Genomic DNA, 286,034 nt, shown 5'->3' with positions numbered 1-286,034 from the left:
AAAATAGAATCTTTGGGCGGGGGTGGGGGGTGAGACAGTGTTTCTCTGTATAACAGCCCTAACTGTCCTGGAATTCTTTGTAGACCAGGTTGGCCTCGAACTCACAGAGATCCTCCTGACTCTGCCTCCTGAGTGCTGGGATTAAAGGTGTGTGCCACCATGCTTGGCATGATTTTTTTAAGATAGGGAATTATTTTAAAGTAGGGTACCCAGGGTGCAGAACTTATGGGCACTTTACCCTTTGGGTACAAGCCTGCACTTGCCTGACCCTGAGACTGAATAATTCCTTCAATTTATACCTTATCCCCCTCACTCTAGTCAAAGAGTGACTCCAGGTAAAAGAAGAAAAAGAACAACAAATATATTAAAATAACATTATGATCAAAGACTGGGTGCTGTGGCACACACCTGAAATTCCAGAGCTCGGAAGCTGGAGGCAGGGGGATTACCAGCCTAAAACCATCCTGGCCTATGTAGCAAAATCTAGACTAGCCTGAGTTATACAGTAAGACACGTCTCTGAAACAAGTCAGAAGCTGGAGAGATGGCTCCGTAGGTGAAGTGCCTGGTACACAAGCATGGGGACCTGGGTTTAAATCCTCAGAACTCATAGAAAAAGACTCATATGAAAGGCTGCACCAGTGCACAATCTCAGCACTGGGGAGGTGGAGGCAGAATAAGCCCTGGGCCTTGCTAGCCAGCCAGTCAAGTTGAATAGGAAAGCACACGTTAGTGAAAGACTTTCTCCAAAAACAAGGTGCACAGAAACCGAGGAAGATGTCTGACATCAACTTCTAGCCTCCACACAAATGCACACAGACATGCATACTCAGAAACACACACACACACACACACACACACACACACACACACACAAGCCGAAACCAAATAAATAACATTAAATCAGAAAAAGAAGAGCCTTTGTAGCAATTTACCCAGGTTTTATTCACTGGTGGAGGCATGGGGAGCATACCCATGGACTGGAACTCTAATCGTTGAACTAATCTTAGAGATGGATGGAGGGCACCATTTTTAGTATAAAAATATATACAGCAAATGTTATTCTTTCAAGTAAAGGTAATTAGTTGAATATCTAAAGATTGGTGGAAGCCTGGTGAGCATTATCACACAATATCATTTTGAACCATTGGTAATGAAAGCAATTTTAATGAATTGCTAAATGCAATGTGTGGTCCTGAATTGGATCATAGAGCAGAAAATAAAAATTAATGGAAAATATGCAAAATTCAAAAACTGTATCTAGTTTCATTCCTAATAATCTACCAGCGTTCATGTCTTAGTTTGGTTGCGTAAGAAGGTAGCACTGGAACGATGTCAAGGAGGAGCCGTGAGAAATGTGTCCTACTTTTGACATTTGTCTGGGAACAGAAAATCATTCCAAAATAGCTTTAAAAAAAATGGATCCCATGTAAGCAGGGGTCTGGTGAGAAGAATGTCTAAACCACCAACACTCATTTTAACAAAATGCCTGCCACTGAATACAACAAGAAAGGTGCACACAGCTCATAGGTAACATAGGAAGTAACGGGCACGCCTCTCTAGTGATAAAGAAGGTTAACATGGAGCTCCAAGGACATATCTCACTCAACACCTCAAAGACAGGAAAAGAAGTTCATGGCAATGACTGGGGGAAAGACAGCGGAATTCTGAGTTCTTAAATGAATAAAGAAAACCATCAGGGACACAGTTATCAGAACAATGCCAACCTGTGACAGCAGAGCATGCAAGCCTGAAGAGGGAATAAATGGTTAAAAGGTATTTTGAAAAGCCGGCTTTAGGCAAATCAGCAGGACCTGATGACATTCTTCTAAGAGTGCTTAAGGACTTAGCAGCTGTTATTACACGGCTGTGAGTGATTATTTTTGAGAACTCAAGAGGATAAAGAAAGTCCCTGTAGACTGAAAAAGGGTAAATGAAGTGCTCATCTTTTTAAAAAGGGAGAAAGGACAATCCTGGTAATTATAGACCTGTCAGCCTCCCTTCAGTATCAGGGAAAATATAGAACTTAACATCAATCAATTAGCATCAACTTCAAAAGCACAAAGTATTGGGTGGAAACCAATGTAACTTTTCAAAAAACGAATCATGCCAGGCCGATTAATTTCCTTCTGTGATCAAGTGGCCTCGTAGGCAAGGAAGGAGAACTAGTTATAATCTCTTTGACCACAGTGGGGCTGGAGGGTTGACGAAATATAGGAACAGGTTCCTATGGGCAACCAGAGATCTCCAGCTTTTCGTGTGGCTGAAAACAGGACAGAAATCTGGCTGAGAAATCTGGTTGACCAGATGGCCTCCAGAGTCACATCCAACCCTGGACGGTTGCCCAAAGAGCTAGTATTACTTCCTTAAAGATACTTACAACTTGCTTAGTTTTTTTTTTCTTTCTTTCCAGATTCCAAATTAAAAGTCAAGGAAGAATATAATATCTATATCTTCACTAGAAAAAGAATCTTTAAGAAAAGGAGACAGGGACTAAGGAGGTGGTTCTGTGGGTGAAAGGCTTGCAGTGTCTGCACGAAGATTCCCAGCACCCGTGTTAAAGCTGGATGGGGTGGCACACATCTGTAAGCCTAGCACTGGGGGGTAGGAGAAAATGGCAAATTCCTGCAGCTCGGAGCTGGCTTAGTCGAAATGGCGAGCTCCAGACTCAGTAAGAGACCCTGTCTCAAAATATTAAAATGAGAAGTAATTGAGGAAGACACCTGACATCAACCTCTGGCCTCACATGTATTCATAACTATATGCGCGCGCGCGCGCGCGCGCGCACACACACACACACACACACACACACACACACACAAAAGTGTACTGATGACTTTCTGAATCTGCCCTTTGTCAAATATATAAGTAAACTATGTATTTCTTATTTATCAAGAGTTAAGAAAATAAGATTTTAAACATGTAAGGATAAATAAGCAGGAATTTAACAGGTCTGAACTAATTTTAGACATTTCTCCTCATCTTTAAAATTTGGTTTCTCCAAACCCATAGACATCTATAATATGCAAATTTCTAAAATTCCTATCCCATAAAATTCCAGTTGCTCTGTGGATTTAAACAGTCTTCCTAATCAGTGGCATTAGTCCAGGTGTTATATTTGTTATGTAGGACAAGAGTTCAAAACACCCCCTTTATCTGGCTGTCCTATCATGCTGCCTCAAACTAAAGTAAAATCCAGAAATATTCCACATGACCTATGAGGAAGAGAAATGACTCACAGTTCATTAGTATTGCTGCCAGGATGTAGAGCTTCATATGTAGCGCTCAGGAAAAGACATTTTATACCCACAGGAAGCTTCAAAACCAATGAGCAATTCTGAACTCTCCTGGATCCCCAGGTGCGGGGAGGAAAAGCCTAAAGACAATTTTGCTCCTTTCAAACAAAGAATGCTTTTCTCATTCTTTTGGGCAGTGGAGAGAAAAGTGGAGACATCAGAAAAGGGATATGAATGAAGGAATAAACATAAGGCGACAGCAGCTAGTCTTCAGCTGGGGCCTGTGTCTAGCAGCAGAGAGGCAGATCCAAACCCTGTTACATACTAGATCCATGGTCTTCACCATCAGCAATTGGCTCACCTTCAAAAAAGCCAAGAGAAAAAATTATTTGAGCCATAGGAGACTTGGGGGTATTTTCTTCAAAAATTATTTGAGCCAAAATAATAGGAGACTTGGGGCTATTTTCTTCACTGAAGCAAGTCCCTCAAAAGCAACTCTAACCCAAAATGTTCACACCCCATTTTAGCTCAGTCCACATTAAGTAGCTGCAATAACTTTTTTCCTATATAGCTCTCAATAGCCCCCCTATCTGTATAGACAAGAGTTCTTGGAGACTTCCCTGTACAGACATTTGTGTGCCTGTGTGCAGTATATACAGAGAGAGACAGAGACAGAGACAGACAGAGAGACAGAGACAGAGAGGAGACAGAGACAGAGAGGGAGACAGAGACAAACAGAGAGACAGAGCAAGACAGAGTCACACCCACCCATGTGCATGCCCAACTCCCTCATCTCCAAACCTCATTTACAAGTGAGTTGTAAGAACAGCAACGTTCTTAGCTTGGGAAGACTGAGAGCACCTAACAGCATTCTATCTAAACATAACAACTGCAGCTAGGTGCTGTAGATTTCATCTCTGCTTGAGAAGTCTCGTCTCCTTCCTTGCAGCTGCATTCATGAGTTACTTGGGCCAAACATTCAACCTGTTGTTGCTGAATATTTCTTTTGCCTGGTGACAACAGTGGTCCATTTCTTGTCCATCTTCTTGATTCTGAGGCATGTGGGTGAGGTAAATTTCAAAGGGGGCTGGGAAAGAGTACCTCTGACTGGGCGGACACAGTCAGCGTTGTCTTGGTGGTTCTGAGCTGCGCTGTCTTTACCTCATCCCCACCACCACCACCCTTCTCACTTAAAATTTCTTTCCTTAGGATCTCAGCTAAATTTCATTAAAACGCCATCTCTCCAGTGACTCAGGCTGACCTGATAAAATCGCTTTGTCTGGACAACCATGAATCCCCCACAGTCTAACATCTAAATCAGCAGTGAATTCTGAAGGCTCCATTTTCAAAATGTATCTAGAATCCAACCATTTCTCCTAACCTCCACTGCTACAACATTGTTCCACACCACTCTCTCCTTGCCTGGATTCTTCCAACAGCCACTTTCTGTGCGCTTTCTCTGCTCCTGTTTTGCTTTCTTACAGGTGACCTTCAGTAGAACATGCCATGTGTCCTCTGTAAACACTATGAAAGATCATGGAACTCCCTTCACAATATTTTACATGGGGCTGTCATCTCTTGCAGGAAGCTAAGCACTTCGCCATGGCCTACCTACCTACAGGACCTGGTGTCTTTTTCTCACCTCCTCTGGTACCATTTCTCTGCTTCAACAGAGCACAGTGGCTGGAGCATCTCCAGGGATCCTCAAACACCACCAGACAGATGTGCACCTTCTTGTCTGTAACAGACTTGCTATTATCTTTCTCTGGAACATCCCTGCTACATGACTCTGCCATTCTTCTTTTGCTTCCTTCCTGTTTGGACTCAACCCATCTTGTCTGTGAACTTTTCCATCGAAACTTTTATTATGTAATGATAAACTACTCCACCCTGCCTGTCTCTTCTTCCTGTCTGCTTTGCAGTACTTTTGCCCACAATTAACTCTACCATTCTCTTCTCTCTCTCTCTCTCTCTCTCTCTCTCTCTCTCTCTCTCTCTCTCTCTCTCTCTCTCTCTCTTCCCCTTCCTCTCTCTCTCTCTCTCTCTCTCTCTCTCTCTCTCTCTCTCTCTCTCTCTCCCCAATGGGGGTATACATGTGTGTGTAGAATGCACATGTGCAGATATCTGTATATGTAGAGGCCACATGAGATGTCTTCCACTATCCCTCTCTACTTTATCTCTTGAGACGGGTCTCTCACTGAATCCAAGGATCACTGATTGGCTAGACTGGCTGGCTAACAAGTCTGGGCAGTCTGTCTATCCACCTGTCTCCACTCTCTCCCCACATAACCAGTGCTATGCTACAGATTCTGATGACAGTGCTTGGCTTTTCCATGGCTTCTGAGGATCTGACCTCAGGCCTTTATGCTCAGACAGCAGGCTCTTTTCTAACTGGGCCATCTCCACAGCCCACTCTCATAATTCTACAAATATAGTACAATTACCAAATTGCATACTTATCAATGGCAGGATTTTATCATTTACAAAGTATTAAACTTCAAAGAAACTGTAGAAACATTATTTTTAATGCCTTGAGTCCCAGAGACTGAGAACAATATAGCTATTGTTCCTGTTGGTAGTCTCCCAGAACCTAAAGGTAAAACCCCCTTGCTGAACACACCACAGTGGTGCATAGGGGATGTTAGTGAAGGCTGTTACCTCTTTTCCATCCTCCGAGTCAGTCTTCCTCCCTACAAAGTCCCAGACAGGCCTGGAAATCGTGATGGAGAGCAGGCCAAGCTGTAATGACACCCTAGAAATGCAGCTGCCCAGTGTCCTGTGGCCCTAGACTTGGACCAGGACTGAATTTGGATCAGCCAAGGCTGCCCCGATCTGCATGACAGATGCATGACTGGAAACTCGTGCACAGTGGCTCATGTTAAGGTCCCATATACCAACTCATCTGACTGCCCTCCTTCCCATGGCAGAAGTTACACATAAAGAAATGTATCTGAGCATAGGAAGACAGCCCACCATTGCCCTAGGCTAGGCTGCAGGTAATACTCTACTTACTGCCTTGCCCATCAGCTCTCACCCAGTGAACTCAATAAACAACAAAAAAAAAAAAAAACATTTTTTTAAGATCCTAGTGCTGGACATACTACATACTTTGACACAAGACTTGGAGGAACTGAGCTAGAACTGACATGGAAGGTGCCATGTGAAGTGCCAAGGGAAAAAAGCAGCCAATAGTCCTACAAAGCTGGAAAACCTACCAACTGCAGCCATCACCAGCCCAACAAGACATCTTCAACGGAGCAATGGTGGCACTTCTATCTTGTGGGTAACCAAGAGCTGTCTAACTGAACTTAAGGCTCACTTGATAGGACGGAATTTGATGTCTCCTACCGCAAACCTAGCCAACTACCTTTGGCTAGATGTCAGAGACCCTAGAGAAAAACCTACTACCATCTTGCTAAACCAATACCATTTCTAACTGTATTCTAAAGTGTAGCTCTCATCCCTCACCAGAGAAACTTCTTTTTGCAGCAGATAGTAACTATTACAGAGATCCACATCTTGGCAAAATGTGGAGAACAAGTGACCCTAGTCTTGGACCAGGACTGAATTTGAATCAAATAGGACTACCCTAATTTGCATGACAGAGATTGTGGGGTGCCAAGCAATAGATACCTACAAGGCAACCCCTACACCTAAGGCTTGGGATGAATCATCAAAGAGAAGGTGGGAAGATTATAAGAGGCAGGGGCCCAGGACAGCTGTTATGAGATCCTGTCTTCTAGACAAGACCAGGAAGTTGCACTTAGGAGACCTCAACAGTATGGCTGCTTCAGTAAGACCTGACAATGACAACACCAGTTTGTATGCAACATGGATGAGAGAAATTTTACAATTCCCTCCCTAACTGAAGAGCTACAGGCTATCAAGGGCTGCTGAGAAGAAGAACCGGTTATCTCCATGGACAAGACCCCTGAATGGTTTTCCTATCCCATGTACACGGCCTAAACACATACAAATACAAGCAACACTAAATGGGCTCAGTAAGTCAGATGGATGGATAGATAAGTAGATAAGTAGATAGTAGATAGATAGATAGATAAATAGATAGATAGATAGATAGTAGATAGAATAATAATAATTAAAGAATAAGAGATAATAAATTTGAGAGGGAGTAGAGACACATGGGAGGAGCTGGAGGGGAAGACAGGGGTGGGGGGATGGAAATGATGTAAATACAGTACTCATATTTGGAAAAAGTAAAAAAAAAAAAAAAAGTTTAAAAAAGAAAATATTCCAGCCGGGTGGTGATGACACACGCCTTTAATCCCAGCACTCGGGAGGCAGAGCCAGGCGGATCTCTGTGAGTTCGAGGCCAGTCTGGGCTACCAAGTGAGTTCCAGGAGAGGCGCAAAGCTACACAGAGAAACCCTGTCTCGAAAAACCAAAAAAAAAAAAAAAAAACTACATGGAGAAACCCCGTCTCGGAAAAAAAAAAAAAAAAGGAAAATATGCCAAAACATGCTTAAATGCTGTTTCATTAAATGTACTCTGTTAGTGAGACCAAGGCCATAGACTGAGGTTCTTGAGAACCAACAAAATTTCCCAGGCCAGGCTTTCATTCCTTTCATCTAATACAGAGCCATGCATGCATCTCTAATCTAAGCCCTCTAGGAACAGACATGGCCATTGCTCTGTGGGTGTTTATAATGCAAGTAGAATGTAAGACACACAGCAAAGTGAGAAAGAGCACGAAAGGGTGTTCCAGGTAGGTCTCCAGCCCTAGGACAAAGGCAGCTTAGCAAGCCCAACAAGGAGAGAGTCGTGAACTGAGCCTGGAAGAATGAGCGGAAGGATGGACACTAAGGACCACCACCAAGCTACCTCTTTATCTGTCTCTTTCACATGTCATTGTCATAATGGGTGAGGATAAGAAAATACAGAAGCATCGTTGCAAAACTTCAATTTTCCTGGAAAAATAACTCAGGGATGTGTCCTGTCAGCAGAGGGCCTGGGACAGAAGGGTGTTCAGTGGACACAGTGAATGATCCAGAAGCCATTCGAGAAGACTGTGGGCTAGCTGTGTACTGTCAGGGAAAGAGAGTGCACACACACACACACACACACACACACCAGGTCACAACCTTGTTAAAGAAAGATGGTAGGTGTCCAGAAGTGAGCACTGTCTCTGCCTTCCATACTCCAGCATCCCAGAAGTCCTAGAATCCAGCAAACTCAGTGCTCTGTTACCCGGGAACGTTTAATACTAAATTCAGCTCAAGAGCCATTAACCAAAACTGTGTTTCCTTCCAGGTCAAGCTTGTCATCCTTCGTGTGTAGGTAACATATAAGCACAGCGTTAAGTATATCTCTCGAGATCCTTTACATTTATGATTTTTTTCTTCTGGCCTACATGAATAACAGCTTCTGGCTCAGGGTGCAGGGCAGTGAGGTGCTCAGTGGGTAAAGAGACTTGCCACCACTCTTGATGACCCGAGTTGGATCCCCAGAACCCCCATGGTGGAAGGAAAAACCAGTTCCCCAAAATTTTCCTCTGACCTCCACATGCAGACCATGGTAGACACATATCCACCCCCCAAACACACACACACACACACACACACACACACACACACACACACACACACACACACACATTAATAAATGTAATTTTGAAGTTTTTTAAAGAATCATCTTTTCTTCTTTTGATTCCTCCTTGCAGAGCAGGAATATGAGGTGATTCCTGGAGGAATGTAGTGAAATGTTTAGAAATGTCTCTGTGATGAAAACATCAAAGGGTGGAGAGCGGGGTGGAAATGGTTGAGCACAGGCAAAAAGGCCGAAGAGTGACTGCACCCTCAGTGGCCCTCTAACCCTGTTCTCTACATCCCGTCTGTGCTGCAGAACAAGAAGCAAGGCCAGGCGTTAGCCTACAAGGAGACCCAGATAGAGTTCAAGTCCAATAAGCAGTGTCATCTGAGGCAACTGCAGCAGCTGAAGAAGAAGCTCCTGGCGCTGCAGCAGGAGCTGGAGTACCGCACCCAGGAGCTGCAGAACTCCTACTGCTCTCTCCTGCAGTACCAGTCCATCCTGGAGAAGCAGACTTCCGACCTGGTTCTTCTTCACCATCACTGCAAACTCAAGGAAGACGAGGTATCTCGAGACTAACCTTGGGCATGTCCCAGGTGCCCTTGCGTCCCCAGCACTCAGGCCCTGCCCAACAGTACGCAAGCATGCATTCCCAAGGGAGGGCTTTGCACCACCTTGAGCAGACTCAAGAGCCTTCCCTCTTTAGTTCATGACCCGTCTGAAGGTTAGCAAATGGAAACTAAATGGACTGGCATGACTCGGTTGAGAGAGCCAGTATTAATGCGTGTGGAGCGTGGGGCTCCTGTGCACACATGTGTGGTGTATCTATGTGTGAGAGACCATCTTCTCCATATTGTTACGGCTGTTGAAGTTCAAGAGACTCCAAATCTCTCAGGGTTTTTTTTTTAAAAAAGTAAAAGGTCCATTAAATCAAGTATTTTTAGGAAACTTGGCTTTTGGTGCTGTATAAATCCCTGGCACCTGCACAAATGGTAAGATGTGCAGCCTCTGGTTCTGAGTGGGTCACTAAGTGCCATATTGTTTCTTCAGGCTGGAGTTTTAGAGCCTACAGTTTAAGTGCATTCTGAACATTCATTTATATTGATGCTCCAGGCCAATATTTTTTAAAGCAAAGAATAGCATCCCTATGAAATTCCAATTAAATTCCAAAGACCCACAGGACTCGGCCCAGTTTGGCAGGAGGGACACAGATGTCTTAGTACTGTGTTCCTAAGTAATGGGGCAGACAGACCCATAGGCATGCCTTCCCCTAACGGTTTCTTCTTTCAGACTTAACGAAAATTCCAAGGAGTATTTTAGACAGTGTTTTTACTTAAAGACTAACTCCAGGGACTTTAAAGGGGGCCTTACAGAGAGCATAGAAAATTCTTTAAAGGGCATAGTGTGGCCTAGAAAGAGTTTTCAAAAATGATTGGGAGAGGAAGGAAGAAAGGTTACCCCACAAAATGTCATTTGGGGAAAGTCTGTGAGCTTCAACTGTGGGTTAATAAAGGCCTAAGTGTTCAAACTGGCTGTTCACTGCACCCTAAACCAGAGCCCAGCCTGGATAAAGCACCCCCAAATTAGCTGGGATGCCTCTTAGCAGCAAGTACCAGAAAGAGCTGTTAACAACAGTCAGGTGGCCTGTTGCATTATGACAATGGCATGTATCATCGGGATCCTGAAGCCTGACTTTTAGCTTTATCCCCACATCCACTCAAGACGTCCATTCCCTGGGTCACCTGAAGTGTCTGCCAGAACTCCAGCAATCACATCTATATCCCAAATAACCCAAGTGAAAGGGAAGACAGGAAGAAAATACATGTTGTCCTTTTGAGGACAGTTACACACAGAAGTTACAGAGAGAGAGAGAGAGAGAGAGAGAGAGAGAGAGAGAGAGAGAGATCACATCACATGACTATAACTAGCTCCTAGGAAGCCAAGAAATGTGGTGTTTGGGAGACATATTGCTGCTCCCAGTCAAAAACAAATTAATGTTTGGCTATTAAGAAGGAGAGGGATAGGTACAGAATTTGGCAAGCAGCAGTCACCTCAATCTGAGAAAACAAAATTTCTTCCAAACATTCTGCCCACCTCTCTTGACGTCTTTAACACAGAAGCACCACACCCTTGCCTAAGGCCATGTTCTGCCAACAGCAGACCAGAGATGAGCATATGATCACAGTCATGTACTGAATCCAGGGAGAGGTTCCCAGAAGCACGGGGAGGTTTGGTCAAATGGAGTGGATTACTTGCTCTAGGCAACTGGGGTTCATCCCCTGGGGGGCTCTGGAAGATACTGTGGGACAGTCCTCAGAGCAGACCTCCCAGCCCACACCACTGGTACTCACTCCTGGGGTCATTCACTCACCAACAAGTCTTCCCTATCTTCCCCCTCTGGTCGAAAGAGCAAGCAGCCAAAAGTGCTTATAGCTGGAATGAGCTGTGTGCAAAGAAATAATGACTGCTCAGAGTTCGCTGTCTGCAGGGGTCCTCCAACCAGTTTACATGGATACTAACGGAGCTGGCCCTGTACACATACTACATATAAGACACATGTGTATGTCCATGCACACACATATGCATGTTTAAAAATAGTGAGTGCCACAGGAATGTGAGTAGTACCAACCCTTTCTGCTATAATACGTGAACCTCAAATGCCCTCTCTCCTCTCTCCCTAACAGACACCTTAAACTAAATGATCCTTTCCTAAGAGGAAGCTCAGATGAGGCAATTAGTTTAACCAGCTTAATTAATGGGCCAGTTTCTGTCAAGAGTTGGACAGTTTGAAACAACATAAAGCCTCCAGATTCCTTGAACACATATAACTGGACATGCAATTTAGCACACTCAACTATGTACAATTACGTGCTAATTTAAAATCTGGTCCCCTCAAGATTAAGAGAGATGAGCTTGCGCCATATATATATATATCTTGTCCTCAACATGTGTGATGCTCGTGAGCATCCTAGAGCTACCCGTCAGTGGACGACAGATTAGAAAAGTAATTTACATAAGGATCATGCGAATCTCAGAGGAACTTTGGATCATGGCCCCTCACTATCTCTTGGGAACTTGCTGACATGAACCTGTGTGCATGTGGGACTCTATGCTTTCCAAATTAGATCTCTAGAGAGTGCCCAGGAAAGAAAAGACATGGGCATTCCAAGTTCTTTTAGAAAAGGAGAATGGCTCAAACTCATTCCTATTAATCAGCAGGTAGGTGTTTATTCAGTCCTTACCAAATGTCAGAGAGACCGGGAGAAGATGCAGTCCCTTGCCTTTAAGAGCTTAGCTCGAAGCAGGACAGCCTAATTAGTACTTCAATCACTGACAACCTGATATTAAATACTGGGGCCCTTAGACCTGTGCTGTACTTACACTGTTCGTTAGGGCTTCTATGTGCTCGCTATGGACTCTCACAATCATATCCTTCCCTTCCTGGTTGGCTGCTTGCATGGGTTCAGTGCAGTTCCCTCCCCACACTAACAGGTCATTCTCTACGAGGAGGAAATAGGGAATCATAATAAGAACACTGGGGAGAAGCTTCATCTGGCACAAGAGCAGCTTGCCTTGGCGGGGGACAAGATTGTCTCCCTAGAAAGGAGCCTAAACCTCTACAGGGATAAGTACCAGACCTCCCTGAGCAACATCGAGTTGCTGGAGTGCCAAGTGAAGATGCTGGAGGGGGAACTCAGCGGAATCATCAGCCAGGTAGGACCCACATCACATCCTTAGCTGGGAGCTCCATGGTAGACATTTCCCAGGTGGTTCCCTCTACTGGTCCTAGCCTCTTCCACCCAAGACTCAAGTGTCCCACCAAATGAGTTCCTGCCCCTGAATTTTGTAGCACTCAGTTTTAATAATTTCCAGCTTTTATATTTCCTTTAAGATTACTCCTAACCAGGGGTTGAGGGTGGGACTCAGTTGATAGAATTCGCCTAGTATGCATGAGGCAGCTTCATAAGACCTGAGAGAGAGAGAGAGAGAGAGAGAGAGAGAGAGAGAGAGAGAGAGAGAGAGAGAGAGAGAGAGGAGAGAGGAGAGAGAGTCATTATTAAGGGGACTGCTACATCAAAGGATATGCTAATTTTGAGTGATTGCCATGTAAACTAAAATGATTCTACCACTTTACAGTTTTAATAACAATAATTAAAAGAAGCCTTTTTGCTTTGTTTTGTCGAGACAGGGTTTCTCTGTGTAGCTCTGGCTGTCCTAGAACTCACTCTGTAGACCAGGCTGGCCTCGAACTCAGAGATTCCCCTGCCTCTGCCTCCCAAGTGCTGGGATTAAAGGCATGTGCTACCACCACCTCCATCAGGCAAAAGCTTTATAGAATACATTTTTCATCCTCCTAAGTTGCGTTCAACTGAAGGGTAGGGCAAGGACATTTTCCTCCATCCAATCCTCCTTTCCTCTAATCCGGTGGATTCTCCAGGAAAAGGCCCCAGATAGACTTGCATCCAAGTATTTATGGACCGAGATCTTGGCATTAACGGCTGTGGAAGAAAGTGGAACAAAGCTAGGCTAAATAAAGAGTAAAGATGAGCTGCCCTGCCGTCTCCCACAGGCCTTCCCTACTCCAGAGGGAGCTGCGGAGTGGCAGGACCCTCCAGAGCTTGAGTTGAGGGAAAGGGTTCTAGCCTTGCCACCTGCTTGTTATCAGCTGCTGAGTGTGACTTAGGCACACACAGCCCCTCTGTGACTTAGGCAAAGCAGTTTTCTTCAAGTCAGGCAAGGCCCTTACATGGCTTGTCACTGACCGCAGCCCTTGAGAGAAGCCCTAGGAAGCCTCTCACCACCAAATTAGTAGTTTTAATCCTTTCTTTAAAAAATAAATAACTTATTATTTTTGTATTGATTTATGGAAGCTTCATAATATATATAATAATAATTCTTTGCTGTGCTGCATGTAGTCCCCACAGCCATTTCACTTAACTTCATTAATGACCTTTTTACCATGTGGAAACTTCAATGTTTGTGGAGTTGGATCCTCACACTCTATAGGTTCCAGGCTTTATGTCTTGCTTGGGAAGGCCTTCTCAACTCCCAAAATATAAAAGTTTATCCTTTTTTGATATCTTTATAAGTTTTCATTTTTTATGTCTTCAATCTTCAGTCCGTTTGTGCATAGGAAATGAGGCGTGACTTTAATTTTACATTTATTTATGTGGATCTCTAGGGGTCCCCAAACCATTCACTAAACACAGCCACCCTCCCCTACTAACTCAAGCGCCATGTTGCAGTACCCAGTGCCTCTGCACACAGGCTCTCAGGACTCTCACTTCTGATCTGCTTGCCTCCAGTGTCAGAGCTCCTCAGTGACAGTTTAACAGCACTTTGTAGACCCTCCTCCTCCACTGTCTCTGTATTCCACAACCATCCTTAGACATCTCTTCTTGAAGAAATTCACACGTATATTGACTAATGCTCATATTATATATTATTGTGGGAAATTAGCAAGCCCCATGGAGCATGATGTGTGGGGATTTTGATCCTTTGTTTTCACTGAGCATTTACACTTTCTTTTACAGGCCTCACATATTTTGGCTGAGTTTATTCCTGGATCTATTACAGTGGTTCCTGGTTCTTTCTGTTTTGAGACATGGTCTCACTATGTAGTCCTGGCTAGCCTAGAACTTTTTATGTACAACAGGATGGCCTTGAACTCACAGAGATCCTCCTGCCTCTGCCTCCTAAGTGCTAACTAAATATGTATGCTACTACATCCAGTCTGAAGAGAAGCTTTTCTACATTTAATCTTAAGGATTATAGGGTCTGGAGAAGTAGGTCAGCTGTTAAGAGCACTGGCTGCTCTTCCAGAAGACCCAGAATCAATTTCCACCACCCACATGGTGGCTCACAACTGTCTATAACTTAGGTTGCAGGGGACCTGAGACTGAACCAACAACCAGGGAGCCTGCATGGGACTGACCTAGGGACTCCTCATGTATGTCACAGTTGTGTAGTTTGGTCTTCTTGTGGGACTCCTAACAATAGGAACAGGGACTGTGTCTGACTCTTTTACTGACTTTTGGGACTCTACTCCTCATACTGGGTCACCTTGCCCAGCCTTAATCCATGGGGAGGTGCTTTGTCTTACTGCAACTTGATATGCCATGTTTTGTTGATACTCATGGGAGACCTGCCCTTTGCTGGATGGAGATGAAAGAGGAGGGGATGGGAGGGATGGAGGAGAGGGACTGGGAGGGGAGGATGTACAATAAATAGATGAATAAAAATTTTAAATTAAGAAAGTGTTCCTATATCTCACCGTTAAGCACAAGGCTGTTCTCAGCTTCTTGCTAATAACCTTTTCTCGAGTTGAAGAAATGACTGTTTATGTCATTGCCAGACATGATGGCACATGCTTATAATCCCAACACTTGAGAGGCTGAGGCAGGGGGATTGCAAATTCAAGGCCAACCAGGGATATAAAGAAAATCCAAATCCAGCATGGGCTAGATAGACCTGCCCTTTAATGAAATAGGTAATATTTCCTCATACTAATAAATTTTCATTTATAGAATAATCCTTGTGTTCCTGGGATAAATTCTACCTGATCATAATGTCACTTTTAAAACTTTTTAATTATTAAATTTAAAGAAGCAAGATTAATTTGACAGTTTAAGTTTTTATCTATCTCTCTATCTCTCTATCTCTCTTTCTCTCTATCTATCTCTCTATCTATCTCTCTATCTATCTATCTATCTGCCTATCTTTATTTTTTACTGGGAGTCAAACCCAGGACCTGGCACACACTAGGTGAGAGCTCTACACGTCCTACCACCCCAACCCTTCTGTTCTCATCTCATACTGACATTATTCAACCCTGGGATGAGTGAGGAACCTTTCCGGATTTTTCGAAAGCTCTGAAGCAGCCCGTACCACATGAGAAATGGCTGCTTCTCTAAGACAGCAAATGACTCCAGTGTTTGCTCATCCTTGCCTAGCCGTGAACTTCACCTTCTCCCCATTCTCATGCTTTCCTTTTTATATAACAATTTCTTCTTAATGCTTTTAAAAATGCTTGTGAGTGACAAGCTTTCTCAATACTTTCATGTCTGTTCAAGGATTATTTGGACAGAATCCTAGTCATCTGGATGTACCCACTGACCAATCTCTGAAGGTCTTCCTGTGTTGCTCTGTGCTGCTCAGTACCAAAGCCGGTGACATCAATCTCGCTATCTTGTGTTTCATGGGTCGTAAGTTACCTGTTTTCCCTGAGGCAGGGGGTGGACAGGCTAAGGATGTTTTAGTTTAGTCTTTATCGCACCTCTCAATGCTTAACAAACTTTTCATCTGAAGATCTATATTCAGGGAGTTATTCTTTTATGACTTTTAAATCAATTTCCATTTTTTACTCTATAGAATTAAGAAGATATTAGAACCTGTAGGTACTTTCTTGCTGCACCCTCTCTTTCCTATTATGTTTCCCGATCCTTTGCCTCCTGTATGCTAAATTATTTACATGAGCATCAAATGTGATCAATTCTGGGTTTCTGGCTGACCTTTCTCCAGCTTGCTCAGGGGCAGCTTTCATGCCCAGTGAACATGAACTATTTCTAAAATTAGAGTGCTTCAGGAGTTAGGAATTAGGGAGAAGATCCACCATCCACACTAGAACCCTGAGCTAGTTTAATTATGTTCCTTGGTTCCCTGTAGCAAGTCTTTCTCTGTCCCTCTAACTCCCAAATAATGACACGGAGACTTATTGTTAATTAGGAAAACTCAGCCTATAGTTTAGACTCGTTCTAAACTAGCTCTTATACCTTAAATTAACACATTTATATTAATCTATGTTCTGCCACGTAGCTCGTGGATGTTACCTCTCCAACTGCACATCCTGCTTGCTCTAGGTCACCTGGCATCTCCATCTTTCTTCTTCCCAGAGTCCTCTCTGTCCCTGGAAGTCCCGCCTATACCTCCTGCCTAGATATTGGCCACTCAGCTCTTTATTACACCAATCCCAGCAATACATCTTCACACAGTGTATAACTATCCCACAGTAGTTCCCCCCATTACTACTGTGGACCAACGACAGGATGGATAGTTAACTTCATGCACCTTCAGCTGGCTAAGGAAATCGTTTAGATATAGTGGAGTAAGGAGGTAGCTCGGTCAGGAAAGCACTTGGACTTGAGTTTGACCCCCAGAACCCCCGTAAAAATGATGAGTGTGGTGGTACACGCTTGTCATCCCAGCATGGGGAATTGGAGACAGGCAGATTCCTGGGGCTCACTGGCTAGCCAATCTAGCCTTTGGTGAGTTCTAGGCCAATGAGACACCCTGTCTGAAAGGAGTGGGAAGATGTCCCTAAAGATGACTTGTGAGGTTTTCCTCTGGCCTCCACACACACCCGCATGCACATTTACACACCCTAAAAACATCCTGGCAAACGGTCCTATTGATTGAGAGCGTCGAGTATCATAACCTCCTCGAAGGATGGTTATATAATATCTATATCAGTTTGGACCATGAACTACAGTCCCAATTCTAGAAATTTAATCTACACACTTGTCAAAACAGGTACTCAAAGTCTGAGGTGCAAACGTATTCAATTCAGCTTCTATTTTAGGAAAAAAAACCACAAATAGCCTATATGCCCATCAACGAGAGGCTGGATAGATGCATTTTAAAGCAATTTGAAAGGACAGGATAGAGTGGAAGAACATACACCATGAGTAAATCTCCAAGACATCTTCAGTTTCAAAATCCGTTTTTAGTCCAACATAACCCATTAGCCTATAGATTCGCTTATAATGTAAGTGTAGAGATAAAGTTCCAGAAGTGTGTGCACTGTGTGCCCTCTCTGTGAAGAGAGCACACGGGACTAGAGGTGGTAGTCCAAGAGAAATCTACCCGTGCCTACAATGTCACAGTGGTTTTTAAAGAGATGACGGACAGAAATACTTGTGTAATTTGAAACTAATTTTAAGAATAAGATAGACTAGGAGGAGAGGGCTCAGCAAAGTGTTGCCCTGCAAGCATAATGGCATGGGTTTGAGTCCCAGGAGCCACAGAAAGACGCCAAGTGTGAAGGTCCTCTTGTAATCCCAGCACTGAGGAAATAGAGACAGGAGAATACCTAGGGCTCGCTGGCCAGCCGGTCTTGCCAGATCAGTGAGTTCCAGGTTCAGTAGGAAATTCTGTCTCAAAAAATAAACCAGAGAATAATTGAGGGGGGTGCCCAATGTTGACCTGCAGTGCGCGCACGCGCACGCGCGCGCGCGCGCACACGCGCGCGCACACACACACAGAGAGAGAGAGAGAGAGAGAGAGAGAGAGAGAGAGAGAGAGAGAGAGAGAGAGAGAGAGAGGAGAGAGAGAGAGAGAGATTTGCAAATAACTAGAAAACAACCCTCAAGAAATTGTCAAGTGAAGACAATCACTACAATAGTGTGCAGTGGCACTCCCACTTGTAAAAGGACCCAAGTTGGATTATATATTGTCCAGATGCCTAGCACGTCACTTCACAGCTACCAAAACCACTGGCAGCACAGGGTGTCACCGGGGAGGGACCTGAGTCACAGGGGACACAGAATGTACGCTCTTGGGGACTGTTGGGGCCTTTCATCTGTGTCTGCACTGGTTGGTAATGGTCTTTTGTTAAAGACATTCTGCTAACTGAAGGCAAACTACACCTTTAGAACATAGTCTAGCAGGACTCCTAAACTGGCTCACAGATTACAAACAAAAGCAATTGGTTATCTTTAAATGTGCCAGGAGCCTGAGAATAAGGGAGACCACTCAAAGGTGCGCATCTACACTTCTCCATGCATGATTCAAGAGCATCAGGAGACCCGAAAGCGACTGTCTGAAGTTTGGCAAAAGGTTTCTGAGCAGGATGACCTAATCCAGGAGCTTCGGAATAAACTGGCCTGCAGCAACGCTTTGGTACGTGCGTCTCTTCAGAACACTGTCCTAACAGACTCCCCATGGAGCCATGAGAAAGGGAGTCAACTAAATTAATCTCTTTAACCAAGACTCCTCAAATGTCATTTAAATTTGTCCCTGCCTCTTGTTCGTATGTTTTGTGGGCATGTATGTCCCCATTGATTTAACTTCGATATTCTAAAGAGACACAGCAAACAAATTTCATGTTTCTTGAGTTTTTTGGGTATTCATACTTTCACCCACTCCACAAGAAACTTCCTTAGAGATCACTGACTCCTTGCCTCTGGTAAGTTAGACACTCGTCTCTATTGTAGCCTCCCAAAAGCCTGTTTCATAAAGCATGCCCGTTCAGAAGGGGTCCAAAGCACTAAGGACGCCTTAGACAACCTGACATAAGATTGAGAGCACAATTCAATTCCTTCTCCATCCTGACCCGTGGGAAGGGCACAGTGAATTATATAAGCATGCCACCAATCTATGCTGCAGAGAGGAACTCACTGGAAAAACAGTAATAGTAACGTGTGTGTATTATTGATCTCCCTGACTGATCCATGACCACTTGCAGGTTCTGGAGCGCGAGGAGGCTTTGATAAAAATACAAGCTGACTTTGCTTCCTACACAGCCACCCACAGGCATCCCCCTACCTCCTCAGAAGACTGTGAGGACATCAAAAAGGTGCGTTCCTTTGCTTCTCTGTGGGATTAGGCTGACGGATTTGCTTCTGGGTTTCTCTGATTGTTTTTTATCTTGATACTATAGTTTGTAAGTGTTCTGTTTTTGTGGGACCTTGGCCAGCCTTGACAAAAGGATACTACTGTGCATAACGTACTCCAGCCCCAAAGACCATAGGAGCAGTAGATAGATTGTGGAACTTCATCCACCTCCTAATCCACTTCTAATGTCACATCCAAGCAAGACCATACTCCTGTTGGCTTAATAGACTCAGAAAGACTCTACAAACTTCTAGAACCTGTCTAGAGTTGACAATGTGGGGAAAATTATCAATACAAACTTATTAGTTTTTTGTTTTGTTTTTTTTAATTCCGTAACCTTGAAGCAGTATCAAAACTTGGCCTAGAGAAATGACTCAGCAGTTAAGAGTACCCAAGTTGCAAAGGCCCTAAGGGCAGTTCCCTGCACCCATACCAGGTGGCTCATAACCTCCAGTAACTTCAGCTATAAGAGTAGCTGGCACTTCTGTCCTCCATGGGCACTGGCACTCACTCACATGCACTTACCCACACACAAACCCACATGCATGCGCGTAAAATATTTTTAAAAGCAATATCACAAGTTGACTCTAATAATAAATAAGCAGTTAAGCCATAATCAACAAATAGCAAGCTTTGGTGAACCAGTAGTCAAAACATAGGCCCCACAGATGAGCTCTTAAGTCTATCATGCCCAAACATGAGGTCTGTGACAAAACCAGCTTAGATAACACACTGTGAAGAAGGTTATACAAGCCTGCCTGGGCCTACATGGAGTTGAGGTATGTAGTGGGAACAGAGAAGGAGCCAAGAAAGGAAAAAACACACATTAAGTTCTCCAAGGGGACCTCTAGTGGGCAGGCAGACTCTTCAGGACTTTCCAGTTCTAGAAAGTCAGATGACTGTGGCATGGATACTGAACTTGGAAGATCATCCTTGGAACTATGAATGTCATCACTATTTGTTTAAGTGGTGGTATTCACATCCTGACCTACAACACCTACAAGACTTTTCCTGTGGAGACACAACACATGTCTACTCACCCCAGATAGGGAACCAATGACAGACCGAAGTACAGGTACCACCAAAGTTCAACTTGGTGAGCCAATGAGTTTTATTGTGGTTACTTTCAGGAATATGGGTGAGGGGGTCACTTACAGGAGCAGGAATGACTCAAAGACACCTGCATCACCAAAGCCTAGCCCAGCATGTGAGGTGTGATACGTCACAAAAGCTGGGAACATGGAGCACACTGCATAGCCTGCAGGCCGCTCAACATTTGGAGTGTCTTTTCCAAGGGACTCGGTTGGTCTGAGTATCTTCTACGTGGCTCAGCTGGTTTCTGCTTCTTGTAGGCAGCTGGTCTGATCTCAGGGTCATCTTTACAGGTTGGCTTGTCCAAGAGTGACTCTCGGCTGCCTTTTTTACTTACTCTGGCAGGGGAGTGAATCTGGTCAGTTTCAGGGACTTTCTGAAGCTATTTTGAGTTCTTGACCTTCTTTCTTAAGGAGCTTCTCTGCAGGATGAAATGTTTCTGTCTGAGGAAACAGCTTCACCACATCATCTCACCCATGGCCACTTTTAAATGATGCCAGCTCCTCCAAAAAGGACAATACACCAGAGCATTACTTTGCTCATCACTGCCCAAATAATGGAGAAAAGACACACCTCCATAGAGAGTCTGGTTTATTTTGGCTCTCATTTTGAGTATACAGCCCATCACGGCAGTGAAGTCATGAACATGAGGTGGCTGGTCACGTTGCATCCAGAGTCAGGAAGCAGGGAGAGACAAATGTTGGTGCTCAGCTTGTGTTCTCCCCTTCATTCACTCCGGGACCCCAGCCCAACATTCACAGTGGGTCTTCCATCTTAACTGAACCCTTCTGAAAACACTCTCGTAGACACACCCAGAGCTATATAAATTCTGCCAAGCTGACACAAAGATTAGCCATCCCAACCTGCCCCCACCCACACCGCCACCATTTCCTATCTGTCTTTATGCTGCAGCTCTCCTTCCTGTTGACTTCCAAATCACACAATAAATCCCTCAACAGCCTGGATGCCAGGCAGTCCATTTCTCTCCCTCAGCCCCATGCCCTGCCTCCTTGATGCTGGAAAGGCTTCGCCTTTTTCAGAATGGAAGGAAGTATCTGAAGAAACTCTGAGCCCAACACGATGGAAGGAACCAGAGCTCCTCATCTCCTACCACTCTCCCCTCTCTCCTCCCATTCTGACCCCTCTGGCCTCCTCTTGGGCCTCCATCTAGTTCCTTGTCTATAGCCAGTCAGTATCTCTGCATCAAAGCTTTTCCATAGATACTTCAGCACGCCTTCCCCTCCCCATTCCACAGTAAGTCCCTGTGCAGAGATCCCCTTCTCGGTGAGGCCAGCCCACCATCCTATTCACAGCACACACTCTGCCCACCACACCCTGTGCCCTCTACTTCCATGCTCACTTTGCCCTGTTGTACCTCCCAAACCCCTCATCACCCTGCTGTAGGTCACTATTCTTATCGCTGTCTCACTCTGCCAAAGACCAGCTTCCCTGGGCAAGGGTTTGTGTCTGTGGTCTGTGCCCTATTGTCCCTAATACCGAGGATGGATCCTAGCTAGATGCTCCATTAGAATTGTTACAGGGAGGACATTCTATGTGAGCATGGTAAGTCTTCCATTGCCTTTAAGATTAATTCTTTTGAAATGTCTGTCAGATTGAGATGCAGTTGATAAAACACAAAATTCGCCATTGGTTGTTAGTATATTCACATGGTTAGGCATCAATCACTACTGTCCAAGTCTAGAATATTTTCATCACCCCTGAGAATCTCAAACTATCAGCCGTCTTTCCCCATGCCCTCACCAGCTTCTGATCCCCTCTTCCCTGTTGTCTGTCTCCAGATGGTTGTACTATGGACCTTTTGCCTTTAGGAAAGCACCTTCCGGTGGCTGAGGAGATGGTTGAGTCAGTAAAGTGTTTGCTATGAATGCATGGGCCCCCGAATGTCACACACACACACACACACACACACACACACACACACACACACCAGCACTCAAGTGACTGGATATGGAGTTACATGTCTGATCCCAGAGCTGGGAAAGCAGAGAAAGGCTGATCCTGGAAACCAGTCTAGCCAAGTGGGTGATGTTCAGTGAGAGACCCTGCCTCAAATAAATAAGGTGGAGCATGATTGAGGAAGACACCCAAAATCAACCTCTGGCACACATACACATGTGCAAACACCTGTGTGCCTATGCTTAAACATGCACAGTAAATAAAAATCAAGGAAGGAAGGAAGGGAGGGAGGGAGGCAGGAAAGGAGAGAGGGAAGGGAGAGAGAGGAGAGGGAGAGAGGGATGGAGGAACGGAGATAGTAAGAATGAAGGGAGGGAGGGAGATAGGAGGAAGGGAGGGAGGGAGATAGGAGGAAGGGAGGGAGGGAGATAGGAGGAAGGGAGGGAGGGAGATAGGAGGAAGGGAGGGAGGGAGATAGGAGGAAGGGAGGGAGGGAGATAGGAGGAAGGGAGGGAGGGAGATAGGAGGAAGGGAGGGAGGGAGAAAGGAAAGAAGGAAAGAAAGAAAGAAAGAAAGAAAGAAAGAAAGAAAGAAAGAAAGAAAGAAAGAAAAAGAAAGGCTCCTTTGTGCTCTTATCCTGCTCTTCTCCCTCCCAACACTTAGATCCTGAAGCACCTGCAGGAGCAGAGAGACAGCCAGTGTCTGCACATAGAGGAGTACCAGAACCTTGTGAAGGACCTGCGCATGGAGCTGGAAGCCGTGTCAGAGCAGAAGAAAAACATCATGAAGGGTAAAACAGGACTGCGAGCCGTGGCTGGGGAGAGGAGGGAGCCTGGCCTCTGACGGGTAAGCAGTGTTGTCTTACCCTCACTAGACATGATGAAGCTGGAGCTGGACCTACACGGGCTGCGGGAGGAGGCATCGGCGCACATCGAGAAGAAGGACAAGGAGGCGGCCACCCTGCAGCACCGGCTCTTTGACCTGCAGCAGCAGTTCGCAGAGACGCAGAAGCTGGCCCTGAAGAAGGACCAGGTGCCAGCACTCCCTGGGTCTTGCCTGGAACAGCCAAGGGGACAAGTGTGAGGTCAGGGCCCAGGCAAGAGCATCTCTGCCTACCTTGGCTGTTGTGGGAGTCTCATGGGCACACATTCAGTGAGACCAAGGGCTCCTTGGGCCAGGTGCCACTCAGAGAACTTCTTTGGTATTTCTAATAACAAGGGAGAACTGGGTATGAAGCTGGACATAGTGATATATGCCTGTAATCCCAGAATTTGGGAAGGTGAGGCAGGAAGATTACAAGTTCAAAGCCAGCCTAGGCTCTATAATGATTCTCTGTTGGAAAACAAATCACACACACACACACATACACACACACACACACACACACACACACACAAATTCACAAGTATCTTTTGCAGACATAAATCAGAGAGTGTGAAATGTTAGTGGAGCCATGCTGTAGCCTATGAGGTCTGTAGTCACTATTACAAATGTGTTCCTGGAAAAGCCTAGAACCAGAGCTGAGAACAGGTGATGGTGAAAGATGGTGAAACCAGGGTAAGACTTTATGGTCAGCGCCATTCAAACCCTGTACTCTCCTCAGCGCTATTAAAGATAATGCAGTTAATTTCCAGTCGTCAAAACCTCTTGTTTTAAAATAAGGCTGAAACCCACCAGGCAAAATAGAAGCATCTAGAAAAGTGGAGCATAAAAAAGCAAGGTTTCTATAGATACATGGCTTTGTCATCAGTGTATTCATTCAACACTCTGGAGTGCCTACGACATGCCCAACACTGTTCTATGCACTAAAACACACGTCACAGAACACACAGCAGCCCCATCCTCACAGAGCTCACATCGTAGCATGGGGAGATGGGTACAGAGGAGGCAACATAATTGACATGTGACCCTGATAGAGTGGTGGCAGAGACTGACAAATTCCTGAAACAGTTTGGTGGCTGGGTTGTGATGGAGGGCCTCTCTGATCGGGTGACCACGGGCAGAGACAGAACTGCCAGACGGGCCCCATGGTATAATGGCTAACACTCAGGGAGAGCTGAAGACATGGGTCTTGTGGAAGAGCAGTCCAGGCAGAGGGCGCAGCAAGCACAGAGACCCTCCAGATGCAGGAGGCTAGCTGAAGCTGAGACAGGGAGGAGGGGTTCCTGGACACCAGGCCAAAGAGGCAGCCTAGGCAGGACCAGATCATGAGCCTCCTGAGATATGGCTGTAAAGACTTGAACCTTTTTCTAAGCAAGGCCAAAGCCAGCAGAAGATTTTGAACACAGGCAACTCTAGCTTATACTCTGAAAGGTTCTCTCTGGCTACTGCAGTGAGAATAGCCTGAGGGAGCCCGAAATGGCTGCAAAGAGCACAGGCAGAAGGTCCTTGGGCTATCCCAGCGTGGCGTGCCAGTGGCTTGCATGAAGACTCTGTCTAACCTCTAACTGGCTCAGTTGCGGTGCTTAGGCGTCTCCCAGCATCCCTTCTTTGATATCCACAGTTGCTCCAAGACAAAGATGAGAGGCTACATGAGCTTGAGAAGAAACTGACACAGGTGCAGAGCACTTTCATGGAGAAAGAGATGGAGCTGGAGAAGTTACAGCGAACGACAAAAGACCTCGATACGAGTCTCCAGGAGGCAAAGCAGGACACATCCAAAATGGATTGTGAGGCCCTGCGGGCCGAGGTCCAGAAACTGAAGGAAAGTCTTGATGAAGCCAAAGAGCAGCTAAAGCTGTCAGGTGAGACCCAGGCCAGGCTCGCACTGCCCCACCACATTTTCAACCCTGTCTTTATAAATGCCCACATCCAAGATCTTTTTTTTTTTTTTCTTTTTTGGTTTTTCGAGACAAGGTTTCTCTGTGTAGCTTTGCGCCTTTCCTGGAACTCACTTGGTAGCCCAGGCTGGCCTCGAACTCACAGAGATCCGCCTGGCTCTGCCTCCCGAGTGCTGGGATTAAAGGCGTGCGCCACCACCGTCCGGTACACATCCAAGATCTTACTCCACACCCCACGGCCTCATCTTGTATCTCCCAGCAGTCTCTCAACTCTCCTGAACCTCCAAATCCACAGGCTCTCTGAAGCCCCTGCTTCAGCCTCCTGCTCCCCACATTCCCTCAGCCACCTCGGGCGAATGCCCCACACCACGCGGACAGCAGAGAGGATGGGGCTTGCCATGGGCTTCGCGGCATCGCATTTCGACTCTGTCTTCTCCGGGGCCTTCACCGCACATTTTGTTTCTCCCTCCCTGGTTCTCAATCCCACCTCCTCCCTTTTGCTTCCAGACACATTCTGCTCTGTAGCCTGTGCTGGGATCTTGCCCTCACCTCTCCGAGGAGACAGCTTTCTCAGCTCACCAATCTCCTCTTGCCTTGGGTTCAGAAGGGTTTCTTTGGGGATGATGACAATGCCCTTAACTTGGCTTGAGCGCACTAAACTCCACTGCACTAGCCACTCTAAAGAGGTACAGTCACCGCTGGGTGAAAAGGCTACCACTATAAAAAGAAATCCCTGGCGTGGTTCCTCTCTCCCCAGCTCTGCCCTGACAACTTTAGCCACCCACACCCGGTCCTCAGCTTTGTAGACACCGGCCCTCAATCCAACACAGACCTCACGATTGTTTCCTTTCCTCCATGCTCTGACCAGTCATCTGCCCTGCAAGCGTGGCCCCTACCCTCTCTCCTCTCGTTCTATACTCATCCTTTAGTGAGCTTCCTCCTCCTGCAGCCATCTTAGAGTCCCTCATCACTTTGTAGCTGTGGTCAGTCCTGCCCTGGAAGGACAGCATCCCTCCAGCACCCCATTTCATCCTCGCAGCTTTTCCAAAATGGAAAATAATCTCTTCCGTGTCTGTGTGTCTGTGTGTCTCTGTGTGTGTGTGTGTGTGTGTTTAATTTTCCTGTCTCCTTTTTACAAAATGTATGATCACTTCTCCAGTGATGCTATCTTTCTTCTGGTATACCAGGACACTTCAGGGAAGGGATGAGAGAACAGTGTTTAAAGAATACCTGTAGGGTGAGGAAACACACATCACCAAAACAATCCCCAATGACAGCAGGGCTTCTTCCCTCAGTGGAGGCAGGGGGATGAAAGGCTATTGCTGGAAGTCGTCTCTAATTGACTGCATCCCTGTTTGTTTGAGACTGTCACACCATGTAGCTCTGGCTGGTCTGGAACTCACTATGTAGACCAGGTTGGTCCTGTGAAGCACTTCCTGTCTCTGCCTCTAAAATGCACCACCATGCCCAACTTGCATTGTGCTTTTCCTAATGTGCTCTTTCCCTGACATGGGTCTCCGCTTACTGCTTCAAGTCTAAATATTCCTCTCATGCTGTCAATCTTCTGAGCCACTCTGATCTACCTTCTTGCTCACTGCAGCCTACCTTCTCTCCCATTTTCCATTCCAACTCAACCAAGCCCCTCCCATCCTTCACCCACATGCTTTCTCCACATTCCCTTCACAGCATATTTGTTCCAACGAGCCCCTCCCTAAAACACATTCCTCCTTCTTCTAAGGCTGAATCCACTTTTCTCCCTCTTCACAAGTCCATCTACAGCTTTCACTGCTGAGTTCATGGGCAGTGTGAGTTTAACACTGCAGTGTTCTAAGGCAAAGATGTAGCTTGGCAGTAGAACATGTGCTTTGCATGTGCTTGGTCCCCGGCACCAAAAAAATAAGTCAATAAATAACATTTTAGCGTTCTCTATAATGGATGGCGAATCATAGTGCTCACCAGACTAAACTCCTTGAGGACTGGGATTTGTCCCTAACAACAGAATTAGATGGAGGTACTGAGCAATTTCTACCAGTTTGTTTAATTTTAGTCAGGGAGAAATCCAAGGCTGAAGGGTAGTTGAAGACAATTTAGCAGAGTTCCTTCAGACCTATGATGGCATCAGGAGAGGCAAGGACAGGCTAGGAACTAAAGAATGTCACAGAATAAAAGACTTAGTCTCTAGTGAGTCCTGACTGAGAGTTTAATGTGCTGCCCCTCACACGGAGCCCTCCTTGGCTTCTTCAGATCAGAATCTAACCCGGTGTAAGGAGGAAGCACACCAGGCTGGAGGCAACCTAGAGGATGCTCATCGGAAACTCGAGAGTTGCCTTCTCCAGGACAAGCAGAAGACAGACGTCATCAAGGATCTGCAGGGTCAGGTGCAGAAGCTGCAGATGGAGTCCTCGGCAGCTGAAGAGGAGCGAAAGAGCAGCAGGTACCCCAGCCCCATCCCTGGACCACAGGTTGGCAGCTGCCCAGCGTGGGATAGTGACATGACAAGCCCTAGGGTGGGACCATCTCCACAATCCATTAACACCGGCCCTGAAACCCTTCCTGTGTTGCCTTGCTGTAGGAAACGGATAGAGGAGCTGACCTCAGAACTCCAGGAGGACCAGAGGAGGATTACAAATTCAGACAAAGAGAAGTCGATGCTTCAGAAGACCCTAAATGAAGATGAAAGAAAAATAAATGATTTGCTTGATTCTGTCAAAGCTTCTGAGCAAAAGGTAAGAGAGCACACCGGCAGCCACGTTCACTGTCTGTCCTGCCTGAGGCTAAGTGGGTCAGTCTTTATTAACTTTCTGGAACTTGTGTTAGACTGTTATGCCAGCCACTTGGGACCAGTTCCCATGACCCATCGTAAGCATTTTCAAGGGTTAAGTTTAAAAATAACCAGAGGGCAACATAGGTTGCTGTATTATTTGTTTTTCTGTTGCTATGATAAAACACCATCACCAAGGAAACTTGTAGAAGAAAGAGTTTCTTTGGGATACATTGCAGAGGGTTCGAGTCCCTCATGGGGGAAGCAGCAGAAATTGGTCGGCATGCCAGCTAGAGCAGGATGCTGCAAGGTTGTATCTTGAGCCACAAGCACAAAGCAAGACTAGGACAAGGCCTTAAATTCTCAAAGCCCAATCACTAGTGACATAGTCCCCTCAGCAAGGCCACGCCTCCTAACCTCCACCCCAAACAGTGCCAACAACTGGGGACCAGGTGCTCAAATGCAGGAGCCCAAGAGGGACATTCTAGTTCAAACCACAGTTGGTTCATCTGTTTGCCATCAACGCTTGCCCACTGACCTAGGTCCCCAGCCTCCTCTACAGCTCTTCTGAAGATTGAAGAGCTGTCCCTGTCCATCAGCTGACAGTCTTTGATCTCTCATGTATTCCTTTTGTATTCTTCTAAGATTCACTTTATTCAAAGAGGTTTTTATGTGAAGGGTTGGTCTAGTGGGCAAGAAGGTCGACATTATAGGAACTGGGCCAATAAATAAATTGGTTTAGTTAAACAAAGAAAAGTGTTACAGAGCCCTGAAGCAGACGTTCCCACCGAATATGCTGGGGGGGGGGGGGCGCTAAGAAACAACCCTCGCGCTTGTCTCCACCCGTCCCTGTGTAGAGCTGTCGGGATTTCTTCTCCCACGTGTAATAGGATTGTCTTGCAGCCCAGCCTTTTTTTCCCCTCAGCAAAGGGAGCTAACAAATACCAAAAACAAGCTGCAAGAGGAGCTCCAGGAGATGAAAGGGCTTCTGGAGGAGAAACGGGAACAGCTGAAGAGGAGCAAGGAACAGGAGAAGTCCCTGGAGGGAGAAACCGAGGCTCTGCGACAGGAAGCCAAAAAGAAAGAAAAGATGGTGAGGGGTGGGACTTGGAGAGACCAGACTGTGAATCCGGGGCCCAGAGGGTGGCGGGCTGCCCTGGGCGCTCCGAAGAGGATGGAGAACAGGGAGCCAGGGAGTAGGAGAGGGAGGCGGCCTGAGGGACCACAGGGAGGAGGTGAGGGGCAGGAAGGAGAGGTGTCTCCAGTGAAGCCCACTCTGGCGGTGGGGGTGGGCTTTACCGTCTAATGGGGGAACAGGCAAAAGAGCATTTGAGGAAGCTGGAGGAAGAAAAGGAGAACCTCCAGACGGAGCTGAACGCCTGTTCTTCACACCTGGAATCCTCCATCAACAAGTACAACAACGCCCAGAAAACCATCCAAGAGCTCAACGTAGAGGTGAGGAGACAGCAACCCCAAAGAGGGGACCCCCGAGTGCTCGTCTCGGGCTTGGCTGCCTATGCAGGCGGAGGCCCTGGCAGCTCATCTCTGTCTTTTAATGGGTGGAGGTGGCTACAGACCCTGGTGTCTGGGGGTGGGGGAGATTTTTCTTCCTTAAGTAACAGGTTTCATTTTGTAGTTGAAGAGCCCCCACCCCAAACTACCTGGAATTTTCCACCAAGTCTTCCAGCATTATAAATTAGACAAGGAATTGAGTGAATTAGTTGTTTGGAGCCTCTTGAGAGAGGATGTTCTCAAACGTAATTGCAAGGCACAAAAGGTGCCAGGAGAGGGTCATTTCCTTCAAGTTCACGTTTCATGATGCAGATGAAAGTCACGGGTGTGACAGAGTCTAGGAACCGCGCTGGAATTCAGCCATTCTCTTTACATACCTTCCATCTGCTTCACTCTTAACAAAGTATACATCACTGTGATCCCCCATTTACAAAGGAAAGAAAGGCCGAATCCCAGGGCCACTAATTAGTAAGTGATGGGACGAGCCAGTGTTTGAACCTGGATCATCCGACTCTAATGCCTGTCCTTTTTCTCCAGCACACACAGTGACGCTTTCCCCAGTGGAATATATTATACCTTTCTGGACAAGAAAAAAAACATATAGTACTTAGAAGACAAGTCTCTTGAGCTACAAATGAAAACCTAGGCATCTCTTAATCTTTCACAATACAAAAAGATCTAAAATCGTATGACTATTCAAAGCTTAAGATGAGCACTTCCCAACAGCAGCTCGTGCCTCGCCGTGGTGACAGAAAAGAGACACGTCTGAGCTGATGGTAATGTGACCACTAGCCACATCTTGCCACTGAGAACTGAGGGACTGACTTTGCACTTTTAATTAATATTAACTAATTGTAAGTTCAGACAGCACAGGTCTCGGGTACGGGCATTCTTGGAGTTTTAACCTCTGGAGTGGCAAATCTTGAGGCCTCAGTCATTTAGTTCCCTGTGAACCCTCCTCCCATCGAAGGAATGAATGCTGCTACAATGTTCTGTATGAGCCTGGTGTCAAAGGTTAGCCATGTAAATTCGGAAGTAAGAGCACCAATATCAGAATGTCTTTGCTCAAAAAGTAAGAGGGATTTGGTTTTTTGGCGTGTAAGCATATTCAACTTTTTAATGTTCAAGTTTTTAAAAAGCATTTCCTATACATGTGATAGATCCACTGAATCAATTGAAGTAGCTCTTAGAAAAAGGCTGAGCCGGGCGGTGGTGGCGCACGCCTTTAGTCCCAGCACTCGGGAGGCAGAGCCAGGCGGATCTCTGTGAGTTCGAGGCCAGCCTGGGCTACCAAGTGAGTTCCAGGAAAGGTGCAAAGCTACACAGAGAAACCCTGTCTCGAAAAACCAAAAAAAAAAAAAAAAAGAAAAAGGCTGAGGTTTGCTTTCTAAACTTGTACTTCCTTTAACCAATATTCCATATTTTATTTTCAATTTTTGCTATTTGAAAATAAGGAAATACATATTGAGGACTTTTCCACTTATTTGATTATTCCACTGTATCTTATTATCTTTAATATTAATATAAAACCTCAGTCATTTGTATATATTAATTCTCTGTTTGAACATCTTAGTAAGCTTACTTACAAGTTGTAATAGTCTCTCAGTTTGCTTTCATAAGGCGTGTGTTTGTGTATGTGTGTGGATACAGTGTTAGGGATCAAACCCCAGGCCTTTTACATGCTAGGCTCATGAACTTTTCTATTTTGAGACAAGGTCTCCCTATGTAGCCCAGGCTGTCCTCAAACTCATGATCCTCCTGAGTCTACCTCCTGCATGCTGGGATTAGAGGCATGCACCACATCACTCAGTTTATGGGTTATTTTTAGTGGGTAGTTAAATCATTTGTAAACAACAAGTTTCCTAAATATTTCCTTGTAATGCTTATCTTGGTTTTACTTTTCTTGCCTTGTCACATTGGACAGCATCTTCAATATGATGATGGACAGCAGCGGTAGCAGGCATCTTGTTCTTTGCTCCTAATGCATCTGCTTCAGTACCATGTGCCCTGTGGGCCTCTTGCTACCTTTATCTCGAGCTCCTTCAGTTTCTCAGTTACTAAGACGCTTGTCACTATAGGGTGGTGAATTCCAACAGGTGCCTCATTGTTTTTCTCTTAAGATAATAATACCGTCTTTCTACTTAACGCAATACTATGGTAAAAGTAATCACAGTTTTGGCTCATCTTTGTGTTTCTAGTTTGAGTCCTGGTTGTGTATCATGTGTCTCTCTTTTAAATACATCCTTAAAATAATCTAGAAAGTGAAATAAGGCCGGTACAACTGGAATGTGTTGATAAAGACATTGGTATATGATTAGACTGGAAAGGTAAGTAGAGGCAGACATCATGGCCTCTGTTAAAATCTGAGTTGTATTTTAAGAACAATGGAAAGCTATTGATAGAATTTCCTCAGAGACAAGACACACGGAACTCTGAAAATGGGCTGCGGGGAGAGGAAAGCGTAGATGTGGGGAGACCCGTTGGGAGGATGTGCCGATTAGGGTGTTGCTGGGGAAGACTGGCTGATGGGCTGACTGTGGAGTAAAGCAAGGAGTCAAGGATGGCTTAGTGGCTACACGTTCTGAAGGGTTCCCTTCTGCTTCCACACTTGAAACAGATCTCCATCCCGGACTTAGAGTCTACAGGGAGATGACACATTTTATCCATAATAATTCACATCCATACAGTGACATCCATTACAAAGCCTTTTTCCATGCATCATCCCATTTGGCCATCACAAACACTGTATGAAAGTGTTGAAAGGTTCCCGGCCTGTGAAGAAAGAACTGATGCCTGAGAAATAAGAGACAGACCCTGAACCTCCACCCAGATTTGTAGTTCCACATCTCAACTACCTTCAACTACCCCGGCACGCTCACTGTCTAGTGTAAGACACAGTGTTGTTTTACACGCACTGCTGCCAGGGCCGTGTTCAGTAGACCACCTTGAACCAGACAATGTGTGAATCTCTAAATAAACAATGTAACTTTACAGCTAACCCAAAACTTAACATTTACTACATGGCTCTTGTGTGGCTATTGTGTGTTGTGCTCTAAGATATAGCAACAAGGAGGAAGCCATAACTAAAGTAAACACAAGGCTGGGGTAAGTGAAATGCTGTATCATCTCTACTAGCCTGGCTGGCTTCCACTGTGTGTCCAGGTGCACATATATATTTACGAACATGTGGATGAGTACATTTGGAGATCAAAGGACAACTCTCGGATGTAGTTCCTCAGGTGTCATCTGTCTTATTTCTCTTTTTGGACAGGGTCTCCCAGTGGCTTAGAAATCACCAAATAGGCTAGTCTGGTTTGAGTCCAGAGATCCACCTGTGGCTACCTCCCCAGCACTGGGACTAATTATAAGAGCACACTGCCAGACCCAGCATCCTTTTTTTTTTAATTCTATGTATATGTATGGTTTGCCTACATGTATGTCTGTGTACCACATGCATGCAATGCCTGCAGAGACCAGAAGAGGGTATCAGATCCCCCAGGACTTGAGTTACAGATGGTTGTAAGCAACCATGTGGTTGCTGGGAATTGAACCCAGGTCTCCTGAAAGAGCAGCCAATGCTCTTACCACTGAGCCATCTCTGCAGCTCTGAGACTCATCTTTTTTAAATAGGTTCTAGGGATCTAACTCAAGTCCTCACGAGCACTGTGTGGACTGGGTGATCTCCTTGGCCCAGACTGATGTCTTTGTATCTGTGAAACATATTCCATGTAGTTAGAGTGTCCCAGTGCTGTTTATGTTGGAGATATGGTAACCAAAAAGGGAAATATGGCTGGAGAGATACAGGGAAGTTTGGAAGGAACTCTGCAGTTCCTAACAGTGGGATGGAGATGTGAGCATGAACACAGATATTCAGCCGAGTATGACGAAGAGCCCAACTCTTGTCTGCCTCCTGCAGTCCTACACCTGCGGCCAGGAACAGCCACAGTTGACAGTGATGTTCTTGTTCCCTAAAGATAGGCCGCCAGAAAGACGCCATCATGATTCTGCAGGCACAGCTGGATGCGGCTGTACAGAAAGAGAAGAACTGCCTCCAGAACATGGTCAGTAAAGAAGCCTATGAAGAAGTTCTGCGGAAGTCAGGCATCTGCCAAGACGACCTGACACAAGCCCTGGAGAAGGTGAGGCCACACCTACTCTTCGCCAAGGAAGTAGTCAAAGAAATTCAGGGACTGTGAGTGGGCAGAAGCCAGTTCTTATAAGACTGACAGTCCTCAGGGCGTCTCAACCCTTGTCTAGACAGGGGTGTCTGCCATACATTCTTCTCTTAGCTTTCTGTGCTGTTATCCTTGCATTTGTTGTGGGGTGGCAGAGATGGCAATGTCTAACAAGTCTTCCCACTCACGGGTGATTCAGGGACATGGTCTGTCCGGGAAATTCATGCGTCATCTCTGCTGACCAGTAGATAGGAATAGGAAGAAAGGAAATGAAAGGAGGGGATGAAAACCGGGGAAGGAGGTGCGGAAAGCCAACCACTGTCCCTCCCTACCCCTCTGGAACACCAGCACTACTGTGGGCAGAGGACCGGGAGGGCCTGGAACCTTCTGCACTAAGGACTCAGCAGACAAGGCCAACGGCTCTGGTGGCCACTCTAATGCCCAGTGCCCTCTGTCTTTGCCGGAAGCTCACGCATACGACCTCCGAGACAAAGAGCCTGCAGCGCAGCTTGCAACAGGCCCAGGAGAGGAAAGCTCAGCTGGAAGATGAAATCATAGCTTATGAGGAAAGGATGAAAAAGCTCAACATGGAGTTAAAAAAACTGCAGGGCTTCCACCAGCAGAGTGAGCTAGAGGTGAGAGGCTGGTGGGGGTGGGGCTCGGGCCGCCTTCCTGTTAAGAGGTCCACAAGGTCACCTTTTGCATGCAGAATTATTTAGCGCTCAACCATACCCTTTGGCTGCTGGGTTCACGCTCGCCCCACCTTTTCCTCTTCGGTAATGACAGGCAGGCAGGAAGGTCAGAGCAGGGGCGCCCTCTGCTGGTCACTGGAGATAAAAGGCACACACACTCCTACACGCCAAGCCAAGCTTCCGAGTGGAGAGGGCACCCTCCTCCACCCCGCCCGGTCCTGCCCAGGCCCACCCCCCTCACTTTGCACTCCTGAGCAGGTGCACAACTTTGACAAGAAACTGGAGGAGATGAGCAACCAGGTGCTGCAGTGGCAGAAGCAGCACCAGAGTGACCTCAAGATGCTGGCGGCTAAGGAGTCGCAGCTCCGGGAGTTCCAGGAGGAGATGGCCACCCTGAAAGAGAGCCTCCTTGCGGATGAGAAGGAGGTGGGCACGGTTTGGATTCTGTCACTTGCTCTCCACACTTCCTGACTGGGGAGTCATGGGGGATGCCAGGAACAAGGAAATACACACACGCACACGCACACGCACACTCATGCATGCACACATGCACACACACACTGTTCTGCAGGACGCAGAATCTGGATGCTTCCAGCCACCTCTCAACTCACCTGTTTCCCTGTGGTTTTGCTGATAGAGAGATATTGACCAAGACTCTCAACAAGACTCGGGTACATCAGCTGCCACTCACAACCCCTAGTTCGCCCTCTTCTGGGCACATCCTGTCAGGTTTTGCCATCCAACTGGTTAAGTGGCCTTCGAGGTATGCCCCCACCTCCAGCAACCCAAGCAGTGCCATTCAGGGCATGAAGTCTTGGAACATCTTGGGGTGGCCACAGGGCCCTTGTTCAAATTTAAAAGAAGCGCCTCTTTTTCCTGATTCTTGCATTTGTTATGACATCAGCTCAGAACACCATGTTAGAACAAGTCACTTCGCCATTAAGTCATTCTCAAGTCTGAGAGCCATTACTGTAAGTGTCCAGGTCCACGGTGTCTGTGAGAAATGGTGTCTCTCAGGCACGGCACCGCCGTGTGGAATGAAGGTCCTGCCTGTAGCGACTCTGGCCTCAGGTTGGGTAGCAGAGTTGATTTTCTTTTCCTCAGAAAGAAGAATCCAGATTTGGGGGAGGGAGATGGCAGTCGGTGTTCCCATCCCTTATCGTCTCATTTTCTTCTTGTCCGCAAAGCCGCCTCAGAGGGTAACAACAACCAAAGAGAACTGTAGGCTCCACCGGGACAACGATCAGATCATGTGCAACATGGAACAGTGGGCAAAGGAGCAGAAGTAAGTATTCCAGACAAAAGGAGGGCGGCTCCCAAGGCCAGGCCGAACCCAGAACCACCGCGACTAGTCAGTCACACACACCTGCCGAGAACTCACGCACACACAAGGGTTGCCAGTCAGAGGGGTCTCACCCCTCCAGGCAGGTTCGAAAAGCCTGTAGCACAGGGACAGGGCAGCATCCAATGCAAGACACACCTCACTGAGCACGCTTCCTCTTCCCAAGATGGGATCCAGCCTCATGTGGATCCCTTGAGCCCATTCCTTTGAAAATGTATGCAATCATCTGAACGTGAGTCCTCAGAAGGCTCCTGCTCAGGGACAAGGTGATGGGGGCCAAGGAACAAGCAGAAACCCTGCTGGGAAGGGCCAGTGCCCATCAATCAACTTCTCACCCATCTAGGGAAGAGCCATTTTTCCCGTGTGTTTTATTACAGGATTGCCAATGAGAAACTGGGAAACAAGCTGCGAGAACAGGTCAAATACATCGCCAAGCTTACCGGAGAAAAGGAGTAAGTTGTCTCCGTGCACTGTTGTCCCTTGGGACCACCCCTGGCTGATTGACATTCTGTACGGGGACTAGCCCCCAGGGGGAAAAATAAAAGGAAAGATCTGGAAGGACCCTGAGACCTGAAACAGTTCCTAAGCAACACTGGTATGTCACTTGACTACATTGAACCTTAATTCTCTCCCTCAACAGCAATTCGGTGAGCAGATGAAACCTCCACCTCCTTCCCCCACTCACCTCCTTGATGTTCAGAGGCAGAGAGCATTGAGAAGGGAGTGGGCACTGCAGGCAGGCTGTGGTAGGGACTGAGTGGCTGTACTGGAGGTCCATGAACAAGGGAGTGTGGAAGCCATGCCTCTCTGTGGAACAGCTCAAGGTGGGAAGTCCAGGTTAAAGGAGCTTCACTGCTCCTCAGGACACTGGGGCTCCTGTACTTCGGGCCCCACTCTCCCTTGTGATCCTGCTTCACCACCTGGTCAAAGGTCCATCCACCGAGAGTGAGGCATGGCACGACAGGAAGTCAGAGAACAGAGACCAAGAAACGACTGTCTAATCATAGGCTACTTCAGACAGGGCCTAGGATAGTGCTTCCCAAGCTTTTTCCAGGGACACACCATGTTTGGCATTCTACGAGGGTCTGGAGAGGGCTTGCTTGTGACAACATTGGCCAAGCAGCAGTTGCCTCAAACTCTGCTGTGAAGGCTGAGGGTGTCCATGTCTCTGCACACCTGGCATCCATTTGTGGATCCTAGGAGCAAGCAAGCTCTGTCCTGGGCTTTGACCTTAAGTTGGACAATGAGTTGAAGGAGAGAACAGAACTGTGACATGGAGAATAAGACATCAAGAGCAGGAGGAGGCTGTGTGGGATGTGGAAGACAGCAGAGGCACTGACAGAGACAGAGAGAAGACAGCAGAGACATGGACAGAGACAGAGAGAAGACAGCAGAGACACAGACAGAGGAGAGGAAGGAGAGCTAGGGAGTGGAGGCCATACCAGACCTGGCCTCCAGCCCAGTGTCACATGGACTGGGGGGCTACAGGAGAAGAGGCCAGATTTGCAGAAAGCAAGTGGGTAAAGCATGTGACCAGTAAGAGGCTGAGGATCCATCCCGTCACGTGATTGCCTCTAAAAAGGACCATGACATTTTCTAATGAAATAAAAAAAAAAACATTTTATGAAATATTTAACTAAAAAAACAGTTGTCATAGTCTCAAAAGCTCCATACCCAGTGGCACAGGCCACCACAAGTTTAAGGCCTGCCTGGGCTATAGATCTAGTTCAAGGCCAGCCTGGGTAATTTAGTGAAACCTTGTCTCAAAATTTTTTAATTGGAAAAAAAAAGGTCATGGACATAGTCTAGTGGTAGAATACCACTTGTATGATTTGAGCAAGACCCTAGGCACAATCCCTAGGACTGCCAAAAAATTATAAAGTAACAGGTAACTCCACATTTCCTTATATTTTACCAAGTTCCAGAAAGAGCCATTTCACCATGAACTCATTCTTGAATTTCCCTGGTCTTATCTTTTAATAATAAAGATGATGATGATGATGATGATGATGATGATGATGATAATAATAATAACACAACTAATGTTCTGTTATTCAGCACATGGAAAGCAGTGTATGTAGTCAAAAGTTTTCTCAGGTCCTGCCCGGCCCCGACAATCCAGACAAATCTCTCTCACCCGTGGTCCTGCAGCCGCTCAGTCCCAAGTAAACACACAGAGGCTTATACTATTTACAAACCACATGGCCTATGGCTAAGAATTCTTGCTAGCTAGCTCTTATAACATACCCCATTTCTATGTATCTATAAGTTGCCACGTGGCCATGGCTTACCAGTCTGCTGGCATCTTGCTTCTCCTTCGGCGGCAGCTGGCGCAATGTGGTGAAATTGTTTTTGTGCACCCCAAATGTGTTTTGCACACGTTGACTTACTTAATCTTCCTAAGACCTCATGAGCTGAGAATACAGGTACTCCTCAACTTAAGGTGGAGCCATGTCTGGATAAAACTATTGTAAGTTGGAAATATTATTCGGGCAAACATTCACTTCATACCCATAATTTACCACATGGTAGCCCGTAGAGCAGTGGCTGTGTCTGATTGGAAGTTGAAGTTCATGGCCATTTCCCAGCATCTCCCAAGAAGCCTGGGCCAGATCTTGCCAGTCTGAGAAAAAAAAAGTCCAAATTCAAAGTACAGTTTCCTACTGAGTGTGTATCATTTTCACACCCTTATGAAGCCAAAAATGTTCTAAGTTGAAGTATCAAGCCAGGATCTATCTGTAGTGATAGAGCCATTTGTAGAGAGATTAATCCGGAGGCCAAATGTCTTCCCCTGTCCCCATAGAGTTTTCCATCATTCACTGCTCTCAAGATTTGTTAGGAGAAATCCATAGGTTGATAATAGCTGCCATCTGTTGAGTCATGGAGAAGACACTAAATTATCTTTCCTCTGCCCTATATCCCTGCCTCTGCCAACTCATCTGTAAAATGAGAAGGAAAAAGTTGGTCGTGTTCTCTACAGAGCCAGGAACCCTGTACTCTCTGCTCTTCAGAAAGGGGAACAGAGAGAACTAGGGTGTTGGCTTTGGGTGAGTGTATTTCCCACACAAAGAAAGCTATGAGCATACACAGAACTGTCCAGAGCAGCCTTCTGGTTCATCTATCAGATTTCCATCATTTTTCAAACTGAATCCTTCCACAAACCCCAGACAAGGCAGGCTTAATTGTCCCCATCAACAACATAGACATGAGGCCCAGAACTGGCAGAGTGGGTCCTCTTCCTGGTCTTCCTCACCCCCAGGTCTGAGCCTCTTCCATGAGACACAGATGGGCTTCCACTTGCACAGGGTGTATGTGAGAACCCAGCTCTGAAGAGGTGGGCCCTCTTCACCCCACTCCTGCGACACCCTCTGGGTTCTTTCCGGCAAGGAGCCACACATATCCAACAGACCAAACGGCCACCTGCCCTCCTCACTTCCCTCTCCTCCCACAGCCACCTCCACAACGTCATGGTCCATCTGCAGCAGGAAAACAAAAAGCTGAAGAATGAGATAGAAGAGAAGAAAAAGGCGGGACACACGAGGATCTGTGGCAGGGCCCTAGGCCCAAGCAAACTGGACTCCTCCCAAAAGGGGAAACTATGCAGCTCACTAGGCTGGAGAGGAATACCCCAGGACACGACAACAAAAGTGGACATCAACAAATACATCGGGGTGCCCCACTTCACGGGTATGTGTGCCACTTGCTCTTTGCTACTGTAATGTCTCCTTTCTTTGACCCATGAGCCAAAACAGCAATAATGTGTGACCTCATTCTCTAAAAAGACACTGGATTAGAATTCATACAGGAAGAAAACAGGTTACTGGAGACCTCCGTTCATAGTGCTCATGCCTTCCACACCTGTAGATGAAGAAGACAAATTACCGACCCTCAGATCTGAGAACTGGGTGATACCCCAGGACCTCTCATCACAGGCTTGTCTCCTCCCTTGACTCAGTCTCACTGAGGTGGAGGGGAAAGGGGGAAAGGAAGAATAGACTTCCTCCTTCTCTTATTGGCTGGGCATCCCACAGGAGTACCCAGCCCTCCACTCAGCGCCAGCCTATGCCCTACTGTTCCTGCCACCTCTTTAGTCCATGAAACCCCAGAAGGGAGATGTCACCCTCCAACAGAGCTGTCTGGCCATGGTGCTGGTCCTCAAGAAGTCACCCATTCATTTCTCCTCAAATTAAGCCTTTGTTTCTTCCCAGGCTCCTCATATTGCTAGAGTTGGCTCCTCGCCCTAAGCACCATTCCTACACATTTTTCAGAGGACAGCCAGCTCCCACCCCGCTCTCTTGACCGGATCGGCTCCTACAGTCATCTATCAAGGCCCTGCCTGGTTTATCAGATGTTATTACCTTACTGAGTTCGTCTACTCCCTGAAATGGAGTGAGCTGTGGTACCCACTCCCACCTCCAGGCCCAGACTCTGTAATAAAGACATGAACAACACAGCTCCCATGAGCTCCTGGTGTCTGTGCATTGCCCATCTCAGAGACCTGCTCATCCCTGTGTTCTCCAGATGCCCAACATTCTGGTCTCTTTACTTCTGTGGGAGAAAGTCTTCACAAAGCAAGCCTCTGGGTTACCTGGATTGGGTTTTTAAACCAAAAAAAGGGAAATAGTGCTCCCCCTTTTTAATCTCTGTCTGGAATTTTAAATAGAAAAAAAATCTAGAAACCTTTTTTTCCCCAAAAAAGGAAAACAATTCTAGGACCCAAAAGAAAGTGCTAGAAATAAGTGATGCATTTTCCAAGTGGGCAAGGGTGGGCACACCATCTGCTTCCTCCCTGGCTGCCATATCACATTCCTCCTTTTAACAAGTTTACTTTTCCCCCTAGCCAGGACAATACAAGTAAAATTCCATTATAACAAACTCCAAGGACGGCTAAACTACTTTATTGTGGCAGGATTTTGTTAAGCGGAGTACATGTCTGGAATTTATATTTCCAGTCTATAGGAAATAGAGACAAATGGCTACCTGGGTAAACTAAGAGGAATAAATGGAAAAGCTTACATTTCTGAGAGGGTGGGAAGAGGAAGGGAGAAGGCACTGGTGGTCGATGATTCTCAGATGCTCTTGCCTCCCTCCCAGCCAAATCAAAGCCAAGAAAATGCACTGCTAATCATGATGTAGAAGAATTAATCTCCTGTGTGCAAAGAAGTGGGTACTGAGAGGCTCTGGAAACGTCTCTTGTGGTGTTTGATGGCCATCTGCTTAAAGTCTTCTGATTTTGTCCCCAACTTGGCTTAGATTAACTTTTGTTTTCTAGAGAAAAGCAGAACTAAAAAGGAAAAACACCTGATACCAACAAGACCTACATCCTAGTCTTAGGTATGGCCCCTATATTCAAACACAAGTTCAATATCCTTAAAGTCCACACACAGTCCAGTCTACTACAAAGACAGGATTATCTCCGTATTTCAAGAAGATATTTCATATGTCAGCCAAAATTGCAACCTCTGGACACTGCGTCACATAGTATTCAAAGCTGTCTTTCCCTCTCCGTGGAGGTGATTGTATCCAATCAAAGCAGGGGTGCATGATGGGAAGCAAGGAGATAGAAACACTTTACTATTTCACCCACTCAACTAGCTGTGGAAGCTCGGGCAGGCAGAAGACCTGTGTAGGCAGAGAGAATAGACTTAGAGAAGGCTGGAGCTAAGTGTTCCTTGATACATAACCAAAGAAGTCAGTACCTACAAAACCACTTACTATCTGATACTGAAAAGAAATGGTTGTGGAAACACATTTTGTAAAACCACAGCTGCGTGCTCAAAAGCTCCCAGGTTTCCTCTGAGATCGAGAATCAAAATACCCACTTGGACCCTTGAATTTAGCACAGTTCTAGTCACTGTAGCCAGAGTGCTTAAGCAGGAAAAAGAAATAAAAGATTTCCAGATTAGAAAGGGGAGCTGGCAAGATGGCTCAGCAGGTGTAGCGGTTTAAACGAGGTGTCCCGCCCCCCCCCCCCCATGGGCTCACATACTTGAACACGTTGTCTCTAGTCGCTGGCACCTTTTGGGGAGGTTTAGGAGGTGCAGTTTTGCTAGAGAAAGTGTGTCACTTGGGGTGGGCTCTGAGAATCAATAACCTCATCCCACTTCCTGCTTGCCCTCTCTACTTCCCACTTACATTTAAAGACAAACTTCAGCTTTCTGCTCTTGCCTATATGCCTATCACTGGTTGCTAGTCTTCCACCTCACTGTGATGGTCTTCTATCTCTCAGACAATATGCAGATGAAGTTTTTATTTAATATCATATATAAAGTTAATTCTATTACAAAGAGTAAACACAGATGACTGAGAACGAAGTCCCTGGTCCTTAGCAGGGATCTTCTATAGACTACACAGGAACCAGTGCCCTCACTCCAGCAAATCTGAAGTGGTAGGAGTTCACCTCAGGGTCATGTCTAAACAGAGACCACAGGACATTTTTAGAAATGTTTCTGTCCACTAGAAAGAGAATCAGCCATCACCAGAGGAAGCCAGTAAGAACCAGTGATAAAGCTGCCCTACAAAGGAAAGTATCTGTAATTGTATGAAAACCTTGTAGACACAGGTCCAGACCGAATCCCAGGCAGCAGCTTTAACACAAGTCACCTTCAGAAAGACCTGCAAGAGGCTATCCATGCTTCTCATGGCACCTGTGCCCTTGGCCAGGACTTCCTTACTTTTAAAGTTGCATTAGATCCATAGTTCTAATATCCCGTTTTCTCATCTAAAGGAGCATGTAAAGGGTTTTGTGCCCATAGTCTGTTTATCAGTCATAAATCTATCAGTTAGAATCCATTCTTCCCATACTACTGTATTCTAAGCCTGAACCTGTACATGGGTCCCCTACCAAGCCACCTTCTTCTGGATTTCCCACCCAGCGCCAAAATTAGGTTACCCAAGCAAGCAGGTGGAAGCCTCTAAACAGCATGCACCTCTGTAAAGAAGCCAACTCCCCTGGGAAGGCTAAACCAAGGCCCTGCTCCCCTCCCTCCCATTAGTAGGCCCTCAAGGCCTCATCATTGCCTACCAGCCTCAGAAACGGCTGGGATTCACAGAGCTTGGCCTGTCCTGCACTGGATGCCCTGAGTCATTCTCGTCTCTGCACCTAAGGGGCTCCCATTCAGTCAATCCCACCTCTAGAATTCCTGCCTATAAGCTAAGAAGCTGGCTCAGTACTGAAGCGCTCATCACATGAGAATGAAGACATGGGGTCAGATCCCCAGTGCCCATGAAAAAAATAAGGAAGACATGTAATATCTCTGGCCTCCTCACACATGCCCATGTGCATGTACATTCACTCATATATGCACATAAGCACATAAACATGTACACACATACTCCACATAAAAGCAACCCCATCAGCAGAATGTAGAGAGAGCAAAGGTTCTAGAAAGATCTATCCAAGGACAGAAAGGACAAGGGATCTGCCTCTCCTGTCTTTATCAAAGGGATAAGAGCAGTGAAAGAGAAAGGAAATTAAAAATGCAATCACATTTTACAAATAAAATATTTATTTCCAAATCCCAAGTGATAACCAAATTACAAGCATCTCTGCCTCTATCTTGCTACTTTACACAAGGATTAAAAAAGATTCAGTCGCAGCAAGTTGCTCATACACCAAGTGTCCTGGAGACAGGCTATGTGGATGTGATGGCCCAGCCACCTCCTGCTGCTCAAGCAGCTGCTTATTCACTCTGCAGTCTGTTCCCGCCAAGCCCTGCATCAGGAATGCTTCTTCCTGTGGCAGAGCCTGACTCAGCAGGAACTGCCCCAGACTAGATGAACACACAGATGAAAGGCTGTGTCCACGTCCTTTGAGCGCCTTGGCTGGAGAGCCTAGAGCTCAGTCCCTGGCTGCCGTCTTCTGGGACAGCCCCAGCTCACAGTCCAAAGCGGGCCGGTGTGCGACGAGGTGTCATGGGCTCCCCCTGCTCCTTCCGACCTGGAGTGTAGATCTTTGTGGACCTGGACACACAGAAAGAGGAGGTAGGAAACAATGCTTCTCCCTGAGCAGAGGTCCAACAGGACCAAAGGCCTCGAGCCTTGCTGTTTCTGACTCAATGCACAGCAGCTTCAAGGCTGAAGGACCTCATCCATAGCACCCTCTAAACCCCCTTCGTTCCCCACCCCCAATGAGGAGAGTAGTGAAGGAAGTCACGCCACTCTGACAATTAAGGAACATGTACAATGTATTTTTAGACAACTCCTTTTGTGGCCCCTAGATAAGGAGATCACCACTTAGGTTTGTCCTTGTCCCCAGAGGAATTAGCCGAGTGACCAGGGCATCTCTGCTACTCACAAAGGGCCCTCAGAACACTCCTGACAGTTCATGTTCACCTGGAGTAAGATGGAGCTGGCTGGCCTGGCCAAAAAGACCAGCAATGTGCTGAGAGCTGAGGCCCTGAGCCACGTGGTACCAGCCTAAATCCTGGAGGGCGGGCGGGGTGGGGGAGAGGACCAGACGCTGAGTTCAACTACTGGTGGTGATGATTCAACTATCCACACCAATGTCACAGAACCCAGTTAAAAACCATGAGCACCAAAGCTCACTGGAGTGTGCCTGATTGTCAAATCAATGTGCCAGGGTAATGGCCCCAAGGAATGAGTCTTCACATTTAGGATCCACTCAGTCCTCCTTCCACACCCTTGTCCCTTTGGCTGATTCCATTTGTTTTCAGTAATAAACCTATTCACTGAACTGTCCTGAGTCCCCAAATCACTCCAGAAAGCAGAGCACACCCGTGGGAACCCCAGATCTAAAGAGGAAACTCACTGGGTGACGTGAGGACAGACCACAGTGCCCTAGCTGTCAGGTTTGCCCTAACTCCAGACATCACATCAGCACAAGTGCAGAAGCCCAAGGCTCTCTCCTGTCTGGGATGTTTTTTCAGTGCTCTTGCCTGACAATAAAGCTGTAAGATCCACCCCAAGACTCCAGCCCACTTCAGGCCCTGAATCTACAGAACAATGGCTAAGAATTGCAGTGGACAGTTCCCAGCTGTCCAACTACCACCTCCACTTGTGACCACCCACACAAAGCCACCTCCCTTTAATGTCCCCTTAAACTGAGAACTTCTCTTAAAACCGACCTAGCACCTGCCTGGCCCCGGGTGCATCCCCAAGGGCAAGCCTCACCTGACACTACCCAGTGGGCTGCGCTTCTCCTGCTCCTGCCGCCGGGCACGCAGCTGCTCCTCGGCCAGGGCCATCTCCTCCTCCATGGCAGAGGCTTCTTCTTTAGCCCGCCGACGATTCTCCTAGAGAAAGGCAGAGGGGACAGCGGGCTGTAGAGGCTGCATCTGAGCTTGGGGCCTGTGTTTCTCTATGTCCCAGCACCAAGGGCACCTGGCCTTCTGCAGCTCAGGACTTTTGTAAAATACTCAAGACAGACACTGGATAATTCAGTCCTAGCCAGTCACCCCTCAGCACTCGACGCAAGCCAGTAAGTACTGACACTCTTCTCGAGGGCGTGAGTGCGTGCGTGCGCGCGCGTGTCCACGTATGTGGCTGGATGAACCACGCACAAGTCAAAGGGGGATGGTGTTGTTGGTTGTTCGCCCCCATGTTATTCTCTTGAAAGAGGGTCCCTCACCGAGTCTGAAGTTCACCAAGGCTACCCTTCAGCTAGGCTGGCTGTTGGGCCTCTGGACCCACCTGTCTCTGACCCCCAGCAATGGGGTTGCAGATATGCATGGCTACTCCCAGCTTTTTTTATGAGTGCTGGGGATTTGAACCCCAGTCCTCATGCTTACACAGCAGGCACTCTTACCCACTGAGCCTCCCTCCAGCCCCAAGAACTGCCAAGGCAACCCCAAGTCAAGGTTCCACTTCTTCTCCAGGCAGTACTGAAGCCTGAAGGCATGCTAGCGGTTCACTACTAAACTACACCACAGCCCAGGACACACGTTCTCCCAGTCAAGTTCACAACCATGCCAGGAGCGACACGGAAATCACAGAGCTAGAAAGGAAGCGTGTCTGTCCCAGTGTGGAGATAATTATGTGACCAAGTGGGAATGCAAAAGCAGAGCCACATTTTGTACCGCTACCCAACAGATTAAAGTGTTGTTCATTAGTAGACACCAAACCCTTGAGATGGCGTCATGGGTAGAGGAAATGAACAGAGGCAAGCTGACACAGCCAGGACCACAACCGCATCTGAGCATCATCAAAACTGGGCCACGTATGCGTCATCACAGCTGAACCAGAAGCTATCAGGCCTTCAGTTACCAAAGCATACATGACAGAGACACACGTTAGCCACCACTAAAGGAAGTAATCAGGCAAACGCACACTGTGGAACATTCTATGGGACAGATGACAATTGCTTCAGTAAATCGGTGTCATAGAGAGAAAGCAGATCCTGTACCAGAACGAAGGTATTAACGCACATAAACACCACTGCAATGTCCCACCCCAATTCAAGTCAATCAATCGTGGGACGTTATCTGAGATAAATGGGAACTTCTGGATAGGAATGGAGACTTGGGTTACACGGGAGACCAACTGTGAGGAGTGATACTGTCACACAAGCGATGTTGTTGAAATGAGTCCTACTCTTCCCAAGTACTTAAGGATAAAATAACAATCTCTGGAGGCACACTTAAAAATGTTCTGGGAGGAGAAGTGTGAGCAGGGAGTAGGTTAAAAAAAAATGAGCAAAATAAGACATTTCAATTTCAGAGAATGAGAGATTTAGTTAATTACAGTGATTCTTTATAGTATTTTGTCTAGTTTTATGAGTATTTGAAGTTTTTGATTAAGTTTATAAAGTAAAAAACTCCCAGCTGACCAACCAACCAGAAGAGTGCAGAATACCAGACAGGCAGGTTGGCTAGGTCGCAGCTTTTACACTTGGGGAGAGAGGTGAGGGGTCAGATGGTAACAAGCCTTTTACAGCAGGCAGAAGGAAAATCTTTCCCACAGGCAAACATCACCTGCCTGGAAGCACAGGGCCCTTACCTGCCGAGATTTGCCTGCCTGCTTCACACTGTAGAACATTGGGCCCAGCTCCGCCAGCCACTCTCCATCCACAGCAGTCACACACTGCATGTACTCCTGTGGGCAGAAAAGCAACAGGATAGAAGTCAGAGGGGAGTCATGACCTTCCCAGCATGATTTCACGATGACGAGCCACGTGAGAAGGGTCCTACTGCTAGTCCTGTGAGGTTGGAAAATGCAAGGGACACCGGAATTGTCATCCCTTCTCTACCCACAATCCCCTATGCTTGAGGAAACAGCCCTCAGCATCCAGCAGGAAAGCCCAGGCATGCAGAAAGCCCCTCCGATGGCACTAGCAGGGGCTGCTCTTGCCAGCAGCCAGCAGGGGGTAGTCCTCTGGCACAGCTGAGGCCACTGTACTCTTACAAATTAACCTGATAATATTCCCACAAGAACCCCAGCTGAAGAGCAGCCTGAAAGGCCCTGCAGAAAAAACAGGTGTCTCAAGTCTCCAGAGCTCTATTCAAGACAGAAGAGGGTTGCAAAGCCCTAGCTCCAGTCAGTGGGCCCCAAAACTGGAACTCCTCGGGCAAGACTCACCTTGGTGGTCATGACCAGCTCATGATACACAATGTAGTCGGGGGTGTAGCCCATTCCAAAGAGGGAGCTGGTGGGGTGTAAGTGGCAGGGCATCCCTGTGCGGATGTTCACATACTCCCCAATCCCCTAGAAGAGAAAACAGGTGGCCACATCACCAACACCGTCTTGACACAAGCTACAACCTGCATGAGAAAGGACTTTGCCTGCACACAGGTGTCAAAAGGGGCCAGAGCTCTGTGGCTCCTCGGCTCACCTTGAGCTTGGCTGCCTGGTGGAAATAGGCAGCACAGATACACTTTCTGACAATGTCCCAGTCAGTACCACACGAGGCCAGGCTCATCCGCTGCTGCACCATGATATCCTTGAGCTGGGCCCTTACCTCCCGAACCTAGAACAGGACACAGACAAGACAGGATGGAGCCCTCCCCTCCACCATACCACCCCTTCCTCCAGACTGTGCCCCTCTGGGCTGCCACCTCACCTTCCGCATGGCCTTGGCATGGATGAAATGGTCATTGCACCAGATGGTAGAGTAATTATTGTTCTTCCACTGCAGGTAGACATTCAGGTAAGTCAGATGGTCACTTTCAGGGACAGCAAACTTCTCCCGGATTTGATCGCTCTCTTCCTCTCTGCCCTAGGAAAAGAAACAGGGACCTTTAAATATAGGCACAGGGAGGACAGACCCATAGGGCATATCCCAAGGATTCTCACACTAGACCTGCCCACATGTCAATATGCCCAACAATACAAAATAAAAAATAACTTCTAACAAAATCAACTAAAACATTAGGTCTCAGGCAGAACCATACTAAGAGATCAAAGATGGTCTTGCAAATTTCCAGAACACTATGAGGACGACTGACGCAGCCCTCCCACCTCCTCCACTTCTCCCTATGAGAAGAGAGCAAAGGCAGCATCTCCAAATGATCCCTCAAGCCCTCTGGGGAAAGAGAAGCCGCCTTCCTACCTTGGGCCTGTAGAAGATGGCAGGGACTGAAAGCATGGAGACGATGAGCAGGATCTCAGAGCTGCAGCCCATGTCACATGACACGATGAGCATCTTGGAGAGAGCCGGGTCCAGTGGGAACTCCACCATCAGGCGCCCCGTGGAAGTGAGACCACCTAAGAATGAAAACAAAGCCAGAAATTCAGTGTACAGTGGATGAAAGAGAGTAGCGTGCCAGTCCCTTGAGGCCCCAGCAGCTCCTGGCCATGCACCTGTGTTATCCAGGGCTCCGAGGATCCAGAGCTGATACATGGAGTTGAGCATGTTGTCCTCTGGGGGCGGGTCCATGAAGTGGAACTGCAGCAGGTCCTGCACCCCCAGGGACTTGAGCAGTAGCACTACATTGGCAAGGTTGGTCCTCTGGATCTCAGGCACGGTGGTGGTCAGGAGCTCGTTCTTATAAGCACTCTGCGTGTAGAGTCTGCCAGGGAGAAGCCAATGACTGGGCTGTACCTGTCCCATGCTGGCCTGCCGGCCTCTCCCATGGACTGGCTACACTCAGGAACCACAGAGCAGAACGTCAAATAAACTATTTAAGAGCCTCATCCTAACAGCCAACAAATCCTACAAGCAGGGACCTGCCCCACCCACTTCTATCTGCTCAACCCTTGTCTTCTAACCTTGGCTCTTCCGCTGAAGCCTCCTATATGCCTGTGGGAGCCAAAGTGCCTAAGCCTAGAATTACAGCAAGGTTTACTGTCTTAACATCTCTATGTATTTGCTGGATTTCTAGTGAATGCATTATTCTTTTCAGTCATAAAAACTAAGGAGAAAAAGTAATCAGGCAAGTGAAAAAGCAGCACCATTTACTCAGACCCAGCCTCTGGAGGAGGCCTGCTGTCCTTGCTGCTGTTCACTGCAGGTCCCTTCCTACTGAACTGTCTCAGGGCAGAAATCCCTGGGAAGACTGCTTCCACTCATCAGCACCACCCAGTGGCAGCTCTAAGGAGGGCCAGAACCAGAGAAGGGCCCCAGGGTTCTGGTCCGTAGTCCCAGCACTGCCCTAAGAAGCAGGCTAGCACAGGGCTCCTACCTGAAACACTGACCTGGGCCCGTCCTGCCAGCTCTCCCTGACCTCTGGTTGGCATTGGCCTGGCTAATGGGGTAAATCTGCAGAGCATCCATGCCAATCCTGGGGTTGAAGACCTAGTAGGGTACACAAAAGAACTGATTAAGGACAGAGTGAGGGGAAAGAAAAGTAGCCCTGAGACAAAGACAAACCCAGCTACTACTCATCACAGAGGAAGTATCTTAGCAACTCAACTGGCTGTCACTTTAGAGCCAAGAGACTCAAGAAAGTCTCCATCAATACCAGCTCTGTGACCACTACAGAGCTGCTTGAATTACCTATACCATCAAGCTACCACAAGGATTAGCTGAACCAAACACGTGGCAAGATCAGGGCTCACTAAATGTTAACCAACACCGCTGCCACTCTCTTGTGTACCTAACAGGGTGGACCAGGGCCTGACTTAGAGCCTCTATGCTGAATTCACTCTGGGTGAGGACCCACAGTCCAACCTCCTGTATCAATCATTACCTTTAACTTGCAGTAGCCAGAGTCGATAACAAACATGATGCCATCAACAGTCAGAGATGTCTCAGCAATGTTGGTAGCAACGATACACTTCCGGACGCCATCTGGAGCCTAGGGCCAATCAGGACATGCAGGAAGAGGTAAGTCTTTGGGAAAGAAAGACTGAACAAGCAAGAGCCCACTTCCCACCTGCTCTTGCCCTCCTCTGTAGGACACCAGAGGTCCCCCATCACACCTTCTGGAAGATTTTGGCCTGGAGGTCAGAAGGCAGCTGGGAGTAGATGGGCAGCACAGCCAAAGCAGGCGCGTTCTCCAGCTCTTCTAGGTGTTCCACAATCTGGTCAGAGGTCACCTAAGGCACAGGAAGAAGTCATGAGACCCTGGGGGCCCAAACTCTCATGCACAGGCTTCACTCATCTACCCCAGCGGGGGCCAAAGCACGCACCTCAATGTCCTCTTGGCCAGGCATGAAGATAAGGATGTCTCCAGGGGCCCCAGACAGGTGTACCTGCAAGGACTGTTTCACCGCGGCCTCCACGTAATCTTCCTGTGGGGTCTGCAACACCAACAGAGGGCAGTGAGAAGGGTACAAGGGCAGCGTAGGTCAGCAACCCCCAGAGGACACACAGCTTTGTCACCTGTCTGCACTGCAGAACTGGACTCAGGGATGCCAACCTCAGGATGAGCCTGATTGCTATGGCCCTTACAATTAGAGCTGGTCTCTCCCTAGGCCCCTTACTTCAGAAACAAGGACATAAAACCTTCCTCAGAGCACAGGGCTCTGTCCACCGGAGCTCTGGAGCTCTGGAGCTGCAGGCTGCCCCATGTGCCTCCCGGCACTGACTACATCTGCCCCAGCTCCACACCCCACCTCCTCCAGCTGCCTTTTCAGAGCATGCCGAAGTACCTTGCTGAAGAGGATGTCGACAGGGAAGGTACGCCCTGGGATGTGGAAGATGGGTACATTCCCGAAAAAGGCAGCAAACTTTTCTGCGTCCATTGTAGCTGATGTGACAATGAGCTTCAGGTCTGAGCGCCGAGCCACAACCTAAGAGAAGGGCCACAGAGGCTCCTGTGGGCTTGGGGCCTACCGGCTCAGCTTGTCACCACAAAGAAAGCAGAAGCCAAAGCTGGAAAAGTTGTGCATTAGGTTCATCAACCCTGGACTGAATGATGGAACCATGAACCACAAGTCACTCAGCTGAGTAAGAAAAGACGCCAGCAGGACTGAGCAGGTAACCTAGGAGCTTCAGAGGAACTCACCTGGAGCACCTCAGGCACAGAAGGAACAGACCCCAGAGCTCTTACCTCCCGGAGCAGCCCAAAGAGCACATCGGTGTTGAGGGACCGTTCATGGGCCTCATCCATGATGATGGCACTGTAATGATCCAGGTCAGCCTCCCGGAGGGACTCTCGGAGCAGGATCCCATCAGTCATGTATTTGATCAAGGTGTTTTCAGAAGTGCAGTCTTCAAAGCGAATGGCATAACCCACCTGGGGGTCAGAGACACAGCTCAGAAAGTGGCCACTACTCACTGTCAGCCCCCACAGACTGGGGCAGCCTAGGTAGACCACAGCCTCCAGCACAAATGGCAGAAGCTATCAGGAAAAAGCTACATGGCTCAGACCTCATGCCCACTCACCTCTTCACCAAGGTTTCCCCCCATCTCTTCACTGACTCTCTTGGCCACTGACATGGCAGCCACACGCCGGGGCTGGGTGCAGCCAATCATCCCATAATCCGTGTAGCCATCTTCATGCAAGTACTGGGTCAGCTGAGTGGTCTTGCCGCTCCCTGTCTCCCCAACCACGATCACAATGCTGTTATCTCTACAAGGAAGAGCAAGCAAAGCACTGAGCAGCCTGAGTGGAAAGCCACTCTTGAGAAAACTCCCCAAGAAGCCTTAAGAAGCCTTTGCTGCCACTGGTAAAGCCTAGCTTCACCAAAAGCCAGCCTCTTAAGAAACTACAACCTGAAATGTCTGGACACAGCCACGTTGAACCTGAAGCACTAAAGGAAGTAAGGTCGCATCACTTCATGCAACATACCCTAAGCCAACCCACTAGGAAAACACTATTTCCCTTCCCCATGAGACGCCCCTCCCTGGGCCACGGAGCCTCCAGACATTACCTGATGATGGTGAGAAGTTCCTGCTGTACAGCAAAGATGGGCAGGTACTGCCTCTGCTCCAAGATGGACTTCTTCTTTGCAAACTCACTGCTGGCCTCACTTTTCTCCTTCATGTGATCTGCAAACTTCTGCTCAGTCCTGGAAAACACAACAGCACATACGACCTCCCCACACTGTCCCTCAGGGTTAAGTTAGCTGCCCTCCTTCTTGCTCCCAAGAACGTGAACAACTGCGACAAGAAGCAATCAACCTCCTAGACACCAAAGCAGCCTGGCCATCCAAGACCGCATCTCACTGGGCCTAGGGAGCAGCCCATGGCACAAGACTCCGTCACCCATCACACAGTGCAGAGCCCTGACCGAACAGCTGACAGGGATCCAAGCAGACCTTCAAGTGGGAAGATGGCCCATCCTAAACAAAGTGTGGCCAGAAGAGGAGCTGAAATTAACCAGCAGGTCACTAATTAGACAGAAGATCCCGGGCAACCACACTTTAGTAGCCACAGGATCTTCCAAGTTCTGGCTACACAGTAAAGGACACAGATCAGAATTCCTCCCTCCCTTTATAGGGCTGCACAGTGCAAAGGCCTCATATTTCAAAGAACTGTGAGAACAGCTCACTTATATTTGCCTTGTTTCTATGTAACTAATCAGTGTCTGATACGTGGTCATACCCTAAGACCATTCCACCCACCTTCCCCAAGAGTCCTTTCCTCCCTCAGATCTGCCCCAAGTTGCTTCAAGTTTCTATTCCTAATTTCACTTAGTCTACCTGGTCACCTGACAACTGAAACGTAAGGGACTAAATGACCCAGAGCCCAGCAAGGGCTGACCAGTAATACCAACTTTTATTTGTGACACTTCACACAGAACTAGAGAGAACTACTAGATCAAGATGATGTTTCCATGGGGACATGGCATTACTCAAAGGATGAGGAGAGAAAGGGGCATGTGAGTCTAGTGCCTACCCAATGCAGAGACTCCACTAAGCAGGGACTCAACAGCTGTAAAAACCTCCATGAACAGATAACTTACTTTCAAAACAGAGAGCCTCTCGTACTTACAAAGCCTGTGAAAACCAGTTCCTCCAACGTAATGAAATCTGACCAAGGAAAGAAATCTGCCTTCCCACGTGGAACACCTCAAAGAGCAGGGGCTCCCCCACAGGACTGTCTGGGGCTAAAATGAACCACCATTTCCTAGCTGGGTGCCCTCGAGCAGTCCTTAACCTCCCTGAGCCTCAGTCTACATGACCATCACTGCAGCAACAATGGTGACGTGGGAATAGTCCCCAGGGCAATCTACCGTCAGTAGACAAGAGAGCTGAGGGAACAACGGATCAAAAACCACTGAAGACTCGGAGTCACGAGCACACTAGCTGCTGACCAAGATGACCCACCTGTAGTCCACTTTCCCATCTTCTGTCACAGCCTTATCCGGCTCTTCCTCTTTTTTGACACCCATGATGTCTCCTAGTTTGGTCCCCGCCAGTTCCCAGTGTTTGTGCTGAGCCTGAAGAAGACAACAGGAGTTAAGTCGCTGCATCCTCTGCTAAGAACGCAGGCAGTGGGGCAACTCCAGTGGAGAGCAGGCTTCATCTGGCAGACAGGAAATTCCCACAAGGCACTGGTAGCACCAAGTCACACATCTCAAGCCTCCAGCGCCCGGCACCAGGCCCTGTGGTCGCCTAAACTAAGGACCGAGTAGAACACAGTACCCTCCTTGAGCTGCTTCTCGATTCACACAAGCACGTCCTCTGACTGCCAGTGGGATCTCTGTGCAGTCTTGAGAGTTTTAACAGGAGTGAGAAAAGAGCCGCGTGGCCCTCAGCCCGAGCGGCAGGATACCAACCTTTCTCCGCTCCTTCTGTTCCCTGTGTTTGCGGACTGTCTGGCTGCCTTTCCGAGCGATGATGGCCAGGTCTGAGGTGGCATCCTTCACTGGGATTACAGGCTCTGGCTGCAGGAAGTAGGGGAGGAAGAGAAATTCCCCACCCGTCACTAAAGTCAACCAGATGGCCTGCTGTACCCAGGCCCTAGTAAAGAGTCACTAGCCCTCAAATCGGCACATGACTGCACCCAGTCCTTTCGTCCTCTCTCCGCTCCAGTGCTGTCTAACTTCTAAGTCTCTGGCCCCAGAAAGAAGCCTACCTGCTTGGTGAAGACGATGCGTCCATCCAGGAAAGGAGGCACCAGGTTGTGCACCATCAGATGCACCTTGGCCGCGTTGTCCTCTTCAAAGTCCTCGTCCACCTCCAGCCGATGGACCACCCCACTGGTGAGCATTCGGTTCGTCTCCCAGCGCTCATTATCCTGTGGGGACACAGGGAGCCACATTCAGCCTGCAACTAAGAGGGATCTTCAGAGGCTAACCGGCAAGTCCACGCGTGACAGAGTCTTAATGGACCCACACCCTGTAGCTCCTTAGACGGAAGTCACCACCAAAGCTGAGGCACTTGCAGCCCTTTTTCCCAAGAGGCAGCGGGGACCAACCCTGACAGATACCAAAATACACCCAGAGGCAGGCATCGCCATGCCGTTCTCCCCACAGGCCCTTCAGAGTGCTGCAGGAGAGAAGCAGGAGCCAGGTAGGTGTTCTAAGCTACCCAAAGCTTCCCGCTCCTGCTCCTCAGGTACATCTGACCTGGCCCTGTCTATAAACAGCCAGCTGTATGGTGTCGTCAATGGCAAGGTGAGACTCCGCCCACACATCCGCCACTGCGGCAGCCTCACCTCATTGATCTGTCTGCGCTGGGCCGAAATGCGTTTCTGCTTCTGTTTGTGTAGGTGCTGCTCCCGCCGCCTCACGTAGTCCTCGGACGAGTAGGCCAGGGGGTTGTGGAACTCATCGTAGCCCTCGTCCATCATGTACCAGTCCCGGTCTGCTTGCTGCAGAGGAGGAGACAAAGCATGAGGGCAGGGACAGGCCACGGCATCTGGTAAGAAGTCCATGAACACCAGCAGCAGCCTGGGGTCAGCACAAGAGACCTGGAGAAGGCCAGGAGGAGACCAGACAGCTTTGACTTCACAGGGCAGGCTGCCATGCCAGCACCACTCACATTTACCCCAGAGGTACCCACCACAGGAGTCATATCTGACTGGCTGCATCAGTACAAAAGCTTCACTGTGCAGCTTGTCTCTCAAAGGTCCAGCGCTCTGAACGGAACAGCATTAACCACCTTCCTCAAGCCCAGTCCTGCTGGCGGGTCTCTCAGAGCCCTTGGCTCTGACACCTCCTCTCCCCAACCCCTGTAGGAACAGCCACCACTTCCTGTCCGCCCTCCTGACGCCGCCTTTACCCGCTGGTCATCCTCCCACTGCTGCCGCTCCTCCTCCGTGTCAAAGGAGATCCCCTCTTCCCCGTCCTCACGTCTCCCTAAAGGAAGCAGAGGGAAGGGTCAGTCCACAACTCTAGCTGACCGGGACCAGAACTGCAAAACTGAACGCTTCTTGAGTGCGGCCTCCACTCAGCCTCCCCCACCTCATCCCCACCCTCCAAACCCCCGACCCTGACCAACCAGTTTTTCTGCTCCTGCCTTCCAGGCCTTACCTCGACCCCTGGAAAGACGTGGGGTCGACCCCAAGTGTCTTCTGTCATCAGCCCACTCGTTGTACTTGTAGGAAGGGGTTGGCAGAGGTGTGTCATCTGAGTACTTGCTCCTCACAGTCCTGGGAAAGGTCAAGATCAGCTGTCACTAAGCTGAACTATGTCCCCCAGCTGCCAGCAACTCTCCCGGCCCAATCCCTCTTACCACCCGATTTGGCTGCCCCACCCATCCATCACCTGTCTCGATCGCGAGTGGATGGTCGATGGCTCCGCTCAGAGTCCCGATAGGAAGGTGTTGGGGAGGGTGATTCCCACTGAGAGCGTCTTGAAGAACCATAGCCGCTGTCCTCCTCTTCCCAGGTGGACCTTGACGGGGTGGCTGCATCTGGGGCCAAGGAGACATCCACAGTAAACATCTAATGTCAATGAGACATGACTTTAGACAGCATAACTCTATGTAGTTGACACTGGCCTTAAACTTACAATCCTCCTGTCTCAGCTTCCAAAGTGCTGGAACATAGGCATAAACCACCATACCTAGTTTTCCAACTTATTTCTTAATTACATTTATTTATTTAACTGTGTGTTTGTGTGCATGCATGTGCCAAAGCACAAATGCAGCGGTCAGATGACCATTCTTAGGAGTTGGTTCTCCTTCCATCATGTGGCTCCTGTAAATAACTCACATCACGAGGCTTGGCAGCAAGTGCCTTCACCAGGTCACCGTCTTGACAGCCCCAACTTACTTGTTTCCCTATTTCACAACCTTGTACTTACTTACTATAGATAAGATAGTGATGACAAGTTTTAAAGAGACGGAATTGAATAGTCCAGCTTTCACTGTTTAACACAACACTGAAGGAATCAGTTTCTCTCTGCAAACCTCTTCATCTTAAAACAAATAGTTCTTTTTCATTAAATCCCTCTTGATGCACACACCTCTGACTTCCTACCGTTTGAAAATCCTGCCTTGCAGCAAACAGCCCATCCCCTCAGGAAGTACATCCAACCAGGAGAGGGACAGGGCCACACCCACCTTGCTCAGGTCCCCTAACTCAGAGGGTCACACTGAAATCCAACTCACTGCCTGGCAACACAGCGGAGCACTGCTCATTCCGCCTCTTAGGCCCCTGAGCCCTGACCAGCCACCACAGAGGACAGCTGGGAATACCTTTCGGCCGATGTCGAGGGCTCTCTGGCTCACTTCTTCTGCTGCTGCGCTCTGAGCCTCCATCTCGCTCTGATCTGCTGCTGTACCTACTTCTGTCCCGGTCATCTGTGAGAGTCACACGAGGGGGGTAAAATGGCTACCTCATACTAACACACACCCACGTGCCCTGGGCAGAAAGCACAAGCCTCCCCCACTCACACAGTATACTGCACCACACACTCCCATGATCTGTGGGCTGAAACACACACTCACATTCTCTCAATGGATAGAAACGGTCAAACTCACACAACAGCTACTTTCCAACAAGAATCCAAAGTGAACAGTTACGTGGCTACCATAAAGAGTTTTGTGGTATAGCAGACCTCAGCTACAGACAATACTGATCCAGGCCAGTCTCACTTTGTTCCACAATCTGTCCTTTCTCCATCACCAACGCTACTGTAAACTCTGGTTTCTTAAATAGGTTACCCAACATTTCCTTTACCCCCAGTTTTCACAATAAAACAAGAACCACATATACATGCAAAGCAGCTGTACTACAAGCAATTAATGAGCATGACTATAAAAGTTCTCGAAACAGGAAAAATGGCTTGCTGGTTCAAACGCTAATGGGCAACAGGACAGGTGACAGGCAGTTTACCTCTGTCTCTCTTGCGGTCATAGTCTCGGTCGCGAGATTTCTCCTTCTTCCGATCCTTTTCTTCTTTGGATGAGGCATAGACACCATGCTCCCTCCGATCCCGCTCTCTCTGCCGACTGCGTTCCCAAAATTCCTCACTCACACCCCCAGGGTGGGACGGAGTCTCTACCCGAGCAGATCGGTAATGCCTGAAACAGGGAGATGAGCTGGGAAAGGGCTCTCCATGGAAGAAAATATTTCCCTCTACCTCGGGGTATGCCAACAAGCAATATGTCCTCTCCAATGCATCTCCCTGGTGCTGAGGGCTTGTACATGGCAAGAACCTAGGCATTTAAACTCCACCGTCCACTTCTAGGATGCCTTTGAATTTTCCCCACAAATCCTAACCAATTCCTATCTGCCACCAGTATTACAGAACCACAATAAAATCATAAAGCTCTTAGGTGTCTTAGGAACTGAGATAAACCTGGGCTAGTATTTCCTGGCCACCAACGTTTACCCTCTTTCCTTACCTGTCTTTCCGGCCACCTCGGCCAGCCTGCTCATCACCCTCCTCCTCGGCCTCCTTCTGATCATCCTTGCTCTCCTCCCAGTCTTTGTAAGAAGAGATTTTGGACCTTTTCTTGTCATCCCCGTCATCCTTCTCCTCTCGCTCCCTCCGTTTCAGGGAAGCCAGTAAGTCCAGTCCCAGCAGTGAAGGGCGGGGAGCAGGGGCTTTGAAGACATGCTGCTCACTGGCTGCACTTTTGGTCTTGCTTAAAATAAGACCACCAACCTGCGAGTCCAGATCGGTGCCTTCCAACCGATGGATGGAGGCATCCTCACCAGTGTCCTCCATCACAGGCTCTGATTTCTCTGGAAGGAAGGCAAACCATTAGAACTGGACATAAGAAAACTCAGCTCTACTGTACCCCAGAATAACTAGTACATTTGAGTGGCTACCCCACCTCCCTACAGTGAGCCCAGGACATCTTCTGCTATCAGAGAGAGAGAGAGAGAGAGTGTGTGTTCATGCAGGTACACATGCACTGTGTGCACATGAGGCCAGAGGTCATTATCAGGTGTGTTTCTCAGTTGCTCCCTTACTTCCTTTTTGAGACAGGGTCTCTCAATAAAGTGGGGGCTAATTCAGCCAAGCTAGCTGGTCAGTAAGCTCCTGGGATCTGCCTGTCTCTGCCTCTTCAGCACACATGTGCCTCTACTCATGGCTTTCCCGTGGGTCTGGGGGATCAAAACTTGGGTCCTCATGCTTGTGAGAAAGCACTTCACCAACTGAACCATCTCCCAGCCCCTTTGGCTACTTTCGCAGACTTTCCCACCAAATCACTGACAATCTCAAAAGGTTCCCAGTTCCCACCCCAACATACATGAAAGACACACACACACACACACACACACACACACACACACACACACACACAGAGAGAGAGAGCAAATGCTAGGATCAAGAGGGTATCATCCAGACATGAATAAACCTCAGTAAGGGCTTCTTACTGAAATACTATAAAGGGAGTATAGGGGAAACTAGATGTAAGTCAGAAACCTCAATTAAAATCCAGGTTCTGGAGCTGGGCATGGTGATACACACCTGTAATCTTAGCACGTGGGAGGCTGAGGCTCCAGAGGATGGCAAGTTCGGAGCTAGCGTGAGATACATAGTGAGTGTCATACCAGCGAGACTACTTAGTGAGATATTCACTCATTCAGAGCCACCACCTTCGCTCATGTATTTGTTCCTCCACCCATTACCTAATGTATTCTCCTGCAATTTCACCCTTCTACAGAATACACTTTCTCCCACTTAAGAGTCAGAATAACCATCTCTAAGATCCCCCATCACATCCTCCAAACATCAAACAAACATGTGAACTGCAGCAGCATATCCCTCTCTAATAACAGACATTTAAAAAAAAATCCAGGCTCTTAGCATTTTCTGTTTCTATAAAAGGAAGCAGCTGCCTTGGTTAGCTATTACTTCTCTATCTGTGAAACAGCAATCACTTTTACTTTATACAATCCACAGAACCACTCTGAGAATCAAACAACTGTATATGACCCACAGTTGTTTCATCAATGTCATTATTACATATTTGATATTATGCTCCTGTGTACTGACTAGTTTCCTTACTAATTTTTTATATACATTCTTCTACCCGCCCATCCCGTCCCCTTTAAACCACAGGGTCTATAGAGCAGAGGTGTAAGGCCATCATCTTACCATCCATATTCTACACACTTGGTGACTTCTGTGGGAAAGGAAAAAAAAAAAAAAAGGTGCCCCATAGCAGGGAAAATCTCTTGAATAACAATGTGTTCACCAAACTTACTTACGAGAAATATTAAGTTAGGAAATGGCATTTCAGGAAAGTGTTTAAGAGACTGTAAGAGCTCCCAGGTGGTCAGCTGACAACACATTCATCTTTACCTAACACCATCTGCTTATAAGCATGAACCTATGCTGGACACATAGATAATTATTCTCATTCCAATTAAGATGTACCTCTGGAATCTAACTTCTTTTGCCGTGTTCTAATTAACATGCATCGCTCTACCAAGGAGGACTGCAAACATAATTGGGATGAAGAAAGGAGAGTTTCATTTGGAAATTTCATCAGGTGGAACAAAGAAGAAAGTTACATCTATATACACATGAGGAAATCTAGACAGGAAAGCTGAGACACACAGGCTCTCAGCAGTTACCTGAATGATGACCTATGTCCTAAAATGTCATTTGTACGCAAGCGAGAGGCTGTCTGTCTTGTTGACTGCTATAGCCCAAAAAAATGGCAAACTAAAAGTCTGATTTTTAAGTAAATGAATAAATATAACTTATTAAAAGGGAACAAGACTCAAACATTTCTCTGGACAGCAAGAAGTTATCCACAGCACAGGACAAGGAAGGAGTTAACTGACCGCTCAAAATAGCAAATAAGGAATTCCAGGCCAGATTATGGAGACAGATCGGTGGCAAAGAGGCCACAACGGACTTCTTGGGCAGCAATCGCTTACTTCATGTGTCCTTGAGTCAATGGCTGTTCTCAACAATACCGATTTAAAAAAAAAAAAAACTCCCTGTCCTTTGGAGCTAACATGCTACTTATAGATTACCCACCAGACGTAGTAGAGACAATTCTATGAGAAAGGAGGAGGCACCAGGAGCCCTACCCAGGCTTCCCAGCTACCCGGTAACCGGTTAGGGTACTGTCCTAAAGAGGGCGCAGGGCGGCTCCCTCGATCTCAGTGGGGCCGTTCCCAAACACCGGGATGTGACCAGAACAGGGACAAAGTCCGGAGGAGGCTGAATGTCCAAGACCACTCAAGTGAGTAGAGAAAGTTGGCTGACAAGGACAAGAGGAACTCTTCAAACCAGGGCCCAAAACCTAAGCCGCGAACCGACCGAGGCCGCCTGGAGCCGCCATGGCGGCCGAAGGACAGATCTGGAAAGAGGAAGAGACACTCACCTCACCAAGCACAGCTCGCGGGACCTTCTGCCCCTGATTTGGGGACGCCAGCGCGGCCACTGCTCGGTCTGACGGTCTCAAAGAGGCAAATTCCGCTGTTTGAAAGCGGCCATCATTGTCCCATAATGCCCTGCGCGGGGTCCTCTATCCGTCCAAAAATACCATCGAGAGCAGCCCAGAAATCGAGGGTTCCTGGACGCCAGGGAGAAACAACGTGAACACGCCTTCAAAGCCCCAGCGTCTTCCTCTGGGCCCCAAGTCTCCTTGCGACCAATCGTACTTAGCGTGACAGTTGACACCCCGCCTCTGGCCTGTGGGCGTGAGAGGGACAACAGAACGAGGGCGGTCATATTTACTAAGGGCGGAGATGACGTAACTTCCGGTTGGCAGCGCAAAGTGGGCGAGAACTAAAATAATATCGTTTGTGCTGATTGGCTATTGACTGGGGCGCGCGATGACACGTTCATTTTCTGCGTCCATGTTTCTCACTTCCGCTTGTAAGGGTTTGCAGGCCAAAGAGGCGTTTCTAACAACGGCCCAGGTTAGTTGGGGTTAAGGTCCTTTCCCGGGTTGGGACGGCGGAAGGAGACAGTTGTGCCTTGGCTATCCCGTGAAGGAGTCCGGGATTGCTGACGGGTGGTTTGAAGTGTCCTCCCTGTGGACCAGGAGTAACCCAAACACCGGCATCTTGTAAAACACATGCGCGGGGTATTTTGCAAAGTAGACATGTCTGCCCTGACGTAAATAAAAGTTATCTACCTAGCGTGGTGGTACACGCCTGTCATCCCAGCAATTGTAAGGCAGAGACAGGAAGATTGCCACAAATTCAAAGCCAACCTGGGCTACTAAGTAGTAAGACCCTTACTGTAAATAATAATAATAGTAATAATAAAAATAATAATCACCTGCCTGTTCATGTTCAAATATGTCCTTTGATGGTATCTTGGGATATTTATTTCCATTTTCCTTTGTAAATATTATATATTAAATATTTACAAAAAGCAGAATCAGACTTTACATACTGGTTCATAACTTTTTTCAATGACAGTGTAAGATAGATCACAGGGCCTGGCGGTGGTGGCGCACGCCTTTAATCCCAGCACTCTGGAGGCAGAAGCAGGCGAATCTCTGTGAGTTCGAGGCCAGCCTGGTCTACAAAGCGAGTTCCGGGACAGGCTCCAAAGCTACACAGAGAAACCCTGTCTCAAAAAAAAAAAAAAAAAAAAAAAAAAGATCACAGGACTACTATTATTAATATCCTGTTGATGGACATTTTGGCTATTTACAGCTTTTGCCATGATAAATGTGTTGATTAGCCTGTGAACATAAGTCTGTGTCTTTGTTCGTATTCTCAAAATAAAGCTGTTGTGTAAGGAATATGCCAGTTTTCTTTCCAAAGAGGTTTTGTCTCTGAATTCCAACATTCCTGCCTGCCCCTTCCTTCACTCTCTTGCCACTGTGTGTTACTGTCTTATTTAATGTTTGTCAACTTTATGCATTTCTTAATTATGCCTTTAATTCGCTGTTCTTTGTCTGCTTGCAAAACTGGACTTTCCAAATGTATTTAGTGTTCATTTCTTTTATGATTCTCCATTTATATCCTTCATGTATACATTGTCTTAGATATGGTCTCAGTTTCCTACTCCTTCCAACATTTGTCCAGTACCACGTGGGGCCTCTCTCTCGACCACACACCTTTCCCTTCCTCTTTTTATTAGTAGCACAGGAATTTGTTTGCTTGAATTCTAACGATGAGACATTATTATGTCTCAGCTGCCACCCACTTTGGTCTTTTTGAGACAAGGTCTTAGGCTGGCTAGCCACTCACTGAATGGGCTAGGCTGACTGGCCATAAAAACCCCAGGAATCTGCCTGACTCAGCCTCCCAAGTACTGAGATCATAAGCATATGCTCACACACCAGGCTTCTGTTAACATGGACTCTGGGAATCAAACTCAGTCCTCACAACTGCCAGGCAAGCACTTTACCAACTAGGCCATCTTCCCAGCCCCAGTTCATACCTTGAAATGTAATTTTTGATGAAAGGGGTGAAAGAATTGAGGCTTCATAACATTAACAAACCTGGAAACTAAATTCAAAGTGTCTAATCTCTCGGTCACGTCTCCTTGTGGATGCCCTCAATAATGCTTCTTCAGCCAGGCGGTGGTGGCGGCGGCGGCGGCGGCGGCGGCGGCGGCGGCGGCGGCGGCGGCGACGCACGCCTTTAATCCCAGCACTCGGGAGGCAGAGGCAGGCGGATCTCTGAGAGTTCGAGGCCAGCCTGGACTACCAAGTGAGTCCCAGGAAAGGCGCAAAGCTACACAGAGAAACCCTGTCTCGAAAAACCAAAAAAATAAAAAAATAAAAAAATAAAAAAATAATGCTTCTTCAGTCAGAGCACTCCTCAGATATGAAGTTTCTTCCCATAAAATTAGGAGCTAGACTAGCAATTTTGTAGCACAAATTCTAGCCTTTGTCTTATAGCTAGAAGTATAACAGAACAAACTGGTCTATAGAATAAGAAGCCCAGCACCAAAAAGGGGCAAAGAGAAGATCCAATCAGGCCGCTCTATCAACATCTTTTGATTCACTTATTTAATTGTGACTTCCACACACTTTTTTGTTGATGGTGTTTTCCAAGACAGGGTTTCACTGTGTAGCTCTGGCTGTCTTGGAACTCACTCTGCAGGCCAGGCTAGCCTAGAACTCAGAGATCTGCCTGCCTCTGCCTCCTGAGTGCTGGGGTCAAAGGTGTTCGCAACCACCGCCTAGCTCCACACACTTAAAATTGATCTGTTTGCCATGTGATAAAATGCACCTAGGAAGACTCCTTAAGCCAGGGCTTGAGAAAATACTAACATCCATCATGAAGAACCAATGAAGTATGTATGGTCTGCATGTGAAATGGTGTGCTACTGTTAGAGAATCCGGAAGTTTTCTATGTAGGGCTGTGGGAGTCTCATTAAATGTTAGATTTAAAACAATGTGAAGTGCAGGAAGATGGGTGAGTTACGTCCTGAGCCTCTGCTGTTCCCCGCTCTGTGGCCACTCCTCCTCTAGACTGCAAAGATCAGCAAGCCTGTCTGCCTCAGCACTTCCCATAAATCCTGCTTCCATTTTGAGTCAGGCAGTGGTATTGGTGGTGGGGTGGGGATAGCAGCAACCTTTAGCTGCAGGCCAACCTCTCCTTGTGCAGCTGCCTCTCTACTCAGCTGCCCACGGCTCCACAGGACTATTGAGTGGGGACAGCGCTCGGCAGTTAGAGGCTTTGCCTTGTCTTCCTATTCTGTTCTAACTAAATCTCCAGTCCCCACATCTGAGGGTGTCATCTCTTATTTGCTGGACCACTGGCTTATCATACAATCTATCTCTTGTGTAAACGGGGTGGGGAAAATACAGAAATGTGTATATGTTCTTCTGGTATGGTATGTAGTTTCTCATGTACTTCTAAGAGAAATTACCGAAAGCAGTTACCTGGTGTTTTAGGAGGGCACATGAAGTTCTGGAAGCTGGGCCCAGGGATGGCAGGTGAGGGGTGGGGACTCTTCACTAAACAAGGCTTCCTGAAATGTTTCTTTTTAAATCACCTGAACACATGGCTGATGCTAAATGGCGTTGTTTTGTTCTGTACATTAGGACTCAGGCGATTCATCGAAACGGCCTGTAAACATTGCAGAATTGGTAGTGCAGGCTAACGCTGGAGTATTTCAAGATGAGCTTCCTCTTGCCCAAACTGACTAGCAAGAAAGAAGTGGACCAGGCCATCAAAAGCACTGCGGAGAAGGTGTTGGTTCTCAGGTTTGGGAGGGACGAGGACCCTGTCTGTCTGCAGCTGGATGATATTGTAAGTGAATTTTTAAATGAACAGTTTTAATTAAAAATTCAGGCAATGGAAGAGCAGGAAATGCCAACACTAAGTGTCTGAACATTGTCCTTTCAACAGTCACATACGGAACTGCAGAAACCCCTCCAGGGAGTATAAGTTGTGAAGTGGGGTCCAAACTGTTTCCCTAGGTGCCAAAACTCTACTTGTCTGCTGCTCCTAGAATGGCCTGGTGGAGAGGTCAAGTTTCACAGCATGTCTTCACACTCAAATTAGTAAAGAGGGAAATTAGGGGGTAGAGTCACTGTATTTTTTTTTCTTGTCTCTGTATATTATGGAGATGGAACCAAGGACTGACATCTCTTCCCACCCATCTCTATTGCGGCAGTCACCTGTGGGGACCAAATGTAAGAGTAGCATTATGTAATTAAAGTGAATGTGTGGGGCTGGTGACATGGCTCAGCAGGGGAGTGTTTGCTGCACAGGACTGCCAACCTGGGTTCAGTCTGTGGAACCCACAGTGGAAGGAGAGAACTGAATCCTGAAAAGTTGTCCTCTGACCTCCATGTACACCCACACTCACACATGGGACACACACACACAAACACACACACACACACACACACACACACACACACACACACACACCAGTCAATAAGTAAGAACGATATATTAACCTGGGAAAAGATGATCAGAAATGTATACTTATAGCTATGGGAAAGAGTATAGATTCTAGGTTAGAAGTGTAACTCAGGAACAGTTACCTCTTGTGTGTGAGGCCCTGAGTTCAACTCCCAATACCAACAAAACAATTATATAGATTGATTGGTTCTGAAACCAAGCCTCCAAAGTTCAAATCCCACAACTGCTGCTTAGGGGTGTGTCCTATAATTACCTCCTCTGCCTCGGCTTTGTCATCTGTAAAATGGGGATGCTAAGTGCACAGCTCATGCACTAACTGTCAAGTAGGTTAACAAGTGTAAAGCACTGAGGACAGTTACCCCGTGGGAGGTGGCACCAGGCACTTCTCTACTTTTCATTCCTAGGAGGAAAGAGTCTGGGGAGAGTCAGCATCTATGTGAATGTTCCTGAGTTGTTGCATGTGGGTATGTCAGGATCTATAGTTTTTGTTTTGAAGTACCGAGCATTGAAACTAGACCTCATGCTCTAGCACTGAGCTATGCTCCCAGCTCACTTTAAGTAAGTATAGATTCCTTTCTTGAAAATAATCGCACATGAGCCCATGGGATGGCTCAGCAGGTAAGGGCTCTTGCCACTAAGATGGAGAGACCTGACCCCAACAAATTGTCCTCTGGCTTCTACACATGCACTGTAACACACATACACCTGTCCTACCCCACCCCCCACCCCCTGCACATACACAAATAAATAAAACTTTAAAAAAAAAACTTAGTCTCAAAAAAAGCAAGAATCAAACATCAACAAAACCAAAGAAAATATTTTCCCCAACGTGTCTTAGTTACTTCTCTATTGCTGTGGCAAGACCCCATAACCAAGACAACTTATACAAGAAAGAGGTTATTTGGGGCTCATAGTTTTAGAGGGTTGGAATCTATGACCATCATGGCAGGGAGCATGGCAGCAGACAGGCAGACATGAAGTTAGAGAAGTATCTGAGAGTTCACATCTTAACACAGGCAAAAGACATAGAAAGCTAACGGGGAACGGTATGGGCTTTTGAAACCTCGAAGCCTGCCCATGATGACACATCTCCTCCAACAAGGCCACAACTCCTAATCCTTCTCAAACAGTTCTACCAACTGGGAACCCAAGTATTCAAATATATGAGCCCATGGGGGCCATTCTCATTCAAACAACCACACAGTGCCTTCTCCTGACCCTGTCAACAGGGATCCACCCTCTGAACAGTAATAGTATGTCTAGCTGGGCATAGCAGTGTACACTTTTAATCCCAGCACTTGGGAGGCAGAGACGGGTAGACCTCTGTGAGTTCAAGGCCAGCCTGGTCTACATAGCAAGTTCCAGGATTGTGTCTTATGAGGAATTCAAATGGGCTTCATTCTTGGTTTAGGTATTTTCTCAAACAAAATTTTTCTCAAAAAAAAAATGTTATAGTAAGTTTCACATACAATATTATAGTACATTTCACAAAAGAAGCATCATGCACCTGGCATCCATCTTGTCGTTCACAGCTCTCGAAGACTTCTGCCGACTTAAGTAAAATGGCTGCTATATACCTGGTAGATGTGGACCACACGCCAGTCTACACGCAGTACTTTGACATCAGCTACATTCCATCTACTGTGTTTTTCTTCAATGGGCAGCACATGAAAGTAGATTATGGGTAAGTTAAGTTGACTCTACAGTCTGGAACGTTGGTTCTATCAAGGCAGGTGCAGTAGCTCACGTACTGTTCTGTCGGCTCCGAGTCTGGCTAAGTGACGAGTACTGTCTCCGTATTTGATGCTCTCTATTTTTTATGAAACTTTAGTGCAAAATATGAGTTTTCAAGTATGATTAGCAAATTTTAATTTCTAACTTAAATATGAAAAAAATAGTATAGTTTTTGAAGTACTGACTAACCATCCTTAGGTATAGAGAATGTAGAATATCTATATTAGCTGAGCGTAGAATATAAAATTTACCAAAAAAAAAAAAAATCCATTGCAAGAAAATCCCTGGTTCCTAAACTTTGGGGGCTGGTAGTTGGCATTTACAAAAGAAGCATTCCTGCCAGGAAGACACACTTCTCTCTTGCAAGTGTCTTCTGCCACTCAGAGAATTTTGAAGTCATTCTTCAAGAAGGCCTGTCAAAATAAGTCACGTGATATCTTCTAATGCCCTCCCCTCCATCCTGTTCACACCCCTATCTGAGTACCGTTGGCTGTATCTAGGATTGTGGTCTCCCTTACCCTGAGGAGGTGTGTCTGCTTTCTCATTACCTGATGGAGATGAGTTTCACACTGTTTGGAGCTGCTTATCCTCCTAGGAGTCGGTTCCTATATTAATTTAGCACAACCTTCTTACGTGGAATGCAGGACACAGTGTCAAACACCTTTTAAGTGCTTCATCTTTTAACCCAGTAATTACATTTCTAGGAGTTTAAGAGTATATTGTAGATGCATATTTTACAACTCTGGGGCAAATAATTAGTTGTAAAATCACATTACTAAATAGTTTGTGACATGATTCTTATCTTAACAAAATAAATAGAATACGCACCCCTACACAGAACTGGAAAGGTATACATCAAAAGGTGACTTCTGGCCTCACAGCTGACTTTATTTCTCTTTTAAATCTTTCTGCAAGCAATATACCTGATGTTTAAAATAATTTGTAAGGTTATTAATCCCCACAACTCAGCAGTGTCAGTGAGGAGAACTTGAGGGACTGTGATTAGTTAATGGGCTTTTACAGAGACACCAAGCAAACTCTGCCTGCTCCAGTACTCAGAGGACTCTACATGGTAGTGATGTGGAAAGGGATGCAAAGGCAGGGTCTTCCCACACCCAGACTTTGGTCACAGCCCTACAGCATATAGTCCTGTGTACTGTACCTGGGAAAGGCAGTGGTCAGACCACAGGTGGAGAGCTTCCCAGACAAGAAGGGAGAACGAGGCCACTGCTTGCTGCTGACCATGCAGGCTTCACACACTGGAAAGCTCTGACCATGGTTATTTCCCTCTGTGCTGCAGGTCTCCCGATCACACTAAATTTGTGGGAAGCTTCAAAACCAAACAAGACTTCATGGATTTGATTGAAGTCATCTACCGGGGAGCGATGAGGGGGAAACTTATTGTCCAGAGTCCTATTGATCCCAAGAATATCCCCAAATATGACCTCCTCTATCAAGACATTTAGCACGCTCACAGCTGTTGGAGATGAAAGAGTTGTGACTGGAAACAGGACTTGAACCCAGAGGGCCTGTGGTCTGGAGTCCCGCAGAGACACGTTCACTGGTCCTGCAAAGCGGTTTGATGTGCTGTAATCAACGGCCCCTGCCCAGAAGCCCCAGTACTCCAAGAATCCGGATGCCTGAGTGTCCATTCCCTGAGAGCCTCAGAGCAGTCGGGCAACAGTGTTCGGGTGGTCTTTGTAACTTCCTTTTATCTGGACTTGTCTTTCCCCCCCACCCTAAGGTCATGCATCCTCCTAGACACTGTAAGAACAGTTTGATTACATGTCTATGCACATGCACGTGCACGCGCGCGCACGCGCGCACACACGCACACAGATCCTTCCCCACGCCTCCATTCACTTGTCCCTTTTCTCCTTCCTATCCCAGCTTCTCTTGAAATAATGAACATTCTATAGTACAGGAGAGTTCTTTTGTTTTCGGAACCTTCCTGGCGTGGACTGAAACCACTGCCCTGGGCGGCTCATTTACAACTGGCAGGCTATTAAATTGGCAAGAGGAAAATGTGGCCCTTCACCATCCAGCATAGTTTAAGCTAAACAACAAGTTACTTCCTTGGGAAGTAAGGGACAGAGCTCCCCAGAAGACAGTGCCACCGTCGCTTATTTCAAGGACTCAAGACCAAAGGTATATCAGAATTGTTGAAGGGGGAAAGCCTGTGGGGTTTGCTGATTCCAGCAGCTTTTGAAGACTAGTTGACCTTCCAGGGTCCCCCCTGGCCCAACCTCAGGAAACTTGTGTTTCTCTTAAACCTCATGGTGGCTGTTATCCCTGACACTCTGGAACAGGACAGTAGGTCAGAGCTGGAGGTCTGTGGCCAAGCAGCCTGTGACCTGCTGGGCAGCAAAGACTTGTCACCTGCAGAGATCCAGGCTTGTTGTGGCAGCATGGTCACCTCGGGGCCAGCCCTGTTGTCAGCTGCATCTTTCTAAGCTTGTCCATCCTGGAAAAGTGAAATGAGACCTGATTCTGATGGATGTGGCACAGGAAGAAGGTGTTCAGGGTTTTTCATGTCCTCCACTTAAAGCCGAGAACACTTCAGGGATGGGAAAAGAGTTCTTTCCCATCCTTGTGATAGATGGGGCTATGGCAGCCGCCTTAGGCCCACAGGATGAAAATTAGTGCACGGGGATCGTAAGGGTCAGGTCTCTAATGTTACTGATCTCCTAGGTGAACTCTAAACCTTCCTCCACATCCTATGGAAGAATAAAATTTCTTTGTCCAACTCAACCTATCCAACAGGTCTTCTGTGCTTTGGCTAAGTGCTCAGGTGCCAGCAAAATCTCAGAACCCGCACAGGAAGAATACTTCCATCTTTCTTCCTGAGGGCTGGGGTGAGGGCGAGGGGCCCCTGCAGTCTGAATTGATGTTTTAGCTCCTATCTTGGTTGCTTTCACTTCCACCAGTATTTATTAAGCATGTGCTACATGCCCTGTGCTGTGCTAGATACCATGTAACTCTAAATGACTCCTGGACAGAGAACCGTCTCTGGGGAGAGAAGACGGAGTCCCTGTGCAGGAAAGGAGAAGCATTGCTGGGGAGCAAGCAGGAGGCCTGCTATGGAGGGACCAAGCAATGGCAGAAGGGAGTGGCCAGCCACCTGCTGTCTGGCCGTGTGTAAGTACAGGACTGTGCTGTTCAAGTTTCTGGCTGGTTTCTCCCGGGTTCTAGAATATAGGTCCTTGTGTCCCTTGGCCCCATAGCGCCCCCTGGAGAGATTCGCCAGTGACTGAGGATGCAGGTGAGCACATCCCCGGTGGCCTTATATGCCTTGAAGAGAGGCTGTGTTTGGCACGATGAGAAGGTAGACTAGAGAAGGCCTGTTCTGAAGGCTTGGGACAAGGAAGTGTTCAGAGAGGAGAGCTTGATGTCTCTTCCTTGACTCCTTTATTTCTGAGGTAGAAGGGCATGTGGCTTGTCTCCAGCCCCCAGTGTAGGGTGAGTTTCTCCAGTGGAAGAGACCCCAACTCAGCCAAGTCCCAGAGCATCCCAGCCAGGGGACTCTGGAGAGTTACTAGTGTTCATCCCTAACGGAAAAGATGTGGGGATAAGTAACAACCAGGGAGCTTAAGTTACTAAGCAAATCTGTGGGCTGAGCTGTGGTGAGGAGCCCGTAAGTCCATAGCCTGCCTGCATGTGCCTGTTTTGGTTTCTGGGGCACTGGCAGATGGAAGCACAAACAGAAGGTCACAACCCTTGTCCCACTCTGAGCTCACACCCCTTCCTCTTCAGAGAAGTGACGAGATACGTTCAGTGAGCTCAGGGTTTGCATCCAAGCAGACCCAGGATCAAGTTCAGCTCCTTCGTTAAATAGCTGAGTGAGTTTAACCAAAGCACTTCACTTCTCCAAGTCTTTTTCCTTGACTGAAAAGCAAGGGTCCTTAGACCTGGATTTCATAAACACGATGCCCCAAGACAGACAGTCTACAGCACCCTAGGGGTTTTCTGGCACCTCAGGATGGGGGGGGGGGTCACATTTTCCAGTCCACCATGCTTCTTGGCCACCCAGTACTGTAAATGAGAGTCAAAGACTACAAATGGGTCATACACAAGTTCTTTATTATTGACTGAGCAGTGCAGGGCTAGCACCCCTCAGATGATGTCCTGTCCCTACACCGCCCCCTCGTCCATGGTGACCAATGCTCTCAGCCTGTCTGTCTGAGCGTAGCCTTCCCGTCAGCCCTGCATTATTCACTGGCCATGGTTTCCTGAATCCAGTCCAGGATGGAGTTCACCTTGACGTACACCCCGTACTCAGCTACAGAACAGCTCTTATCAAAGCTCAGGATCCCGGCTGCATACCAGATGTCCTGCTCCAGGTCGTGAATGGCAAAGGCACTGCCAGCATCGCCATAGCAGGTGTCTTCCTGGAACTTGGTCATGCCAGCACAGAAGGTATGTTCATTTAAGATGGGCTGTACCCCAACAGGACTCTTGGGGACCTTCTTCTCGAGCACTGTGCTGCCCTCATAGTGCTGCACACAGCTGTCCTGGTCAGCCACCGGCAGCATGACGTACTTGAGACGATCAGTAAATCTAAAGTTGGCGTTCCGCCCCCAGCCAGACACATAGCCCACGCGGCCCGTGGCTACGTAGTCCGTGGACGGCAGGCAGATAGGCATCACTCTGTCATTGACAAGCACCTTCTGTTTGAGCTTGATTAGCCCAATGTCCACCACAGAGCGGTTGGGGTGGACAACTACCTTCTCAATCTCCACCTGCTGCTGTCTCCCCACGTAGAGTTTTAAGGTAGGGGCAATGTCCTTGGCTGTCGCATTCTCACTGTGATTCAGGAAGAGGTTTTTGGCTGTGGTCAGCAGCCACTGGTCACTGATGAGTGTGGCCCCTGTGGTGAGTTCATGGCGGGAGACCATCTTGGCCTGCCAAGGAAAGCTGCCTTTGGCATCCAGAGAACCACCTATGATACGCTGCACCTGGTCCACAGGATGCTTCGGCTTCCCACACTCTGCACAGGGAGGGAGGAATGTGAACGGCAGTGGGGAGCGGGCCCTACCTGCGGAGGCCCTGGAAGCATCAGCCACCACTGCTGCCACACCCAGCAGTGTCCGTACACTCTGCCCTTGCCTCCTGCTCCTCATTTCTAGTACTTACACATTAAGTGACTAAGAATCTATTTTAAACCGTGGCTGATAAACTACTATATAAATATATATATACCTACTTACATACATACATAAACATCATCACACAAAAATTCCACAATTCTCTGAAACTCAGGGAAAGGGCTGGAAGCTGTGTGTGTTTCATTCTCTGACAAAGATGGCCCTGCGGCAGCGTTGGCAGGAACATAGACTTTTTTATGGATGGTGAGGTTAACCCAAAAGAGGTTGGCAGTTCCTGACACTGATAATAGAAATTGAGCAAAGTCCTCATCCAGGCAGAAGAGGGGAGAATTATGGATTGCAGGGGTCCCAGATGGCCCCATACCCTGCCTTACCCCTTGTGGGCTCAGCTTATGTCCACCCTAGCCTGGTCCTTCATTTGTCCTAGCCTGGGGCATTCATTTTACCTCTGAACAGGTCTCTGTAAGCAGGTGTTCTGTGTGGAGGGCCAGCCCCCCTATACCTAAATGAGCAGGACACTTACTAAGCTCTCTGAGAGGCATCTTGTCCCTGCCTTACCAGCTGTGGCTCTCCCTAACCTCTGTCTTGGCTCTCACATATTCAGGCCACACAAGCAGAACGTGGCTCGGCCACATTCTAGCCTCGGTCCCTGCCCGTGTTCTAAGACCCCAGCACCCACCTGCCACACATTCGGGGAGTCTCTCTCCGGCAGCTGCGTTCACCCACTGCTTCTCGCTGTTTAAGGCATACACTCCTGAAACAAAGGAGGAGACGGGCTCAGAGAAGGCAAGTCTGGCCCGGGGGTAGCATGAGGAGATGTCTATCAAGAAGGCTTAAAGAGTTGGAGGAAAGGGAGGGAAGGAAGGCCCGGAGTACTGTGCCTCGGGTCACGTTGTGCCTGGCAGGCCAGGAGTCAGTCATGGCAAATGGCAGTATAGGAGAGGAAGAAGTCAGGGACTCTGCCTCTCACAGACTACCTCAGCCTGTTTCCTTGTCAGAAAAATGAAACGAGGAGTATCTCTCCAGAAAAAGATTCTGTCAGAACCACAGGAGCTTTAACGACACAGTGAAGTCCTTAGAAACTGTCAGAACATAGTAGTCTGCCCAATACCATAGGTGAAGACGGCACTCCCGAGCCACAGGGGCCATGGGGTTGCTGCCTCTCAACAAAACAAAACAGGAAGCTGAGCCCACTTAGTCGGCAGCAGGACCACCAACAGGAGACAGAAACTTTATCCGAATCTAACTCTCCTGGCTCCAGGCAATACTCATGAAGTTTCTGGCCAGGTACCCCAGCCCTCTCCATCACAGGAACACCAGACAGGACCAGGGGTGTGCAGGGAGAGATGCTCATCCAGGCCTTACCATCTCCTTCAGTCCGCAGTCTGTAGTGTGGGCGGCAGCGATAGCGAACCATGTGCTCCACGTAGCCATTTGTGATCTCCGGGGGCTTCGGGCAGCTGTCCTCTGCCAAGCAAAAAGAAGCCAGTGAAAGCCATGGATGTTCAGGTGGCTCCTAGGAAAAGTCAGCCAAGAGGAGCTGCCCTGCACACCAGACTCCCTCCACCCCCGAGTGGAAGCTGAAGAAGGGAGGCCCCACAGATATGGGAAGAAGAGAACAGGAAGAGGAACCAGGTCTTCCCTAACACAGTGCAGCTTTGATAGGGCCAGACTGGGGCACAGCTGGGGTGCATAGTTCCGGGGAAAACCCAGAGACTCACCGGTCGTATCCATGACGTCATTGCCCAAGTCCACAGCTAAAAGCTGTCCCCACAGCAGGAGTGTGACAATAGCTCCCAGGGCTCTGCAGAAAGGTGGCAAGAAGGAATGTAGAGGTGGTCTCTTTGTACATGTGGTTTCCTTGTGTGTGTATGCGCATGTGTGCACATAACCACACACAGTTGTATACACACACACACACACACACACACACACACACACACACACACACTTTCCATTAAGCAGCTAGTAAAGAAAGAGAATGAAATGCTAAGGCCAAGGAGCTGCATTACTGGTTGTTCCAGTAATCAAACCACAAACCAAACCCCTGTCCAGAGTTGAACTCTTGCTTCATGCTTTCCTCTCCCATGGTGTTATTTTACAAATCATGAAGAAATCTGGCAACTTCATGACTCCTCCCACTCACCACGGTGCTGGAGAACCCCCAGAGGGTGGGATGGAGAAGGGTGACACTTTATTTTTTGGAGGGGATTATTAAACCCCGCAGGCTTCAGCAAATTCCAGACACGCCAGCAAGTTCTGTGACACTGGGAGTTCTGGACAAGCTTCAGACAGGGACGACCGTAACAGAGGAAGGAAGGAATCACCAGTGTGGTAGCATATATGCCATCCCAACTCTCCACACTCGGAGGCAGAGGCAGGAGGATCAGGGGTTTGAGAACAGCCTGTGCTACATCACAAGTGCCTGTCTCAAAAAAAAAGCTGAGGGAGGTGGGTTGAGAAAAGAGGAACAGAGCGGAGAGGAGGCACAGAGCTGTGAACCTCTTCTCTCGTGATGATCATGATGTCCAGCAAGACGCCTCCGCCTCACATCCGTCAAGTGCTGGGCTATGGAGACACTGTTAGGACATTGTAGTTAACTAAAGATGATGGCTATGATTTATTTTGCTATTCTCAGTGCTTTTTGAAATTTCCCATAACTAAAAGCTTGTTTTAGTGTATAACTTGTCATAGCTGTTGTTCCTAAGACACAGCCTCACTTGTTGCCCAGGCTTGTCACAAACTCCTGAACTCCCAGGCTCAGCTTACCTCAGCTTCTAGAGTCGCTGGGTATGCACCATCACCCCTAACTCATGTATGGCTCTTCCTATTACTTTGTATTTGCCTTTCAAGGGTGGTATATCAAACCCAAGAATGCCAGATGGCTACCTGGAGAAAACTGGCTTCCTAAAGGCATGACTGTGGCCATCACTGGTGCCCAGACCACACTTAAAAGGTAACCAAATCCCAGCAGACCCTGGCCAGTCAGGAATTTCTTGGTGATGTTCTGCTTCTAGTTTTTTTCTCAACCTTCAAAATCTCTCTATCTTGATAAAATCTGAGTGCCTTGATGGTGTCACTAAAATGTGTGACTATTGTCTTTCTTTCTTTAAAAGCAGGAAGTCTGTTAACAGACATAGTTAACAGACATATTCCAGGAAGCTGCTTTGTACCTGGTCAAAACAAAACCTTTATAATCTTAAGGGGAAAGGTTCTCCTTAGAGATAGACAGCCTATCTGAAAGCCCATCTCTCATGGATGCAGGAGGAGGAGTTTAGTCACTGGCCCTTCACTCACTGAGGTTCCAGGCACATCCTGCCTTTAACATTTCAGCATGACTTTGTCACCTACAAAATTCACAACTCAAACTGCACAATTAAGTTGCAAAAAAAGGGGGGAAAAAGAAAGAAAGGAAAGAAGGAGGGAAGGAAGGAGGAAAGAAAGAAAGAAAGAAAGAAAGAAAGAAAGAAAGAAAGAAAGAAAGAGAGAAAGAAAGAAAGAAAGGTAGATTTCATAATGCTATAAGTAAATTTATAGTTTTGTATGGAGCTGCATGAATTCACAGCTATCCCCAGCAGCATGTGGCCTGCAGGACATGGGCTTGACTTGCCTAGAGCCTTAGCCCAATGACCCCATTCCTTTTTTGCACCCTCCCACAGACTTCTACACTGAGTGCTCCAAATGTGAGATGTGCACTGTGGACTCACCTCATCTTGGGCCTCTCTTGCCGATCTCTGGAAGGTCTGTGCCGTGGTGACTTCTGCTGAGCCTTTTATGATTCAAGGTCCTACCCCACCTCCTTCTCTTCCAATTCTGTGTTTGCACAATGTCAGCCAAGGTCACTGGTTGTTCCAGTAATCAAACCACAAACCAAACCCCTGTCCAGAGTTGAACTCTTGCTTCATGCTTTCCTCTCCCATGGTGTTATTTTTCAAATCATGAAGAAATCTGGCAACTTCATGACCACTCCCACTCACCACAGTGCTGGAGAACCCCCAGAGGGTGGGATGGAGAAGGGTGACACCTTATTTTTTCGAGGGGATTATTAAACCTTTCTTTGAGTTATTTCAAACCCTTTTAGACACCCCTGTGACCCGACCTAGCTGGGACTCTAAAGAGTTCCCTTTTCTCAGTCATGCTACCTAAGTGTGAACATCTCCTTCCTGATTGTGGAAAGCTCTGGAAACTGCAATCAGTAGACTGCGTTTATTGGGTCTTGGCCCTTTGCTCTCCAACCTCAAGAGTGATTAAAGCTGTAGTACAGACTGACATGGGACCCTCATGCTGGCTTTTCACTCCAGAGTTTTCTTGGAATCATTTCAAGATAGACACTTCAGTGTAGGCACCCCTGCAACCTCACTCAGGGAGAGCAGGTAAAGAAAGGGTTTCCATTTCACAGCTACTCCCCAACCTGTGTGGACATCTTGCTGTTGCTAAATGTTCCAACTTAAAATCAGTGAAATGAGCCCGTTGTGTCTCTGATTGCTCTTAGTAGATAACCACACCACGTGGGTAGTGGAGACACAGAACAAGTCAATAGCAGGACTTCCTGTGGCTTCATAGCCCAGTTGCTAGTCAAAATAGGCAGCTGAGAAACATCAATGTTTCAGTCAAATACCTGCCTTGGTATGCTCTTCACTCCAACATGGCAACTCAATCTAAATGTCTTCACTAATTGAAAAAAAGTTAGCTGTTTTTAAATTAAATCATACCAAAGAATCAAATGGGCTGTTAATAGTGGCATCAATGCACAGATACCTATCAACAGGGAACTGGTTACTAATGTGTGGGTGGTCACACAATGGAATATTGTAAAGCCATGAAAATGCTTGGACAACAGAGAAGAGAGATAATTGCAGAACTTTGAAAACAGCACAAAGTAGCAGAAGATTGCACTGGGAATAATACTGCTCTTATAAAGCTCAAAACCAAGCACAATTTGGTAAAGGATTTTTAAATATGACACCCAAATCACAGACAATATCAAGAACATGAAAAAGCAAGGATAGATCGATGGCTCAGCAGTTAAGCAGCATTAACTTGCTGCTCTTTGAGAGGACCTGAGCTCAGTTCCCAGGATCAAGTGTCTTACAACAGCCTAAGATTTGAGGCCCAGGGTACCCAATGCCTCTGACCTCACATGCAGGACACACAGACACACACACGTATACATAATTCAGGGCTACCCTTAAGACCTCACCTCTCGCTGCTTTCCCTTGTGGGCTTGGATGCCGGGTCAGACTCAGGCAGAAGAACAGCGTGCAACTGTACCTTGGCCTTCCAGGACCCTATGATAAATCTCCTGTTCTGTAGTGAGCCTTCCTTCCTAATCAATTCCTTTACCCTTTAAGCAGACTCCGTGGATTTCTCATAATAGGTCTCCTACAGCAAAACAAGTGTTAGGGAAGAAGTGGGGACTTTGGGGCCCACATGCACTGCAGTGGGAATGTAGAATGGTGCATACTCCAAGGCATAGGTAGCTCCATGCTCTGTCCAAAAGCTAATAACAGAATTACTGTGTGCCCCAGGTGTGTTATGCAACAGTCCCCCCACCCAGACTGAAACATCCCATACTTCAGAGATGCTAAGCAGGAAAATAAACAACTCAAAATAACTTCAGGAGGTCCCTGAAACTGACAGGATTCACTAGGCCCCACTCTGCCAGAGTAAACAATAAAGCTGCCAAGAAGTCTCTAAGACCAGACCAGCTACCTGGAGAAGTCTAAACCAGCTGGGCTGCCTGGAAGAGGTTTAGACCAGAGTCACTTGGAAAAGACACTCACCAACCTGTTGAGCGACCTTCAGGCTGTGCAGTGTGCTCCAGGTTCCTAGCTTTTTTTTCTTTTTTTTTTTTTTTTGAGATGTCACCCACTTTGGAGTGTGCTTTGGTAATACAGATGTCTTTTCTGCTCTTGTAAGTAACTTCTCATCAATATTCCTGTAAGTGACCTGTGGGAGCCTGCCGAAGTCAGCCGGGTAGCTGGGTAGAGAGGCGTGTAGATTGAAGAGACAATGAAGAAGACAGAAAAGAGTCAATGCTGGACAGCCCCGAGTTTATTTCACAGCCAGCCTATATACAGTTTTAAAGGACAGAGGTAGAACAATGCACAGCACAGGCATTCAGCTACTATCTATCCTGCTTTGCATCAAGGAGCAGAGAGTTTCTTTTTCTATCTCAATATACCTCTGGCTGGCATCAGCAGCCTGCATCTAGCTATATGGTGTGTTCCTTCTTGTGGGCTAATCAGAACTTTCTCATAGCCTTGGAGCAAACAAGCCTGAAATCTATTGACTCAGAATAGACTTCAGATTCAAACTGGGAAACTGAGTCAGTTGTGGGCTACCACAATGACCCCAATTGGCTCACCAAGTTGGACTTTAGTGGTATGCATACTTTGGTCTGTCATGGGATCCCTATCTGGGGTGAGTAGACGTGTGTGTTGCATCTCCCCAGAAGGAACAGAAACAAGAGGCTTTCTGGTGATGTTCACTGCAACATCACCCAGTGGTCAAAAGGTGGAAACAGCCCAGGTGTCCATCAACAGAAGATTGCAAAAGGTGATCTAGACATGAAAGAAAATATTATTCACCTACAGAAAAGAATGCAGTTGATTGATGTCCCTGTCATAATCCTATCGTATTCTTGGAAACCTACTAAATGGAATTGGCCAAAAGAGAGACTCATAGAGGTGGAAAGTAGATTAGAAACTGCCAGAGAAAGGGGCTGGCAAGACGGTTCAGTGAGTAAAGGCACTTGCTGCCAAGCCTGATGACCTGAATTTGACTCCCAGAAACCACATGGTGGATCGAACCACATGTACCTTAAGCATGTACACACACACACACACACACACACACACACACACACACACAATTTTTTAAAAGGTAAGAAATTGCCAGAAGCTGGGAGAGGGGAGCTATTGGTTAATATGTGTCTGGTTGGGTGGAGAAGATGTTTTGGGAACAGTGGTTCCACAACAGTGCTGGTGTGGTCCGTGCTGCCGAAATGGAAGCCGAGAGAGGCTAAAGTCAAGCCGTACGTTCTATGTATTTTATCACAATAAAAAGTAAGTGGACATCACTGCATGAGGGAAAAGCAAGCAAAATTCAGCAGTAACTTGTATAGCATCCACCCCAGTGATTTCAGAACTGTATTTTTTGAGTTCTCAATGGAATGGAAAGCACAGAATTCGAAGTGTCACCTGTCCTGAGGAGATGGAAACTACTACAGAAAGCACCTGGAAAAAAATCAATAAGTGACTGTCCGTGGCCCAGCTGCAGCCTGGGTGGGAAGTTCACGGACGTATATTGTACTGTGCTTATTGTCTGTCTGTGTGTATGCACACCTACAGTAAGTATTTGTATTTTCAAATATAATGGTAGAAGAAAACTCACCGAGGCCTGTCTCTCACAGTGTGACCCATGGGAGCAAGGTCTGGAGAGCCCGGTCTTGACCCATGTGCTGGATGCACACAGTGAATTCTGTGCTTTCCCAAGGGGATGCTGTTTCCCTAACCTTTGAGTCTGGGTTTGGCCGAGTGACTATTTGAAATAGTGCAAATACAACTCAAGGATATACCTGAAATACAGCTGGCCCCTGGGTGTGCCTTCTCTTTGCTGCATGTAGAACCCAGGGGCTGCCGTGTGGAGGACCTGTGCCATCCATCCCTGCACTGCTGGAGAATTAAGGAGAACATAGGAGTCCCAGCCACAGTCAGCTGGCCCCTCTTTTCAGAAGCCCTCTACATGGTAAGCATGAGTAAGCGTTTGGTGTCCACAGCGCAGCTCAGCACAGACCAGGTGGATGATGTTCAGAATCACAAGCCAAGCCAAGAAGGCCTGCTAAAGTCCTTAAGCTTGGCTGGAGAAGGCTTGTTAGGCGGCAGCAGCAGCTAAGCAGAGACAGCACAGTGCCGCTGCCTCGAGCCCCTGGTCCATCCTACATCCATCAGTGTGCTTTTGCCGGCTCTTCCTCACCCAGTGCCCTCAATAACCAAAAGGAAGAGACCCACTTCCCTGTGCATTGCAGAGCCTTGCCAAAGAGAAGGCTCCCTGCGGACTGAAGGTGGCCCTGAGCCAGGGACCCCCCTTCCTAAGGCACCCTCTTTTTCTGTCTCCCCCCACAGTCAACCCACCAGCCCTCCCTTCCAGAAATCATCAAACCTCAGTCTCCAGCCCCCCCCCCCCAAATCTTGCAAGTATCAACACCTGGTGTTGTTTCTGCTCCTCCGTTTCTGGGACTCTGGATCCCAGGGCAGCATAGAGAGCCTGGCCTTCGGGAACTTCCTGTAGATGGTAGTGGTTCCCTGAGAGGGTGTCTGACCTGATCTGAGACTCACCTTGTCTCCCGAGCAGGTGAGTGAGACTCACATTCTGCCCTGCACATCGCCTGAGCATGCTTGGTACTCTGACGACTCCTCTTAGGCTCCACGGCCTCCCTGCTTTGGGTGTGGGGGTGCATTTTGTAGAGAATGAAGACCCCAAAAGCCTGAGAGTATTAAGTCAGGGTAGCAGCTAACAGAGGAGCTTGAAGGCAAAGACTGGATTTTAGAAGGGAAAGCCATCTTTAAAGGCTCATCAAGAAGTGCTCTAATTTACTCCAGCCTGCTGCAGTAAACTGTTCTCCAAAAGAAGGTTCGCCCTGGCCAGACAGAGTAGCCCACACCTCTAATCGCGGCATGCAGTAGGCAGGAGCAGGAACACAGGGGTTTCAAGCCTATTCTAGGCTACACAGGGAATTCAAGACCAGCCTGGGCCACAGGCACAGCAAGAACCCATCTCAAAAACAAAAGAAAGGTTCGTTCAGCCACAAATTCTTTGAGATTTTGCCACTACAGAAAAAAAAAATCCCCGTATTATTTCTCCACTTCAAGGTAACCAATAGCTAAGGCTACTTGTGGATGTATATTTACATTGCCTTCACTATACTTTTTTACTTGTGTGTGGGCACACAAGTGTGTGTGTGTGTGTGTGTGTGTGTGTGTGTGTGTAGCAGACAGAAGTACAGAAGTAAACCTGCAGGAATTGCTCCTCTTCCTCCACCATGTAGGTCTGCCACTCAGGTCCAGGCTTGGCAGCAGGTGCCTTTAATCACTGAGCGGGCTCAGTGGCCCCTTACTTGGACTTCTTACATTGTCTCTTTTCTATGTCAGTGACTTCCTGTGTTTTGTTTTGTTTATTTTTGTTTGACTTGTTTGTCTTGCTTTGCTTTTTAAATTTTTATTCATGTATGTGCATGTGTACATGCACGTATACACACATGTGCAGGTGCCCATGGAGGCCAGAAAAGGGCTTCAGATCCCCGGAGCTATAGTAACGTCAGTTATGAGGCACCCAGTGCGGACTTACATGGGTGCTGGGAACTGAAATGGTTCCTCTTCAACAGTAGTAAGCGTTCTTAACTGCTGAGCTATCTCTCCAAGCCCCTGTTTTTCAGTTTTTTGAAGAGGTTTCATGTAATCCAGGGTAATCTCAAACTTGCTCTGTAACCAAGGCTGGCCTTAATCGCCTGCCTCTACTTTCCAGGTGCTAAGGATTTAGGTGTAAATCACCACACGTGGCCGGCCTAACGGCTCCCACTGTCTCTGCCATCTCTTGCATTTTATTTTTCTGAATTTCTCAAAGTAGAAACTTACATCAATGTAAGCATTTACACATGATACATACTTTGAAAGCCAGGCCTTCCCCTGCAGCCCTTTGCTTACATTCCATGTTTTTTTAATTTAATATTTTTATTTTATAATTAACTTAATTTCACATATCAGCCACAGATTCCCCCATCCTCCCTCCTCCCACCCCCAGCCCTACCTCCCAACCCACCCCCCATTCCTACCTCCTCCAAGGCAAGGTCTCCCCTGGGGAGTCAGTCCAGCCTGGTAGACTCAGCCGAGGCAGGTCCAGTCTCCTCCTCCCTACACCAAGGCTGAGTAAAGTGTCCCAGCATAGGCCCCAGGCTCCACGTTCCATGTTTTAATACACTGTACTCAGCCATTGAAAAATATTTGTGATTTTCACTTCGTGTCTTGTTTGCTCCACACCTTATTTGGTTTATTCATTTTTATTGATGTGCATGTGTGTGCATACTACATGGTGCTAAGCCTGCAAACATGGAAGTTTTAATGATTTCTCCATATTGACTTCAGTTCCAACCGTGCTCACTGAACATAGTCCATGTAAGTTCAAAAACTGGGTTGTCTCTTTTTCTCAAGTTCTGTTATTAGGTGCAGCCAAATTTAGACTTACTGCATTTTCCATTGGAATTGACCACTTATTATGAAATGTCCTTGCTCATCTCTAGTAATTCTTCTTGCCATAAAGTCTCTCAGGATGCACAGACTTTCTCTGACTAGCCTGTCTGTGCTTTATCTTTTCTCTTTGCCTGTATTGCCTATATACCTTCCCCACTCTTTTCTATTTGTTTTGTTTTGAAACCACAAGTTCTATTTTCTTTATTTCTCTGCTCCTACCTTTATTACATTACTCAGTTATTGTTGAGTTAAATGGGGTTTGGGTCAGGGTTTTTTTTTTCTTGTTGAAATAGAGTCTCACTCTGTAGCTCAGGTTGCCTGGGACTCATTAAGTAGCCCATTAAGTAGTGGCAATCCTCCTGCCTCAGCTCTCAAGTTCTGAGATTACAGGCACAAACCACCACACCTGTCTGCATTACTCCATTTCTGTATTACTGGGGTTTTTTTTTTCATTTTCTTTTGTTGGGTTTATGGAGGGGGTATCATGGTCATGTGTTTTAAATTTTATTTCATTTATCATATGTGTAGGTGTGTGTAGGCGGGTATGCATATGCATGCACACACCTATGCCACAGTGTACATGTGGAGGTCAGAGGACAGCTTTCGGGAGTCAGCTCCCTCCTCCACCATGGGCCCAGAGATCGAGCTCGGGTTAGTCCGGCTTGCACGGCAAGCGTTTTCACCACTGAACCAGCTTACTGGCCCATACTCAGTCCTTAAAAAGATCTTTATCCAGGTCTGGGGAGAAGGCTTGGTGAGCAAAGTGCGTGTGACAGCAGCTTGAAGACCACAGTTAGGAACCCCAGGACTCCCATAAACATCAGGCAGTCACGGGGCCTCCCTGTAGTCCTAGCACTTGGGAGGCAGGGACAGGGGATCCATGGTACAATCTGGCTAGCTAGTTCAGCCAGAGGCTCTGCCTCAATTCAGAAAGTGTGTAACATCCAGTGTCAACTTCAGGCCACGGGTCAACAACACACACACACACACACACACACACACACACACACACACACACACTCATGTACCCACATACATGCAAACATGTGCAGTAAATGATTAAGGCCTTGTACTAGTTTTGACAAGATGAACTTCAAGCTTGAAACATGTACATATATGAACTGAGACTTTTTTAAAGATCTATTTATTATTATGTATACAGTGTTCTATCGGCATGTATGCCTGCAGACCAGAAGAGGGCACCAGATCTCATTACAGATGGTTGTGAGCCACCATGTGGTTGCTGGGAATTGAACTCAGGACCTCTGGAAGAGCAGCCAGTGCTCTTAACCTCTGAGTCATCTCTCCAGCTCTGAACTGAGACTTATAATAAAACCTGTTGTATTTTTTTAATTATTTAAAAGAATTCTCTTTGAGATAGGGCCTCACTGTGTAGCAGTGGTTAGCGTGGAACTCACCGAGATCCTGTCACTTGCCTCTGCCTCTCAGGTGCTGGGACTAAAGGTGTTCATCACCCCATCTGGCAATATTTAAAACATTTCATCCTCCACTGCTTTTTTGTGATGTGTTCATACATAATTTTTCTGCTGGTCTCCGTCATTATTCCAAGGCATGTCTCTCCACCTTCCACAGTCTGATTTAGTGCCCTCACCACTTCTCAGATAAGACAACAACTCCACAGCGAAGTCATTCTCTCTCCCCACCTTCCATCCTTTGGCTATTTCTGTATCTCCCACCTAATGCTGTCCTTGCCATACACCTTCCATCTACACATTTAGATCCCAGTGTTGTGGTTTTAATAAGAAATGTCCCCCATAGTCTCATGCGTTTGAACACTTGGCTCCAGGTGGTGGTGCTTCTGGGTGGTGACACTGTGGAATTCTTAGGAATGCAGCTTTGCTAGAGTTAAGTACATCACTGGGGATGGGCCTTACGGGTTTAAAGATTTGCCCTACTTCCTGCATGTGGTAGAAATGTGTTCAGCCATTTCTGCTTCTGCCACCTGCTGCCATGTCTTTCTTACTATTATGTACCCTCTGGAACCATAAGCCAAAACAAACTTTTTTTTATTTTTTTTTTATTTTTATTTTGCAATACAATTCAGTTCTACATATCAGCCACGGATTCCCTTGTTCTCCCCCCTCCCGCCCCCCTCACCTTCCCCCCAGCCCACCCCCCATTCCCACCTCCTCCAGGGCAAAGCCTTCCCTGCGGACTGAGATCAACCTGGTAGACTCAGTCCAGGTAGGTCCAGTCTATGCAAAACAAACTTTTTTACATAAGTTGCTTCTGGTCATGATGTTTAATCACAGTAACAGAAACATAACTAATACAGAAGTTGGTATCAAGATTGCAGTCTTCAATCAAAGAAAAAATGCCATGAATTTGAAAGATAACAAGGGATGAGGGAACAGGGGAGGGGTGAGGGGACAGGGGAGGGGTGAGGGGACAGGGGAGGGATTGGAGAGAGGAAAGGGAAGAAGGTAAGTGGTATTAAGTACAGTGTATTCACAAAAAAAAAAAATAAAGCTAAAAAAAAAGATTGGGGTGTTGCTCTTCAGAATGTGGCCATGTTGGTTTGGAGGCGTGGAGTGGAAGAGTTGGGAACTTTGGACTAAAAAAGCAGTTGGATGCTATAAGCAGAGGTTAATGGGCCATTCTAGTGGGAGCCTGGAAGGCAGTCACGCTGAGAGTAATGCAGATATTGAAGGCCCAGCTCATGAGGTTTAGAGGGAAGCAAGGACTTTATTAGCAGTTGGGCTAGAGGCTTCACGGTATATTTTTGAAAAAAACCTGTCTTCTGCCAAAGTCCTAAAAACTTTCTTGAAGCTAAATTTAAAAGTAACTTACTAGCCAGGCAGTAGTGATGCATGCCTTTAGTCCCAGCACTCAGGAGGCAGAGGCAGAGGCAGAGGCAGAGGCAGGTGGATCTTTGTGAGTTCAAGGCCAGCCTGGTCTACACAGAGAGTACCAGGACAGCCAAAGCTACATAGAGAGACCTGTCTCAAAAAAAAAAAAAGGCATAATTTTTCTGGCAGAGGAAATTTCAAGACAGTACAATATTGAGTCTTTGGAATGGTTATTACAGGTTACTCTTTACAGGCTTTGTATTTTATACAAAGTAATTGTGTCTTATACAATTGTATCTTATACAATTACTTTGGAAAGTAATTGGCTGAGCAAAAAACACTTTGGTTAGAAAGTGTGTGAGGAATGAGTTTATTGGGAAATTAAATACAAAAGAACCATGCGTGCACTAGCCAAATATCACTCTTGGTGTCTTCAGTGTGCCTGGGGGCCTGGTGAGTGTGCAGCGGGGACTAGATCAGATGACAAGCCTTGCCCTCCAGGAGCCAACATTCTTGTGAGGATTTAAGAATAACTAATGCACGGAGGTGAGTGAGAATCATTAATGGAGACAGAGGAATGCAAGCTATATAATAAGCAGAATCTAGGAGGGGCTGCTGTGAAAACTATGAATGGAAAACAACTATAGCAGAAAAGCTGTACTTCAGCTGCTCATACACTTTGCTATTTTCTCTCCTGGGGAGATTTGTTTTTAAACCCAATGCCAAGGACACCCTTTCTCAGTTTTGTCTGATTGTGAGATAGTGGGCACCCAGACATCAGACTTTTTATTTTGGGTGGTGGTGGTGGTGATGGTGCTAGTGGTGTGTGTGTGTGTGTGTGTGTGTTACATGCACATGGCAAACTGACAAATTCATAAAGATACCATCTTTGTAAGATACATCTCAGTTTCTGAGACTTTGAAAATGGAAAGATAATCAGTGTCTCAGAATTGGTGGAATAGGGAAGGCAGGAGAGTGAGCAGCATGGACAGGGAACCCCACGTTTTTCTAGGGTACACGTGGTTTTCCAGCAGATCAAAGGAGTGCTGGAATCCAGAGCATGTTGCTCAGAATTGCAACTTGTCTCAATATTAAAATTAAACAGATGTTCCTGTTAAGACACCTCTTTCTAGAATGTCACCTGTAATCAGCTACCAGGGTCTACGAGGCACTGCCTTGCCAGGAACACAGCACTGCTTCCCAGCCGTACTTCTGAGAATCTGCAATTCTGTTCTCCAAAACTGGGCCACTGGCAGACAAACTTGCCAACGTCTGCACCATATGCACCAAAGTTCCAAGCTTTCAGAAAAACTTGCCCAAAATATCAACCTCCTCCCAAAATAAGCCAAACATTGTGTAAATGAGGAATTCCCAAGATCCCAGCTGCCAAATTACACATGATCCTCAAGCCAACCCCTTCCAGCAAGGACAGACAAGCAGAAACAGGAAACACACAAAGTCTGTCACAACTGTCAATAAAGTCTGCCTTTCCCAGTAAGAAATCGGTCAAAGATCAAAGGCGAAGAATATTAATACAACTCTAAAGACTGGCTGTATCTAACAGTCCTACCGATTTTACTCACTTCCTTCATTCTGCGTTTGTGGGACAGATGGCCTCCTGGAGCCTAGGGAACCAGTGTGAGCATGTTGGCATTTGCCTATTCTCTGCCATCAGTGTCCCCGCAGTGCTAGCACACAACTCGGTTCTATTTGCAGAACTAAATGGAGGGTAAACAGAACCTCTGCCCTCAACGTTTGGGGTGGGAGCAGAAATGATGTAACACCAGGACCAAGTGCTGCCTGCTGAAGGGCTGGTCCTTACAAAACCAGCCTGCCGAGCCCGTTCCAGAAAACATAGTCATCACACAGTAATAACAGACCACGTGCGAGGGTCCTTACCATGGGCCAGGCACTATTCTGCATGGATTCTGAGCACTTGCTGATTGGATTCTTCAAGTCCCCAAAGCAGGAGGACCTATCATCATTTAACATGCCTATCTTTACAGCTGAGGCACAGGATTAGGAATTTGCCCAAAGTAACAAAGTAAGTAAGAACTAGTAAGCAGAGGAGACAGGGCTGAGATGTAGGCTAAGCCCAGGACCACACTACGGGGCCTAATGCACATGCTGATCTTTTCTGGGAGTAGGGAGCATCATTGGCTCCAGTTCCCACCAGAGTGACCTCTCAGTCAGCAGGCAACAACCCTTTGATCCTGGGTTAAGGCGTGGCTTACCCAGAAATGTTTACCCAAGCTAGCCAGGCTGAAGTCATTTCTCAGTAGCCGTGGGGACACTGAGGAAATCTGTATATCAGGTCTAAACTGTGAACTTGGTAGTGACACCCAGCAAAGTGGGAAGAAAGCCAGTAAGACACTGGCCCCCCAGAACTGAGAAACCCAGTGCTTTGAATAAAGCTGGGGCCTCTTGGCCCAGGCCTCCAGGGACATCCAGGGACACTGGCGGAAAGGCTGTGAGGAGCTAGCACAGACCGTGTAGACCATGGCTGGGAAGTACATTATTAGGCAAGAACTCAAGCAAATGGCCTCATTGCATTCAGACAACAAGAGACTCCGAGTGCCAACCAGGGGGCTGTCGCTGGGAGGAGCTGGGAGGAGCCACACAGCCCAATCCCCTGACAGATGTCTCTAGAGGGGGTGGAATTAACATAGGATTGTACTTTTGAACAGTCAGTCCAAGGAATCAGGCATCACACAGCTACTAACCCAGAAGTGACTCCCTCCCCACTATAGAGCTCAGGTTCCTTCTCCTGCCGTGGGGTGTGAGCCATAGGATTCTGCCCCTCATGTTCGTGTGTGGCTTCCCTGAGACTGAGAGTAGCAAAGCATGGCTCTCCATGCCCAGCACATAGCTCAGCCACTGACAAGCAGGGTCTCAACAACAAATGACAAAAGAATGAAGGGGCCAGCTCAGCTCCATTTATGCACACATTTGTGTTTGTTTTCAATAGCTAGCGACTCACATAAAATGGAAATTTTGATCCCACCAGTCTGATATATTTTGGGTCCCAAGACTCAGGATCCACACTAGACTGTTAAGAAACAGACTTAAGAGAGGCAGAGGCAGGCAGATGTCCATGAGTTCAAGACCAGTCTGATCTGCATAGGTTCAGGCCAGCCAAGACTATGTAGTGAGAATATGTCTCAAAAAAAAAAGAAAGAAAGAAAGAAACAAAGAAAGAAAGAAAGAAAGAAAGACAGACAGACAGAAAGAAAGAAAGAAAGAAAGAAAGAAAAGAGAAAAGAAAGGAAAGGTTCATTTTCTGGCAGTGGTAGCCCACATCTTTAATCCCAGCACTCGGGAGGCAGAGACAGGCAGATCTCTGTAAGTTCAAGGACAGCCAGGGCTACAGAGAAATCCTGACTCAAAAAATGAAGAAGGAGGAGGAGAAGGACAAGGAAAAAGAAGAACAACAAGAATGAATAAGAACAAGGAAGAAGAAGAATAGGAACAGGAATGAACAGGAACAAGAATGAACTAGAACAAGAATGAAACAGGAACAGGAATGAACTAGAACAAGAATGATCTAGAGCAAGAATGAACTGGAACAAGAATGAACTAGAACAGGAATGAACAGGAACAAGAATGAACAGGAACAAGAATGAACTAGAACAGGAATGAACTAGGACGGGAATGAACAGGAACAAGAATGAATTAGAACAGGAATGAACTAGAACAGGAATGAACAGGAACAAGAATGAACAGGAACAGGAATGAACTAGAACAGGAATGAACTAGGACAGGAATGAACAGGAACAAGAATGAACTAGAACAGGAATGAACTAGAACAGGAATGAACAGGAACAAGAATGAACAGGAACAGGAATGAACTGGAACAGGAATGAACTGGGACAGGAAAGAACTAGAACAGGGATGAACAGGAACGAACAGGAACAAGGAAGAACAAGAAGCAGACTCAGCATCCAGGAGAATAACTGAAATTACCACAGCCAGGAAACTGCTCAGTGACTCTGTCAGGGGCAGCAGGAACCTGGTATAGAATATTATTTTAACTAGACAAAGATGTGTTACTTTGTTTATGCTGAGGAATATTAATTTAACTGTGTAGAGGTGTGTTGTTTATGCTGCATTTGTTTAATGATGTAAGGATATGTGTTTTATTATGAAAAGCATCTGTTTTACCTTACCTGCCTGTGGCACCTGATAATAAAGAGCTGAACAACCAGTAGTTAAACAGAGAAATAATAGGCGGGGCTAGCAGGCAGAGAGAATAAATAGGAGGAGAACTCTAGACTCAAAAAGAAGAGAAGAACGAGATAAGGAGGAAAGAACGAGGGAGACACCCGGGGCTAGAAGCCAGGCAGACACCAGACAGACAGACATAGAGAAGCAGTAAAAGTAAGATGTACAGAAGTAAGAAAGGTAAAAAGCCCCAAGGCAAAAGGTAGATAAAGAGAAACAGGCTAATTTAAGTTAAAAGAGCTAGCCAGAAACAAGCCTAAGCTAGGCTGAGCATTCATAACTAATAATAAGTCTGTCTGTGTCATGATTTGGGAACTGGTTGGTGGCTTAAAAGAAAAAGTCTGGTATGGGAGACAGTTCTGATCCTTTGAACCATTTTGCTCCTGGCCAGAGCCCAGGGGTTGACAGGACCACAGGAGGAGCAGGGGCTCAGCCCTCACACCATCTCTTCTCTTATTTCCTGTAGGCTACTCTCCAGTTAGAATTTTCCACATGCAGGAACCTCTTCCTGGTCATCTGAGAAATATGATGGCTAAGCTCCCTCCTTCTCCCGAAGGTTGAAGGTCGAGCCCTTTGGAGAGCTGGCCCTAGTGTGGTTCCCAGGTCCTTCACAGCCCTGCTGAGAGGCTGCTTTTGTGTTATTTCCCAGCTCTGTCACAGCCCAGCTGGGTGCCACTTCAGGTCATTCCCACTCAGCTCCTACACGGACACCTCTCAGCCATGTCCCCTGGTGTCCAGGTGCACGGACTTTATTTCCCACCCCTAGAGCCATGGAGTTCTTATAAAAGATCACCTGACTGCCAAGACTTACTAACACAATGGAACTTACTCAAGACTGTAGGGTTGGTGACCCATTGCCCACCTGCCCCCGCCCCCCAATCACATTCTCTTGGTGCACTGACCAAGATCTGCACCTGGGGGAAAAGGAGCCTGAAGCAGATAGCAACATCTCTTCCAGGCTGACCCAAGGTTGTGAGAGGTCTCAGTCCCTTTCCTTCCTGAGGTTAGGTTTGGCTGCATAGGAAAGAAAATGGGTCTAGCATACAGCATTAAGGAGGTGGAGTAGGCAGAGCTCCTATTGGCCACTCCATGAAGCTCTTTATGTCCTTGTCACCGTCATCTCTGGAGGGTGACCCTGATCCCCAGGACTAAAGTGGATGCCAGAGCTCCAGCCACCACACTTATATTTTAGGGGAAGAAACTTTCCAGAAAGACTTCACAGTGAATAGATGGGGTCATATGATCAAACTCAGATATATCAGAGATTGGGAAGTGTAGTCTTTAATCTGGGAATTAGGAATGCAGACCTGTCTACAGGACAGCTAACCTCTCTTCAGGGATTACTACTCTAGTCTACAGGGAACTAGAGAGCACACAGGTGAAACTTGACTAGCTGTGGGAGGACTGATAGGAGGCACTTGAATATGCACGAACATTAGAGGATGTTAGGGAATCGTGGCTCATTTTCTTCAATAATAGCTATGGATTAGGAATATATACTTATTCTCAAATAGTTCACGTTATTATTTATTTAGGAATAAATTAAAATACAGTATCTAAATAGGTTTTAAAAGATTGACAGAGTAGACACACACACACAAGAAAAGACAGAATTCCCCAAGTCTAGACAAAAGACTATGGGCATTATCCTATTTGTTTAGATTTTCTGCATGTCTAAAATTTCCTACTATAAAAGTTAGGGACAGTCATCCTGCACGTGGGTTTGCTCTCCCGGGGCTTTCTCATGGTGAGGCTGACAGGCTCCTGGCGAAAGGCAGGGACTCTGGAGCAGGTCAATGCAAAGGGCAATGAGGTGGGGGACTCTGGAGCAGGTCAATGCAAAGGGCAATGAGGTGGGGGACTCTGGAGCAGGTCAATGCAAAGGGCAATGAGGTGGGGGACTCTGGAGCAGGTCAATGCAAAGGGCAATGAGGTGGGGGACTCTGGAGCAGGTCAATGCAAAGGGCAATGAGGTGGGGGACTCTGGAGCAGGTCAATGCAAAGGGCAATGAGGTGGGGGACTCTGGAGCAGGTCAATGCAAAGGGCAATGAGGTGGGGGACTCTGGAGCAGGTCAATGCAAAGGGCAATGAGGTGGGGGACTCTGGAGCAGGTCAATGCAAAGGGCAATGAGGTGGGGGACTCTGGACCAGGTCAATGCAAAGGGCAATGAGGTGGGGGACTCTGGAGCAGGTCAATGCAAAGGGCAATGAGGTGGGGGACTCTGGAGCAGGTCAATGCAAAGGGCAATGAGGTGGGGGACTCTGGAGCAGGTCAATGCAAAGGGCAATGAGGTGGGGGACTCTGGACCAGGTCAATGCAAAGGGCAATGAGGTGGGTCCCTATAGTCCTGTGTGGTGCATTCATCATCCGGGGACTTCCTGCCCCCAGCTGGGCGAGCTGTTCTGTGCCCTCCTGGGACTCCTGACTCATCACTGCCCAGAGTAGGTACAGACCTAGACTGGAAACCTAAATTTGCATCTGGCCCACAAGCCTGTTCCAGTGATTAGCACATCAGCACATATTGTGCAAACTGGAGATGCCACGTCAGGCATGAAGATTCCAACCTTCTCTTGTCCAGTCAGAAGGCCAAACGAAGCATCACAGCTAGAGAGCACAGTCTCTTCTACCATAGCCTCTGGCTGACCATCCTTCCCCACTGAGAGCACAGCCCAAAGAGCTCACACTTGCTAGCCCGGTCATGAGGCCCAGGATGACAACACCAGTGACCTCCTGTGCTCCCCAGACTTGGTCCCCAAGCTGCTCCACACCATGCCATTTTCCACTTACCTATGTTACCCACATTTGGATAGCATGTTTTCCTGTTCAGGTCTTCATGGGCAACTGGACAGAAAAGTACTGGCCACAGAACCACGTCAGAAGCAGACCATCAGGGAAATGGGTGAGTCAGCTGACTTTCTCCAGATGTCCAACACACCGGTGCTGAGGAACCATGCCAGCTCTCAGAACCAGCTTCCTGAACCATGCCAGCTCTCAGAACCAACTTCCCGTAACACCCAAGCAGGGCCCAGGAGCACGGACGAGGGTGAACACTGGGGCTCGAGGGGACATCAAATACTAGAAGTCATCAAGTGATCACAAGAGAGGACTGGCTCAATGCATCTTACCGACCGACCGACCGACCGACCGACAAGCTAGACCGACGAGGCAACAACATCAGCGCCATCTTAAAACGGTGAAGGGACTGCGGAACTGTTAATCGTTAATCACATGAAATGCTAAGCAGCTGTAAACAGACAAGGACAGGCACTCCACACCCACAGCAGTGGACTCAGATGTGGGTGCTTCCATGTACAGTGGAGCCTGAGTACAAACAGGTCATTTCTGCAGTGAGGTTAGAAGGATAATGGGAGCTTTTATAAATTTGAGAGTACTGTTTTGTTTGGTTTTTTTTTTTTTTTGGAGGGGGTTGTTTGTTTTGTTTTTTGAGACAGTGTTTCTTTGTGTAGCCCTGGCTGTTCTGGAACTCCCTCTATAGACCAGGTTAGCCTCAAACTCAATCTGCCTGCCTCTGCCTCTCAAGAGCTGGAATTAAAGGCATGTGCCACCACACCCAGCTGAGAGTACTATTTTTTCTTTTAAATCTTTGAGAATAATGTATAGTATGCTGGCTAGTTTTTAGGTCAGCTTGACACAGGCTAGAATCACCAGAAGAAGAAACCTCAATTGAGAAAATGCCCCCACCAGATTGGCCTGGGATGAATTTTCTTGATTAATGATACAGGAGGGCCTAGACCACTGTGGGTGGTGCTACCCCTGGGCAGGTGGTCCTGGGTGCTGTAAGAAAGCAGGCTGAACAAGCCACAAGGAGCAAGCCAGTAGACAGCACCCCTCCATGGCCTCTGTATTGATTCCTGCCCTGCTTGAGATCTTGCCCTGACTTTCCCTAAGTGATGGAGTGTGGAGGAAAGTAATGATGGCCCTGACTCAAATGTTTCAGCAATAACAGTATACACTAGCAATGTTCTCCCTCTCCCTCTGTCTGTCTGTCTCTCTCTGTCTCTCTCTGTCTCTGTCTCTGTGTGTGTGTGTGTGTATGTGTGTGTGTGTGTGTGTGCAGAGAAAGAGAAGGCTAGAGAAGCCACTGTGACAAATGGTGACCCCTGGTGGATCAAAATGAAGGACACATAGACTTCACTGACTATTCCTGCAACTTTTGACCGTGTTTGAAATATTCTCAAAATAAAGTCAGAAATGTAAAATAAATTAAGTCAACTGAAAGGCAGAGTCCTGGGAAGCCCCTCTGCAGACCAGGAAGTAAGGGCCCAGAAAGACCTTCAGCATCTGGGCAGAGACCTAACCCCCCAGGAAGGGACATGATTTTAAAACAGGTTTAAGTAGCTTTATTTTCTCCATGATTTTTCCTCCCAAAGGGCCAATGTCCTTATGATACTGAGGGATCCCAGGACTTAGACCCAGAAAGTGACAGTTTACAGTCTCATCGAGTGATCAGAAAAAGCCTTCACTGTCTAGTGACACCCATGACTGGCGTGTGCAGTCCAGCTAGCCCATAGTTCAAGGGACATGGCTTGAGACAGATCTTCCTCTCATGACACAGCCACAGGCTTGCTTGAGTTGGTGGTCACGTTCTGGAGGGGCGTCTGGCAGGATCCGTCACCTCCGATGATCTGCTCCAATGGCATCTGTGACTGTGTTAAAACCCTGCTCTCTGGAAAGAAAACAGGTAGCCTGTCCTCAGGAAGCCCACACTCGCCACGAGCATGCTGCTTACCACACCATCCCACCCAACACACCTTACGACCACTACTCTGCCCTCACCCAGGCCCCTGCACCTATGTCCAGCCAGGTCTTCTGTGACTTCAGGAAGGGAAGTGACTTGATACCCTGCAGCTCCCGGATGCAAATGTAAATTCACTCCCTGCTTCATCCTGCTAGGACTCCCCTATCCCTGGTCCCTGAGCAAGTGGCAATTCCTTGTCCCGAGCACTGCCTCAGAAGCATTCCGAATTCCCTGGGCGCTGTTTGTCCTTGGTCAAAGGTGCAGCAGAGAAATCCTCCCACCCTGCCGTCAGTGTTTCCCTCCAGCCCCCTGGGAGTGCACGGTAGAGCAATGTCAAGTGTCACTTTTTTTTTTTTTTTTTTTTGAGACAGGGTTTCTCTGTGTAGCTTTGCACCTCTCCTGGAACTCACTCTGTAGCCCAGGCTGGCCTCAAACTCACAGAGATCCGCCTGCCTCTGCCTCCCAAGTGCTGGGATTAAAGGCGTGCGCCACCACCGCCCGGCGTAGTGTCACTTTCTAATTCACCTCTCCGACCAACTTCCCGGTCTCAAGCTGCAACAAGCCCCACTCACTTTAGAAGCGCCTCCAGCTCACGCTTGACCCTGACCACGACAGGTGGCCCCAGGAAGGTGAGGGCCGTGTACAACTGCACCAGGGAGGCCCCCGCCTGGATCTTCTCCAGCGCGTCCTGCCCACTGCTCACACCACCAACCCCGATAATGGGAATCCTGCCTGGAGAGAAGCACAGAACAAGGCCAGGAGGGCGGGGTAAGGACTCCGGTCTCCACCAGCCCTCAGTCCCAGCAGACACAGCGGATGAGGAGAGAACCAGGGCTCTCAGCAAACACTGTGGACCGGGGCAGAAACAGGGCCTCACAAGCCTTGCCTTGAGTGAGGGTGTACATCTCCCGGATGGTCTGGGTCGACAGATCTCGGAGTGGCTTCCCACTCAGTCCTCCCGTCTCAGAGCGGAGGGCACCTTGGAGGCCAGAAGGGCGACTCACTGTGGTGTTTGTGACAATCAGTCCATCGATGCCCAGCTGCAGCGTGAGACGGAGAAAGAGCCTTAAGCCATGGATCTGAGGGACTCATAGAAACTGTTTCTTTTGAGGACTGAAGCAGCCACCAGGCCAGGGACCAGTTCTGCAGAGCAAGACCCTCACAGGCCTCACCTACATCTTGACTGGAGAAGCTATGAGATTGAGCCTCTCAGTGTGACTCAGTAGTGTCTCACATTGAGCCCATCACCGTACCTGAGCAGGGTTTGACCCTTAGAACAAGCTGTCTGGGTGTCTTATCTGAGGCCCTCAGGGAGTATGTAGTAGAACCAGGATTTAAATCCAGGACTGCTGGACTATGTTCCTACTACCCTCTTTAGCCATAGAAGCCTGGTGTTTGGACCAGCTGAAAAGGGACAGACAACATTCTAGTCCCAGCTGAGACTGGCAGAGAGGCCAGCACAGGCCTTAGACTTTCTGGATGAAGACGGATCAGAACCAAGAAAAAAGATGCAGCAAATATGTTTTCAAAGTCAGTTTGCCACCAGATGAACTATACAATGACAGCCAGCTGACTAGCCTTCCACCTCACACTGAGGAAGTCACCAACCATGCCGTTCTGTGTCATCCCAGCAGCAGTGGACAATGAAGGCCACCCCACCCTGCCCTGGACCACCCTGACTCAAACCTCTCTGGCCACACTGGCAATGTCCTCCTTGTCCTGGGCCGTGAGGTCAGGGGCGATCTTCACCAGCACGGCTGGCTTCCGCAAGCCCTTCAGGGCGTCCCTCTCCTGCAGCACCTGGGTTGACAAGCCAGAGATGAGACCCCAGCCAGCCCATACCCAGCAGTGCAGATCAGCATTCTCACATACGGCCAACTAGAGCACAAGCAATCTCTCCCCTTGGGATAACTGCTCAAGGGTTTTGATTTTATCCCTGAAAACAAGCAAGGGTATATGTCACAAGTACTGTGCAGTGAGAAGTAATCCCGTTCCCACACAGTGCTGCACACGGAGTGATACAGGAGAGACGTGCCTGCTCTGGCTGCTTGTGGTTTTATAGCAGTTAACTGCCTACTGCATATGACTGGGGCTGTGAGAGAGGAGAGGGTGCTTGGAAAAAGTGTGATGAGGAGTCCTAGCCTAGATGTGAAGAACAGCTTCTCCTCAGTGGTCCTGAACCTTCACCTGAAGATTGAAAAGGAGTAGGGACTGGATGGCCAAAGGAACATGCGATGGTGTAATGACACACCTTGGCCAGCAGGCGGCGCAGCTCAGTCTTTCCCTGTAGGCTCCTCAGACCAGCAGTGTTGGGACTGGACACGTTTACCACCAGGTAGTCAGCCAAGGGGCCCAGGACACGAACACCCTCTACATAGTCTGCAGCAGCATCCACCGAAGTCTTATTCTTCCCCAGGTTTATTCCCAGAGGCAGCCCATCTGTGAATATCAACAGTGTGTCCCCACAGTTTCCCAGGCAACACTTTGAGTACAGGATGGACTCCCCTGAATCTGAACTTTCCTGAAGCAGCTGACAGAGGTGAAACATTCATTCCTGGGGCTGCTGCCTGATGACGGAGAACCAGTTCATAATCTCTAAATGGCCAGTGTGCACACCTACCAGGATACTTCCGGCATACTAAGCCTTTTATCTTTTAAATTTTAAATGGAGGAATTAGAAGCCTAAATACTAGGAAAAAAACAGAAAAACAGTAGGAAGCTGGGCATGGTGAGTGCTTGTAATCTCAGTTCTCAGGAGGTGTAGGTAAGAAAAAGTTCAAGGTCATCCTCAGCAACATAGCAAGTTCAAGGCCAACCTGGGCTACATGAGACCCTATCTCAAAAAAACAAACAAACAAAAAAATGCAGGGCTATGGAGATTGTATCTCAGAGGCACAGCACATACTTAGCATAATTAAGAAGGGTATCCCCAGCAGATCACACAGATCTCTACAGGCTTCCTCCACCACCCTATCCTTTGTCACAGCTGTGGCTCAAGGAGGCACTCCCTGGGAACCCTACAACCCCACTGGCCAGGGGGTCGGTCCATGATCCTCACTCTCCCTCTGTCCTCCAATTCCAATCCCCCAGTCTTATCCCAGCTTTGTAGCAGATCAACTACTGTGTCCTCTCCTTCCTCTCTGTCCTCATTCCCAGGGGTCTGCGCAGACCCTGGTGACACACCCAGCTTTCCTCCCTCCTATGGACCCTCTTGCCACCACCCCTTTCTAGCCCATCCTCATTCCTTAGGGTCAGCTCCCAAAGCCTAGAAACACTTTCTACCCAGGACCACCAGTGGCCACACCTGACAGGATCTCAGAAACACTTCCTACCAGGCAACCCAAAGTCACCACACTCTCCTGTGGGAGGGTAACAGGAACCAAGAAACTGATCATTACCCCAACAAAGACAAGACCAGATATCAGCACCTAGAATTACAGTCATCTCAAACCCAGATGCCTAGACGCCAGCATAAAAACCCAGAAACAGCCAGGACAACATGTCTCCACTAGAGCCCAGCAACCCTACCACAGCAGGCCCTGAGAATGCAGTATAGTGAAACACAAGACAAGGATCTCAGAACAGCTGTTATGAACACACTCAAGTTCCTTAAAGAGGGTCTGAATAAACCCATTAATGAAAACACAAACAGTGGAATGAAACGAAGAAAACCGTTCAACACATGAAAGAGGAAACAGAATAACTAAAGAAAGCCCAGACTGAGGTAAAGTTGGAAATGAAAAATTGAGGAACTAGAACAGAAACCACAGAAGCAAGCCTCACCAAAATTATAAAAGCGATGGAAGAGGGAATCACAAGCGTTGAAGGCAAGATAGGAGAAAAATATACCTCAGTCAAAAAAATGTTAAATCTGAAAAGAAAATCCAGGCACAACACATCCAGGAAATCTAGGACACTATGAAAAGACCAAATCTATGAGTAATAGGGATAGAAAAAGAAGAAACCCAAGTCAAAGGCACAGAAAATATTTTCAACAAAATCAAAGATGAAAAGTTACCTAACTTGATAGGAAGTGCCTATCATGGTACAAGAAGCAAGTAGAACACCAAATAGATTGGACCCAAAAATAAATTCCCCACAACACATAATAATAATAATATAAAAATGTATAGAACAGAGAAAGTCTAGCAAAAGCTGCAAGAGAAGACGACCAGATAACATCTAAAGGCAGACAAGCCTATTAGACTCATTCCTGACTTTTCAATAGAGACTCTAAAAGCCAGAAGGGCCTGGACAAATGCTCTACCACAAATACCAGCCCAGACTACTATATCCAGCAAAACTTTCAATCACAAATCCAGCTCTATCGAAGGTGCTACAAGGAAAACTTCAACCTGAAGAGGTTAACCACTCCAAAACACAAGGAATAAATAATCTAAGACCAACAAACCAAAAGAACTGGGGGACCCACACCTTAACAACAATATAACAGGAATCAACAAACATTGATATCAATGGCCTCAATTTCCCAATAAAAAGACACAGACTAATGGATTGGGTTCAAAAACAGTATCCATCCTTCTACTGCATCCAAGAAACATACTTTAACATTGAGGATAGACATCACCTCAGAGTAAAAGAATGGAAAAAGATATTCTAAGCAAATGGACCAAGGAAGCAAATGGGTGTAGTCATTTTAATATATGACAAAATAGACTTCAAACCAAAACTAATCAAAAGAGATAGGAAAGGAAACTACATATTCATCAAAGGAAAAACCCACCAAGGGGACATTGAAATTCTAAACATCTATGCACCAAACACAAGGGCACCCAAGTTCATAAAACAAACTATGCTACAGCTTAAATCAGATATTGATCCCTCACACACACATAATGGGAGACTTCAATACCCCCACTCTTGCCAATAGACAGGTCATCCACACAAAAACTAAACAAAGAAATGCTGTAGCTAAATGATGTCACAAACCAAATGGACCTAATTTTACAGACCATTTCACCCAAACACAAAAGAATATACCTTCTTCTTAGCACCTCATGGAACTGTCTCCAAAACTGACCATATACTCAGCAACCAAGTATCAAAAGATACAAGAATATTGAAATAATACCCTGTTATCCTATCAGACCACCACAGATTAAAGCTGGATATCAACAACAACAGAAAGCTTACAAACTCATGAAAACTGAACAACTCACTACTGCATGAAAAACAGGTCAAGACAAAACAAAAAAACAAAACTTTATATAGCACTAAGTGCCTACATAAATAAATTGGAGAGATCTCATACTAGTAACTTAACAGCACACCTGAAAGCTCTAGAACAAAAAGAAGAAATCACACCCAAAAGGAGTAGATGACAAGAAATAAACAAACTCAGGGCTGAAATCAACAAAATAGAAACAAACAAACAAAAAGAAAAGAAAAAAATTTGCTGGGCAGTGGTGGTGCACGCCTTTAATCTCAGCACTCGGGAGGCAGAGCCAGGTGGATCTCTGTGAGCTTGAGGCCAGCCTGGTCTACAGAGAGAGATCCAGGACAGGCAGCAAAACTATATGGAGAAACCCTGTCTCAAAAAAAAAAAAAAAAAAAAAAAAAAAAAAAAGGAAAGAAAAAGAAAAAGAAAAAAACAAACAAAAATAATGGAAAGAAACAGTGAAATAAAGAGTTGGTTCTGTGTCACCCAGACACCTTGGAGATTAAGGATAACTTTGAAGGTCACTGGCCTCCATCTGTTAACAGTAGCATGCCAGCTAAGCCTTTTCATTTTCACAACCCTCTTCAAGCTGGTGTAGTACCTACTTTTCAAGAGTGGTTCTATACAACATTTATTGGCCTCCTGAAATTCATTTAGCCCCCTTTAAAGATACCTTAAAATTTATGAGCCTGAATGCAGCCATTACGAGACCATTAGTTCTGCTCCTTGTGTGCTGTTTGTTTTTTCTTTATGGTTCTTAGTTATTCTTTTGCAGAGCTGCCAGCTTAAGTCATGCTGGGATCAAGAAAAATGGGCCTTGGTGGTTCGTGTTCCTGGAGTTGTATCCATGCCAGTGGATACCCACACGCTCCAGAAGAGAATTTGACATTGCTACTGCTGTTGTTGCTGTTATAGCAGTGGCAGCCACCACTGCTACTGTTTCTGGGATTACCATTTCATAATTGGTTACTAGAGCTAGCACAGCAGAGACCCTGGCAGCAAAAGTAGCTACCACAGTTAGTTAATCTTTCATTCTATTGGGCATGATAAATTTAATTCAATAGTTATATACATTTCAATTGGCTTTGAAAATTGTAAATTTATAAACTCAAGTTCCATTTGCTTTTGGGATACCATCTTACAAGGACTCCAATTTGTAGTAAAGCTCGTTAAGGAAGGGAATGGCTCAGTTGCCTTTAGCCTACTGGCTATGGGTGAGTTAGGACTTCTGTTGGTCTTTTCTGTGTCAAACACACAGATTGCAAGCCCAGCGCCACTTTGAGATCTTTGGCAGCAGTTAACTCTGCAACTCACACATGATTGAGCCTGTATGATAATGAGTATTCAGAGACAGGTAATACCCAGGGGACACTCACCAACCTAAGACAGAGCGCCTGTGTGCCCTGGGCAGATGTCTCCATGACGGGTAATGTGACCTGCTGACGTCCCATGCAACCTAAGTCAGAAGCTCATTTTTTAGTAAAAGGGGGACCTGTAGGTCCCTGGCCCCCGTTTTGGGTAACTGTTGCCTTGTTTGCTGACCTTGACCTTGATATCCAGCCTATACTAATTCCCTGCTGGGTTCCACCCTCCTGAATGCTTAAGGGAAGTTCCTTGTCTGTGTATCCTGCATATTGGGCGTTAACTGCTTAGATGCGAGATTGTAAAACACCGGTAGCGAACTTCTGCCCTCCGAGGTTCACCCATTGTGCTGTAAGCCTGTATTTAAGACCTCCTCCCTCCTTCAATAAATGGCATTCGGCATTAAAAAAAATAATAAATAAATAAAAATTTTTTAAAAAAGAGTTGGTTCTTTGGGAAACTCAGTCAGATTGACAAACCTTTAGCCTAATTAATTAAAAGGTAAAGAGGGGAGATCCAAATTAACAAAACTAGAGATGAAAAGGAGGACATAACAACAGACACCAAGGAAATCCGAAGAATCATAGGGACATATTTTAACAACTGGACTCCACCAAATTGAAAACTGAAAATAAATGGATAATTTTCTCACTATACACCATCTATCAAAGCTAAATCAAGATCAGATAAGCAATGTGAACAGACCTATAACCCCTAGAGAAATAGGAACAGTCATTAAAAATCTCCCAACCAAAAAATACCCAGAGCCAGATAGTTTTAGTGCAGAAATCAACCAGATTTTCAAAGAAGTTGTTGGCCAAAGGGGCCTCATGAGAACCCCCAAACAACCCAGGCTACTGCCAAAGCTACTGGTTGTTCTCCACAAACTGACAGCAAGACCCTATTGCTATAGACAACACCTACACAAGTCACTGAATATGGAGAAGATGAGCTGGGGCCTACCTACAGTCTTCTTCCCTCTGGTCTAGTGCCCACGGCACTGGAAGGTACTCTGCACGCTACCGAAGGAGAAAGGTAAACACCAACCCAGCTACAAATCTTTTGATCTACGGTGACCTGCCTGTAAGACTCACTAGTGAAATAGTAGCACAAAGCTTGTGGAAGTAACCAGCCAATACCTGACTGGACTTAAGGCCCACACCATGAGATGGAACCCAACCTCAACACTGCTTGGGTGGCCAGGATCTGAGACCAGACAGGTCAGGGACCCAGGGGAAAACCAAATACTACTGTTCTGTTAAAGGAACACAGCAATAAAATAACTCCTAAAGACATTCTGCTGTACTCATAGATCAGTGCCTTGCAAAAGTTAAATATATATATATATATATATATATGCGGGGGTTGTTGGGGGAGGTAATAAAAGTGAGAGCAGGCATGCATTGATAGGCATGTCAGCAAGAGCAACATGAATCTCATGAGCCTTGGTCAAGAGACTGTATGGGAAATGGTTAAAAACAAATAAGAGTATAAAACACTGGAAGCCACACATGGGGATTCAGCCTGCAGGAGGATTGCTGTAAGTCTGAGGCCAGCCTGAGCTACACAGGGAAACGCTAAAAGACATTTTCAACTATCATGCCTAAAAGGTAGATGGAGGTGTATAATAAACCTTTTTAGTTCTCTGAGAAAATAATTAGGGTGATTATACATCTCCACAGCCCCAGGACATTCCTGGGGCCTGGGCATAATTACTCACACCTGCCCCGTCACACGCAAAAGGCCAAGCCTCTAGAAGAGTGCTCTTTCAAACTCCTACTGTCTGTGACAGAAAGGAGGTTACTGGATTCAGCTTTTTCACAACTCCTAGCATATCAGTGGCCCGGGCTGCTGTCCATCTGCTGCTCCAGTGCACACCAGAACACCAAGTCAGCTCATACATGCCAGGCCAGGGAGGACACAAGCAACATCCCATACTGCTAACCACCTTCTCACAGCCGGTCACCTTCATGGACATCAGCTTAAAAGTAAGATTTGTGTAACTAATTTCCTAAGTGGTCTCGAAGCTTCTCAAGCCTAGCACTCGGCAAGCCAGGATCACTTGTGAGCTTGAGCACAAGTACAGTGGATCAAGAGTATGGCTTTCATGAGGTAACTGGGCCTTCCCTTAGTGCTTACCTGCCCACAGTGACACGATTCTGGAGTCAGGAAGGCTGTACGACTCTACACAGAGCACCATCTCTTCTCTCAACTCGTGTTCCTGGGCATGGCACTAGCCAAAGGTTTCTATGAGGCTGTCAGCTGCCAGCAGACACATGTGGGCAGAGCACAGACACAGAACTTGCCCTCACTCCTAGCAAAAAGTTTCCATGAGGCTGCGAGCTGCCAGCAGACACATGTGGGCAGAGCACGGACACAGGACGTGACCTCACTCCAGTGAATGTGAGGGCACAGACTGAGGGTGAAGGGTGGACACGGGTGAATGGGCGATAAGGGTAGCACACAGAGCACTGCGGGCATTAACAAGAAGAAATGGAAGGCGGGAGGCAGAACACCACAAACCACGGACATCATGTTCAGACCTTCACGGTTCTGCAGGGCTGGCAGGGTCTGGTTCTGTCAGAGCCAGGGGTTTTTAAACACTGCCATTCCCTGCTCCCACCATCTGAACTTGCCAAACGCTTCAGCCCTTTCTTCCTTAGCTCCTCAGATAAATGCAGAAGTCCTTGGCTTAGTCGTCACACCATGAGGCTATCGAATGAGACTAAGACCTCCTGATGGCGTTCCAGAGGCAAAGGAGAAAAGCCTCCATGGACTGCCGAGGGCACTTGGGGAGCCATGGGCAGCAAAGGGGCCACCACCCAGGGCTTTGACCCCAAAATGCACCTCAGAGAGCAGAGCAGACCACAGAGGACAAACTGGAACATCTCCACGAAAAGTCACCATAGGTGATGGCTGTTTCTAAAGTGAGTCCTGAGGACAATTGGCCCCCTAGTGGGGAGGAGTGTGACAACTCTCCTCTTTAGCTCTCCCCGAACTAATACACGCTATTTACACAGTGAACAGAAGGATGCAGGGAGGATGTGGGAAGATGCACTCGGGTCACGTCTTAGCTCCACACATGCTCTCTGCTGATCTCCAAGCCCCCAAGTTAGGAACACCCAGGTTCTATGGGTGCCTGAGACCAGCAAGGCTCTGCTGAATTAGGGCATTTGCTTAAGACCTTTGAGGCTGTGGTGGACAGCTAAGAGCAGCTGTCCATATGGAATACCACATCCTTGTTCACGGAAAGCAAGGGTCACCTGTGTAGTACCAAGGCTGCTGACAGCATGTGGCCACCAGCCCTGGCCAAGTGAGAGGAAGTAAAAGGCACGTGGGTGCTGGAGGAGCAGAAGCCAATAAAAGGAGGAGGCTAGTTAATTAATTATTTTACATTGATTGCATGTTACAGTGACTTTAGAATACATTGTTTATGATAAAAATCATGATAATTATCAAGTTCACTTCTTTTTCTAGTTTTTCTCCAAACAAGGAGAGCCTGAGTTGCTTTGTATGCTTTTTATTGTTTGTTTGTTGTTTGTTTCCTGTTCCTGAATCATGTGCCCTCCCCACGTTTTTCCCCATGTTTCTCTGTAATAGAGGAAGAACAACCCTCCCGCAGCACCTGACTTTACCTGCAGTGAGCTTAGTCTGCTTCTGCTGTCTGGCCCGCAGCCTCTGTTCCACCACTGAGAGCCCGTGGCTGTTGAATCCGTACCTGGTGCACATAAACCCACAGGGAGGGGGTGGAGTTAGAAGGTGATAGTTCGGAAAAGGCACCCGAGACCATTTCCATGCTCTCGCCGCTGGTTACTCATCACCATCAACTGGATGTGATTTAGAATCACCATGGAAACACACCTCTGGTGTGTCTGTAAGACTGTTTCCAGGAAGGTTGAACGGAACAGGGAAGACCCAGCATGGACATGGGCAGCACCATCCCATGGGCTCACATCCCAAACTGAGGAAGAAGGAGAAAGTGACCCGAGCCGGCATCCTTCACTGGTGCAAAGTGACCCTCTGCCTCAGGCTCCTGCCACCAGGAGGGCTTGTCCCCTCAGACCGTGAGCCAAAATGAACCCTCCCTTCCATAAGCGGCTTTTTGGTGCTGTTTTGTCCCAGTGACAAGAATGACAGCGAATGGGGTCTGGTTACATCACTTTGTTGCTTGCAGCCACAGCAACACAGCATGGACAGTAGCATGTGGACCTGCTGGCACAGTAAACACTCACCCATCCCTTCTGCATGCCTATACCAAACACGTAACACATACATGAGCAAGAAGGTTAAGTGTGCAGGTGCCCAAGAGCACAGGCGCCTGTCCCTCACCACTCCCTGTCCCATGGGACTCTATCAAGTACCATCACCCTAAGACCCGAAGTCACCTGTAACAGTCAAATCAGAAACACAAGTATTTTGCCTGGCCAGTCCTAAAGACATCGGTCCTTGCCTGTACTGCAGCAGAAAGATCCATGACTTGTAGAGAAGTTTCCTGCAACATGCAGTAGGAAGCACAGCCACAGGCCCTTCAAAATCCCCACAAGGAGGTGCTCCAAAACTCTTCCAGCAAAAGCACAAAGGTCTTCTCTTTAGGGTTATACTAACCACACAGAACAATGAAGGGCAAGACTCCATACAGTCGGCAGGATTCCTCCTCCTAAGAGCAGTTGTCCATATGGAATACCACACCCTTGTTCACGGAAAGCAAGGGTCACCTGTGTAGTACCAAGGCTGCTGACAGCATGTGGCCACCAGCCCTGGCCAAGTGAGAGTAAAAGGCACGTGGGTGCCGGAGGAGCAGAAGCCAATAAAGGAGGAGGCTAGTTAATTAATTATTTTTACATTGACTGTATGTTACAGTGACTTTAGAATACATTGTTTATGATAAAAATCATGATAATTATATTATCAAGTTCACTTCTTTTTCTAGTTTTCAATGTAGTCATTAGAACATTTCAGATTCCATGTGAGATCATTATATTCTTATAGGCCAACACTGGACAAGGGCAATGGAGTAACAATGTAGAAAAGCACACACTGTGAAGTCCAACAGAACAGCCCAAGCCTTCCCACGCTGTTCTTTGCCGCCAGCACCACACCTCAGCGGGAACACCTGGTAAAATCCAGGGGTTTTTTTTCTTCCCCAAGGTTGGGGTAAGAGCTGCCTAGTACACAACGGGTGTTCAAAGGGCTCCTGGATATTCCACATGACAGAAAGTCCACCTATCATATGGGAAGAGCAGAAGGCAGGTCTTCCATTTCAGGGATCCCAGCAGGGGAGGAGATATAGCCCTCTGACACTGAGCCACCACCTACCTGTTAATGACAGCTTGATCCTCCCGAAGTCGGAACACTCTGGGTCTGGGGTTTCCTTCCTGAGGCTGGGGAGTCACACTTCCCACCTCAACAAAACCAAAGCCCAGCTTGTAGAGGCCGTCCACAGCTTCCCCGTGCTTGTCAAATCCTGCAGCAATCCCTACTGGGTTTCGGAATTTATGGCCCAGGACTCTCACTTCCTGGGAAGGAGACAAGGTCAGAGGTATACAAGGCTACACCAAGTGGTTCTCAGCAGGGATCCCAGCATCCTGTATCAGAATTCCCCTGGAGCTTGCTAAGCATCACTGGGCCCACAGAATAGGGATCTTTGCGAGGAAGGACACTCTGAAGTATCTACCTGCATCAGCGCTCTGCAGGGGCTTCCGATGCCTGCTGGAGTCTGACACCACGAGGTCTCAAGGCTGGGGGAGAGGCAGTGTCCCACCACAAGTGAATAGAGACAGGTGCTGTCTTGCACACTTACAGTATACATTCTTATCTACTCAACCTGGGCAGGAGAAGGGGTCCTTGGTGTCAGCCTTTAGGTCATGCTACTCTGACACCCGTGAGCACCACACCAAAGCCTGTAACCAGCCTAGCTTACAAGCCCCAGCTGACCCTTCCTCCACAACTGACAAGAAGCCAGCCCATGGGCACTATGGAGAGTTGGAGGGAGGACATTGCAGGCATTGGTACTGGCTCCAGTCACCTCTTAGAGGTCAAGTAAGTGTCCCCAAGGGAAAAGCCACATGGTCTTGAAATCCGCAGGAGATGAGAAAGAGCACAAGGAAAGTAAGAATGTGCACACAGCACTTGGGAATCACGAGGTGAGGGGTTCAGGTATAACGGGCCCTCCTTGAGGTACCCTCAAGCCAGTTCTCAACCCTGGCTGCGTGACAGAGCCCGGGTGCTGTCAAACTTCCCAGAGATTATGGTTAAACCCAGGCAGCCAAGCATTCCAAAAGCACCCCCACCCTCCTAGGAGAGTCTAGTCATGATAAAGAACTTAGGAAAGACTTAGGAAACAGCAAGAACTAATGGAGGAAGGTGAAGTGGGCTGAGAGTATCAACAGGCCCGGCTGTTGAGGAGCAGGGACCCACTGGGCATCGTGACACATACTGTATGGTCCCACTTCCTCAGGAAGCTGAGCTTCAGAAATCATTTGAGCCCACAAGTTCGAGACCAACCTGGACAACATGGATCCATCTCAAAAGAAAAAGGGTAACATTCAGAGAGACAGTAGAAGGGCCATACTGGCTCTGTCATAAATGGAGCCAGGTAGGCCAGAGGAGTGAGTTGTGGCTGAAGGTGGCTGGGGCAGGAGGTTGCCTAGGACTTAAGTCCTCGACCTGCTGAGGATGATGACTACATCCAGGGCCTGCTTCTGGTGGGGGGGGGGGGGGGGGGAAGGACCCATCAGGCCAGGCTGCAGCGCCCCCCTGACCCTTCATACCTACCCAGACAGAGGATATAACATCTACAACTGACAGCCCTTACCAGCTAACACTGTGCCTTTAGCCGTTTAATGACTCCAGAAGATGTCCCCGATCAACAGAGGGATCTCAGCAAGGCAGGCTAGTGGCCAAGGTTGGACACTGGAGTCAGACTCCACGGGTTTGAATCCTGGTCCTGCCTCGCAGCTGTGTGACCTTGGGCAAGTCCCTTACTTAGTCTATATCTCAGTTTCCTGATCTGTAGATGGAGATGAGACTGAGACAGGACCTAGCTCAAAGAGTAGTTGTAAGGATGAAAGTTGTAAGCATAGGCTACGTGGTGAGTGTTCTTCTGTAAGTACAAGGTGTAACTCAGAATAAAAGATGCTTCCTCAGACCAGGCTCCGGGTTCCGGCTGCTTGAAACCCTGTAGCTCTGGTTTTCAAAAGCAGAGAAGTACAAAAGTGATGAAGCATGTGACCTTCCCTGTATACCTAAATGTAACACAGGGTGACCCAGGAGCACCTACCAGCATGTCAGAGTCCTGAAATGTAGCTCGAGGAAGGAGCCCCAGGGACGTGAAGCGAACAGCTAGCCGGTGGGCTGACTCTGGGTCTAGCAGCCTCTGCAGGGCCGGCATCAGATAATCAGCATAGAAATGGTCATCGCCAATGGCTGTCAGGTAAGAGGTGAAGAGAAATCCTCCACCCCCAAGGATGATGGCTGCATCCAATGCCCGCTTCTAGTGAGGAAAAAGAAAGGCTCCATGGGGACCCCCATCAGGCCAGGTTGCAGCACCCTTCCTGACCCTGTACCCATCTACATGAAGTGACAGCCCTTCCCTGCTCACACTGCCCCCACTTCATGTCCTGCCCACTTACACACCAGCCTTTGTAGATGTAGTATCTACACTACTTACACAGGTTCTAGCCCTGAATATTTTCCTAAGGACCAGCCAGGGAATTTTCAAGACAGGCAGTACTGCCCACTAGGGGACATATGGGAAAATTTTTACTAGTTAATGAGGGAACAATGCTAATAGATTTGGTGTGGAGAAAATCAGTCCTGTCAATATTCCTCATTGATTAAACCTAACGCACTAATTTCCCTATGTACTGTACTATGTTTGAATTTGCTATTGCTATTTATGTAGGTTTAAAAAAAAAAAAAAAAAAAAAACAGGGGCTGGAGAGATGGCTCAGCGGTTAAGAGCACTGGCTGTTCTTCCAGAGGTCATAAGTTCAATTCCCAGCAACCACATGGTGACTCCCAACTATCTGTAATGAGATCTGGTGCCCTCTTCTGGCATGCAGGCAGAACACTGTATACATAATAAATAAATCTTTAAAAAAAAAAAAAAGAAAAGAAAACTTATTATCTGAACCAAGGGGAAAGCTATGTAGTTCACAACACAAACACCAACTACCCCCCCCCCCAACATGGTTTACATACACTTTTCCAGGAACATAGGTACCTTGTAACTTAAGGACAACTGTACTGTTTACCCAAAACATTACCAAGAATTAGTCACCGTTCCTAAAACCCCACCAGGAAGGATATACTGTACTGTTTGTATACCAGTGCACACCTTCTAAGTAGAGGCTTAAACACCTTTATATTGTAGTTAGGACATGGTGTTTATATTTTAAAATTATACCTAAAAAGGTTACTGGCCTGAAATGTCCTGTGTATAATATAAACATAGCTTCACACTTTGGGTAGAGAACCACTACCCCAGCTCAGAAGCGGTTCACAATGCTTTGTGATAATTATCACTGCCAGATGCTAAGCAGCTAATGCATTCATTCAATCCTTCACCAAAGGCAAGCTAACCAGGCCTGGTCCTTGTCCTTCAGAAGAGTGTAATCTAATGAAGAGACAAATTAATGGCCTTGTAAATATAGAGCCAAGAAAACAGACATGAAGGAATAACATAATGGAAGGATTTTGAGGAAACAAGTTAAAGCTGACTTTCAAAAGGGACACAAAAGCTAAAGAGGAGGGAGAAGTTGGAAAAGGGGTCTCTAGGTGGCGGGGGCCAATGAGAAGGGCCAGAGAATGAGGTAGCGGAAGCAGTCTGTTTGGAACTAAAAGGAAAGCATTGCTTAAAATGAGGTAGGAGCAAAGAGAGGAATGTTAGCCAAAATACAGACAGCTCACCACAACCACCTATAACTCAAGCTTTAGGGGCTCCAGCACATCTGGTCTCAGAGAGCACCTGCACTCACGCCACACACAAAAACACACAAACACATACACATCTACACATAATTTTATTTTTTAATTTGTCCACTAAAGAAGGAAGTGGAGGGTGTGATCAGATTTGCCTGAACAACAAACCAAGTATTCATTTTCCCTCCTCCTGGGAGACTGCAGAAGCCCCACGTGTCAAGCAAAATAACTGAGCACTCTTTCCCAAACCAGGGACACAACTGAGGTCTCTTCACACAGGGCTCCCATTCTAACCACACTTGATCTGGAAGGGTGGCCGCATGTCTTATTTCATTCCGCCTTGGATCCTTTCCACAATGCTAGACGACACGCGCTTACAGAGGCCCGACACTAGTTCAAATTAAAAAAAAAAAAATGCCCGCGATCGCTCACGCTCAGCACGCTTGCTTTTCTGCATGCCCCTACGCTGCACACACGTGCAGGCCACACAGCAAGGGTCCCAGCCTTTCACTCTCCCCGCCTCATCCTCTCCCAGCGTGCGACCCGACTTCGCGCGAGCTCCCACGGCAGACTCACTCTCAAGTGTCTCCACGCCATTCTCCTTCGGCCACTGGGCCCGCCTCTGCCTCCACTCCATTGGAGAATCTCGGCTCGGCTCCACCTATCGCCGGCCCAGCCCCGTCCCTAGATGCTAATTGGTCAGTCTCACGCGTGCGCTCTGCCTGAAGCCCTGTCCCTCCCATCCGGTCCCCCTAGTACGTCGCTATGTTGTTTTGCCACTGTCATGCCGTCTGAGGAACGCTCGCTACTGCGCAGAGCTTGTCTGAAATTCCACACCCTCCCTTCTGTGCATCAGTGAGGAAGAGGCTTCCAGAAGCCTCTGGAGTGGGGCGCAGACTCCTCTGAAGTCTGCAGACTGGAACCCCAGCGCCCGGCTGTGTGCACTACTGTAATGCTTCCCTGCCCTTAGGAAAAGACTAAGGACGATGCAGCCCGAAGGTTCCGCATGACTGTCTTTATGCCAGCGCTTGGGTATGACCTTTGTGGGCTCCTTCCTAAAACAAAACTTAATTCTGTTTTACAGCTCACACTCATGTCAACACATTGTAAACCATAAATACATAACATTTTACTTGGCAATTTAAAAAGTAAACGCTGCTGTGTTGATAAGTAAATATGGTTCTTATGTTTGAGACAGTCTTACTGTGTAGCCCATGTTTCTCTAAAATTAACAATCCTCCTGCCTCGGCACTCAAGTGCCTGAGTGTCCACAGAGTACAGAAAAGGGCATTAAATCCTCTGGAACTGTGGCTAGAGATGGTTGGACCCAGGCCCTCAAAAAGTGTAGTCAGCTCTCTTAACGGTTGAGTACTCACAAGCACCCATTCTGATCTTTAACCTCCTGTTTCCCGCTCCTTTTTGTCCCTTATCCTTTCCACTGGTCCCCTTCCTTCTCAAAAGTAGTACTCCCCCACTTTAGGTCATAATTTGGGGCGAGTTGTGGGGAGGCTGAAGAGATGGCTCAGCTCTTAACGTTTGCTGGAGAGGAACAGAGTTCCGTCCCCAGCACCCACATAGGTGGCTCACAACTGTCTGTAACTCCAGTTTCAGGATTTCATAGTCTCCTGCGTCACTCTACTCATTTGCACATACCCAAATGCAGACACATACACCTACACATAATGAAAAATGATAAAAATAAATCTTAAGTCTGTATTCTGCATATGAGAAAAAAAACATATTTGGCTTTCTGAGATTGGCTTGCTTCACTTAACATGATCTCCAGTCCCGTGCGTTTTCCTGTAAATGATCTCATTTCATTCTTTTCAATGGCTGAATATTGTCCTATTCCTATGTATACCATATTATCTTTATCTGTTCATCTGTTGCTGATTCCATAACTTGGCTGTTGTGAATAGTGCTGAAAAAAAAAAGAAAGAAAGAAATGGGTGTGCAGGTACCTCTGTTGTGTGCCAACTTGGATTCCTTTGGGACTCTACCTAGAAGTAACATAGCTAGGACTGTCAGGTGGTGATTCTATGTTTGCTTGTTTGTTTTAAATTTTTGTTCTGTGTGTGAGAGTTCAGGCACCAGCCTACTGTGGCAGACATGTGGAGACCAGAGTACAAGTTTCAGGGGTCATTTCTCTCCACTTTGTTGAGGCAGGACCTCTCTTGTTTCTGTAGCACTGCATACTCCAGGCTGGCAGGCAGTTCTGTCTCTATCTCCCAACTCCCAGTAGCAATGCTGGGATTACAGATGCTTACCACTGTATCCTGTGGGTTCTGGGGTTCAAACTCAGGTTATCAGACTTTCACATGTAATAGCTGTGCCAATTTATATTCTTATAGGAGTGTTCAAGGTTTCCCTTTTGACTAGATCCTTGACAACTGTGAGAGCCCACGGTGACTCAGTTTCCCACAGGGACTCAGTTTGAATCTGAAGTCCAGTCTGACCCAAGAGTTCAAAGCTTGTTTGCTCTAGTCTCTTCAGAAGCTGTGAGAAAGCTCTGATCAGGCTCCTGGGAAAAGTACAGGGGCTGTGAGAAAGTCCTGATTAGTTAGTGGGAAAGAACTAGCTATCTAGCTAATGCGCAATTTTAGGCAGGCTGCTGATGTTAGCAGGTGGCACATATTTGAGATAATGAAACTGCCTGTTCCTTGATTCAAGGTCAGGCTAGACCGCCTGTGCTGGGCTTTGTTCTACGTTTGCCTTTCAGTTTGTATAGAGCTGGCTGTGAAATAAACTCAGGACTTGCTTGGTATTGACCAGAAGCCTCCCGGCACTGATATTCTGTCTCCGTCTATTCTTCTGTCTCTGTTTTTTCAGCCTCACGCCCTACTCAGCTACCCAAGTCAACTCGTTGGCTGGCTCCAACAGCCAACGGAGTTGTTTCTTTTCTTCATGAAAGACAGGCTGAGGATTGAAACTGAATGTCCATGAAGCTATAATCTGCAAGTCTGTGAAAGCTAAGGATGCCGAACATTTCTTCGTATGACTTGTTGGTCATTCATGCTGCTCTAGAGACCTGCTTGCTCATTTTATTTGCCCATTTATTGGTTAGATTACTTGGGGGAAGTTGGTATTTATGTTTAGTGGGTTTTTTCTGTATGCTAGATATTAGTCTGCTGTCAGACAAGTAGCTGGCAAAGCTTTTCTCCCACGCTGTAGTCTGTTTCCTTACTCTGCTGCTTCCTTTGCTGTACAGATTTTCAATTTCATGCTTTTAAATTTCTTCCAGTTGCCAGTTCTTGCTATTTCCTAGGTAATTGGATTCCTGTTCATAAAGTCCTTGCCTATGCCTATATCTTGAGGATTTGTTTCTATGTTTTCTTCTATTAGTATCAAAGTTTCAAGTCTTTGATTTTTTTCAGTTGATTTTGGACAGAGTGAGAGAGGGGATCTGGTTTCATTCTTCTACATGTTGGGTATCCAGGTTTCCCAGCACCATTTGTGGAATGTTTGGGCATCTTTGTCAAAAATCCGATGGCTGTAGCTATGTGGGTTTGTGTCCACATTTCCTATTGTGTTATGCTGGTCTTGGTGTGTGCCTTTGTGCCAGAACCATGCTGTTAGTGACTTTGGCTCTATATTAAGCTTACCACCATGCTGCGATACTCACAGCATTACTCCTTCCCCTCAGGATTCTTCTGTACCCCCAATGAACATGAGGATTTTTTTCATATTTCTGTGAGCAATGTCAATGGAGTTGTTGTGGGAATTGGATGGAGTCAATAGATCATTTTCAGTGGTATAGCCATTTCCACAATATCCTGCCAATCCATGAACATGGGATGTCTGTCTTCTAGCATGGTCTCCAATTTCTTCTTCAGTGTTTTAGAGTTTTTCATTAACAAGGTCCTTTGTTGCCTCAGTTGGACTTATTCCTGGGGATATTTTTATTCGCTTTGTGTCATGTGTTATTAATGAGATTGTCTCCCAGAAATCTTTCTCTGTGTGCTATCTACTAAACACACATAAGAAAATGAAGGAAAGTAAGCTAATGATTTGTTGTTGTTGTTTTAATCTTCTATATTTATTTGATTCTCTCTCTCTCTCTCTCTCTCTCTCTCTCTCTCTCTCTCTCTCTCTCTGTGTGTGTGTGTGTGTGTGTGTGTGTGTGTGTGTGTGTGTGTGTGTAGATCAGAGCACAACTTGCAGGAATCAGTTGTCTTTTCATCATGTGGGTTCTGGGGATTGAACTCAGATCCTCAGGCTTGGCAGCAAGCACCTTTGCCCACTGAGCCATCTCACTGCTCCCCCAATGGTTTTGATGTATTGATTTTGTATTATGCTGTTCTCCTGAAAATGGAGTCTTCAAGGTATTTTTTATTATTTTTATTTTATGTGCATTGGTGTTTTGCCTACATGTATGTCTGTGTGAAGGTGTCAGATCTTGGAGTTACAGACAGTCGTTAGCTGCCATGTGGGTGCTGGGAATTGAACCTGAGTCCTCTGGAAGAGCAGTCAGTGCTCTTAACCGCTGAGCTATCTCTCAGGCCCCCAGTCTTCAAGATCTTTTAAGTATAGGCTGCAGACAGGGATAATTTGAGCCCTCCCTTTCCTGTTTGTAGGTCTTTTTATATTTTTCTCTTGCCTCATTGTTCTAGTGAATAATTCCAGTGCTATACTGAATAAAGCTGATGTTTTAGTTAGGATTTCTAGTGCTGCGACAAAACACCATGACAAAAAGCAAGGTGGAAAGGAAAGGGTTTATTTGGCTTATACTTCAGCATTGCTGTTCATCACTGAAGGAAGTCAGGACAGGAACTCAAACAGGGCAGGAGCCATGGAGGGGAGCTGCTTACTGGCTTGCTTCCCATGGCCCGCTCAACCCACCTTCTTATAGAACCCAGGACCAGCAGCCCAGGGATAGCACCATCCACCATGGGCTGGTCCCTCCCCCGTTGATCACTAAATGAGAAAAAGCCTTACAGCTGGATCTCATGGAGGCATTTCCTCAACTGAGGCTCCTTCATCTGATGACTAGGTCAAGTTGACACACAAAATCACCCAGTATAGCTGAAAAGAGTGGACATCTTTTACTCATTCCTGAATTTAGAGGAAATGCTTTCAGTTTTCCCCACTTAGTATAAAATTGGATATAGGTGTATCATACACAGCTTTAATTTTTTTAAAGAAATCATGACTGTTTCTAGAATCCCCTTTCCTTCTGCTGTGCTGGTTCTGTGACTGTGAATTGTTCAAGTGCATTCGTCCTGTGAAGTCTTCACAGTTCCAGCAGCACTGGCAGACAGAATTGCTAGGTCTAGTCATCTTGGCTATTTGTTCTAGGGATTGTATTATAGTATCCCGTGCCTTCCTGGTGTGTAGGGTTTCTCTGCTTAGTCTGGGTGTTCTCATGAGTTTGTCTTTATAAGTGAGACGGCCTTTTGCTCCTGGTTCAACTCAATGCATTCCTCACCTGAACCTTCTTCCTCTCATTATTAAGTACAATAATTTCATTTCTTCCCTAATTAGACGTTTTGAAAGTATGGACCAGACGATGCCCTTCAATAGAATACTGCAGTGTTTTCCAACGAAGGGGACAGTCCTCAGATTCTGACTCGAGAGCTGTCTGCTTCTGCAATGATTTTCAAAACTCATAATGGCATTAAGAGCTGAGGATGTAGCTCAGTGGTAGAGTTCACGTACATGGTCCTGAATTCAGTCCCAGTAACACACACACACACACACCAAACACAGGTGGAGAGAAAAGAAGCATTGTTTGGGCTGCTCAGATGACCGTCTTAACCCTGAAAGCTGCCAGGGCATTTCAGTACTACATTTGCTTGCATGTATGATCAGTTTCTGGCATAAAAGAAAAGAACCAGCTGTACAGATCAATAAAAAGAGTGTAGCAGGTGACAACCAAGTGGTAAGCGCTATAAACAAAAGGTTTTTCAGCAAAACAATAACCAAAAAGAAATGAGAGAATTGAAGATTGCCAATGGCGTGACGTACTGTGCATGCCACAGTCAAAGGAGACTATGCAGTCATAAGGCAGAACCACACAGATCTGCTGTTTGGTTCAGCCAAGTGTGGACTTTGTTGATTTCTAGTTTTGTTTGGTTTTTTTATTCACTCTTTCATCAACTATTATCTGGCTTTAATGACTAGGTAAGAACTTTCAAGTACATTTCATGCATGATTTTGGTTTTGTACACTTAAACAGAATACAGCCGTCTAAACCAATCCCATTAAGAAACTGAATGCAGCCATCTGAACCAATCCTATTAGAAAACAGAGTACAGCCATCTGAACCAATCCCATTAGGAAATAGGATACAGCCATCTGAACCAATAACAGTGGCAGCAAATATGGAGGACACACAAACCTAGAGATTTATCAGCAATAGTCTTTATTTTCTTATACTTTAAAATCCTTCTGGGAAAGGGAGTCTTGCTGCATGAGTAGATTTCAACTGCTCTGTCACAAAAGCATTTTGAAGGGTAGCTCTGAGATGACAGACATGTTAATCCGCTTCACTACATTGCATTAGCAGGTGTGTCCTGTAACACATTCTGTTCTTTATAGAATGTGTATTGTAACAATCCACATTAACATTATATTGATGAGCTTTACTGTAGCATTCCATACCTGAATATATCCCATTTCAGTCCGGTTCATACTCCCGACTTAAGCTGTTTTGGTCTCTCCTTCTCCTCCCTCTGCCTAGTCCCCTGAACTTTCCCTCTACTGGTTTCAGGTTGCCTTTAAATTCTAGCCTCTACAGTTGAGAGAAAACGTGTGATAATTGATCGTCTTATATTGCTTAACATGAAAACTTCCAGTTCCATCCATTTCCTGGCAAATGACATGACCCCCTTCTTTCCGACCAAATAAAACTTCTGCTATTATAGATCCACCATCTCTTCTTTAGCTGGTCATCTGGGCTGATGCTGGCTTGGCTGTGGTGAACAGTACTCAGATCAACATGGACACCCAGGCTCTCTTCTCGATGCTGACTTCATTCCCTTTGGGTACACACCTAGTACTGGTATAACTGGGTCATATAGCAGTTCTTCTGAGTTTGTTTTTTAGGACCTGCCCCCATTATTTCCTGCAGGCCACACTTGTTTACATTCCCACCAACAATGTACAGCCCCCATTTTGCCGATAGTCATTCTAAGTGAGGTGAAATGAAATCTCTGTAGTTATGGGTTGCGTTTTCCTGGTGGCTAAGGATGAAGGGTTAATGAGCGTCAGATGGACTGAGAAGCTCAGGGCACGAAAGTTGACTGACTGATGACACCAATTGAGTTTTCTGATAAGGAGATCCACACAGCAAACCCACTGGCATCTACCACTTCCAGACAACAGGGGAAGTGACCTGCAGATGGACTGGACTCCTTCATCCCCAAAGGTCCCCCTTTTCATGTCCTATAAAACGTCAAGCCCCCACACCACATGCACGTGCTCCCTGTTCCTGTGAAGAGACCATCACCCTTCACCGTGCTGACAAAAGAACAGTCTGCTCCCGTGGAAACCCAGTTTATTCTTTCTATTTCTAGGACAACTCCATCAATCCCTGTCTAACAAAGGATGTTTAGCACTCTCCCCTTGTATTTGTCGGCCATTAGCATGTCTCCTGAGAAGTGTCAGTTCAGGTCATTTGCCCATTTATTCATTGCATTTCTTATTCTCTTGTTAATTTTTTGAGTTCTTTATACATTCTGGATATAATCCTTTGCCAGATGAATGGCTGATGAAGATATTTTTTTAAATCAATCATAGGGGGCTAGAAAGATGGCTCAGTAGTTAAGAGCACTTGTTCTTGCAGAGGACCCAGGTTCAATTCCCAGTACCTACATGATGGCTCACAACCATCGTGGCTCCACGTTCAGGGGACTCGACATCTTCTGGCTACGCAGGTACCAGGCATGCACACGGTGACCATAAATACATTTAGGGAAAACACCCATATACATGAAATAAAAACAAGTGAATATTTTTAAAATGATTAACTCAATCATAGGACTCAATAAGAACAGTTTTCCTCTTTATAAAAATAATAATTTTTCTGGACACAGCTCCCTGCTAGGGTGCTTGTTTGATATGCATGAGGTCCCAAGTTGGATCCCCATGCTGTAAAAACTAAAATCACCAAGTCTAGTAACACTGGCTTAGATCTCCACCAGCCTCTCCCTGCTTACAGAAAGACTTAGCTTCATAATGGATCTTTATTTGCTGAAGACACATCTGGTTATGTAGACACAGATGGAGACATGGGTGCCCTGGCTGTTTGCTGTTTATTTGCAGCAGGTAAGAACTCCATTTGGGCTCTCTAAACAAAGCAAAACCTTTTTTTCTCCTTGTCAGGTTGTTCCCAACCCACAAAAGAACAATACAAACGATCATGACCAACTCACCGAGTCCTATTTAAAAGGCCAGGCAGCTGCTGAGCCTCCTTACGTGGTCTCACGCACGGCGCAGAGAGAAAATGCTCTTCCCGAGAAGGCCCTGGCTCTGGCTGTACATTAGAGTAGGTGTCCTTCTGGGACACCAGCTGAGCAACCCTGAGCAGCCTGGGAAAAACAACTGCTATCGGCTTCACAGGCTCCGCTGCAGCTTCGAGGAAGCCGAGAGTTACTGCCGCGGCGACCAGGGAGGACGCCTGGCTCACACTTGGAACCCAGCGCTTCAGGCTTTCTTTCAAAGCTCCCTGAAAAATGAAACAGTTTGGTGGGTCGGGGGAAACCTAATGCTACTGAGAAAGCATCAAGAGACAAGCCACCCAGGTAGGGCTCTGGTGCTGAGTGTTGAGGAAAGAAACATCCTGTGCCTTGTTCTAGGGCAGAAAAAAAGTTACTTTACTCTTTCAGCTTTTGTATACAGAAAAAAAAAAATGTGGACTGGAGCATCGTCTCTCTGCGGGTGTCCCCTTCCATACCGCAGCCCTCGTTTGTCTCTGAAGAGAGGCAGCGGGCTTTTTGTCAGACCCCATCTGACACTTAGTCCCCATCTGCATGGACGATGCAGTTTTGCTTGGTTTAATTTGCGGTGTCTGGGGTTTTGTTCAGTTTTGTTTTGTATTCGAGACCATTTTGCTTTATAGTGCAGGATGACCTGAAACTTGATATTTAACCCTCACTGGCCTCAAACTCTCAATTCCCCCTGCCTCAGCCTCCTGAATGTTGCCTTTCCAGGTATACAACTGGCTCGTATTATGCAAGATCCCAAAGAGGAAAATCTTTTACAGTGACTGTCTTTGTTATCCTTAGCTCCAAACTTCCTAAAACAGAAGCTAGAAGAGAAATTACCTATCTATTGTCTTTCTTACAAAATTGGGTACCATAATCTTGCAGCTTTTGAGAAAAAAAAAATCCAAGAAATTTTATGTGCTCATTTCTCCATTAATGTCCAGGTAATTAATTCTAAGCTCTATGATTTAAAACATATAGTATTGAAGAGTAATCTATAATATGTAGGGAGAAGTCATAAATTTTTATTTGTTGGAAGCCAGAGCAAATCAGGCTTTTGTGTAGAGTATACATGTGCACATTAGTGCTACAGTGTGTGTGTTGGAGGCTGGAGATCAATCTCGGGTACTTGTCCTCACCTTCCACCTTGTTTGAGGCAAGGTCTTTTTTTGTTGTTTGCCACAGCATACCCCAGGCTAGCTGGCCCACAGGTTTCTGGGGACTCTCTTTTCTCCGCATCTCATCTCACCCAGAAGTGCTGGGATTATAGACATGGGCTACCATGCCCAGCTCTACGGGGGCTATGGGGATTTGAACTCAGGTCCTCACAGTTGCCCACTTAGCCATCTCTCCTGCCTGACTTTGAAGAATGAGACTTAACTGAGTCTTATGTCCCTCCAGGAGATATCACTGGCTTCGGGGCCCCCAAGTGCCCCTCTGTGGTCACACGCTCTAATGAGAGCATCTCAACAAGGGACAAATGCTCAAATAAGCATCATTTCATCTGCCAGACTGGTGAGTGATGAAGCTACTTCAATTTCAGTTTCAAAACTGATTTTGCATAAGGAATGTACATGAGAGGATTCATTTTAAATAGTCTGTAATGGATCGTAAGATAGATACAGGAATTTCTATTTTTAATTATCTTTTTAAACTTGTTTCTGTGTGCCTGTGGGAATGGGTTGTGGGGGTTAGCACTTGTGCCACAGTGTTCATATGTAGGTCCAAGGACAACTTGTGGGAGTCAGTTCTCTCCTTCTGCCATGTGGGTTCTGGGGATTGAACTCAGGTCCTCAGGCTTGGGGGCAGGTGCCTTTACCCTCTGAGACATCTCTCCAGCCTGCAATTTTTATTTTCATGATACTAGTTATCACAACAAACACTCCCCTTTAGATGTCCTCATACATCCCACTATGCTAGTTGCTAGTTGAAGTCCTCTCGTGGTTGACTTGGTTGAAGTGCAAGAGAAACTGAGTTAGTAGCTTTCACTTTCTGAATGTGCACCTCTAGTCTGGTCAGCACCGGGTTGTAGAGACAAAATATGAAAAAGCAAAGAGAATGTGGCCTATGAAAATGAGAAGACAAAAGAAGCCATCATCTCTTAGGAAGTGTGCTTCCTTGGAGCTGGGGATCAAAACGGCCAATCGGTGCACACATGTGTACAGTGTGTGTGTGTGTGTGTGTGTGTGTGTGTGTGTGTGTGTGTGATTTTTATCTGTGTGCACATGAATTCAGGTTCCTGTAGAGGGCAGAGGGCAGAGGCATCAGATTCCCCCTGGAGCTGGAGTTATAGACAGATACGAGCTTCTTGACATGGATCCTGGGAATCAAACTCAACTCCTCTGCAAGAACAGTGCACGCACTTATCCACTAAGCTAACTCTCTAGCATAACTATCGTTTTTTAATTAAGTGATACTCCTGGCAATGGCCTCTGCTTTTATAAAGCATTTAATTGTGGCCCAGTAGATTCTTGATGTCCTTAGGATATCTCAGACCATCTGGACAAAATTTCATTCCACATTTGGGGGGGGGGCAGAGTCTCTCACTTCGTAGCTGTGACTGTCCTGAAACTAGCTCTGTAGAACAAGGTCTCAAACCTGAAAAAGATACCCCTGCCTCTGCTCCCAGAGCATGGGATTAAAGGTGTGTCCCACCATGCCCATCCACTTCATCCTGCTTTTAAAACGTACAAATACATTCTTATTAACATGTGAGGTGTCTGTGACTAGCAAAGACACAATTCATTGTGGTATCTCTCTGTCCCAGTAGAAAATCGCCTTCCTCGAGGAAGAGGAGAGAAAGCACTCACTGTCTCAATGCAGTGAGCGCCTAGCTTCAAGCCCCTCAGGCCTCACCATTCCCGGTTCAAGCCCCTCAGGCCTCGCCATTCCCGTTCTCAGTGCTGTGCCCTTCTGCTTTGCAAACGTTGCAGCTAGCTGCCGTGAATGAGGCCGCGGTAGTAAGTCTGAATCCCTCACCAGTCAGCAGCCATTGGTTCCTCCTCGAAAGCTGTCTCCCATTATAATGTTCACCAGCTGTATTACCGCTGTTAGTCACCCATGGTCACTATGGAAGGTTGTTCAGCAAGCCCACCTCCAGGTTAAAAAAGCAATTTTTAATTAATGTAGCCTGCTTGATGATATGGGCATCAGTTTTGAATGACAGTTGAGTCTTTGGACAATCTCAAGAATTCTTGGCTTTGGACTCTACAAATACAATCCTCCCCACCCTGTGATGCCTCATTAGGACACCTTCATTAGGTGTCCAAGCATGACCTTGAATTTCTGACCCTCCTGCTTCTACTTCCCAAGTGCTGGGATAACAGGCATGAGCCACCATGTCCAACATGATGCCTAAACTTCTGGGCTCAGACGTGCACATGTCTGAAAATTGCAATGGACTTATCTCTGCAGTATAGGCTCTCTAGTGGGGAATGAAACAAAATAAAGAACAATGTATAGAGTGGGATATTTTTAAAAGGCAGAAGCAGGCAGATCTTTGTGAGTTCAAGGCCGGCCTGGTCTACAGAGGGAGTTCCAGGACAGCCAAGGCTACACAGTGAAACTCTGCTTCGAAAAACAAAACAAACAAACAAACAAACAAAAGTTGGCACTAGAGGCTGATGGGTAGGAAGGAGACAGGGCAGAAAGGGCAGCTAGCCCTCTCTGAATGTACTTTGTCTTACGGTCCCATCGCTGGGCCACTAAATGTTTTATGTATGTATCGCTGTGTTAAGTGCATCACCCAAATCCAGCTTCTGCTAATGGAAAGTCAAAGAAGAGGAGCCTTTTAGAGGTTCCTAGGCCATCAGGTCCCCTCCCCTGGGGCCGGGATTTGGTAAAAAGGCATCTCATCCCCTTTCCTCATGTGAGGCCACTGTTGTCCCCTGCTCTGGAGGATGCAGCCCTCACCAGACGTCAGATGCCAGAGTCATGATTTTAGCCTTCTCTGGCTCCCAAACTGAGAAAAAATATTTCTGGTTTGTTGTTGTTGTTGTTGCTTTCTTTTTTGTTTATTTGTTTGTTTTTATTTTTTGAGACAGGGTTTCACTGTGTAGCCCTGGCTGTCCTGGAACTCCCTCTGTAGACCAGGCTGGCCTTGAACTCACAGAGATCTGCCTGCTTCTGCCTCCCTAGTGCTGGGATTAAAGGCATGAGCCACCACTGCCCGGCTATTTCTGGTTATTTCATTCTCCTTTTTTCTTCTTCCCTGTTCCTCCTTTCCTTCCTCTTTTCTTTCTCTCTATGTTGTAATACAAGCCAGGATCTTGTTCATGCTAACCAAGTACCCCTCGCCAAGCCACACTCCCAGCCCTAAATTTCTGCCCTTTATAAATTACTGAGTCTGTGATACTCTATCAGCACAAAACACATTAAAAAGATGATAAAAACATCTAGATCAAGGACTCTAGCAATCCCCCCCAAAAAAAAAATAAAAAAATAAAGATGTGTCAGGGAAAAAGTAAAGCTAGCAAATTTGAATCATTTAATAATTTTCTCAAAATAAATTGCTCAAGATCGGAAAAGAATCAGAAGAGTATCCCACAAAAGCAATAAAAGCTTCTGGTTTCTTGTTCTTGTTGTTTTGGTAACAGGTGGCTGGAGCAGCAGCTGAGAGCATGAGGCAGAGAGAGAGAGAGAGAGAGAGAGAGAGAGAGAGAGAGAGAGAGAGAGAGAGAGAGAGAGAGCGCTAACTGGAAATGGCATGGGCTTTTAATACTTCAAAGCCCACCCCTAGTGACACACCTTCTCCAACAAGGCCACGCTTCCTATCCTTCCCAAGCAGTTCAAACAACTGGGGGCCCAGTATTCAAATATATGAGCCTATAAGGGCCATCCTCATTCAGTCCAACACACACACACACACACACACACACACACACACACACACACACACTGTGAAATAAAGTAAAAAGCAAGTTGCCATCTGCCCTAAGGAGGATATAGAAGGTTCCTGGTTGTGGGAGACTGAGTAAGGAAGTAAAAAATAGTCATGCAAGAACAATATCGAATAGAGTAGACACACTGCTGATCGCCAGGCAGTGCAGATGCAGACTGAGGAAGATTGTGGTCCTAATTTTTTAAGTTGAGATGTAGCCAGTGTAGTTACATGATTTTCTCTAATGTTCAATTTGCATGCTTGAGGAACATGTATGTATGTATATAGTATGTATGTATGTATGTATGTATGTATGTATGTATGTATGTAGAAAATGAGGCACTCCAGGATGTCACTGTTGGGCTAAAAGTATGGCTCAATGGCAAAGTGCATGTTGCCTGGACCACCACCAAAGCCATTCCTGCCATTTCTGGACCCTGAGCTCTACCGACCCAAGTTACAAAACTGAAACGGAAGATGTTTTACTTGGCATGTCTTTCATACCGGGAGTTGAATCCTCTGGTGCTCACGTGTTGGCCCAGCTAGACTCAATTTTAGGTGTCTAGTAGCATACAGTCAGATGTGGCTCTGGTCAGATCAAAGGGGCTACTTCAGAATCCCCATATTGTTACCTGATGGAAATGATTAATAATATTGGTTTGTCTTTTCCTGGTTACCATGTGCGTCTGTAATGTAATTTGTGAGCTTAGAGCCAAAGCCATAGCCAACAGATAAACCTTTCTATTGACTCCACACAGAGGCCTTTCCCCAGCATGGTGCAAGCAGTGGGAGAAATGAACACAATCCATGGAGACTCAAGAAAAATAGAGGAGTCCAGAGACAGACACACGTGATCTCAGGTAATGTGTTCCTTCTCAAGTGTGTGATCCATTCCTCCCTGGAGGTGCCCGGAGCTGAGGTAAATCTGAATGAGTTGTTTTATCTGGAACCAAGGAGCCGTGGCCTGCTTGAGTCCGCATATCCGATTTCAGTACTGCAGTCTACACCCCTTTTCTTTCTTTGTGGTGTTGGCAATCAAGCCTAGGGTTCTGTGCATACTAGGCAAGCACTATACAACAGAATCACACCCCCAACCCTTTGCTATGTGAGCTGCCATGTGGGTGTTGGGAATCGAACCTGGGTCCCCTGGAAGAGCAGCCAGTGCTCTTATAATCAGTAAGCTATGAGGCTCCCTTAATAAACCTTTAAAAAACAAATTCTTAACTAATCCCATGAGAGACGGCAAACAGATTCCAGGCGAGGGGCTCCCTCTCTCCGTGTCTCCTTAACATTCCCTGACTTTTATCCCATCTTACTACCAAGATGTTAATCCAGGAGAGCAAAAGGAGAGAGCTTGCATTTACTCAGTAACAAGCCAGGAGAAAACACTGAAGATAGAATCTTTGTAGTCTTCAATGGGCAATCCTCACTGTCAGCCTGACTGGGTTAGAATCACCTAGCAGAACAGTGATGGACAGCTCTGGGTAGATCTGTACCAGTGTTCCCAGAGAGCATAAAGTGAGCAGACAAGACTCACATAGAATGTGGGGTGACAGGCCGGGCGGTGGTGGCGCACGCCTTTAATCCCAGCACTCAGGAGGCAGAGGCAGGTGGATCTCTGTGAGTTCGAGGCCGGCCTGGGCTACCAAGTGAGTTCCAGGAAAGGCACAAAGCTACACAGAGAAACCCTGTCTCGAAAAACCAAAAAAAAAAGAATGTGGGGTGACACTGTCCCACGGGTGTGAGGCTTCTCCTCTGGAGAAGGTTGAAAAGCTCTGACTGTCTCCCCTCTGATTACTTATCCTCCACGATGTGAACTACTGGACCATATCTGCCACACCCGCACTGCAATGATGAGTCTAAATAAAGTCCTCCCCCATGAAGTTGTTGGTGGCAGCCATTCTGACATGACAGGGGTAACTAAGACTCACAGTGGGCCCTACAACTTCCCCTGGAGCCATAAACTACTCCTCACCGCTAATTGGCTGCCTGTACTGGCTGGTTTTATGTGTCGCCTTGACACAAGCTAGAGTCATCAGACATAGGAGCCTCAGTTGAGGAAATGCTTTCATGAGATCCAGCTGTAAGACATTTTCTCATTTAATGATCAGTGGGGGAAGGCCCAGCCCATGGTGGATGGTGCCATCCCTGGGCTGAGGATCCTGAGTTCTATAAGAAGATGGGCTGAGCAAGCCATGGGAAGCAAGTCAGTAATCAGCTCCCCTTCATGGCCTCCACATCAGCTCCTGCCTCCAGGGTCCTGCCCTGTTTGAGCTCCGGTCCTGACTTCCTTCAGTGATGAGCAGCAATGCTGAAGTGTCAGTGCTGCGGGCCACGTAGTAGGAGTTCAGCTGACCATGACAAAGCCATACCTGGAAGAAGCCAAGGGCCCTTCCAGAGGACACAGCCAAGACTTAAGGAGTCTTGGTGATATTGGTTTTTGAATATTAGCCGTTTCCTGCTATGAATTTCATGTGGGCTATTATAGCTTTTCCATTTGACTCTAAGAACTTCTAATAGTGTGATTGATCATTCACTGGGCACAGTTTTTCCCAATACAATTAAGGTATTGGATAACTTCCCCCAACTGTGTTGACAACAGCCACACAGGCAAGACTTCTTTTTTCCAGGCTTTTGTTTCCCCTTTCTAGCATTAGAATCAGATATCTACCTTCTGTAATTATCTCCTTCAGCAAATATCCAGGGCCAGGGCCATCTCTGGACAAAAGCAGTTTATCTGAGATACTTCTCAAACATCCAAGGACAAACTGCAGATAGATAAGCATCCAGACCTCCTGCTAGTCTCCTGAAATAAGGTAACTATCCATACAGGGACAACTGCCAAGGCCAGATGGATGTTAGGTACAAAGCCTTGTTTCTTGTGCAAATTAAGCTTAAACTCTCTTTTCTCCCATAGCCCAAGTGGTATCTCCAGACCTCCCCTCTAACAATTAACTCAGAGCAAAAGGGCTTTTACATACCAGGTACATCAATCTGTGACACAGGCTGCCTAGCTACCCCTGCCCTGACAGAAAATGGCACAGCCAAGATTAGGCTGAGATAAGTATGGCTCCAAAGGAAAAAAAAAGGCAGTTTTATTTTCACTCATGACTTAGTGACTTAGACTCTTAACATTTTAACCAACTACTTTTTTTTAAAGATTTATTTATTTTTTATATATACAGAAGAGGGTGCCAGATCTCATTACAGATGGTTGTGAGCCACCATGTGGGTGCTGGGAATTGAACTCAGGACCTCTGGAAGAGCAGTCGGTGCTCTTAACCTCTGAGCCATCTCTCCAGCCCCTTAACTAACACAATTTGAGCATATAAATCTCTTTTCTCAGATCTCTTTACCCAGTTTAGCCGTCAGTTGATTCTATTCCCCATTAGTCATTTCCCTTTTGGGTTGCTAACGATAGTTGACAATTACTGCTTACCCCTCCTTTTGACCCTGTAAGAATTCAAGCCGTGTAACCTTGCTTTGGCCAGAGCATTGCTGATTGCATGAGTATATAACTGTAAACCTCAGAGACTTAAGAGAACTAGACTGGGGAACTATGATGGAAAGAACTAGATGGGGAAGAACTAGATGGAAAAGAACTAAGAGCAGAAAAATGTAGAGAGAATCAGGCAAGGAAGGAGCTAAGCGTGAGAGCAGAAAAGAAGCTGTAGATAGAACTGACTCAGAAGAACAAAGTGAATGGACTAAAGAGTTTCATATACGTAGATTTATTTGATAATCCCTCAGATTAATTAATCTGCCACTGGTAGCATCTCTTCTGGAACTCTGAGAAAAGGCTGTAGAGGGGCTGGACCCCAATAGTCTTTGTTATATAAGCCAGATAAACCCTTCCCTTCCCAACTTGCCTTTTGGTCATGATGTTTCATTGAAGCAATAGAAACACTAAGACATTGCCTAAAAAAAATTTGATTGTAATAGCACCAAGGCTCTTACACAATTAAGAGCCTGTGCTGTTCTGACCTCTGTAGCTGGTCCTCTAACAGCCATTCCCTGACTGGCTCTGTAGGTGGTCTAGGCCACCAACACCCCAAGTTCTGAGTCACTTGGCTGCTTCAGGTGATGACTATCCTAATGGAGAATGTGGGAGGAGAAAGACAGCAATAATGAGTGGCCTGGGGACTTAGCTCAGTGATAGAGTACTTAACTGGCATGCAGGAGATTCTAGGTTCAACCGCCAGCCTCTGATGAGACATGCAAGTAAGCAAGCAATCATGGTAGCTAGATAAAACTTTATAAATCAGTGTTTTCCAAATGACTTCAAGTTAATCATATACAGTTTCACCTTCTCATTTCTCTAGGAGATGTCCCTCCGCCAGCCACATGTCACCAGCATGCTCCTACTAATTTTGTACGTACTGTGATCCAAAGATACATGTGAAGTATTCATCTCTCCTGTCAGTGGGTCCTGCCAGAATTTTACTGTCTCTCAGAGTGCGTGGGCACAGCTTTCTAGAAAGGGAAGAATTGGGCTAGCAGGTGATCTGAAGACGGTCCTAGCCACTGGTCTTTGTGCCTTTGTGCAGATGTGATGACCCGCTCCTTGCTGTTCTAGCCACTGGTCTTTGTGCCTTTGTGCAGATGTGATGACCCACTCCCTGCTGTTCTAGCCACTGGTCTTTGTGCCTTTGTGCAGATGTGATGACCAGCTCCATGCTGCTGTTTGTTTGCGCTCTGCTTCATTCAGAGAGCTTGCAGCATCTTTTAGAAACACGTGCATACAATAAAATCTGGAAGTCAAAGAGGGCGAGGAGTCAGAGGGAAGGGAAGGCAGCAACGGTCAAGGCAGCGCCCGAGTCCAGGCTCTTCTCTTCCTCATGGTCTGCATGGTGACCTCTGGGGCCTATCTAAATTGCTTTGTTTCTTTGTCTCGTGTTAACTGAAGAAGTGTTTTGAGCAACATAAAAAGATGAAGGTGAAATACAATTCCCTTCTTGGCATTTCCCAAGCTGACATCCCTTGAAAGGCTGCCTTGAGGGAGACAACGAAGTCTGTACCACTCCGTTAGGCCTCCTCATCTCTCCAGGTCCTTTGCCCCTTCCTTCCCTGTCCGACCTCACACAGGAGTCAGAGGGATCCTGATTGCTGGCACTGGACACGCCCCTCATCCCCACTGCTCAATCCACCCCGTCCCCTTCCACTTTTCTTTTTTGGCCTCCTGCTTCCTCCTCAAATGCACCCAGCAGGCTTTGCCCCCCTAGACGTCCTCAGACATGTTGGCAGAACCCACTTCTTTCTTCCCTGTCCTCACTCTCACCTCTGACTTCCAGTCTGAAGTGCAGTCTTTCTCCTCCATCTGCTTCCCTAGGTGTTTCCTTCACAGCATGTTTTCAGTACCTGATACAATTTGTCCATCAGTCTCCACTCCCATTGAGGCCCTAAGAGGCCAGACACCAGTGTTCATTTTGTTCTGTGCCCCTAGTCCTCTAGAACACAGCCTAGAACATGGTAAATGTTTAATAAGTTATTGAATAGTGGGCAGGGAATCCATTGTCCTAAATGTACAGTGTGGACTGTGTCCTCTCAGAGGTGTGACAGCATTGTCCCATAGGACATGAGAGGCCCAGAGTGAAGACAGAACACTGCCCCAATGATGCTGCACCTGGTAAAACAAGATTCAGCCTCTTCCTTTATGTGTTTTTATCTTTCAGTCTAAGACGCTGTGCTTTCCCATCCTCCCATTTTCCTCATTACCTTCAAAAGTCATACCACAGATGATAATTACATCTCCGACCAGAAGCTCACAGGTGACATCAGCCACACCTGCACCCAGCAGCCCACCACAGGTGACATCAGCCACACCCACATCCAATAGCTCACTACAGGTGACATCAGCCACACCGGTATTCAATAACTCACCACAGGTGACATCAGCCACACCCACATCCAATAGCCCACCACAGGTGACATCAGCCACACCTGCACCCAGCAGCCCACTACAGGTGGCATCAGCCACACCCACATCCAATAGCTCACTACAGGTGACATCAGCCACACCGGTATTCAATAGCTCACCACAGGTGACATCAGCCACACCCACATCCAATAGCTCACTACAGGTGACATCAGCCACACCGGTATTCAATAGCTCACCACAGGTGACATCAGCCACACCCACATCCAATAGCTCACTACAGGTGACATCAGCCACACCCACATCCAATAGCTCACTACAGGTGACATCAGCCACAGTGGCATCCAGTAGCTCACCACAGGTGACATCAGTCACACCCACATCCAAAAGCTCACCACAGGTGACATCAGCCACACCAGCATCTAATAGCTCACTACAGGTGACATCAGCCACACCAGCATCCAATAGCTCACCACAGGTGACATCAGCCACACCAGCATCCAATAGCTCACCACAGGTGACATCAGCCACACTGGCATCCAATAGCTCACCACAGGTGACATCAGCCACACTGGCATCCAGTAGCTCACTACAGGTGACATCAGCCACACCAGCATCCAATAGCTCACTACAGGTGACATCAGCCACACCAGCATCCAATAGCTCACTACAGGTGACATCAGCCACACCTGCACCCAGCAGCCCACCATGGCCTGTTGCAATAGAGGTCACCAGACCTGAGTCCACAAGACCCACTGGAAGATCTTTGGCAGACATCACTTCAAGTGCAAAGGAAGACGCTCACCTAGCGGTCATCTCCACCCGTCCACAAAGGTCATTTCCGAGTCCAGCCTATCAGGTAAGCCTGGAAATCAGAAGATGACTGGGTAACTTCACAACACTGAAAGGCACTGAAAGGCCTGGGGATGTAGCTCAGTGGTAAAACACTGGCCTGGCATGTGCATGGCCCGAGTTCAGTCACCAGTATTGGAAAAATAGTCATGAGAAGAGCACGTATGTCCTTCTCTCATGGCATCTCCAGAGTCACTTTTCAAAGCACTTTTGATGGTCACCCTGTCACCTCCCAGAAGAACTGTCACTAGAAGCAAAAACGAAACAAGTCTAACCCGAGGGTTATGTGCGCACTGCTACACTTGACGGCTCATTCTTAGTTAGGACTCACATATCCACCCCCAGGGGGCCAAGAACCTCTGCTAGCCTCTCCACTGTATCAAAGGTGCTGGAGAAAAGGGGGAGACACTGAGACAGGGTGACTGACAGGATCCCATTCTCCACTCCGACTTTTAAAACTTCAAACCCGGTTTATATGCAGCCTGACACTTTACCATTCAAACATCCCATTTGCTCTGATCAGCTTCACACGGGGATGGAAGCTAGATGTTCACCCTTGTCCCAACATGGTCTTCCACCAAGGAAGGACTAGCCTGCAATAGCTTTAACCAAGAATGGGGCTCCTTTCCTTAAACAAAGAGGAGCCAGAAATGTAGAATGAATATCCAGAAGTGTTTACAGATAAATTACTAGAACCCGCTAAGAGAATTTAGCAATGCTGCCCAATTCCAGGTATGTGTTAAGTGTGCAACAATGGGAAAATTAAACAGGCAAGTGAGGCTGGAGGATTGAAGGTTTAAGGCCAGCCTGGGCTACATGAATGTTAAGATGTGCCATGATGTGGCCCATCTGGGTTCTAAAATACCAAATGAGGTATGTGTCCCCGCAGCTGCCTATAGCTAGGAGAGCATCTGGAAAGCCCAACCTCTGCTGGGACATGGGGTGGCAGCTACAGCTCACCCATATCCTCATCCTTTCTTGTTTGCTCCCCAGTTGTCAAAGCCACAATGCAGTGATTCTCAGTCCAGGTCCTTCTGTCAATGACCTCTCCCACAAAGTCAGGTATAACCCATTGGACCATGTGGCCCACGAGGGTGGTGTGCTGGCTAGTCTTATGTCAACTTGACACAAGCTGGAATTAGCTGAAAGGAGAGAATCTCAATTGAGAAAATGCCTCCAGAAGATCCAGCTGTAAGACATTTTCTGAATTAGTGATTGATAGGGGAGGGCCCAGCCTATTGTATGTGGATGGGGCCATCCATGGGCTGGTGGTCCTGGGTTCTGTAGGAAAACAAGCTGAGCACGCCATGAGAGCAAGCCAGTTAAGCAGCATCCTCCTTGGCTTCTGCATCAGCTCCTGCCTCCAGGTTCCTGCCCTATTTGAGTTCCTGTCCCAGCTTCCTTCAGTGATGGACTACAATGTGGAAGTGTAAGCTGGCTTTTAGTCATGGTGTTTCCTCACAGCCACAGAATCCCTCACTAAGACAGATGGGATCATGACCCACAGGCTACTCTCTTCCTACCTAACACAGCATCTGCAGAGTGCAGTAGGGCCTTGGTAAACGTCTCTTGAAGATGTGTGTGATAAGCGGGCTGTTCTCCAGAACTCAAACAAGCAGTTGGGTTTATACTGGAATCAGTAAAGGTTGGACTTCAAATATAGAAGCTTTGTAAGCTAGGGCCTTGCTCTGTTTGCTCTGTCTGGGGAAGTGTTTGGCACCTCACCTCCTGCTACAACAGTACTTTGAGGGTTTCCCTTTTCTTTTTTTTATTTTATTTATTTTTATTTATTTATTTTTTTATTATCAGCTTGATACAGTATAAATTCTTATCCTAATAGTGAAATATTTCATTGAGGCTTGCCCAGTAATTGAGTAAAACTAAAACTTATTATAAGCCACAGTCATCCTAGGGTCCCCCCTGCTATATAGCCTCCCTGGTTCTGTGGATTGTAGTCTGATAGTTCTTTGCTTTATATCTAGAACCCAATTATACCATGTTTGTCCTTCTGGGTTTGGGTTACCTCACTCAGGATGATATTTTCTAGTTCCATCCATTTGTCTGCAAATTTCATGCTGTCATTGTTTTTCTCTGCTGAGTAGTACTCCATTGTGTATGTATGCCACATTTTTTTAATCCATTCTTTAGTTGACGGGCATCTAGCTTGTTTCCAGGTTCTGGCTATTACAAACAATGCTGCTATGAACATAGTTGAGCATGTATCTTTGTGGTATGATTGAGCATTCCTTGGGTATATGCCCAAGAGTGGTATGGCTGGGTCTTGAGGTAGATCGATTCCCAATTTTCTAAGAAACTGCCATACTGATTTCTACAGTGGTTGTACAAGTTTGCGCTCCCGCCAACAGTGGAGGAGTGTTCCCTTTGCTCCGCATCCTCTCCAACATTGACTGTCATTAGTGTTTTTGATCTTAGCCATTCTGATGGGTGTAAGGTGGTATCTCAGAGTTGTTTTGATTTGCATTTCTCTGATGATTAAGCATGTTGAGCATTTCTTTAAATCTTTCAGCCATTTGTGATTCTTCTTTTGAGAATTATCTGTTTAGCTCTTTAGCCCATTTTTTAATTGGATTGTTCAGTATTTTGATGTCTAGTTTCTTGAGTTCTTTATATACTTTGGAGATCAGTCCTCTGTCAGATGTGGGGTTGGTGAAGGTCTTTTCCCATTCTGTAGGCTGTCTTTTTGTCTTATTGACCATGTCTTTTGCCCTACAAAACCTTCTCAGTTTCAGGAGGTCTCATTTATTAATTGTTGCTCTCAGTGTCTGTGATGCTGGTGTTATATTTAGGAAGTGATCTCCTGTGCCAATGCATTCAAGAGTACTTCTAGGAAGTGATCTCCTGTGCCAATGCACTCAAGAGTACTTCCTTCTTTCTCTTCTATTAAGTTTAGTGTAACTGGATTTATATTGAGGTCTTTGATCCACTTGGACTTGAGTTTTGTGCATGGTGACAGATATGGATCTATTTGTAATCTTTTACATATTGACATCCAGTTATGCCAGCACCATTTGTTGAAGATACGTTCTTTTTTTCCATTGTATAGTTTTGGCTTCTTTGTCAAAAATCAGGTGTTCATATGTGCATGGATTAATGTCAGCGTCTTCAATTCGATTCCATTGGTTTGTATGTCGGGTTGTTTTGTTTTGTTTTGTTTTGTTTTTCGAGACAGGGTTTCTCTCTGTGTAGCTTTGTGCCTTTCCTGGAACTCACTCTGTAGTCCAGGCTGGCCTTGAACTCACAGAGATCCGCCTGCCTCTGCCTCCCAAGTGCTGAGATTAAAGGCATGCACCACCACCGCCCGGCATATGTCAGTTTTTATGTCAGTACCAAGCTGTTTTTATTACTATAGCTCTATAGTAGAGCTTGAGGTCAGGGATGGTGATGCCTCCAGAGGTTGCTTTATTATACAGGATTCTTTTAGCTATCCTGGGTCTTTTGTTTTTCCATATGAAGTTGAATATTTTTCTTTCCAAGTCTGTGAAGAATTGTGATGGGATTTTGATGGGGATTGCATTGAATCTGTAGATTGCTTTTGGTAAGATTGCCATTTTTACTATGTTAATCCTACCTGTTCATGAGCATGGGAGATCCTTCCGTTTTCTGATATCTTCTTCAATTTCTTTCTTTAGAGATTTAAAGTTCTTATCAAACAGATCCTTCACTTGTTTAGTTAGTATTATCCCAAGGTATTTTATATTATTTGTGGCTATTGTAAAGGGTGATGTTTCTCTGACTTCTTTCTCAGCCCTTTTATCATTTGTGTATAGGAGGGCTACTGATTTTTTTGAGTTGATCTTGTATCCTGCCACTTTACTGGAGGAGTTTATCAGCTGTAGGAGTTACCTGGTAGAATTTTTTGGGTCACGTATGTATACTATCATATCATCTGCAAATAGTGAAAGTTTGACTTCTTCCTTTCCAATTTGTATCACTTTGATCTCCTTTTGTTGTCTTATTGCTCTAGCTAGAACTTCAAGTACTATATTTAATAAATATGGGGAGAGTGGACAGCCTTGTCTTGTTCCTGAATTTAGTGGAATCGCTTTGAGTTTCTCTCCACTTAATTTGATGGTGGCTGTTGACTTGCTGTAAATTGCCTTTATTATGTTTAGGAATGTTCCTTGTATTCCTGATCTCTCTAAGACCTTTATCATGAAGAGGTGTTGGATTTTGTCAAAGGCTTTTTCAGTATCTAATGAGATGATCATGTAGTTTTTTCTTTCAGTTTGTTTATATGGTGTATTACATTGACAGATTTTCATATGTTGAACCATCCTTGCATCCCTGGGATGAAACCTACTTGGTCATGGTGGATACTTTTTTTGATGTGTTCTTTGATTTGGTTTGCCAATATTTTGTTGAGTATTTTTGCATGAATGTTCATGAAGGAGATTGGTCTGTAATTCTCTTTCTTTGCTGCATCTTTATGTGGTTTGGGTATCAGGGTAATTGTAGCCTCATAAAAAGAGTTTGGTAATGTTCCTTCTGTTTCTATTGTGTGGAACAATTTGAAGAGTATTGGAATTAGTTCTTCTTTGAAAATCTCATAGAATTCTGCACTGAAACCATCTGGTCCTGGACTTTTTTTGGTTGGGAGACTTTTAAAGACTGTTTCTATTTCTTTAGGGGTTATTGGTCTATGTAAATAGTTTATCTGGTCTTGATTTAACTTTGGTATGTGGTATCTATCCAGAAAATTGTCCATTTCTTCCAGATTTTCCAATTTTGTGGAGTACCGGTTTTTGAAGTATGACCTGATGATTCTCTGGATTTCCTCGTTGTCTGTTGTTATTGTCTCCCTTTTCATTTATGATTTTGTTAATTTGAATGCTCTCTCTTTGCCTTTTGGTTAATTTGGCTAGGGGTTTGTCTATCTTGTTGATTTTTTTCAAAGAACCAACTCTTTGTTTCATTGATTTTTTTTTTTTGTATTGTTCTCTTGGTTTCTATTTCATTGATTTCAGCCCTCAATTTGATTATTTTCTGGCGTCTATTTCTCCTGGGTGAATTTGTTTCTTTTTGTTCTAGAGATTTCAGTTGTGCTGTTAATTCATTGGTATGAGATTTCTCCATCTTCTTTATGTGTGCATTTAGAGCTATGAATTTTTCTCTTAGCACTGCTTTAATAGTGTCCCATAGGTATGTTGTACTTTCATTTTCATTGAATACTAGGAAATCTTTAATTTCTTTCTTTATTTCTTCCTTGACCCATTTGGTGTTTCAGGTGGGCATTATTCAGTTTCCATGAGATTGTAGGCTTTCTATAATTTTTGTTGTTGTTGAAATCTAACTTTAAGGCATGGTAGTCTGATAAGATACAGGAGGTTATTCCAATGTTTTTGTATCTGTTGAGATTTGCTTTGTGACCAAGTATGTGGTCGATTTTTGAGAAGGTTCTATGGGGTGCTGAGAAAAAGGTATATTCTTTTGTGTTAGGAAGGAATGTTCTGTAGATATCTATTAAGTCCATTTGAGTCATAACATCTGTTAGGTCCTTTATTTCTTTGTTAAGTTTCAGTCTGGTAGATCTGTCTTTTGGTGAGAGTGGTGTGTTGAAATCTCCCACTACTAATGTGTGGGGTTTGATGTGCGATTTAAGCTTTAGTAATGTTTCTTTTATAAATGTGGGTGCCTTTGTATTTGAGGCATAAATGTTCAGAATCGAGACTTCATCTTGGTGGATTTTTCCTGTGATAAATATGTAATGTCCATCCTAATCTCTTTTGATTGATTTTAGTTTGAAGTCTATTTTATTAGATATTAGGATAGCTACACCAGCTTGCTTCTTAGGTCCCTTTACTCTGAGGTAGTGTCTGTCTTTGAAGTTAAGGTGTGTTTCTTGTATGCAGCAGAAGGATGAATCCTGTTTTCTTATCCGTTCTGTTAGTCTGTGTCTTTTTATAGGTGAGTTGAGACCATTGATATTGATGGATATTAATGACCAGTGATTGTTAATTCCTGGTTTTTTTTGTTTTGTTTTGTTTTGTTTTTTTGTGGTTGTGTTGCATTTTCCTTCTTTGGTATTTGTTGGTGTGTTGCCTGAGTTTTCTTGGGTGTGTTTAGCTTCTTTAGGTTGGATTTTTCCTTCTAGTGCTTTCTGTAGGGCTGGATTTGTGGATAGGTATTGTTTAAATCTGGTTTTATCATGGAATATTTTGTTTACTCTGTCTATGGTGATTGAGAGTTTTGCTGGGTATAATAGTCTTGGTTGGCATCCGTGGTCTGTTAGTGTCTGCATAACATTTGTCCAGGACCTTCTAGCTTTCATAGTCTCTATTGAGAAGTCTGGTGTTATTCTGATGGGTCTGCCTTTATATGTTACTTGGTCTTTTTCCTTTGCGGCTCTTAATATTTTTTCTTTGTTCTGTATGTTTAGTGTTTTGATTGTGAGGGGACTTTTAGTGTTTGATAGTGTATGTGGTGAGGGGACTTTTTTTTGGATCCATCCTATTCGGTGTTCTGTAATTCAGTGTTCTTCTTGTATCTTCATAGGTATTTCTTTCTTTAGGTTAGGAAAGTTTTCTTCTATGATTTTGTTGAATATATTTTCTGTGCCTTTGAGTTGGTATTCTTCTCCCTTTTCTATCCCTATTATTCTTAGGTTTGGTCTTTTCATGGTGTCCCAAATTTCTTGGACGTTTTGTGTGACGACTTTTTTGTCTTTAGTGTTTTCTTTGACTGACGAGTCTATTTTCTCTGTTCCATCTCTTGCATTCGGTTGATTATGCTTGCTTCTGTAGTTCCTGTTTGTTTAGTCAGGATTTCTATTTCCAGCATTCCCTCAATTTGTGTCTTCTTTATTGTCTCAATTTCAATTTTCAAATCTTGAATTGTTTCCTTCATCTGTTTAATTACTTTTTCTTGGCTTTCTTTGATTTCTTCCAATTTTTTTGTTTGTTTTTTCTTCCATTTCTTTAAGGGAATTTTTTTTTTTTTTTGGTTTTTTCAAGACAAGGTTCCTCTGTGTAGCTTTGCGCCTTTCCTGGGACTCACTTGGTAGCCCAGGCTGGCCTCGAACTCACAGAGATCCGCCTGGCTCTGCCTCCCGAGTGCTGGGATTAAAGGCATGCGCCACCACCGCCCGGCTGGGAATTTTTTATTTCCTCTTTAAGGGAGTTTTTCATTTCCTCTTTAAGGGCCTCTATCATCTTCTTAAAGTCATTTTTAGGATTGATTTCTTCTGCTTCTTCTGCCTTAGTATGTTCAGGTTTTGCAGGTATAGAATCGCTAGGTTCTGATGTTGTCATATAGGTCTTTATGTTGTTACCTGTATATTTGCACTGTGTCTACTCATCTTTTCCTCTGCTCGGTGCAGGCAGTGTCTGTGTCTGAAGGTACCGCACTTGTTCTAATTGTTAGTCTTGGTTCACTAGGAGTTCTTGGTTAAATCGGTGCTGTTGGGCTCTGTTTCTTCGGGAGCAGCTTAGTCCAATCAGTGTTAGTGGGTTCTGTCTCAGGGAGCAGTTGTTCCCAGTTGGTGCAGGGTGTGCTTATGGTTTCAGTGGTTGTTAGGTTCGTAGGGGTTTGTTTGTTTGTTTTTTTGGTTTTTGGTTTTTTTGTTTGTTTTTTGTTTTGTTGTTGTTGTTGTTGTTTTGTGGAGGAGCAGGGAAAGGTAGCTGTCTGGTCCCTGGGACTCTGATGGGTAGGGCCTAGGGGCTAGAGACCTGATCTGCCGGTCCGGAGATGGGAGCTTACCTGTTCCCAGTCCGTGTAGTGTAGGCTTATGATTCTGGTGACCTGGTTCGGTGGTTGGGCGACTCCTTCTTTTATGTTCTCAGGTCACGTTTTGCTCATTTGTCAACTCCTCAGCTGATCTTGTTTCCTCAGACTGTAGACTGTAGGATTCTGAATCCTCTCCCGAATGGATCTCAGCTGAGCAGGTTGTTTAGTAGGGTAATCTCACCAACACCTCCAAGTTGTTGGGTTTCGCAGGATCGGCAGCTGGGCCCTGGGTTGGCTTCAGACAGAGTGTTCGGATCCGTTCTGGTGGAGTCCCACGGAGATGGCTCCTTTCCTGGGTGCTGGGATTAAAGGTGTCCCTGTTCCAAGCTCTTAATCTCTTTGTTTTCACCAACTCCTCAGCGGGTAATAGTTCAGTTTCTGGTCTTTATTATTTATTATTTATTCTGGTCTCTGCCGCCGCTCGAGGGTTTCCCTTTTCAACACGAACTCTTCCCCAGTGTTAAGGCTTCAGCCAGGGATCTTGTACTTGCTAGATAAGCTCTCTGTTGTAGAATATTATTTTAAGGTGTTTTACTTTTGATTATGTTGTATTTGTTTAACTCTGTGAAACTATGTTACTGTGCCTGTCTAAAACACCTGATGGGCTAATAAAGAACTGAACAGCCAATAGCAAGGCAGGAGAAAGGATAGGTGGGGCTGGCAGGCAAAGAGAATATGTAGAAGGAGAGATCTGGGAGGAGTAAAAAAAAAAAAGAAGTAGCCAGAGAGGGAGGACTCCAGGGGCCCGCAATCCAGCACTATAGCCAGCCACTGAGTGAGAGTAAGATTTACAGAAGTAAGAGACTAGGAAAAGCCCAGAGGCAAAAGGTAGATGAGAAAACTTAAGTTGAGGAAAGCTGGCAAGAAGCAAGTCAAGCTAAGGCCGGGCATTCATAATTAAGAATAAGCCTCTGTGTGTGATTCATTTGGGAGCTGGGTGGTGAGCCCCCAAAAGAGAAAAGAGTTTTTAAAAAAAACAAACAAACAAAAAAAAAACAGCTCTCTGTGAACTCATTCCTGTAATCTTACCAGCAACCTCATCTGCCTTTGGAGTTTTCATTCTATAAAATTCTTACTCATCTTCTCTCATATATGAAGAAGATGAAAATCAATTTCACCCACTTGCTTCCAAAAGTAACGGCCCTTTTGGAGCCTGCAGTTCATGGAACTTAGAACGCCATCCTTGGTCAGTGGCCATTAACATAGTATACCAAACTCCAAATGCATGATAATCTGTATAAATAATTTTGACAAAATATTATCTTTTAGTTTTTATTACATTTATGTGTGTGTATGAGAGTGGGGGTGTGCACATGTGCCATGTTACTCACATGGAGGTCACAGAACACGCAGTAATCAGTTCTGTCCATCTGCCATGTGGGTTCCCGGGATCAAACTGGGAACCTTCAGTCTTAGCAGTAAGTGCCTTTCCCTGCTGAGCCATCTCTCCAGCCTGACAAAAATCTTTTCTTCCCAACAGGTCACAGATCAGACAGCAGAGAACTTGAGCCTAGAAATACCTGCTTTTCAAGCTGACAGTGAATTCCAGAAAGCCTGTGACATCCTCCAGAGTCTGAGAAACTCCCCTCCAACATCTCCTACACCAGCTCAGGTAATCAGAAATGGGGAGGGAAGGAACTCGGCAAAGGGAAGGGAGGATGTGGAGACCGTGCCGTTGCAGAACTGGGCACTGTAAAAGTACTGGATGGAAAGAGCTGACTATCAGCAAATACAAATTTAAGTCTGAAATGAGTGCATTGATTGGCAATGGTGTTCTCAGTTCACTGATCAGGTTACGTCATTTTAATACATTTGTTAGGAGAAATCACACAACAAAGACAGCCACACGGCTTGCTGTAGATAGAGTGGAATGGTCTTGGGACAGGCATCAAAATCAGAATGCTCCTGGCCTTGCCATTTTCTGCACCCATGCTTGCTTCCTCATAACTGATCAGGCTGCTTCTTATGTGTAAAAAGGCGGTAGCATAAGAGATTCAACTTGCTTTTTTCTATTTTTCGACATTTGTAAATACACCACAATAAGCATGTCTCTGAAGTTTTGGTAGGTTGGTTGGTTGGTTGGTTGGTCTGGTTCTTTGGTTTTGTTTTTTGCAGGGCAGGGAGGGTGTTTTTACTTTTTCTATTTTGAGATAGGGTCTTGTGTATCCCAGCCTTGTCTCAAACGCGATGTGTGGCCTAGGATGACCTTAAACTGTTGATCCTGCCCCCACCACCCCAGTTCCAATATGACAGATATGCACCACCACACCTAGTTTATGTGATGCTGGGGCTCAAGCCTGAGGCTTCCTGCATGCTAAAAGTGTTTTACCAAGTGAGCCGCATCGCCATTCCATCTGTGTTTTTCAATTACAGAAACACACGTTCTTAGGAAGAAAATCAAAGCAGAGCAAATACAATCGTGAGGAAACAACTCCCCCCCCACACACACACCTTTTGCCCTTGCAAATCTCATTAGTGAGATGTGACCATTGCTCCCTTTGCCCTTGAATGGCGCTCTCGCTCTCTCTCTCTCTCTCTCTCTCTCTATATATATATATATATATATATATATATATATATATATATATATATATATATATATATATATATATATATTCTAAGTCACAAGCATTTTTAAAATGAATTAAAAGTATACAGATATTTTTAGACCTTTGACTGTTTTGTTTTGTTTTTTCCCCGAGGCAGGGTTTCTCTCTATAACCCTAGCTGTTCTGGAACTTTCTCTAGACCAGGCTGGTCTTGAACTCACAGAGATCCGCCTGCCTCTGCCTCCCACTGGGATTAAAGGTGTGCACCACCACCACCACCACCACCACCACCACCACCACCACCACCACTGCCTGGTTAAGTTTTAAGTTAACAAATTGCCTTTCCACACCTGTCTGCATATATTAGCTGACTAATAGTCACCTGAATTTTTTGTTTATTCATGAAACAGCTTACCTATGTGCATCCTTGTAAATACATTGAGTACTTGCAAAACTAATTCTGAGTGCTGCATAGAAGCAATGATAGGCCTTTAGACTTGCAACAGACATGGCTAAATTGTTCTAAAAGGTACTGTTTTCATTTCCACTATGGCCCCACATTCCCATTTTTTGCCCATTTTAAAAGCAAGAAAGGAAGGAGAAGGTCTCTTAGTTAGGGTTCTATGGCTGTGATAAAACACTATAATCAAAGCAACTTTGGGAGGAAAGGTTTATTTGGCTTATGGGTTACAATCCATCATCAGGGGAGGCCTACAGGCCTGTCCTCCATGGCTTGCTCAGCCTGCTTTCTTATTCAGCTCAGGACCAGCTGCCCAGGGGTGGCACTACCCACCATGGGCTGGACCCTCCCACACCAATCGTTAATCAATAAAATGCCCTATAGACTTGCCTATAGACCCATCTTATGAAAGTATTTTCTCAATTGAGAGTCCTCTTCTCAATAACTCTAGCTCCTATCAAGTTGACAATTAATTAATTAGTTAATTAATTAAAACCACCAGGTAAAGCGGCAGTGTATTGATTTCTACAGAAGCTAATCCTCCCTTTTTGTGCTTGTATACTCGCAGGGGTGTTTATGACTTCGCTTCTGTTGATCATTTTACTTGATTCTGAACCTAACCACGGATTCTGGCGTTGAGACATGGCCCCTTGCCCTTTATTCCTTCTCCGAATTGCTTTGTGCGGTCATCCGTCCTGCTCACTCTTCACCTTGGGCCGTTGGTCTTGTTATTAGAGGCTTTTATTACTAAGGCTAACTGTTGTAGTTGGTTGTTTTTTACTCTTTGCTCTTTGGGGGTTCGCCCCCCAGCTCCCAAATAAATCACACGGGAGATTTTTTTTTTTTTTAACTTATGAGTGCCCGGCCTTAGCTTGGCGTGTTTCTAGCCAGTTTTTCTTAAATTATCCCATCTACCTTTTGCCTCTGGGCTTTCATCTTTCTCTATTCTATATACCTTTCCTTACTTCTTACTCTGTGGCTGACTGTATTGCTGGTGGCTGGCCCTGGCGTCCTCTCTCCTTCTTTTCTTGCTTCTCAATCTCTCCTCCCAGATGTCTCCTATTTATTCCCTCTGCCTGCCAGCCCTGCCTATCCTTTCTCCTGTCTCGCTATTGGCCATTCAGCTCTGTATTAGACCATCACGTGTTTTAGACAGGCGAAGTAACGCAGCTTCACAGAGTTAAACAAATGTAACATAAAAAACATAAAAGAATGCAACACATCTTTGCATCATTAAACAAATGTTCCACGGAATAAAAGTGTAACATATCTTAAAATAATATTCTACCGTAAACTGTTGTTAATTGTTAACCATACTTCAAATATTTTGTGCCAGTGTCTTATTTTTAAACTTCTGAATATGTTTGATTTTTTTTTTTTTTTGGTTGCTTGGTTTTTTGAGACAGGGTTTCTCTGTGTAGCCCTGGCTGTCCTGGAACTCACTCTGTAGACCAGGCTGGCCTCAAACTCACAGAAATCCATCTGCCTCTGCCTCCTGAGTGCTAGGATTAAAGGCATGCACCACCACTTCCCAGCTGATGTCTTTGATTTTTACAGAAGCTTTTAATAAACATAACTTTGAAAGGAGATAGCATTTCAAAATAAAAATAGTAGTACCTACAATGGGTGTCCAGTAACCATCCAATCAAACTTGCCCAGCATTTCCTTTTTGTAGTTAGTTGATTGGTTGGTTGGTTTGAGGCAGGGTTTCACTATGCAGCCTGAGCTGACTTTAAACTTACTTGCAATCTTCCTGTCTCTGCCTCCTGGGTGCTGGGATTACAGGCATGCATCACTGCACCTGGCTGCTTAGCCTTTTTTTTCTCCTGCATAAAAGAGAACTGGCGTTTTCTATTGTATTTAGAACTTCTCCCTGGTCTCTGTGTTTTGGATATCTGGAAACTTTTGATGTTGCCCCCCTATGCCTTCACAAAGACCCTACCTTCTCAGCATTTGGCCAGACATTGCTCTTTCCCCAAGCATCCGTCTTTTAGTTTGATTTTGTTCACTTAAACAGCTTGTCTACTTAGCACTCCAAGTTCCTTAGAATAACATTAACACAATCCTCCCCCACAGGTGGTATGGAATCATATATTTTCCTTGCCTGCCAAATGGTGATGTTGCTTCTTATAAAATACATTTGAATTATGAAATGGATATTGATGTGGGGCTGGGGAATAATTCAGCTGGTGAAGTGCCTGTGCACAAGCTTGAGAACCTGAGTGCACATCTGCAGCACCTATGTAAGAGCCAGATGTGGCCCTGCATGCCTGGAAATCTACTGATGGAAAGGTGGAAACAGACAAAACCCTAGAGTTTGCTGGTCAGCTGGGCTAGCCAGTTGGTAAGACTCCTGTTCAGTGAGAGACCCTGTCTCAAAAAACATGATGGAGAGCAACTGATGAAGATATATGACATCGATTTGGCCTCCAGATGCACATACACCCACATGAATATGGGCACACACCATACACACATATATACATACATGAAGAGAAGGAGGGAGAGGAGAGGGAGGGAGAGAATATTGAGTTGCTTATAAGAAGGCACAAATAAATTTAAAACAGGCACAAGCAGCTACATGCGTTTCCTTTCTGACGCCCCTAGGTCAGCGTGGCCAACTTACTCATTGACCTGAGTGAGCAGCTGCTGATGATCCCATTTCAGCAAGATGACAGTCGGAACTTCAAAACTCCGGCAGTTGTCTGCCCCCTTCAGCCTCTTGGAAGTACAATAACAACCAAGAAAGGAAGTCAGCAGATTCTTCAGCAAGACACTGAGCTTGCTGAGGTGAGTATGCGGTATGCCGGTGGTCAGCTCTGCCACACAACCTCTCCCCAGTCTTTAAAAGAGAATTCTGCTGGAGAGACTGCTGAGTCTTCTCTGGCCTCTTTCTCTACCCAACCAGTGCACAGAGGCTACTGAATGCTCACTTCACAATCAGTGAAAGGATTTAGTGAAGCACATCATAAACCCTTGATGAGATAGCCAACACCCTTAGCTATTAGGAAAATGCAAACTAAAAATAAGAAGCTGGATAGAGTGTTATCCCAGCACTAGGGAGGCTGAGACAGGGGGATAGCAAGTTCAAGGCCAGCCTGGGCTGTGTAGCAAGGCCTTGTTGGAACGGGAGAGAATGGAAGACAATGGGAAGGAAGGGAGGAAGGGGAAAAAGAGGGTGATAACAATTCACATCAAAAAATATGGACAAGCCAGGTATGGTGACACGTGTCTGTGATTACAGTGCTCAAGAGGCAGAGGCAAGTGGACCTGAGGGGTTCAAGGTTATCCTTGGCAGCACACTGAGTTTGAGGCCAGCCTGAGATTCTTTCTTAAATCAACATCAGAGGGGCGGGGAGGGAGACAATAATAAATATTAGTAAGGATGCTAAGACACTATAACCATGATAGATTGTTGTGTTTGGAAATAATGCAGCAGCCCATCAAAGTGTGAGAAATAATCTGGCTGCATCTCTAGCAGTTATGCTCTTTGGTATTATGTACAGGAGAGAACTTTAAGCAGGTCCACACAAAAATATGTTCAAAAGAGGATTTTCCAAGCAGAAAAAGAGCCCAATGTGGAAACAGTCCCGCTGCATGTGATCTGAGGGGTGGTGGATCAATTACAATACAGCACGTTCACACAAAGACTATTTAGCCACAGGAACGGAATGACGTACTAACACATGATACAGTATGGGTAACCCTCAGGAACATCACATCACATGAAAGGCCATCTATTGTAGTTCACCTTGAGAAATGTCCAGAAGCATCAGGTCTGTAGAAGTCAGAGTAGGCCAGTTTATTTTAGGGGGATAAATTTAAAAGCTAGATTGTGGTATTGGTTACATATGTAGATGTAAAACTTATATATTCTGAGTGGGTGAGTTCTACCACATTTGGGAATTTCATCTCAACAGAGCTGTTTTTAAGTATTCATCATACTGCTGGGGCTGTATCTCAGCTGGTAAAGTGCTTGCCTGTGCTGCAAGAAGCCCCATGAACCATCCACAGCACCCCACAGATTGAGCATACACAGCATTTGGGATTGGAGCGGGAGGATCAGAAATACTAAGTGATATCTGGCTGCAGAGTGAGCTTGAGGTCAGCCTGGGATACAGGACACCTTGTCCTCCCACCCCACACAGCACCTGTCGAGAACACTGAGGGAAACTCCTATCAGAGGTGTGAACAGAAACTCCTCACACTAAACCGTCCACAGGGCTGATTAACTGGTTAGAACTTATGTGACCGGGGTTGGGGGTGGGGGGGTGGGGGGGTGGGGTTTGGAATGGTACAAGTTCAGAGCCAAGTTATCTTGGGCTATCATTAGCCCTCTTAATAACCATGTGTTGTCTGCATGTGACCTGGCATCTGTGTGACCAGTAGATCCTTTGAAATGTCCAAACAGACACCTAGCTCCCACTAACCAAAAAGCTAAGAATGCTATCGGACGGCAGCTGTGGCCTATAGAACAGATTTCCCAATTTCTTCAACCCTCCTATCTGCTGTTTCCACCAGTGTATTTGAAAACGCCTCCATTTAAGACTTCCTTTGTTCTGTTGCCATAACGACTCCATCCAGCTGTCACCATGATGGAACATGGAATTTGGGGGACCTGGGCCTTGGTCACTCATACTTAGCTCCAGAATGAACTCTCTCATCTTCTTTGAGATAAGAGCTGTTTCTTTCATCAATATGGGGCAAGTGTGTGTGTGTGTGTGTGTGTGTGTGTGTGATGCAAAGTTGTTAGTGAGACTCGGAGCACTTCTGTGAGGTTCCAAAGTCCATGCTTGCTCCCTCCCCTTTCTTTACACCACCTATCAAAACCCCTGTTCTCCTTGGAACCCCATCAGAACTATTTCAGTGACAGCCCACGGATCACAAGGAATCTCACTCTAAATGCAGGTTGCAGACATGCTGGAGATGTCCTTGATGGCCCTGGGAGAGATCCACAAAGCATTTTGCCAGCAGAGCCTGTCTCCTGAGTCGGCAGTGACCTTGACCTCTCGTGCTGCTACTCTGCTGTTGAGCAGGTTAACTGGCTGGAGGGCTGGGAAATTTCGTTTTGGTTTTGACTTTTAGAGGGCATACAGAAACTGATTGGCATTTAAATTCTTCCAGCCAAAATGTATCATCTTTGCCTCTGAGCATTTATACTCTGGGTGACCCCGCACCCTTGAAGTTAGGTTTTCCATCAGCAGAAGCACTGAAAGAGCTCTTGAATAAACACCCGGGAGTGAACCTTCAGGTGAGTATGAACTTGACTGTGATGGGAATGAAAACGGTATATGATGGCTGTGTGGGAGTGTAGGGGGAGATGGGAATGAAAACGATACATGATGGCTGTGTGGGAGTGTAGGGGGAGAGAATACACACCATCCGGGCCACATAAGGAAGACTGTGGGCATTAATGTATATTTCATACTGAGAAGAGAAAGATCTCTTAAAAATGACCAGTAGGGGCTGGGGAGATGGCCTAGTGGGTAAGAACACATGCTCTGTCAATAAGAGGACCCAAGTTTGAATCTCCAGCACCCGAATAAATGTGGCCTGGCTGTGTGTGCCTGTAACCTCAGCACTGGGGTGCAGAGACAGGCAAATATGAGAGTTCATTGGTCGGCCAGCCTAGCCAAAACCACAAGCTTCTACTTCAGTGAGAATCCCAGACAGAGAGCAGTAGAAGATACCCAGTGTCCTGCTCTGGTCTCTACATACCTACTCATTGCCATAAGCTCTTGCACCCATGAACTCATATGTATGTAACACACACACACACACACACACACACACACACACACACACACACACACACCTAATATATATATATATAGCTAGGTTTGATGGCAGATGCCTGTTTTCCTAGCACTTGAGAGGCAGCAGAAGGATTGCTGTGAATTCAGGGTTCAGGGATAGCCTGGGCTACATTGCAAGTCTTGAAAAAAAAATCCAACAGAGAACATTAAACAGATATGCAAATTTAACTGTGTTTTTGTGTTGTGATTTGAATTGATCTCAACTACTGACAAAATTGGGATTATCGGAATCGTAACGATTCAGTGTAAAAAACACCAGTTGTATTGGAGTGTAGAATCCTTGCTTCCAGAGAGCAAATGTGTGCAAATGATGTTGAGGGTCCTAAATGCAGCCCTCTCTTTCATTGTTTCTCTTCAGCATTACAATGTTCAGCATCCCTTCTTCTCTTCACACATAGTTGGAGAATCCCAGCATTTGATTTAGAGCTGCTACCTTGTAACCTGTTGGGGGTGGGGGCGCTCTCCTTTAAGAACAACTTGGCAATTGGAGGAACTGGAATGTGCTTCCTCTCCAGGTAACAGGTCTGGCTTTCAACCCTTTTGAGACTTCAGATGACAAGAACATTGTTGGAAGCGTTGGAAATGTATTACTGAGCTCTGGTTATCACTCGCTCCAAGTCCACGATTTAATAGAAGATATTGAGGTACCAGTTTCTTGATGGAAACAGGACATGCTGGAAAAGAGCATGGAAAGATACAACGACTTAACATTTTAGATTCATGTCAGAGCTAAGTGCATGGCACATGCCCTTAATCCCAGCACTTGGGAGACAGAGGCAAGCTATCTCTGTGGATTCCAGGTTATCTAGGATATATAGTAAATTCCCTATGCCAGAAAGGCTACACAGTGAGACCCTGTTTAAAAAAAAAAAAAAAAAAAAAAAGGATCCATGTCGGCCGGGCGGTGGTGGCGCACGCCTTTAATCCCAGCACTCGGGAGGCAGAGCCAGGTGGATCTCTGTGAGTTCGAGGCCAGCCTGGGCTACCAAGTGAGTTCCAGGAAAGGCGCAAAGCTACACAGAGAAACCCTGTCTCGAAAAACCAAAAAAAAAAAAAAAAAAAAAAGGATCCATGTCAAGGCCAGTATTTTGTTGCACATCTCTGGAAGCTTCACAAAGAGCTAGACCTTACTCAGTGCCAGGAGAAGCCACTAGAGACTTTAACCCCCTCCACTAATCCCTGGCATTGTGCTTCCTACTAAGACCCAAGAAAGAAGCCTTGGGAAATTTGTTACCTCATCACTACAAAGGAAGCAGAAAGGTCCATCTTAACCTGGAGGATTAAGTGTCTCTCTTTCAAGCCAGACGGTGGTGGCACACACCTTTAATCCCAGCACTCGGGAGGCAGAGCCAGACGGATCTTTGTGAGTTCAAGGCCAGCCTGGTCTATAGAGCAAGATCCAGGAAAGGTGAAAAGCTACACAGAGAAACCCTGTCTCGAAAAACAAAACAAAACAAAAGTGTCTCTCTTTCTAGATCATGCTCTGGAGAAATGCCAGCATGGAGACCCAGCCCACCAACCTCAACACAAGTACAGACCGTTTCACAATCACAGTGAATATCACCTCTGTGGAGAAAACCCTCATTGTGACCATCGAGCCAGAAAGTCCCCTTCTAATGACACTCTACCTGGGCTTCCAGGACAAGCCTGACCACACTCACTTCTACCTCAATGCCAGCCTTCCCAGGGACCAGGTGTGGCAGAAAGGTATCAGCCATCAGATGTCTTAAACTTAATTGATATGTGTTTCTCCTTTTTAACTTGTGATTGTGAGGTAATTGTAGGTTCACATCCAGCTAGAAGATGAAGCAGCATGCTTGTTTTTTTTAACCAGTCTCCCCAATGGCTGAGCTACAAGTTCACAACCAGGAAGTAACCTTGACACAATATACTATCAGTAGATATTCCCAGGATTCCAAGCATTCACCTCTCTATATATGTGCACCTTGTTTTATTTAATTAAAGATGGGTTATGTAATGCATAGAAGGGACTTGATATAAGACAGAATGACATTATCGGAGGAGTTAGGAATCTTTGGAAGCAGAGCTGAGGGTGCGGCTCAGTTGATGGAGTCCCTGCCTACCACGCACAAAGCCTGGATTTGATCCCCAGCACCACTGGTTTTGTTTCTAAGAATTTTTGAAATAATACCAGTAGTTAAAATTTCCTGCACAGTTGAGCATAGGGGCCTGTAATCTTAGCCCTTGAGAGCAGAAGGCAGATGAATCAAGAGTTCAAAGCTATCCTTGGCTTTATAGCAAGCTGGAGGCCAACCTACACAAAACAAAATTCTGAGAGGTTAGAGAGATGGCTCCATGAATAAAATGTCTGCTACTCAAGCATTGGGACCTGAGTTTGGATCCCCAGCATCCATGTAGAAGCTCACTATGGATGCCCTTACCACTGGTGGGAGACAACAGCGGATCCCTAGAACTCATCAACCGGCCAACCTAACTGAATTGATGGGTTCTCACTCAGTGAGAGACCCTAAAGTGACAAGCAATCAAGGCAGACACCCAGAGTCGACGTCTGGCTACCAAATACAAAAGCACACATGCACACGTGCACACACATATGGACAAATATATACCCCACACACAAATATTTGAGACCCATGAGTGATGCCTAGATACACTTGATCCACCATGCTCTGTGGATGTCACTTTGAAATGTACTGGAAAGTCTCAGAGTCGCTTAGAGTTGGAAGGACCTTTGCTGCGAGGATGAGGAAACTGAGGCCAGGGAGATAAAGTGACTTGTCTTAATCCTTGACGGCCACCAGGACAGGACACAGGGGCTCATGGGAAACCCAGTTCCCTGCAACCACTGCATTTGCGTCCTTCCTTTATCCCAGAGTTTGTCACCTAAGGTGGGCGGTGACGTTGTTCTCTTCAAGTGCCTGTGTGTGTAATGGGAGAGCGGGTTGTGGAGGAGTCAGGGGTCGCCTGACACTGATGTTGGACATCTTTATCAGTCATTCTCTTACCTTATTCTTTGAAGTGAGGTGTCTCAGTCAAACCCAGAGCTTGCCGGGATGATGAGTGTGGGTAGCCAGCTTCCCTGGGGATGCCTCTACCTTTCTGAGGCTGGGATTACAGGCAGGTTGCCATATCCACCCAGCACTTATGTGGGCTCTGGGGAGCCGAACTCTGATCCTCTTGCTGGCTTGCCGTACACTTAACTTTAACTGCTAAACTAGCTCAAAGCCCACCCCCACCCCTTTTTTTTTTTTAAGTCTTGTGTATCCAAAGCTGGCTCAAACCCACTATATAACCAAGGATGGCCTTGAACTTCTGATCCTCCTGTGTCCATCTCTCAAGCGCTAGCTAGCTAGCTAGGATTACAGATTTGTGCCACCATGATGGGTTTATTGGTGCTAGGGATCAAACCCAGCATATATGTTAGGTTTATATGTGTTAGGCAGGCACTCTTACCACTGAGCTACATTCCCTGCCTGTCTTAGTCAGTGTTCTATTGCTGTGAATGATCACAGCAGACATGGTGCTGGAGAAGTAGCTCTAAGTTCTACATCCAGATCTGCAGGAAGCAGGAGGAGAGACACTGGGCCTCACTGGGCTTTTGAAACATCAAAGCATATACCCAGTGACACAATACCTCCAACATGGCCACACCTACTCCAACAAGGTCACACCCTCTCATCCTTCTCAAGTACTGCCACTACCTGCTGACCAGGCATTCAAATATATCAGCCTATGAGGGCCGTTCTTATTCAAACCATCACACAGCCCATGTGTGATGGTTTCATTTTTCTAAAACTCATAGTGCATTCCAGTTCATTAGGCATAAACGTGCACATATCAAAAGAACATGATTCTTTTACTGGAATGGATCTGATGCAGAGTGCAGGATTGTGTCACTGGTCTTTTTTTTGCACACATTTCTGGTACTAGACTTGTATCCTCATTTGTAAGATAACAGTAATGAATAATAGTAGTCATGGATCTGAAGGTATTTTATCCCACTGGAAGTATAACCCATGATTCTTCTTTGTCCTAAGATGAGGAGTACACATGGGTGCTGACACCAGAGAGCCTGCGGTATGGGATTGGCACTTACTACATCACAGCCGTGGTAAATACAAGTACAGAGGCCACACAGTGCACACCTGTCCTGGTCTCAGTGGTAACGGCTGTCACCCAGTGCTATTTCTGGGACCGGAACAACAGGACATGGAGGAGTGATGGATGCCAAGTAAGAGGCGGGGCCTCTCTGAATCCTTAGCTGCACCTCTCCCCCTTCCCTCCTTGGGGAGAGGCCACAAACAACAGCCATCTGAAGGAAAACAAATCATCCTGGGGACAGAGAGGAGGGTGGCCTGTGGTAGCCGGGCAGGTGTGTCTCTAGAACGGCAGGTCCATGCTGTCTTTTTCTAATTCCCGTCTCAACGCAGTAACAGGCCAGTCTGACTGTGCTGGGCCCTGAGTGACAGCTGACAGCTATAGACGAAGATAGAAAGTAGATGTGGAAGCCGCTTGCTAAATATGCTGTGGCTAAAAGAACCAAGCCTCCTGCTAGACAGAAGAAAACTTTTCCAGTTGGGAATATGTTATAGAAAGTGGATGGGGAGGTGGCTCAGCGGTTAGAGCATTCCCTGCTCTTCTAAAGGACTCAGTCAAGTTCAATTCCCAGCCCCCATGTGTTGGCTCACAGCCACCACCTGTAACTCTAGCTCCAGGGGATCCAATGCCTTTTTCTGGCTTCTCAAGCACACACACACACACACACACACACACACACACACACACACACACACAAATAAAATAAAAGTAAGCCTTAAAAAAAAAAGAATACATTGTAGATTCTTGAACACCACAGACAGGCAAGGACAGACTGCCACATTTACAGTTACCACCTTGTCCCTGGTGTCTGGCCCTTCCAGAAGACATCATACCTCTCACTACATAGCCCAGGTTGGCCTCCTGTTCTTGATCTTCTTGCTTTGGCCTCCTTGAGTATTGAGGTTACAGGCATGCGTCACCACACCCAGCTTGCACATCCTTGATCCAGTGGGTGCCAGCCTGATCTAATGTCTACTTCAGTAACAACACACTGATGCAAAGCCCTGGTAATCATGAAGCTATTCTTCCAAGGGCTGAGACTGGATCTGTGCATGGTGGTGTTTGTGTGTAACCCCAGTCCTTGGGAGGCAGAACAGGGGGATCATGAGTTCAAGGTCAGCCTGAGCTGCATAGTGAGACCCTGTGTTTAAAATAATAAAAAAAAAAAATTAAAGCTGGGCAGTGGTGGTGCACACCTTTGATCCCAGCACTCAAGAGGCAGAGCCAGGTGGATCTCTCTGAGTTCGAGGCTAGCCTGCTCTACAGAGCGAAATTCAGGACAGGCACCAAAACTACACGAAGAAACCCTGTCCGAAAAACCAAAAAGAAAAAAGAAAAAAAATTGAGCTTGGCAAGGAAAAAATGGAATTCTCAGGAAAGCCACTGCCTCAAACAGTAATGTCTGGTAGCCACTTCTCAGGCAAATCCCGCAGCCGAGAGCATATTAAGAAGAAGGTTCTGCTGAGGTGGCTGTGGGTGAGTCATGTGTTGAGGAGCAAGACTCAAGAGCTGTTGGGATGCTTCTGCCCATTGAGTCCCTCTGGGATGCTGTGTCTCTGAGTACAAGGAAAGGGGTGTTCCCAGGCCGGAGGAGGGCCTGAGCAAGCAGGACTTAGCATCATGCAGCAGAATTAAGGAATTAGTCACAGAGGCAACATTTTCAGTGGAGGGGAGCAGTCCCAAGACTTCACACTTGCTAGATAGGCACTGAGCCCACGTTACAGGCTTTCAATGCACCAACTCAAACATGCGTTGCTAGCTTCCATTTGTTCATACTTACTGGTGCAATTTTAAAATACACATTATGAAGAAACGTTATACCATATGGAAAATGACAGGGAATAATTTAAAAGTTCTAAACGTACCAGTCAGCTTTATCAAAGTTATTATCTTTTTATAATTCAGAGGGTTTTTTGTTGTTGTTGTTTTATTTGAGACTAATTGTGTAGGGTCTAATTATGTAGCCCAAGCTGGCCTGAATCTCATCGAGATCCACTTGGTTATGCTGGGATTATCAGCGTGCGCGCCATCACACCTGGCCTTGTTCAGAGTCATAAAGATAAGAAAACACTCAGAGCTAATAGAGGCCAGCTGTGTGTCCCTCACTGTTAATCCTTCCCTTCTGTAGAGGGCGGCCATGGCCCTGGGTCTGCTGTGCACACACTCGTTCTTTCTGCACCTGCTCGATGGACACCTTCCACATGAGGTGCCACATTAGAAACTAGAGATGCAGTGATGGGTCATCAGCGAAGATGCCACACATCCAGGGCCGCCAAGCCTGCCAGTCAGAGTGCAACCCCGAGAACCCAGAGGGAAGAAGGGGAGAACTCACCCGTGCACATACACATGATAAATAAGTGTATAGAAACCAATCTTTGCATCCTTCTGTCTCAACGCCGCTGGTGTTTCCATTTCCTGCTTGCCACTCCTTAGCACTCTACCTTTGAATCGGCGTCTTTGGTCTACTTCCAGGCAGGCCCGAAGAGCACCATTTGGAAGACACAGTGTCTCTGTAACCACCTGACCTTCTTCAGCAGTGACTTCTTCATCCTGCCCAGGACGGTGGATGTGGAAAACACCATCAAACTGCTGCTTCGTGTGACCAACAACCCTGTTGGGGTGTCATTGCTGGCCAGCCTTTTAGGATTCTATAGCCTCTTAGTCACGTGGGCTTGGAGGAAGGATCGAGCAGACATGCAGAAGGTGAGAAGGCTTGGACTCCAAAGGCCATGGTGTCTTGAGTGTGTTGAGTTAGATAGGGAGATGTAGGCATCGTGGGCCAGGGAGCAGGGAAATTCAGGTAGGGTCATATTCAATTTTTCTGCATATCTACTATCTCAAAAGAAAGTAGGGTTTTTTTTTCTTTTTCTCTCTTTCATTTTTTTGTGTTGTTATTGTTGTTTGTTTGGTGCCAAGGTTGGATTGTCACAGGAGTCATGCAGATTAGAAATAAACCAGAAAATAGCTGTCCTAGGAACTCAACTAAAATCAGACTCATATTTTTGTTTATTTGGTTTTCAACACAGGGTTTCTCTGAGTAGCCCTGGCTGTCCTGGAACTCATTTTGTAGCCCAGGCTGGCCTCAAACTCAGAGATCCACCTGCCTCTGCCTCCAGAGTGCTGAGATTAAAGCCATGCACCACCACTGCCCGGCTACCAGACTCATATTTATCTCACCTAGTTATTTTATAACTAGAAAAACTTATGCTGAGTCAAATTATAATTTAACATAACTACAACCTACAGGAAACTAGTAAAGAATTCTTTTCTGAGACGGATGGTGTGGCTCACTGGGTAAAGGTCCTTGCCATCAAGGCTGATGAACTCAGCTTGATCCCCAGTGCACACATGATGGAAATAGAACAGCAAGTCCTCTGCCCTCCGCTTGTGTGTCATGGTACACCTGTGCCCCACCCTGCACACAAAGAAATAAATGCTCAAACTTTTAAAAATGATTTTCTGTGTCTTCAGACACAATCTCATACTGTCCCCTAACCTGACCCAAGAAACACATTATATAGCCCAGGCTGGCCTTGACATCACAGTAATCGTCAAGTGCTAAAATTACAGATGTGAGCCACCGTCCTTGGCTGGGTAAATTTCTTTTCGACAGGGTCTCACTGAGTAGTCCTGGTGGGCGTGAAACTCACTATATAGTTCAGGCTAGCCTGGAGCCTACAGAGATCCACCTGCCTCTGCCTCCAAGTGACACCACACCTAGCTATGACTAGAAAAAAAATTTTTTAAGGATTTATTTATTATAGATACAGTTCTGCCTGCATGCCAGAAGAGGGCACCAGATCTCATTACAGATGGTTGTGAGCCACCATGTGGTTGCTGGGAATTGAACTCAGGACCTCTAGAAGAGCAGCCCGTGCTCTTAACCTCTGAGCTATCTTTCCAGGCCTCCCCCCCCCCCCAATTTTTTTAACAGTGAAATTCTTTGACATCTTTTTCTTAATGTATGTTTTATATATTTCTTATTTTGTGTTTTTTTTTTATTCAAGGCCTTATACATGCTAGGCAAGGGCTCTCCCAATATCTCCACTGCAGCCTCTTGTTTATACTTGGAAGTTCTAGGAGGTGGAGTATCTGTTTCTTATTGTCCTGGGTGAAGTGCCACCAGCTTTAGTAAATAAAAATAGAAGACAGACTGTGCAGTGGTGGTATAAGCCTTTAATCCCAGCATTTGGGAGGCAAAGACAGGTGGCTCTCTCTGAGTTCAAGGCCAGCCTGGTCTACAGAGTGAGTTCCAGGGCAGCCAGAGCTATTACACAGAGAAACCCCTGTCTCAAACAAACCAAAAGAAAATAAAAATAAAAATAAATTTAAAAAAAGACAGCAACCTAATTTGCATTTCATATGAACATATAAACAGCAAATGAATCTTTAGCAAGCCCCATGACCCTCATCGTTTATCTGAAGCTCCAGTTTCCCTGGGCGTCCTCTAAGTGACATGCTACTCCCACCTGAGTGGGAGGGAGGTGGAGGGCTTATTGCCCAAGGCCCAGTCAGGTGATTCTGAGGATGTTTCATTGTAAAGACAGAGCCTAGAGTTTCAGACCTCATCCTTCATCCCTCTGGTCACTCTGCTGGCCTGTGTGTGCTTGCCAGGTGACACCACCTCCCACTGCTTCCCATGGGGTCCCAACATTGCCGCAGAGAAGCCTGTTCCCAGCGGGGGCCCTCCTGAGTCAAGACCTGGCAAGCTCATTGCGTCTGCTCTTCCTGCAGGTGAAGGTGACCGTCCTGGCGGACAACGACCCCAGCTCTGCATTTCACTACCTTATCCAGGTCTACACTGGGTATCGAAGGAGGGCTGCTACAACAGCCCAGGTTAGCAGGACCCACGCGCATTACTGTGTGTCTTCTGCGATGGGGCACGCTCTAACTTGGCAATATCTTGGGGTCCAATAGCGCTTTAAAAGGAATCACGGGAATTGGCATTGCCTAGTCCTAAAGTGCAATGTGCTTGTCTGACAACTTCCAATGGCTACTTCTTTCTGTTTAAGGAAAAACCCCAGAGGACAGTGTCACAGTGCCTCCTGTTTCATCTTTTCTGGCCACATCTTAGGTTGTTATCACCCTCTATGGCTCAGAGGGGCACAGCGAGCCCCACCATCTATGTGACCCGCAGAAGGCAGTCTTCGAGCGCGGAGCCCTGGATGTTTTCCTGCTCTCCACTGGGTCCTGGCTGGGAGACCTGCATGGCCTTCGACTGTGGCATGACAATTCCGGCGACAACCCTTCTTGGTAAGTACCTGCCCTGGGCTGGCTCACTTTTTCTTTAAATTTTTTTTTGCATTTATTTCTTTTGAGGGGGGAGGGGTTGAGACAGGGTTTCTCTGTGTCATTTTGGTGCCTGTCCTGGAATTCGTTCTGTAGACCAGGCTGGCTTTGAACTCACAGAGATCCTCCTGCCTCTGCCTCCTGAGTGCTGGGACTGAAGGCGTGCGCCACCACACCTGGCTTATTTCTTTGTTTTGTACGTGTATGTGCACACCACTCACCCATGTTTGGGGGTTAAAGGATAATCTGAGAGTCAGTTCTCCCCTTCCACCAGATGGTTCTGGAAATTGAACTCAGGTTGTCAGACTAGGTGGCCAGTGCCTTTACCCACCAAGCCACCTCGCTGGCTCTTGTTTCTAGGTCCCTTGTAGCCTTTCGAGAGACCGGCAAGTTACCATGGTAAACAATAATGCTTTCAGCAAAACCCTAACAAGTGGCTGCTGGATTCATGTCTGCAGAGAACAAAACCCAGAAAGAAACATGGAAGCTGACAGTACAGTGGTGTGTGTGTGTGTGTGTGTGTGTGTGTGTGTGTGTGTGTGTGTGTAATGGAGGACGAGTCTCGCCCTCATTTTTATTGTGTCATAACTGTCAACAGCACATAGTAATGGTGACAATAACAAAACAGTGCCTGAAAATGAGATTAAAGTCTTCTGTTTAAGACAGGACTCAATGTAACCCATGTTGCTGACTTTTTCCTTCATTTCCTGACTTTCCTCTCCTGGTCCTGGATTGAATTCATCTGCTGCTTTGCATCCTCTTTTGGATCGTTGATCCTTTTACCAGAAACCCTTTGGCATCTGCATCTGGCCTTTTAGCCATTTCCATGTCTTTGAGTCCAGTCGTTGAGTTCTGGTCTATGGAGGGGTCATGTCACCTTTCACGGTTTCTGTAGTCCTGTGTTGTTACTCACATCTGTTGGTTTGGATAGCTCTTCTGGGTTGTGTGTGTATGTGTGTAGAGGGTCTTCTTAATTAACAAAATATTCTTGAAGGCTCAATCCCCACTACCACCAGGAATGCATATGGTGCACATACATACAGATAAAGTAAAAAAAATAATAATCAATCTTTTTTGTTATAGACAGAGACTCATTATGTAGCCCTGGCTGGCCTTGAACTCTCTAGGTAGACCAGGTTGGCTTTGAACTCATAGATATCTGCCTGCCTCTTTCTCCCAAGTGCTGGGGTTAAGGTGTACATCACTATAATCAGCCAAAAATCTCTTTCTAGTGTATTTTTTTAAAGATTTATTTATTATGTACCCAGAGGAGGGCGTGAGATCTCATTACAGATGGTTGTGAGCCACCACGTGGTTGCTGGGAATTGAACTCAGGACCTCTGGAAGAGCAGTCAGTGCTCTTAACCTCTGAGCCATCTCTCCAGCCCCTCTAGTGTATTTTTTAATAGAACTTGCAAGTTGGAATAATTCCTTGGTCTGTGGTCTGCACAATGGATGTTGGGTTAGCCAGCATGAAAACAGCATTAACTTCACTGTGTATCTCTGTCAGAGATCTTAGGGACCAAGTATGTTCCCAGTGACTACTGTGGTTTTAAAGGAAATCTTTCTCTGAGCAGTAGTTACTGATGAGCTAAAACATTCACTACATCTTGTTGTAAATGGGTGTGCAGGCATCCAGGCTTTGCTGAACCATGTCCAGATTCAATCTAATTTCCCAGAACTATAAGCTATTCAGAATGGCATTTGCTACCACTTCAGGTCACCAGCAGCACCAAAACTGGGCACTGACTTTTCCTGTCCGCTGTGAAAATCCAAGATGGCTCCTTCTTCCCATGCAGTGAAGCGTCATCTAATTGAACACCTGTTGAGTGTAGCCCTCTTCATCCAAGGTCGTAGCTGGATCTTCCAGATTTCCTTCTGCATCTTCTTCATTGACATTGTTCCTTCCCTTTGCGTCGCAGTGTCCAGGAGCAGCTTCTTGCTGTAAACCACATGAGCCAGGCTCTGCCAGCCTCTTCTGCTGCTTCCTGACCTTTGGGAATCTTCAGAGAACTAGAGAAAGTTACAGTGTTGCTTGGATAAGGGTTCAGGAATGCTGTGTCTGGTCTGATGTCGCCCAGAACACTAAAATTTTCTCCATCATCAACATGAAGCCCGTTCTGCTTTCTCATCCACATGTCCTTTAGAGTAGTGATCTTCATCTCCTTCAAGACCTTCTCCTTCCTGGTCCTAAGTTGGCTTCCATTTGGCCCAGGAGCACCAGTGTCCTGCCTGTCTCAGCTTTGAATGCCTTCCTCACTCAGCCCAATCGTTCCTAGTTCTTGATTTAAAGGAAGAGACTGTGAGAGAGTCTCACTTGAACACTTAGAAGCCATGGTAGAGTTACTAACTGTCCTTATTTCAATATTTGATTGTTGTGTCTCAAAGAATAGAGACCCCCAAAGAGATGGGGAGAACTGTGGGAGGGGCTATTCCATGAAGCAGTCAGAACGTGCACAATAGTGACGGGTGGAGCTCACCGTCTCATGTATGGGTTGTAGTTCGGGGCACCCTAAAACCTTTGTAGACATGAGGTCAGGAGGCGCTAACCACCGTGCTGCACATCATGCCTCTGAGAAGTGCGGACTGGTACTCTGTGGACCATTCTGCTGTTCTTCTATGTTCTAGATATAGTTAAAGGCTGAAACACTGTAGCCGAGGGGTGGGGGAGGCGGCTCAGTGTCACAAGTGCTTGCCATGCAAGTGTGACGACCTGAGCTGGAATCCCCACCCAAAGCCAGGCGTGGTAATATGCATTTGTCTTCCCAGAGCTCCTGCAGCAAATGGGAGGGGGAGACAGGAGAATCCCTAGTGGATGCAGCTGTGAGCAAGGGACCCTGTCTCAAGGTAGAAGGAGAGGACTGACATCCAAGGCTGCTTTCTGATCTCCATATGCACCCTGTAGCATGTGCACATGACATTACGCACAGAAAACACACACACATTTGAAAAAAACATATAGGTAGAGGATCAAATCTAAGATCTGAGGGTCTATAGTTCTGATGTGGCTACAGACCCAGATGAGGTGAGAAGTCATAAATGTTGAACATTGATGATGAAAAATAGAGGCGCATGGGATACTTTAAGAAGTAATGGATCATTATCACACATTATCACGGAACAAAGAGAGATGCACACACATACACACACACACACACTTCTTGGGCAGCAAAATTTGTAGTCAGCATCTTGGACATGAACTTCCTGAGGGCAGCGGGTGGGACTGGCTTGCCTGCCTATCATTCTTGCCTTGCAAAGCATCAGTTGCTTACTTGGGTACTCACTGCATGTGCAAGATAACCTCTTACCACACAGCAAGCAGTCACTGCACTCCTTCCTGACGTGTTGACCTTGATCTGACTATAGGTATGTAAGCCAAGTGATCGTCAGTGATATGACCGTGAAGAAGAAATGGCATTTCCAGTGCAATTGTTGGCTGGCCGCGGACTTGGGCAACTGCGAGCGTGACAGGGTCTTCACACCAGCCTCCAGGAAGGAGCTCTCTTCCTTCAGGTACAATTGTTAGTACAGAATCCGATGAACACTTAGAAGAATAGCTCAGTTATTTACTCCTCCTCGCTCCCCACCAGTCTTTGTGACTCACAGTTTTGGACTCTTCTTTGGCATGTCCCTCCTCAGGACAAAATGAGTGGCTGTAAGAGGCCAAGCATGTGAACGTACATAAAACGCCTAAATATGAGGGGGAAAAAGTGGCCCATAACCTCTCCTCAGGAATGTTCCCTTTTCTCGTGTTGTGTGGTGGGAACAGCAAGGTTCCGTTACTTCTGAGAAGCCGCTCTCATTCAGATGTTGCAGAAGAAATCACCCTCCAACAAGCATTCTCTTTTTGTTATGATTTGGAGAAATTAAGGGAAGGGCATACCTGGGTAGTTGCGTTCCTTCTGATTGGCTGGGTCTGTAACCATCTGCAACTTCTTGCTGGCACCATGGTTGGCAGGTGGTGGCAGCTGTCAGCCACACAGCACCTACACATGGCTGTCCCAGCATGGCAGCCTCAGGCTAGCTGGGTGTTTTATCTTGTGACCAGCTTTTCCTAGACTGGCATTTCAGGAGAGCTAAGCAGTTCCTGCTCTTTGTGACCCCCACTCTGTAGAGCTTCCCGGGGGAGAGACAGTCTACCATTTGATGGGAGAAGTTCAAGTGAATTTTGAAAATGTATTCAAATTGCCATGGGAACATAAAGTTTATGGTTTGCCTGCACCAGCAAAGACTTTGTGGCTTGACCTTGCCAGTGTCCTCCATCACATTTGGTGTGTGATAGCTAGTTACATCGAGTCCCCCTGGGTTACTTTGGCCCAAACTGAAACCCATAAACAATGGCATAACAAACTGGCTAAGATCCACTTTGAATAGTCATGATCCATAGCCTGGGAGAGCGTCCCATGGTTCCTTGCCACTGCAGAGAAGGATGTTATTAGAACAGAGGAAATAGCCGGGTGGTGGTGGTACACACCTTTAATCCCAGCACTCCAGAGGCAGAGGCAGGCAGATCTCTGTGAGTTCGCGGCCAGCCTGATCTACAAAGTGAGTTCCAGGACAGATAGGACTGTTACACAGAGAAACCCTGTCTTGAAAAATTTAAAAAGAAAAAAAAAAGAGGAAACAAATGCCATGGGCTAGGTGACCAATAAGATTTGTCACTGTGCAGGGATTGTCTTGTACCTGATGTGTGGTGCAGAAATCCCTTAGGCACCTAGAAGTAGAATTTCCGAGGATATGCATGTTGTGAGACAAAGGATAACAGGTTGCCAAAGACTCCAGTGAGTTTCTCATTTCACGTATTCATCTTTCATCTCTCATTTTCTTTGTAATTTCCACTATCATGGTCTCCTATTTAGTAAGACTAAGGTCTTATTTTCTTTTTGGTTCTCATAATGTAATCCCCTTTAGTTCTTTGACTTAAAGTAGCTGATTAAGTCTTTGTCTAGAGGCCAAGTGTGCTGGTGCATACCTGTAACCCCAGCACTCAGAAGCTGAGGTAGGGGGATCATGAGTTCCAGGTCAGCCTGGGCTAGCAGCCCTTGTCTCGTAAATACAATGTCTTGGCCTCCCTGAAGGCCATCTGTTTACTGTCTTTTCCCTAGATATTCTCGTGTGTTGACGTGTTAAAAACAGCATCTTTATTACAGCATGCTCCAGGAGTCAGTTGTCTCTCTGCTCCTGCCAGCATGGCTGTATTTGATGCTGTTTGTACACTAAGTGATGACTCTGAACTGATTCTGTGAGGTCTAGATTCTTTGTCATGTGCAGCGATTGACATGTTTGCATAGTTAGCGTAGTGTTAGCGTAGTGCTCGTGCCCGGCTGAAGATTAGACTGTTCCCTGAGATTCCTGGATTCCAGCCAGCCTCCCCCTCTTGGTTGCAGGGCTCTGTGGGTGCAGTGGGCCATGCCTCCCATGTGCAGGAGCTATCTGCAACCATGCCTGAGCCTTCCCATCCGGCTTGCTGAGAGTCTTAAGGTCATCCAAGAGTGATCACTAGGAATTCCTGGAGGGTTTTCTGAGCACGCACATACACACACACACACACACACACACGCACACGCACACGCACACGCACACGCACATGCACACGCACACACACACAGCACTCAGCCTTACACAGCCATATGGCTTCTAGATTCCAGAAATGTTATCAAAGATTTTCAAAACCTTTTGGAATGTCCATGCCCTAGCTTTTTTTGTTTCATTCTTTTCTGGTCAACCCGTTGTTTAACAGCTGTAAAATTAAACTACCTCTGAATATTTCTGACCGGGCCTCCAGCAAAAATGTACTTTGCTCTGGGTGAACTCCCTGTCATGTCGGATAAAGAATAGTTTTGGAAATGGGATTCGTTCTTCCTATTCTAAATTTTGCCACAATTCTTCATATTGTGGTTCACTCTTTCATCCTATGTGGCAATCAGAATGTCCTTCCTTCTAATATACACAGTCACGTTTGAATTCTGAAAAACACTCTCACGTGTAAACTCTGAAAATACTACTAACCTACCATCCTCTGGTTGTGCTGGCGGCTCTCAGCCCTCCTCCGTGTTGTTAAACAGTGTCTGCACATTTGTTCTTGTGTTCTCTGTGGCTGATTCTGGGTAATTCTCTCTCTCTCTCTCTCTCTCTCTCTCTCTCTCTCTCTCTCTCTCTCTCTCTCTCTCTCTCTGTGTGTGTGTGTGTGTGTGTGTGTGTGTGTGTGTGTGTGTGTTGTGTATGTGCATGTGTGCATGCATGCTTTGGAGGTCAGAGCTGGCTGTCCACCTTGTTTTTTTAAAAAAACAGAGTCTATCACTAGTCTGGAGCTCACCAAATAGGCTAGACTGACTGACTCTTAAACCCCAGGGCTCCACCTATCTCTTCCCACTTAGGGCTTGGATTAGACACATGTGCACTCATACACACACACACACACACACACACACACACACACACACAGCCCCACACATGTTTTTTTTAACATAGCTTCTGGGAACCAAATTCAGCTCTGCCTGGGTGGATTCCAGTTCACTAATGTTCTCTTCAACCATATTTGTGTGTATAATGTTTTTTGTTTCTTGAGCATATTTTTCAGGGTGAGTATATCATGACAGAGTATTTTCCTGTCATGCATGAGGCTGAGGGGTCTAAGCCTAACCCCTACAAAACAGACATGCCATATCTCACAAAAGAAATCAAATTGGATTTATTTCTGTGTTTTTCATAATTTTTATTCTTTGGGGGAGGTTCTTTGGTGTTTTGGGGGGCTGTTTTTTGTGGGGGAGGGTTGAGACTGGGTCTCACTATGTACCCCTGAGTGGCCTGGAACTCACAGAGACTTGCCTGCCTCTGCCTGCAGTGCTGGGTTTGAAGATGTGCGCCCTCCAGCCCTGTTTATGTCATTGTGAGGTTTCATCAGGTATTCTTAGTTCCTCCAGTTGACACACTACCTACAGCTCCTCCACATTGGGAATACAGAAGGTAATTCAAATGTGAATCTCCTAAAGTATCTTGAACAGAATTCTGCTTTTGAAGAAAAGAAATCAACCAAAACTCTTAGATCATCAAATGATGAGATTGATTTTTTTTTATTTTTAAATCTCATATGACACAAAGAGCTCATGCAGGGCTGGGGAGATGGCTCAGCAGTATAAGCATCTGTTACTGTTGCAGAGGAACCAGATTCAATCCGTAGCACCCTCAAGGTGGTTCACAATCATCACAACTTAAGTTCCAGGAGATCCAGTGCCTTTTTATGGTCTCTGTGGACACCAGGCATGCGTGTGGTACACAGACATATATGCAAGCAAAACACCCATACATCCAAAACAAATCTTAAAATTTAAAATCTAAAAATTTGTTTTTTTTTTTAGATTTATTTATTTATTATGTATACAGCATGTATGACTACAGGCCAGAAGAGGGCACCAGATCTCATTACAGATGGTTGTGAGCCACCATGTGGTTGCTGGGAATTGAACTCGGGACCTCTGGAAAAGCAGTCCGTGCTCTTAACCCCTGAGCCATCTCTCCAGCCCCTTAAAATTTGTTTTAATCTCATGTAATACATGTTATCTGAGAGCTTGATCAGGAAGGTGTTAAGTGGAGGTCGAGAAGTTGCTATGCATCTCGTTGCTGGACAAACCATGCCTTAGTCTAGGTTGCTTCAAAGTAAAAGCTTAGGCTGGCAGGATGGCTCGGTAGGTAAAGGTGCTTGCCACTTAGCATGATGACCTAAGTTCAGTCCCTGGAACCCACACAGTATAAGGAGAGAATTGACTCCTACAAGTTATCCTCTGACCTCACACTTGACATGAGCCCATACACACAACATACAATAACTGCAAATTGTGTCTTTTCTCATCTAATTTCCCGTTTTAGACACCTGTTCTCCTCCACGATCATAGAAAAGTTCACTCAGGACTATCTGTGGCTCTCAGTTGCAACTAGACATCCCTGGAACCAGTTTACAAGAGTCCAGCGGCTCTCTTGCTGTATGACACTACTTCTCTGTGACATGGTCATCAATGTTATGTTCTGGAAGATGGGTGGTACCACTGCCAAGAGGGGTGAGCATGAGCCCTGAGGTGTGCTGTCTGCAGTGGGGAATATTTTGGCTGTCTTTCCCTCTTTAAGGGTTAGGAATCGAGTCATGGTGTGCCCTCATTTCCCTGTCCACTGCCCTGATATTATATGCTAGCACATTCTCTTCATGCTCTCATTGATAAATAACACTGTCTTAGGAACATACCAGGATCTTTACTGCTGTGGAACACTTTCTACTTCCAGATAAGTTCCCACGTTAAGTATCTCTAACCCAGGAGGGTGGAAGCTGACACCATGCTTTTCTTTCAGTAGGTCCGTTTGCTGTGACCTGGTCAGAGATACTCATCAGCGTCCAGACTGCCATCATCCTCTTCCCTATCCATCTTGTCTTTGGGCGGCTCTTCCAGTTGATTCACCCACCAGAAACTCTGCCCCCACTTCCTCCCACCCAGGCTGCCTGCCCCTTGGGTCTTGCTTATGAATCTCCCTCTCGTACACAGGTGGTCACGGTAAGCTTCAGATCTAATTTTTAAATGTGAAGTGCCTTCCCCCTTCTGTGTGGTGGGAAAGAGTCATGGAGGACTCCTTGAGAGGCTCACAAGGAGTGAGCCCTGGTCTTTCCCCTAAGTCCTGTCCACTGACTTGTGCTCAGTCATACTCCTAGCTTTCTTCCAAGGTTATGAACTGTTCTGGAGACTGAGTGTGGGGCTGTGGGGAGCCCACCCCCAATTTTTCCCCCGGGGTACACTTGAGCCAGGAGGAGTGGGAAATATTTAGATAGAAATATAGAGGAGAGAGACAGATAGAAACACAGGATAACCTGGGGAAGGCCTGGGTCAAAACCCAGCAGCCCCCTCTGTCTCTTCTAAAGGGCTATTTATAGAAATGCCAAAGGGGGGAGCAAAAGACCTTCCCCTAACACAGCCAAATGCAGAACCTTCCAAACACCTGGTAACCATGCACGTGGTCAATCCATCCCCTTATGCAGCCCTGCTGTGTAAAGTAAGCTCAGATCTCTCTAGGAAACCTCTGTGGACCCCAACATGGGGGAACACATACTACCCCGGAGCTGTTTTAGTTTTTCATGTTTGAGCAAACTGTCCCTCTTCCATTCTATAGTCTCTGATAGAAATGGTTTTGAAGGCACTGTGGGGTGACTCTTCTCTAAAAACATTAGAAAATGAAGCACTGGGTTTCTTTACGCTAAGACGTGCCCTTGACTAAAAGAAACAGGCTAGCCATCTGTAATTGTGTCCAGTGCTGCTCTATACAAGACAGACTGAAGCCTCTCAACTCGGTTCCATATCCAGGAATTAAAGGAAACTGTGGGATTCCTGCTCAGGAGAAACACACATCTGCTCTCGGAGTGTGAACAGTCTTCATGGAGTTCCTGTGATATTAACAAGCTGGTGACACTTTTCTCCAGCCTCATTTATTCTCACTTAGAAGATCAAGGCCGCCACCAGCAGACAGAATCCCGATGGGAAGACGGTAAAGTCCAGGGATTTTAGTAATGCTTTTAGCATCGCCTCCACTCCCATGCATCCCCTTCAGTTCTCAGTCATTTTTGCCTTTCAGCACAAGGCAATTTATGCTTATTTCCTTAAGCTTTCAGTCTTGGACCGATAGCTTTGGTCTCTTGACTTCTAGATAATCTTGTGATAAAACTACAGTACTAATTGTAAAAACGTAAAAATATTTAGATCCCGTATTCCACCAGCTGAACCTGTCATGTCATCTTTTTCTTCCCTTGAGTGGAGAGGTTGCGTGATTGATGAATTTTGAATCCAGTTTGGGCACTTGCTAGTCTATCTAGGCTGCATGTACTAGTCTATCTAGTACTGGAGCTTAGGTGGGAAAGCTCAGTAAAGTTTTAAAAGTGTCTGGGTCAAAGTTCAGAACTGTACAATGATGTAATGGGTCTGCGCCCATAGGGGGGATTGGTACTACAGGTGCTGGAGCCTATCTCCATCAGTCCTGGGAAACGTTAGCTTTACTGTCACCTAATAAATTACTCATCTCCATCACTGATCCCCGTTTATTGAAATCTCCCATTTGTGAACGTGTCCACCTGAACTAAATCCGCAGTGGTTTCTGAAAACCACCACCATTTCTGCCGCTACCTGCTCCAAGTTCTGCAGAGACTGAAATCGCACCTAAGTGAGCTCAGTGCTGCTCAGGTTCACCAGCCCTATGACTTCTCAGAAGCAGTTAGCCAACTTCAAAAGCTCCAGGAACTCCTGGAAACACAACTTCTTCCCAGGGAGCAAGGGCCCTGCAGGTGAGCACTCCGGGCTCTCATCACTACCCGTAAGCTTTCTCTTGGTGTCAGGCCGGAGATGAATCCTTCAATTTCTATTCTTCAGGCACTCAACCAGTTTCCCCATCCTAAGCCCAGAAGAAAGGAAGACGGCCCTCTCCTTCGGCCTGTTCAAATGGTTGAAGTACATCTGCTGGCTCCTCCTAGGTGTCATTAGCCTGGCTTCAGCTTTTTTTGTAACACTTTATAGCTTGGAGTTGAACAAAGACCAAGCCACCAGCTGGGTTATTTCGATGATGCTCTCTGTGCTTCAAGACATCTTTGTCAGCCAGCCATTAAAGGTATGTGAAGAGTGGGACAGACCACAATTGTAGGAAGCTGGAGAAACTGAGGCCATGTGTGTAAACTGGAGTGTTTTGAAAATTAGTAAATAAATCAACAGGCAGAGTGATATTTGTTAGGGATCTATGTTAAGTAGCAACAGAAAATGACTAGCAACTAATAGATTAGCATACATACATACGGCAGAAAAAGTTGAAGATGGGGCAGTTTTTAAAAATCAAACGGTGTGGCCAGGTGTTGGTGGCAGCATTTGCCTTTAGTCTCAGCACTTTGGAGGCAGAGGCAGATGGATCTCTATGAGTTCAAAGCCAGCCTGGTCTACAGAGTGAGTTCCAGGTCACACATTGTGGTTGATGAGATAGCTCAGCAGGTAAAGACACTTGCTGTCTGAAAACTTAAGTCTAATGACTTAAATTTGATCCCAGGAACCCACATGAAGGTAGAGGGAGAGAGAACCAGCTCCACGAAGTTGTCCTCTGACTCCCACAAGTATTGCATAGCATGCACACACACGATGGGAATAACAATATTAATAACAATAAAATAATGACAATAACTTTTAAAAACCAACCACAAACCACTTTTTTAAAGGAACAGAATTGGGGCAAGAAAGATGGTTCAGCAGTTAAGAGCACTGGCTGCCTTTGCAAAGGACCCAGGTTTGATTCCCAGCACCCACACGGTGACTCACAGATGTCCATCACTCCAGTTGCAGAGGATGTGGAACTTTTTTCTGACCTCTGTGGGTACCAGGCATGCAAGTGGTATACATACATAATTGAAAGCAAAACACTCATACACATAAAATAAATAAATCTTTAAAAAGTTTTAAGGAACACATAAAGATTTAATTTTTTTTTTTTTTTTGGTTTTTTGAGACAGGGTTTCTCTGTGTAGCTTTGCGCCTTTCCTGGGACTCACTTGGTAGCCCAGGCTGGCCTCAAACTCACAGAGATCCGCCTGGCTCTGCCTCCCGAGTGCTGGAATTAAAGGCGTGCGCCACCACCGCCCAGCAAAGATTTAAATTTTTAACTAATGAAAAGTCAAAGAACATCAAAGTATGGAAAATAACATAATGGAGTCTCAAGTCTCTTACCCAGCATCAAAAATTACCAGTGATGGCCAACATTGTTTCATCTGTTCTGAAAAAGAAAATTCCAAAGTTCACATGACTTTCGTCTGTCTAGCTCTAAAATTTGTATTTCTCTAAAACTTGAACTTTTTAAAACATAAAAATCATGACAACGTGTAAATAAGTTAACAGCTTCTTAACATGAGAACGCCCACACAAGGAGCTGGTGAGTTCACTCGTCAGTAAAGGAACCTGAGTTTGATCTCTGGACCCTACATGGTAGCAGATGATAACTGACCTGGGAAGTGATCCTGATCTCCACAGGGATGCCATGGCTACACGATAATATAAATGTATAAATGAACGGGTCAGAGCTGGAGAGATAGCTCAGCAGTTAAGAGCACTGACTACACTTCCAGAGGTCCTGAGTTCAATTCCCAACAACCACATGGTGGCTCACAACCACCTGTAATGAGATCTGGTGCCCTCTTCTGGACTGCAAGGACACATGCAGACAGAATATGGTATACATAATAAATAAATCTATCTACCTAGATAGATAGATAGATAGATAGATAGATAGATAGATAGATAGATAGAAAGAAAGAAAGAAAGAAAGAAAGAAAGAAAGAAAGAAAGAAAGAAAGAAAGAAAGAAAGAAAAATGGGACATACTATGAGTCTCCACCTGCACCTGTATGTGTGACATTATCGTCTGGGGCCTTCCAGTACCTACCTGCTCATGGAGTTCCCCCATGCCTCTTGTCTCCAGGTGACGTTCCTCACATTCCTGCTCTCACTGACGGCGAACCAGATGCCATGGCTTAACAGAGACAAGGAACAACACGCCAAGAGAATCGTAGCACTTTGGGGTAATTCAAATCATCCCAGCTACTGTTTAATTTTACAAAGAGCAAACCATGTAAAAACAGTAGAATTCGAGCTACCTCAGATTCCAGTTTACTCAGAGGCCTTGTCACTTGGCTGATCTCTGCCCAGAGAGCCCAGTGTCACAAACTCACATTCCCCTGGAAACCAGTGCTTCCATGTCTCTCTCCTCCCTGAGCCCCAGACGGTACTTGTACTGCCTGCCTGTCATCTCTACCTGAATGCCTTCAGTTGTCTCAGACGGAGCTGCCCGCCTGCCCCACAAATCCACTCTTCTGTATTTTCTCATTTCTGTCAGGTGGCCTCACCCCCAACGCTCTACACATCAGAGTAATCCTAGGTACTCTTACTCCCCAAGCTCAGTCACCAAGTCTGAGGGGCCTTTTTACAGCCTGTAAAAATCTGACTGAAGTTACTCATGTCACCTGGAGGAATGTTGCACACACAATGCTGAGGCAAAACTGTAAGACTCAAAGATGCTAGCACGATGTTATCCATGTGTTGGCTAGAGTAGGTGTGTGTATCCCCTGTAAATGTTTCTGTAAACGCTGAAGAAACAAACAGGAATAATCTCTAAAACTCAGGAAAAGCTTACCTCTCTGAGGGAAGGAAGGGGTACGACATGGAGGAGAATGTGGTGGACCCAAAGCTAGCAATCGCTTGCTTAAACTCAACAGTGGACATGCTAAAGGCAAGGCACTCCATTCCTAGTGAGGTTTTACAAATTAAAAACTCTCACTTGAAATGCCTTTCTTGTCTTCATTTCATTTCTTATGCATTCAAACTGTTTTCTTTATGTGAAGTGACTTCTTTTTCAAAGGTCTTGTCCTTGTCCCTCTGAAGATCTGTGACCTGCCCTAAGACATGTGTTGTGTGGGGTACGTAGTTCAGGGCGAGAGTGTTTGCTGGCGTACAAAAGGCCCTGAAGTGTGAGTCCCAGCACCGAAAAGAAAGGTCAAATACCAATTCCTCTATGACGCCATCCCCAACTTTCTTTGGAGAGGTTTTGTTTATTTTCCAGTGATGGTTTCGTATTTGGCATGCTGGTGAGTTTTCTTCGATTTCCCCTCTCTCTGTCTCTTTCCCCACCTCGATCTCTAGCCTTCCCTTTTGCTATAAATCCTACATTCTTCTGTTCTGTATAGTCTGTAGAGCAGACCATTGTCCCTTCCTGGATTCGTTAGCAATGCTCAGTGTGGGACTTTATCCCTGACTCTGCATTGAGAAGAAGCCCAGGTGATGTCTATTCATGTTAAACTTGAGAACAATGTTCCCAAAGTGCACTCCCCTGAGTAGAAGCCCAGGTCTCTAGTTCAAGATAGAAGAATACAGCGGAATAGTTTGTGCCGACTGAATCTAATGTTTATGATGAAAGGGCTAGGGATGAGCTCAATAGAGCACTTGTCTGATGTGTGTGAGGTGCTGTACTGGATTCCCAGCACTGAGAGAAAGTCCTTCCCAATGGGTGGTGGTGGTGCATGCCTGTAATTTCAGCATCTGAGAGGCTGAGTTGGAGAAGATCATCCATGTGAAGCAGCCTGGGCTATTTCCAGCAACAGAGACATTGTCAGAAAAGGGGGGGCAGGGAGAACACGCTAGGGTTGGTTTGGTATGGTGCCAAGGTTCATGCATGTTAGACAAGCACTCTACAGCTCAGCTATGCACCCATACTTGTGCTATGCGGTGATATATTGTTTACCCTAATAAAATTTGCCTGAAGATCAGAGAACAGAACAAGCCTCTAAATTAAACACAGAGGCCAGGCAGTGGTGGCACACACCTTTAATCCTAGCACTTAGAGGCAGAGATCCATCTGGATCTCTTGGAGTTCAAAGCCACCCTGGACTACATGAGATTGACTCAGTCTAGGAGAGAAACAGATCCAGGAAGTGGTGGCACACACGTTTAATCCCAGCACTAGGAAGGAAGTAATATGGCTAGGCGGAGAAAGGTATACAAGGCGTGAGGAGACAGGAACTAAAGCCGTTTTCAGCTGAGGAGCTTTTTTGGCTGGAGACCTTTCGACTGAAGACTCAGAGGCATTCAGTCAGAGGACTCGTGGAGTTGGCGAGGTGAGACGTGGCAGTAGCTTGTTCCTTTGTCTCTCTGGTGTTCAGGCAAATTTTATTAGGGTACACAATATATCACCACAGTACTGAATTTCATTTTTCTAGTAACCAATTTTTATTATCTTCTATAAGTTTGGGCCCCAATGGGTTGGGAGTTTAAGAAGGAAAACCCAGGCCTTTCCCCCATAGATAGAGATGTGTTGCTTAGACAACATTTTATCTGCCCCTCCAACATTCAACAGGAAATGCTCACAGTAGATGCTTAACAAAACGTAATGAAATGTAACATTTATTTGGCCTATATTTCAATATTTGACAGCAAAGTGTTCTTCATCAGCACCTAGTTTGAGAGATAAGAACAATCCCATCTATACTGCCCCAGCAATGACCAGCTCGGCCAAGCACCCAAAGACAGCCTGGAAGAAGCAGCTCTTCAAGCTGACTGGTGGTACTCTGGGTATGAAGGGGTGGTAGCAGCATGCACCTCTGTACACACTGGCCAGTGGGGAGGGCAGGGGAGAATAAGATGGAAGACAGGGGAGGGCAGAGAAGTGCCTTTGAAAAGGAAATTTAGAATTCCAGCAATGCAGGTGATGTGATCAATGGGAAGAGCCCCGAGCTTCCAGTTCTCAGGTCTCACCGAGGTGGAGTTAGAGGTCTCCACCTGCCAAGGGGGAACAAGACTCAACTTACATACTCTCTGGACTGGGGGAGAGATGAAATTGCTTTGGAAAATGGTTCTTCTAAGTGCTAGGTTTAACATACTCAGTACACTACTGGCCTCCCTGAACCAGAGAATGGAAAACGGCGACTTTGTTATTGTTCTTTTCATGCCTTTCCTTTTGTGAAGCCAGAATGTGAAAAAGCACTTATGTCTAAGAATCAAAATACAGTGTAAACATGGGGGATCTTATGAGTCTTGAGCTAAATTTCTGATTATTGGCAGGATGGTTCTGGAAAAGAAATATATATATTTATAATACGTGTGTGTGTGTGTGTGTGTGTGTGTGTGTGTGTGTGTGTGTGTGTGTGTGTTCATACCATTGGGTTGAACTATTTGAAATTGCCCATTTCAACTCCTGGATTTTTTGGTTTTTGGTTTTTCTCGGTTGGATGGTTTTTGCCTTTTTTGAGACAGGATCTCATTATGTAGCTCTGGCCATCCAGGAACTCACTCTGTAGACCAGGCTGGCCTCACAGAGATCCACCTGCCGTTGCCTACCAAGTGCTGAGATTAAAGGTTGTGTCATTATGCCCAGCTCCATTTTGACTGTTTTTGACCTGCAAAAGTCTGTAAGTGTAAGAAAAATGAAAAGGTTTAGACTTCTAAAGTAACTGCTCAGATGATTTTTTTTTTTGCTTGTAAACCAGTCCAGATCCTCTTTCTGAGTCTGCTGATGGCTACCGTCTACTCTGCAAGGGACTCCAGTCAGTTTTTCCTCCATCAAGCTATCTGGAAGAGGTTTTCTCACCGTTTATCAGAAATCAAACTTCTGGAAGATTTCTATCCCTGGGCCAACCACACCCTCCTTCCTAGCCTATATGGGGATTACAGAGGTAAGGACAGTTCTGGGGCAGACGGGAAGTACGAGACCCCTACTACAACCCATGGAAAACTAGAGAAAGGTCAGCCAGTTTCTCAATGGGCCACACCTCTGTGGACACTGCAAAGACCCTAGACTCCATCCAAGAAGCTTCAGTTAATGACTCATGGTGATCTGTGGAGTCTGATTCCCAATGGTGCATGTCACAGGAATCAGCACTGATTCTCGTACAGCATAAAAGTAACTGCAGGGACCCTGGGACTCAGCCACACCCTGAGTACAGGAATGTGGTCTAATAAGAATGGTCTTTACATGGGATGGGCTTTTGGCCACGTGTGCCATTTTTCCAGGCTCTCTGACTGTGTGTAAGTTGTCTGTGTGCTCACCAGTTTAGTCCCACAAACATGCATTGGACATCTACAGTCTGCAGGGACCTTTCCTAGGAGCTGAGTTTAAAAAAAAAAAATCAGTGCCAGGCAGTGGTAGCACATGCCTTTAATCCCAGCACTCAGGCAAAGGCAGGCAGATTTCTGTGAGTTCAAGGACAGCCTGGTCTAAGAGCCAGGACAGCTTCACAGAGAAACCCTATCTTGTGGGGAAAATGGTCAATGGTCATAATGAGATCCGTGTCCTCAAAAAGAAGCATTGCCAAGCTTCATCCTGCAGCATGTACAAAGACACTTCTTATTCACTGTGGTTTGGGTTGTTGCCAGTTACCCAGCTTTGCCGTGACATAACTTTGTGGCCTGCTGAGTAAGCTGAATTCTGGGAATCATTATTTCCATTTACCTCAGGGTTGGTGGCTTCATGGTGAGATTCAGGACATCGTCTATGTTCCTGAAGAGAAGCTGAAGGATATGTTCATCTTAGCAAGCACTTTCAGTCTCCTGCCAGTGCACTGGGTGTGTGAGCGTTCTTACAGAAGGCAACTCCTACTCATTGTATGGTGATTTTTTTTTCCAAGTACAGTTTTGGATGACAACAGTTTTAAGCTCAGGGAACATTCTATTTGTAATACATAACTCTATGCTGAATAAAATATTGACAAAACGATTAGAAGCCAAGATGGCAAAAGTTAAGGCCATAGAGGGGCTAGTCTCCTCTTGGCCTCCTTGGCTGCAGTATAGTACCACAGGATAGGGTATAGCACCACAGGATAGGGTTTAGCACCACAGTATGGGGTTTAGCACCACAGTATGAAGAGCAGACTGAGAGCCTGATCAGTGTGGAATCCTGGGTAGATTTCTCAACCTTTGCTCTGGATTCCTCCATTCAATGGGAAGAATCTCAGGCCCTGTCCTATATGACAGATCTGAGTACTCAGAATAAATAATGTCTGCACATGGTACTGACAGAGGAAGCACCGACTGTCATCCCTGGGGAAACGGAGCTTTGCCATACTGCTACTAAGATGGACAGACCTCAGGATGAAGATAACAAGCATGCCACAGATGGTCTTTATAATCCTGGCACTCGGGAGGTAGAGTCGGGATCTGAGGCCAGCCCAGGCTACTATGCAAGACCTCGTTTTAAAAAGAAATCTGTAGATGAAATTCTAAGTGGTCTTTTTAAATAAGGAACAAACACAGAGCCAAATGCAGAGTTAAAAGCCCAGAAATCAGAGCAGTAGCCAAGAGCTAAGACCACCTTATCTTACCACTCGCTGCTGTCCTTCCCCTGAGAGAGACCTTCTTCCTGTGTCCTGTCTTTTTATTGCCTTTCTGTTCTGCCTTCTCATTGGCTCTAAACCAACCACATGACTTCCTTGTCACTGCCTGTCTATACAGACCTCCAGGTCTCTATGGTTGGTACTAGGATTAAAAGTTGAGGTCACCTTGCTTTGGATGTGTCCTTGACCACAGAGACTCTGCCTGCCATGTGATCAGATTAAGGGCGTGTGCTACCACCGCCTGACTCCCGCTTACGGCTTGCTGTGACTTCTGATCCCCAGGCAACTTTATTAACATTCAAATAAAATCACATTTCAGCACAAATAAAATATCACCATAGAAATCCAGTCCAATAGGCACAGTGTGAAAAGCAGTTAAAAATCAACACTAGCATGTTTTATGTACTCAGCTCTTAAAAATCATTGTTTTCAAAACTGCTGCAGGCCAGTCTCATCTGTTCATCTTTTCTACTCAAGCCACTGACCTTTGGGAGAACTGACATAACGAAACCTGCTTGGAAGAAATTCGGGGAACAAATCTTTGGGGAGCCCACAGAGTTGCAGCCGTATTTAAAAAAAAAAAAAAAAAAAAGCCGGGGTTGGGGATTTAGCTCAGTGGTAGAGCGCTTGCCTAGCAAGCACAAGGCCCTGGGTTCAGTCCTCAGCTCCGGAAAATTAAAAAAAAAAAAAGCCATCTGACCTTGCCTCAGTTTCTCATGGGCCATGGTAGGGGTGTCTGGGAAGTGACTTAGTGTCAGTAAGTGGTGACAAACTATAAACATTGTCATGGATTTGGCTTTTCCCCTAATTTACCTAGGGGTGTCCCCAGCAGTATATATGAAGCCGCCTCTACTCAGTTTATCCACATATATGCAGAAGTCTGTTGTACAGATGCACTATAACTTCTATAGTCAGCATGTAGATAATCTCTGATGGTTTTAATACTAAGACTGTTGATATCATTACTGTTGTGAAACGGCAGCTAGAGAGAGGCCTTGGCAGGTGGAGCCAGAGACGCCATGCAGACTGCGCTCAGTGGAGAGTTCTGTTTGGTGGGGGGAAGAGAGAGGGGAGAGGGGAAGAGAGAAATAGGGAGGGAGGGAGAGAAAGAAGGGAGGGGGAGGTGTGTGCTACCTCGTGGTGAGAGGGGGAAGAGAGAGTAGGTAAAGGGGGAGGAGTCCTTTTTTTTTAATTTAATTTAATTTTATTTTATTTTACAATACAATTCAGTTCTACATATCAGCCACGGATTCCCTTCTTCTCCCCCCTCCTGCCCTCTTCTCTTTCCCCCCAGCCTACCCCCTATTCCCACCTCCTCCAGGGCAAAGCCTCCCCCAAGGACTGAGATCAACCTGGTAGACTCAGTCCAGGTAGATCCAGTCCCCTCCTCCAAGTGACCCTGCATAGGCCCCAGGTTTCAAACAGCCAACTCATGCAATGAGCACAGGACCCGGTCCCACTGCCTGGATGCCTCCCAAACAGATCAAGCCAATCGACTATCTCACCCATTCAGAGGGCCTGATCCCGTTGGGGGCCCCTCAGCCATTGGTTCATAGTTCATGTGTTTCCTTTCTTAAAGGGAATGGGAATGTAGGATGACACCAGGATGCTGGGCGGGGCCGGGTATTATCTGCTTATTGGCCAGGACTCCAAGAAGTGGGTCTGAATGCTAAAAATTACCTCACACATGTACAAATGTGTCTTGAGAAATTCCTTGCTAGGTCAGAGCATATACACATTTTTAACTTATTTTTGTATTTCATGTGTGTGTGCTGCCTATGTGAATGCATGTGTCCTGTGCATGTGCAGGAGTCTGTGGTGGTCTGAAGAAGGTGTTGGATCCCTGGAACTGGAGTTGTGGTTGTGAGCCACCGTGTGGGTGCTGGGAATTGAATCTGGGTCCTCTGCTAGGGCAGCAACTATTCTTAAACACTGGGCCATTTTTCTAGTCCTGATATATACAGTTTTTTGAAGCGTTTATCTAATTATTCTTTACCAATAAAAAATCAGGAGTCAAATATGGGGTAAGAACCTGAATGACCAGAGAAGCAGGGGAGCAGCCACCAGTGACTTCCTACCTCTTCTATCCCTCCCTCAAAAGGGCCAAAATCCTCTCTCAGCCCCACCTTACCACTTCCCTTCTCTTATCTGTCTACAGTCCTCCAAATCTCTATGGTTAATTTTGATCAGCTAGTGGCTAGCTCCTCCCTCTGACTCCAAGCAACCTTTATTTGTCAGAACACAATCATAATAGCACACAACAGTTTTCTAATTTATTTTTATGAATGTACCACATGTGTGCAAGTATCACTCGACTTGGGTGCTGGGAACCAAATTCAATCTTCTGGAAGAGTAATAAGTGCCCTTAACTGTTGTGCCATCTCTCCAGCCTCCTACATTTTTTTTCAAGGCAGGGCTTTTCTGTGTAACTGTTCTGTCTGTCCTAGAACTCACTCTATAAACCAGGCTGGCCTCAAACTCACAGAGACCTGCCGGCCTCTGCCTCTCGAGTGCTGGGATTAAAGGCGGGCAGTACCAGTGCCCGCATGTCCTACATTTTTAACTTTAAAAAAGATATTGCCAGGGCTGGAGAGTTGGCTCATGAGTTAAGAGCACTTATTGTTCTTGGAGAGAACCCAGGTTCAATTACTAGTACCCACAACTGTCTGTACTCAGTCTCTGGGAATCTGACACCCTCTTCTGACCTCGGGCACCAAACATGCATGTAGACATGCAGGCAAACACTCTAACAATAATAAGCCTAAAATAAGTATTACCAACTGAATGTGATGGTTCATATCTGAAACCCTGGCAGTTGGGAAGTAGATGCCAGCCTGGGCTACATACTGAAACTATCTCAAAACAAAACAAAAGAAACAAGGCCTTGGGATGTAGATTAGTGGTCAATCACCAGCACTGAAAAACTGTTTCCAGATTGCTCTGTGTCAATAAGTAATCCTATGAGCAAAGTACCAGAGCTGCCCACACCCGCAGCCTCATAGTGAAAGCATTTCCAAACTCTACATCGGGCTCTAGAACAGTACCAGGCTTTGCAGCCTGCACTCAGAAGAGAAATGTAAGTTAGAACTAAACCAAGGCCCCATTTTTCACCTTCGTAAAGGCGACCCTTTTTCCATTCTTCATCTCTACATATTTAAATCATAAAGCTGTGAGTCCACTGTTCAAAATCTCCCGGCAGAGACATTTAGAATAAATGTCAAATCCCTCCGGATGACAAGGGCCTGCTCCGCCCAGCCCTGACCTACATCCCTCCCTCATCCCTCTTCCTCCTCTAACCCCCATGTGCTCCCCCACAGCCACTGATGCGCCTGCCACTTTCATTAAGTACATCAATCACGCCATCACCTTGGGAGTCTTAGAACTTGCTGTCCCCTGCTGGCATCTACATTATGCTCTGTTGGGTCTCTCCCGTGCTGCTCCACCAGAGAAACTTCCCTGCCATCCTAACAGCACTGTCGCTCCTCACAAACACTACTTCCTGGCACTGAACATGGTGTGCTGTCTGTCCTGGGACCTCACCTGTGAGCTCTCCGTGGGTGGGAACGCCCCTGCATCCACCCTGTATTCCCAGCATCTAGAACAGGGCTCCGTCACGTCAGCACAGAAAGTGTGCTGCTGAAGAGTGAATGGGTGTCTAGTTTTCCATCTTTTGTTAGGTTTATCTTTAGGGTTCCTGTTTAAATGAGATATTCTATTCCTGCCCCTGTTGTAAGGGGTGTAGCTATTAGTTTGTGCCAAGTAACTCCGATAAATTATCATTTTTAAGTTAATAGATTTTCCATTGATCCTCTTAGTATATCTAGATAATACATATCATTTACAAATTGGCACACAATTTCATTTGTTTTTATACTTTTTGTCTGACTGCATTAGTTCATGTCTCTAAATGTTTTCAAAATCGCCAATGAAGTGTACTTGGATTGTCTCATTCAGTTAGCAACAAGACAATTTTTTAATTGTTTCTTTTACCTTCTCACTAGGATTTATTACTGATGGGAACTCCTTTCTTCTGGGCAATGTTTTGCTTCGCCAGATTCGCATCCCTAATGACACACTCTTCCCAGTATCTCTCCGTGAACAAGTGACCTCACATCCCCAACATCAGGAGGACAGAGAGAACTATGGGATTGGCTGGGCCCCCCCTGATACAAACATCACAGAAACAGACAGTATTTGGCATTATCAGAATCAGGAGATACTGGGAGGCCATCCCACCCAAGGGGAATATGCCACTTACTCAGGAGGAGGATACATTGTGAGACTTGGAAGAAACTCCAGTGCCGCAGCTAGGTGAGTCTGTGCCCTGGACAAGAGGCCCATTACAGGACAGCTAGAAATGTGGGCCCAGCTGAGATGTTCCAACAGCTATTGTAATGTTTCTGTACTGTCTCTGGTACTTATACACACTTCTATTTTACACTTCTAAGGGAAATAACATTATTATTATTATTATTATTATTATTATTATTATTATTATTATTATTATTTGTGTATGGGTATTTTGCTTGCTTGCACGTATATCTGTTCACCACATGTGTGCAGTGCCCTCAGAGGCCAGAAGAGAGTGTCGGATGCCCTAAGACTGGAGTCACAGACAGTTGTGAGCTGCTATGTGGCTGCTAGGAATTGACCCTGGGTCCTCTGGAAGAACAGCCAGTGCTCTTAGCCACTGAGCCATCACCCCAGCCCCTGAAACTACACCTTTAAATTTAAAAATTCCTTGGTCAACTTCAAGTTATAAATGTGTTTTGTTTTGTCAATTTGAAAAAAAAAAAGACTGTTTTTAATCTGAAAAGAGATTTTAGTTTCAGTTCTAGGGGTAGCTGAACTCAGGTGAGTCTGTCTGTCTTAGACACACTGTAATCTTCAAATATAAATGGAAACATTAGCCTCTGTGAACCATGATGTACACATCAACCCAAAGTTCAAACGCCAAACTAAATTGCCAAGGATTTACAAAGTAATTTAATACATGAATCCTGAGAGTCTTTGTCATTGTGCATGAAAAAGTCTAAATTAAAATAATTATTTTCTGCCGGGCAGTGATAGCGCACGCCTTTAATCCCAGCACTCAGGAGGCAGAGCCAGGCAGATCTCTGTGAGTTCAAGGCCAGCCTGGTCTACAGAGCGAGATCCAGGACAGGCTCCAAAGCTACACAGAGAAACCCTGTCTCAAAAAAATAAAAAATAATAATTATTATTATTATTTTCTGAGCAGGCAAAATGGCTCAGCAGATAAAGATGCTTGCCTCTAAGCATGATGGCCTGAGATTGATCCCTAGGTCCCCCAGAATAGGAGAGAACTGACTCCTTCAAGTTGTCCTCCGCCCTCCACAAATTCACCATGACAAACACATACCCCCAATAAATGTAACTATTTTTTTCATTCAAACTACTACACCATGCATTTATTTTTATTTTCATAAAGTAGGTCAGTATTACACTGGGAACAATTACATGATATAAAAAGTTCTGGACTAATTATAAGGTGATCTCCAAAAGCATTTGTCAGTCAAATATCATCTAAGAGTAGACATGTAAAAAGGAGATTATACATAACTACAAATGATATCACATATTCTCTTTCACAACATCAGGAAACTATAATATGCTTGCCTAATTTTACCTACACATACAAACACATTAGGAAGTCTGTATATACACTAGAGAAATAAACATAAACAGGAATATGATTTATAGTTCTGCTGTAGAAAGGCTCTTATTCTAAACAGACAGGCGTATAGATGAATAGATAATGATCATCCCACAGGGAACCTGAGTATGAAATTTACTGATGCTTAAGGGGAGACAGGGGGTGCTGTCAAAATGTAACAATATTTTAATATAAAACTTGTTTCAAGATTATAGCAGCAAGTAATTGCTCAAAAACAATGTCAATCAAATAATGGCATTTATACTGCTACACTTCTTTCACCTTTTGGTACTAGATAGGTGTTGGTGAGGAATATTTAATGTTTCAAATAGTAGTTGATGGAGTTTATGAAATTAATCCTGCCTTACAGATTAAATGTCAAATAGTGTTTCCTCAGTCTCTAACCTTGGTGTGACTACAACTGTGAACATCTTGTTTCTTAGTTAACCATCCATGTTACCACTGTGAGAGTTTGGGTGTTACAAGTCGTGAAGTATTTTATAGGAACACTAGATCAAGGAATGTGGCTTCTCGTGGGGTCTGTAACAGTGCCAGGGTACTGTCCTCCATTACAACATTGGATGGAGAAAGTAGCTGGCTCCATTTCCCTGTGTCTCCAGAGTTCTGCAGCATCTGGAGCAGAGGCGCTGGCTGGATCACTGCACGAAAGCCCTCTTTGTGGAACTCACAGTCTTCAATGCTAATGTGAATCTGCTCTGTGCGGTGACCCTCATTTTGGAATCCAACAGTGTGGGTATGGAGGCCTCCTCTCCTTGCTCTGCAACCTGGCTATCTCAGGACAAGGCCTCCTTTATTGATCGTATACCATTCATTCAAGTAGATTTAATTAGAATGATTACTCAGATGTATGATTTTTTGTTGTTGTTGTTTTTTTTTTTTTTTTGGTTTTTCGAGACAGGGTTTCTCTGTGTAGCTTTGCGCCTTTCCTGGAACTCACTTGGTAACCCAGGCTGGCCTCGAACTCACAGAGATCCGCCTGGCTCTGCCTCCCGAGTGCTGGGATTAAAGGCGTGCGCCACCACTGCCCGGCTTGTTGTTGTTGTTTTGTTTTGTTTTTCAAGACAGGGTTTCTCTGCGCAGCTTTGCGCCTTTCCTGGATCTCACTCCGTAGACCAGGCTGGCCTCAAACTCACAGAGATCCACCTGCCTCTGCCTCCTGAGTGCTGGAATTAAAGGCATGCGCCACCATTGCCCAGCTAGTAGTGAGCGTTTTTTTTTGTTTGTTTGTTTGTTTGTTTTGGTTTTTTTTTTTTTTTTTTTTTTTTTTGGAGCTGAGAATTGAACCCAGGGCCTTGTGCTTGCTAGGCAAGCACTCTACCACTGAGCTAAATCCCCAACCAGCGTATGGCCTTTTTTTTTTTTTTTAAGTCAAATAGTTCAACTAACAGCCTGTCTACCTCCTACTCCCCAGAGTAGTTTTAATTGGTATTCAATTTTTTATTACTTTTAAAAAATTTTTTATATTATTTGGGGTATTTTTTTGAGACAGGGTCTCTCTACATAGCCCTGGCTCTCCTGGAATTTGCTATGTAGACCAGGCTGTCCTCAAACTCAGAGAGAGCTCTCTCTCTTTCTGTCTTCTGAGTGCTGGGATTAAAAGCATGGATCACCATGCCGGGCTTTCCAATTTTTTAAAGTGTTGTTTATTCGTGGATTCCCAGTTTTAAGTGTCACTTTTTCTATAAAGAGGATTTAGCTTTTATACTCATATATATCCCTAACATGTGCACACCTTTCATCTCCCATTGTCTTCATTCTGAGTGTCCACATTGTCATAGCAGCATCTCACAGATAACCGGATACTAACTGGTAGTTTCCTTTACGGGAAGTCTGCCTGACCATCTCCCTTCCTCCTTCCTCTCTCCCCTAGAACTGACTTACAGGTCCTCCCATTAGCCACTGTGTACTGCTTTTAACTGGGAGCTTTTCCCTCCCAGACCAGCAGAACAAGCAGCTCCCACCCTTCTCTCTAAACCAGTGGTTCTCAACCTTCCTAGTGCTGCGACCCTCGTGTTAATACAGTTCCTCATGTTGTGGTGACCCCCAACCCTAAAATTATTTCACTGATACTTCATAACTGTAATTTCACCACTGCTAATAAATCATAATGTGAATATCTAATATACCTGATATGTGACCCCACAGGGGTCATGACCCACAGGATGAGAACCACTACTCAAAATGGACCTGAAGGCCTCCTGGGGTTCATTAAAGGGTTTTGTTTAACTGCCAAAGAAATGGGGGGGGGGGGGTTAAAAGCTTAAATCTTGAGATTTAACTGTATAAAGTAAGACAATTTTGTTCCTAAATGTACCAGGGGTACATCTCAGTTCCAGTGTTTCAGGGCTAATATTCACAAGACCTTTCATAAAATTATGGAAGTTTATAAACCATAAATCTTCACATTCTCACTGTCCTTTTAGGTCACATCTGAACCCTTGCAGTCCATCCTCATACAAGCATCTCCGTATTCATGGGGTATTAATACTTTACATTCTCAGCCCCGCTGTGCTGTAAGTTGAAATGAGGACACCTATTATTACAGGTGGTGAGCCAAAGGCTTATCCCTTTAGCTGAGATCCATCAGATATAGTCTTTCTCTCTGCCAACTTTAGTGAAGTTGACATTTCTCCAGTAGCTTGCCTATGATTCATTTCATATTCTGGACAGGTCTGCAGGAAATACTAAGTACAATGTGGAGACTGAAATGGTTGAAATAGATGGAACAGCAACAGTTGGAGTTGTTTTGTTTTATGAAACAGAGAAACGCTTAGATTCTTGATTTCCAGTTGTTCTTTTTATTAGGGACTTTCTTCACCTCTCTACAACTCGACTTGACTTCCCTCCGGTCATCAGAGAGGGGCTTGACTGGGATTATCTCACAAGTCACCTACTACCTTCTCGTCTGTTACTACGCCTTCAAACAGGTGAACTGTATGTCAGATGCGAGGACAGCCACCAGACGAACCCTCTCTGGAGGGGCCATCGGGACACGGTGCTACAATTACAGTTGCTATTTCAGTCCTTTTTCAAGGCCTGGGTTCAGAGGCTGACTGATTTCTACCAAGTAGAATAGCTCACTCAATTCTGGCATGTTCAAAGAATTAAGTCAGTTCTTAATACGTAATATTTCATGTAGTTTCTGTTTTTTTAAAAAAAATATTTATTTTGTGCATGAATGTTTTGCCTGCATGTATGTATGTGTACCACATGCCCACAGAATTCAGGTGTTGGCTCCCCTGGAGCTGGAGTTACAAATGGTTGCCAATTACCATATGAGTACAGGGAATTGAACTCAGGTCCTCTTCAAGAACAACCAGTGCTCTTAACCACTGAGCCATCTCTCCAGGCCCCTTATGCAGTTTCTTAACCCTTATATAAAGTAATGTTAAGAAAGTATGCTGAGCAAAAAGTACTAAAAAAAAATTAGGAATTATTGTAAACAGTATCTATTGCCAAGCTTGATAAACAAAAATTTTCAAGAATATTACTCAACACAATAGTTGAATCATCTCCAAGAATGATCATGTCTGTCTGATGAAAGTTTCATTAGCAACCAACTTTCCTGTTAGCAGTGTCTGAGTGATTGCAGAGCACTCCCACAGCCACAGCCCATGTGCTTTGCCTGCCAAAGTCCCAAGTGGCCAGACTAATTTCTTAGGGGCAGTCCTGGCTAATCGTCCAGACAACGGTGGTGACTGTGCTGTCTTTACTCAGGGCTGTCGGCTGAAACTGCAGAGGTGGGGGTTCCTCACTAGGAAAAGAAACCTTCTGGACACAAGCATAATCCTCCTTAGCTTCAGCATCCTGGGGCTCAACATGCAGCGCCTTTCTCTCCTTCATAAAAACATGCTGCAATACCGCCGTGACCGGGACCGGTAAGGGACCTGAGGCACACAGGCACACCTACTTCATGCCTAAGGCTTCCTGATCTATCCTCCTTTCTCTTCCATTTCCCCACCAGATCTGCTGTATTTGTCTTTGTATTTGTCCACTAGGCCTGCTAAGAGGCTCTGTGTTGCTCAGGTGTCTGTAGAAGATGATATGTTTAAGTTTCAGAGCAAGGGCTTGGAACTGGGGTTTCTTTGTATGCATAAAGCCCAAGATAAGACAAACAACATCCTTAAAAAAGGATACAAACCCAGTACAAAACACAGCTTTCCAAGAAGTGGCTGTTTTCAGGCATTTTTGTTTCTATTACCCATACAGGACTTTTAGATCAAGTATTTCTAAAGCCAAGGGCTTGAGATCTAAAACCTTTCCAAAGCACCGTCTTAAGTAACTTTATGTTGAACTGTTCTATACTGGGATAGTGAGTCTATGTAGCCCAGAAAGTTGTGGCAGCTGAACTCCAGGCTGCTGTGTGGCACTGCCTAGGCCAGTGGTTCTCAACCTTCCTGATGCTGTGACCTTTTAATACAGTTCCTCATGTTGTGGGGGCCTCCAACCATAAAGTTATTTTCATCACTACGTAACTGTAATTTTGTTACTGTTATGAATCATAATGTAAATATTTTTGGAGATAGAGATTTGCCAAAGGTGTCATGGCCCACAGGTTGAGAACCACTGGTTTAGGCCTTAGGCAACAAAGTGTCTGTGGTTGCCAACTTGCATATAGCCACAGGAGCTCTCTAAGTAAACTGGTTGCTATGACATAAGATTATGTACTTCACACAACAAAACTGAACAAATCTCTTCCTCTTCTTCTCGGTGCTATGACAGCTCACTGGTGTCTCTACGGTCAGAGACCATGGGAGTGTTAGACACAGGCCAAGATGATGGCAGGTCTCTAGGCTCTCCTTTTGAGAGATTCAGCACCAATGACAATGGAGGCGAGTCCTCATTTCTAGGATCAATATGAAGGAAAGAAATCAGCTAGGAGCTGCCTTGAAAGGCTTTTCAGGAGAGCTCCCAGCCCAGGGGCCATGCTAGAAAGCAGTTTCCCCGCAGTGGGTGTTTGACCTAATGGACCCCGGCTGCTAACCTTCTGCAGAGGAAGCCCTGGTGAGGCTGCTGACAGGTGATGGCAGCTCCTGCTTCATGCTGAGGAATTGCCGGTTGGCTTTCCTTGGTTACAGGTTCATCAGCTTCTCCGAGGCACTGAAAGTGAACACAGCTGTCACTCACCTCATGGGCTTCCTGGTTCTGTTGGCAACTGTGCAGCTGTGGGACCTACTGCGACATAATGCCCAATTGCAGGTCATCAGCAAGACACTGAACAAGGCCTGGGATGAGGTGGTGGGCTTCATCCTGATCATCATGATCCTGCTGAGCAGCTACGCCATGACTGTAAGCCCCAAAGCCCAGCATCTTCCCCAAGGGCTGAGTCCTGTCTGTTCCCTCAGAAAAGGCCACCACACATCAAACCATCAGATTAACAGTGGGTTTTTAAAGGTCAGGTAGGAAAGCTGGATTTAGTCATGTTCCATATTTAATGTGTTCTTTTAAGGAGTTTTTAAACTTTATTTCTATTTTGTTCATTTATTTATTTGTAGATTTATTTATTTCTATTTTATGTGCATTGGTGTTTTGCCTGCATGTATGTCTGTAAGGGTGTCAGATCCCCTGGAGATGGAGTTACAGTTGTGAACTGCCATGTAAGGACTGAACCCAGATCCTCTGGAAGAGAACCAGTGCTCTTAACCACTGAGCCATCTTTCCAGCCCCCATGTTTAGTGTCTTAAACCCAGATGTTTGTGATGTCTCTAAGATACAAAGTGAGATCAGATGTAGTATGGAGTTCAGATAAATTTTGTAGCCACAGTGACTTGAATGGCCACAGGGAATTTCCATTGCTTCTATTGGCCATATCAAGCACCTCAGGGCAGAAATGTTATTACCATTGACTGGCCTTTCTCCTGTTCAGTTCAACCTGCTGTTTGGATGGAGCATCTCTGACTACCAGAGTTTCTTCAGCTCCACAGTGACTGTTGTTGGCCTCTTGATGGGAATTTCTAACCACAAGGAGGTAAGATAGATAGATGATAGATGAGGAATGGACGGACAAACGGACAGACAGACACAGATAAATAAGAGTAGAAGCAGCCTCATTTCCTTTCAGATTCCTGTTTGGCTTAGTAGCTTTAACGAGTGGGATGGTAAGGTTGCTTATTAAGAAACCTTGCGCTGCACAGGATAAGGAGAACCTACACCCTTTGCCCTTGTCTCAAAGTAGTGCCTGGGCACGACACCGCACTACTCACCATCCATTGCTTCCTAAGCACTTATGCTCCTCCTCACCTCCTCTTCCCCCATGCCCTCATTCTTCTGCCAGAACAGCCCAAGCTGCTGAGGCTCTCAAAGGCCCTCTGAAACTGTGTGACGAACTAACCAAAGGTCGTGCCAGAAAGAACGCATTCGTTCTTTTCACAGTTAACACACGTGTTGTGGAATATTAGTTTAAGATGTGTTTACATTTATTTATGCTGTGGAATATTTATTTACAGTGCAAAGGTTGTTGCATTTGTTTAACACTGTAAAGCTGTGTTACTATGCCTGTCTGAAACACCTGATGGTCTGATAAAGAGCTGAATATCCAGTAGCTAGGCAGGAGAGGGATAGGCGGGGCTGGCAGGCCGAGAGAATAAATAGGAGAAATCTAGGCTTGAAAAAGAGAGAGCGAAGAGCGAGAAAAGGAGAAAGAGAAGACACCAGGGGCCAACCACAGAGTAAGAAGAAAAGAAAGATATAAAATGAACAAAGTATAGAATAAAGGTAAAAAGCCCACAGGCAAAATGTAGAAGAGAAACAGGATAATTTAAGTTTAGTTAGAAAAGCTGGCTAGAAACAAGCCAAGGCCAGGCATTCATAAGTAAGAATAAATCTCTGTGTATTTATTTGGGAGCTGGGTGGCAGGTACCCAAAGATTTAGAAAACAAACAAAAAAACAAAAACTACACACACATCTTGGTGAGTTTACTCTTTGCTCACCCACATAAATCCTTGTCTTCCTATATTACATAGAGGACAAGGTACTTCACAAAAAATTATGTTTGAGTTAGGTATGCTGGTTAGAACATTAAGATAATTATAAAAAAGGCACACAGTCCCATAAATGTAATTTTACACAAAATGAACCAAGTGAAGGGGAGACTTCAAATAGGCATCTTATGAGGATTTGAGTCCTAACACTGAAGGGCTTATGTGATCAGGAAATTAGTGGAACTAGTGACACTTATACAATTAATCACTCTGCTGACTCCTTGTCTTAGTCGGGGTTTCTACTGCTGCAATCAAACACCCTGAACAAAAGCAACTTGGGAGGAAAGGGTTTATTTGGATTACATACCCTCACAGTCTACTGATGGAGGCCAAGACCTGAACTCGAGGCTTGCAGGAACCTGGAGGAAAGAGCTGATGCACAGGCCATGGGTTCTCCTTACCAGCTAGCTCCTCATAGCTTTGCTTGGCCTGCTTTCTTATAGAACCCAGGGGCACCGGTCTAGAGTGGTACCACCCACAATGGGCTGGGCCCTGCCACATCAATCACTGATTAAGAAAACGCCAACCAGACCAATGACTCTGCAATGAACACTTGCAAGTAAAGAAATATGGACAAAAGGATATACTGTGTGATTCACTGTGTCACATTACAGCTTCTGTGACAAGATTTTTTTCTTTTAATTTTCATTTTGTGGGGGAGATTGCAAGGGCAGAGGGCAGATATGAAGGGACAGGGAGATGAATGGTATGAGGATGCATGATGTGAAAAATACACAGAATAAAGTTAAAAAAGAAAGAAAGAAAGAAAATGCTCTACAGGCTTGCCTACAGCCTAATCTTATAGATGCGTTTTCCTCCTCTCAGAAGACTACAGTGTGTGTCAAGTTGACATAAAACTAGCCAGCACACCAGTGATTCAAAGATTACTGATTAAATAAGTTAAATCAGCAGCTTTCTTCCCAAGAAAGGATGCAACTGTTATTTGTATACTGTTATGGTTGCAGCTGTATTCACCAGGGAATCAGTCATTGGTTAACAGGCCTTAGTAGCAACAATGAAAAGGCCAACAACAAAGGAGAAAAAAAAACCCACCATTTGTTAAAAAGAGCACCTTAAGCCAGGCGGAGGTGGCACACACCTTTAATCCCAGCACTGGGGAGGCAGAGCCAGGAGGATCTCTGTGAGTTCGAGACCAGCCTGGTCTACAGTGTGAGATCCAGGACAGGCACCAAAACTACACAGAGAAACCCTGTCTTGAAAAACAAACAAACCAACCAACCAACCAAAAGTATTTTCCTTTGAATCTTTTTCTCTCCGTGGTTTCATCAGATTCAACTGTGTACTTAGAAATAAATCCCAGATGTTAGCACAGGGTGTAAACTCCAAGAGGCCTTACTGTCTTCCCAGGTCATCGCTCTCTACCCGGTCCTCGGCTCCTTTCTGGTCCTCACTAGTATCATCTTGATGGGACTTGTGATCATTAATCTTTTTGTTTCTGCCATTCTCATTGTTTTTGGAAAAGAAAGGAAGGCCCTTGAGGTGAGTAACTGGTCCAGTAACTGAACAATTGACTGTCACGATTTCCTATAACTGGAAAGTGGTTCTCAACCTTCCTAATTCTGTGACCCTTTAGTACAGTTCCTCATGTTGTGGTGACCCCCACCATAAAATAATTTTCGTTGCTACTTCATAACAGTTATTTTGTTACTTTGTGAATTGTGATATAAATATCTGTTTTCTCTAATGGTCTTAGGCAACCCCTGTGGAAGGTTGATTTGATCCCAAAGGGGTCACAACCCACAGGTTGAGAACCACTGCTTTAATACAGGTATGGTGGCACACACTTGTAATGCCAACATTTGGAAGTGGAGATAGAACTCAGAGTTCAAGGCCAATCTGGGTTACAAAAGTTAAGACACCATGACATAATGCACATTTCCTTGAGTGGCCTCAGTTACTTTCCTAGGAAATCAAATTGCCAAGACATAAACAACCGGTCTCCAACCATTCAGTAGACATTCCCTACATCTGACAGTAAGCCATTATTAGTGTCTTTACTATATTTATGAGCTTTTTGGAGGGGTATCTTTGGTATTTTCACCTACAATCTCAGGTCACTAACTTTTCTCTCTGTCTTCAAATACTCAGAAAGAAGCTACACTGACAGATATGTTACTACAAAAGCTCTCAAGTTTGTTAGGAATCCGCCAGCACCAGAATCCTGCATCTGAGAAGCCTGCTGACAACACTGGGTATTGACATCTGTGTCTTAAGATGAACTATCTTAATCGCATTATTGCCTAGCCTAGCTTACATTTTACTGTATTATTGATAATACTTTACATTTCATGACAGAAGTGTAACACTTAGTGTTAGTGGAGAATCAAAATCCTATTGTCTCCATAACCTTGCTGATGGACTTCAGCAGTTTAATAAGGAGAATGATATGCTAAGTACATAGCACAATCCAGCTATACTGCCAACTAGCAGGTAACAGAATGCTCACCACTCATGCCAAGATTGAGCTCAACTGCAGCTTACTAAAAACAGAGTAGCAGGCAAGCAAATTCATAGATGCTATCTGAGCTCAAGTCCAGGGATGGAAATGAGCCCCAACAGCTCCTGACACCTGCAGTCCTAAGGGAGTGGAAAGTGAAGACTGGATCTGGCTTATACACTAATTATGAGTCACCTGGGTAAAATATTCTCCACTAAAATCCATTCATTTGACCAACACTAGAGAAAACAGGACATGAGATCTTTATTAGCAGCTACTGAGCTATGAGACAAAACAATCAAAAACAATGAAGTTGCTTAAAACAGGTATGTACAGAAATATACATAAGCAAAAAATCTCATCTTCCAGTCCCAAAGCTAACCTCTTGGGGAAGGGTAGCTTTGGCTAGGGGCAAAGAAGCACATATGTTACCATAATAAAGAGTCATATCCACCCAGGAAAGCAGTGAGCTACAGCCACATGGCACTAAAACTTAAGATAGCAGTTTGTAAAGATTCCCTTAATCATAAAAGTTTTCAAATGAAAACGTTATCCCTCCTTTCCTGTAGGCTTCCAGCTCTCTACCCAAGAGACTTGAGTATTTCTATTAAGGCAACTGGAAGCCCACCGAGGCTTGGATAGAGACCTATGCTTTCCACCTAACATGCTATGAGAAAAACAAATTCCTATAGTGCTGCTCTTTCCTAAAAGGGAAACACAGCACTCAAAATAAAGCAAAAGGCCACAGAGGGCTCCCTGAGAATCCAGTAGAACTAAGAGAGAACTTTTCCAAACAAACTTTGCAACTGGATCCAGGTGGAACAGTGCCCTGCAGCAAGGAGTAGTGTATAGGTCAATGAGAGGCCCTGCCTCCAGGAACCGTGACAGTGGCTTCCTGAGCCATCTAACTCATTTGAGAAAACACATGGCGGCCATGATTCTCTCTACAATCAGCCCCATGCAGAGGGATGCATTTACAAGTCAAGGTTGAAACACGTCATAGGGTACTCTCTTCCATGGTCCAGCCATCTTTGGCAACTCTACCCACAATACTTCTCACTCCTTTGGAAATGGAATGGCCAGGAGAGAACCAAGGATCCATGTGACAGAAAGACAGACAGGCAAACACAGCCACCAGAAGCCAACTGCTCCAGGCACAGTCTCTAGCTGTTAGTCTCTTAGTGTCACTAGAGAACTGGAAAGCAACACGACTGGTAGAGCAGCAGAGAGCCCCAAGGAGAGTGCTCAGTGATGGTTAACAGATGAAACGGAATTTCATGGAGATGCATTGTTACAAGGAAGAACTGTTCAGTCTCAACTTCCTGGTTTAAGAGACCTATGTTTTCTTTTTCAGTTCCTCGAATCTCCGAGAAAGATCATCGAAGTCTATGTCTTCTGATGCTGAGGTACTGGCTCCAGCAGAAGCAGTTGGGAGTGTGTCTGGCACAGACGGCAACTCTGGCAATACAAAGTTGTTGTAATTATCCATGGGTCTGGAAGGGGGCTTTGCAGGAGCTTCTGGCTTGGGTCCTAATTAAATCAGGGCAAAGAGCACAATGTTACAAATAGCAGAGAAATGACTCAGCCATCCTTTGACAAAACTACCACCCAAAAACCCCACAATCCCTTTGGCAGAGGACAGAAAAAGATCAAACTGGAGAGGCTGGGGATGCAGCTCAGTTAGCAGAGTATTTGCCTAGTATACACAAAGCTCTTGGTTTTACCCCAGCACTGCACACGCTGGGTATGGTGGTTTATGCCCATCATGGCCAGCACTGGGGAGGTAGAAGCAAGAGGATAAGGAAGGCTAAGGTCATCTTAACACTGGTACTATTTGATGTAATAGTCTAGTCTGTATTAAGTCTTCCAGTTTGCTTTTTTTCTTCTCCTTCTCTTTCAGCACTGGAGATCAAATCCAGGGACTTGAACATGCTAAGCAAATGCCCACCACTGAACTTACAGCCCCAGCTTCCCAGTGCTGGTATTACAGACGAACCACCACACCCAACTTCTCCCATTTTAAATGTGCTTTCTGCGGTGCTAGCAGCACTTCATTTTTTAACTTATTGAACAACTTTAATCATGCTTACTTTATGAAAACTCACCCTTATTGTTTGTGCTGTTTAGCCCTGTGTGCTGGCTAGTTTATATCAACTAGACACAAGCTAGAATCATTTGGGAAGAAGGAACCTCAATTGAGAAAATGCCCCCACCAGATTAATGCCTCCCCTAGGTGGGTGGTCCTGAGTAGTATAAGAAAACAGGCTGAGCAAGCCATGAGGTTGAGCAGGTAGAGAGCATTCCTCCACGGCTTCCGCTTCAGTTCCTGCCTCCAGATTCCTGCCCTAAATTTGACAATTTGGACTATGATATGGAAGTGTAAGCAAAATAAACCCTTCCTCCTAGAGTTACTTTTGATCATGGTGTTTTATTACAGCAATAGAAACCTAACTAAGACACCAATATGTCACTTCAAAAAACAGCTGGGGTGGAGGGTTAGAGTGATGGCCCAGTGATTAAAAGCTCTTCCAGAGGACCCAGAACCCACATGGCCACTCACAACAGTCTTAAATCCAGTTCCAAAGGATCCAATACTCTCTTCTGGTCTCCAGGGGCGCTGCATGCATGTGGTGCATAGACATACACACACCCATATACACAAAATAATGAAGTTTTTTTTTTTTAATTAGGGAGGCCTAGAGAGATGGCTCAACCATTAAAAGCACATGTTACTCTTCCAGAAGTTCCAAGTTCAGCTTCTACCTTATATCAAAACCACCTTTCAAGCCAGACTTGGGCGAGGGGGCATGCCTTTGATCCCAGCACTTGGGAGGCAGAAGCAGGTAGATCTCTGAGTTTGAGGCCAGCCTTGTAGTCTATAAAGTGAGTTCCAGTACAGCCAGGGCTATACTGAGGAACTCTGTCTTGGAAAAAAAAAAAAAAAAAAAAAAGGAAAAACAACCACCTAACATTGCAGCCCCAAGAGAGTCCTCCAGCCTCCACAGAGACCTGCACTCACGTGTATAAACCCACATACATATATATAATAAAAAATAATAAAAATGTACTTTAAAAAACTTAGGTGACTAAAAATAAAACACAGAATTGGAAGATTGGGGCTAGGAAAAATATTTTATGTTTTAAAGCAAGAAGTCCTGAGTTCTGTGTTAGACACATTCTATTTGAAAAGAGGACATGGTCCTTGGGTGAATGCCATGGCCATGGAGAGAGGAATAGTGAGAGAAGAGGATTCAGCAGCGTGAAGCTTTCTGAAACACTCACCAACAATCTGTGCAGAAGAAACATTTTTATCACCATTAATGTCATCAACCTGTAAAACACAGATTGTTACCAAAGGAAAAGACAATGAAAGGCATCTCTAGACAAAGAACTAATACTGGTATTAGCCCCTGTGTTTTCCAAAAGCTAAGCTGTTCACCAAAAGCAACAGAATTTGCTCTGAGGAAAATGCCTCCTAGTCTGTCCATGCTTCTCTAAACCACATGGACACCATGCCAACCTCTGAACTGCTAAGCAAAAAGAAAGAGAAGTCTTACCACACTGTGACACTTTTCAGCTTCCAGGCAAAGCAAACTAGTAAATCTACAAGTACCAAGGCCTCAAGGACTGGTGAAGATCCACCTCATTCCATACACAGTTGACCATGTTTTAATACATGGAATACTAAAACGTGAGAAAGACTCAGTTCCAGGAGAAAACACATCAACTAGAGATGAAAACCAATGGGAAGAATGATAAGCAAACTAAGGATCAGGGAGAGCTTCCTAGGTGAGCAATTTACATAGCAAATCCCATACCAACTTGTTTTCTAAGTAAACCATAGGCTGGAAACAGCTCTCAAAGACATGTATGTGAGTCATGTCCATATATATATGCAAGACTGGCAGAAAACAAGTAATTGTGAAGCAGAGCTGCTCTTACAAACAGTTCAAGACATCTTTACTACATGAGCTATTTACGCAATTACCCCAAACCCCTAAGCAGTAGGGACTGCACCTAGGGCCTGCTACATGATAGACACACACCTGACCACTCAACTACTTCCCAATGGTTTTTACTCTTTATTTTGAATCAAGGTCTTATATTTGTGATCTATCTATTTCAGCTCCCAAGCTGCTAAGATGACTGACCTGTGCCACAGGTTTGCTCTATATAAGTTTTAACTGTAAGAATAAAATGTGAAACCAACACTACAGGCCAAAAACGACTAACTAAACACTTTTGTTTAAGTCAAATACCATTACTATTCTTCCCCATGAATACTGAAAACTTAAAAATAAAAAAACTGATGCTTTAATATATCTTAATATCAAATTATACAGTAGCTCAATGTGATTCTCAGACTAGCTAGTAAAACAAATATATCTGGATTAAGTGCTCTAGTAGGGCTCTACAACTTTCTTTTTAACTTTTTTTTAGATAAGCTCATGTAATCCAGGCTGACCTTGAACTCCTGATCCTCCAAAGTGCTGAGACTATAGGCATGTGCCACCATGCCCATAAGAGACTGTAACTTCCTAAGAGCAGCTCCTTCCTGATTCCTGGCCTCAGTGCTGACACAGCATGCCCACCACAAATGCCACCAACAGCGCTCCCCATCTCCAGGGCAGTATGAAAGCAACGAAGAATCCCAAAGCAAGAGCAATACCCATACTAAGTTGATCAAAAGTTTGCCTTCCCTGTTATTATTTTGCTCTCTTCATGGGATTCACTCTCCTGCCGTTTATCAAAGAGCTCAGGCACTTACAGATTCATACGATGGGGGAGTTGCTGGTATCTGAGGTGGGTGAATGTTAGGAAAGGCCTGGTAAGTCCCCACTGGCAATCCACTGAAATCCGACTGCAAGAGAAAAGCAGTATCAGAAACACTGCTCCCAATCTGTAACTTCTGTGTGGGATGGGAAGAAATATGTGTGAACACACACACATTATGTATGTATGTATGTATGTATGTATGTATGTATGTATGTATGTATGTATTTAAGCTCCTCAAAGCAAAGAAAGGCTCAAAAGGACCACATGTGGTCAGAAAGACTGAAAGTTTAAAGACCTGTGGTCAGAAAGACTGAAAGTTTAAAGACCTACAAAGGTTATTCCTCAAATTACCACCTCAAGTGCTTCAGTGTCTGTCTCCAAGGAAAAAAATTGAATCATCTTCTTGTTATAAATAACCTACTGTAAAACCGACATCCTATCAACAAGGGTTTTTCAGCCTGGTAATAAAGGAAAGTTTACTTTCAGAAACAAAACAAAAAACAAAAAACTACTAGCATTACTGCAACAGGTACCCAGGTATTTAGTAACCTTTTCCTACCACTATCTTTAGATTTTTCTACTTCAGTACTTGCAGCAGAAGCCAAGGACTTTCCTCAATCTGATACTGTTCCTCAACACACTTGCTTGGTTACTCAGCTAACACAAATATTCTTATTGTTCTGTAACCCTGGAAACTTATAATTCCTCAGTGTGTTTACAGAGCCTCTATGTCCTCTTCTGCAACATTTTCTAAAGCTCACATCCACACTTTCTTTATATACACATACTTACTGGTCCCTTTGGCAGGGGATATGAGAAGGGAGCATTTGGAGAGGGCATGGGCATAGGCATGGGCATGGGCATGGGCATTGGCACTGTTCCATCAGGTCCACCAACAGGAGCTGTGAACCCGCCCCCTCCTCCTCTTCCAGGACCACCTTTCTTCACATCATCTGTAAATCCAACATCAATAAGATCTGTCTCCACCCCAGCAGGAGCTTCTGCCTAAGAAAAAGACACAAGTACTTAATCCATGTCCACAACCATGTTCCCTAGGAAAGTCTAAGTATACACATATAAGCATAAGTTGTTTATTCTGGAGTCCTTACAACATCAGCACCTGCAGGGAGAGTGCAGGTGGGGAAAACACTACACTGCAATGCTCCACCACAGCCTCAGATGATTCCCTAGGAAATAAGGGAATCTACAAAGGTCTCCAAGAGAAGGAAGAGGGCAGAATATAGAGTTTAAAACTCCCTGTCGCCGGGCGGTGGTGGCGCACGCCTTTAATCCCAGCACTCGGGAGGCAGAGCCAGGCGGATCTCTGTGAGTTCGAGGCCAGCCTGGACTACCAAGTGAGTCCCAGGAAAGGCGCAAAGCTACACAGAGAAACCCTGTCTCGAAAAACCAAAAAAAAAAAAAAAAACTCCCTGTCCTGGTCAGATTCGGGGGGGGGGGGGGGGGGGGAGAGCCGCAAGAAAGAACACAGAGGGCCAGCTCTGAAGGAACACTCAGGTATATGAGCTTCCACCCATTAATACTCCTGAGAGTTGGGGAGGGGGAGACAGACAGATGGGACACACACTGCTGCCTGTCCTGGGGGTGTTTGTGTGCTGGAGGTTTGATTAGCGTAAGAGCTTCTACCACACCACACTAAACTTAACTGTTCAATCAGTTCAGGACAGGGAATTTGTTTTACATGTATCTCCACAGCTTTTTGACCACTACCTGCACATAGCACATAAATGAACTATGTAGTATAGTTGGTATTTTTTTTCTCTTTGCTCTTTGTGGGCCTACCACCCAGCTCCCAAATACTCAGAGACTTATTCTTACTTATGAATGCCCAGCCTTAGCTTGGCTTGTTTCTAGCCAGCTTTTCTTTGCTCCCCGCTTCCCCTCCCACCCCAGTTTTTTCAAGTCAGTGCTTCTCTGTGTAGTTTTTGGTGCCTGTCCTGGATCTCGCTCTGTAGACTCAGAGATCCGCCTGGCTCTGCCTCCCGAGTGCTGGGATTAAAGGTGTGCACCACCACCGCCTGGCTCTAGCCAGCTTTTCTTAAATTTTTCCACCTATCTTTTGCCTCTGGGCTTTTAGCTTTCTATATACTACAGGCCTTTCTTCTTACTCTGCTGCTGGCTGTGGAGCTGGGTGGCTGGCCCCTGGCATCCTCTCCATCTCCTTTTCTCCCTCCTCCCTCTCTTCTCGCTCTCCTCTTTACTCTCTCTGCCTGGCAGCCTTGCCTATCCCTCTCCTGTCTAGCTATTGGTTGTTCAGTTCTTTATTAGACTAATCAGGTGTTTTAGGCAGGAAAAGTAACACAGCTTCACAGAGTTAAACAAATGCAACATAAACAAGTCTAACACATCTTAAGGCAAAAATAACATGCTTTTATGTTTCTGTCAAGGTTGTGCATTCTCAAGATGTCTTCACTCATTCAATCTCATGTTTTAAGTGCCTATGAGATTTGCAGGTGTATTTATTGTTAAGTAAGTAAGCTGAACAAAGGCTTACACATTCCAATTCAGCTAGTATAAATAATACACACACACACCCCCCAAGAAGTCCTAGAGACTGCTTTTCCTTTGTGCTCTGGCATAAACTTACCATGACCACAGAATCAGGCTCATAGGGCACATTGTAATTCTTGGCAATTTCAATCAGGTATCTCTCCACTAGGATTTTGGGTGGGGCTTCTACACTCAGTTTGTGCATCAGCTGTAATAACAGATGAACGTTAAGAAGCATCTATACAACCAGCCTAATCCTAACCTGTTTCTTTTTCAAAATTAGTTCCTCTCATTTCACTGGTAAAATTGAGGAAGATAAGAATAAAGATCAACTATTTTTTTTCAGTCAGAGGCACATTACAGGACCCATGCTCTTCTCACACTCTCTAGCTATGTATGAGACGGGTACCAAGAAAAGATTCAACACTAATGCCTTCCCTGTTTCAGTCATCCAACCCTTCTTTCCACTTTCCTTCCCGCCTTCATAACTCACAGAAGATGAAAAAGAGAAAAGCAAGCACACAACCAGGTGTTGGCAGGGAGAGGACAGACTGCACTGCCGGCCACAGTTGCCCCTGACCTTCACTATACTATAAAAGACATCCCTCGACTACCTCAACCATGCACCTGCACAACTCAAGCCCCCGCTGGTAATAAAACTACCTGTCCCACTGGGTCCTATTTACCAGGTACGTTCATTACCCTATCATTCACAGTCCCAATCTGATTGGTCCTGCACAATTTGCCATACTCCTTGCTATATTTAGCACAGAGCTGATCAGCAACCTAGAAAAAAAAAAAGAAGAAAAATTATAAGAGAAACCACTCCCATAAACAATTTCACACTTCCTATCAACATAAAACATATCTCCATGACTGGGTTTAAAATAACAATGCCTATAAAACCTTGGTAAGTATACATTATTTATTCATCTACCCAGAAAGCAACAACCTAACTCCAAACACTATCGTTAAGAATGATAAATACTGTAAATACAACGAGTTGAGCAAGGTGGCATACACCTGTGATCAACTAGGGAGGTAGAAGCAAGAGGATCAGTTCAAGGCTAGCCTGGGCTACATGAGACCTTTTCTCAAAACTCCTCTCCTACTCTCCAAAAATAGTAATATGATGATGAATGAAAATAGACACTATTTCTACTTTTAGGGAGTCTTATAATCTCTGTGTAAAATAATATTAACAATAAAAAAATCCAGTAAGGTCCACCTGCAGTTAGGATAAACCCTACTAAAGGAAGGTAGGCACACATGCAAATCAGACCTGAGCAGAAAAGTGAGATGAGGGTGCCTCTGCAGAAAACAAGTGTTTTGTCAACATTTGGAAGATAATGAGAAGTTAACTAAGCAAAGAGCTGGGTACAGTACCATGTCTCTGTAACCCCTAATGGGAGGCAGAAGCAGGAGGAGCCCTATGAGTTTGAGACCAGTCAGGACTACATAGTAAGAAACAAAACAAGTTAACTCAACAAAAATAGAAAGAGAATTGTTCTAGGAAAATGTGTAAAGGTCTCATGGGGCTAAACATGGTCAATACACAAACCTGAAGCAAAGTTAGCAAGCCTATAGTGTAGAACTAAGAGTATAGTAACAACTGAAGATGGGCACATGGGGTTAGACAATACAAACCCTGGCACTGTGTTTCTATCATAAGAACAACAGAAAGCTACCATAGGGGTTTAGAGCAAGGAGTTGACTCAACACAGGATTTGTTACTTAAAATGTTTTAATTGTGCGCTTTACAATTGTGTAAGAACTGTTCTGAGTCAGGTGGTGGTGATGCACGCCTTTAATCCCAGCACTTGGGAAGCAGAGGCAGTGGATCTCTTTGAGTTCGGGGCCAGCCTGGTCTACAGAGTGAGTTCTAGAATAGCCAGGGCTACACAGATAAACCAGTCTCAAAAAGCAAACAAAGAACTGTTCTGGCTTGTGCAGCACAGGCCTACCATCCCAGCACTCGGAAGATAAAGGCAGAAAGATCAGGAGTTCAAGGTCACTTTCAATTACAAAACAAATTCAAAACCACCCTGGATTACATGAGACTCTGTCTCAAAAAAATGAAAACTGGGACAGATGGCTCAGCAATAAACAACATCTGCTGTGGCAACTCACAAGTGCCTATAACTTGAGTTCTAGGGAAACTGACATCCTCCTCTGGCCTCTGCAGATACCAGGCATGGACATAATGCACATACATACATGCAGGCAGGAAAACACTCATACACATAAAATTAAAAATCTAAAAACAAAACAAAAAATGTTCTGGAAATGGATGTAGCTCAGTGATAGAGCAGCTGCTAGTGTGTGTGAGGCCCTAGTTTAACCCCTAGTACCACAAAAACAAGACGCTAGAGAGCAAAATGCTTTCCCATGTATATAAATAAGATTAAGTACTATAACAAGCAAATACGTGTGCATATAATATATGTAAGGTTTTCTGCCTGCCCCCTTCTTTGTGAGACAGGGTCATGCAATGTAGTCCAGGCTGGCCTTTACTCATGCCCTTTCACTTCAGCCTCCAAAGTACTGGGATTATATGTACAGACCACCACACCCAACAAAAAAATAATTTAAGAGAAGCCAGGCGGTGGTGAAACACACCTTTAATTTCAGCACTAGGGAGGCAGAGGCAGGCGAATCTATGAGTTCAAGGCCAGCCTGGTCTACAGAGTGAGTTCCAGGACAGCCAGGGCTACAGAGAGAAACCCTACCTCGAAAAATTAAAAAAAAAAAAAAAAAAAAAAAAAATTAAGTTAGCACGTAAATCTGCCTTTTAGAAAGTTGTTCAAATTTTCAAAACAATGTTCTATGCCATAAAGGTCTGAAAAGGAATAACTACTTAACAAAGTCTACTTCAAAACTAGAAGAATCAGATACCCAGGCGAACAAACAGACTTATTTATTTATATTTATTTTTTTCCGAGGCAGGGTTTCTCTGTGTAGTTTTTGGTGCCTGTCCTGGAACTTGCTCTGTAGACCAGGCTGGCCTCGAACTCACAGAGATCCATCTGGCTCTGCCTCCGGAAGGCTGGGATTAAAGGCGTGCGCCACCACCGCCCAGCCAGATTTTTTTAATAATATCAAAAACTACAAATGCTGGGCATGGTGGTACACACCTTTAACCGCAGCATGCAAAGGTAGAAAAGGGTAGATTTCTGTGAGTTTCAGGCCAACTAGAGTGACACAGTGAGACCTCGTCTAAAACAAACCAAAGTCTACAGACATTACAGAAACCGTTTGTACTTACTATTTTCAACTCAGCCACTTCTGACTGAAGCCGAGGAGCAGCCCAGATCAGTGTAGACACAGATTCAGCCAGACCAGAATCTAGCTCTCTAATGAAGAAAAATATACATATAATTTAACATGCTTTAAAACCAAAAAAATCATAGTTTATCATGTACCAGATGACCTCCAAAGTTATTTCACAAACTATACTGGCTCCTGGTCATTGGCATTCTAGCCTCTTCATTTCCCTATTTTGCTTTTGGAGAAACAAAACTAAGTGACATGCCCAAGTCCACAAAACCTCACACAAGCTGAACCAAGACTCAAACCTGGGAGACTGGATTCAGATTCTGTTTTCCTTTCACTAATAGGCAAAAAGATCCTTGGGAATGTGAAAGTACCTCCTAGTGTTAGCCTGCTGCAGATACATGTAGACTGAGATAGTATTACTCCATTCTCAAATTCCAGATTTGTTTAGCCTCTGAGGCAAGATATCTTACTTCATAGACTGGATAAGGCCAAACCGAGCCAGCAGCAGATCACAGTACAGCTCCAGGATCTCCATGGCCTCCACGAGGTAGTCCTCCCGGATAATGTGCTCCACACGGATGCGGGCTCGCTCATCCTTCCCAGCAGCCAGATAGTCAGCAATCTCCTTCCTCGCTTTCTGAGCCAGTTCCGCTGGAACACAAACCCCATTCCAGTCACACAGCAGTGATACACTGGGACCTGGCCACTAGGCAGACCTCCACCCAACAGACAAGACTGAGAGACTCATGCTGCAATCCACAGTAACCTAGCTCATACTCCTGACACATCTACCTCATCATAACTGCTCTAGAATTCCCCACCCTACAGAGATGAAACTATGATATAGGCTGACATTTCCAACTCAGAAGCCATAGTGAAGAAGGATACTTAACTATCCCACAATAGTTGCTAAGAATCCAAGAAGGATTGGTTCCCGGATACCTATGGATACTACAATCAGAAGGCTCAAGTGCCTGGGACGTATAAAATGGTACAGAATGTGCAGATTCTTATGCTTAGCCTCCTATATACTTTAAACCACATCTAGATTACTTATACAGCATAATATAAATGCTATGTAAATGGCTGTTACAATGTATTATTTCGGAATAATGACAAGAAGTTTGTACATACTCAATACATATGCATTTTTCTCTCTAAATATTTCTGATCAGCATTTGTTTGAATGCACAGACGTGGAACCCATGGCTGCAGAGATTACAAATACAGAGGGGTCAACATTACACACCCTTCTGTGATGGTTTGAAAGGAAATGGCCTCCAAACAGAGTGATGCTATTAGGAGGTGTGGCCTTGCTGAAGGAAGTGAGTCACTATGGAGGCAGGCTCTGAGGTCTCATATTCTCAAGCCATGCCTAGTGAGACAGACCACCTCCTACTGCCTATCAAGAAGTAGGACTCTCAGCTGTCTCTCCAGCACCATGTCTGCTCACACTGCCATGTCTCTCCATGATGACAATGGACGGAACCTCTGAACTTTAACCACCCAATTAAACACTTTTCTTCATAAGAGTTGCTGTGGTCATGGTGTTTCTTCACTGCAATAGAAACCCTAACTCTGCAACAAAGTGTTTCAATTTAACTATATACAAGAGGCAGACATGTATCCTAAATGCAAAGCTATGAGAAAGACTCCATAGTACTAGCCTGAAAGATCCAGCTTGGGATGCTGGTAGCTGGTTTTAAAAAAAATAATAAAAGTAGGGGTGGGTGTGGAGGAGGGGAGACACAACAGGACACAGTACTCACTTTTCTTTTTCTCCAACAGTTTAAGACGATTTATGACTAATCTCAAATTGACTCGTAAGCGCTCAGCTTTGAAGCCGGAGCCCAGCATGCTGTCCTGCTCCTCCTGGAAAAAGTAGCAGCACCATGAAGAGTCCAGATTAGTTCAGGAAACAGTACTACTTAGAGGTGGACTAGTAACATAAACCAGAGTGGCTTCCTTCCTTTTTTCTTTTTAGTGCTGGGAATTGAAGCAGGACCATGCACACACTAAGCACATCTCTACCACTCAGCGATCCCCTGCCCCTAGGGTTTTTCTAATACAATGACATGATCTAAACATCTTGTTTACATATCATTTTACCATTGTTCAAAGAACTGACTCAATAGGAATAAGTGGATATAAAATTTGAAAGAATCTGGTGACAGATAAAATTAGTGTGTAGGTATTGGCCACAGGAATAGGGTGATTAAAAAGACAAGGAGGCCAGGCATGGTGACACACACCTTCAGTCCCAACACTCAGGAAGCCAAGGCAGACAGATCTCTGTGAGTTTAAAGCCAGCTTGGTCTACATGAGTTCCATGACAGCCACTGCTACAGAGACAAACTGTCTCAAAAAACAAAACCCCCAAAAAACAACAACATCAAAACAAAGAGGCAGGAAGTACTCCTATTTAAAAAAAGAAAGAAAAGAAAAACTCTCAAAAATGGTGATCTTTTTAAAAAGATTGACAAAGTTAGAACCAAATTCAATATATGTTAATTTCTCAAATATTGCTACTAAATTTGAGCCTTTGAGAAAAATTACTGTCCAGTATCACAAAAATACCATTAGCATCTACTCAGGCACAGAGAGTTCTTTCTACAAGGGAGGTGAGGAATACAAGCAGGAACTGCTCTATGGAATTCTACAAGAGAGCACTATTTACCAAGAACTACACTGACAGCCTTAACAGTCAACACGACCACCAAGGATGTCAACTGTGCATTGAGCATTGCATATTCTATCTCAAGACTGTACAGTTTCTACTTCTCAGTTTTATTTCCGGACTCAAAACTTTAAAACAATGTAATATCCGAGTAGAAGCTAGATCTGACAAAGTAACCAAGGAAGAGACAACTAAAACACACAAAATGTACAAACACTAGGACTAGTATTTGCCTGTGTAAAAAGCACTTTCAGAAGATAACAGGATATACTTCCTTTTGTGTAATTGCCTCAAGAAACCTTCATACTGCATTGGATAACTTGTACGTCACAAATAACTTTCATCTATTATGCTGAATTATGTTCAATCCATCCAACAAGTTATTTATTGATTACGTGTCAGACTCTAGCTAGATGCTGGAAAATAACGAGTATAAGTACAGCCTCTGCCTCTCACAAGAAAATTATATTCTATCAAAGAAAAAAAAATAGTTAAAATCCAGGAAGCTATAATAGTGTTTGAAAAGGACTATAATTCTAGAGTCTCACTTGGGAGTGACTACAGACATCTTGCATTGTCATAACCGGAGGGGAAGCTATCGCCAACTAGTGCGTAGAAGCCTAGGATGCCATTAGACATGTAAGAATGAACAAGACAATGTCCTTACAACATCTGCCCAAAACCCCAACAGAACTAAGACTGAGAAACCTATTGTAAATAAATGACCCAACATCTTAGGACAATCATAATGGAAGGTTCTCCAGATAGCAAAGCCTAAACTGTGTCCTAAAGAACAAACCAGACACTTGTAAAGAGGGAGTGTAAGCCTGATGTGGTGGTACACGTTGACAAGTCAAGACCTGTCTCAAACCAAAAACCTCCCAAGCCCAGGGAGTTGTATGTGTAAAATCCCAGGTTCCAGAGAACAAGGTTTCTTAGAGTTAGACTCCCAATACTCTAGCAGACTATGTGTTGACAGATTCAAACAGCATCCATATTCTCAGGCACTCATAAGCAGAGAGGGACAGGAAGTAAGAAAAAAGAAAAGCATTAATAACTACTATCATTTACTTTCTAGTCACCTGCACCAAATCAGCCAGCAACTACGGGTAGAACTAAAAATAAAACTTTAACGGAAGCCATGAGTGGCATCTGTAGCCCTAAATTCTGAAGAAAGAGGTGGAAAGATTCCTTGAGTCTTAAGAGTTCCAACCTGGGAGTCAATAAGGAAACCCGGGAGTGAGCCCACCTCTCTTTCTCAGGCTGCCGGGAAGATGGCGGACATTCACACAGAACATGCTTACCAAAAGCAGCCCACAATCTTTCAAAACAAGAAGCGTGTTCTGCTTGGAGAAACCGGCAAGGAAAAACTCCCTCGGTACTACAAAAACATCGGTCTAGGCTTCAAGACGCCCAAGGAGGCCATCGAGGGCACCTACATAGACAAGAAATGCCCCTTCACTGGTAATGCCTCCATCTGGATCCTGTCTGGTGTCGTGACCAAGATGAAGATGCAGAGGACCACTGTCATCCGCAGGGACTACCTCCATTACATCCAGAAGTACAATCACTTTGAGAAGCGCCACAAGAACATGTCTGTGCACCTGTCTCCCTGTTTCAGGGATGTACAGATTGGTGACATCGTCACTGTAGGAGAGTACAGGCCCCTGAGCAAGACAGTCCGCTTCAATGTGCTCAAGGTCACCAAGGCTGCTGGCACCAAGAAGCAGTTCCAGAAGTTCTAAGGGGACTCCGGACAACTCCCCAAAACAAATAAAGTAGTTTTCTAGCTCAAAAAAAAAAAAAAAAAAAAAGAGCCGGGTGGTGGTGGCGCAGGCTTTTAATCCCAGCACTCGGGAGGCGGAGGCAGAGCCAGGCGGATCTCTGTGAGTTCAAGGCCAGCCTGGGCTACCAAGTGAGTCCCAGGAAAGGCACAAAGCTACACAGAGAAACCCTGTCTCGAAAAACCAAAAAAAAAAAAAGAGTTCCAGCCTGGGCGGACTGACCAACTCTGCAACTACCCAGGCCTAAAACCAGGGTTATGTGTTGGCCCTCCCCAACTTCCCACATCTGTGATCTGCTGGAGCACATGAAGGGACCAGTCCTGCAGACCCAAAGCGACAGGGTTTCCACAACACAAAGCAACAGTAAGATAACCAAGAGGCATTCCAGTGAGGGCCCAGCATCAACAGTGTAGTAGAAACCAGGGGCCTAGACCAGACCAAAGACTCTGCAATGAACATTTCCAAGTACAGATATATGGACAAAGGGGTTACTGTGTGACTCACTGTGTCACACCGCAGCTTCCATGACCAGACTGATTTTTTTCCTCCTTTTTTTTTTTTCTTAAAACTTATTTTACTTTATTTTGGGGGGGAGGTTGCAAGGGTAGTGGGTGGATATGAAGGGACAGGAAAATGAATGAGATGGAGATGGATGATGTAAAAGACACAAAGAATATAAAAAGGAGAAAAAAAAAGAAAAAAGAAAAGAGTTCCAGCCTGGGTAGCATAAGGAGACTCACCAAACTAAAACCTAAATGCGCCAGAAACTAAACCCCAGGTAAACAATCTATATCAGGTACTATTGAGTCCTTTATTGCACTATGAACTGTAATAGAGCTCAGATCACATGTACAAGCAAGGCCTAAATGAAAATGGGGTATGGGCAGCAGGGGGCTGCAGAGACAGCTTAGCTGCCAAAGCACTTGCTGCTCGAGCCTAACAACCCGAGTTCAATCCCCAGGAACTACATAAAAAGCTGGCATGATGGCACATATTTGTAGTCCCAGTGCTAGGGATGTAGAGAGAGGCAGATCCCTAGATCATTAGCCAGCCAGCCTAGCTTACTAGGTGAGCTCCAGTCTCAGAGATGGGCAGTGGTGGTGCCCACCTTTAATCCCAGCACTTGGAAGACAGAGGCAGGCAGAACTCTCTGAATTCAAGGCCAGCCTGGTTTACAAAGGGAGTTCTAGCACAGCCAGAACTGTTCCACAGAGAAACTCTGTCTCAAAAAACAAGGTTGACAGCTCCTGAGGACCAACACTGGTGGTTCACCTCTGGGCTCTACATGCTCAAATACTGTCTAAAACAAGTATGCACGGAATGCCTTCTAGATTACAACAGTCTAGAGATGCACTAGTTAGGAAAAATGGGCTGGAGAGACGGCTCAGTGGTTTAGAGCACTTCCTGCAGGAGACCTGGATTCAACTGTCAGCACCAGTCATAACCATCTGCAACTCCAGTTACAGATCCAATGCCTTCTTCTGGCCTACCTGGATACTAGGCATGTACATGGCACACAGACATACATTTGATCAAAACACTCATGCACATAAATAAATCTAAAAAGAAAAAAGTTACTGCCCTGTGGAATCTATAACTCAGAGAAATGTCTCATATCACTAATTAAAATAACTGTCACCAGTGATTCAAAGAAATAAATGGTGTTATATAGAATTTAGTGCAAGGCCTACAAGCTTGTCAGCCACCTGTTTGGAAACTGTTACAAAGGCAAAAAATAATAAAATTGGGACATAATGCAGAGTTTTAAGTTGGGGGGAAATGTCAAGATTTCTTTGGTTCTTAGCCAGGCGGTGGTGGCACATGCCTTTAATCCCAGCACTCGGGAGGCAGAGGCAGGCGGATCTCTGTGAGTCTATGGCCAGCCTGGGAAACAGAGTGAGTTCCAGGAAAGGCATAAAGCTACACAGAGAAACCCTGTCTGGCGGGGGTGGGGGGGATTAATTTCTGTGGTTCTTAAGTAGTACTGGGTTTGATTCTCAGCACCAATATAGTCACTTACAACTGTCTCCATAACTCCAGTTCCAGGGAATATGGTTCCCTTTTCTGACTTTCACAACTGTGCTCATAGTGCACTTACCTACATGTAAAAATTACAAAAAGAATAATTAAAAACAAACAGAAATCTTAGAAGAGTAAGAAACTTGACTGATGTAAAGGATCAACAACAGAATGGAAAATGACAGAAGAGCCAGTGCACTTAAGAGAGAGATAAAACTCTCCAATTTGAAAAAGAGAACTATTATTGATTTTAAAAAATCTACTGATAAAAATGAATAAACTCATAACTGGAGACAGCTCAGTGGTTAAACATACTTGTTGCACAGTCATGAGCATGGAAGTTTGCATCCCAGCAAGCATGTAACAAGCCAGACCCCCCACATATGCCTGTAACCTTAATAATGATGTAAGTGGAGCCAGGCTCCCTGAAGCTTGCTGTTGCTGGCTTCCAGCCTCACCAAGAAAACTCAAGTCTCAGGTTCACAGAGACACCCTGCCTCAAAAAAAAAAAAAAAAAAAAAGAATATGACAGAGGACACAGACACCCACTTCTGGATTCCACGCAAGAAAACAGATGTGGGCACTTGCACATACATGTCCATTATACACTAAACACATACATACCAAACTCATAAACGCGCACAAATAAAAATGAGCAAAGTACACCAGGCAGTGGTGGCACACGCCTTTAATCCCAGCACTCGGGAGGCAGAGGCAGGTGGGTCTCTGAGTTCCAGGCCAGCCTGGTCTACAGAGTTCCAGGTCAGCCAGGGCTACACAGAGAAACTCTGGGGGGGGGGGGGGGGGGGCGCAGGGAAGAACAAAGTACAGAAAAAAAAAAGGCCATTAATTTGAAGGACAGCAGCAGGGAAGGGTATACAGGAGGGATTGGAAAGAGGAAAGGAAAGGGGGAAATGTAATTAAATTATAATCTCAAGAAAAATTTAATGAACAAAGCCTCAAATATTAGCAAGACAACAGAAGAGCCTAACATTTGTATCAAATTCCAGAGGGGCTGGGAATATATCTCAATGCTAAAGCATTTGCAAGATGCCCTAGATTTGAGCTTTGCACTGTGCAAAAAAAAGCTACTTGAAAAGATACTAGCTAGAAATTCCTCTAACTTAACACATACACACACAGAGACTCAACTCCAAACACAACACAACCCAGAGATTTATGCCCCATCTCATCATAATCAAACTGCTGAAATCAGAATCAGCGTCCCCTGCACCCCAAGACAGGGTTTTTCTGTGTAGCCCTGGCTGTCCTGGAACTCACTCTGTAGACCAGGCTGGGCTCCAACGCAGAGATCCACCTATCTCTGCCTCCCCAAACTCTGGGATTAAAGGTGTGTCACCACACCCAGCCATAGATAATTTTTTTTAAATATTGAATGAAACCAGATAAAAGCAATATATAACTTATTATCTATAGTGTAACTATTCGAATGACCAAAGATTTCAGCATGAACCTATTGCCCCAGCTACATGGAATGAGAAAAGAGGATCACCTGAGTCCAACACAGCAACACAACCAAAAACCCAAAACCAGAAAGGAGGGGACAGGCTATAAATCTCATCTAAGATCATGGAAACCAAAAGAAGAGAAAGTCATTTTCAAAATACTGAAAAAAGAAACCTTACATCGGCCAAAATATCCCTCAGAATTAAAGGTGAAACGAGACAATCACATGAGGGAAAATGAAAAAGAAGTTTTGTCCTCAGCAGAACTGCCAAGGAAAGGGCCAATGAGATAGCTCAGTGTGAAAGGGCTTGCTGGCAAGCCCAGTGATCTGGGTTCAAGCCCCAGAACTCACAAGAAGGTGGAAGAAGAAAACCAACTCCAGTTATCCTCTGACCCTGACCTGAACAGCATCACACACATCACCCCCTCAAACACACATAAAGATACAGAAATGACAAATTTGCATGAATAAATTTAATAGATTGCTTCTCTCAACTCTGTTACACTTGACAGTTCGGAACAACATCAGTTTTTTATGGGATTTTCAATCCACATAATGTAATACTTAAGAAAAACATTACTTAGCCAAGCGGATCTCTGTGAGTTCGGGGCCAGCCTGGTCTATAGAGTGAGTTTCAGGACAGGCACCAAAACAACACAGAGAAACTTTGTCTCCAAAAAAAAAAAAAAAAAAAAAAAAAAAAAAAAAAAAATCAAAAAAGAAAAAAAAGAAAACCATTACTTAAGGGGAAGAAGGTGAAACAACCAATATAATGGTAAGATTTCTACATCTACCACAAGTGGAAAAACATTCTCTAAAAACAGTAAACACACACACACACACACTTTAACATACTTTAAAATTTTTTATTTTTATTCATGTGTATGCATGTATCTGTGTATGTTGTGTATACCACATGTGGGTGGGTCAGTTAAGAGCATTCACTGGTTACTCTTATAGACAATCCTGGGTTGATTCCCTGCACCTACATGGTAGCTCACAACTATCTGTTAACTCCATTCCTAGGTGCCTTCTTTTTGGCCTAGGAGAGTACCACACATGCACGTGATACACAGACATACATGCAGGCAAAACATTCATACGCATTAAAAAAAGAAGAAGAAAATAAAAGAAACAGTGGTACATACCTGGATTCCCAGCATTTGAGAGAGAGAGGCAGATTCTAGGAAAGTTCTCTCCAAATGAGCTACACTAGTTACAATAGAAAATATAGTAATATACCCCTAGCCTCTAAATTCCATTTGGGGGAGGTGAGGTGAAACAGGCCCTCACTCTGCATCACAAGTTGCCCTCAAACTCACTACAATCCTTCTGCCTCACGCTTCTAAGTGCTAGGATTACAGGTGTGCATAATGCCCACCTTCAACTAGTTTTATAAAATTATGTGTATGCTAGCACGTGTTTGGAGGCCAGAGATCAACTTCAGGTGTGTCCTTCAACCTTATTTCCAAGACAGGGTCTCTCATTGGTTGGACAGACTAACTGGCCAGTGGGCCTCAAAAATCCTCCAGTTCCTACCTCCCCAGCACCGAGATTAGGCACACGCTGCCACTGCCACCTACGAGCACTTTACCAACTGAGCCTTCCCAGACCTTCAGCTGTTTCTTTGGCGCCAGTGTCTTGCACGAACAACCAAAGAGCATAGCACAGCACGGCATGGCATCTTGCACAAACGCTACTATTTGTTATGATGATTAATTATTAGGAAACTGAACTAAATATAATTTTCCTAGTTTAACAATTCACACCTTTTTTTTGCTATGTTGGGATGATGATACTCAGGGGTCATATATGCTAGGTTACATGTTCTGCATTGAGCTAGATCACGCCAAACAACAGACATTTCAATGAAAGCTGACACTAGCTTAGGAATTCACAATCTAATCCACACTAAACAATGAACAATCAAAACACGAAGCCTAATGAATGAATCAGGAACTAGCAACTGCAATCCCAACTTTCAGTGTTCTATCCTGTTTACACAGAAAGACCCTACTGTGATTCTGTGCTGCTATTTATATTTTTATTAGTGTCACACATGGCTCATCAGCCTCACTTAGCATTCTAAGCACCTGTCAATTCTTCATTTTACTCAAATCTTCAACACAAAACTTAGTTTCTCACCACCAAGTTCCTTGGAGCCTCTGTATCTGTATAATCTTCATTCTTAGTAAGAGGTGTAAAGAGAGGAATTTAAGGTAATGTAAGGGAGGAAAATAGAGACTGCTGTGTCGAGAACTGCTCCCCCAAACTGAAACGACAGTTACTGTGAAACCTCCATTATAACACAGAACATCCTAGTCAACCAGTGTTAGAGTCCATAGCTGCAAAGAACCGAGCGAAAGAGGAAAATGAGATGCAACACAGTGGCAGGAACACGCTGAGAAGCTAGGATGCCTTTCTGAAAACAACATAATTCAACTCCCTTCCAAGTACTGTTTGTATAGTTTGCCAGCAAGTTTACTTTCATACTATGTAGTATAATCAAATATTTGCTGGCCAAACCAATCAAGACTGAAACTTCAGAGTGGAGTAGTGGTAGTGCACACTTTTAATCCCAGCACTCGGGAGGCAGAGGCAAGAGGATATCCGAATTCGAGGCCAGCCTGGTCTACAGAGCGAGTTCCAGGACACCCAGGACTGCACAGACAAACTCTGTCTCGAAAACAACAAACAGTAACAACAAAAAAAGACTGAAATTTAGCCGGGCGGTGGTGGTGGTGGTGGCGGCGGCGGCGGCGGCGGCGGCGGCGGCGGCGGCGGCGGCGCACGCCTTTAATCCCAGCACTCGGGAGGCAGAGGCAGGCTGATCTCTGTGAGTTCGAGACCAGCCTGGGCTACCAAGTGAGTTCCAGGAAAGGAACAAAGCTACACAGAGAAACCTTGTCTCGAAAAACCAAAAAAAAAAAAAAAAAAAAAAAAAGACTGAAATTTCAATGAAGGAATCACACAACCAGCAACGATGTGTGAAATTCACAACAAACACTAGGCTTCGGAGTTCAGGCACCATCAGTTTCTGGAAGGAGTCATCAATGCTGCAATGAAGAGGCATTATAAAGTATCTTTAACTTTTTATTAAAATGTAACACATCGCAGAAAACTCTCAGGACCTACATCTTTGGTTGGCTTTTACTGGATTGCTTTGCTTTTTCTAAAACAAGAGTTCACTCTAACCTGGGCTGGCCTCAAACTCACGGTAATCCTCCTGCCTCAGCCTCTAAGCTCTGGGATAACAGGCCTGTCACAACCACCCAAAGTTCTTAAGACATTTTAAGTTGTAGGTGGGGACTATGCACCATTATCCTTTTACCATTTACAATCCCATCACATTACAAAAATCATATTTGTATGAGTGTGTAACAATTTTCATACTAATTGCCTAAACTTTTGACATTTGTACCATAGCAAGAATGCTGGAATGCGCATTACTTTTCCTGTGTTTGAAATGACTTAGACTGACTACACTTTGTTTTGCAGTTTTACTTTAAACCACAACAAGCTACATATAATTGGGACTTGATAATGATTAGAGCTTAGGTTAAGGGGACCAGAGACTACTTAAGGATTCTACAAGTGCAGGTCGTGTAGAAAACCAGAGGCACAGGAAGAAAAGAGAAGAGCTACAAAAAGTCATGGGGGGGGGGGGGGCAGTATTTTTATCAAGTGAGAATGTGAAGAAACTGCATGACTTAAAAACAAGGACGCTGTGAAGTTCCCCCAAGAACTTGAGGGGTATGGGGGTGTGGTCGTTAATAAATGTGTCACCTAAGGTTTTATTAAGCTGGAGAACGATATGCACAAGGAAAAGTATGACTGAAACAAGAAAATTACAATCTCCTTTGGGAGCCGTTCAACATCAGACAAAGCAGAGACAGAAAGCAGCCAGAACCACCCTCTGCCGTCGGCTTACAGTCCTAGTCCCCAGCGAGATGCGCATCCCAGGTCCAAGTTCAAGATACCGATTGCTACGCCTGACCCCAGCACCCGGAAGAGGAGCTCGGTGAACACCGGCTACTGATGTCTGACTCACTCCGCAGCGATCGCGGCAGGAGACAAGGCCTGCCTCAGTGTCTCGACCCGACGACACGGCAGGGGGGTGTCTCCTCAGAGCCCAGGCCATGCCTGGGGGGAAGAGGCGCCGGGACAGCGAAGCCAGCACCTGTCTCAGCTGTCCCACCTCCTCCCGCGGCCAGAGACCGACCTCAGGCCTGACCCCGACTGCCAGGGCTTTCCCTTTCTTCCCCGCTGACAAGGCACGGACGGCTTGACCCCACAGTCCTAACGACTGCTGGGGTCTGGTAAATGCAGGGGGGTAGAACGGAGAGGTAGACAAAGCTGCCATGGCTACGGAGGGCAAGCTCACCTGGAGGAATTCAGACGTGAAAACGGAACAGACGGACTTCCGATTAGCAGCTCAGCACCGAAAATGGCGACTCCCCGGACCTCACCACCGCGAACTCGAGCGGAGGAATCCACCGGACGCGTTAGCCACGCCCTACCTCGCAGGGATTGGCTGCGCGCACAGCACTGGGAAGCGTCGCTCCCAGAGCCCAGCGGTTCCCACCCACTCGAGCCGGACGGGCTGAGGACTATTTCCCACGGCGGAGGCGCGGGACTTGACTTGTGGCATGTCACGCGGTGGTTGAGTCACTCTGCTAGGGGCGCGCCTTGCAATTTGCCCGGGGCACAGTGAGGCTAGTGGAGTCTGTTCCTGGAGTCCGTGCCCGGTACCCTTGTCCCAGATTGTTCCTGCCCCTGGAAGAACCGGCTGCAGACTGCCTCGCAAACGTCCCCGGTTCCGTGCCAGCCCCGCTCGCCGGTTGGTCGGCCCTGGGGCTCCGGCCTTTCTGGAGCGGCTAGGCGGGATTCAGCGCCGTTGAGCCAACTATCTTCCACAGCCTCTCTGCTTCTGTCTACCGACCGACGCCGGTCCTCCCTTCCACTCCCACACCGAGTCTGATTCCTGCCTTACCACGCTCTCTCCGGCCTTCACCTTCACTAATGCTCTCTCCGATCCACCTCGCCTGCCACTTGCTCTTACCTCTATCCGTGTTCGGAGGAAACTTTTCTGGGATTTGAGTAAAAGAGCCTTCTTCCAGTACTCTTGTTCTTGGCCCTGCTATAGAGGCCACGGCTACAAAGACCAAATTTGTGGCTTGTCTTGAGTCAGTAGTAAAACGGGGACTGAGGGTTACCATACGATGAGGATTGTATGGATTTGAAAATAACTGGCTTGTAAACAATGCGCTTTATTTCAAAGCTCCAGGGTTCCAGGACCCCAGAACACACAATATTCGGTTCCCTTAAAATGTTCGGCTCTTTCCCACAGTAAATATGTGCATACATGAATTGTACTGCAACAAGATCATGGCATTTGTTGCTAAAAATCCCTTCTCTGACAGAGACGGAACGACCCCGTCCCCCAAGTCTCAACAAGGTACAATGCTGTGAAAGTTCTCCCTGAAACACAAATTAGTTTATTGGGCTTATTTACAGAACATGGTGACAGTTCACCCTGCACTCCTGTGTGTGATCACTCTCCCCCAAATAAGGTTGCACTGGGAAGTCTTTACCCAGCAGGAATGAAGGCTTCCTGCACAGATGAAGTCCACTCCCCTAATGGTCCCTAGCCCCTCTCCAGCCCACATGCAGATTAGGTGAGTGCCCGGATACCCAAGTAAGGGTTCCAAGACCCTCCTGACCCCCTTTCTATGCAGGGATGATCTTTGCCTGTGAGCACAGTGAAATCCCTGAAGGTGGCTGTTGTTTGGCTCCAAGAATAGTGCAGTACCACAACATTTAAAAAAAAAAAAAATCACTTCTTTTAAAAGGGCCACTGCTCAGATTTAAGGTGCTAGAGACACCAAACCAAAGGACCTTGTTTAGATACAGTTTCAAATTAACCAATTATAAATGACGGGTTTTTGTGGGTTTTTTTGTTTGTTTGTTTGGGTTTTTTTTTTTTTTTGAGACAAAGGGGGACATTAGATTATGGACTAGGTGATAAGTATTACTTTCTTATTTTGTATGGAGACATCTTTTAATGTAAAAAAAAATGCCTATGAATATAAAGGTAAAAGAGCAGCCAAAAAAAAAAAGTCAGTAATGGTTTAATGTGATGCCGTTGAGTACTGAGTGTTGTCACTGTTTTAAGATGTCTGGAGTCAGGCTGGAGAAATGGCTCAGTGGTTAAGAGTGCACATACTGCTCTTCTAGAGGACCAAAATTTGGTTTCCAGCACCTGTGACAGGTGGCTCATGACCACCTAATTCCAATCCCAGGGGATCTGACGCCCCTCTTCTGGCCTCCTTGGACACCTGCCTTCACATGCAGAGACACAGTCATATAATTTTTAAAATAATTTTTAAAAGATGTTCAGAGTCATTAACCAAAAAGTAGGAATATATTTGCTAGGTGTGGCAGCACACACCTTTAACCCCAGCACTGGAGAGACACAGCCAGGAGGACCTCTGTGAATTTGAGGCCAGCCTGGTCTACACAGAGAGCTCTAGGACAGCAAGGACTTATTTGAAAGCCTTTTTAATAATAAAGTTTATAAAATTTAAAAATAAAAAAGGAAAAAATCCCACCAGGAATGATGCTGAGTCCTGTAATCCCAGCATTTGGAGGTAGAGGCAGGAAGGTCAGTAGTTCAAGGTCATTCTTAATTACATTGTGAGTTCAAGGCCAACCTGGGCTATATATGACCCAGTTTTGTTTTGTTTTAAATGATTCTGAATTAATTCTCATGCTTTTAAAGAAATATATATTATATGTGAGCCATAATTTTTCTTTGAGACTGGGTTTTGCTATACAGCCCATTCTGTCTTCCAACTCCCTATCCTTTTTTTGTTTGGGTTTGGTTTTTTCCTGAGTGTTGAAATTACAGGCATGCACCACCACACTTGGTTTGATCATAATTATTTAAGCAGAGCTCTACTGATGGGCATTTAGGTTATTTCCAGTATTTTGCTTGTGAACAATGCAGACTAGATGTTTACTGCTTGAACTGTACTTACACGGTAAATTCCCAGAAACAAAAGAACTGGGTCAAAGAGTAGGTATGTTTTTATTCTAATAAATATTGCCTAACACCTTTCATAGAAATATCAGTTTACACCACTAACACCAGAGCATGAAAATGTCTATCTCCCCATGCCCACAGCAGCACAGTATATATTAGGATAACTTTTAGAATCATTGACATCATAGTAACCTTGATCAAACCCTAGAAGTAAATAGATTCCTTCAAAGATGAATTTATTTATTATGTATACAGTGTTCTATCTGCACGCATACCAGAAGAAGGTATCAGATCTCATTATAGATGGTTGTGAGCCACCATGTGGTTGCTAGGAATTGAACTCAGGACCTCTGGAAGAACAAACAGGCAGTGCTCTTAACCTCTGAACCATCGCTGCAGCCTATAAATACATATTTTTATTGGAACCTGTAATCCCAACACTCAAGAAGCTGAGGCAAGAGGATTGCCATGAGTTCCATGTCAGCATGTGCTACAGTGTAAAACCCAGTCTCAAAAACAATTGCAAGCTGGAGGCGTGAAGGCCAGCAGTTCAAGGTCATCCTCCCTACACAGCAAATTTGAAGCCAGTCAGCTACTAAAAATGTCATTAAGCTCCAGCCTAGTGTCAGAATTTATTTAGAAAAATTACTTCCTATTTGAGAGTTTAGATTCAGTAATCATTGCCTTTAGTTTAGGTTTTAACAAAACCCACCAGTCTAATGTTAAAAACACTACAGTACCTCAGTTACGAATTGTACTATAAGCAGTCAAGTTATTCAGACACTACCTGGGGATGGAGGTGGGGTGCAATAGCTCTGTCCCTGGCTCAACAGACCAGTTTCACTCAGGAGCTATCAATAATCAAAAGTAAAGTGGCATACGCTTTCACTTGAAAATCTGGTTTTGTTATGGGACAGAAATTAACATTTAAGATTTAGTTGGTTAGCCATGTATTTTTTTTTTTTGAGGTAAAATCCTTATAACTAGTGGCTGTAACTAAAATCTAACGCAGTGTGAACTCAATAAAATTAGTTTCTCACTAACAGACCAGTTGTAAAATAAATAAATAAGTAATGAATAAACCTGTCAGACCTGTTTTTAAAGAACCCTTCCAGCTGTGACTGGCTTTTTACATTGTTAAGAGGTTGGGAAAGGGTGGTAGCAGGGATATGAGGCACTGACCTTACTGTCCCACAAAGCTTGAAATATTTACTACTGGGTCCTTTACAGAAAACATTTGCTAACTTATGCAATAAAAGTATTACACATTATATAAGAGAAAGATGATGTCACAGTTAACTGCATTGGCTTTCTTGTTTGTGTTTATGTTTGCTTTGTTGTTGTTTTAAGACAGTCTCATGTAACCTAGGCTGGCCTCAAATATAATATGTAACCAAGGATGACCCCGAATTCTGCTCTTCCTGCTGCCTCCTCCCAAGTGCTGGATTACAGACATGAGGAGCTGAGTTCAGACCCCTAGCACCCATGTCAAATGCTAGTGTAAGTCACCTATGTCTGTAATCCTAGGTAGCAGGGAACAGAGACCAGAGCAGATTTGGAGATCACTGCCGAGCCCAGGTTAGCCAATTAGTGAGCACTATGTTCAGGGGGGAGATCCTGTCTCCAAAAAAGATAAAGTTGGGAGCTGGAGAGGTGGCTCAGTGGATAATCGCACTGGCTGCCTTGCAGACCCAGGTTCTGTTTCTAGCACCTATACGGCAGCTCACAACTACCTGTAATTCTAGTTCCAGGGGATCCACACTCTCTCTGACCTCTGTGAGCACCAGACAGACCTATGTAATGCAGGCAAAATACTCATGCACATAAAATAAAGCAGGGAACAACTAGAGAAAACATCTGATGCCAGCCACTGACCTCCACATACACATGCACTCATGTGCACCAATGAGCACATACACACAACTATACCTCATACATGCACACATGTGTAACCACATGAACACATTATATACTAAACACATTCGGGGGTTTTTGTTTGCTTGTTTTGTTTTTTTGGGTTTTTTTGAGACAGAATTTGCCTGTGCAACTCTGACTGTCCTGGAACTCATTCTGTAGACCAGGCTGGCCTGGAACGCAGAGACCACTGCTTCTGCCTCCTGAGTGCTGGGATCAAAAGCATGCACCACCAGCAGCTTTCTTTTGTTGTTGTTGTTTTTTGTTTTTTGTTTTTTTGTTTTGTTTTGTTTTTTGTTGTTGTTGTTTTGTTTTCTGAAGCTGAGGACCAAACCCAGGGCCTTGCACTTGCTAGGCAAGCGCTCTACCATTGAGCTAAATCCCCAACCCCTGTTTTTTGGTTTTTCAAGATAGGATTTTTCTGTGTAGCCCTGGCTGTCCTGGAACTCACTCTGTAGACCAGACTGTTCTTGAACTCACAGAGATCTGTCTGCCTCTGTCTCCTGAGTGATGGGATTAAAGGGGTGTGCTACCATAGTCCACATTTGATTTTTTAATGTGAGATTCTTGTTGTGAATATATGAGGCTGGCATAGACATATTGATTAATGGAATAGAACTGAAAGTCCAGAGATAAACCCATGTGCTTTATGGCCAATTGTTGCTAAACAAGGATATCAAGAAAATTCAATGCAGGAAGAAGTCTTTTCCAAAAGTTATCCCAGCTAGACATGGTGGCACATGCCCTTAGTCCCAGAATTTGGGAGGCAGAGGCAAGTGAATTTCTGTTAGTTCCAGGTCAGTCTAGTCTACATATCAAGTTCTAGGTCAGCCAAGGTTACACAGACCCTGGTTCATAAATAAATAAATAAATAAACAATTGTCCTAGCAAAATTGTTTTGGATTTTTAGACACAGAGTCTGACTTTGTAGCCCAGAGAGCAGTGACAGGCTGTGCTCAGCTGGCTTCTTCCTTTCTGATTCAGTCCAGGACCCCAGCCCAAGGACTGGCACCACTCAGTTATGGTGGGTTTTCCTACTTGAATTAACATAATCTTTATAATCCCTCACAGACAGGCCCAGATATATGTTTACACACTGAATTTAAAGCCCATTAAGTTGACAATCAAATTTAGCTCAAGATCCTTCTGCCTCCGCTTCCGAGTGCTGGAGTTACAGGCCTGCAGCACCACACCTAATTTGTGCCAGAAAATAGTTAGATAATGACATGCAAAAAATGAAACTGGATCTTCCTGCCTTACACTATGCAAACACTAATTCAGAATGGACCAAGTATCTAACATAAGAGCTAAAGTTATAAAAATTCTTTAAAGACGTTAAGGTATTATTTTCATCACTTGGTGATAGTTTCTTAGATATGACAAATCACAATAACCAAAGCAAAGAAACGAGCTTTGTGTAAATAAGAGAACCTTTTCTCCTTTGAACGGCACTATTTATAACGTAAAAAGACAGCACACACAAGAGGAGGGAAAGTGTTGGAAATCACTTGTTTGATAAGGGTCTAGTATCCAGAATATATTTTAAAAAACTATTACAACACAACTTAAAAAAAAAAAAGAGGTGGAGAGCTGGAGAGGTGATTCTGCTTTAAGAGTACTGGCTGCTCTTCTAGAGGACCTGGGTTGAATTCTCTGCACCCACATGGTGGCACACAACCATCTGTTACTCCAGTTCCAGGGGATCCGATGCCGTGGGCACCAGGCATGCACATGGTACATAGATATACACGCAAACAAAACACCCATACACATACAAATCAAATAAAAAGACAACTCAGGGCACAGTGGCACACACTTGTAATCCCAGACCTCAGGAAACTGAAGCTGAATGTATTAAGTTGCTTGTTGTGGTTCGTTTTAGATATTAACTTGACATAACCTAGAATTATCTGAGAGAATCTCAATGAACAAATTGTTTAGAAGACATTGAACCGTGGGCATGTCTGTGGGGGATTGTCTTGATTGTTAATAGATGGTGGCACCATTCCCTAGGCAGGTGGTCCTGAACTGCATCAGAAAGCTAGCTGAGCATAAGCCTGCCTATCACCCTACCATCTTCCATAGTTCCTACTGAACTGCTCTGGCTGTGAAGTGAATCCCTTGGTCATGGAGACAGAAGCATCAAGGACCTGGTTGCTTTGCATCTGTGGTTAGGGAGCAGAAAACAGTGACAGGCTGTGCTCAGCTGGCTTCTTCCTTTCTGATTCAGTCCAGGACCCCAGCCCAAGGACTGGCACCACTCAGTTATGGTGGGTTTTCCTACTTGAATTAACATAATCTTTATAATCCCTCACAGACAGGCCCCGATATGTGTTTACACACTGAATTTAAAGCCCATTAAGTTGACAATCAAATTTAGCCAACACATGTGATTACTGTGAGTTTGAGGCCAGCCTGAGCTCTATAGCCAAGTACCAGGGCCAGCCAGGGCTACATGGCAAGACTCTGTCTAAAAACACAACACAAAAAGATGGGGGGAGAGATAGGGCTAGGGATACAGCTCAGCTGGTAAAGTGCTTGTCTAACATTCAGGAAGACTTGGTTTCAATTCCCATCAAGAGACAGGATATTGCCGGGCGGTGGTGGCGCACGCCTTTAATCCCAGCACTTGGGAGGCAGAGCCAGGCGGATCTCTGTGAGTTCGAGGCCAGCCTGGACTACCAAGTGAGTTCCAGGAAAGGCGCAAAGCTACACAGAGAAACCCTGTCTCGAAAAACCAAAAAAATAAAAATAAAAATAAGATGCTAAAAAAAAAAAAAAAGAGAGAGAGACAGGATATTTTACTGAACCTGGAGGCTAGGTTAGCAGCCAACAAACTTTATCAATCCTTCTATCTCCACATTAGACAGCTTTGGGGTTGTAGGCATATGTGTGGCCATGCTCAATTATTATCTGGGAGTGGGGGGATTTGAACTCAGGTTCTTATGCTTGCATAAGTGCTCTTACCCCCTGAACCATCTCCCCAGCTCATGAGTTATACTTGAAAATATGTTTATTATTACTGAGAAAGGAAGCATGTCACACAGTAGGTATGTAGAGGTAAGGGGGCAACTCTGGAGCCAGTAATCACTTTGTACCTTTATGTGGGTTCTGGTGAGTAAACCCAGCTTGATAGGCTTCTTCAGTAAGTGTTTTTTACCCACTGAGCCATCTTGCCAGCTCTCATGAATTATACTTTACTTTTAAAAAATGAGCCGGGCGGTGGTGGCACACGCCTTTAATCCCAGCACTCAGGAGGCAGAGCCAGGCGGATCTCTGTGAGTTCGAGACCACCCTGGTCTACAGAGTGAGTTCCAGGACAGGCCCCAAAGCTACACAGAGAAACCCTGTCTCGAAAAACCAATAAATAAATAAATAAATAAATAAATAAATATCTGGGCAAGCCAGGTATAATGGACTTCAATCCCAGCACTCAGGAGGCAAAGCCAGGCGTATCTCTGTGAGTTCAAGGCCAGCCTGGTCTACAGAGCGAGATCCAGGACAGGCACCAAAACTACATAGAAAAACCCTGTCTTGGAAAAACAATAAACAAACAAACAAATAAATAAATAAATAAATAAGTCTGGGGAGATGGCTCAGTAGACAAAGAGCTTGCCAGGAAAGCATGAGGACTTAAGTTTGGATCTCTAGCCCCCATGTAACCGCTGGGAGAGGGAACATGTGGTAGTCTGCCTGTAATCCCACTGCTCAGGACAGGGGATCCCCAGAGCAAGCTTGTTAGCTAGGCTAGCTGAATTACCAAGCTCCGGGTTCAAGTGAGAGACCCTCACTGTATAAGGTGAAGAGAGGCACGTGACATCAACCTCTGGCCTCTACACACATGTACAGGTGTACCTGCACACACATACACCTCTACACAATATGCATACACACACACACACACACTGGGGAGTTAACCTAGGTCCTGTCTATCCCTGAGCCTAAGCTGCCCAGCATTACAAAATAATTTAATAACAGACTCAAGACATTTCATTGGAGGCTAACTTTACCAGTCAGCTATTTTCTTGTTGAAAATGTCAACCAGATCAATTTCAAAGTGATATAGCAAGGCCATGTCGCATCTCTAAGTACAGGTCATCAAGAATTACTGAGATTTTAAAGTGAATGTTATTTCAGTTTGCATTCTTACACAAAACAGTCTAAAAACTTACTGCTTTAGTGAGAATATTTCATTTCCTGGGTATGTGTACTTATCAAATTCTTGAACTTGAAATGTGTGTCCCCCGTCCCCTCCCCCCCCCAGCTGAGGACCGAACCTAGGGCCTTGCACTTGCTAGCGCTCTACCATTGAGCTAAATCCCCAACCCCAAAATGTTTTCTTGACCGATAATGAATAGTAATTTCTATTTAAACATCCAAGTCACAATAAGTAAATACATGATGAATGAACGAGCTGTTTACCTACAACATTGTCAAGGACCAAGATTCTTCAATTCAGCCATTCTAGCATATTCTACACAAGATATGGGCAATGGCATCTCCTTGGAGACTTCAGGGAAGAATAATTTGCAAGAATGCTTTGTGTAAATACTTCAACTTGTCATTTTATCTGCAAGAGTCAGCACCCTCACTAGTTCTGCCTTTGTAAAGCCGGCGATTGTAAGAAAACGTGCACAGGGCTTTCAGAGATTGTTTTACGTAACCAGCACAACTCAGAGGAGAGGCCCAGAATTCCATTATCTAGTATGGTAGGAAGCAGAGGCTCACAACAGGGAAGTGACTTGCTCAGTTAACAGACTAGTCAGCGGCAGAGCTGGGACTGAAAGTTGGGCTTTCTAAACACAGGGCTTCTCTTTCTGCAGCACTCTCTGCTTCTCCAAGTAGGAAAGACTTCAGAGGTAGGCTTTGGTTTCCCACCCGAGAATCAGGGGGGAAGGAAGGGAGGGCAACGGAGAAATAATGAAGCAGGCAATCACAGAGTCACGTTAGAAGGAAGTGAGTCCAACCACTCTCACTCTTCCCAAATACCCTTTAGATGGCAGCAAGGACCACAAGTTACCTAGGTCCTGTGTATATAACCATCATGTTGGAAAAGTAAACACTCCAAATAAATCTATTTTCCGAGTCCGAGGTTCTGACAGCTGAACTTAGTCCCTCCCACAGAACCTGTGGCCCCCTCTTTCGTCACATTAAATACCTTGGGTGCTGAAGAAGCCCCAGGGCACGTGGGAGTGAAGAGGGCTTGTGACGATGGGGCGGGTGGCTCAGGCTCGGCTACGGAGAGGGGGAAGCCTGCGGTGGAGCTGTGGTTGGGGGATGTGGGTTTTGTGGCTGAACTCGATGTTGGTGTAGGAAACCAGGGGAGACGACAGCTGAGTGGAATTCACCCGCCCAAGAGGGGCGCGGAGGGGTTGAGTGCACTACCCAAAGCTCGTAGAGGTGCTCGGCCGGGGTCTCCAGTACCAGGACGAGGGCGGGGCCCCTCTGGAACGCCAACGATTGGGCGCTCCCGAAGTCCCGCCTTCCCGGACCCTTTCCCTGAGGCCCCGCCCACAACGCCAGGCGCGCGCCTCGGAAGCCGGGAGGGGTCGGGGCGGCGGCGGCGGGAGGAGAGAGGTGAGGCTCTGGCACGCGCCCCACTCGCTGCGAGAGCGCGAGCAGCGCGCTCCCGCTGCCCGCGTCGCCATCTTTTTCCCCCTCCGTCCGTCTGTCTGCCGTTGGCTTTGTCCGTCCGCCGCGCCTCCCCTCGCCTCCCCACCGCCGGCCCGGCCTGCAGCCACCCTCTGCCCGCCGGGGTCCGGTCCCGGAGAGCCCCGGCCCGGCCAGCCTGAGCTGCGGCCGGGGCCCATTGTCCCGCGGTCTGTCTGTCCGGAGGCGGGGCCCAGGGACGCAGAGCGCCGAGGCAGCGGGTAAAGCGCCCCCGCGCCGGGACCCAGCAGCCGGTGTAGCTCCCGCCGGCCCGTGCCGCCGTCCGCCTTTTGTCTGCCCGCTCCTGGGGAGGGGTGGGCTCGGTGCTACGGCGGCTGGGCGCGGGCCTCGCGGGCCGGCGTCTGACAGGCTGGGGTGGAGCTGGGGGAGGGGAGGATGGGCGTGGGAGAGCGGACTGGGCGGGGGGCACCGGCGGTCCTGGCGCGGGCGGGCGGAGGAGCTACTAAATTTAGATTTCGGAGAAGATTAAGTGGTCTGAAGGTTGGTCTGAGCTGCCTCGGGAGACCTCTGGCTGCAATCTAATACCTGGGATTTACCTGTGCTCCCGTTCGAGAAAGCCAGAGGGACCATCTCAGCTGATGGCACACACAAGCTGCAGCTCCGACCCAAGAAGATCCCGGGGCAGTGAAACGGCTGTGTGACCACCTTTCTTCTTTCCTTTTTGGCAGATTCACATCACTTGGATTTGGGCGAGTTTACTTTGCTCCGTGGGAACCTCACCAGAGCTGGAGGTGGGAATGCACCCTCTTTTCTTAAGACTGGCCTTACACACACGTCTGTAGTGTGCCCTGGAAGCTACATCCAAACACCTGTAGGAGAGCAGAGACAGGGATGAAAGGGGGCGGTGCACCCTCCCAAGGACTCTGTGGTTCTATAGATGACTAAACTGCTCCCCTTAAAGGTAGCATCCCTTGTAGGTCTGATCCTCAGTTTACCGTTCTTCCCATTCCAGTTTCCTTCCAGCTGAAGATGTTCAGGCAGCTAGCTCTCCAGTTACATTCCTAGCTTAAGTTTCACATTTGGGCAGTGCTGAAGTTAAAGGGACCATAGGGTTGCCGCCTATAAACTAACCTCAGATAGTGTGCTGTTTGGGTGAGGAGTGTCCTTCCAGGACCATTTGTCTGTTTCTTACTTATTTTCAAGGGTTTCCCCTGCCTCCAGACTTTTTCTTTCTGGTGGGTGTTTTAATTATTGTGGCTTGGCTTTGTTTTGTGGGAAGGGAGGGTGTGTGTTTATTTTTCCTTTGATTCTTCAGGTGTGAAGTCCCATGAGGTACCATCTGGTCAGTTCCCCATTGCGCCACTAGGAGGATCCAAGAGAACCAGTGGATGCTGCTGCCTTTCTGAATCCGCAGCCCTGTTGCCTGCATATTTAATCTCTTTGCCTTGTAGCTTTAGCACTGAACTGTTGTCTTGCTAAGATGATCAAAATAGAGCCTGACTCAAGTTACTTGGCATTCCTTCAAATAGACTTTATTACCTCTTCCTCAGAGCTTCAATTCCTGGTCTTCATGGGGCAAATGTAGATGAGATTTCATTTGTTTTTCATTATACAATAGAGAAGTGTAGGAAAATAGACAATTTTTTTTTTTTTTTTTTTTGGTTTTTCAAGACAGGGTTTCTCTGTGTAGCTTTGCGCCTTTCCTGGAACTCACTTTGTAGACCAGGCTGGCCTCAAACTCACAGAGATCCACCAGCTTCTACCTCTGAGTGCTGGGATTAAAAGCGTGCGCCACCACCGCCCAGCTGACAATCTTCATTTCATTTAGCTCTCCACTTTGGGATTCCATAGACACAGAGAAAAAGATCTAAAGTGTGATATTCATTCAGCGCTTGTATTCAAATGTCTAGAAAGAATAAACCAGGTGTGGTGATGTACATCTCTAATCCCGCTGGTCAGAAGGCTGAGGCCAGAGGGTCACTTGATTCCAGGGGTTTGAAGTCAAAGCACAGTCTCCAAAAAGAGTAGGGGCGCAGGAGAGAGGAGAAGACAAAGAAGAGTGACCACCCCCTACAACTGGGGTGTAGCTTAGTTGGTAGAGTTCTTGCCCAATGTGCACAGAGTCCTAGCTAGCATGCACAAAGCTTTGGGTTCAATCCCCAACACCACATAAAACTGGGTATGGAGGCAACTGCCTGTATTCTCTTGAGATAGGAATATCAGAAATTCAAGGTCATTCTTGGCTACTTACCCAGTTCAAGACCAGTTAAGGATTCATGAGACTCATACCTCCAAGGGGAAAAAAAAGAAAGAGAAACATAGATAATACATACCTTTGTATTGGATATCAGTATGCTGCTGTCTAAAATTGTTTTTCTATTGTACATATTAGGCGTTGTTTTCCTTTTTTTAATTGAAGGTCTGAAAAGAACTGTGTTTGGTATGCAGATATGATAGAAGACTGCCTGAGAGCTGCTTCCTTTGCCACTTCCTGTGGAGGCCTGTCTTTGCCATTTGCGGTTTCTTTCTTCTTTTGGTAAGGGGAGGCAGGATCTGATTATAGGTTTGAGGGCCTTTCTAGCTACATAGAGGAGTTAGTTGGCATTAGCAGGTGAGTCTTCATTAACTAGAGTGCAAAGTACAGCTAGTAGTTTCTCTTACAGCAATAAACTATATGACTTCTATATGTGAGTGCAATTTAAGAAGGCAGGAACTGATAGCAATCAGAATGACCAAATGCACCTCCCTAACTTGGTAGAAAAGAGAATCTTTTCACTTTACATTTGTTCACTCTGGTGCCTGTCTTTTTTGTCTTATGGTGTTGGGAATTGAACCCAGGGCCTGACACATACTAGGCAAGTGTTCTACCACTGTATCGCATCCCCAGCCCTCACTCTGTCTTTTAAAGAAAAGGCTACAGCTTCTGCAACTAATCCATTTTAGAGCCTCTTACAATGCTTATGGCTGAACCAGTCTTATAGTTAATAAGGAACCTCCCGGCTTAAGAATTTGCCTGCTCCTTTGTCAGGGGCAGATGCATATCTCTGCTGCTCTTCTCCTGTATGGAGCATTTCTCTTATTCCTTCTTGGTCTCCTTGCTACACACACAGTAGGATTGAGAAGAGGCTATAAACTTAGGATCTTTGACCACCTCTCCAGAACATATGAGCAGGGCCAGTTGGCGGTCCACATTGGTAGACTGAATTAGTACTCCACAATGTGACTGTCACCTACTCTTCTGGTGAGAGCCTGTCTTGAGTGGTAGAAGTCTGACGTGCTCTGTAAGTGCCATCATGCTAGGTGCCTGGTAGTGTGCCTGCATTGCAGATAAGTGACACCTTTGTCACCTCTAAGCCCATTTCTCAGAAAACCATCTAGTGGTGCAGATTGCAGGCCTTAATTTCCAGTTGCACATGTGACAGGTCAGCGGCTACAGGTCTTTGTCATGCTTTTGCTTTCTCTCACGTCTGTGGGAGTAATCCCTTTAACTCACAGTACTTCTAACCTCAGTGGCCTGAATTTGCATCCTTTTCTGTCCTGTGATCTTGACTGTAACCACTTAGTAGTCATCTGGAGTCCAAAGACAGCTTTAGAGAATTTTCTTTAAGTCCTCTAAAAGCAGTTGCCTCCTAAGCTTCTTGGGACTTTGACACTGGGTTAGAGATTTATTTACTTTTTTCATTTCATTAGCTCAGTTATTTATATCTGGTGAATTTTATATGCTCGAGGTATTTTTTAAGGTCTTTAAAACTTCTAATTTTGTAATTTCTGGGGAAACTAACAGGCTAACAATATCGTTTTTGATTTATTTTTATTTTTGTAGGTTAGCACCTTACAAGGAGGCAGTGATATATCCAGTGGTGGAACTGGGAAAGACCAGAGCTTTTGTATCAGGGAAACATGTCCCGTAGGAAACAGACAAATCCAAATAAAGTTCACTGTGAGTACTGGGCTTTCTCCTCTGGAACCTGGGAAAATGAGGGTCAGAAGGAAAGAGAAACCTAAATTTAGCATGAGAAGCTCACACTCATTTGTGTTGGAAAAGAAAAGGGTTAAAGGCTTACATATATAGATTTGAAGTGTGAGGTCGAAGTTGTCTAACTTGTCTAAGGGGTATATGCATTATTCATTCTTAATATTATATTAACAATTACAGGAAACTTATTTCGTGAAAAATGCTAGGTGTCGGGCTGTAAAACAATATAACATAACTAAACTGTAAATGCAGCTACACATAAACACAGAAGAAAAATACAAATACAAGCTAGTATATGCTGTATCCCTCAGGGCTACTATAGACTATGTATACCACAGAAGTTAAAAGTAGTTAGGACAAGCTGGACAGTGGTAGTGCACACCTTTAATTCCAGCACTCAGGAGGCAAAGGCAGGCAGATCTCTCTGAGTTCAAGGCCAGCCTGGTCTACAGAGGGAGTTCCAGGTCAGCGGTAGCAATGGAATACTTGATGGAAGAGGCCCTGGGCCATGAACTTAAACAGTGAAAGGTGGATTTTGACAAAAAGAAAGGGAATGCTTATGATCTATTAGAGAACAAAGAGACTTGGTGCAAGCAGAAGTTTTAGTTGTCCAAAGTCATAGGCTATGTGACTTCAAGGTTAGACCCCATCCAGCTAAATAGCCAGCTTGTGAAAAAGACTAAAGAAAAGCTTAAGGGGTTGGGTATTTAGCTCAGTGGTAGAGCCCTTGCCTAGCAAGCACAAGGCCCTGGGTTCGGTCCTCAGCTCCGGGGGGTGGGGGTGGGGGGAAGAAAAGCTTAAACAATGAAGAAAACCATCAAAATAGAAAGCTGACACAAAAGTAATTGGACAAGGGGGCCAAGTTCCAACCTCATCAAGCAGCAGAACTTGGCAGATTTGGCCACATGGTTCTGGCTTTAGCGTCAAGGACATGACAGAGGGGTTGTAGAATCTCCACCTCAGTTAAGGAAAAGCTGCTGAGGCCAGGCCTGTGTCAGGGGTGTCCCTGCAACATGGTGAGAAATAGCAAAAAAGAAAAATCAAAACTAGAGCTAGGAGACAGCTCAGGGGCAAAGTGCTTATGTACAAGCCTGAGGGCCTGAGTTCAGATCCCCAGAACCCACGTGAATAAAAATAAATAATAAAAAAAACAAAAATAAAACTTAGGGGCCAATGAGATGGCTCAGTAGGTAAAAAGTACCTGCTTTGAAGGCTGATGACCTAAGTTTGATCCCTGGGACCAGCATGGTGGAAGGAAAGAACCAACTCCTGCAAGTTGTTCTTCAGCCTACATACATGTTCAAGTACGTGCTTACACACACACACACACACACACACAGACACTCTACATTAAAAAAAAAAAGGTGTGGTATGAATTTGTAACCCCAGTGCTAGGGGAGGAGTAGAGACAGGAGGATTCTGAGGACTTGATGACAGATAGTCTAGCTGGCACAGCAAGCTTTAGGTTCAGTGAAATACCTTGTCCAAAAAAAAAAAAAAAAAAAAAAGATAGAGAGCAATAGAGGAAGATAGTTACTATCATATTTGGGCTAGTTAGCCACTTTCCTATATTCTGGGTAAAGAAGCATTCTTTTTTTTTTTTTTTTTTGGTTTTTCGAGACAGGGTTTCTCCGTGTAGCTTTGTGCCTTTTCCTGGAACTCACTTGGTAGCCCAGGCTGGCCTCGAACTCACAGAGATCTGCCTGGCTCTGCCTCCCAAGTGCTGGGATTAAAGGCGTGCGCCACCACCGCCCGGCGAGAAGCATTCTTAACTGAACCTTCATAAAATAGATAAGTGGCTATTATGGAGGACTAATAATAAAGTACAGTACAGCAACAGAAGAAAATTCAGAGGTACACATGATCTTTCTGTGAAGGGTCTTACACATAGCAGGTACTTCAACACCCAGCTATAAGACTTTCTTTTTAAAGCAATAAGTAAACAAAAACATGATTGATAAGTAAAAAAAGATGATTGATAATGTAAGAAATTAAGATGACCGAAATTTTATTTAAAACAGTGTGACCAAAGAAGTTATGATAGCTTTGACATCTTACATTAATGCCATTCGGTAGCAAACATTCATATACAATCATTGTTTAAGTCCTGGGAATGTTGAATGAGATAGAACCAGTTGAGTGCCTCCAGTTGTTATTCCGGGATAGGCAGATTTGCAAAGCTGCTTAATAAAAAGGCGAGCAATTTAGGAAGATTCGGAAGTTGATGCTGAAACAGATGTAGTGTGCCTGAATGTAGAGAACAAAGGAGGTATCTCCCGTATAAATCATCCACCACAGGGTTCCCTAGAGATGACAGACTAAAGTAGCTTGTAGAGTGACAGCACAATTGTACTAAAGCTAGGGAAGCAGCAAAGGCTTGAGTGGCCTGTGTTTGTCTGCACAGCTTATATCATTAGTTACATCTGCTTCCACCATAGACAGCCAAAGCCAGAACAAACTGGGGCTGGTACTAGAGTTGGAAAACACATGGACAAACAGATCATGAAGGATGGGAAAATAGCTATCCATCCATAAGTTGCAGAAATGTTACCAGACTCAACCCAACTGAATGTTGTACTGTGCAGAATGGATGGGGCTTCTCAGACTCTCTGAGTAGTGCCCATTAAGAGGTCCTTTACTGTGGGACTATGAGCACAAATACTCAGATGCACCTAAAGAGTGAACCCTGGGGGAGGAACTGTTTTCAGTGATAGATTTGGGCAGAGATAGCCTTTTCAAGTGATGAGCTAAGTTTGACCAAAAAAAAAACCAAAACACTAAGATTTGCTGGTTTCTGAATGCCTTTTATTTATTTATGACCTGAGGACTGAAGCTGACCCTATCCTTTTCAAAACAGTACCTTCTCACTGTTTATGAAAATAATGGCCGCCAGGTGGTGGTGGTGCACGCCTTTCCCAGCACTCGGGAGGCAGAGCCAGGCAGATCTCTGTGAGTTCGAGGCCGGCCTGGTCTATAGCGAGATCCAGGACAGGCACCAAAACTACACAGAGAAACCCTGTCTCAAAAAAAGAAAAAGAAAAGAAAAAGAAAATAATGGCAAGTAAAAAGAGGTAATTTGAGTTTTTTGACCACTTGAATCATACATATTAAACTTAATAACTTAATGCTGCTTGTATATTTATAGTAAATATGATAGATTCAAAGTCTAGGTTTGCATTTGAGCAGAGAAATGAGCTTCATTACTTCAGCCCTCTGGAAAGACTGTGTGGCCTGAAGCTAAAAGCATGCCTAACATATATTAAGAATCCCAGAGGCTGGCATGTAGCTTAATGGGAAAGTGAGTGCTTAGGAATGCTCTAGGTTATCATCAATACCAAACACACACACACACACACACACACACACACACACACACACACCCCGCCCTGCGCACGTGCGCGCATTTAAATCCCACTGTAAACTGTAAATTTGGGAGATGTAGCTCAGTTGATAGGGTGCTTGCCTACGCTACATAAAACCCTGCATTTGAGCGGCAGCACATGGCCATGTCTGTAATCTTAATACTGGGAAAGGTGAAGGCAGTAAGATCCAGAATTCAAAGTCATCCTTGGCTTCATAGCAATGTTTGAGGCTGGTCTGGAATGCTTGGGACCCTGTTTTTTATTTTTCTTTAAAATTTTTCTTTATGTGTATGGCTGTTTTGTCTATATGTCTGTGCACCACATGCATGTCTGATGCCTACAGAGGCCAGAAGAGGGCATCAGATCCCCGGGAACTGGAGTTACAGTTGTGCGCTGTCATGTGGGTGTTCAGATTGAATGTCTGAAAGAGTAGCCAGTGCTCTTAACCATTGAGCCTCTGGAACCCTGTCTTTAAAAAAAGAAAAAAAGGACTTGCATGGTGATAGTCAGGCACTATGTCTTGAAGATACTTCAGGAGCCAGTGGCAGGCTACTTTAGCACACCCTTTGTTTCCAGGAATGTTTTCATATGTAAATCATCCAGACAGCCCGTTCCCATCTCCTTAGCAGACTCAATGCAAAATTTTAGAATTAAAAACCCATAATTACTCAGTATAGAGAAACTGCTGCCGGATTGAAACCTTGTGTTTTAGACCTTCTGCCTTATCTGCTTTTCCATTTCTCCCCTTTCTGAGTACAAGTCTGTCAACTGTCTGGAGAATTTGAAAATACAGCCCTTTGTATACTCATATTTCATGTGCTGGAATCAGGAAGCCACCAAGAAAAAACTTTTCTTAAGACACTTGATTTTAGATTGCAAGATACCGAGCCTGGAAAGCTTCAGCTTAAAGCTTTTCAGAGATGAAAAAGCATCTGATTCCTTTCTTTTCTGAGAGCATGGGAGCTTTGTCTCAGTTCGTGCTGCTAGCATTCCTGGGATATAACTGCTGTTCCCAACATAGACAGCACCTGGGTTACAGAGACTGCCAGCTGGGAAGGAGTCCACAGCACCCCTTTCCCAGTACTGCTGCTTTTTCTGAACAGACATCTGTTCACTTAGAGAATATTCAACTGTGTAATTTCAGGCAGCCCAGAATTGCATTTACTAAACTGTACTAAGGCCCCCAAGGGAAAAAAAAGAAGAAATCTTTGTCCTTCTAAGACTTTGTTGGCTTTTTTTTTTTAAATCTTTTTTAAAACTGGCTTTCACGGCCTTGTTCTTCACTAGTCTGAATCCCAAGGCAAAAGTGAGATAAAAACTCTTTGCATTTCATACCAAATTTAAAAAGAGAAAAAGAAAAGAGAGAAGAGTACCTGGATATTATTGTGGACCCTGGCTATAAATAGGCAGATAAATGCCCACATTTAATAGGAAGGTGACCCTGCATTAATATCTGGGAGCTAGGGAATTTGAACTTACTCTATCAGTCTCAAGATAGATGTAATAATTTTTTATTATAAAAATAGGCAATTCTACAACATTTCTTAATCACTAATATCTGTATGTATCATACTTGAATTAACATGTATAACATTTAAAAAATTTATATTTGTTTATTTTGTGTATGGGGTAGGAGGGCATGCAACAGCACACACCTGAGGATCAGAAGCCAGCCTCCAACTATGGATTCTCTCCCTCAACCATGTAGATTCCAGGAACTGAATTCAGCATGCTGGGGACGCCGTGACCCAACGAGCTGTCTCACAAGCCCCAGTGTAGCGTATTTTCTTAGCAGCTCTCACTACCTTCTCTCCAAAAGATAATTCTAGACAGTTGGATTTGGAGATTAGGTAAAAGTGACTAGTGGAAAAATCATTGACTCTTAGGAAGTTTGATAAAATCACCTTTAAGATTTAAAAATATGTATGTATTGTTTTATAGTGCTATTTAAAATAGGAACAGCTTTAAAGAATAATAAATAGGCGTTTCCATAGTCAGGAATGGAATAAAAGAGTAGGTTGTGTTTCCACACTACTGAAAAAAATAATGTATCCCAAGTTCCCTAGCTGAGATTGCCAGCAAAATCTTAGGGAAGTCATATTGAAGAGATTCTATTCTGTTCTGTAAAGGCCTGAATATTTAAACTTAATAGACAAAACTAAATTCTGAGTTCATGTTGATAAAGATTAAACTGAATTACTAGCTCATTTTGAAAGATTCATCTGCTTTTAGCTATCTTTTAAAACTTAATTTTATGTGAATGAGCATTTTGCCTTGCACGCCTGGTATCCATGCAAGAAGTGGGCATTGGATGTCTTAGAATCAGAGTTACAGATGGTTGGGAGCCACCATGTGGGTGCTGGGAATTGACCTGGGTCCTCTGGAAGAGCAGCCAATGCTCTTAACCACTGAGCCATCTCTCCAGCCTCCTTTTAAATGTCCTTCTACTGGTACAATGTGACAGGAATTTTTTTATTGTTCATTCCTAGCATGTTATAAATCTAACTAAATTTCCTTACAGACCTGAAGTGTTATTGATGAGAATTACTGACAGTAACTGACATTTATAGTACATGCCAGTGTATAATTTGTTCCTTAGTGCCAGATCAGTCTCTGGCCCTTAGGTCCAAAAACATGAACCAATCCAGAGGACTTCAGTGACTGTTACAGTGGCCATAGTTTTTTTTGTTTCATTGGGATCAACATGGAGACATGAAATACTTTACTTTTGCAGAGAAGGAAGGAAAAGCACTCTGTACAGTTTACTTTTTGCTTTCTTTAGCAGTAACTTAGTAACCTTAGAAATTGTGAACACAGGATGGGCATGGTGGTACAGTACACACCTTTAATCTCACCACTCAGGTGGCAGAGGCAGGTGAATTTCAGGCTAGCCTGTTCTACATAATGAATTCCAGGCCACCCAGAGCTACATAGACCCTGTCTAAAAAATGAAAAACAAAAACATGTGAACATGATCTTTTCGAGACAGGGTTTCTCTGTGTAGCTTTGCGCCTTTCCTGGAACTCACTTGGTAGTCCAGGCTGGCCTCGAACTCACAGAGATCCGCCTGGCTCTGCCTCCCGAGTGCTGGGATTAAAGGCGTGCGCCACCACCACCTGGCGTGAACATGATCTTAAAGCAACTTGTTTTTCCTTTTATTGAGGTCTCTATACCTAGGAATACGCTCTAACACTCTCTACCTCCATTCTTACCCACAGGATGAGTCATAATTGCCATAATGTCAGTTTATCTAATCCAGGCATGATAACTCATAACAATGGTATCAGAACTATTATTTTTCCTTTTGCCATACTGTGGCCTTGAAAACATTATTTCGATATTTGAATTGTTTCATGATATGAAGATAACACCAATACTATGATCAGAGCCAGTCTTATCACACAGAGACAAATATTTGTTGTTAGCAGATCTACTGTGAAGCCTCTGTAACACTGACTCATACCTCCATTGTCAGTAAATGGGAAGTTGGGACTTTAGGGGGTAGGGTTATATAGCTCAGTATAGCTAAAAGTATGTTTTTAGCATGTATAAGGCCCTAGGCCTAACCCCATCACAAGAGAAACAGACACTAAAGATAAAGAAAAGGGGCCCAGGAAGGACATATAGTTGTACGGACCTCAATACTTGCTTTCACCATAGACCTTAGTTTTCTTCTTTTTTAAAAAAATGATTTATGTTTAATTACATGTTTGTGTGTTTATGTACACGTGAGTCAGGTACTTGTGGAGGCCAGAGGTGTTGAATTCCCTGGAGCTGGAGTTATAGGCAGCTGTGAGCCTCTGATATGGCGACTGGGAACTAAACTCTGCAAGAGCAATACACACTCTTTACTGCTGAGCCATCCCATGACCTTGGTTGTATTATTAACATATAGGTAGTATAGGTACATGGTAGGTAGATAGGTAGGCGAGAATGCCTACCATATAAAGAATCAAGATGAGGGGACCAGCAGGATGCTAGGTGGGCAAAAGTGCTTGTTGAGCAAACATTACAACTTGAGTTCAATCCCAGAACCCACAAAATTGTCTTCTGTCTTCTGTATATTCACCGTGGTACATCTGTACCTCCCCGACACAAATAATAAAATATTAAATTTAGAAACTAGAGAGAATTAAGGTGAGGACTATATAGTACTTAGAAAGCCTGGAATAGCAAGTGTCACACAGTAACTATAATTGTTTACCATATAGTAGTGCTTAAGGATTATTTGCTGAATGAGTAACCAACTAAATCATATGACGCTGACCAAGGAACAACTCCCACATCATTGTACTGTCTCCAAAAACTTAGCCTGTTTACTAACCTTTCCCTTTTCTGTAAGAAAGGTCCTGTTCTAGACTGGAGAATTGGGCCTGTAGTCTCCATTCTCACTGAGATAAGAGAAACCTAACTCTCTTTTCTCTCTATGCCTAGTCTCCTAGAAATTAAAAAGCACTTGAAGGTTAACTCTCCAACAACATGGATCCCAGGCAAAGCTCATGAAAACTAAATGCAAAATCAGGGATGGTCCAGGGTTTCTGGACACTTTATGCAAAAACAAAGGCCACATTGACCCAAGGAGACTTGGTTACGTAGTGTTTGTTGTAAGTTAGCTGCTGTTTCAATCAAGGATTAGTTTAGTGAGTTAGACTATTATCAGCTCCCCCTTTGCTTCCCATCCCATCTGTACTCGGCCAGGCATGTTTGTTATGGCTAATTCTGATAGACACTAGAGAAAGGCAAGAGGAGTGTCCAGAACACCTTGGAATGAATGAAGAAAGATGGGATTGGAGGTGTATTCAGGATTGCCTCAAGCATTTCAAGCCCACACAAGGCTGAAATAGAATGAATAGGGCTGTGATGATGGTAGTTGAAGGTGTAGAGGTTTTTGCCCACTCTGCTGCCCTGCCTCCATCCCATCACTTTACCTCTTACCCATTTCCCCAGTCCTGATGGAAGGCTGCAAGGAATTGAGATTCTGCAGTTAGGTTTGTAAAGTCTTGATTAATCACCTTTTCAAGGGTCAAGAATAGGAAGACAGCTTACTGCTCAGGAAGAGCAGCTACACTGTTGGCAATAGCAGCATGACTTGGAGATGAATGAACCGGCCACAGAATACCTGCCTGTTTCCTACTGTTGAAGTGTCTGACCCTCCAACTAGTTTGTCTAGGCAAGTACTGGTGACCGACCAACTAGTGACCTGTTTTTCCTTTTGACCACCAGGGGATCAAGTATTTGCTGGGCTAGAAGAACAAGCCCGACAAGCGATGATGAAAACTGATTTTTCTGGAGACCTTGGCAGTCAGCGACAAGCTATCCAACAACTAAGAGATCAGGACTCCAGTAGCAGTGAGTTCTGCACCTTCTGGTAATGACTCAGGGCAATGGGAGAAGAACTAACAGAGTGTGTGCTCTGGGGATTGTTCGTGGGGGCTGGGAGGAAGAGCTAAGAAGATGTGTGGATTCAGAGAGAGAGGACAGGTTGGCATGCTATTTATAACTCATGGGCTCTAGGAATTGGCACGGTGCCATATCCAGATAGGTTTGTGGTGGTTGTGAAAGAGGACATCTTAATACGGAAACAGTTAAGTGTTCAGGCAGCTCAAGGGCAGGTCAGATAAAAAGGGGGGAAAAAATCCCTTCGCTTTAAGTCTATTTATTAATAAAATGTAAGAGTGGCATTGAAGTTTTGCTTGAGGTTCTAGTTTTAATGTTGTACAGACTTGCCTAGTGATGAGATTATGTAGCATATAAAAATGCTGAAGTCCAGGTCTTCCCACAACAAACCCCTTACTAGATCTCTATGTTAAGAGGTCAAAAAACATTTAGTATTGCTGGGTGGTGGTGGTGGTACACTCGTTTAATCCCAGCACTCTGCAGGCAGAGGTAGGTAGATCCCTGAGTTCAAGGCCAACCTGGTCTGCAGAGCAAGTTCCAGGACAGCCAGGGCTACACAGAGAAACCCTGTCTCAAGCAACAACAATAAAAATGTAGTCTTACAAGTTAAGGCTCATGGATTGTCTGTTCCATGACCTGCTTGAACAGACTTATTCTGAGCTGTGTTATTTCCCAGAAAGATGTCTATACTCTCCTGCTCTTATGCACTTGATACTGTTTTTTTATTAATATCAGTTTAGGGTGAAACCCTGATCTTTTTTTTTTAACCAGTTGTAAACTTGGGGAAAAGAGAGAGACAGAGACAGAAACAGAAAGTGTGTGTGTGTGTTCTGAACTCTATAGAGAGTTCTACAGTTTTAACCGAACTAATAATTAAGCAACAGCAACCACACAGACACAACCCCCACACACAAATAGCAACTAATCAGGTAGGTACAAAGAAATGAACTCTACAGCTAAGCAGTGGTAGTACACGCCTTTAATCCCAGCACTCAGGAGGTAGAGACAGGTGAATCTCTGAGTTTGAGGCCAGCCTGGTCTACGAAGTGCGTTTCGGGACAGCCCAGGGCTACACAGAGAAACGCTGTCTCAGGGGAAAAAAAAAAGAAAGAAAGAAGGAAGGAAAGAAAGAAATTACTGTTCCAAAGAGTTACACCATTCTTCTAGACAGCATACTTGAAAAAAAACAAAAGTTTCTGACAGAGGTTCTCAGATAACTGACAAGTTACAAAAGTGTATTTCATTCAGCAGTGCCTTAGACTAAGCCTACAAGTGTTCCACACTGGATGCTGGTGAGAAAATACGCTCTCATCTAATTTGTGCTAACCCCTCATAATTGAGATGAACTCAAGTGAAATAAAACTTTAAGGAAAACATACCATACTCTTTAGCACCCAAATATAGACTACCACATGACAAGCACATCTAATATAGACACATATAGCCACCAGCAGATGATCTGGTAGGAATTTGTCAATAAAGGAAATTTAACCCAGTTTTGTCTAGAAAGAAATGATCTTGTACTGTGGATTTAGAAATTATGCACAACAGTAGGGAGATGAGTAGCACTGTTAGCAGGGAAATGTGAGCCTGACTGTACCTGCAGAGCATGATGAGGCTCTACTCGCAGAGGAGTCCAGAATCCAAGCAGGAATCCAAGGGCTGTCCCCGACCGACTGACAGCTTCCCTAGGTGTGGCTTCCTCTGTGATCTTTAAAGCACCCACACTAAACCTCATTTGTTATTGTGGGTTTTTGTTCCCTTTCAATCCTTTTTCCCCTCTATTTTACAGATGACAGAACAAAATCAGCTCACACATACCTTGCAGCTTCACTAGCCACAGGTAGATAACCCCACAACCACATCCTTCCCTCCCAAACTAAAGCAGATCCAGGTACTCATATCTGAAGTGAAGAATGACACTTCACGTCTTTCACATTTAGTTATCCATTAGATAAGCCAAAGACCCAACGGAAACAGTGGTTTTCTGTCGTTTAAAATGTGCAATGCTAGTAGATTAAGAACAGAGTGGACAGATGAGCATGGTGGTACACGCCTTTGATCCTAGCACTCAGAGGTAGAAACAGGCAGATCTCTGAATAGAAAGTTCCAGGCCAGCCTGCACTATACAGAGAAACGCTGTCTGAGGGGGAGCGGGGACAAAGTGGGCACTTGGGAAGCTGGGGCAGGAGGATCATATACTTCAAGCCAGCCTTTGTTGCACAATCAAACCATCTCAAAAAAGAAAGAAAGAAAACTAGGATAAACTTGAACACCTCCCACCCCTATAAATATGAACTGCCCAAGGTTGGTTGCTACGCTAATTCCATTTTTCCATAATGTATAGCCCTTTCCCTATAAACTGACATAATTTTAAACTGATTTATTCTTACATCCTTATTGATAAGAGGAAATAAAATTTTGTTATTCTGGAAATGTGTATTGATGTTTGTTGTAAAAGAAGAGATTAGTGGTCTGGGGTAGAACTGTCTGACAGCACGGAGAAATTGTGCAGGTGACTGTAGAGACGAGTAAGTAATAAAGTAATAAAATAAGGAAGAGATGTTGCTAAGTCAGAGTGTGTGTTGTGGGAATGAGTTTGGTGTGTTGTGCTTAGGGAAGTACGATCTCAAGTGTAAGATATTTGAGAACCATGAAAAAGAATAATTATTTTGCTAGACATGGTGGTACATGCCTATAATCACAGCACTTGGGAGATAGAGGAGAAGGATCAGAACTTCAAGATCATCCTTGAATATATATAGTGAGACTGAAGCCAACCTGAGCTCCATGAGACCTATTTCATCAACAACAATTATTTTATGGTGGTTATTATTTAATGGCTAGTTACCATTTCTAGTGTGGATTTGCCTCACATTTTCCCGTTAGTGTGTATGTGGAATAATGAATGGCAGTCATAGCTGGTTTCCATTCATCAGGATTTGTGCACTGATGCAAACTATACAACCTGAAGTCTGAAAATGTTTTTTCATTGTAGCTGCAAACCCTGGAGTGGACAGCCACTCAGGATGTATTCCTGTAAAACTCAGACCAAGTGACCAGTTTATGTGTTCCAGGTGACAGTGAAGGTGACGAAGAGGAGACCACACAAGATGAAGTATCTTCCCACACATCAGAGGAAGATGGTGGGGTAGTCAAGGTGGAAAAAGAATTAGCAAATGCAGAACAGCCTGTTGGTAGTGGGAATGAAGTAGTAGAGCACGAGGCAAGTGGCAAGCAGTCCTGGTCATGACAGTTTTCTTTTCCATCCACACCCAGACCCCTAAAAGCTCTCACTTCTTTCCAAGCAGAGCAGCCACCTTAGCCAAGTGGGAACTACTCTAAGAGGCACTCTGGAGTGTGCTTTCAGGGTTAAGTCAGAGTCAGACTGTCCTGTGAAACCAGCTTCCAACTAAATTGTTTCCTGAGTATTCCTGCAAGGAACATGCAGAAGGGAAGCTAAGCTTTTCCCTGCAGGGTCCAGTGTCCTCAGGGTAGAAAGTCTTGAAGATTCAAGAAAATTTAATTCCTCTGAAACAATACTTTATCCTTCAGTCCATCCTGGGCACCTAAGACAACACCTGGTATAGGTCTCTATTGAAAGAGGTGGGACAGGGAAGAGACTAGTGAGGAATCTTCATGACTTGCCTGTTTGGTGGATTTGCAGGTCACAGAAAACCTAAATTCTGACCCCTTGCTTGAACTCTGCCAGTGTCCCCTCTGCCAGCTAGACTGTGGGAGTCGGGAGCAGCTGATCGCACATGTGTACCAGGTATGGAATGGGGAGGGGGAGTTCTGGGACTGACCGCCAGCAGTTTAGATCTCAGATGCTGCAGTGACCTTTGCCTCTGGGAAAAGCAGCTCAGGTTGTTAGTTCTACTAGGACTCCTCCTACCCTTCAGAACATCCCAGAAAATAATGGTGACGTATTGGTTAAATAGGTTCTGAGTTCCCAGACATTTACATTTTGGAAATTAAGTATCATGATCTTATTTTCCTAAATTATTTAATACATTCAGTAGTAAAATAGAAATTGACTTCTGTTAACAGTGATGGCTTTTAAAGGGGGTAGGGCTAACATAATGTGAGCCAACAAGATGGCTTTGGTGGGACCCACATAGTATGTGGAGAACTGATTGCCACTTGTTATCCTCTGACCTCCACACACATATGTGGCATGCGCAGGCACACAAAATAAATAAAATGCACCATGACATATTGAGGTGCCAATGAAAGTACAAACAAGGAAAAAAGACTTTTCCACCTTCATCCAATTGAGAGTATACCTATTCCTAGTGGTCTGTATTTACGAGACATCTACACAGGACAGCCTAGGTTGTACCAAGCTTTATAGATTGTACCTAGAAAGATAGTTGGTTCATTACAAGTTTTTCTTCTGCCTGGAGGTGGTGCAGGCGGCTCTCTGAGTTTAAAAGAACTTCTTCAGGCCATAAACACCTGTTACATACCACTGCTATCAAACTCCTTCATTGTACTCTTAAAATGCACTTGGAACTACACAGTATGAGCCAGGGAAGCCAAAACTATCAAGAGCATGAATCTCAGGCTCTGAGCAGGGCTCTGGAACCCCATAATTCTTCAAGCCATTCATGTGTCCCAGAATATGGTCAAAATTCACGATAATAAAATATGAGCAATGGTCTGAATGGCTAAACAAATAGTTGCAAGTTCTTCATTCTAAGGGAAAAAAAGAAGGGGTGCAGATTGTCCTGGAGGTAACACAAATAACAGATTGAGGCTTTGTTTTACAGCATACTGCAGCAGTGGTGAGTGCCAAGAGTTACATGTGCCCTGTCTGTGGACGGGCCCTTAGCTCCCCAGGGTCTTTGGGTCGCCACCTCCTAATCCACTCAGAAGACCAGCGGTCTAACTGTGCTGTATGTGGAGCCCGTTTTACTAGCCATGCCACTTTTAACAGGTTAGTAGAACACCTAACCTTGTGCTAAGGGCAAGTTACTGGGCGTAATGATGCTCTCCCAGGTCAAAAGAAAGGCTAGAGATGAGTAATGCAAAAGAGCTGATAGAACAATCTAGAAATACAAATAATGAGACTAAGAGATAGGCTAGACAGTATGCACTAGATCCCTCAAGGGAAATGAATTGCTTTTCTTTCCCTATCAATATTTCCAACTAGAAAGTGATGCAGAGACACCCAAGAACATTCATGATAAAGCAAGCAGACAGAACTTGCAGGATGCTGAGAGGATCTGGTATAAGGACACACTCTGCTGTGTTCTAGGAAGACTAAAACACTGTCCTCATCCCATTGCCTTGGTCGTACAATGCATAGCTACTTTTCCTTGTGGGCAGTGCCAGGTAGGTGGAGGTAAAGCAGTGAATTGTACCTGCATGAAGGAAACCTCCACTTCCAGATCGCTGGCTTCGCCTTATAGGGGTTATTCTGGGTAGGTTTCTATGGCAGGTGGCTCAGGTGCTAATTCAAAGTGGACCTTAAAATTGAGTAGACACCCTCGTCCAAAGAAGAGGTGTTTCAAGCATTCAAACCAACCCTCATAGTAGTGGACTTGGAACAGTTTGCCTAGTGGTTATGGGGTAAATCAGGTATTTGGGTACCTGGGGCTTGCTACAAAGAAATACTAATCATCAAAAATCTTGGCTTCCCAGTGAGAAACTTCCTGAAGTCCTTAATATGGAATCCCTACCCCAAGTCCACAGTGAGGGCCCCTCCAGTGCTGAAGGGAAGGACATTGCTTGTAGTCCTCCAGTATACCCTGCTGGAATTCTGCTTGTGTGCAACAACTGTGCTGCCTACCGCAAGCTCCTGGAAACACAGACCCCCAATGTACGCAAGTGGGCCCTCCGTCGACAGAACGAGCCTTTGGAAGTACGGCTACAACGACTTGAACGAGAACGTACAGCCAAGAAGAGTCGGCGAGACAATGAGACCCCAGAGGAGCGGGAGGTAAGACGCATGAGGGACCGTGAAGCTAAGCGCCTGCAACGAATGCAGGAGACAGATGAGCAGCGAGCTCGCCGGCTACAGCGAGACCGAGAGGCCATGAGGCTGAAGAGGGCCAATGAAACCCCAGAGAAGCGGCAGGCCCGACTCATTCGAGAGCGAGAGGCTAAGAGGCTCAAGAGGAGGCTGGAGAAAATGGACATGATGTTGCGAGCTCAGTTTGGTCAGGACCCTTCTGCCATGGCAGCCTTAGCAGCTGAAATGAACTTCTTCCAGTTGCCTGTGAGTGGGGTAGAGTTGGACAGCCAGCTTCTGGGGAAAATGGCCTTTGAAGAACAGAACAACAGCTCTCTGCACTGAACCACACCCTCCTGCCTGACCACCCATCCACTCCAGCCCACAGGGGTCAGTGCTGCTGTCACCCAGGAGGCCACAGTCCTTGCTGCCACAGGCAGGCCCGGGTTGGTTGCAGGGAAACCTGTGCACCCTCTGCATGTGGGAACATGATGGAGTCAGGAGGGACCCAGCTCAAGGCAGCTCTGGACGGACAAGGGAGCAGGCACTCCATAAACCTAGACTCCTCAGCCCACTGCGGCAGGCCAGGGTTAGGGGACTGTAGGACCCCAGTACAGTCCATGAAGCTGTGAGGGCAAATAAATTAATTTTATCTTTACTGACCCTTGGCTCTCTGGTCTCATTTCTATGTGTGTGTGCTAGGAGAGAGCTTGAAAATTTTCAGGTAGTGACTTGTGGTGGCTTGTTCTTTTCTGAGGCAGAATGCTCTTCCACTTAGGCTATCCCAGCAGAGGGCTAGTGATGGTGAGATGGAGTCAACTGTGATGAGGATTAGAGCAGAACCACTCAATCTTGCAGTCTGCCTGCCTGCCTGCCTGCCTGCCACGGAGGAAATGAGAGTTGCTCAATTTCTCTCTGCTGGTACAAGAGCAAGCATAGAGCTTTCCTTAGCCTGCATCAAAGGGTATGTACAGTCTGGATATTTATAGATCTTGAGGTCCAGAAGGATGCGCCCTAGTTAAACTGTTGCCAGAAAAATAACTACGGCAGGACTGTGGACCTCTTCCAATGTAAGACATTTGGACTCCTCTCCCACCTCTGTAGGTCTAAGGCTGGTTAAAAGTGTCAAATGACTCTCAACAAACTAGGGCTAAATCCTATCTGACTGGCTGAGAAATACTCCAAGAGTTACACTGAAAAGAAATTAAGTACTTAATTGATCCAAATGCCTTTCACAGAGTTCCATACTGAAGTCCTATTTGCAATATTTCAAATATCTGGGTGCACTCTGTCCCAAGGAATACTTTGAGTACCTCACATGGCTTATCCAATTATTTCCACAACATTCTGAATTAATACAAATTCAGGAATTAGCCCCAGCTCAGTGGTTATTTGCCTAACATGCTGGTGGCCCCAGGTTTGATCCCCACCATTGCAAAAACAACCAACCAACCAAAACCACAGAACAAGCCAGGTGTGATGATGCACACCTTTTATCTCAGCACTTGGGAGGCAGAGACAGGTGTATCTCTGAGAGTTTGAGGCCAGCCTGATCTACACAGTGAGTTCCAGGACAGCCAGGGCTCTATAGAGAGATCCTGTTTCAAAGACAAAACAAAACAAAAACCCAGAACCCAAAAACCCACTGTCCCATTACTGTGTAACTTGAGCCAGTTCGCTAATTCCTGTCACAAAATGGTAGTAACAGCAATAGATCATCGATAATGCACTTAGGATAGTTTATGGTACACAGTAAATAAGGGTACTTGAGTGTTTCACCACTTCCTGGTGGCAAACTTTCTAAAGTCAGAAGCAGTGGCTATAACTGGGATCACTTCAGCAGTGTGTGGCAGTATGCCAGAGTACGCCACTGGTGTTAAGGCCAGCAGTTAGGACATCTACAGGTCCTACTGACTGACTCTGCCGACCTTAACCTATAGGTAGAATTCCCAGACTCTGAAACCCTGACCAGTGGGGGCAAACCACAGTTCAGGTAGCTCCCACCATTTGCCAAGTTCACCAATAACCACACCATGTTTACTCCCAAGTGATCCTGCCCCAATGGCCACCCATCAAACTGAGATAGGAAAAAGGCGCAAACACCAAAAGGAAAAGCTAGTAGTTTATATAGATCGATATATAGATATATAGATATTGATATATATTGTGTTTACATAGTCCACAAGTTAAATGCAGGTATCCATAAGAAGAGCATTAACAATAAAAATACAATCTGTGTGTAGCCAAGTACAGAGACTTAAAATGGTAAAACAGCAAAAAGGATCTCACAAAAGTACAAATATACAGTACAAATTGATTTATTTAAAACAGTTACAAAAAAGCACAACAAAATAGAGATTATCCTTAGAATTATTAATGCTTTGTTAAAGATCAGGTAGGATTAGAGGGTAAGAAATGGTATTGGGTGGGAGGAGCACCTGACTAGTTCTAAGGCTTTAGATACAATGCAGTTGATTACATATTAATTCAGCCATTACATACTGGGGATAGTGGTTGGGGGATCAGTAATTTATCTACAGGGAACTCCTACACAAATCAGATCCATCCAGACCTCCCCAGTGCCATCCTTCTCTACTCCTTAGGACCCTAAAACCACCTGGATGACAAAATCCCCATCTGTTCTCCACCCCTATCACCTATCCATATATTCTTCCCTCCCCTAAGGTGCTGTGCAAGCTGAGAGCAGTCTGCTCTCTGCAGCTGGAACATATACTGTTTTGGCTACAGGGATCCTGTGTGACTAGGAAGTGTGTAGAGGACAGCCGTATTTTAATACTTCAAGTTAGCCATGAGTACGGTCAGTCTCTTCCCCAATCCAATTCACTGAGTGCACACATGAAGCAAATGAGGGGTCCAACCTGCCCTCAGCAATACCAGCAGCTCACCAACCTTCACAGTTGACAACTACACACAAAGTCCCTGGCAGGGGGTGAGGTGGGCATAAAACCACTGTGTTATCTGTTCTTTCTCTCTCTCTCTCTCTCTCTCTCTCTGAAGTACCTAAGACCCCCTAACATAAAGACAGACTAAACGCTTCCAAGTCTGACATTAGGTAAAGGCACATGGGCTGCTGTCACACATACTGCAGACAGGAACCCAGTCTGAGGCCATCTTTACTGCTAAGCGTTTGCAGTGGATGGCTTTGGGATCACACAGAATGTTGAGTTTGCAGTCTACTAGGGGAAGAGCCTAGGCTTAACAGGAGAACTAATAAAGAAACCTTTAATGTGAAAAGTGCATTTATTACTATTATTCCTGCTGAGGAGGCTCAACAGGGCAAGCCATACCACTTCTCCCTCTGCCCCAGGAACTGTGCATAGTCTGCAGGTAAGGAGAGAATGCAACCAACTCTAGAATCAAGGGCCAATGTCATCCTAGGCCCAGACCAGGCTTTAGGTCCAAAGATGGATCCTAGAGTTGAAAAAAACTGACAGCTGCAAAGACCCAGATACTTATTTTATTATTGCATAATGTGGGAGACCTTTCCAACCCTGGGGAAGCTAGAAGGTGAAGGCTTCCAAGCAAAGGCTAACATCCATCTATAGTAGAATTCAGCTCTTCAACTGTAGTGTACAACTTTTCTGATCTAGAAAGTACTATAGCTTCAGTGTAGTTTAGTAAACTTAATTCTAGGAGGTCAACACACCTCTCTAAAACTTGGCCTCTGTCCTGTTTGCTTCTAGGACTGTGGCCTAATCTCCCATGGCCAATTCAATGAATCTGGTTATCTTTACTCCAAAGGCCTGAGCCTTTCCCAATGTCCTTCAGCTCATGCCAGTGTAACCACTCAATATGCCTACTCAATGCAGGTTTAAATCATGCCACCATCCTGTTCGTCTCTTAAAAGGCCTAGGATACCCACTGGCAAAAGAAAATTAAACCCAAATGGAGGAGCTATTTCAGCCAAACTTCAAACTCTTTCTCAACCCCAGAACATGGGGCTAGAGGAATGCTACTAGGATCCTGGCTCAAGACCTAACATGGTTGGTTCTTCTTGTCTTGAAACACGCTACAAAGTACCATAAAAGAGAGAAAAGGCAGTCTCTAGTAGGACCCGCTATTTCTCTCCAAGACAGGCAAATTTTTGGAGCCAACGGGCTCCTGGCAGCACTGAAGCCACATCCTTCCAGATCTACTAGCCCATCAACAGCATGCAGACCAACCCTGTCTAACATGACTGTGCTGTGCAGAAACACTGGTAGAACACAAGTTAGAATAGACCGGATGTCTGAGCTTAGTCTACATGGCCAAAGACATGAAGGACAGGAGCTAAATGGGCAACAGGCAGGACAGTGAGCAGACAAGAGCAGTGGCCAAAGCAGCACAGAGCAAAGCCCATGGTGTCAGGACCAAATGGGACCCTAAGTGTAAAGAGGGGTCAGTCTAGCTCTACTCAGGCTCCTCCCTCACCTCTGAGGGCCCAAGCCCCTTCCCCACTTCCTATCTTGATAAGGATGATCTTAGATTACCCATTATCCTTTACCAAGTTCCCCTTCTTCTAAATTGGCATCTGTATTTCCATTCAGTTTCAGAACTTTCTCCAAGTTCTGGGAATGTCCTATCACTGACTGGGAACAGGCTGATCTTTGTCAACTGCCCAGTCCCCAAAAGCTGACAGCTACCCACTGAAATGCTTATTCTAAAGACCACTCATGTCTCTTCCACACTTAGGGTAAGCACTGCCACAGCTCTGACAAGCATTCTTTTCTAGGGGTGCACACCAGGAAAGGGAGCCCTCAGCTCAGCAAAAGCGTGTTACGAATGCACGGCACCATATTAAGGGAGTTACTGTTGTTACTTTATCAGACAGGGATAAAAAAAGGAACCACAGCAGAAAGGTCAGTGCCCAATTTGGCCAAGTCTTCAATAATTTCTTTTTCCAGGATTCAGCGGGCATTACCAGGCTAGAAAGCTACAACTAGTGTGAGTAGAGAGTGATTTGACTTCAACTACAACCAGATGCACGTTGGCCCCATTAGGAAGAAGCTCAGTGGTATCCCTGGTAGACATTTCTTGAGCATCTACAGTGCATGTCACTAAATTCCCAGGATGAACCTTCGTGTGAGAAAGGGGGCTTTCAAGAAACCCATGCAGACATTAATCCCTAGGAATGAGTTGCTCACCAAACAGAGAGGCGGCCTTCTCCTACAGCTCTCATTTGAGAGAATTCCTCAAGACTCAACCCCACAGGCCCCCGCTGTAGGAAATAAGCCAGAGAAGCAGCAATCAGGGAATGGGGGCAAGAGAGGGGAAAGAACGTGATCTCCACCACAGCACAAGGTTGGTGTGGGACTCTGACAAAACTCCTAGACTTAAGGACTTGTCAGCTTAAGTTAAGCAGCTTCCTTTGGATGTTCCCCGAAAAGCTTGCTGACCAGGTATCTGCTCTCAAGGTCTGAAACAGAATGTAGGGCTTGCAGCCCGCCAGCCAGCTTCTGTCACTCTATTCCCGAAAAGAACCTTTAGCACCTGAACACTAAGAATGACTCCATTCTCAGAACTTCCCCTCCCCCCAGGAGGTAGGTAAGATTATTTATCCCCATTTGGCAGCTGGGGAGGAAGTGAAAGAGTGAGAGATCATAAGACTTGCCTTAAGTTTTGCTCATACCTCAGAAGTGTGGGACTCCTGATGACAGGCCAGGTCTTGACTGCTCCAAGTCTATCTATGAAGGAAATGCCACAATCATACTCTAGGAGAAGTCTAACTAGAGAGCTGGGTGGACAATACCCTGAGTTGCCTTCAAGAGTCTAAAGAACCACACACTCCCCCTTTAAAAAAAATCCACACAAAAAATACTCAACCACCTGAAAGTTGGTGGGGGAGCCTACATCTTAATACCCAGTGGAATCCTACAGCCCAAGCTGACACTACAAGTTGCAGGTGAAATGTGGTTTAAGGGAGATGGCAGCAAACACACCCAAGACAGCAACTACTCTTTGTAGAAGAACCCACCACCACACAAGGAAACAGCCGCTAAGATGTTACAAGGACTGTCCTGGACTTTCAGAGCTGACAGTGGAAGGGCAGTTTGGAGATGCCAAAATGCTGAGAGGCAATGGATTGAGATGGGAGGGGCCAAGAATGGGAAATGCTCAGCTTAGGGCATGGTTTCTTCTGTTTCTCCACTACAGTACTGCCAGTGAAAGAGGACATGATTGAGTTTCTAAGTATAAAAGTTAGAGCCGATAGGGAAACCAGAGACCCTTATACACCAAAAACTAGAGGTCTTAGTGGACAAAGGCAGTGCAGCTACACGTGAGGCCCAGATCAAGACACCATGCAGAGGTCAGGGCAGCAGAAGGGCGGGGGCAGCGCAGGCACTTAGGCACAACATAGACAGATAATGGAGGAGTGTGGGTGCCTAGAGGAAAAGGTCCTCCAGGTCTTTCCAAAGTCACTACTAGAGACTCAGGGAAATGTCAAAGCAGGCCTGACACGTGGAGTGGGAGTTTTGTTGGGTCAGCCACCTTTCAAAAGCCCTGCCTAGGGCCCATCATCTAGCAGTCAAGTCTTTTCCCCAAAGCCCCCGACTGGGTCCCGGCAAGGCAGTCCTTCATTCTCAGCCCTGAAGGGATTTCTCCTCTCTCTTTTGGCCCCTAATCTGCTAGAAAGCCTTACAGAGGAATGGGAGGTGAGATGGCAATGGGCAGAAGCAAAGGGTCAAGGAGAGTTCCGTAGATCATGGTGCTTCCCAACCCCAACCCCAGCCATAAACATCTGTAACAAAAATCACCCTTTAAAGTGCACGTCTCTCACAAGAAGAGTTCTGGGTGGGAACCTTCTCATTTTCAACCATTGGGCCTCCTGCCCTCCCACCACAAGAAAGGGAGGGGGAGGAAAAAAGAAAGAAAACAGTTTTACTGCTACTATAAGCTGTGGATCATTTTTGGCTCTTTCTTTGCTCCCTCTGCCACCTGCTCCCAAAGCCTGTACTTTCCCTTGCAGGAGCCAGGACCGAGTAGGAAAAAACAGGGAGGCCCTGATTTTGGAATGTTTCTTATCCTATGTGCACTCCCGCCCTTTCTTGCTCCAACCCTGCTATTCCTCATCTCAGCATCCCTAGGGCTGTCCTGAAAGGATGCCATGGGGTAATTAATGAGCAACAGATCCTGCTTTGGGAGGCTGTCTTCATGCCTCCTATTTCCCTCAAATCTCACTGCCAAGAGAACCATTCTCTGCTTGGCATGTGCAAATCCTCTGGCTGCTCACGGTGAGGCTCACCTCTGGGGATAAAGCCCCAGTCCTGGGCTGGGAAAGAGGTTCATTTTCCTGCATTGGAACGCCCTTCGATGGACAGCTTTACCTCCTGTGGAATGAAGGAGGGGCGGAGCAGCGCAGCCCGTGCCTCCTCCCCTTGCGCGCTGTATCTTTGGAAGCTTGGGGCTGGCCAGCAGGCCTGAGCACCAGGCTCAGGCTGGGAGGGCTCTCCCACCCGGGAACCCTCTCCTGAAGGTTGGATCTTCCCCTCACTGTCACAGAGTTCTCTGGGCCCCAAGACTGTCCTCTCAGGCCTTTCTCGGGGTATAGCCAGCTGGCCTGGGGGAGCACAGCCGGTCTGAGAAACTGAGTTACTGTTCAAGCTCTGTAAACTGATAGAGATGCAGACATCTCCCACCTGGAGCCGATGACAGGGCAGAGAGAAGAGTTGTGCAGTCCGCCCAGGGCTGCAGGAGGACCAACCCTGGCCATATACAAAAAAGGGGTGCTCGGGAGGCACCTCAATGCTCACTTTGCTCTGCTGTTCACCAACCACAAAATGCAGCATAACAAACCCAGGCCACTGGCTCTCCTGAATGTCCACAACTGTGCTGGAGTCAATCTTCAGCCCCCCACTCACTTCGGCACTGCGCACAAAATCCTGGGTTTGGAGGTCCTCTACCCGCTTCAGCTCTCCTGTAGCCAGCTGAATGATGGCGCCTTTCATGAAATGGGAGGGCAAGTGGGAGGAGGTAACGGGAGGTGGTGACGGCTCCTTGTCTGGGAAGGTGGCTCTGGCCTGCATGTCCAGACTTGGTGCCCCCAGGATCTCCGAGCCTACAGGCAGCAGGCTAGGGTCAGTTCCAGTGGGCACCAGGTTGCCATTGGCTACAACCATTGCTTTGGGTAAAGGTCTGTGTTTTACTGGTTCCTGATGGGATTGAGGGTAGAACACACGGGCCTGATGTTTCTCCACCAGTTCTGTAGGATTCCTGGCTGACCCTCGTCCCTCACCCTGATGGTCAAGGGTATGATGGGATAGGTTAAGAGGGCTGGCTTCATCTTTCCTCTGAGCTGCCACCACACGATAGTCCTGAGAAGCTAAAGTGCCAACTACCCGCTGGACCTCAAGGTCGGTGTCCGGGGTCCCTCGGTGTGCTGGCGCCGCCACCTCCACTTGTGGAGTCTGAGAACCTGAAAACAACTGTCCGTCCACCATGCCTTCTACCACCGGCACCAGTCCTTGGCCTTCACCCTTGCTGCTGGTGGAATCAAGGGCTTCACTTTCTCGTCGGACTACATTTCGATCTCGCTGTCTCTGTCCATTGGCAGCAGCTGCTTCGAGAGCAGACTGGCCCTCCTGAGGGGTAAGAACGGGGCTGGCACCTGCTGTTGGAGTTTCATGCAAGGTATATCCAGCAGGTAGCCTAGACATTTGATAATAAATGGGCATCCGGCCTGGAGCAAGATCCAGTGGTTGAGCGTTGGAGTGATGTGGCAACTGGCCGGGTGGGGAGGTGGCAGAAGAGGACTTGTTAAACGGCTGGGCTGGGGATGCAGCCTGCGGGGGAGGAGTAGCTTCTTCGGCTAGGAGTGAGGCATATGGCACAAAGTGTGGAAGGTGAGTAGTGGCAATGTTGGCAGAAGGAGAAAGGAGGGGACTAGGTAGGAAATTAGGTGGCACAGCATAAGGAAGGCTATAAGGAGACCCAATAAACTGCAGTGAGGTGGATGGGAGCTGAGCATAGTGGACTGGGGGATAGTGGATTCCTGGATGTTGAATCAGTGAAGACGCTACATTAAACGTGGGGGGTAAGGGACTCATGTTCACAACAGATGGGAGGCCAGTTGGTGAAAAGGTGGCAGGTGGCACAGCCACCTTATACAGCATGCCATACTGATCGACTGTCAGACCAGTGATGGCCTCAGTTCCATCGCCCCCGAGGCTGACTCTGGCTCCCGTCTGGCTCTGCCCGGCCACCACGACCCCTCGGGACCATTCAGAGGCATCACTGGAGGGCGTGTGGTTTGTGGAGCAGCTGGCAGTTCTCCCCATGTCCTCGCTGGTCACAGGGAGGTCTCGTTTCTTTGGTGGAAGGCATTCCTGACTCCTTTCATGAACAGGTTTCATATTGCTTTGCGGTGTTCCTGGAGCCTGGATGGGGTTTGCTTGCTCCTTGGGGCATCAGAAGGGACTTCTCTGTGGCTTCCCTGCACCCTTCTCTGCTGCTGGCTGGGGTGCCCACATCTGCTAAGGAACAAACCAGAGGCAAAAAAAAGTAACCCAGGGAATCAAGTCAAACAAAATATCAAGAATTGCACCCAAGTAGAAAGCTGTAACAGAGGAGAGTGGTGAGAAAAGAAGGCTGTCTTTTCACCTGTTAGCCTAAGAAAAGAAAAAACCAGTCAGGAAAACCACAAAGCACAAAGAGCTCCAAGGATGAACATTCAAGATGCATAAATAACCCGAGGGTTCCATGACCATCTTCTGGGTTAGTCATGCTTTTCATGAGGCCCTTAGCTCTTCACAGTCTCCTCCCACGTGTGGGGAGATCAATGTGGCATCTTCTTTCCCTCAATGTATGGCCTCATTCTTGCTTCCTTTACTCAACTTAATTTGAGTTATGATCTCACTTTCTCCCATCTCTTCTATCCTAAGACTGGCTAAATTCATGTCACTAAATGCTGAGGAGGTTTGCTTGTCTCTTTTTATTATTATTATTACTAAAACTTGTTCCAGCCGGGTGGTGGCAGCATTTGCCTTTAATTCCAGCACTTGGGAAGCAGAGGCAGATGGATCTCTGAGTTCGAGGCAGGCCTGGTCTACAGAGTGAGTTCCAGGCCAGCCAGGGCTACACAGAGACATCCTAGCTCCAAAAAACAAAAAACCCCAAGACCCTTGTTCTCTAAACATATTATGAAATATAGTATTTTTGTTGTTCTTCTTCTTCCAAGAAACTTTACATTCTAACTTGGATCCCATAAGAAGAGTGATTATTTTCGCTTGCTCTATAACTTGTTTCTTCTCCACCCTCTCTAAAGAGCAGCCAAACAATTTTGACTTCACACGGACTTCCCGTTCCCTGCTCTGGTCAGACTTCTTTTCTCCGTACTGATCACTTTCAATCTGCCTTCTTTTTTCCCCTTTGTTTCTTTGGCCAGCAGCTCCTTATCCACTGTAGGTCTGCTCTGGGTATGACTTCATACAATTCTGGTTCCATCTCTCCTCACACACATGGCCACTTACTATTTTTAGGTCCATATGATTCAGAAGAAAGTCTTCTCTCCCCTTTCCCTTACTGTCCCTTTTTGTAATCACTTTATGCACTGTCGAAAAGCATCTTTTTAGAGCCACTGTGATGGCACATGTATAGAATCCCAGTACTTAGGAGTCAAGAGTTCAGGATTTTGAGGTCGCTCTTAGCTACATAATGAATCAGAGGCTGCTCTGGGCTAAATAACAACCAATCTCAAAAAAAAAAAAAAAAAAAAAAAATCAGAAAGCATCTTTTTCATATGAACATGTCAATGCATATGAACTTTACCAATAATTTTTCCAATCAGGCTGAATTCTGTTGTTTTTCCATTGTCACTTGCAAAAAAAAAAAAAAAAAAATGCTTTTCCCTATAACAAGGAATCCAAAGTGCTTGTATTACCTGAGCTTCTGGTGGTACTTCTGAGCAGTTTTAGTAAGTGTCCTCCCCTCTGGCTTGGGAGCCTGCAAGACAGAAATAAGAATGCAGTAAGCAGGAGTCTGACCTGTCACCCTCCCCAGGTCATCATGAAAGGTAATTCCAAAGCCACCAGAAACCATCAAAGTCCATGAGCTCTTGCTTCATTCTCTACCCAAGCAGTAACAGCACATTTACCCAGAGTGCCCAGGAGACTGAAGGGGAATAAAAAATTCCAAGTCTGGCAAGATGGCTCAGCAGGTAAATGTACTTGCTACCAAGCCTAATGACCCGAGTTCCATCCCTGGGACCCACGTTGTGGAGATAATCGACTCCTGAAAACTGGCCTCTGGCCTACACACACAAATTAAAAACAAAACAACAACAACAAGAAGGAGGAGGAGGAGGAGGAAAAGAAGGAAAAAGAAGATCTCTTATGCTTTAATTTTGGTAAGATACCCATGGGGAGAAATTTTCATGTATCAAGTTTCATTGGTTTCTTTATCATAATATTTTTTATTCTCTACCCTAGTCTCCCAAAGATTAGACTCATTCCCAATCCAAATTTTGCTTAAATGCACAAATAAAAATGGGAGACTTAATACTGTTTGCATGTGAACAATGAGAAGCAGGGAGTTTCACCTTTATTAAGGGCCTATGAGTTTGCAAATGTGGAGATTATTTAAATAAGAAAGGTGGCACTAGAGGAAAAAGAACAATTATTTAAGTTTCTGGGACAGAAAAAGAGGTCAAGGGGGAGTTACTCAAAGTGAAAGCCATATTAACAGATTTTCTTAGTAAAATTAAAAGGGCTCCTCTGTGTGTGTGTGTGTGTGTGTGTGTGTGTGTGTGTGTGTGTGTGTGTAAAACTTTCTAAGTGACAACTTCATACTACTGAATGAAACGTGAAAGAAACTGAAAATATCCCTTTAAATCTATGTAGCTAGCAATGGGGAACAAAACTATTACTAAGCTACCAATATCTGAATCTACACTTGCCAGAAACATCAATAATTAAACCTTTCAAGGTTTTAGATGCAGCTCAGTTGCTAAGGTGCCTGCCTAGCATGCATCAAGCCATAGGTTTGATCCCCAGCATCACACAGATTGGACATGGTCATCCTCAACTACATTCAAGTCTATAGTAGGTCAGAAGACAGCCTGGGTTCCATTAAGAGCCTATCTCGAAGGAAAACAACAAGACAAAAACAAAAACAAAAAAACGGGCCATCAAAGTCTTAACAGAGTTAGCAGTGTTGACTAGTTCTGAGAAATTACTGCCTGTTCTGTCAAAGTCACACAGAATACTGCAAGCCTCGATCCAACTGAAGGCAACATTTACCTAAGATTGGCATAGTTCAAGAGTACACAAAATGTGGAAATGTGGAAAAACAAATTCCTAGTGCCACAAACAAATCACAAATTGGGTACAAGTCATGCATTCATTCTTCATCAACAGTGTTTAATTGACAGCACTCAGCTTTCTCCTTAATTCCCAAAATGATGCTTGCTCTCTGTAGCTAAAATAGCTAAGAAAACCTGTCTCTGGGTCACCAAGGAGTTAGCAAACACAAGATAATGAAAGGATGGAAACAGGCAATAAGTCCACCCGCGCCCTCACCACCACCCCCAACCCAAAAGAAGAAAGCCAAGCCTGCGCACCCGGTTCCCACAAGGCAAAACATTTCAGAATCTGAAACCTGGGTGTGGGTGTATGGAGCAGCTCTGGAGATTTTCTCATGGGAAAGGACACAACTTGTGAACCCAACTGAGCTAAGGGGCAAAGGAACCGTTCCAGAGACCTGCCAATAGAGACGGGAACACAGCTCCTCTTCATGCCTGGATTGGAATCAAGGGGTTGCACCCTGAGGGAGACCCAAATTCTCTGAGGGAAAGGGGTGCGCCCCACAGAAAGGGAGCAGCCTCGTAGAGATCAGAGGCTGGCTTTTGATGATCCCTCAATCCCTGTTCCGACAAGGGTAAGGCCTGAACTAAGGCATTCTATGTTTAGAGAGTCGGGGGTCGGATATCGGGCTGAGGCCAGGCCCCGCTGGCGACGCTTCCTTGTTTGGGGGCCCCTTCCCGCCCTGAGAACTCGGACATCCTGGCCCGTGGGCACAACACCGCCGGGTTATCAGGGCCTGAAGCCGCCTTCCGGGCCAGGCGGGAAAGCAGCATCTAGAGGACTAGGCACGGCCTCTTTCGCTCTCTCTGCCCGCTGTTTGGGGCGCCCTCGGCCCGGTGAAGCAACGGGCTTCTAGGGGGCCCTTCCACCGGAGCTCCGAACCCAGGCTCGCTTGGCCTCAGGCCAGCCCGGCGGCCACCACTCCAGGCGACACTCACCGGCCCATTTCACGGAGCTCCCTGGACTCCTCCCGCTCGTCCCGGAGCCGCCGCCACCGCGGCCGCCGCCATCCCCGGCCCCGGAGCCGCCCCACACCCAGCGGCCCCCCCCAGCCGGGCGCCCGGAGATGGCGTCAAGCGGATCTCGCCCCCGACGCGGGGAGATGACGTCACGACCCGGCCTGGGAGCACCGCCTACCTTAAAGAGGAGGAAGCTGGCTGCCTGCCCATCATGTCCAGCGCCCCCTTTGGTAGGAAAATGAATGCTTATCCCTCTGGATGGGTTTAGTGTGTAGTTGTCTCCTTACTTCTCCAGGCCCGGATTCCCTAGGGAAGTTTTCACAAGCCATCACTAGAAATCCATACAATGGTGGTCCCTGGGGAACTCTTTAGGAAGTCCCAGAATTTGCTGGAGTGGGAAGATGGAAGGGTCATTGTAGGGTCAGGGCGAGAGTGCTGGTCCCAGGCCTATTTAAGGGTCAAGAAATAGCCCAAAGTGGACCTTGTGCAGGACCTAGCAGAAGAAGCAGCGAGTACTGGAGACCTGGAAGTGTGCGGAGAATTAGAGGAAGGTATTTGGTTCAGGACAGCGGAAAGCAAGTTGGTTTGGTGAACAGAGGGCTTGGCTACTGATTTGAAATACTGTGTCACCTATTAATTCCAGTTCATATTTGAATGAAAGTTTGATTGGCTTCAGTAAAAACAAAAATGAAAGGCTGATTTGAGATTTGGAAGGTTGCTGATTGGAGAGGGGCGGTTTTTTGTTTTTTTGTTTTGTTTTGTTTTTTGTTTGTTTGGTTGGTTGGTTTTTCGAGATAGGGTTTCTATGTAGCTTTGGAGCCTGTCCTGGACTAGCTCTATAGACCAGGCTGGCCTTGAACTCACAGAGATCCGCCTGCCTCTGCCTCCCGAGTGCTGGGATTATAGGCGTGCGCCACCACCGCCCGGCTTTTTGTTTGTTTTTGAGACTAGGTCACAAGTAGCCCAGGCTGGTATTAAACTCACTGTGTAGCTTAGGGTGACCTTGAACTCTTAATGCTCCTGCCTCTATCACCCAAGTGATGGTATTACAGGTGCATTCATTACTTTTTTATTCCTGTGATAAAATACCATGACCAAGGTAACTTACAGAAGTTTTTTTTTTTTTTTTTTTTTGAGCTTACCATTCCAGAGGGTTAGGAGTCCATTGTGGTGGAAAGCATGACAGCAAGCAGGAGTCTTAGCAGCTGGAGCAGAAGCGGAGGTTTTGCATCTTGAACTGCAAAGCAGTGAGAGTCAACTGGGAATCACCTATGGCCTTCAACCTCCAAGCTTGTCCCTAGTGACACTTCCTCCAGCAAGGCCATACTTCCTAAACCTACCTTAAAAGCGTCAAGATTCAAACATCTGAGCCTATAGGAAAACCTGTCATTCAAACCACAACAGGCACACACCGCCACATTTGGCTAATGCTTGATTTTTGTGTTCAGATTACAACTATGCTGAAAAAGTGGTTATGTATGTCTTATAAAAACAAATTGGGGGGCTGGAGAGATGGCTCAGAGGTTAAGAGCACTGGCTGTTCTTCCAGAGGTCCTGAGTTCAATTCCCGGCAACCACATGGTGGTTCACAACCATCTGTAATGAGATCTGGTGCCCTCTTCTGGCATGCAGGCAGAACACTATATACATAATAAATAAATAAAGTAAAAAAAAAATGGGGCTGGAGAGATGGCTCAGCAGTTAAGAGCACTGACTGCTCTTCCAGAGGTCCTGAGTTCAATTCCCAGCAACCACATGGTGGCTCACAACCATCTGTAATGAGATCTGGTGCCCTCTTCTGACCCGCAGACATACATGCAGGCAGAACACTGTATACATAATAAATAAATAAATCTTTTAAAAAAAAATTGGCCGGGCGGTGGTGGCACATGCCTTTAATCCCAGCACTCGGGAGGCAGAGCCAGGCGGATCTCTGTGAGTTCGAGGCCGGTTGGTCTGGGCTACCAAGTGAGTTCCAGGAAAGGCGCAAAGCTACACAGAGAAACCCTGTCTCGGAAAAAAAAAAAAAAATGAACAGAAGAAAAGCTGGGGGATTTGTAAAGGCATTCTGGACGGGTTTCTTTTTCCTCCCCTTTTCAGTGACTTCAGTAAGTAGCTATTGTGTTTGTTTGTTGTTTTTAAAGTACTAGTTAGGGCCAAGGGAGATGGCTCAGTGGTTAAGAGCACTGACTGCTCTTCCAGAGGTCCTGAGTTCGATTCCCAGCAACCACATGGTGACTCACAACCATCTATAGTAGAATCTGATGCCCTCTTCTGGCATAGATTTACATGCAGATTGAGCACTCATATACATTAAATAAATCTTTAAAGTACTAGCTGGGGGAATGTAGCTTAGTTAGTAGAGTGCTTGCCTAGCATCCATGAAGTCGTGGGTTCATTCTCTAGCACTGTATACAATGGGAGATAGTGGTGCATACCTATAAACCTAGCACTCTGGAGATGGAGGTAAAGAGGATCAGAAGTTCAAGGTCATCTGGCTGGCACTACAGAAGACCCTGTTACCAAAACAATCAAACAACAACAAAAGCACACACATACATAAAATACACACAGGAAGTACAAATAGTAGCTGATGCTTCAGCTAGTGTCTGGTCCCTAAGGTGTGGCTGTCTGACTTTTCCTTTTTCTTTTTTTTAACTACTTTAAGTTCACTACTAAGTGAGTGGGAGGAAGATGTAAAAAGAACTTCTGAAAAAGCCAAGCCTATGATCCCAGCACTTGGGAGGCTGAGGCAGGAGGATTGTCGCAAGTTCAGGCCAGCCTGGGCTACCTAGTGAGACTTTGTCTCAAAACAAAACAAAACCTTTTCAAACATTTTGTGAAGTGAAAAAACTGGCAAGAATGTACAGTATAATATCATGTATATAATGTACACATAAATAATTATGTGTAGCTACAAAGAAACAGTAGGATGCATTCTAGTATTTCTGGAGAGGAAGGTGGAACTGGACGGGTGGTTAAAAGGAAGAAAAGCACCTTATGTTACTGTTGGAGTTATTACAAGAATATTACTTTAGAATAAAATGGACATGGTAGCATAAGCCTATAATCTGAGCACTTGAAATATGGGAGCAGAAGTTATCAGGAATTCAATAATAACAATAAGCTTGAAGCCAGCCTGGAATACATGAAAGAGAACCCATTAAAAACAAACAAACAAAAAGCCCAAATACCTAACTATGTATGTGTGTGTGTGTGTGTGTGTGGCTGATATGTTTTTTTAAGCTCTTATCTTTTAGCTATCTCTCTTCAATCTGGAAGTCCTTCATTTTCTTCCTTTGGGTTTTTCATTGCTGCTGAGGATTTTTAAAGGCATTTGGGTCATGTGGAGACTGAAAAGTTGAACTTCAATCTGTTTTATCCACTTCTCATTTCCCGAATATTTATTGAATTCCTTTGTTGTGTGAAGTTGGAATTCTTATGATGGGAGAGCCTGAGCTACTGTGGTAGAAGTAATCAAGAGAAAAACCTTGTTACGCTGGTTATTCCTCTCCCTAAGCCAGCAGGAATTTGAAATCTACACTAGTTGCCTAGTTCCTCTCGAATCTCTGTCCACCTGCAGCACAGTCAGAGGAAGCTCAGAAAACTTCCCCAAATCTGTGTGACGGTAGGGACTGAACCAGAAAGAACACTGCTGACTTGGGAAAGCATCCACAGCATAACAGTAGGAGGAGATGGTGACCCCTTTCCACACTGTCGCATCTTCCTTTCTGTATGTCTCAGGATGTAAAGCCTCACTTCAGGACAGGAACGTTATCTTTGGACACCAATAACAGAAACAACCTATCACAAACACACTCTGAGATATTTAGTGAGCATTTGTACCTGGCATTAGATTGTTTTTGTGTTTTCATTTGTTTTGTTTTGTTTTTCCAAAGCTTTTGTTTGTTTGTTTGTTTGTTTTCGAGACAAGGTTTCTCTGTGTAGTTTTGGTGCCTGTCCTGGATCTCACTCTGTAGTCCAGGCTGGCCTCAAACTCACAGAGATATTCCTGGCTCTGCCTCCCAAGTGCTAGGATTAAAGGTGTGTGCCACCAGCGCCCGGCTTTCCAAAGCTTTTCTCATTGTCCATGTTCACATACACAGTCTGCAAGCTTCTGTCTTATCTCCTATGGTTTGTATCATTGTTTCTTTATCCTTTTTTGGTCATGTGACCTCTCCAGATTCTAGAGGGGATTTCCTTTCAAATTCATGAATAGTTTATTCAGGAGGCTTTATAATTTTCACTATGATTAATCTGTCCTTAGGGGGAGGGGCTCTCCCTCTTTTGTCTGTTTTCTCAGATATTTATCTAAAAGACTCTAGATGTTTTTGTCCAAAACAACCCGAAGAACTTTCAAAGGTTGCAGTAAAGCACTAAGGACTCCATGGATGCTGGTCCACTCCTGTAATTCCAGTACTTGAGAGGCTGAGGCAGGAGGAGTGCCACAAGTTCAAGGCCAACGTGAGCTATATATGAATTTGAGGTCAGACGAGGCAGCATGACAAGAAGGAACATATATCCAAAAAGGAACAAAACCCGAAAAATCCTGCTGATAATTAGAATACAAAACCTAACCTTAAAGTAATTATTACAAGTCAGGGTGTGGTAGTACATACTTTTAGTCTCAGCACTTGGGAAGCAGAAGCAGGAGGATCTCTGTGAGTTCCAGGCCAGCCTGGTCTATAGAGTGAGTTCCAGGACAGCCAGGGATACATAGAGAAACTCTGTCTCAAAAAAAAAAAAAAAAAAAAAGACAAGAAACAAACAAAAAAACAAGTTATTACAATGTTACAATTGTTTATTTGTGTGTGTGTGCATGATGTGGAGGTCAGAGGACAACTCACAGTTGGTTCTCTCCTTCCACAATGTGGATCCCAGGGACCAAATTTAACCTGCTTAGACACGTACAAAAATCTTTATTTGAATTACAAGAGTCATATCTAAGCAGTTAGTCCACAGTGAAGCAAATTCATTCAGGCCATTTTTGCGTTATCAAGAATTCCTTACATGGAGATCTTTAAATGAATGGAGTGGCTGTGGGAAAAACCAGAGTCTCTCAGAATACACTTTCTTCTTGCTGTAGGAGGCTTGCTCAATAAGATGATTTGCAAACTTGCAATACCTGCAATACATGTCCAGCTCAACTTACAAAGCTGATTGCCTTTGGGTTAATTTACAATAGGTTATCAATTGCCTGAGACTCCTAGGGGTCGGGGTGGTGAGCAAAAGGTTAAGTAAATATTTCCTGCAATCCTGCAAACTGCCTCTGGATCATTGTGAAATCCCCGAAGTGATGTGTCTTCCAAGACCTCACTTAGAAATTTTGGAATGTAAAGGACTGCTTCTGGCCTTCGGGAGTGTGCTGGTTGCTTACTAAGGAGATCTACTTGTTTCAAAGGTCTCTGCTGACTGGATCAAAGTCAACACTCTGGTTCTAGTAGTCCACTCCAGTTTTGTAAGATTTTGCCTTTGGGGAAAACATCATAAAGAGAATTCTCAATCTCTCTCTGTATTAATTCTTACAAGATGGGAATCCCAGCTGGGCAGTGGTGGCACATGCCTTTAATCCCAGCACTTGGGAGGCAGAGGCAGGCAGATCTCTGTGAGTTCGAGGTCAGCCTGGGCTACAGAGTGAGTTCCAGGAAAGGCACAAAGCTACACAGAGAAACCCTGTCTTGAAAAAAAAAAAAAAAAAAGATGGGACTCCCACATGATCTCTAATTCCAGTTTCCAAAGGTCTACAATGTAACACGACCAGACTCCTGGACTTCTTCCACTGAGATAGAGCTTATCTAGTCAGTGTTGTCAGAGTTACAATAGCTGTTGATTTTAAGCCCTTGGGGCAAATTTTTCTGGAGTGGCTTCTTAGCCCTTAAAAAAAAAGGTATTCTTTCTGCCAGGCGACAGCTTATACGGCACTACACTCTCGAGCAAGGACAGTAAGGTGCCTTTACTCCCGTCAAACTTATTTCCTGTTATCTCTACTATTTCCTCGTTCCAATGCTTCACACAAACCACTAACCTCTCAACTTACAGAAAAACTTAGCATCTTCGACTATGAAGAGAGTTCAAGTGGAATAAGTATTACACTTAAATGCAGTTCTCTGGCTAGTGCAGGCCAGTAATCCAGGAAGAAGGGTCACAAATTCGAAGCCAACATGGGTAACTTAGGGAGACCCCGTATCAACAACAAAAAAGTCTGAAGGTCTGAAGATATGGTTTGGGGAGCCCTAGATTCAAACATCAGTACCACAAACAAAGAGAAACACGGGCTGTTCTCTGCCCAGTAAAGCAGTCCTCCCATCATCCGTTGATAGGGAGACAACTTTAAACTTGATTTAAATTTATTATCATTACTTATATTTTGTATGTGTGTGCATCATGTGTGTGTAGTGCCCAAGAAAGCTAGAAGAGAGTGTTGGAATCTCTGGAGCTAGAGTTATGGTTGGTTGGTAGCTACCACATGGACATTAGAGACTAAACCTGGGTCCTGTGCCAGAACAATAAGTACTCTTAATTGCTGAGCCCTCTCTCCAGACCGGTTTTATTTATTTTTTAATTAATTAATTAATTAATTTTTTCTATTATCAGCTTGATACAGTACAAATTCTCATCCTAATAGTGAAATGTTTCACTGAGGCTTGCCCAGGGATTGAGTAAAACCAAAACTTATTATAAGCCACAGTCATCCTAGGGTCCCCCTGCCATGTAGCCTCCCTGGTTCTGTGGGTTGCAGTCTGATTGTTCTTTGCTTTATATCTAGAATTCACTTATGAGGGAGTACATACCATGTTTGTCCTTCTGGGTTTGGGTTACCTCATTCAGGATGATATTTTCTAGTTCCATCCATTTGCCTGCAAATCTCATGATGTCATTGTTTTTCTCTGCTGAGTAGTACTCCATTGTGTATATGTACCACATTTTCTTAATCCATTCTTCAGTTGACAGGCATCTAGGTTGTTTCCAGGTTCTGGCTATTACAAACAGTGCTGCTATGAACATAGCTGAGCATGTATCTTTGTGGTATGATTGAGCATTCCTTGGGTATATGCCCAAGACTGGTATGGCTGGGTCTTGAGGTAGATCGATTTCCAATTTTCTGAGAGACCGCCATACTGATTTCCACAGTGGTTGTACAAGTTTGCATTCCCACCAACAGTGGAGCAGTGCTCCCTTTGCTCCACATCCTCTCCAACATTGACTGTCATTCGTGTTTTTGATCTTAGCCATTCTGACGGGTGTAAGGTGGTATCTCAGAGTCGTTTTGATTTGCATTTCTCTGATGACTAAGGATGTTGAGCATTTCTTTAAATGTCTTTCAGCCATTTGTGATTCTTCTTTTGAGAATTCTCTGTTTATCTCTTTAGCCCACTTTTTAATTGGATTGTTCAGTATTTTTGATGTCTAGTTTCTTAAGTTCTTTATATACTTTGGAGATCAGTCCTCTGTCAGATGTGGGGTTGGTGAAGGTCTTTTCCTATTCTGTAGGCTGTCTTTTTGTCTTATTGACTGTGTCTTTTGCTCTACAAAAGCTTCTCAGTTTCAAGAGGTCCCATTTATTAATTGTTGTTCTCAGTGTCTATGCTACTGGTGTTATATTTAGGAAGTAATCTCCTGTGCCAATGCGTTCAAGAGTACTTCCTACTTTCTCTTCTATCAAGTTCAGTATAACTGGATTTATGTTGAGGTCTTTGATCCACTTGGACTTGAGTTTTGTACATGGTGACAGATATAGATCTATTTGTAATCTTTTACATATTGACATCCATTACTTGGACATTAGAGACTCAACCTGGGTCCTGTGCCAGAACAGTAAGTACTCTTAATTGCCGAGCCCTCTCTCCAGACCTGTTTTATTTATTTTTTATTTTATTTATTTATTTATTTATTTATTTATTTATTTATTTATTTATTGAGACAGGGTTTCTCTGTGTAGCTTTGGAGCCTTTCCTGGAACTCACTCTGTATCCCAGGCTCGCCTCAAACTCACAAAGATTCGCCTGCCTCTGCCTCCTGAGTGCTGGGATTAAAGGTGTGCGCCACCACCCCTCAGCCAGACCTGGTTTTAAATTTTTTCATTACATTAAATTTTATTTGTATTTTATATGTATGGGTGTCTTTCCTGCATGTGTATATGTACACTACATGTATACAACGTCAGAAGGCTAGGAGAGGGCTTGGATGCCCTGGAACTGTAGGTATAGAAGTCTGTGAGCCACCATGTGGGTGCTGAGAACTGAACTTGGGTCCTCTGGAAGAACAGCCAGTGCTCTTAAGCATTGATCCATGGATCCAGCTCCTTTTATTACATTTTTAAAAAGTGTATTTTCGGTGAACATGCTGGTTGGAGGCAGGATGGAAGTCAGAGGACAACTTTCATGACTTCGTGCTCTCTTCCCACCTTTGAAAGGTCCCGAGGATTAAACTCAGGTCGCCAGGCTTGGTAGTAAGTTTCTTTACTTCATTGAGCCATCTCACCATCCAAAAAAAATTTACTTTAAAAAAGCATTAATAGAGTTGAGAGTAGTGGTACATGCCTTTAATCCCAGGACTTGGGAAGCAGAGGCAGGCAGATCTCTGTGGGTTTTTTTTTTTTAAGATTTATTTTATTTATCATGTACACAGTATTCTGTCTGCATGTATCCCTGCAGGCCAGAAGAGGGCACCAGATCTCATTACAGATGGTTGTGAGCCACCATGTGGGTGCTGGGAATTGAACTCAGGACCTCTGGAAGAGCAGCCAGTGTTCTTAACCTCTGAGCCATCTCTCCAGCCCTCTCTGTGGGTTTTAAGGCCAGCCTGGTATACATAGTGGGTTCCAGGACAGCCAGGGCTACATAGTGAGACCCTGTCTTGAAGAAAAAAACAAAACAAAAAACAAAAAACCCCAGCAAAAGCATTAATAGTGTATTGAGTTTATAGGCATGTACCACTGTGGCCGGCTCTTTAGCCAGATCTTTCAGATATTTAAGCATGATTTGGACTCTAGCCTGTTAAACATAATTCATAACTTCATATTTGCATAACTGAATGTGTGGGAGTCACAAAAATGTTTGGCAACAATAAAATGTTCCTGGATGTGCATTGACTAAAAATTAATTCAAAACAGAGGGTTTAATAAATCCCATGTGTTTCTGGCAGTGACGAACTCTATTGAATATCATGATTTCACTGTAGCCTTGGTTCTGAACATATAAGCACTTTGCTCTGGAATGACATCATGCCATGCAATGCCAGAGAACCTTACCTGAAATACCCAGGCTCAGATTCAAGACTGCTGTATGTTATGGACTGCAGAGCTTTTATCATATATATACATAATTTTCTGCCCTTATAGAAACATTACAGCTTAATTATGGGAAACAAAGACAATATTTTCCTAGGCCAGAGAGATATCTCAGCTGGTAAAGACACTTGCTGCCAACCCTGAAAGCATGAATTTGATCCCTTGAGGGTGGAAGGAGGAAATCAACTCCTGCAAGTTGTACTCTGACCTCCACATGAGTGTTGTGGCATACATACCCCCACATGCATACACACAATAAATAAATGTAATAAAAAAATTACTGCCATCATTTCTCTGCATGTATCAAATTAGCATATCTTTGTTTTGTATTGTGTTAGAATGTTTGATTTAAAAAATTGCTGTTTGAGGGGCTGGAAAGATGGCTCAGAGGTTAAGAGCACTGGATGCTCTTCCAGAGGACCTGGGTTCAATTCCCAGCAACCATATGGTGGCTCGCAACCATCTGTAATGAGCTCTGGTGCCCTCTTCTGGCCTGCAGGCATATATGTAGGCAGAACACTGTATACATAATAAATAAAATAAATCTTATAAAAAAGAAAGAAAAGTTGCTGTTTGAGGGGCTGGAGAGATGACTCAGTGGTTAAGAGCCCTGGCTGCCCTTGCAGAGGACCCGGGTTCAGTTCCACACACTCACATGGCTGCTCACCACTGCCCATAACTCCAGTTCCGGGGGATCCAATGCTCTCTTTTGACTTCACTGGGACCAGACACACATGTGGTAAACAGACATACATACAGGCAAAACACTCATACAATAAAAAATAAAACTGTTTTTTAAAAAATTGTTGTTCAATTTTTTAAGTTTTTAAGTTGTGAGAGAGACTCACAACTGATCGAAGTGCAGAGATTGAGTGACATGGAGCGCTCAGCCCCAAATGGAGCATCTGTATTAGCTCCTCCCCAAAAGTTCAGGGTGCACAAGGAAGAGGAGGTGGAAAGATTGTCAGAGCCAGGGATCTGGGAGGATTTGTGTAAAATAGTGTCTTCTGGTCCTGACAGGGCCACTTCCACTCATGAACTTTTTTTTTTTTTTTTGGCTTTTCGAGACAGGGTTTCTCTGTATAGATTTGCGCCTCTCCTGGAACTCACTTGGTAACCCAGGCTGGCCTCGAACTCACAGAGATCCGCCTGGCTCTGCCTCCCGAGTGCTGGGATTAAAGGCGTGCGCCACCACTGCCCAGCGAACTTTTTTTTGTTTTGTTTTGTTTTTCCAGACAGAGTGTCTGTGTAGTTTTGCGCCTTTCCTGGAACTCACTCTGTAGACCAGGCTGGCCTCAAACTCACAGAGATCCGCCTGGCTCTGCCTCCCGAGTGCTGGGATTAAAGGCGTGCGCTACCACCGCCTGGCTCCACTCATGAATTTACAGCAGCCTTGGCTGGTTGAACAACGATTGCAAGCCCGTCACCATTCCATCTCACCAGGCCCCATCCCTAGCTGAGAGTTACCGGCTACTGAAGGCTGCTGGGAAAGGGAGAGTCGCTTTTCCTCAGGAGTGTGGCCATACTCTAGTGTATAACCCTATATGCGCATGTGCCTATGAACAACACTAACTGGACTCAATAAAGAAGAAGGAGGAAGAGGAAGAGGAGAGAAGAAATAGTAATGAAGTTGGGAGAGAGATGTGGGACAGTCTGGGAGAAGTCAGACTACATTGTAGACACATATGAACGTCTCAGAGAATATACAAACAAAACAAAATAAAGAGAAACATACCCGTGAGATGAGTCAGCAGATGAAGGCACTAATAGTGCAAGCCTGAAACCTGAGTTCAATACCTGGAACCCCAGTAACCATGGAAGGGGAGAACCAGCTCCACAAAGTTGTCCTCTGACTCCCCCACACACTAATAAGTAAGTAATTGTTGCTGGAGTTTCTGCCTAAAAGACATTAGATTAATTTGGGATTGGAATTAGGGCAGAATTTCCAGCAATATCTGAAATGGTACTAAACATTCTTCTGTAAGTTTTTCTACATATTAATGCAAATCAGCATTTTTAGCATTGATGAATTATGAAGTCAAAATACCAGTCAACTCTGAAAAATGTGAAAGATGTTCTATGTCCTGTAGTACCAAATAGTCAGCTATGATCTCATTTTTTTTTTAAAAAAAATTTATTTAACTTTATTTTATGTGCATTGGTGTGATGGTGTCAGAGCTCCTGGAACTGGAGTTACAGATGGTTGTGAGCTGCCATGTGGGTGCTGGGAATTGAAGGTAGGTCCTCTGGAAGAGCAGCCAGTGCTCTTAACCACTGAGCCATCTCTTCAGTCCTACAATTTCATTTTTTTTTTCAAAATAGGGTTTCTCTGTGTAGCTTTGGCGCTGGAACTCACTCTGTAGACCAGGCCTGCCTCTGCCTCCCAAGTGCTGGGATTAAAGGTTTGTGACACCACCACCCAGCCACAATTTCAGTCTTTATGCAGAAAGAAACTTGCACATCCATCCTATTAGAATGCAAATTTGCTTTCACCTTTAATGAATGGTGAAATTATATGTATCCAAAATTTGTTTTAAGATACATTTCTTTATGTTTTTTAACCAGTAAACGTTTGATTTATGTATCTGTTTTGTTTACCTATGTAGTTAGGGTGGCATAAAAATTTCTCAGACCTAAAGAGGTTGTGAGTAGAGAATTTAAGAAGCCCTGATTACATAATAGAAAGCCAACTTAGGGATCTGGTTCAATGGTAGACCACTTACACAGCATGCTCAAGGCATATGTTCAATCTCCAGCATCAATGCACAAACAGGTATCCAGAGAGACAGAGACAGAGAGAAATAGAGGGAGACTGGGTAACATGGGCCTAAGCAAGGTGCACCCAAATAAGTGAAATTTAGGCAAACTCAGTAGTATTTAATTTTGGTAACATGAACAACAAGTAAGACATTGACAGTTTATATAACACTTGTAAATTTTGTGTGATCATGGCCCTAGAGTACAAAGCCAGGGCCTCATAGAGGCTGTGTTAGTGGTCTGCCACTGAACTGTACACCCAGAAGCAGTACTTGCATTTTTTTTAATTTTTATTTATTTTGATGTGTATGTGTGTCTTAGTCCATGTTCTGTTGCTGTGGAGAGACACCAAGACCATGGCAACTTTTTTTTCTTTCTTTCTCCGAGACAGGGTTTCTCTGTGTAGCTTTGGCACCTCTCCTGGAACTCGATCTGTAGACCAGGCTGGCCTCAAACTTCCAGAAATCTGCCTGGCCAGCCTCCCAAGTGCTGGGATTAAAGGTGTGTGCCGCCACCACCCAGCTGACCATGGCAACTCTTATAAAAGAAAGCATTTAATTGAGATGTGCTTACAGTTTCAGGGGCTTAGTCCATTATCATCATGGCAGGGAGCATGGTGACATGCAGGCTGGCATGGTGCTGGAGAAGTAGTTGAGAAGTCTACATCTGGATCCTGGCAGGCAGCAGGAACTCTGGGCTTGGAATGGGCTTTTTGAAACCTCAAAGCCTACCCCTAGTGACACACTTCCTTCAACAAGGCCAGACCTCCTAATCCTTTCGAATATCACCATTGCCTATGAACCTACAGGGGCCATTTTCATTCAGAGCACCACATTCCACTCCTTGGCCCCCATAGGCTTGTAGCCATATCATAATGTAAAAATGCATTTAGTTCAACAAAAGTCCCTATAGTCTATAACAGTCTCAACACTGTTTAAAGTCCAAAATCTCTTCTGAAACTCATGGCAATCTCTGTAACCCCTGTAAAATCAAAATAAAAAAGCAGATCACATACTTCCAACATATAATGGCATAGAATATACATTACTATTACAAAAGGGAGGAAAGGGAGCATAGTGAGGAAATACTGAACCAAAGCAAGATCAAAACCAGTCGGACAAACTCCAAACTACATCTCCATGTCTCATGTCAAAGGACTCTTCAGATCTCTAACTCCTTTCAGCTTTGTTGACTGCAACACACTTCTCTATCTTGGGCTGGTACCACACCCTGTGATCAGCAATACTTGGCAGGTATCCCATAGTGCTGGCATCTCCAATATCTGGGGTCTCCATTGAAATCCAGGATTCACCTTCATAGCTTCATGTAGTGGCCTTTCTGGGCCTCCATGTAGGGGCACCCCTGACATACACCTGGTTTAAGTGGCTTTCCTTAGTCACCAGAGAGATTCCACAAACTCTTAACTCCTTTAAAACCAGATCCATGTGGCTAAAGCTGACAAGTTCTTTCTTCTGCTTGTTGGGGCTGGAACTTGGCCCCTTTGTTCAAATATATTTTCATCAGCTTTCTAGTTGTTTTTTTTTTTTTAATTGTGGTTGTTGTTGTTGTTTTGTTTTTTGAGACAGGGTTTCACAGCCTATCCCTAGATGTCCTGGAACTCACTCTATAGACCAGTCTGGCCTTGAACTCAGAGATTCACTTGCCTCTTCCTCCCAAGTGCTGGGATTAAAGGTATGCGCCACCACCACCCAGCCAGCCTTCTGGTTTTGATAGCTTCCTTCGCTGCTTAAGCATTGCTTTAACTCATTTTCACAAGCTGGAAGCTTAGCTGGGTCCTGCAGGTCACCACTCCCTTTATTTCACTTAGCACCAGGCTTTTCTTTAAACTTTTTTTTATCTCCTTGAGCACTGGACTTAACTCCATTACACTTCCTAATGCTCCTTTTCTTTTCAAACTGTACATTTTCTATTTTTCCTTGTTCAGCTTGCTCCTTTTCATTACAGATCTGCACAAGACTGGCCACTAATAACCACATGGCACAGTCAGTACTAGGCTATTTTGAAATCTCCTCTACCAGCTTTCGGGAGGTGTACACACCTTTAGTCCCAGCACTTGGGAGGTAGAAGCAGGAGGTAGAACTTGTGAGTTCAAGGACAGCCTGGTCTACAAAGCAAGTTCCAGGACAGCCAGGCTGTTACATAGAGAAACCTGTCTCAAAACAAAAACAAAAACAAAAATGAACAAACAAACAAAAAAAGAAATCTCTACCAATGCTGTTAATCCAAAACTCTTCAATTTAGCCTCAGGTAGATTTTTTTTTTTTTTTTTTGACAAGGGCAGAAAGCAGCCTCATTCTTTGCCACAATATCACAAGAACAGTTTCTAGGCCACTTACTAATCTCTGAAAACACGAGCTGGGCTGTCATGATCTACACTGCTTTCAGCACCACTGTCCTCTGTGCTTCTAACAGTATGACTCATTGGCCCCAGTTAAACCGTTCAACCGCTTTCCTAATCAAAGTCCACCAACAAACAGCACAGTCAGGCCTGCTGCAGCAATAGCCTGCTTCCTGGTGCTAACCTCTGTCTTAGTCAGCATTCTAATACTGTAAAGAGACGCCATGACCATGGTAACTCTTACGAAAGAGAACATTGCATTGGGGCTTGCCTACAACTTCAGAGGTTTAGTCCATTATTGTCATGGCGGGGAGCGTGGTGGTATGCAGGCAGGATTGGTGTTGGAGAAGTAGCTTAGAATTCTACATCCAGATCCACAGGCAGTAGGAAGAGAGAGACTTTGGGCTTGGAATGGGCTTTTTGAAACATCAAAACCCACCCCCAGGGACATACTTCCTCCGACAAAGCCATACCTCCTAATCCTTTCAAATAGTGCCACTCCTTATGAATTTGTGGAGCCTATTTTCATCCAAACCACTACAATGTGTGTGTATGCCACATATGTGCAGGTGCCTGTAGAGGACTGAAGAGGGCATCAGGTCTCCTGGAGCTGCCCACGTGGCTACTGGGAATCAAACTCTGGTCCTCTCTCCATCTCTCCAGCCCACATACTTGCCAATTTTAAACTGTATGTCTGTGTGTTCTTTCATTTGATCTCCACAACCTAGAGACTCATGCTATTATCCAGATAAATATTTTTCTCTTTTTACACATGAAAAAGTTTAAACATTGAGTATAAGAACAATTTAAACAGAACAAATTAGTCCTGTCTTACCTAAATTTATCCTTTTAAAAAGTTGACAGTAGTCTTGACCATTTGTCACCGGGGCACATAGTTTATCACCAGGGCACATAATACATGCATGCTAGCATTGGGGTTGTAATAGCAGCTTAGCATTTACAGGACAAATACATACAGCTAGTATGATTGTGACTTCTTTTCTTTGAGGTGTCTATGGAAAAAGGTTTTGCTTATTTTGGACTCATCTACATTTGCTTCCATGTACTTGGCCCTGTGTTTACCTTAGATTCAAATGACAATCAAACAGTAAGCACCACTTTTAGGGTTTGTTGGACAAAGTATATAATTTAGAGACTCAGAGGGGACAGAGTGGAAACAGGTGGATCCAGTGTTTGCTAGCCAGCCAGTGTAGCCAAAAGACCAGCTCCCAGTTCAGTGAGAAACCCTGTCTCAAAGAATAAAGTGGAGGGGCTGGAAAGATGACTAGCTCCAGGGAATGCAGTGCCCCCTTCTGGCTTCTGTGGGCACCTGCATCCACTTGTGCATACATATACACCACCACCTCCACACATGTACACCAGTGAGCATACTTGAACACATATACACACAGACACACACACACACACAAAACCACCACCACCACACATATGTACACCAGTGAGCATACCTGAACATGTACACACACACACACACACACACACACAGCAGCAACAACAACAATGTGTATGTACACAGACAGTAATAAATGCAAATACTAATACAAACCTCCACAGGTGTTACTGGAATCACATGGAATGGCATATATGAAAATGATAACTATGAAAGCACGATATGTATTCTTCTCTGTCACTGGAGTAGCAGGTTGTCACTGACTTATATGCTCAACTTCCTTTCAAAATTAATCTCTTTGTTTACAAAATAACAAAGGTTCACCATGGAATATTTTAGAAAATAAAGGTAAGCTGAAAGGAAAAGACTAAGGTGTCCTGTTAGGCTTCCTAGAACGGGATCCTCTAGATTTCCAGGGCGTCAGAATCACAGGAAGTGCTTGAGCTCAACCTTGGTGGGTGGGGCCTTGATTCAGTCGTTCTAGGATGTGGCCAAATAACTTGCATTTGCAGGAAGTTCCTAGGTATTTAGAGGCTGTGATCTGGGGGTGAGATGTTGAGGACTTAGCGCAGAAACAGGTCATGTTATGAGCATACACTGTATTTTAAGTAAGATTTTTATTTGTTTTTATATAACATTGTTTCTCTAAGGTGTAACTTTTTTTTTTTAATTCAACAAACTCTCCAGACACTCCTTTTTCTGTGTGCTTCATGCTGCAATCGGAGCAGTACCAGAAAGCTGGGAAGGAGATTGCCCGTCATCTGGCAGCTGGGAAGGATGAACATGCATGCATCTTCATAGAGTGCTTTATGCTGGAGGACTACCTTGTGGAGGCCATGGAGATCCTGGAGCTGCACTATGACCTGCTGCTGGCCCAGTGTAAGCTATCACTTAGGAGGCTGAGTCAGGTAGATGATGAATTCAAGGCCAACCTGGGCTTTATGGCATGACTCTGTCTCAAAACCAAACCAAACCAAAACAAAGCAAAACAACAACAACAACAACAACAACAACAAAAAAGCCACTCTAAATAAACAACAACCAAACCGCCACCAAAATCAAAATCAAAACTAACCTGAAAACAGGAGGTGGCTTGGTTGGTAGAGTTTCTGCTGCACGAGGAGTTGAGTTTTGACCCTCAGTGCTGCAGTAAAACCCATGAGCTGTGGCTAGCATCTATGACACTAGCAATGGGAGGGCAGGGAGACAAGCAGATCACCAGAGCTCTTTAACCAGCCAGCCTAAACAAATCAGTTGTAGTCCACAGCACAAGTATAGGTCAGAGAACAATCTGTGGGAATCTGATCTCTCCCTCCACTGTGGATTCTGGAGATTGAATTTAGGTTATAAAGCTTGTGTCTTTTACCTGCTGAGACATCTTGTTGACCCTTTATCTGAATCTGTGGCCAGTGGCTTCTGGAATTTTTCTCTTGCTAGATTCTTAGGTACACAAGCAAGAAAGATACCTTTCTGAATCAAGTTTCAAAGTTCTGGAAAGAAGGATCCAAAGGCTTCCCTTTCCTGAGCATAGATGTCACCAGTAAAACAGAAGTCATGCTTGTTGTAGTCACAAGTAGCATGGATCACATGAATCAGCTATCCACCAACCAGGCAGAAAACATTGAAGTGTGTTCATTGCACACTGGCATTTTTAGAGAGATCTTGATCTTGTTCTATTTTTTCCACAACCCTTCAGGGAGTAATTAACCTGCAGACCGTTTACTACAAACACTGAGATCTCCTTAAGGCACCCAGGGCACTTACATGGCAACGGTCTCATAACAAATTCCACACGCTCCCTGGTAAGATATCTCTAAGCATTTTTGGTTTTGAAAACGTTTTGCAAGTGGGGAAATTTTTTGAGGATCATCAAATAAATTGAGCACATGAGAACATTTCCCAGCAGCTCTAACATGTACTTTGTCTCCTGCAAAGGGGTGTAGTCAGTACCTCCTAGGGCAAAGCAGTCAGAATACCTCCGAGTCTAGACAGAGGAAATCTGAAATGTAGTCCATTGTGGTGGGGCACATCTTTAATCCCACCAGGAAGGTGGCTGGTAGAGGCAGGCAGATCTCTGTGAGTGGGAGGCCAGCCTGGGCTACAAAATTAGATCTAGGACAGCCAGGGTTGTTACACAGAGAAACCTTGTCTTGAAAAAAAATCAAAATTAAAAAAAATAAGAAAGGCTGGGCGGTGGTGCACACCTTTAATCCCAGCACTCGGGAGGCAGAGCCAGGCGGATCTCTGTGAGTTCAAGACAAGGCTGGCCGGTGGTGGCGCACACCTTTAATCCCAGCACTCCGGAGGCAGAGCCAGGCGGATCTCTGTGAGTTCGAGGCCAGCCTGGGCTACCAAGTGAGTTCCAGGAAAGGTACAAAGCTACACAGAGAAACCCTGTCTCAAAAAACAACAACAACAACAAAGAGCATTTCCTTATTTAGTGGTTGATATGGGTGGTGCCACCTCTAGGCTGGTGGTCGTGGGGGCAATATGACAGTCTGAGCAACCTATAAGGATCAAGCCAGCAAGCAGTATGCCTTCATGGCTTCCACATCAATCAGCTCCTGCCTCCAGGTTCCTGCCGTGTTGAGTTTCTGCCCTGCCTCTGATGATGAACAGTGATGTGGAAGTGTAAGCAAAATAAATCCTTTCCTCCCCAGCTTGTTTGGGCATGGTGTTTTATGACAGCATCGGTAACCCTTCCTGACACTTTGGCTCAGTTTCAGAGATTCCAGTCCACGATTGCTTGGCCAGTTGCTTCAGGCCTGTGGGGAAGGCAAATGCCATGGAGGTGATCCTCACAGCCAGGAGCATGTGCTGGGGCAACCTGGAAGTGAAAGAGAGAGGAAGGTGGCTGGTAAGATGGCTCAGTGGGTAAGGGTTATTGCTGCCATGTCTGATGACCTAAGTTTGATCCTCAGGGCCTACGTAGTGGAAGGAGAAAAACTGATCCCCACAAGTTGTCCTCAGACCTTCATACTTGTGCCATGGCACACATATGTGTGTATGCACACACAAAATATGGCTTCAGAGTGCCTCCATACATCTAAATCAGACCTCAACATTACTGCTTTCTAAGCCCCCCAATAGTTTTTTGCCTTTTAGTCTCACTCTGTAGTCCAGGTTGCCATTGAGCTCACTATGTAGCTGAGGTTAGCCTTGAACTTGTTTCTTCCTCTTCTTTTTTTTTTTTTTTTTTTTAAAGCTGAGGATCGAACTCAGGGCCTTCCGCTTGCTAGGCAAGCACTCTACCACTGAGCTAAATCCCCAACCCTAGCCTTGAACTTGTGTCAGTCCTACCTCAGCCTTCCAAACGCTGGGGTTCCAAGTATGAACCACTGTACCTGTTTTTCCAATGGCTTTTTTTTTTTTTTTGAGACAGGGTTTGTCTGTGTAGCTTTGTGCTTTTCCTGGAACTTGCTTTGGAGACCAGGCTGGCCTCGAACTCACAGAGATCCACCTGGCTCTGCCTCCTGAGTGCTGGGATTGAAGGCATGCGCCACCATCACCCGGCCCCCAATGGCTTCTTATTTCACTCAGCATGTAGTCTTTTCCCGTGATGCACAGGACCATCCACGCCTGCTCTCCCTGTCTCATTATTTCCACTCCATCCTTGTTTCCTCTGCCTCAGCTCTGTGGACCTCTTCATGTTTCTTCAGAGACGGAGGCACATTCCTGCCCCCAAGACCTTTGTACTTCTTTCTGGTACTCCGTGTTCTCCAAATACTTGCCTTGTCATGCTCCAGTGTCCTTTAAGTCCGTTCTTAAATGTTTCCTTCTCTTTGTGACCCTTCCTGGCTACCTTCACTAAAATGTTGACCTCCTTCGCTTTCTCAGCTCTGTAACTTTTCACTGTGGTATGTGTCTTAGTTAACATAGTCTAGAGCTCACTCAGTAAACCTGTTTATTATCTGTCTCCCCCGCTAGAATGCCAGCAGACAGGGAGTTTTATGTGTTTTGTTCACAATGCCACACATTGTTCCTGGCTCATATTGTAAAATGAGCTAATATGTCTACAGCTTGCTACAGCTTTAGCTTAGCGAGAGTTTTTGTAGACATAACTGCATATACACACGTTACTCTCAACTGTTGGAGAACCACAGCACTTGGCTTCTTCGGTACTAAAACAAAGTCTTTGAAAAAGAAGGAAAATGATTGGACTAGAAACTTTGCCTTTAATATATATATATATGAAACAATGTATTTTTATGCCAATGTATTTTTATGCCAAAACAGTGTAAAACACTGCTTTGAGTGAATCTGAAGAGGTCATATAGTAAAAAATTAAAGAGAGCTATAATTACTGATTTTTATTACTCTATAGTGTTTGATATAAAATACAAAGTAAGCCGGGCGGTGGTGGCGCACGCCTTTAATCCCAGCACTCGGGAGGCAGAGCCAGGCGGATCTCTGTGAGTTCGAGGCCAGCCTGGGCTACCAAGTGAGTTCCAGGAAAGGCGCAAAGCTACACAGAGAAACCTTGTCTCGAAAAAGAAAAAAAAAAATACAAAGTAATGTTTCCTGTTTTGTTTTTATTTTTAACCTTGTAGGCAATTCTGATCCCAAAGCACTCACTTGCTCACTCTCTCCCTCCCTCTCTGTCTTAAATTTTTTATTGTGTGTATATGCCTTTGTGAGTATATGACACATTATGCTGGTGCTTGCAGAGGCCAGAACAGGGAATTGGATCCTCTGGAACCCAAGTTCGAGGTGGTTGAGAACAACCTGGCACTGGTGCTGGGAACTGAACCCGGGTCCTCTGGAAGAGCAGTGAGCCATCTTAACCACTGAGTCGTATCTCCAGTCCCATCCAAGCTCTTTCTCTTAACAGTTTACATTCCAGACATAAACCATCTCTGAAGCTGGATACAGTAGGTCACACCTACAACCCCAGTACTTGGGAGGCTGAGGCAGAAGGATGTGTTTAAGACTAGCGTGGGCTCCATAGTAAGACCTTATGTTAAAAAGGATTGATGAGTTAAATGAACAAACTCTAATTTTTTCCTCTTGGAATTGTTTTTAAGAACTGTACCTTGTATGCTGTTCAGCTCCTATTCTTAGGATTTGAGGCCTCTGGCTTAAAAAATAAAACAAACAGGGGGCTGGAGAAATGTCTCAGCAGTTAAAAGCAGTTGCTGCTATTGCAGAGGACCTGGGTTGGTTCCCAGAACCCACATGGAAGCTCACAACCGTTTGTAATTCCAGTTCTAGGGGATCCAACATCCTCTTCTGATCTCTGAGGTTACCAGGCACTCACATGGTACACGTACATGCATGCAGCCAAACTTATACATGTGAAATAAAAACAAACCTAAAACAAACAAACAAATAAATAAAACGAAGAGCTAGGCATTGTGGCACAGGCCTTTGATCTTAGCACTCAGAAAGCAGAGACTAGGGATCTCTGGGAATTTTGGGCCAGCCTAGTCTCCATATTGAAGTTCCAGGACAGGCAGAATTACATAGGGGGACCTTGTCTTAATAAATAAATAAAGTTTAGTTATGGAAAAATGTAGATATATAGCAAATTAATGATAGAATATAATGACATGCTAAGTACCAACTATCCATTGTCAACAGTTGTTACCATTCTCATTTAATCTATTTTTCAATTTCTAGCATTCTGGAGGGAGGGTGAAGGAAGAATCTAAAGTAAACTACAGCCATTAACAAATTTCAGCCACGAACATTTCAGTCAGCCCCACGCCTCTAAAGACAAGATACAATCTGAGAAATACGTAGTTAGTCCGTGCCACCATGGTAGGAATGTCACAGAGTGCACTTACGAAAGCCTAGAAGGTTCAGGTCAATCATTGTCTTGACTTCTGGCTGCAATCATAGGCAGTAAATGTAAGCAGTGTGACAGTGCTTCCAGGCTAAGACAGCAGGCTGTTTTGTTTTCATTTTTATACAGGGTTTCACGTAACCCAGACTGGCCTATGTAGCTGAGGATGATCTTGAACTTCTGCTCTCCCTGCCTCTACCTCCTGAGTGCTAGGACTACAAGTGTGTGCTGCCACGATCTGTTTATGTGGTGTGGGGGATCCAACCAGGAGTTCATGCGTGCTAGGCAAGCACTCAACTGAACTGCATCCCCAGCCCCAGCTTACTGTTTTAAATAAGCTCAAAAATGGGGGAGGGTTAATTTTTCTTAGCATTTGGGAGACAGAGGCTATCATATGTTTGTGAGTTTGAGGTTAGCCTGGTCTACCTAGCAACGTCCAGGCCAACCAGAGCTACATACTGAGATCTCAAGAGGGAAAAAAAAGATCATGTGACTCTGTGTGTGTGTGTGTGTGTGTGTGTGTGTGTGTGTGTGCAGGTGCCTGTGAAGGTCAGAAGAGGGCATTGGATCCTTGGAGCTGGAGCTACAGGCAGGTTGTGAGTCCCGTGCGAGAGCAGTAAGAGCTCCTAACCACTGAGCCGTCTCTCCAACCCCTCAGTAAGTCTGTATTAGTAGGAGTGCACTCTAAAATAACAACAAAAATAGTGCAAGTAAATGTGTAAATTAGTACTATACTTGTTTACTATTATTATAACATACTGTTGTATTATTATTTTATTATTATTATAATATATATATACACATTGTATGTACGATTTTTTAGGTGACTGCTGACACAGTAGCTTTGTTTACTCTAGCATCAGCACACACGGGAGACATCCTTTGAATTACATTATAGTTCACTGTTCACTGTAGCATGGTTGTGTGATATGTGACTATATGAAGCTCTAACATATGCCCTTTGTTCTTACACTCTGAAACAGCACCATCAACTCAGTACAGTGAAAGCAACCCCTTCATATTATACAATACTCAAGCCATATTAAAATCCCTGAGTAGCTCAAAAGTGAGTTTTCTAAGTTATTATGTTGAAATCAAGATCCTGGGCCGAAGAGATGATGGTGCAGCAGTTGAGAGTACTGGCTGCCTTTCCAGTAGATGGGGGTTCAAGTCCCAGGATCCACACCGTGGCTCACAACCAGCTGTAACTTCAGTCCCAGGGAACCTGATCCTCCCTGCTGACCCTGACAGGCAGGGCACACACATGATGCACTTGCATGCATACATCAAATAACAGAATAAGTAAATCTTAAAAACTTTTTTTTTTTTTTTGGTTTTTCGAGACAGGGTTTCTCTGTGTAGCTTTGCACTTTTCCTGGAACTCACTTGGTAGTCCAGGCTGAGCCTGGAACTCACAGAGATCTGCCTGTCTCTGCCTCCCGAGTGCTGGGATTAAAGGCGTGCGCCACCACCGCCCGGCAAAAACTTTTGTTTAAAAAAGAGAGTGATGAATTTCCTGAGAGCCACAGCTTGTGCTGACTGACACGCAGCTGAAGCCCCGACGTCAGCCTCCCCTCTTTCCGCTCTTCCCCCCCACCCCGCTTTGGGATTTATTTGTTGGGAAGATTTCTCTGATTTTATTAAACTGAATCATGCTTCAAAGTAACATCCATGGTGGCACCCGCCTTTAACCCCAGCACTCAGGAGGCAGAAAGGGGATCTCTGTGAGTCTGAGGCCAGCCTGGTCTACATAGTGTATTCCAGGCCAGCCAGGGCTACACAGCAAGAGCCTGTCTTAAAAATAAAAATGTTTTTGCTTCTGTAGTCCCAACACTAAAAATTCCCCGAGTTCTTAAAGAAGGCCACACACAGGTGACAGAAGAGGCAAGAGTCATAGTCCCAAGACTAATTTCTAGAAAGCATTAAACAGAGAGCTGACTCCGTGGGTAAGCGCACTTGCTGCTCTTCCAAAAGACCCCAGTTTGCTTCCTAGCACTCACATGACAGCTCACGACTGTCTGCAACTCCAGTTCCAGGGGATCCAAAGCCCTCTTCTGGCCTCTGAGGGCGCCAGACATGCATGTAGTACATGTATATTCATACAGGCACTCACACATAAATAAAAGAAAATAGTCTTTTTTAAAAAACCCTCTTTTCCAGCAATCAGAAAGTCTGTGATAAGGTTAACTTCAAATTAGTTTTAAGAGGACTGGAGAGATGGCTCAGAGGTTAAGAGCACTGACTGCTCTTCCAAAGGACCTGAGTTCAATTCCTAGCAACCACATGGTGACTCACAACCACCTGTAATGAAATCTGGTGCCATCCTCTGGCCTGCAAGGACACATGCAGACAGAACACTGTATACATAATGAATACATCTTTAAAAAATTCATTTTAAGAAACATTTATTTAGTTGAGAGATGGCTCAGTGGTTAAGACCATGGGCTGCTCTTGCAGAGGTCCTGAGTTTGATTCCCAGCACTCATGTCAGGAAAGTCATAGCTTCTTGGAAATCCGGCTTCAGGGAGATCTAATGACTTTGGTCTCCACAGACACCTGAATTCGGGTGCACATATCCACAGACACACACCCAGATACCCCTGATTCAAAAATAAAGTAAATCTTTTTATTTGTATGGCTTTTGTTTGTTTGGTTTTGGTTTTGATTTTGTTTTTTGTTTTGTGAGACAGAGTTTCTCTGTGCAGTCCTAGCTGTCCCTGAACTCACTCTGTAGACCAGGCTGGACTTGAACTCAGTGATCTACCTGCCTCTGTCTCCCTAGTGCTGGGATTAAAGGCCTGTGCCACTACACGGGCCCAGTTTTTTTTGTATATTATTATCATTGTTGTTACTGTTTTCTTTTCTAAGAAATAAATATTTATTTAGGGCTGGTGAGATGGCTCAGTGGTCAAAGTGCTTACTGCCCAGCTTGGTGACCTGAGTTTGATCCCTAGGACCTACAGGGTGGAAGAGAGAACTAACTCCTGCAACTTGTCTTCCAACCTTCACATACTCATTCTGGCACATTCCTATGCGCGCGCACTCTCTCTCTCTCTCTCACTCACATACACCAATAAATAAATAAATATAAAAAGGAATATTTATTGAAGGTGTCTGTTTACAAGTTGCATTTGAAACTCCAGCCAATCACTTCCTAATGATCTTTTTTCTTGCTTTCACAATGATGGCTACAATAAGAATGGCCTACTTTCTTTACTGGTTCTCCAGTTTAGAGAATGCTGGAAGAGGCTAGAGGCACTTCAAACATTGTAAGAATATTTCTTCACTGCCTCAGAGAGTATGCTAGTGGTTGCCAGGGGCACAGAGTGTTCCTTTGTAGCAACTAACCATTTAGTTAGTGTATGGGTGTAGATCATGTTTTGAAATTCACAATACAGTTCTGGAGGGATGGACCTTCCAGTATTGAAAAGATTCTAAAAACTGGTAGCAAAATAAAGGTCCGTTCTGTGGAGCCTTGTTGCTGGGAACCAGGCTAATACAAACAGACCGAATTCTTGTGTGAGGCCTCTTAGATAAACAATCTTGTTTGCGTTTGGGGAGGGTTTCTTAGTACCCATCTCCTACATGGTGAGCAAGTTTCTGAACACATAGATGATGTCTGTTGCTTTGATTGGCTTGTTAGGAATTCTTTTTTCTTTGTTTGTTTGTTTGTTTGTTTGTCAAGACAGGGTTTCTCGGTGTAGCTTTGGTGCCTGTCCTGGATCTCTGTAGATCAGGCTGGCCTCGAACTCACAGAGATCCACCGGGCTCTGCCTCACGAGTGCTGGGATTAAAGGCGTGCACCACCCCCGGCTGTGTTAGGAATTCTTAAGCACAAGTAGCTCTCAGGGCCACTGTCACAATAGGTCATCCTGACATGTTTCTGAAGATTGTTCCTTAAATTTTTACTACCATTTATTTTTAAAATATGATAATGATGATGACGTGTTTATGCATATCCCTGTGGGTCTGTGTCTGTGCACATACCTGAGGAGATCAGAGGTGGGTCATATCCCCTGGAGCTGGAGTTACAGGCAATTGTGAGATACCCCATGTCAGTGCTGGGAATCAAACTCTGGTCTGCAAGAACAGTACATTCTCTTAACTGCTCAGTAATCTCTCCAGCCTTTATTACACTTATCTATTTATATGTTATGGTGGCATGCACAGTGTGCGTGCGTGCGTGTAGATCAGAGGACAACTTGTGAGAGTCCGTTCTCTCTGGGGATCAAACTCATTTTGTCAGGCATGGTGGCAGATGCCTTTACCCTCTGAGCCATCTCTCTAACCCCTACACTTTATTTTCTATTATTTTTAATTTTCAAATTTTTAGATTTATTTATTTTATTTTATATGTATGCATGTTTTGTCTGCATGCATATGTGGTGGCAGTAGAAGTCAGAGAAGGTGTTGGATGCCCTGGAACTAGAGTTACAGACAGTGGTGAATCACCATGTGGATGCGGGGAACCAAACCTAGGTTCTCTTACAAGAGTAACAAGTGTTCTTAACTGCTCAGCCGTTTCTCTAGCCCTTTAAGAGCAGTTTTAGATTCACTGCAAGCTGCAAATTAAAGTTTGCACTGTTGTCTTATTATATAGCCTTGCTGCCTACAACTTGCCATGGTAAACAAAGTGCCAAATTAATTTTTAGCTGGACAGTGGTGTCACACATCTTTAATCACAGCACTCGGGAGGCAGAAACAGGAGGATCTCCGAGTTCGAGGCCAGCCTGGTCTACAAGAGCAAATTCCAGGACAGCCAGTACTGTTACACAGAAAGCCCTGTCTTGAAAAACCAAAAACAACAAAAAATTATTTTTAAGTGCAACTATTTATTATGCAAATATTTCATAATCCTTTCTGTTTAAAGGAGAACTTCCATTATATGTAAGAATGTGGTACCTACAAACTATTGTCTTTCTTTGAAAAATATTTCACCTTCTTCATAAGAAACAAGTTTCTAATTAGGGTTAGTGGTAGAGTACTTCCAAGCTCTGGGTTTAACAGTATTGTGTGTGGGGGTGTGTATTTTAAACATTCAGTGTTAGTGAAAGGGCCTTCAAGTACTAGGTCAGGGATACGGCAGAGCAGTTGCATGCTTCCTCTCACAAAGAAAAGACCTCCCAGTCAGTGACTCCTGTGTGAGTCCTGGGCTGCCTCTGGCACATGTGAGCTTCTGGGCACAGAAGGAGCTTGGTGTTCCCTGAAATGGCCACAAGAGACTGGATGTCCTGGTTACTGCATATGTCCCAATACTTCTTGGACCTCTCAGGGTAATTTTGAAGCAACTTATGAAGCTGATTTTAGAAGAACAGGATGGGAATATGAACAGAGTTTCTATATGTAGCCCTGGCTGTTCTGGAACTCATTATGTAGACCAGGTTGGTCTTGAACTCACAGAGATCCACCTGCCTCTGATCTCCTGAGTGCTGGGATTAAAGGTGTAATATAGAATTATTGACAAGTCAGAAACAACTATAAGGTGGGGGATGCTATGACATATAGTATCTTAGATGGACTTTGAGCTTCTTAAATTTTTTCTAGAGCAAAGAAGCAGTGTGGTCCTTCTGGGTGTTGGTCTTCACTCAGAGAGAGCATAAGATAGATGTCCAATAAAATAAAAAAACGTATGTGTATGAGTGTTTTGCCTGGTACCCATGGAGGTCAACTGGAGTTACAGAATGTTGTGAGCCACCATATAGATGATGGGAACCAAACTCAAGTCCTCTGTAAGAGGAGCAAATGTTCACAACCATTGACCCATCTCTCCAGCCCCTTTAATTATTTTATTGTTCTCTTAATATGAGGTCAAATAATATATGGAATTGGCTTTTGGAATTGTGGTTTTTACATCATTCCTGGTATGTGCCATAATGAAGGATTAATTCCTCAGTCCCTTTTCCAGGACATACTGTCACCAGGGATCATGCTAGAAGAAGCATGGGAATTTTTTTTTTTTTTTGGTGTGTGTGTGTGTGTGTGTGTGTATGTGAAAACAGCATAAACAACAGCAGAGAAACTAATTTCTCTCTGACATTTATGCTTATTTATAGACTCCTGTGACTCAACTGTAACAAAACCAGCCAGCAGAGAAGCCTCTTGGACTGACTCACTGTGTTTCCTACAGACTGGTCCCCTTGTTACTCTCCTCTCTCCGTTGAAGTCTCTGGCATTCAGAGAGACAGGAAATGTGCCTTGTCAAACTTCCTGACTGCTTTTCTTCACAGTCAGCTGTCCCTGTCTGGTCTAAAGGGCATGTGGATTTCAGTTGCTGATACCCCACAGAGTTGGTAAAGAAACCCATTGCATTGCTGGGCATCAGGTTACATACCTGTGGTTTTAGCACTCGGTGGGGTGGAGTCAGGAGGATCAGGAGTTCAAGGCCAGCCTTAGCAACACAGTGAGTTCATGAGTAGATTGGGATGCATGAAACCCTGCCTCAAAAGGCCAAAAACTAGGGCCGGCAAGATGGCTGAGAGGGTAAAGGTGCTTGACTCTGAGCCTGATGGACAACCTGAGTTCAATCCCCAGGCTCCACATGCTGAAAGGAGAAAACAAACTCCTGAAAGGTGTCCTCTGACTTCTACATGCACACTACAGTACATGTATGCACAGGCACACTAAGCAGATAGCTAGCTAGATAAATGTAATTTAAAAAGGTAAACAAAGGCCGCCCCCCAGGTCCCCCCACCCCACCCCCGCCCCGCAAACTCCTAAAACCAGAAAACCTGCTATATACCGAAACCAAGACAGAGGAATCCCTTGAGAATTCCAGGCTCCAATTCACATGACATGTCTTCCCAAAAGCCCTGTTTTACTGCTTTAATAATGACCTCTCATTTTTTTCCATTTCTGTTTTTTTTATTTATTTAATTTTTTTTCTTTTAAATCGTGTGCATGTGTTTGTGTGTGTCTGTGCACATGAGTGTGGGTGCCCATGCAAGCTGGAGGCATTGGATCCCCCAGAGTTAGAGTCACAAGTGGTTGTGAGTTGCTGATGTGGGTGCAGGGAATCAAACTTGGGTCTTCTGAAATAACAGTACACACTTTTAGCTTCTGAGCCATCTCCAGCTCCATATTTTGTTTTAGTTTAATTTATTATTTAGAGACAAGATCTCACTATGTATCTCTGATTGGTCTTGAACTCACATTTGCCTGCCTCTGCCTCCCAAGTGCTGGGATCAAAGGTGTGCACCACTACGCCCAGCTAGTGGACTAGAAGAGAAGTACAGAACCTGTAGGTCTAGATTTGAGTCTGGTTTCTGTTGTATGACAGTGTGACAGGGCAGGCCAGATGCTTCAGTGAAGAAAGGTACTAACTATGCAAGTCTGGTGGCTGAGCTCTATCCCACATCTAACGGTGCAAGGAGAGAACAGATTCCTCAAGTTTTCTCTGATCTCCACAGGTGCACCATGGTGCATACTTCTCTCATCCCCCACATCATACATTTACAGTAATAAATAAGTAAATAGACACATGACATTATTTGTATTAAAATATCTTCTTATATTTTATTTATTTACTTTGTGTGTATGCAGACATGTACCATGCCACAGCATATACATGTAGGTCAGAGACCAACTAGTGGGAACCAGCTCCTTCCTTCCAACATGTGGGTTCCAGGAACTGAACTCAGGTTACCTCAAGACCAGCACCTTCCACCCCCAAAAAAGGGGGGCAATTCATTTAACCTCTCTGAGACCTTCTTTCCATATTTCTAAAATGGGATGAAAAAAAAACTCATTTTAAGAAAGCTAAGGATTTTGCTGAGCCCTTAGTATGTGCCAGTTATTGTTCTAGTTTTTAAATTAAATTAAAAATTAATTTATTTTGAAACAGAGTTTCACTATGTAGCCCTCCTGATCTGGAGCTTCTTCTGTAGACTAGGCTGACTTCAAATTCACAAAGATCAATCTGCCTTGCCTGTTCTAAGATTAAAAGCTTGCACCACCACAACCAGATGCTAGCTACTGTTTTACGTGTATCAATTCATTTATCATATCAACTCAAAGATACCAATGCTACTACTAGCTTCATTCACTGATGGAGACATTGAGGATCAAATGTGGACAAAGATGTAAAGTAACTCAATGAGAATAGGAAAGGAAGGAAGGGTTGGTTTAAAAAAAAAGATTTATTTTTATCTCATGTATATGAGTATTTTGCCTGCAGGTATGTATGTATGTATGTATGTATGTATGTATGTTTGTATGTATGTATGTATGTATGTATGTATGTTTGTATGTATGTATGTATGTATATATGTTTGTATGTATGTATGTGCACCATGTGTGCACTGCTTGTGAAGGCCAGAAGAGGGTGTGGTATCCCTTGGAACTGGAGTTGGAGATAGCTGTAAGCTGCCATGCAGGTGCTGGGAACTGAACCTGGGTCCTCTGCAAGGGTAGCCAGTGCTCTTAAGCATTGAGTCACCTCTCCAGCTGGGAAGGAAAGGTTTTAAACCTAGGTAGTCTAGTACAGGAAACCAAACTTTTAAATAATGTCTTTGTAGCTTACAAGCTCATGGTGCATACTGAACGAGTGAATCAATCTACGTGGAAATACTTGTGTAAGTTATTGCTAGGTACAGTGTGCAGACGACCAATGCCTTAGTTCAATTCTGGTGTGATATGAAATTGTTTTATGCTTATATTCTTAAGATAGTTTAACTTTTCAAAGTTCCTTCATGTATTTGATTCCCTTTGGATAAAATTCTCTTTAAATCCACTTCGGAACAAGAAAAAGCATAAAAATATACAGCAAGGCTGAATAATAGGCCCAGGGATGTTAAACACCTCGGCCAGACACAGTGAAGTCAAGTAAAGCCAGAATGCAGACTGTCTGTCTCCTTAGTTCTGTTATTGTTTGTGAGATTGAAGCATATAAAATAAAAATGGCGATCTTCTCTCTCAGCCATTGCTACTTCCTTAAAGTTTGTTTGCTCTTGCAAACTGTTATTGTTTTAAAAACAAAAGCTAGGAGCTAAGGGCACAGCTTAGTGGGAACTTGCCTAGCATGCAAGAGGCCCAGACTTCTGCGCCAGAAATGCAAATAAAACAAAACAACACAACAAAAAATGGCAGCTGGAGAGATGGCTCATTTGGTAAAGTGTTTGTCTAGCATGCAGAGTGCCTGCAGTCTATCTCAAGACTGGATAAACTGGACATGGTGGTGCGTGTCTGTAATCCCAGCATTTGAGAGGTAGAGGCAGGAGGCTCAGGAGCTCAAGGTCATCTTCAGGTACATAGAGAGTTTGAGACTATCCTGGGCTACCTGAAACCCTGTTTTCAAAAAAAAAAAAAAAGATTTTGATGTTACATACACCATATATTTTTTTTTTTTTTTGGCCAGGTGCATTAGAAATCACCTGTAGGGCTGGAGAGATGGCTCAGAGGTTAAGAGCACTGCTTGTTCTTCCAAAGGTCCTGAGTTCAATTCCCAGCAACCACATGGTGGCTCACAACCATCTGTAATGAGATCTGGTGCCCTCTTCTGGCCTGCAGGTGTACATGCAGACAGAACACTGTATACATAATAAATAAATAAATCTTTAAAAAAAAAAAAAAAAAAAAAAAAAAAAGAAATCACCTGTAGTCTCAATGCTTGGGAGATGAGGAGTGGACATCCTTAAGTTTGAGGTCAGCCTGAGCCACATGAGACTGTCTCAACTCTCCATAGCCCTGATGCCTAAGGGGGTGGAGGGGCATTTTCTAATAAGGATTCCTTTTCAAAATGTGCAAAACTTTTTTTTTAAAAAAAGAGTATCTATAATATAATCCTATCATCCAAAGATAATCATTTTCACATTTTATTATTGTTCCTCAGTCTTTTTTGTTTGTGTACAATTTTAAGAAGCTCATCTGAAAGACTTAAAATGTCTTTCAGACATTTTAAGAAAGACTTAAAATGTTTGAGACAGGGTTTCTCTGTGTAGCTTTGGAGCCTGTCCTGGATCTCACTTTGTAGACCAGGCTGGACTTGAACTCACAAAGATTCGCCTGGCTCTGCCTCCCGAGTGCTGGGATTAAAGGCGTGTGCCACCACCGCCCAGCCAAAATGTTTACTTAAGTGTATGCATGAGTGTCTGCCACATGCATGGTACCCTTGGAGGCCAGGAGAAAGTGTCAGACCCTGTGAAGCTGGAGCTGCCTGACATGGGAGCTGCGATCTGAACTTGGGTCTTCTGCAAGAGCAACAAGTGCTTTTAACTACTGAGACATCTCTCCAGCATCCCAAATCTCATTTTAATTATTTTGTTTGAACATCCATCATATCAGAATAGTAAAATTACAGCTACAGTTTTGCTTTATTTTAAACTCTTTGAGATAGGGTCACATGTAGTCAAAGCTAGACTCAAACGTGCATTTAGCCAAGGATGACCTTGTACCTCTGATCCTCCTACCTCTACCTCCTATATGCTGGGATTTCATTGTATACTACCACACCAGGCTAATGGAGTGGTATTTTAAATAAAGGAAAACATAAGTGAAGAAAATAACAACACAGGGGGGTTTTAGTTACTGTTTTCCTTTGAGTGTTCAGTTTTTCTTGGGAGGTAGGGGATTTGTGAGACAAAGTCATTATGCAGTTGAGGTTAGCCTCCAACTCATAATCCCTCTGCCTCAAAAGCCTTTCTTAAGAAGACATCTTTTCTTTTTTGTTCACTATGGTAAACACTTAATCTTGGCCCTTAAGCTCTTTTAATAGTCTCCCAAGTGGAATACTTAAGCTACCTTTGCCTTGCATCTCTGTTTGAGAAACTTCTTTTATGGAAGCTTCAAAGTGAATTTGGCATGTTTCTTGTATATGCCTGGCTCAGAGTGGTCTGAACTATGCTAGCATTATGATGTTCCAGTTTTAGGCTGTATCATCATATGATCTAGGGTTGACATGTATAGATGGGCAGAAGAAGGATAGGAGGGTCTGAATTCCATAA

At 45.3% G+C, this 286,034-nt stretch overlaps 10 protein-coding genes and 2 long non-coding RNA genes across 29 annotated transcripts in view; 7 read left to right on the top strand and 5 right to left on the bottom strand.

Annotated features, from left to right (window-relative positions):
• The window catches only part of Pmfbp1 (polyamine modulated factor 1 binding protein 1), a 48,413-nt gene extending 8,296 nt beyond the window's left edge, over window positions 1-40,117 (top strand). For both annotated transcript variants that reach the window (XM_059264038.1, XM_059264039.1), the window contains exons 4-21: window positions 9,098-9,346; window positions 12,275-12,496; window positions 18,509-18,679; window positions 19,245-19,355; window positions 23,066-23,192; window positions 23,277-23,434; window positions 24,906-25,146; window positions 27,427-27,616; window positions 27,755-27,908; window positions 28,869-29,036; window positions 29,261-29,398; window positions 33,430-33,594; window positions 34,098-34,265; window positions 34,581-34,748; window positions 35,510-35,607; window positions 36,042-36,116; window positions 39,116-39,351; window positions 39,873-40,117. In XM_059264038.1, coding sequence (XP_059120021.1) covers window positions 9,098-9,346; window positions 12,275-12,496; window positions 18,509-18,679; window positions 19,245-19,355; window positions 23,066-23,192; window positions 23,277-23,434; window positions 24,906-25,146; window positions 27,427-27,616; window positions 27,755-27,908; window positions 28,869-29,036; window positions 29,261-29,398; window positions 33,430-33,594; window positions 34,098-34,265; window positions 34,581-34,748; window positions 35,510-35,607; window positions 36,042-36,116; window positions 39,116-39,351; window positions 39,873-39,889 — 2,856 coding nt within the window. In that variant the 3' untranslated portion in view covers window positions 39,890-40,117. The remainder of the gene's footprint in view (window positions 1-9,097; window positions 9,347-12,274; window positions 12,497-18,508; window positions 18,680-19,244; window positions 19,356-23,065; window positions 23,193-23,276; window positions 23,435-24,905; window positions 25,147-27,426; window positions 27,617-27,754; window positions 27,909-28,868; window positions 29,037-29,260; window positions 29,399-33,429; window positions 33,595-34,097; window positions 34,266-34,580; window positions 34,749-35,509; window positions 35,608-36,041; window positions 36,117-39,115; window positions 39,352-39,872) is intronic.
• A 3,037-nt stretch (window positions 40,118-43,154) lies between these two features.
• Window positions 43,155-61,049, bottom strand: Dhx38 (DEAH-box helicase 38). The gene is made up of 27 exons (XM_059264037.1): window positions 60,694-61,049; window positions 57,745-58,087; window positions 57,233-57,420; window positions 56,593-56,697; window positions 55,659-55,806; window positions 55,425-55,543; window positions 55,174-55,250; window positions 54,608-54,763; window positions 54,026-54,187; window positions 53,727-53,834; window positions 53,275-53,387; window positions 51,877-52,014; window positions 51,389-51,575; window positions 51,054-51,239; window positions 50,653-50,793; window positions 50,191-50,301; window positions 49,981-50,097; window positions 49,749-49,856; window positions 49,242-49,354; window positions 48,421-48,629; window positions 48,170-48,324; window positions 47,681-47,836; window positions 47,453-47,587; window positions 47,200-47,325; window positions 46,621-46,716; window positions 44,797-44,918; window positions 43,155-43,626 (listed from the first exon to the last, which is right to left on the bottom strand). The coding sequence occupies exons 2-27, from the start codon at window positions 58,068-58,070 to the stop codon at window positions 43,542-43,544; spliced, it is 3,687 nt and encodes a 1,228-aa protein (XP_059120020.1). The 5' UTR covers window positions 58,071-58,087; window positions 60,694-61,049; the 3' UTR covers window positions 43,155-43,541.
• An 86-nt stretch (window positions 61,050-61,135) lies between these two features.
• Window positions 61,136-68,651, top strand: Txnl4b (thioredoxin like 4B). The gene is made up of 4 exons (XM_059262571.1): window positions 61,136-61,234; window positions 64,330-64,537; window positions 66,691-66,842; window positions 68,193-68,651. Exons 2-4 carry the CDS (start codon window positions 64,406-64,408, stop codon window positions 68,356-68,358), a joined length of 450 nt encoding a protein of 149 aa, XP_059118554.1. The 5' UTR covers window positions 61,136-61,234; window positions 64,330-64,405; the 3' UTR covers window positions 68,359-68,651.
• Window positions 68,652-70,955: 2,304 nt separating this feature from the next.
• Window positions 70,956-75,755, bottom strand: LOC131910682 (haptoglobin). Its single transcript, XM_059262570.1, has 5 exons — window positions 75,705-75,755; window positions 73,719-73,801; window positions 73,363-73,464; window positions 72,677-72,751; window positions 70,956-71,879 (listed from the first exon to the last, which is right to left on the bottom strand). The coding sequence occupies exons 1-5, from the start codon at window positions 75,707-75,709 to the stop codon at window positions 71,101-71,103; spliced, it is 1,044 nt and encodes a 347-aa protein (XP_059118553.1). The 5' UTR covers window positions 75,710-75,755; the 3' UTR covers window positions 70,956-71,100.
• A 17,857-nt stretch (window positions 75,756-93,612) lies between these two features.
• Dhodh (dihydroorotate dehydrogenase (quinone)) lies at window positions 93,613-110,149 on the bottom strand. Its single transcript, XM_059264036.1, has 9 exons — window positions 110,076-110,149; window positions 107,857-108,069; window positions 105,894-106,093; window positions 104,213-104,295; window positions 96,288-96,475; window positions 95,723-95,836; window positions 94,923-95,076; window positions 94,609-94,768; window positions 93,613-93,964 (listed from the first exon to the last, which is right to left on the bottom strand). The coding sequence occupies exons 1-9, from the start codon at window positions 110,094-110,096 to the stop codon at window positions 93,910-93,912; spliced, it is 1,188 nt and encodes a 395-aa protein (XP_059120019.1). The 5' UTR covers window positions 110,097-110,149; the 3' UTR covers window positions 93,613-93,909.
• A 17,872-nt stretch (window positions 110,150-128,021) lies between these two features.
• Pkd1l3 (polycystin 1 like 3, transient receptor potential channel interacting) lies at window positions 128,022-188,235 on the top strand. The gene is given in 28 exon segments (XM_059264034.1): window positions 128,022-129,535; window positions 138,752-138,883; window positions 142,888-143,070; window positions 145,189-145,316; window positions 145,405-145,531; window positions 146,612-146,740; window positions 147,572-147,803; window positions 150,116-150,309; window positions 152,649-152,879; window positions 154,911-155,012; window positions 155,251-155,429; window positions 158,832-158,978; window positions 163,332-163,537; window positions 163,806-164,005; window positions 164,807-164,987; window positions 165,585-165,777; window positions 165,863-166,097; window positions 167,942-168,041; window positions 170,446-170,583; window positions 171,498-171,683; window positions 177,341-177,650; window positions 179,634-179,767; window positions 181,840-181,961; window positions 182,752-182,912; window positions 184,113-184,323; window positions 184,901-185,002; window positions 187,384-187,515; window positions 188,125-188,235. Coding segments are annotated over 28 exon segments (5,505 nt in total). The 5' UTR covers window positions 128,022-128,536.
• A 485-nt stretch (window positions 188,236-188,720) lies between these two features.
• Window positions 188,721-221,224, bottom strand: Ist1 (IST1 factor associated with ESCRT-III). 5 transcript variants are annotated; one of them, XR_009379428.1, is made up of 11 exons: window positions 211,366-211,496; window positions 200,803-200,905; window positions 199,504-199,684; window positions 199,023-199,110; window positions 196,460-196,543; window positions 195,855-195,965; window positions 194,042-194,254; window positions 193,242-193,334; window positions 192,031-192,200; window positions 191,756-191,804; window positions 189,961-190,003 (listed from the first exon to the last, which is right to left on the bottom strand). XR_009379428.1 is itself a non-coding variant. In XM_059264031.1 (10 exons), exons 2-10 carry the CDS (start codon window positions 200,888-200,890, stop codon window positions 189,810-189,812), a joined length of 1,101 nt encoding a protein of 366 aa, XP_059120014.1. In that variant the 5' UTR covers window positions 200,891-200,905; window positions 221,099-221,224; the 3' UTR covers window positions 188,721-189,809. The 5 variants fall into 5 exon arrangements, 3 of the variants coding, with proteins under 3 accessions (XP_059120014.1, XP_059120013.1, XP_059120015.1); XM_059264031.1 differs by lacking the exons at window positions 192,031-192,200; window positions 211,366-211,496 and adding an exon at window positions 221,099-221,224 and having other exon boundaries at window positions 188,721-190,003; XM_059264030.1 differs by lacking the exon at window positions 192,031-192,200 and having other exon boundaries at window positions 188,721-190,003.
• On the top strand, window positions 189,233-190,577 carry LOC131911729 (uncharacterized). The gene is made up of 2 exons (XR_009379430.1): window positions 189,233-189,879; window positions 190,374-190,577. It is a non-coding gene; the product is annotated as an uncharacterized LOC131911729 (long non-coding RNA).
• Window positions 194,719-201,118, top strand: LOC131911728 (uncharacterized). Its single transcript, XR_009379429.1, has 3 exons — window positions 194,719-194,764; window positions 196,205-196,446; window positions 199,472-201,118. It is a non-coding gene; the product is annotated as an uncharacterized LOC131911728 (long non-coding RNA).
• Window positions 202,941-203,510, top strand: LOC131911726 (small ribosomal subunit protein uS17-like). The gene has a single exon (XM_059264033.1). The coding sequence runs from the start codon at window positions 202,985-202,987 to the stop codon at window positions 203,453-203,455; it is 471 nt and encodes a 156-aa protein (XP_059120016.1). The 5' UTR covers window positions 202,941-202,984; the 3' UTR covers window positions 203,456-203,510.
• Window positions 220,657-240,903, top strand: Znf821 (zinc finger protein 821). 12 transcript variants are annotated; one of them, XM_059264025.1, is made up of 9 exons: window positions 221,195-221,517; window positions 222,279-222,341; window positions 223,999-224,086; window positions 225,374-225,490; window positions 234,112-234,237; window positions 237,363-237,511; window positions 237,953-238,057; window positions 239,058-239,224; window positions 239,932-240,903. In XM_059264025.1, the coding sequence occupies exons 4-9, from the start codon at window positions 225,451-225,453 to the stop codon at window positions 240,584-240,586; spliced, it is 1,242 nt and encodes a 413-aa protein (XP_059120008.1). In that variant the 5' UTR covers window positions 221,195-221,517; window positions 222,279-222,341; window positions 223,999-224,086; window positions 225,374-225,450; the 3' UTR covers window positions 240,587-240,903. The 12 variants fall into 12 exon arrangements, with proteins under 12 accessions (XP_059120002.1, XP_059120012.1, XP_059120011.1 ...); XM_059264023.1 differs by having other exon boundaries at window positions 223,970-224,086; XM_059264022.1 differs by lacking the exon at window positions 221,195-221,517 and adding an exon at window positions 221,560-221,810.
• Window positions 240,904-246,347: 5,444 nt separating this feature from the next.
• Window positions 246,348-253,587, bottom strand: Atxn1l (ataxin 1 like). 2 transcript variants are annotated; one of them, XM_059264016.1, is made up of 3 exons: window positions 253,476-253,587; window positions 251,118-251,179; window positions 246,348-249,711 (listed from the first exon to the last, which is right to left on the bottom strand). In XM_059264016.1, exon 3 carries the CDS (start codon window positions 249,589-249,591, stop codon window positions 247,525-247,527), a length of 2,067 nt encoding a protein of 688 aa, XP_059119999.1. In that variant the 5' UTR covers window positions 249,592-249,711; window positions 251,118-251,179; window positions 253,476-253,587; the 3' UTR covers window positions 246,348-247,524. The 2 variants fall into 2 exon arrangements, with proteins under 2 accessions (XP_059119999.1, XP_059119998.1); XM_059264015.1 differs by having other exon boundaries at window positions 246,348-249,708.
• Window positions 253,588-286,034: the final 32,447 nt, after the last annotated feature.

This window comes from Peromyscus eremicus, chromosome 5, assembly GCF_949786415.1.
Source record: "Peromyscus eremicus chromosome 5, PerEre_H2_v1, whole genome shotgun sequence".
Taxonomy (NCBI): domain Eukaryota; kingdom Metazoa; phylum Chordata; class Mammalia; order Rodentia; family Cricetidae; genus Peromyscus; species Peromyscus eremicus.
This window is presented reverse-complemented; position numbering and strand designations above follow the sequence as displayed.

Excerpts from the sequence above, each read along its gene's own strand:
- Dhx38 (XM_059264037.1), bottom strand. The coding sequence starts at position 58,070 with ATGGAGGACACTGGTGAGGATGCCTCCATCCATCGGTTGGAAGGCACC. Across the intron at positions 53,835-54,025 it reads GCATCGTCTTCACCAAGCAG|CCAGAGCCTGTAATCCCAGT; the intron begins GTAGGCTTCTTT and ends TACTTCCTGCAG. Across the intron at positions 48,325-48,420 it reads CGGAGCCCTGGATAACACAG|GTGGTCTCACTTCCACGGGG; the intron begins GTGCATGGCCAG and ends TTTCATTCTTAG.
- Txnl4b (XM_059262571.1), top strand. The coding sequence starts at position 64,406 with ATGAGCTTCCTCTTGCCCAAACTGACTAGCAAGAAAGAAGTGGACCAG. Across the intron at positions 64,538-66,690 it reads GTCTGCAGCTGGATGATATT|CTCTCGAAGACTTCTGCCGA; the intron begins GTAAGTGAATTT and ends TGTCGTTCACAG. Across the intron at positions 66,843-68,192 it reads CACATGAAAGTAGATTATGG|GTCTCCCGATCACACTAAAT; the intron begins GTAAGTTAAGTT and ends TCTGTGCTGCAG.
- LOC131910682 (XM_059262570.1), bottom strand. Across the intron at positions 72,752-73,362 it reads ACTGCGGACTGAAGGAGATG|GAGTGTATGCCTTAAACAGC; the intron begins GTAAGGCCTGGA and ends CCTTTGTTTCAG. Across the intron at positions 71,880-72,676 it reads ACTCCCCGAATGTGTGGCAG|AGTGTGGGAAGCCGAAGCAT; the intron begins GTGGGTGCTGGG and ends CTCCCTGTGCAG.
- Dhodh (XM_059264036.1), bottom strand. The coding sequence starts at position 110,096 with ATGGCGTGGAGACACTTGAGA. Across the intron at positions 108,070-110,075 it reads TGGCGTGGAGACACTTGAGA|AAGCGGGCATTGGATGCAGC; the intron begins GTGAGTCTGCCG and ends TTTCCTCACTAG. Across the intron at positions 94,769-94,922 it reads GATGTACACCCTCACTCAAG|GCAGGATTCCCATTATCGGG; the intron begins GCAAGGCTTGTG and ends GCTTCTCTCCAG.
- Ist1 (XM_059264031.1), bottom strand. The coding sequence starts at position 200,890 with ATGCTGGGCTCCGGCTTCAAAGCTGAGCGCTTACGAGTCAATTTGAGA. Across the intron at positions 199,111-199,503 it reads GGCCTTATCCAGTCTATGAA|AGAGCTAGATTCTGGTCTGG; the intron begins GTAAGATATCTT and ends TTTCTTCATTAG. Across the intron at positions 194,255-195,854 it reads AGCCTGATTCTGTGGTCATG|GCAGAAGCTCCTGCTGGGGT; the intron begins GTAAGTTTATGC and ends TCTTTTTCTTAG.
- LOC131911726 (XM_059264033.1), top strand. The coding sequence starts at position 202,985 with ATGGCGGACATTCACACAGAACATGCTTACCAAAAGCAGCCCACAATC.
- Znf821 (XM_059264019.1), top strand. The coding sequence starts at position 225,451 with ATGTCCCGTAGGAAACAGACAAATCCAAATAAAGTTCACT. Across the intron at positions 237,512-237,952 it reads ATGAAGTAGTAGAGCACGAG|GTCACAGAAAACCTAAATTC; the intron begins GCAAGTGGCAAG and ends GTGGATTTGCAG. Across the intron at positions 238,058-239,057 it reads TGATCGCACATGTGTACCAG|CATACTGCAGCAGTGGTGAG; the intron begins GTATGGAATGGG and ends TTTGTTTTACAG.
- Atxn1l (XM_059264016.1), bottom strand. The coding sequence starts at position 249,591 with ATGAAACCTGTTCATGAAAGGAGTCAGGAATGCCTTCCACCAAAGAAA.